Raw genomic sequence first — 257,792 nt, 5'->3', positions numbered from 1 at the left:
TTCTTTTTAAATAACTTTAACACAAACCTACCCAATAAAACTTATACGATACATATTCATTAGTATAATAAGCCTATTTATTTGAAACGTATAATCCCCAGGTTTATGTATTTAGCATTAATAAAGTAGAATTTTTTTTTTACATTCATCCCAAAAACATAAAAATGTAAAAAATGAAAAAATAAATGGACATATATGTTTTTTCACATTGCAGTATATTTATCATGTACTGTAGTATAGGTAACCTGATTATTACACAATTCAAACAATATACAGTATATATTTTAAATAAATACTCTCATTATTATTCATTTTGACACATAAACCTGAGGATTATCCTTTTTTTTTAGACTAATGAATATGTATCATGTACGTTTTATTTGGTAGCTTTGTTTATTTTTAAAAAGTAAATGGGAGTTTGTTACGTAAAAAAAAAAAAAAAAAAATCTTAAATTAAGCTTGAAATATTGCTGTGAGTGTACTGTATGGCGGCTGTCAAATGTACATTAAGTATTTTTAAACAATCTTTATTTTTTACGCTGCTGTATTGCAATGATGCTCATCATGTTACTTGGGGGGGGGATTTTTGTCAGCACTATTTGTTTTGAAAAACTATGATTTTGAGTCTTCAGTGGCCCAAACATGCATGGAAGATGTGAGAAGGTCCGAGTACATTAAGATGTGGGAAAAACGCACACAAAAACAGGGAGAATATGACAACTTCTAACTTGTCACTCATGTTACATATTTTTTACTCGAATGGTTTTCGCTACAATAACGGCACCATATTGCGCGTCATGTTAATGCTAAGCAGTTATCTTGGATGTATTATAATAAGATCAGAAATTCCGTTTTGGATCATCATCATATTACTCGAAATTAGGTGTCTGCGTCAAAGGCTCAATTGGCTCTCTGCTGCCATCTTGTGGCTGTTATGCAGACAACTTGTTCGTTCACATAAATGTAAAAAAACAAAACAAAACAAAAAAAAACAACTTAATTTAACAGTCACAAAAGGTGCCTTTAGAAGAAAATCACTTACACTAAATGGACATACGGTATTATGGAAAGGTTTTTTTATGTAAAGTAAAAAGGGGGAAAAAAAAGACTTGAACATTGCAACTGCATTTCAGGGTGAAGCGAAGATGATGAAGGACGGTAAATTGTTTCGGGTGATTCAAGAAAACTGCTGGGATGCGAACGCGCGGATACGAGACATGGATCAACAAGGTAACGGCCGCGACGTGTCGATCTACAAGCACAAACGTCACGAATCAGCTCAAAGAGGATTTTTGATGATAACAATATTCAGGTGTCACGGTTCAAGCCCTTTCCACTGTTCCTGTGATGTTCAGCTACTGGGTAAGACCCGCCTGCACAGTTACTTTTTTTTGTGTGTGTGCGTGTGTATCTTACTGTTTTATTGACATTTACTTTTCACATGAATTCAAAAGGATTTTCTTAAATGTATGAATGACCTGACTTATTGCACTTAAAGACAATTCATAATCTTTTAAATTTATATGTACAATTATTTGAATTCGATGATGAAAATATTTTCATCTCATCCTTGCTGATGTCAGTGTTTGTGTAACAAGTGATAACATGTGTTACTTCATTAATAAACTTGACCAGTTACTGGAATTTAACCATTTGTGTAGTTTTTAATCATGTCCTTGACATTGAAGAAGAATCGATGTGTCATAATTGATGTCAGATTACATTGAAGTGAATCAAATCGAATTGGAAAAAAAATTGAAATCGAATCGAACTGAACTCTTGTGAATCGAATCGATTGAGGAAATCACAATCGATACCCAGCCCTAGTAGCTACAATTGTGTGAGCGCCAGAATTAAGTCACTTGTTGTCAAGGACCAACTATGGGGTGTGCCAAACAAATCGATTATCTCATAAGAATCACGATTCTCATTTAGTACAATTCAGAATCCATTTTAAATGTCCTAAAATCGATTTGATTTAAATTATTTTATACACTGGCCCTTGTTTGTGTACTGGGAACAATGTTCATGCTGTACCCGATTTGGCCACTTAGGGGCAGTGTTGTTCCATGCGTTCAGATACACAGTTAAGTTGTTGCCACATTAGAGTAGAAGGAAAAAGTCACGATCAAGTTATGACAATACAAGTTGATTTTTTTGCAGCGTATATGCTGGTGAGTAATGTTAAGATGCTTCTCTGTATACATTCCTGAAGCGTTTTTGTATGAATAGCCGTTCTTTTGAGGGATAAAAGTGCCGTGAGTAGCGCGCTAATTAGCATTAGCGAGTCAGGCTGGACTATACAGTGACAATGATTTGCTCATCGATCAATTGAAGCAAGAAGTCATTGCCAAGCCAATCATTTTGAATCGAAAATGGATTCTGAATCGAATCGCAGACCCACAAATTGGAATCGGATCGTGAGACAGTCAAAGATACAGACCCCTACCATCATCAACTCAAACAATGTTAACATTCTTTCATTTTTCAGGCCAAAGCACACGACACCCTGGATCTCTGCATCCTTTTGAACGACGACTTGGCCCAGACGGTGCGCCGCCACCCTAAAAGGTTCGTGGGCCTGGGAACGCTGCCCATGCAGGCCCCCGACCTGGCCGTGCTGGAAATGCGGCGTTGCGTCAGGGAACTGGGATTCCCGGGCGTGCAGATCGGCTCGCACATAAACAACTGGGACCTCAACGCGGCTGACCTTGACATCTTCTACGCTGTAAGAATTTCGCTTACTGTCGACAGAAAAACGCTTGCGGTAGTGTTTGTAAACGATCCAATATTTACAGCTGACCCTCCTTTCATGTCATTCTTGGAGGTCATGTTTTTTTCTGCTCATTACGAACCACTGATGCTGCGGTGTGTTTCCCATGCAGGAAGCCGAAGAGCTGAATTGCTCCATTTTTGTACACCCCTGGGACATGCAGACGGATGGGAGGATGGCTAAGTATTGGCTGCCCTGGCTGGTGGGTGAGCGAGATGGAGTACAAACGGGATTTATTGGATATTGCTTCCACTGAATTCAGTGCGCGAGTGTGTGCGCATCTAAAATCACACGAGTACGGAAGCATAGAACTGCCAATGTGGAGAAAACATTTTCGACTGGCAAGGTTATTTTAGTTAACTATTAAAACTAAAATTCAAAACAAACTGAAATTACATTTTATGTTTACAAAACTAACTATAACTGTAGCAAAAATGTCCTTCGTTTTAGTATTTGGCAATTAAGTTAGTGCATGAGCCTTTGGGGATGATTTTAAATGTGATTTTGAGTAGATTTATTTTGAGATGAACCGGAAAAAGGACGTTTGAAAGTGTGTCACACAGAAGTGATGTCATCGAGCCAATAGAAAAGCACCTTTGGCGTCGCTCCCATGTTGTTTTTTTTAAATATTGCGCACAAGTAATACACATTTTAAAAAAAAAACTGAAACTAACTAAAACTAAACTAAAACAAAGCATTGATTAAATAACTAAAACTAATACAAAAAAAACTAACAGAACCACCATGAAAACTAAATATAAAAAAAACAAAAAAAATTCAAAACTATAACCCTGGTTCAAATTTGCAAACATTAGTGATGTAACGATATCCAAACGAGTAAGATAATTATCGATAGGGTATGATAATTATCACGATATTGTCGGGAGGTTGGCAATATAAATGAAGGTCACAATATTGTAAAAAAAAAAAAAAAACAAAAAAAAAGAGCTCATATTAAAAAAAATACACCATATTGTGCTTTTGTACAGCAATGCATATAAACAACCTACAATCTCTATTAACATTTAATATTGAGGCACTTACTTGCTAATAATAATTGAGTTCCTCCACATATTGACTTGGTTTACAAGCATATTACGTTCATCTGACATTAGCATGGATTGTAAACATCGAAGGGCCAAAACATGCCTTGTGAAAATTTAACTGGACTAAAAAAAAAAATGCCACCAGAGGGTGCTAGAACTGCACAAATCAACAAGACTTTTTTTTTTTTTTAAACAGATGTGCTGCTTTTAATATCGTGACACGACGATGGCGACGGTATTGTGGCAGTTTTAATATCACAGAGTATTACGGTATCAATCAATCAATGTTTATTTATATAGCACCTTTCATACATTCAAATCAATACCCCGTGGCATTATGGGGAAAAAAATTGCGAAACGTAAAGGCTGTACTGAGGACATAAGTCATAAAAGTTATGAATAAACAGTGTTTTGTTTTTTGTTGTTGTTTTTTTTACTTAATTTTCTAATATATTAATATCACGCGGACTAAATGCTTTCCATCCATTTTCTTGACCGCTTATTCCTCACAAGGGTACTAAATGCTTTAAAAAATAAATTTTTGTTTTAGAGCTGTCAAATAAATTTTTTTGAATGAGATTAATCACATTTTAGAATTTTGATTGACAATTAATCACTGAAATTAAAAGGCTTTTTATCAGTATTTTTTGCCCACCAAATTTGCAGCGTTTTTATGTTTATTCTTTTGACGTTTAACGTAACCATCCGCTGTCAAGATAAATGATCATCTGTGTTCAAAATTAATAGTGTGATTAATCTGCGTTAACACATAATGAATGCGATAGTTTTTTTGTGATTAATCAATGAGTTAACGCTTTAACTTTGATAGCACTCTTTTTTTTTTTTTTCCACTCGCGTATGGGGCAAGTAACACCCCATGGAATTATGGGAAAATATGCTATGTTTGTAGCATTTAGCCTACGAGTATGTTTGAACATACATGCGAGTATTTTCGAATGTATTCGCAAATACGTTGAAATGTACTCACCTGTCAAAAATGTTCACTTCACATTGGCAGTTCCACGTTTCCATATTTATGAAATCCTACTACATCCAACTTACATATTTCTTGTATCCCTCAAAAAGGCATGCCTGCAGAGACAACAACGGCTATTTGCTCAATGATTTTTGGAGGTGTCTTTGAGAGGTTTCCAAAGTTGAAGGTCTGCTTCGCTCACGGAGGTAACGACTATATGTTTAATAGACCACCATTTATCTTTGGCAATAAAACTGTATTCCTCATTTTTTTTTTTAACAGGAGGCTCCTTCCCATTCACCATCGGGAGAATTGAACACGGCCACAAAGTTCGGCCGGACTTGTGCGCTGTGGACAACGAGTCCAATCCCCGGAAATACCTGGGTTCTTTTTACACCGATTCCCTCGTCCACGATCCCGTATCCCTGAAGTTGCTGACTGACGTCGTTGGAAAAGTGAGCTTGCTTGGGGAACGTGAACAGATTTCATTTGTTTGATTTTATATGATCGGTTTTCTTTTCAGGATAAAGTGATGCTAGGAACGGATTACCCATTCCCACTGGGCGAGCTCCAACCCGGATCTCTGATTGAGTCGATGGAAGAATTTGATGAAACACTAAAGGTAGTCATCACGTGTCACCAATACAAGTTGACTTGAATGTTGTCACAAAAATACATTCTAAGAAGATTATTATTATTACCGGTATTATTTATGTATTTATTTATTTTAAGATTGTTAAGTACTGTCACTTTGTTTTACAGGACAAGCTACTAGCTGGGAATGCACTGGAATTTTTGGGTCTCAAAAAAGAACAATTTGTGAAACAAGAAGATTGACTTCAAACTGACGAAGTTCGAATCTCAGATTCATGTTTGATTGAGTCTGTGTTGTTGTTGTTTATGTTTCTTTTAGCACTAGCAGTCATCTTAATTATTTATTCACAGAAATGTCTGTTATTAAACCAGTAAGAGAAGAAACTATCGCCCAAGAATGTGTTTGGCCAAAATGGATTATTGTGCGCTTTCTTAAACAGACTTTATAACGCAGCTAATATGGTTTAAATGAAAATGTATGGTGAGCAGGGTTGTACTTTTATTGCATAAACGCCTAGATTAATCATCACCATTTCTGTCAACTGTATATGGGCCAAAGTTATAAATTCAGAAATATGAATGATCAATAAACGAATTTTACACTTTTTTCTTGTTTTACTTAACAACCTTTAAATCAACTGATTAGATTAAGTTTAATTTACTCAAAGACACCCCAACCAAACATTTTATACATACCTATGAAAAAAAAATGTCTTCCACAAACTTGATGATGGAGGTCTGTTGTACACCATGCATTATTGCTTTTGTTTTTAGACCTCATTTTAGCACATCTACAGAGACTGACGTATACATCGCAGATAAAAACTGATTAGTTTTTATATTTAAAACAAAAAAAAACACGACATGATACAAAATGGCGGACACATGCTGATCACATGATGGAAAACAATCTATATATCCCACCCCCCACCCTTTCGTTTTTGTTTTTTTTTATCCCGACTTTCTTTGTCTGGGCCCTCATTGTGTAAACGTGAGTTTATTTAATTTCAATGTGATTTTAAAATGATTTTTCGCTGTTTCCGGTAGTCCGCAGACGTCATATCCGCGTTCTACATGACTGTCGAAGAGCAATGGCGGCGAGCCGGGGATCTTCGAGATGGGTTTTCACCCGGGAGCAGATCCAAAGCACGCCGTCTCGCAGATGCGGAGTAGAACCGGACCGGGAACTGTCTTACCGGCAACAGGCGGCGAATCTGATCCAAGACATGGGACAGAGGCTCAATGTGTATCCTTCGTGAACAATATGCTTCCCGATGCCAGACGCGGAAGCTAACGAACGAAACGAAACTACAACACTGTGCGCATCTGATTCTCTCGGATGTACAATTGAAGAGTTATTACTTACTTTAAAGGATGTCACGTAAATTGTTTGCTATTATTTCGCAGCTAAGACGACGGCAACGCGTTGTGCTTATTCACGGGTAGCATGTAGCATGCTAGCTTTAGTTTCGCGGCGATAAGGAGGCCGTGGATCACGTTTGCGGCTGCGTCAACTTCCGTCAGCCACCTGTTCACTAAAACCTGAAACGGGTTTACGCTTAATCACAACAGAGAATGACAGCCGACATATTGGATTGTCGTGTGCGTGAAGTGTCGCTTTTTCTTTTCTTTTCTTTTTTTTTTTTTTGGTGCAACATTGTGAGGAATTTAGGCAGTGCCTAGGGGGCTGCACTGTTTCGACATACGACGTTACGCATGGCTTGCAATGTAAATAGATTACGTGATAGAACGGACGCTCAGTGTTTTTCACGCAATTATCTGCTTGTGTAGGTTAATGATAGTGAGTTCAGAAAAAAATAATTCCGTTTTAAACTGATTTTCATCAGGGCTGAAAACGGGTGATAAAGTGAGCCAACAATGCAAATATTTCCCTTGACCCACATTCCAGCTCTCAACTAACTATAAATACAGCAATTGTTTACATGCATAGATTTTACATGCACCACTCGTTCACCAAGTTTCACAGAAATGTAAGTATATTGTTCTTCAGATGTTTTATTTTTTTATTTATTTATTTATTTTTTTTTACCTATTGTTACATGTTAAAAATGTATATTTTACTATGTTTCATTGTTTCCATGACAGACAATATCTCCGACGACGCTATTTTTGGCTGCCAAAGTGGAAGAGCAGCCACGCAAACTGGAATATGTGATTAAAGTAGCGCACGCCTGCTTAAACCCGCAAGAATCGCCTCTTGACACTAAGAGTAATGTAAGTTGGGGGATCTCTTTGTCAAATATGGCGACTGTTGAGTTTTTGTTTTTTGTTTTTTTGCCCTTTCATATTCCTTTCCATGTGTCACCTTTCCAGTCCACTCATTGGCCACGGTTTCCCAATGTTTAACCTGCGCCACTCCCCGATGTCGGGGTGTTTTTCGCTGTTGGCATGGTCCAAACAGCTACACGGGCTTCCGTTAAATAGCGTAATGGCCTCTCTGGTTTCAGTTTTGGTCATTTTAAATTCAGCTGTTAGGTGAGATCATAGACTCATTACAATTGTTATGTAATGACTGTCTATCAAACTTCAGGCATACCTCCAGCAAGCTCAAGAGCTGGTGATACTTGAATCCATAGTGCTGCAGACGCTTGGTAAGTAGTGGTGACCCGAGTGGATGAGATGAGAGCGAGAGAGAGCACTATGTGTATCATAAACAATATTGGTAAACCATACTTGAGGGTTCCTTGTTATTGATGATAGAGTTGATGATAAAGTTTTAGTCAACTCGACGTCATCTACTGTACTCTTGAATTTATGGATTGGTCTAAGGTGACATGTCATTCTTTTTTCTGTTAGCTCTAAAAAAAAATGGCTTGAGTGGGATTTGTAACTTTCTCAAAAGTTCAATTAAAGGAGACATATTATGCTTTTTATTTATTTATTTATTTTTTATAATAATTTAAAACATTTCTCAATTGTCTTCACAAACGGTCTCTTTCCCATGCAAATGGGCGACAGATTACCCAACAAGCAAGTTTGGCAGAAGAGTGAACAATTAAAAAAAAAAAAAAGAGGCTTCAAACTGTTTTATGCCGCCCCCAGTTGAAGTCTACTGTTAAAAGAATGCAAATAAATGAAACCATGAGAATTATGCATCAGTTTAGCATAATGCTAACAAACAACTCAGTGTAGCCGGCCAAACAAATAGTGTCTATGTTGGGACCCTTAAAGCAATAGATATTTTACACTAAATGATAACATGTCGACAGATAAAACGAAACTCACAGGCACATATAAACTTTATCATATGCAAAGAGTGACCACAGTAACATATCTGCGGCTTACCGAAAGCTGTGCCCAGCTCGATGTATGCAACAGTTCAATGCCTATTGAATAGGAGCTGTATTTCTTTATCAAAACAAACACTAATGACATCATTAAAAAGAATGCAAAGTACAATATTATGAAGTGCTATTTATTCATGTTAAAACAATTTTTTGGGCACAGATCCTCAGCAAAAAAATTCTCTTACAATTTTAATTAATACGCTCCACAATTACAAAATCATAATTGTAAAAATAATAATTTTGAGTTGTTTAAATTGATACATTTGCTCCTTTTTTATTTTATTTTTTAATTTTAGAATATTAAATTTTGTTTCATCCAAAAGGAACTTGCATAATTTAGAGTGCTTCAAAGAATTTTATTTGTCTTAATATTTTTTACGTTTAAACATTTTCTTGTTTTGTACCAAAAAAAAAATAAATGATCATCCTAATAACTGATTTCAATTATTACCAAAATAATCATGATTAATATTTTCTTCATAATCAAGCAGCCCTAGCTTCAGTAAAATTTTGAGCATGTGGCAGTGATCAAACGGCTAACAATGCAGCTCTGCTTACCTTTTTTGCTTTGACACAATTGGGTCTGTGTAGACTGGACTCCGTCATTCCACAAAAATGGTAGCTTGTTGCCCAGCCTAACTGTAAAATCATGTGGAGCAAATGTGTTCAGGAGGACTTAAGTAAATGAATGAGTATGCAACTGCTCAAAAATCAGAAAAGATCGCTCGTCTTCATATTTTCGGAAGGCAGTTCACAAAAGATTGGAGGCCCAACTACTGTGCAGTATTGTGTAAAAGCAATTAAAAAGTCAAATTTCCATAATATGTCCCCTTTAAATGTGGACACAGGACATTGGTTTGCCTAAATGTGTGATGCTAGTTCACCAAATGAATAAAAAAATCCTCTCTCCCACTTCAACATTTTTTTGCGTAGACTGGGTAACAAACAGAGTCCATGGAAAACGGCGCGAGAAAAATGACACGTCACCTCCCGCCTGCCTGTGTTGAACTCACCTGTCATGTATTTCGTTCCAGGCTTTGAAATTACTATTGATCACCCACACACTGATGTGGTGAAATGTTCCCAGCTAGTGCGAGGTAGAGGCTTCTTTCTTTGTTTTTGTTTTTCTGCCCCCCTCTGTTCTTGTTCAGCCCCACCTCATAAAATAGGTGTGGAGGCCTGTGAAAACCCCATGACACGATTGTACGACCACATTCTTAGTTGTCACTTTTAATTCATTTTTGACTTTGTTGGGTGACTTTTATTTTGTATTTCCACACTTCAGACTTGTTGAGAAACTCACCAGGCCAAATCCAAGACTGAATTGGAAGGATGTGCGCAGTTCACTTGTACTTGAGATGTCAACATTGTTTACTTAGTAAAATTATCTTTGATCACTCATATCCCAAAAATTACCATACATTTTCTTAATTTGTTTCCATTGTGTTCAATATCTTATAGGGTTTCCGCGGGTCATTAAAAAGCATTAAAAGTCATTCAATTAATTTTACTGAAATGAAGGCCTTAAATGGCAATAAAAGATGTCCAGAGGCATTAAAAAATGTAAATGCAATTGAAGTAAAAACATTGTTGTTCGTGCTTTAATATGTGATTTAATATATGTATTTGTGGGGACTGGTGACTGGTGATTTACAATGAACAAAATGGCCTGTTGTCCACAAGTTGCTTCACGTTACAAATACCATTTCCGCTGAATTTGAAAAGAAAAATTTACTGATTCTGTCACCAATGTCCAACATGAAACACAAGTGCCATCTAGTGGCAGGACATTACTCCAACCGCAAACCAAGTTTTAAAATAAATAAAATTACTTTATCATTGAACTAAAAGATACAACCACATTTGTATTAAGTAACCATATTTGTCCACGTTTCTATTAGCAAGAGTATAAAAAACTTTCAAATATCTTTATCATACATTTAGAACATTCAAATGTATGTGATATAAATCACGTTAACTGCCTTTGACTGCACTTGGTGCCTGTTTGTCTTCCCGAGCACGTTGTACAGTTTTACATGATCTCGAGACAGGATCTATTCATGACAAGCCACATAGCATTATTACTGCTGCTACTACCACTACTGATGGAAAAACTCCTAGAGCAGGCGTTCACACAAACTCAGGGTACGTCTACCGCACTTGGAACGCAGTATCGATGTAATCCTTTGTGTAGTGTCTTATGAAACCAGAGGCTGCTGGCCGGTGGGAGTTTTTTTATTTATTTATTTATTTATTTATTTTTGAATAAGTAGTGTGGCAGCATGGAACTTTGATAAGAAATGTACAAAATCATTTGTGGTCCACTTCAGTCTTGGTCGTGGCTGAATGGGTTTTTAGTGGAATTTAAAGCGCAAAGTCAAACTTATAATCTGATTTACTTGGAAATCATAAGAATACAAATGGCACAAAAAGTAAATGCCTTCCTGTTTGTATGTGTTAAATTGTAATTGCTTTCCCGTGTCATATCGTTTGTGTTTTGTGTCTCACACAGCAAGCAAGGATCTGGCACAGACTTCCTATTTCATGGCTACCAACAGGTTGTTATCCTGCCCCTCCTTTGTTGCACTTTGCACACCGTTGCTTCCTGTAATGCAGGGTACCCTTTCAGTGTCCAACGGGCCCTCCTTGCACTGGTGGTTGTCGGGACGCTCGCCTCGCGCCCGCCGCTCGCCTCCCTCCCTCCACCAAAAGGGGGCGGGGCGGCGGATCGTGGCCCGCGCGGCGTTCCCGGGCCCCAGTCGCAGTGCGGTGTATTGTACAAGGGACCATGAGTTGGCACCGATGGGTTGAATGCAAGATGCGAAGTGTAGTGGTGCGCTTGAAACGCCACACGTTTGTTCGGTTGCGAAAAAGTGCAGAATTTGAAAAAGACACTTTGGTAGCCTGAATAGCCGCTAAAGATTTCACAGACGTAAACATTTCTCATAGAGGTCCTTCTGGTAAGTACAGCCAAATCATTTTTTTCACATTCTCTTTTCATATTTGTTATGCTCTCGCTGATTATATGATTCTCTGTAAATGCAACGTTGTTTTTTCCAGCTGTCTCTTGAATCTAAATGTAATCTTACCCATTAACGACCTGCATGCTAAGAATGGAAGTTTGCGACACATGACCAAATTTTGATTATGGGTGAAATGTTTTTGGTTACCACATGAATTGTATTTAAAGCATGACTGTAGATGCATTTGAAAGTGGGTCCTTAAAGGGTTTGTTCAAAGATGTAGATCTTAATGTGAATCCGTTTTTGTTTTTGTTTTTCCACAGAGTGAACAAACTTTTTTTTTAATGCAGTTGATCTGAGCAGCAGATCATAAACTAGCCCTCATTTTATATATATATATATATATATATATATATATATATATATATATATATTAATGTATTTATTTACTTTTTTAATACAAAGCCAAATACTTGACACTCTTGCATGCCTTTCCTTTCAGCTGTGATAAATTTAGCCATGGTCAAATTGTCAAACATCTTAACGTTCTGAGGGCCCACCGGTGGGCCCAAATTCGACGGTCCAGATTAAACAGTTACATTTTAGCCATTGTAACCAACACCATTTGTTGACATTTAATTTTAGATGTATTTTTTTTTTCTATGGCAATCGATTAGGGATGTAAACAGATCCAAATGTCACAATACCATAATTATCAAGATATGTACTTAACAATATGATTTAAAAAAAAAAAAAAAAAAAAAGGCTCCTATTGAGAGGGGGGCGGAAGCACAAAATTATGTTTTTGAGAAAGAAATAGGCTTGGCCAGTCATTGTCATGTGTCAAGTATCATGGTCTATGAAACGTAATGCTTTTTGAAATATAAAATATTTGATGGTATGACTGATTTATGTCAGTGATAACCGCATGTTATGTTCTCCATCTGCCAATTGGTGGGGCTCTTAAACGTAGTTGGCCAAAACATGTCTAATTAAAATTAAACTGCACTATTAAACTAACCACCAGAGGGTGCTGGAACTGCACAAATCGGATCCAACCAGACATGACGACGATATTGTGGCACTTTCAAATATTGCGATATTGCTGGTATCGTTACATCCCTACAACAGATCACATTCTGCCACAAGAGGGTGTCCATTTTATATACTTTACATTTTATTTCCAGCAGCGAAGCTACTTGTACCAAATCCCCTCTGCTCTTTATATTGCTCATCGTTTAACTTGACATGAAAACCTTTTTTTTTTTAATTATTATTATTATTAACTAAAAATAGATTAAAACATTTTGCAGCTTTTTTTGTGTGTGTGTCCAAACAATGAATTAAAACCATTTGCCCCTTCTGTCCTCCTTTTTTGTTCACATGCGGGGACCAATCCTGACCACGGCTGCAACACCTCCATCCATTCATTCCATTCATTCATTTCATGCATACACACACTGGGCGTACCTTCACACACACAAACACGCACCCAACAGCCTCCACCTCACAACATTCTGCCTACAGTACAAGCCCACAGTAATCGCCTGCGTGTGCATTCACCTGGCGTGCAAGTGGTCCAACTGGGAGATACCAGTGTCTACCGATGGGAAGCACTGGTGGGTGTACGTGGACAGCTCCGTTACTCTTGAGCTGCTTGACGGTAAGACAAATGCGCTTGCGTGGTTTGTGCGATAATGTCTTGGAGTTGCGCTAAAATGGTTGTGTTCAAGAGGGCCTACCGTGTTGTATATTAATGCAACTTTGTTTTGTGTTTTGCAGAGTTGACGCACGAGTTCCTGCAGATTTTGGAAAAGACTCCCAGCCGCCTAAAGAGAATACGGAACTGGAGAGTAAGACAAATCATTTGTTTGTATGAAATGGCACACAAGCGTATATATAACACCAGTAACAATTGACAAACGTTCAGATTATTTTGATCCAGTGTAAAGAAACTATTTGGAGAGGAAGTTTTTATACAAATAATTACTACAATTCTGACTTAACTACATGAGCGTAGGTTAATTCCAGTGAATGTGATGCTGTAGGCCAGAAACAAAGTACCGCCATGTTTTAAATAAAGTAACGGTTTATGCTTAATTACACGTTTGAATGGACTACAGTGGTCCCTTGACATACAAGCTTACTTCGGTTTGTCAAAAATAAAGGTGGGAACCTCTGGGTACCTCACGATATGATACCATCTGCGACACAAGGCTCACGATAACGATGATCTCACAGTATGACGATACCACGATTAGCGATATATTGGTCAGGTAATAGGACTCGGGTTCAAGCCCAGGCTCTGGCCTTCCTGGGTGGAGTTTGCATGTTCTCCCCGTGCCTGCGTGGGTCTTCTCCGGGTACTCCGGTCTCCTCCCACATTCCAAAGACATGCATGGCAGGTTAATTCGGCGCTCCAAATTGTCCCAAGGTGTGAGTGTGTGTGTGGATGGTTGTTCGTCTCTGTGTTCGTCTCTGTATTCAAATGAACAAGAAAATAAAAATAAAAAATAAAGGAAAGTTGTTCTTCAGAGGATAAATAATATATGCATGTGATTTTGAAAGATCATTTGGTACAGTGACACAGTCCACCAAGATGATGTAAACAAAAATGTTTTCATCTAAATCTCAGGCAACCCAAGCTGCTAAGAAGCCCAAATCTGAGAACAGCCAACTGACAGATGCCTCCGTCGCGGGACCGTCGATGCTCCAAGACCATTCCCTGCTTGAGGACTCCCTCGTCGGAGTACCCCGCTCGAGTTTTTCCAAAGTAGGCGCCGCTTTCGTGTCTATTCCTGCTCCATCTGGAGGCGGACCGCTGTCTCTGGGCCCCTTGGCTGGTGGCCCTTACAACCCGCCTAGCCATAGCGAGTGGCCCCAAAGCAGCCTGAGTCACGCGGGGTTTTCATCCGGCTGTATGAAACAGGAACCCCTCAGCCCGCTGTCTGCTTCCTGTTTGCCATTAGCAATCAAAACTGAGAAAACTGTGGATCTCACCATCAAACAGGAAGTGAAAAGCTCATGCGTTGGCAAGCATCCGCCGCCGCAACACTCGTCAGCCCCCAAAATGTCGCTGGACAAATACAGGGAAAAACACGCTGCAGACGTTGCTGCTTGCGGGCAGAAGAGCCGACAGGAGCAGCACGTCGACATGCGAGGGGATCCCTCGGCTGCCTCAAGCTATGCACCGCCTGCTTCGAGCCAGCTCGAGCATAGAAAGTATTCACAGACGCAAAGCGGGAGCAGCGCCACCGCCTCGCCGATGAAGAATCGAGTCCCTTGCGCGGCGGCGGGGCAAGACAAGCGCCAGCACGCCGACAAATGGGATAAAAGTGCGCTTAACCTCCACCTGGCGATTCCCGCCTCCGGAGGAAGCTCTCAGTTGGACAGAAGCAAGGAGGAGCTCAAGATGAAAATCAAAGTGTCGTCCTCGGCCGAGCGCCACAGCTCGTCGGACGAAGGCGCTAACAGCAAGAGTAAACATTCCAGCCCGCTGGTGAGCAGAGACAAAACGCAGCGAGGCGCCGACCACGGCGTTCACCGCCTTCACAAATCCAACCCTCACGCGCACACCGACGGCCTGTTTCGAGGCCCCCCGGGACTGATCACCCCCGACGGAAGCGCGCTTCCTCACGGTGGAGCCGCGTCTTTGACGTCTTCGCCGTCGCGAAAGAGGACGCACCCCGAGGCCAATCACAATCAGCACCCTTCCGCCTCGTCCTCCGCTGCTTCTTGCTCCAAACCGAGCAAACTCCCCAAAGGTGGCGCCGGTGCTGCAGGTCCATTTGCATCTCTTACTTCTCTTTCTTGCTCCTCTCCTGCACTGCAGCATTTCTCGTCTAACTTGCAGCGTTATGGCTACTGACATGTATATAAGACTAGATAGCTGATAGCCCATACACGCCAGTGCAAAGCCGTTGGAGTCACAGGGCAGCCATCTTGTTACTCCCACATCGCAAGCAGACTACTGCATAAACCAGGGGTCTCCAAGTTGGGTCCTCGAGATCCCCTATCCAGCCTGTTTTCTATGTCTCCGTCCTTCAGCACAGCTGAATCTAATGATCAACTAATCTGCAAGCTTTGCAGAAGCCTGATAACGATCCCAATCATGAATCACGTGTGTTAGTGGAGAGAAACATGGAAAACAGGCTGGACAGGGGCTCTCGAGGACCGAACTTGGAGACCCCTGGTATAAACTATATGGCATACGAACAGATGTGACATATACAGCTCGTAGACAGTTAGTATAAGGCCGGACCTTCTATTTAATCATATTTCATCGGATTCCGTCATGTTTTATTGTAATTCCATACACCAGCAGCCCATTGAAAAGAGACACAATGCTGCCATCTGCTGGCCATAGTTAGTGGGTGTTTTTTGATTCCACAACCCATTGACCAGGCAGCGCTGCACTTAGATGTTGCTCTACCCATTGATTAAAAAACAAACACGTAATTGACCTTGACGTCATTTAATGTTTATGGCGACATACATTGTGATTTTATGAATCCTTATTCAACGTTTTTGTTGCATTTTTCTTTTTTCGCCCAATTCCTTGGACCCCAATATTAGATTTGGCAGAGGCGTCTTTTGTTGAATTAGTTATAATTCTTTAACTAATTTTCTCCCCAAAACATGTAAATATGTTTTAAGTGTCCCAAAGACTTATTTATACGTTTTTTGTTTTTGTTGAGACTAGAGCATCCAGAAGGCTTTGATGCAGCCTCTCAACTGCAAAGAACGGTTGCAGAAATGGTAGTTATTACACAAAGGGCCAGCAGGTAGCAGCAGAGCAAAGGAGATCAACCAAGGCCATGTTGAAAGAAAAAAAAAGCTCAATTACAATTCTGAATAGATTTGTGAAAAACGATTAAACTTCTCTATGTTTTGCTAATTGCTACAAAATTGAAACACATATACTTTTTTTTTCCTGATGAAAGAAGAGACTTAAATTTTTCTTTTGATAGGTTGCATATTTTTATAGCAATAGAACAATATTCTGTGGGCTTTAAAAAATAAGTCAAAATCCAGTTAAACAGCCGGGAGCGAACTAGATTGCTTCTGTGAAAATGGCTGGGAGCGAGTTTCCTCCTGTACTAAACATCATTAAGCATATAATAATTTATATAAGGCTGTTTGAAAGCGCTATATAAATAAAGATAACGACACGTATTTAAGGCAAGTTGTAAAATGTCTGAATGTCTTCTATTTTTTTTTTTTATGTTTAATACATTTAAAACATCATAAATCATGCTGTTTTCTGCTAAGTACTGTCTCAAATGTTCTCCAATTTCAATACTGTAAAATGGATAGGATCATATGCCGAGAACCGTTTCTTGGGAGGAGCAAAATGGCGGTCTTGCAGCCTCAATAGACTTGGCCTATCAGCTATCCAGTTTTGATCAGTGCTTGTGGCTAACCTCCACCTCCTCCTCGTTTCTCTCCCTCTGTTTACACCCAGGTGGGCTGCGGACATCTCAGCAGTTCCTCCCTCCTAGCGGGTCGCCTCATGAAGTGGGAGACCAGAGACACTGAGCAAGCGAACCCTTCTGCAGTCGTGATTCCTCACATGGAAAGTGCTCGAATCTGCTCGCAGTTCACTCTAGTATGCGCATCTCCTTGTTAAGTGCCCTCGGAGGGAATTTAGGTGATGATATACCCTTTATCGAAAGGCAGAACGTCTGTGCTTGTGTCCAAATTCACACGGCTGGGTCCGCCGAAGGCCGAATTTGTCAGCCGCGTGACTCGACCGTACGCACAGACTTACGGAGTCGAGTCGCGCCGGGAGTGACGTGATGCAGCCGACAAATACGACCTTCAAGGACCCAGCCGTGTGAATTTGGACACAGGGTGTGATTGAGAGACAAAAAAGGAACATAACGCTTCCGTACTTTGACCTCTGGGCTGCAGTCGTCAGTCCCACTTTTCTCCTGGTGTCAAATTGCTGCTGATCTCTCCTTCCTGAAATGTGCAGATAAGCACGCAAATGTTGCGTGTGTGGACGGCAGGTGCAATTGTGTATTTAAGTTGAAGGGAGGCGTCCCCCTGTATTTCACATCTCTGTATGGGAAAACAAAAGTATTACAAGTTATTTCAAAGGCACGGAATGTGTGCTCTCCTCTGGACTTTTTCTATTTAAATAAGAATTATGCAATTTTATGCAGCATGCCAATGGCCAGCTTGAGAGGAGTTCAACTTCTGTTTGTCATTCCTTATTGCAATTTTGGTGGATGCATTTTTTTTAAGTGTCATTTCATTTCCTCAGTAACTTTGATTTGTTTTCCACACTAAGTACTGTTTGATTTGCAAGTTTTCAACAAAGGGATGTGAAGGAACGCGCTCGCCATTCACAGGAAGTGGAGACAAATGTGCATACCTTTTTGTATGTTAAAACATCAATAATCATCGTGACTACTCAGGTTTGGAGCGACTTGTAATTACAACAATATAATTGTAAAACCCATTAAAAAAAAAAAATGCTATCGCTAACCGATTGGACACCATTGGGGAAGATGTGTCCAAGAGGCATGCATTTTATCATAATACCCAAGCGCTGAGACTTACGCCTAAAATAGAAAGTAACAAAAAGACAATAGCGGTGTGCCATGGAAGTCTATTACTGTATAACCTCTTTTTGAAGTGCATCACACAAACACGAGGCACTGAAGCCTCTTGTCAGCAGCGTTTCCTCGGCAGTACTATAAAGAAGAAAATCAGTTGTGAAATGCCCGGCTGTGTTTTTCTTTTTTTTTCTTTTTTTTTTCTTCATTCACTCTGGACATATTTGTTAGAGGTGTCGCCCTTAATCCGTTTGGTATGTTTACGACCGTTGTGTTCACATTAGTTTTTGACATTAAACTGTTCCTGATTGTTGCCATGAAACAAGTCTTGTCAATTGATTCACAGCCAACATCATGAAAATGAAGTTTGAAAAATTAGACTTGTATTCAAGTTACTAAAGTGTTTTTTTTTTTTTTTCTGGGCCTGGAATGAATGAGTAATGCTAATATGCAATTTAGTATTTAATTCAAACTGAAGAAATCCATTATGTATACAACTAAAGATTTAAAAATTTAACCGCCTTAAAGTATTGTATAAAGCCCACCACGAAATTCTACCAGTTAATATACAAACTAGATTTATAAAAAGGGAAAGTGAGTATAAATTAAGAGGAATATACATTTTCTCTAAACCTAAATACAGAACAAAACAAAAAGAACGATGCATTTCAACTCAAGGTGTCAGTCTATGGAACAATTTGGATTGTAAAACAAAATCTTCTCAATATATTTGTATTTTTAAAAAATGTATAAAAGCATATTTACTGAAAAAATATATATCATAAAAGGACATGCAGTTCAATTATTTTTGAATTGTTTGGTAGTATTGTAATAAAAACGTCTTAACCGCTTGCTGTCATTGATTTTGTGTTGATTCTTTTTTTTTTTGTGTTGATTAGGGGCAGACAAAACAAGTTCTCTTCTGTCCCCTTTCATTTCTTTTATTTTAAAGTGAAATAAAAATTGATTTGATTTGAAACGATGAAATCGATTTTTATAAACAATTGGATATGTAACGGAGTATAGCTGTCACCCATAAATGTTCTCTGAATACTGACATGGGAATCTTCGTAATTTCTTGTGGTTTATCCAAAAGCACATGACGAATCTTAACCCATTAAAGTGCTATTTACTCTGTCCTGAAAGTTATATTCAAGCTCTGCCTTCCTCCATTAACTACACACAAAAAAAAATCTTACTGTAATAAAACTACAAAAACGAAAAACCCATCATTTGCTGCATTCGAGGATGGTCGAAAGTCTGATATATCCAAGTTGTTTTCCCCGTTCCGACCTGAAAGCTTGTTCGAGGCGAAAGTAAACAACCAAAATGGCGGATAGTGGTAAATTGTTTTTTATTTTGGTTCTTAAAACTGGTAAATTGTTTTTTATTCTGGTTCTTAAAACTCATTTTTGACCTCAAGCAAACTTACCTTCTCGTAATTTTGCTTCATTTATTGTTTTGATCTTATTTCATAAGCATTCCATACAGTTCAGTAGTTGACCGTATAATTTCATGCCGGGAGATACTGTCACGTACGTTGCGTTACGTGAAGTTGTATAGGTCGCTTGCACATCGTAATGCATCATGGGAGTTTTTCCTTCGGGCGCCATATTGGGTGTCCGCCGGTTCACAAGGTACACTCGCGAGTTACACGGTAGAGCTTATCAACCTGATGTAATTTTCGCAGTATTTTCACGATTTACCGAAAGATCAAAAACAACGATACAGGCAGAAGGTGTCTCTGTGTGGCGGGATTGATCCTAATTACGTCCTGACCAAGGGTGATTTTTTTTTTGACGGAGAAAGCTTGCTGGCCAAATGTGACATCTCTGGACATCTTTCCCTACCTCGTGTTGACAACATGCTTCATAACACGCCAACAAATCCCTGGAGGCTTACAATTATTTTGTAAGCGGGTGGATACAGAGTGTAAACTTTAACATCGCATCAGAAGAAACGGTTGCTGTTGCACGTAAGTAAACCACATGGTGTTGGTAATTCTGCACACAAAAATGTTGATTTGTTCTCAGGCTTCCTGTTATCATTGTGTTTACATGCACAGCTGGCTTTACCTGATGTGGTTTTTCTAATAATTTTATAACAGGCAAATATGGCAGAGCGTATAAGAATAAAAAGTAACTATGCACAGCCTCCCCGTGGCTTAATTAAATTTAATGCTACCCTTTCACTAGTTACATGTTACTTAATCAACTTATTCTAAATGGTTAAGGTTAACCACTCTCAGAGGACGTATTTTTAGTTTCAGTTTCCAGTACAATAAAACGTGTTCATGGTAACTACTGAGCATACTGACAGCTTTTCTTATGATCTCACGGTTAAGGAGGCTGTCACAACACCCAATTTCTGTCTGGTGCCAGATGGCAACAATTCCCATCACTTGTCACGACAACACCAATATTATTACCAGGTATGTATGGCTTTACTTTTTGTAGTTTCTTATTTAATTCTATGTTTCATATTTTCATTACAATGTTTGTAATATTTTCAGATTCAGGCACAGATGAGTTTAACTGGACGGACTTCTGCGACTTTGTGGTGTGGACAAAGTGTGATTGAGCGAGTCCACCCAGATCGCTCATTTTGGCCAGTTGGAAAAGCCAGTTTTTTCCCCCCAAAATCCCCTCCTTACCTGAACTGCTCGGGAGAGCATTTACTAGATCAGCAGTGGACTTCCAGTGTTCCTGCTCAGCCGCTGTCACCTACCACTTGCTCATGTACTTCAAAGATGCGGAATAAAGTAGTTTTTTTGTGCTGCAGCAGATTGTAAAATCAAATGATATCACTTGAAGTGTGCCAATCTAGACTGCCAAAAGGACAGTGGTTTTGTGACAAGTGTGAAACAAGGATTATTGGGAAAACTGAAACACAGTACTGGTACTTGTCTTACATTAAACAAATTTAAAAGAGAGCAACTTTTTCCTCTGTACATAGCATAATGAAAGTCATTGCGTACCCCATCAACATTACATCATACCGTCATCAGGATGGTAGGCACCTGTGCTAAAATAAACTACATTAATTAACAGTTCAATTTTTAACCCTGAAATTACTACATCTAATCATTATTCACTTCATTTTTTGTGCTTTTAGAAATAATAGAGATTTATGCCATTACTTTAAGAGGGACCATATTGCACATTGAGTCAAATCCTGTCATTTGTATTATGTATAGCTTTGTAAACAAACCCAACAATAGAATTTGTATAAACGCTGCCTTTATTAGCGCCAAACAAACAGTCGCATGTTGTCCTCCTCCAATGCTTTGATGCTCGCCTTCGTTTCCATCATGTCATTGGCAATCAAGTCGGTGTGGCATGAGATCCCTAAAGAAAAAAATAAAGAAAAAATCACAAAAAAATACGGTACCAGTAATAGGTTTAATATAGTAAAGTAGTATAGTTTTTTTGTCAGTGTAAAAGAAATGTACACATTTTGTTGCATTTTTTAATGTATGAACATTGCTACAGGCAAATACTTATTTCTATAAACACTTCCAAATGTCTCTAAAATATAAGGTGCGTGTACACACACAAACAAACACATACATTCACTCATGCATACAATATATCATGTAATGAATTCTGAGTGGCATACCAGAGTCAATGATGTCAGCAGTACTTGAGGGTACAGGTTACTGGAGCCATCTGGCTGCATAACTGCAACAATCTCTGCCACTTCGAGTCGTCTTTTCTTTGCTTGTCTCTCCTGTGCACGTTCATATCTTGGCACCGACTGGGCTGAGACATAGATGTTGTAACTTGGGACCCAACTTTAATGTTGGAGCACAGTCGGGATGATTGGACAGAAAAACGGGCGCAGGGCGACCTGTTAAAATAAACAAATATATAAACAAATAAAATATGGAAAGACTGGTTATTTTACCGCAGTAGGGTGGCCGTGAATAAGTTCTTTAGCATGATATGTAGGCTACCGGGGGTCTGTTTTCTTGCATCAGCCCCTTCTGTCTCTTTTTTTTTCCAAGTTTACATTTTGCCACCAAAAAAACATGTTATCGGCATTAAAAGCCCAAGACTAATCAATCCAATTTCAGCAGTAAACACTTTGCACTGGCACTACTTGGGTGAAAATGTTCGATGTTAGCTTTCGGCTAACGTCCGCTAGCCAGCTTGTACTACCGAACTTGCTTGCTCATGAATCCAAAACATAAGCAACTTGCCCATATATGGGCGGTCGAAACGTTATTAATCCTCATGCATTAAATAAAGGTAAACAAGCTTACCGCTCACAAAGTGATCGCTGCACACACGAGCCCAAAGTAACGACTTCCCTCCGGAGTCCGCACTCCTCTGTCTCCAGGCCCTGGTTCCTAATTATTTTCGGAATTCGGAAAAAAGACCGACCATTTTCCCCCTTGGCTTTGTTCGAACAGCCAACGATGCAGCAACAATGTACCATTTTAAACGCAGAAAACAAACGTGATAGATACGTGTTAGACCGAATCGCTACGTAAATGGAGGCCACCCAGCATGGCGACTACGAGAAATCCGAGGCGGAAGTGACGACATGTGCAAGCGACCTATTCTATCCATCCATTTCATGTTGAATATTTATGAATGAAAGAAAGCTACCTAGTTTTATACTCAAGTAAATTGTTTTACCATTCACGGTCTGTGGTCGCCATTGTAGAGTAACGTCACTTGTAGTCCGTCGTTGAAGTCGGGGTCCTTTTTTTTTTCCGACTTCGCAAGTGCAATTTCCGAGTTCAAGGGGGCGTTCCCGTACACACTTCCTGGTTTGAACTCTGAAAAGTCCGACTTCCAACCATCCTCGAATGCAGCAATATGCTGAAGCTTGTTAACCACATAATCCATCTGGATGACCACAGAAGTGATTTCTCTGTGCTTTACACGAGGCAAACCCATTCCTGTTCCTTGGAATAAATGAATGTTGGAGCAGTTGGTCTGCAGATGGCCGCAATCTCTGGTCACTAGAGAATATACATTTAATTAATCTCGTAATTTTCATCAAACGTTATTCTACATGTGGAATAATGAAACTTCTCACCTCGTCAAGCAAATGTTGACAAAGTCTTTGGCACCGTCTGAGAATCCCTCAGGGAGAGATGGCATCAATCCTCTTTTGGCCCCAATATAGAACAAGGCAGCTATCTTGTCCATGTGCGCTAGAGGGGGTTTCCCTGTCGCCATTTCAAAGACGGTGCAACCCACACTCCATATATCAGATTTTCTGCCATACCCTGTCTCTGTGATAACCTGTGGAGTGTGACATGACTTGGTGTTATTTTAATCCAATAGTACTTAAATGGATCATGGTCTACTTCAGACCCGTCACCAGAACCCAGGCTTAAGGGGGGCACATGAAATGCATGGGCGGGCCCAATTATTCTGAATACCATACTGACAGCATCAACTTGCCCAATATATTTGGATACATTTATGTAGCACTGTCGTGCATCTATCCATTGAATGGCGCCCGCTGACAGTATTATCATAGACCGCATTTACAGTACACACACATAAAGTAGACTGCGGTGGCGTCGTGGGTACGTTGACGCCATAGCCATATTAGATGAGGCAAAGTGAAGCTATTTGTAAAGATGCCTCCTTCTGTTTCTCCTTGGAGATGTATCATCAAGCCACAACTCATTGGATTAAAAAGGAATTATTATTACCTTTGATTATATTGTCCCATTCAAAGTCAATCTTACTATTTTTGCCGATGTAATGGCAAATACAATTGCCGCATCCAATAGGGCGGATGTGCTGACATATTGCTTCGAACGGGCCACCTGTTTGAACGGTGTCTGCAGCAGAATTAAAAAGAAAAAAGGAAAGCAAAATCCTACCTCATTGTAGATGCGCAAATGATATGTGGGTCCCGTAGTTTTTTTTAAGTTTTTTTTTAAAGTGACTCTTTAGTTGCCGACACGAAAGTAGTTTGTAGTATGTCCCTCCTCACTTGTCTTGTGCGCCAGCGTCCTCAGAAACTTGCAGCTTCACTTGTACAAAATGTACATGACTTTTGCATTGCACGCCAACATTGACATATTTGTCGCGTATGTGTATAAGTCAGCATAAGGCATACCTAGCATTATTTTCAGTAAGACTGTGATGGCTGTTGCAGATAAGACTGGCTATCAATCAAACAAAACCATACCACTATTTCTTCATATTGTGACATCTTGCAAGAATGCCGCCAGAAAACGTTACTTGTACAAATGGCCACTGTTGGCCGTAGCCGACGCCAAAAACAAGGACAATTCGGCGAGTGGCGAGCATTAGAAGCAATGAACTGAAGCAGCCAACACAAACGTAATATACCTCCGACACCACGAGACCTGTGTTGTGTTTATTGACACTCGGATATAAGAGTGCTAAACCGAATGAATGGAAAAATATAATAATAAAAAAAGGATAACCATTTTAGAGATCCATGCCTCAACTCAAGTTGGGCAGGCACGGACCCCTATGGCCCGCCCATGGTGACGGGTGTGGTCTACTTTAACTACCTCTGGAGCCATCCAGTAAGGTGTACCATGAACAGACTTGAGCACATCCCCACTGCTGGTGTGGCTTACACGACTGATGCGGCGTGCGCAACCAAAGTCTATGAGCTTGATGACTCCGGTGGGCATCAACATGACATTGTTTCCCTTCAAGTCACGGTGAATGACGCTGTTTTGGTGAAGGTAGGCCACCCCTTCCACGATCTGGTAGGTGTACAATGCCAGGACACGCTCTGGCAGTGGACCAAATCTGAGCCCAGGAGAAGAAGTTCAAGGTGTGAGAGAGACCGAGACCTTGTTTGTTCTTGTGCTACAGTATTTGACTGACCTGTGCAGAATGCTCGCAATGGATCCCCCTGGGATGTACTCCATGAAGATGGAAACCATGTGCTGATAAAGGGAGGTCCCGAGGAAACCCACAATATTGGCGTGGCTCAGGATTTTGAGCAGCTCGACTTCCTCCTGAAGACGACTATACTCTCTCCTTGCGGTCTCTGGGTCGGAGGAATCCAGAGTCACCTGCTTCACAGCTATTAACTGGCCTTGGTTGGTCAAGCCGCAGTATACCTGGTAAGAAAAGCAATGTTTGTCATGCATCATGGACAAACGTTCTTGGACATATGGTAATACCAGCTTCCACTCTGAGAAAGGGTTTCCATCTACCGTCATGCTCTTTATCATTAAGATAATCCAAAACTGTACCAACTTCTTTACGATTCAAAGGGAAGTATTGCACGGTCTGCCCCAAGACCAGGTTCGTTAATTTTTCACTTGGGAAGTTGGGACAAGGTCTAAACAAGGGGTAGGCGACCCTGCTCCTCGAGAGAGGCAGTCCTGCGTGTTTTAGATGTCACCTGGAAGTTCTGAAGAAGTCTGATAATGATCCTCACCTGTGTTGGAGGAGGGAAACATCTAAAACCGGCAGGACTGCGGCTCTCCGGGACCAGGGTTGCCTACCCTGGTCTAAACGTAGGCAGAGGTGGAAATAGGACAAGTAATCTTGATAGACTTACTGTCCCGTAGGCTCCACGGCCAAGGACTTCACCCTTAGTCCACGAAATAGCGTCACCTAGCCCGGAACCATGCAAGGCAGTCAAGTCCGTTAACATAACCTGAATTAAAAGAGAGATTTAAAAATTCCGAATCTGAGTTCATTTGCCAGTCATGTATTTATGTTCAGATTTACCCCAGATTTGCTTTCTAATGTGTGATTGTCTTCTTTTTGGTTCTCCAGGTTTGGGGGACATCGGCCAGTAGTAATATCTTTCTCATCCAATGAGATCAACTCTTCAGCCAGACATTGCAGCAAGTCATCTGTAAGTGGCCCATCCCCCACACCATTCAGAAACTTCTGATAAACTGGTGACGTAACAGTTTGGTCACTACTGTGATAAGGTTTCTGAGTTTCAATTATTGGTATTTGGCTGTTTTGTGATGACTCAGTAGTTGTTTGATTTCTGCTCCCTAGCAGATTTGTGATAGCTGCTGAATTTAAAGTTCTTTCTTCCATAGTTCTACATGTAAACCGCACAGATTTTTCATCTGTTTTTATTGTTTCTGAGTTCAGTCCAGAAATATCTTCCTCTATGCTAGATAACGTTGGATCTTCAATTTCTAAAGTGTTATTACATATCACACCGTCATTCACGAAAACTGTCGTCTCAGGTTTACTGCTGTTCCTTTTGTGTGCCGGTTTTGTTGCATGTGTGAGGCAAGCTTTTGTCCGTGAGGATATAAGTTTTGCTTTGCCTTTAGTTGCAACCACAGTAGTCTCTGTTGGGCTTCTTCTCATCTTTGTCTGCACTTGTTTCAAGGATCTGTATTTGACTGTACGTTTTTCTTGCGACTTCCCGGAAAGAGCAGACTGCAAGTGTTTGTCCTCACAGCTGACTGGATTTCGAAGATTATCGTAGATGGGACCAGCAAACATCTCATAAATAGCCGGTCCTCCACTCTCACTTTGAATGGTTGTAAACATGTCTTGGTATGTGATGCAGTCCACGGCAGATTTCGATCTTTGTATCCCAGCGACATCTGGACTGTTGAGCTGCCGCACGCTCTTCAGTTCTCTGGCTGTTGGGCACTGTTGTGCTTGGTTAGTGCACAACTTGTCAGGATTTGCCTTTCTGCTGTGTACACTAACAGTACCTCTCTTCCTTGGTAAGGAGGTGTTAGAGATTCTACCAATCTTAACCGATTTGAGCTTGGAGTTAACCAAATAGTCCTTAACCTGTTCAGTCACAATTTGTTCAGGGTTTCTTCCAGTATTATCTCTGGTTTGATTGGGCAGAAAGTGTTTTTTAGGGGGCTTATTCAGGCTAAAGACATTTCTGTCTTTGTGTCCAATTCCGCTAATGGGCAGGTTTGTCCTCAGTTCAGAGTTTGGACTGGACTCTTTTGCCGCATTTTGGGCAGGCTTTATTGCTTTCTTCACTTTTGCTCGCTTGAGATCCGTGCATTGGTTGTTAATTGGACATTTTAATGGGCTTTGTAGGAAAGCAGGGCTGTTATTTAACTTGGCACCCTCTGTTTTACAAGAAATCACCTCATCTGTCTCGAAATCTTTTGCAGTTACTGGATCATTAGCTAAGTAACCCTTAATTGTTGTATCTGCTTGCTTATCAGTCTTTGTGCAGCCATTATTGTTACACTTTGTCGAGTTTAGTGTTTTGTGTTTCACTGTCTCTCTTCTTGGGCTTGTGCTGTAATCCTGCCTTGCGTGGCTGCAATTTGTCAAACTCTGACAGCTCACAGGCTCTGTTCTCTGTATGCTTGTTGACTTGTGGATCTCTGTAATGGAACAGCTTTGTGACTGAGGTTTTAAACTCGGTCCCGTCTTCCCATTGAAGAACTCTGTGTCTTCAGGATGTTTGGCCTCAGTGAACATCAAGTGAATGTTTTCCCTTTGGTAATCCTCATCGTCCAGATCAGTAGAACTCTGGCTGCTGGTGCTGGACCCGCTGTCTTCACTGCCACCCCTTGTGGTGAGCGAGCTGGTATGTGGGGTGCCCCATGAAAATTGCCGCCTAATATGGGTCCTGAAAATTGGGCTCTTGCTGATGGGTTTCAAAGGAACACTGTGCTTTAGCGCTATTGCAGTAGAGTTGTCTCTTCGCCTGAGGTCCAGTGGTGCCAGTTGCTTGGGTGTCCGGAGAGGTGAAGCTGGTTGCAGAGCCAGTATGGGACCCTGTTGTAACGACAGAGAATGTATAAACAAAAATTCGGGACAGTGGCTACAAATATGGAATATGGTAAATAGCCAGTTGCTGTTTGAACCCCACCTTTTGTTGACTTAACATTTCGTGAGAGCCCAGTCCTGCATACACACGATATTTTACAAATTACAATTCATGATATACATTTTTTGAAACCTAATTGGAAAACTCAACTTGTAACAAACAAACTATCTATATGTTGTCCATACGTGTTTGAATGTGTGCCCGGGCCTGAAGCACATAGTTGGCACGCAGTAGTGGTTCCATGATGTTTGGAGCGGATTGGCTGAGCTTGTTCGGTTCTGCTACGGATATCAGCCCTAAGGAGGATGGAGATGAATTCACCACACTTCTTCTTCTCTGCCTGTCAGAAACACAAGAAGGTGAGTTTCAATTGACGTTTTGTCTCGTGTCGCGCTAGCTAGGCAGTCCTGAGCGCATGTTTTGTATGAATGATGGTTATTGCAAGGACAAATAGGATCTCACTGGCTTGAAATAAAGAATTAGAGGCTGTGGATTTGATAACTGTTCAAACTAACAATAGTCTACAAAAGTTGGTTACATCGTAATAAAGTTGTAAAAGTAGACCTTGATTAGCTCTCTAGACATGTAATTGCTTGCATTAGTATTTGCCTTTAGTTAAGTCCCTCTCGAGTCCAGAAAATGAGTCAAAACCAAGTTTCAAAAGCTAGTCTATCCCTGTACCCTCGTTCCGCTGTGTTGTGTACCTGTGTGTTGGAGGTACAGGCAATCGGTTGCTTGTCTGAGCCAGCTGCCCTGAAGAAGGAACAGGATCCAAATGGCTCTGGTACCTGTAATTATTGCCCAAGCTTGGCAACGTTGCCCTGAAAAAAAGATTATGTGGACACAGATGGGAGTTTAAATAGTTATCCATGTTTAGAGCCGGATTGCTACTGTACATTACTTCTAATGACAAACAGATGGTGATGTTGAGGTGGATATAAAAGCAAAAGACTCATCCCTTCCATCTATCTATCTATCTATCTCTACGTCTAGAAATATAGAAACCGGTTCAAAGAACTTTTTGTCTCCTTGGATAACCTGGACTTGATCCAAAAGCGAGGCTTCATGTAAAAGACAATGGGGCTGATTCATTCCCCCCTGTCTTTCTGTTTCTAACCTGTTTGGGGAGAACAGGTTGTCCTCTGGACACATTGACGGGTGGCTGCGTACAATTCTGCCAGTGTAACCCGAGAAGTCACCATTCTCATGCTGATGTCAAAGTAGGAGGCACTTGTTGACAATTCCAGTCATGGTGGTGCTGCTGTGTGTTAACTGTACACGCATTTGCGTTTGTGTACGCAAGTGTTTGTAATTCCGTATAAACAGATGCTTGGGGGAAAAAAGTGCACAAACACGCTACCCACCTGCTCGTTGTCACAGCGTCCTGGCAGGCTTGCATCATATCCATCAGCGTTTCCACGTTTTGGACGACGGGATGACTCTCCTCATCTTCTTTGTCTGCTTTAAAGACACACGTTATATCCATGTAGCAACAGGATTCAGCGATGGCGAGCATGTTCAACCACATGCAGTACATTTACTTGTTGATAAAGCAATGGGAATTACCTCTTTGTGCCTGCTGTTCCGTGATGCTTGTTTTCTATCTCCAGTCCTTCCCTCTGCCCTTTTTCTAAGCTTTTGTTTTCTGTGTGTGTGAATGAAGCTGCTGGCTCTGAGGCAAGCTAGTGAAGGTTCTAACGCCAAGGACCCCACCCACCCACACACATTAGTCCATCCCACCTTGTCCCACCTTAGTCATTCCCTCCCACCCACTTCCATTCACTCACTTTTGAAGAAGTTTATCCAAACGGCACAAATACAGATAAAAAAAACAAACAATCATTTGGACATTTGACGATGCCCTCAAGCAGGTGTTTGGACGCGAACAAATAATGCGGCATCAAAGCAACTGAAATAAACGGGGTTTAGGGTCCAGATAAACGACTAAAACGAACCTCTTGTCAACTGATGACCCTCTGTAACAGCTAAATCTCAGACAGAATATGAACTGAAGATTTTAAAAGTGCTACTGCACAATTGCAAAGAGTTTCAATTTCAAAATCAATTGGAATAGATGTGGATAACAGTTGAAGACATAATCAAACAGGTTTTCTTTAAAGTAGCCATTATTCCACTGGAAGACTAGGGCACATTTTTTTTACCTGGCCAAACATTTATACTCTCAAGTTTTATATTTGTAACTCACTAAGTAGCCTACAGTTGTAATAGCAATTGAGAAAAACTCCGTACCCAGTCTGGGGCTTTCACAATGGTACGGTTCACACCCTGAAGATCCCACTAGTTCCTGTAATAATCACATTCACAACATGATAATGACTTATTTTATCATAAAAATCATCTTTTTGAGCTTTTTTCAGGTTGACTTGACATAAACATTTAGTTATTATTCTTTCCAGTTTCTAGTTAAATCATTTCTGTTTGTAGTTCAATTTTCTAAAATTGCATAAAACAAACGTGACTTACCTCCCTGTGGCAATAGATTAGAAATTGGCCGTGTTGACTTGTTGATAACTGAATGGGGGACCTTGGAGCTGACTGCTCAGTGAAGCTTTCCAGGTCAAACTGGAGGTCCAAATGTCCTGGGTCCGAGTTGAAATCCTGGCCACAATCGTGTTCGTCCAGACGCGGTGTCACGTCGGCATCGACCGTAGAAATAATAGATGACAAGAACAAGTTTTTCAGTCAACTTCTTGGGCCTTGTTGTGCTCACTGAATCTGAGTGAGAGTCGGTGGTCAGCAGGTCAAGCATTTTCAAACGTTGAAGTCCACATGATCACCCACACCCTCCTTCAACTTGGTGTTGTTGACACAAGCTCCAAAGAGAAGTCATAATACAACAACGAAAAACGGCGTCTTCTTGGACCTTACTCGCTCTCGTATCTAACTTCATTCATTTGGCCGTTCGTTTCATTCATCCTGTTGACGTACACTCTTAAATAAATGCACGTCACGGTGTTATTGCCTTACGCACACAAACAAATCTTTCTTATTCATAAGTCACACATGAGAGGAGGATTTTAGGGTAACTGCAGGGTTTTTTTTCGTGCTGAAAAAGAGGATTATAAATGAACTTGGAATGTTATGTTAGAGTGAGAAGAAGGAACAGAGCTGAATATTCAGAGCTGTGCGCACATGCGTGGACCCACTGAAAAATTCATTTTACCTGCACTAGCCAATGAAATCCTTTACAAGAGCTTTGTTAAAAATTCCACTTTTACAAATATAATGAAGCTCATTTCGACTGACACAGTTGTTGAGGTACTCATTATTATTTCACGTATGCAGTGCCGCTCTTTCCACGACTATGGTTTTTGGATGAGTGTATATCTATCCCATTTTTTCCAGCACCCGATTTAAAAAGTGAATGAATTAGTAACCTGGAGGAAGTGAAAACCTGAGGAAGTGGACAAATATTGCACAATGTCACAAAGTGCCACATTGTAACTTCATTTTGTGCATGTGCACAGGGTGGAACTCGCCGTTCGGCAAACACGGGCGTCCTCAAACGTTTAGAAAAAAAACACAAAAAAAACAAACACATTGTTTTCTTCTTTACTCAGTCACTCCCAGCCATTTTCACAGAGCAATCCCGTTCGCTCCCAGCTGTCTTACTGGATTCCGTCTGATTTTGCAAGGCCCACAGAATATTATGTTCTAGTCCTATAAAAACATGGAACCTACCAAAAGAAAGATTAAAGTCTCTTCTTTCATCAGGGAAAAAAATATGTTTCTATCTGTTTCCGTTTTGCAGCAATTAGCATTGGAATATAGCTAAGTTTCGTCATGATTCAAAAATCTATTTAGAATTTGAGTAATTGAGCTTGATTCAACACGGTCCTGGTTGATCTCTTATACTCTGCTGCCACCTGCTGGCCGTTTGTGTAATAACTATCATTTCTTCAACCGTTCTTTGTAGTTTTGAGGCTGCATCAAAGCCTTCTGTATGCTCTAGCATAAAAAACAAACAAACAAACAAACAAACAAACGTATAAATACGTCTTTGGGACACAAAACATTTAAAATAGAATGTATTTATAAGTTTTTGGGGGCAAATGAGTTAATTTGGTGTTTAAAAAACACATTAAAATGTGTAATCTACCATGACCCCAAAATACTTATTTTATTCATTTATGACACCATTAAATTTTATCAAACATGGTCAGTTCAATGGCACATTCCCAATTGACCAATCAGAGAAAAGGGGTGGTCCTAAATTTCTGTACATAAATTCACAAGTTTAGTCACAAATCATGAGACACTTTTAATACTCAAAAAATGATGCCATCATCTTAGTCTGGCATAGCTTTGAGTTGCAGTGTTTCGGCTAAGTTGCCATTTGAAACAAACTTTTAACTTACTGTGATGTTTCATTGCCAACAAATTCCCAAGTCTTGCGATTAAAAAAAAAAAAAGTCCTTCGTTTCTCAACTCTCTTATGTTTCAAGTCTTCTTATTTGCACAGTTCCTGCTACACGTTTACACTCGGTTGCCTGGGAGACGCCCAGACAGACTGCCACGTTTTAAAATACCAGCAACTTGCTATTGTTGCCTGATACAAGATTTAAAAAAATAAAAAAAAAGGAATATTGACTTTCTGTCGAAATGGAGGGACAGATGTATTTATTTATTCAAAATCTCGATTGAACAATATGCCAAACAGAGAATTATTTCAAATATGCATGTAGAAAAACAGCCAAACATAAACAAGAATATGTAATCAAAAACATACACGTGATCAAGAGTAAAACAATTGGATAGCATTGAAAAGGGAACACAATAGGTTTTCTTTTTCTTTTTTTTAAATGCAGATATTTATGGAGCCCCTAAAGTGACTTGGTGGGGGGGGGGAAAATGAAATATGTTTCTTAATAGGACGAGAAAACATTCTTGTTCTAATGAGAAACTTTGTCGTTAGGATGAGAAAGTACTCCGTTGCTAGCATATGGCCGGGAGACCCATTCATCTGGTACTTTATTTATAATTACATAATTAAATACATTACTGCTATACTCGCAAAGTCGTCCCCATTATGTTGTGTCTGAGAGACTTTTAAAATGCCTGAAGTCTTGTAGTCTGCTAAATAAGCTTCCACTCATGTTCAAGCAAGAAAACAAGAACGTTTCTTTTATATTGAAGATTTTACCACAGCAAATTCCAATTTGTGAATATAATTATTTTTTCTAGAAATATAATCAGATTAATTAGATGATATTCTAATGCCTTAGTAAACATGTTGATTGGCACTCCAACTTTGTAGGGCTCCGAATGGCCACTAGATGGCAGTGACCGACAATTGCAATTGTAATCAACCATGCATGCACCTGTCTTCAACAAGCCAACGTTATTAAATTACCCTCTGAGTAATTGGCACCACTTCACTTTTCTTGTATTTCGTCTCTTTGTAACACTGAGCATAGAGGCCCCCCTTCCTCTTCAATGCATATTTCATGAAGAATACTTTATGTCGAATATTGCATGGCTACTGTCCACACATGAGTTGAAGCTGACAAGTTGTTTGCGACCAGCCAATGGAAAACTACCATCAAGAATGCGCCCCCCACCAGCTCGACCACCCCTCATTGCGCCTCAACCCGCCTCCCGATGCCGTAATTGCTATGTTTGGATCTCCCCTCCGCCAGTGTCACCTCCGCCCATCCAGTGTGTGCACGGAAGGACACTTTCACACTCACACACACGGACAAGCTCAGGCTGCAATTCGTCTCATGGCGCCCCGAACGCTTTCCAACAGCGCGCACCGCGTGGAGCGTCCCCGGGGTGGAAGGTAGCAAATGACCCACCCCACACCTCCCCCGACTGCATGTGACTGTGCTGGGGCACCTCACGAAGACTCTCTATTTATGACCGTGTTGGATCGGCGCGCCATGCGTCTTCATCGGCGTCCAGCGGGACTCTCTTTCGGGCTCCTCTGAGTGACTCCCGAGATTCCAACTAACTTTTTTTTTGTGTCTTGGGAAATTTGTCAAGGGGAGGGGGCGCCAGGATGGGAGCTTGGATCGGGGCAGCCCGTCAGAAACTGACGCTGCTGTGGATTATTGTGGGTAAGTCAACAACACGCGGTAATGTCGGTAACGGTGTGTCGCACTCGCGACTGAACGAAATAAGGGGGTTGTAACAAGTGAAACAACTTGAAAAAGCTTGCACAACTTCTTGCTTGTGTGTTTGTTCACGACATAGTTTGTGATGTGCAATTTCAATGCACTTTGAATTTCAAATTGTGTCGTATGAATTGTGTATAAAGTATTTGTTGGCTCAGGTGTTCAGTCTTTACGCCATTGAAATATTTCGTTTACGCCAATGACATTCACTCAATCTTACAATGAGGATCTCCGTCAATTAATACACATTAAAAGCCATGAAATGGAATTTTCTAAAATTAAAACTTGACTCATTGAGCAATTTTCAGCAGTTAAAAGTTAATATTGTGTCTATAATTAATGTGGTAACTTCATTATTTTTCATGCACAATTAATACCTTTAAAAAATAATTTTTCTACTTGCTGTCGACTGATGATGACATCACCGTGTTGAGGAAATAGGTAAAGACCAATCATGGCTCACCTGTTTTCTGGGGTTGGTCAGCAAACTGAGCCATGATTGGTCGTTACCTACTCCCTCAGCACAGGTGATGTTATCATCAGTCGACAGCAAGTAGAAAAAGTACTTTTTAAAGGTATTAATTGTACATGAAAAATAATGAAGTTACAACATTAATTATAGACAAAATATTAACTTTTTTACGGCTGAAAAATGGCTCAATGAGTCAAGTATCCCTTTAAATAGCACTGACAAGCATGAAATACAATGTCGAGAGGCATTACAAATTTAAATGCAAATGTCGTTCATACTTTACAGACAGTTGTGCATATGTATATGAGTCACAATTTAGCAGTAATAAATGTGATAATTATGGAGACTGTTGACTATAGTTCTAATTTTCAATTAACATAGTAGCCTGTAGTCAATTTGCTTCATGTTCTAAATGCAAATTGCTCTGAATTTGAAAAGGAAAAATGGGCTGTTCCGGTCACTAACGTCCAACATGAAACACTAATGCCACCTAGTGGCAAGAAAAATGACCTCAACATATGTCTCAGTGTTTCACACTCCTTTTAACTGCAACGACATACAGTCATTTGTTGGTGAACTGTCAAAATACATAGTCTTTTCACCTGTGGTATATTTTGTTGACACTTCTGCTCCGAACTCTGCCATGAACAACTTCCTGGTGGGTTGGGTTCCATGCTCATAACTCAAGTCTCTTTCAGTGGGAGCTGCCTACAACATAGTAGGCTACTTCATTTATTTATTTTTTAAGACCCTTCCGCCACTGAGTGCTTCTCCCTCTTTTGTTTTCCACTTTTATAAATAAAAGTGGCAGCACATGCAAGCCAATTCAGCCTATTAATTGAGTGGTGTACGATACTTGTAAAATGTATCATAGTCTCTAAGTCTTTAAGGTCAACAATATTGTTTACACAATATGCTTAGAGAGAGTTACCAAAAAAAAAGTGTTTACTTGTCTGGAGACACGAGTGCTCGTCTGTGTTTATTCATCACGTTCTCTAAGAAGTTGCATGCTTACATATTTATACAGCCTTTGACAAATGAACCCCGCGGCACCTTAATTAAACCTCCCACCTTCCAGTAGCTTGTGGAAAGGCTTGCGCTTGGTTATGTAAAGCTTCTTTTTTTTTCCGAGCTAGATAAATATAGAAATAAACTCACTTCTCCTCATTTGATTGGATAGTTGGGACATCCCTACAAATATTTCACGTCGTTCTGGCATTGGTTGAGGAATGGAGCTGCACCATCTCCTGTGTTTGGGTTGACATTTCCTCCAGTAACACGTCTCCACTGGTCACAGTAAATAGACCTTGCCGGAGCTCATTATCTTGAGCGGCACACACGCAACGGCAGCTGTTCAGTAACAAGAATGCCAATTACACAAGGTGGTGTCGCACCTGTCTGCCCTTTTCTCGCAACACGTTCCATTTGTCTTCTTTCTTCCTTCAATAGAGGGCAATTTTCCATTTTAGTTCACCAAATCCTGTAAATACTTTTCCCCATTTCTATTTCTCGTCTTTTCATTTTCCAGAGAATGATTTTATTCTCTCGGTCTTGCAGGAATGTTTGGCGGGCATATCAATAGCTGAAACCCTTATCATCATTATTATTATTGGGACTTAAATTAGTAACAAGTACTAAAAATCATGGCCGTGCATGAAAGCCAAACCGTCCTTTAAAATCCAAAGTTACACATTGTGACAGCTGAATTTTTCCATTCAGTTTTGTGACAACTGTTAAATATGGTGATGCTGCATGGAACCCTAACCCCCCTTTGAAACCCTTACTCTTAAACCCTGACTCCTTTAAAACCCAAGATCACACATTCTGATAGCTGAATATTTCAGCTGAATTTAATAACTGTTCAAAATCATGAACAGGTATGCATGGTAACCACACTTCCCCTTTTTAAACCTTACTCTTAAACAAAACTCTTCTTTTCAATCAATGTCACTTACACTCATTCGAAATCACACTGACGTGGGATTCAGTAAAAAACTTTTTTTTTTTTTTTGGTAACAATTTAAAGCTGTTTATCAAGTGTTGTCATGTCGACACCAGTATTGCTTTTGTTGCCATGATGATGGGGGCGGAGCTATAGTGTTCACTATGCAGAATTCAAACTCATATAGTGCGTGCAAATAAAGTGAACGTCCATATTGGTAAAAGAAGAAAATTTCATTCCTGCAACATGACACCTTAAGTTTCCTTTCAAAGTATGTAAAATTTTCTACAGAATCGAAAAGTGTGAACATGACTGCCCTTCAAGTTGTTTCATTGCAGTGATTTGTCACTCAGAGTGACAAATCATTGCAATAAACTTGCGACTCCCAGAGTGACTCACTGTGGGAGTCTCAAGTTTTATGGACGGGTTCACTCTGTTTGCGTTCATTCCGTCTACGAGTTCACCAGGTTACACTTTTTCTTTGAAGGAGTTCTTTTGAAGCATTTCTGCTCCACTGAAAGAACATGACACATCAAAAGTGTGCTAAATTCAATGCCGCAACATCAAAAAAAAACTTGTTGCGTGGAGCCACCTACAAGCATTTATCTAACCAGACTAGTAATATGTCGGTATTTATAGAGAGACGGAGGAGAGGAAGCAAGCAAGCAAACATCATCGCTTATTTTAGGTGCTACATTTTATTTCGCAAGTTTGACATCAATTCACATTTAAAGGAGAAGTGGAAATTCTACTTTGAATTGAAATATTGTGGTGAAATAGAATTTGTTTTGTAACTCAAAACACTCTTCAACAATCATATTTCACCATTAAATTGAATGATGACATTCATTTATTCCAGCCTCCCAAAATTCATTTAAAGTCAACCTTAAACATTTCTTGACAATATGTTATATGTGACCTCAATAGTCTAAACATGGCATTCTGATTAATATTCCATTTGTGGAATAAGAGTTATGATGCAAAATCCAGCCATTTTTTTTGTTTAAATCCATCTCAGGGGGCGGCCATTTTGCCACTTGCTGTCGACTGAAGATGACATCGATGTAGCGTCGGGTTACAACCAATCACAATTGACCTGTTCTCTGAAGCTGAGCTGTGATTGGTTGTTACCCGAGACCTGAGCAACGGTGATGTCATCTTCAGGCGACAGCACGTGGCAAAATGGCCGCCTCCATGAGATGGATAAACACAGCTGGATTTTGTTGCTTAATTTGTATTACACTAACACAATATTAACCAGAATACCATATTTAGATTAGTGGGGCTACATAGAACATAATTATTATAAAAAAAATTTGGGAGTTTGACTTCACCTTAAGGACAAAGAATGAATTTCAGTATGAATACTTGTTGGCTGGCAACAGATCCAGGTGGTACCCCGCTGCTGGCCTCAAGTCAGCTGGGAGAGACTCACCTTCATGAGCACAAGAAAATTTATGGAAATTATTATTATTATTGTTATTATTATTATTATTATTATTATTATTATTATTTTACATTCCTCAAGGTTGAAGAAAAATTACATGCCACTTCAAGGGATACTTGACTCATTGAGCTCATTTTATAAATAATTAATGTGGTAACATCATTGTTTTTCATGTACAATTAATACATTTAAAAAGTAATTTTTCTACTTGCTGTCGACTGATGATGACATCACCTGTGCTGAGGAAGCAGGTAACGACCAATCATGGCTCAGTTTACTGACCAAACCTAGAAAACAGGTGAGCCATGATTTGCCGTTCACTACTTCCTCGGCACAGGTGATGTCATCATCAGTCGACAGCAAGTAGAAAAATTACTTTTTAAATGTATTAATTGTACATGAAAAATAATGAAGTTAGCAAATTCATTCTGGATAAAATATTAACTTTTCACTGCTGAAAATTGTTCAATGAGTCAAGTATCCCTTTAAATATGCTGATTGTAATCAAGTATTTGTCTTTCACCACGTGGCAGGAAGACAAATAGAATCTATTTTTCCATTTAACAAATCTCAATGGAAATCATCACCAGGTTTGTCTGTGTGCGATAAATTATAATAATAATAATCTCTCCAACCGCCAGCAAATCTGAACACTTTACCGCCCGTACCAGCGATCGGCTGCAGTCCTGAAACTTCATTTTCCTCTCCAGTTAATGGAGCAGCTGCCTCGCCAGACTGCAAATCTGTCCAATTTTCACCTCCCATCAAAACGTACAGATTATTAATGGTTCTCATCAGCTTCTTTCACACTCCTTGATCATACGACCTGTAGATAAATGATCACTTCAAGTCATCTGTGGGGCAAAAAAATTAGTCATCTATGAAAATTGCCTTCATTCTGCCCCATCATCAACATGGAGCTGCTTTTACCTTGCCCTCCCCTTCTCTCGCCATTAATCAGCATGAGCGCTGTTTTTCATGATCGGGCCCGAGCGGCTAATGAGCGGCGTGTTGAGGCGCTGCTGTTCAGCGGAGCGTGTGAGCGTGCATGTGTGGGATTCTCTTTTGTGCGGAGATGAGAGTCGGCTTTTGTATTGTGTTGTATGTAGGTGTCCAAAGTGTAATCGGCGTACTTTGGCAGGGCACATCCATGTGACAAAACACATTTGCTGCTCACTAAAGGTCACAAAAACAAACACTCAATTTCTCCGCCCATGGCTAACAGCTAGCATTAGCATTAGCTAATATTTTACTTAGCTTGAATGTTGGAGTTAAGACTGCTGGAGACGATTTTTTTGTATTCATTTCTCCCTAAACCTAACCCGCCATCTGTTTTGAAGAGGACTGAAGAACTTTCTAGACGGTTTATTACCATCTGGTCACATCAGATGGTCGATGCTTGACCCCGACATTGCAGAGTGAAAGGCCAACGTTAACATGCTGACTTTGAATATGTGGAATCAGTTGGGGAGTGTGAAGGAAAAATGTTTCCTCATTGTTTTTTATGTTTCTAAAATAGCGGGGAAAGTTTTCCAATTCCTCCTGTGAACCCATCCATGCCCTCCAAATATCAGTCAAGTAGTTCCATGTGGTTATGTAAGAACTAATTGCGACGCTACAGCTATGGAGAATGGCGGCACAGCGAGATCAACATGAGGCTGAGCCTTTAAGCAAACACGTGGCCACTGAAAGTCCCCTCAAATAAAACACTGCAATGACTAAATATGCTGTGCATGGATGCATGCTGGCAAATATTGGCATGGGCACGCCATTGCAAAAAAAATCAGACTAATTATCCAATGCCAGTATGAGATTTTTTAAATCGGAACGGGAAAAAAAGATGACATTTTCATCTTAACAAAAAACCTTTCTTGCTTTTATAATTGTAAATCTGGCACAATGCCTTATGTTATAGTATTAGGATATATGTGACTCTTCCACAAACACTATTGTAGGAACACAAAATACTTTAATCTGTCTCTTGAATGTACCTTCTGCTATCTAAAGACGCGTTTGCACTTGAGAAAACTAATCTCGGTTAACTCTCAGATGGTGCTAAAATAGACACTCTACATTTATCTTCGCCTTGATGGAAATAAGCATTCACCCATCCACCCATCCACCCATCCATCCATCCATCCATCCATCCATTTTCTATCCCAGCTGGCTTCAGGCAGTAGGCGAAATACTGGTTGCCAGCCAGTTGCAGTGGAAATCAGCAATAAAAAGGAAATATAAACTACATTTATGATGAAGTACTTATAAACGAAAAGTATAATTTATAATTATTGATTATATAATATATAATTTATTTTATATTCTATACTATTTATTATAAGTATTATTTTTTATATTCATTTATATATTTATATTATTGTTTTCTATACTTATATTATTTTACATATTTATTTAGAATATTATTTTATATAATTTTATAAGTTACTATTATAATAATAATAATTATATTATTTTTTATATTTATTTATATATTTTATATTATTTTTATATACTTCTATATTTATTTAGAATATCTTTATTTAAAATAATTTTTAAAATAATTTTATAAGTTACTATTATAATAATAATAATAATTGTTATTATTATATTTTTTTATATTCATTTATAGATTATTTTTATACTGCGATTGGCTGGCAACCAGTCCAAGGTGTACCCTGCCTACTGCCCAATGCCAGCTGAGATAGGCTCCAGCACCCCCCGTGACCCTAGTGAGGAATAAGCGGTCAAGAAAATGGATGGATGGATTATTTTTATATACTTATTTAATTCATTTATTTAGAATATTTGTATTTTATATAATTTTAAGTTCCTTAATAGTAGTAGTACTGTAAAAGTCAAACCCTTTTAGAAAAAACATTGAAAAGCATGTCATGGGAACTGCTATGTAAGCAGATTAGAATTGTAATCGGCACACCTGAGGGAAATCTGGCAGTTGATGGCTGAAGGTGGGAGCAGCGGTGCGAAGCGCAAGAACACAACTCTGATGATTGATTGCCATGAGAAAAGCTTAGCGTGAGAAAAAAATAAATAAATATACAAGCAACAGGAGGTATGCAAGCTTGGCTTCATGCTATGCATTATGCGGACGAATCCGAACGTCATCTCGTATTCAGCAGCCGTAACATCATGCTAATTTTCAGACAGGATTAATTTGGCTCGCGCCGTGTCCCCTTCCTTTACTTCTGCTGTTTCCTTTGCAGGATTTTCAATTCAATTACACTTCCCAGTATTGAAAGTATGCCAATGTTATTAGTGGGCCTAATCTTAAAATCATAATGCCATTTTGAAACGACGCTGACTGTCTCGCTCGCTTGCTCCTTTTTTAGATGTGTTCTTGTTCCCACGCACTGTAAAACTTGTTTGCCTTTTTTCCTCACAGTCAAGAAACTCATGGTTCGAATCTTCTTGTGAGGCATTTGCATGTTTTCCCTCGCTCATGAGGCCGTTCACCAGGCACTCCAGCTTCATACCTTTGGTTGGAGATGCTAGTATTATGATGAAATCATGACGACATGGCCTCTGAGCCTTTTTAGTTTAGAAGTAGAAAAAATAAATTAAAAAATCTTGACAATGGTATGTTCTATGCAGCCCCACTGGTCCAAACATGGTATTATGGTTAATATTGCGTTAGTGGAATGTCAGCTTCAGAAAATCAGGTGAGCTGTGATTGGTTGTTACCTGAGCAACATTGATGTCATCTTCAGTCGACAGCAAGTGGCAAAATGGCCGTCCTCTGAGATGGATAAAAACGGCTTTATTTCGTTTCATAACTCATGTTCCACAAACACAATATTAATTAGAATGTCATGTTTAGACTATACAAAGTGAACATTTCTGCAGAAATTCCATGGGAACGCTGAAAGCTGAATGCTAATAAAATATTTCCCAAGTGAGATTTGAACCAACTCACTTGTATGTCTCCGTAACGCCAGGCGAGTATTTAGCATGTGAGCTAACTTGGCTTGATGAAAATCATGGCTAATGGCCTATTTACATGTACAAGTGTTATCTGAAAGTAGTAGTAGTACATTTATATGGAAAAACGGAACTAATGATACCCAATGAAAAACGCAAAAAAATAAATAAATAAAATTCAAACTATAGCACCACATAGGCATGCAGTACCCACCATCCATTTAGATGGAAAAGTGGAACTAAGAGAGTTGGTATACATCACTTAGCATAATGGATACAATCACAGACAAGTTGTCATATAAACAAAATGCCAAAATGACATTTCCTCCCCATTTTTAGAAAATCTGAAAACAAAATACTGTAAACCAGGCCAAAATTAGACTTTTTCAACTACACGTGTCGCTGCCGCAACAGCCCAACTGTCTTCGTAGCATTCGCTAATAGGATTACGGCGGTGTACACACACATTGTGGCCTCACTTTGTGAAAACATTTTGCGGATTAAACCTCAAAAGTCTCTGCTGACGTGAAACAAATGGGGAAATACAACTGTTGATTTAAGAAGTTTGAAAAGAAATGTGATAACACACTTTCTTTTCCTCTGTGGCAGCCGATATGAGAAGAAATCACAAATTGGCCCGTGTCTGTCCATCGTGGGGACTTTTCAAAAGTCTATTAGGCGGATTTTCTGAGGAGACATGCATTAGGCGTTATAACAAGAAGGTCTGTGACATTATTTTGGCAAAATATACAAGTCATAAAGAATTACGACACACTTAACATCCAATTGTAATGGAGGAAGTAATAATTAATGTGGAGTCCTATTGTCCAAAGCACAAAGCGATGCAGGGAGACTTCCACTACTTTAAACGTGTCAGGATGTGCAATTAACATTAACAAAAAAAAAGAAGCTTAACTTAGCCATACATGCTTCACTTGTATCACGTTTCCTCCTCCTCAGGGTTTTCCGTTGTAACACTGACAAATACAAACTATCAGGCGGCAGTCAACTTTACATCCAATCGGGAAAAGGCAGCAGGCTACTTCCTGTTTGGTCGCTCAGCAACCAGCGCTAATTAGGAGTAAGCTCGCGCTAAGCTGCCGTCGTCCCTGCGTTGTGGGCAGGCACTCGAGTCGTGAGACCGACTCTTTGAATGCGCGCAATTAAAAAGGTCCATTTTCCATAACGTCTCCTTTCAAAGTGTGAAACTAATGATGTGAAAATACGATTTGTAGTTTCCTCAGGAACAAAAAACAACAACCACAGCGTTATTAGCTCTTTAACGCACTTGATGGGCCACTTCGTAAATCCTCCGCCACGGGGGCTGAGATAACGAGTTATACGGCGTTTGGGAGCTGTGAGGCAGCGCTGCGACATTTTGGGGCGCAGCTTAACTCACTTCTATCCAGAAAAAAATCGAATCTCTCTAATCCCACTACTTCTTCATTCTGTGGCCAAAACAACCGCTGTGAATGGGATTAAATTAATTCCTCCGCATAAATCATATAATACACTTCTTTATATTAACATGGTTGATTGCTTAACATGAATACATTTCTGAGTAATGCTCAATTGATACCTCCTCAATCTGTAATGCATCAATCGACCAGCGTTTGTGTAATTCTGTTCTTTTTGGTGAAGCAACTACAGGGAGTCCTTGAGTTAAGGCGCATGGTCCACCATTTTGGCCCCGTCTGCCATTTTGTCTCCTCGTCTGCCCATATAGCCCGCAGTGTTTTTTGCTCATCCGCTATTTAGCCTTTAGCTAGTGCTAGCGCTTGTGCACTTGTGGGAGTATCTTTGGCTTTTTCGCCCTCTTTTCCCCCCCCCCCCAAATTATGGCTCCAAAGAAGAAGAAAAGATACATCTTCTCACAATGTTGGTCCATCAAAAGAAAAGCAATTATCATGGAAACGAAGCTAAACATCATAAAAAGATCGCAGATAGGAGAGACACCGACAAATATCGGCAAAGACTTGGGCTTCAGTCGGACAGCCATACAGTATCTTATTTGTTTATTTTTATGTATTTTAGATTTTTTTTATGCAGATTATTTTTGATGTAAATATTGACTTTAATGGGGAACTTCGACTTAAGTCGAAATTCGGTTTACATCGCTAGCGTGGGAATGGAACTCGACGTAACGCGAAGACTCCCTGTATCAGTTAGCTTAGCTAGCTTCTCTGATAATATGCAAGCGGACGGTTCACAATTCCCTGTAGTCTAGTTCACGGAAGGAGTTTTTACCTTCGGAATGTACATATGTGTCTTGTGTAATGTGGGCGACTTGTATGACGCAAAGGTAAGAAAGTACAGATTATTTATCAGATACCCGAGCAAGGTTATTTTAGTTAACGAAAACAAAAAAAACTATGTCGTTAATTAAATAAAAACGACAATCTTAAAAAATAAAACAACGAAAACTAACAAACTACATGTCTACAAAACTAATTGTAATTTTAGTGAAAATGTCCTTCGTTTTAGTCTTTGATCACAAATTTAATGCAGAAGTGAAGTAATTTAGCAGTAGCCATTTAACTTAGCAGAAATGAGACGCTAGGTAAGAAATTATCATGGTGTTTATTAAATATTGCGCACAATAAATAAAAAAAAAACGAAAACTAATACTGAAACTAACTAAAACTAAACTCAAATTTAACATATTTTAAATAACTAAAAATAAATAAAGACTAACAGAACCACCCTGAAAAACAATTAAAACCAACTAAATTTAAAAAAAAATAAAAAATAACTCAAAACGAAATAAAAACTAAAATGAAAACTATCCGGAATGTGGATATTTGTATCAGAAGCACTCCTTCCTGTCATAATATTTTGTTTTGTTTTTGTTTTTGTTTTTTTACGTGGTTTAGTTTTATATTTTGTCCTCTTTTTTTTCTTTTTGTCCCTTGTTCCATGTCATGTCTTTCTCATTTCCACCTGGTTCTCGTTAGCTTGTGTCAGCTCATTCCAGCCACTCGCGTCTTTCCAAATGTGCCTCAGAGAGAATATTACAAGGCCGCTTCTGTCAAAATTTGATGGATGACATTCTTAATTAGATTAGGGGGGTCATGTATGGGTCATGACCCCTCCCTAATGAAGATTAATGACCCTTTAATGACTTCCAGATGTCATATAATGAGGGTTAATGACCCTTAATGACTTCCTGATGTCATTTAATGAGGGTTAATGACCCTTAATGACTTCCTGATGTCATTTAATGAAGATTAATGACCCCTAATGACTTCCTGATGTCATTTAATGAAGATTAATGACCCTTAATGACTTCCTGATGTCATTTAATGAAGATTAATGACCCTTTAATGACTTCCAGATGTCATATAATGAGGGTTAATGACCTTTAATGACTTCCAGATGTCATTTAATGAGGGGTAATGACCTTTAATGACTTCCGGATGTCGTTTAATGAGGATGAATGACCTTTAATGACTTCCGGATGTCGTATAATGAAGATGAATGACCTTTAATGACTTCCGGATGTCGTTTAATGAAGATGAATGACCTTTAATGACTTCCAGGTGTTATATAATGAAGATGAATGACCCTTAATGACTTCCTGATGTCATTTAATGAAGATTAATGACCCCTTAATGAAGATGGATGATGTGTAGGTGGTGTTCCTACCTGTTTTTGCAGATATCATGGCTGACCCGGGTTCAAATGCTAATTGTTTGGTTAACTTCCGGATCCGGTGCACGCCCCCCTAGATTGAGTGAATAATGAATAATATTGAGATTGAATGACGTGATCGGAGGGAGTGGTTTAGTATGGGTAAAACCGCCGAGGGAAAAGTACTAGCCATTTCTATTATGGTGAAGGGGGAAAAGTAATATGAGGCCTTCGCAATGCCACACTCACTTCTCTGAAAAATTCTCAAGAGGTATCGGCTCTGAGCTTCCAAGATGAATCCAGGTAATTAACTCTTGATATTATCTATATATGTATATATACTCATACAAATGTGGCACTTATATTCACTTCTATTAATGTTTTTGCTATGAAATAAAAAACCCCTACATCTTAATGAAGCTTCTGGAAAAGCAAGCATCTTAGTGAGTGATTTATTTATTTAATGGAATGATGCATGCCTTTATTTTTATACTTATAGCGTTTATTTTATTTTTAAGTTATGAGAGATTTTGGAATAAGTCTGTATCAATATGTATTTTTGTTTTACTTTTATTTTAATTTTATAGAGTTAGGAGAGTTTATTTTATTTTATTTTATTTTATTTTTTTTTGAATGAGTGAATGAGTTCGTATTTTCTTATTTTAAATTTGAATTTTTACAGAATTAGAAGCGTTGTTGGATGAAATTCAACTGTATTATTATTCAGCGTCACAAGATGGCGATGTTGTGCCAGGAATCCGGCGTAAGTATTTCTTATTTTGAAACATTTAGAGCTTTTTCTTGCTTTAAAATTAACTGTTAGTAATGGATATTTACAGAATTGAATGAGGATGTGAACGAGAGGATTAGACAGCCGGAGATTTTCGTAATTACGAGTGATGAGGAAGAATTGGATGACGAATTACCTGCAGGAGTGAACGGTAAATTTCCTTTTTTTAAATAAAATAAAACCTATGTATTACTATTTTTTAAATGAACCGGTAATGTTGTATGATTATAGGTGGTGATATACTGAGCGAGACGGTCCCAGAGACTGCTCAACCTGAGGTCATAATAATATCTGACGAAGAAGAAGAAGAAGGAGAAGAAGAAGAAGAGATATTAAGGCGTGAAAACGTGAGGGCCGAAGAGGAAGGTGAATTCGTCGGGTTTCCACCGATTGAAAGCGAATCTGAAATGGAAAACTCTGAGGGGGGTGACATGGATTTAGATAATGTAGGTCAAGGTTTGGCTGAAATTGTAAATGCCTTAAACGATGAGATCTCTATGCAAATCGAGCCTTTTCAAATGCCTGATGAAATCGGCGGCGATGATGGCGATCCGTTTGTGGCTATAAGACACATTGAGGATTTTATTGATTTCTTTAATCCTTTAGAGAGGGCTCTTGCACGTCTTAACCAGTCATCTTCAAACGACGAAGCCGTTGAGGACATACTTGAACCAGACATACATAGAAATGACCAACAGCAATCCTCTGTATCATTTTCACAACATTCCCAGCCACACCCACGCAATCAAATGCAATATGCAGAAGGTAGCAGCAGTACACATTGCCAGCAGACACTTGTGTCAAATACACAAAACTTTCAATACCAACCATACACGCACAATCAAACGCAACAGACAGAAGCTGGTGGTAGTAGTACACCAGCTAGACAAGACCTCCAACAACAGTCTCGGGTACATCGACACATTCAAGCAGAACATCCCCCAGCACCAACCCCCAGTACACAATCCACCTTGCAACAATCTTCAGACACAAACAGACAGGTGGGGGGACAAGTTAGGCGTCCGAATTTTAACAACTTGGAGATAAGACGACGTCTAAATACAACGAGACCCGAAGACCCCCTTGATTTTGCAGCCTTCTACACAAACATTGGCAATAATTTGAATGAAGCTGTGCAGGAGGTAATCAGATCGACTAGTCGCGGTGATATAGTCCAAGCAGAAATAGTGGGTGAAAATGTGAGGGAGCACTGTTACCTAGATGCTGTTAATGACCCGAATGACGTAACTGACGCAGTCCATAATTTGCTAGATCGCATCGCACAATCTAATACAGAGGTACTGGCCGACAATAGTCTAGAACTTGTTGTACAGATTGTATTTGATGTTAATGGCGGAGGAGGTGCCAAACGCAAACTAATTTTGACTACAAATGATGAAATGGTTCAAAAGAAGAAGAGATGTTTGTACATAACGTATGACAAAAATGATAAATTATGCTTTGCTAGATCGTTAGCATACCTGCTTGACGGATCGTTGACTGTTGATCAGGCTACACAGAGGGCTCGTTATTTACAGCAAAGCGTGGGGTTGACTTGTGAGACTGCCGTTAGTCTGAGGGACGTACACAAATTTGAAACGCTTGTGAAACGCAAAATCGTTATAGCTTATAGAGCGGATTGCGAACGCCCCCTGTCTTTTTTTGAGACGCAATACCCCAAATCAGAGGACTCAGTGTTCTTACTGCTATTAGACGGACACTATTATGGAATAAAATCGGTTAAGGAGTTCATAGGGAAATCCTACTTTTGCAGTCATTGTTACAAAGGGCATAAAAACCAAGAACAACATAGTTGTGAGGGGCATTGTCACATCTGTCTCGACCCTACCTGCAAACAACAACCGTTCAAAGCCATTCATTGTAACGATTGTAACAAAATATGTCAGAACGAGAGTTGCTTCGTTAAACACAAAGAACGCAGACAGACCTCAAAATCCGAGACTAGCAACTGTGAGAAATACAAAAAATGTAGCGAATGCAGTGTGGAATATTACGTCAAATCACAGGGGGAGAATGTTAAACATAAATGCCCTCAAGCCAAATGCACAGTATGTGGAGAGGTTCTACCTAAGGGCGGTGATGAGGCGAGAGGAAACCCTCATCTGTGTTACATGCAGCCTCTAAAACCGGAAGCGCCTTGTAAACAAATAATTTACTACGATTTTGAAACATTCGTAGGTGCTGACGGTAAACACAAACCCTACCTAGTGTGTACCAAATCGACAAAGGGGGTGGAAAAACATTGGTTGGGTCTTGATTGCGTCGAACAATTTCTTGATTATGTCAGGAACCCTCGTTTTGAACAGTCTAAACTAATCGCTCACAACGCCAAAGGTTTTGACGCTTACATCATTCTAAACAAAATGGTAGACATGGGGGTTAATGTCAGCGTCATTATGCAAGGGAGCAAAGTCATTTGTTTCTCAGATACGGACTACAAACTGGGGTACATCGACTCCTTGTCCTTCCTCACGATGCCCCTCAGCTCCTTGCCTAAAGCTCTAGGTTTCATCGATCAAACTAAAGGGTATTTCCCCCATGGCTTTAGCTCTCTAGACCATTTAAATTACATCGGTCCCTACCCTGATCCAAAATATTATGGGATAGAGCGTATGTCGACGGTCCATCGTACAAAGTTTTTTGAATGGTACGAGGTAGCGTGTAAGGGAACCTTCAATTTTGCTCAGGAAGCTCTAATGTACTGCAGAAATGATGTGAATATTTTGGCGACAGCTTGTGAGAAATTTAGAGAGGAGTTTCTTAATGCGACTGGTACAGACCCGTTCAATTCTGTAACTATCGCCTCCTCCTGCATGAAGGTGTTCCGGAACAATTTCCTAACACCTAAAACATTGGCTATTACGCCGACCGATAATTACATACAACAATCCAAATCATTCTCACGCGACTCGATCCAATACCTAATGTGGGTGGCGCACAGCCAAAAAATACCTATTATTCACGCCTTAAACAAGGGGGAGGTCAAGATCGGGCAGTACTATGTAGACGGGTACGCTTTGATAGACGGCGTAAAATATGTATGGGAATATCTCGGATGTTTCTATCACGGATGCCGTGAATGTTACGATCCTACTCAAAAGTGTCCTATGAGTAAACGACCGTTTCAAGAAAAGTTTGACAGGGTTAAAAAGAAAATACAGGATCTAAAAGTCAAGCACGGTATACAGCTTGTGTTGATGTGGGAGCATGAGTGGCTGCGGTTAAAAAAGTCAAATCCGGATGTAAGAGAGTTCTTGCGCAATTCAAAATTCCCTGAGCCTCTTATACCACGTAAAGCTCTTTTTGGAGGGAGAACGAATGCCTTCGTGTTACGTTATACGGCTGCCCCCGGTGAACGTGTAATGTACGTCGATGTTACATCGCTTTATCCTTTTGTCAACAGCACATGTGCCTATCCGTTAGGACATCCTACCATCATTCACGACAATTTCGATGACCCCCAAAAGTATTTCGGGTTCATCAGAGCTAAAGTCAACCCTCCACGAGGCCTCTATTTCCCCCTGCTGCCGTACAAAACGGCAAGAGGTAAACTGGTGTTTACACTTTGTCGCACGTGCGCAGAACTTAACAATCAAGAAAGTTCGTGTTCGCATAACGATGACGAGAGAGCCTTAACCGGTGTTTGGGTTACGCCTGAATTCAACAAGGCTCTCGAGCTGGGCTACACCGTATCACAAATTACGGAGGTGTGGCATTTTGACTCGTCGAGTAGCGACGTCTTCAAAGCATACATCGATACATTCCTTAAAGGGAAGCAAGAGGCCTCGGGGTATCCTTCCTACGTCGTTGATCAGGCAGGTAGGGAAAAGTACATCGAAAACTATGAGACTCACCAAGGTATTAGACTAGACCCCTCAAAAATAAATGTGAATGCGGGTAAGAGGCAGGTGTCTAAATTATGCCTCAACAACTTTTGGGGTAAATTGGGACAGCGTGATAATTTGGATAAAACAGAGATTGTAAGCAGCACAGAACGCTTCTTTGAATTGTTATTTTCGGGGGTGTACGAGATCAAAGCCTTTCACTTCCTCAACGATCAAAGGTCGATCGTGCAGTACAGCTACCACCGACGTTGCAACGTCCCCCCCTCCAAAACCGCTAACATCTTTGCAGCATGCATGACCACGGCTTATGCACGTCTAAAAATGTACGCATATTTGGAGCGACTGCAGACGAGTGTTTTGTACACCGACACGGACAGCCTCGTCTATGTAGTCAAAGACGGCGAAAGTCCTTTGGAATTAGGTGACTATTTGGGGGATTTGACTGACGAGTTGGGAGGAGATAGCATTCAGGAGTTTGTTTCAGCGGGTCCTAAAAGTTACGCCTACCAAACTAGGAACAGCATGAAAACGGTAATGAAGGTAAAAGGTATCACACAGACCCATGACACTTGCAAACGCGTCAATTTTGACAGCATCAAGAATTTAGTCGAAGGGTACATTGACTCATCAGGCACACAAAGCAGAACGATTGAAACGCCTCAACACACTATCGTGCGTAACAAAAAGGGTTTTCACCTAAAAAACAGGTCATTCATGAAAAAGTTCAGGGTAGTATATGACAAGAGACGTCTTATCCCCCACGGACACACCCTGCCTTTCGGTTATTAGTGTGTTTTGTGAAATGGAGTTAAATCAAGTTGATTTTGATCCGAGGCTTCAACCCCCCTTTTCTTGTTTAATATCTGGACCAAGCGGGTGTGGAAAAACATATTTTGTAAAAAGTATCTTGGAAAATTGTAACCATGTTATGAAAAGTCTTCCTGACAATGTTGTATGGATCTACACTTCTTTTCAACCTCTGTACGAGGAACTTCAAAAGCTGAATAAAAATATTAACTTTGTGAAAGGTCTCCCTGATTCTTTTGAGGATGAAAGTTTGTTTCCAGCGCGTCAAAGTCATTTGGTTATTCTGGACGACGTCATCTTTCAGGCGTCGGACCACCCTGAGGTCGTAAGAATTTTTACCCAATATAGACATCATAGGAATATGAGCGTCATCATGTTAACGCAGAACATTTTTCATCAAGGTAAATACAGCCGGACAATCAGCCTCAACAGTAATTATATGGTGTTGTTTTTTTTGAAACCCGCGTGATAAATTACAAACGAGTGTTTTGGCTAATCAGATATTTCCCTCAAAGAAAAAGTATTTTTTGGAAAGCTTTGAAGATGCTACCAAAGACGCTCACGGGTATTTATTAGTGGATTTAACCCCGACATGTCCAGATCAATATAGACTGAGGACGGGCTTACTAGCTCATCAGTGGCCTACCGTCTACATACCCAAGACTTAATAAGATGTCGAAGCTTTTAAAAAGAAATGCTCCGCTGCTCAAAACTTTGTTTCACGCCAAGCCCAAGAAACGTAAAGACATACTTTTGCGCGGTCCCGGTAGCTTGGTGAAAGCTCTCTGCGAGATTGCTCTAAATCTCTTAAAAGGTCACATACCGCTGAGTCCTTCGCAGTATAAGAGGCTAAAAAAGCAAAAGAAGGTGATCAGAGAATTGGCCGATAAGAAAAAAAGTCTGAAGAAAAAACGGGCGGTCTTGATTCAAAAGGGTGGTTTTATCTTACCCTTGTTGGGGGCATTCGCCCCTGTCCTCGGAAGTCTTTTAGGCGGTCTAATAAATAAATAAACTTTAACCAACATGAGTTTGAGAACAGCTCAGAAAATGATTCTTGTCTCACCTCACCAACTGGAACGTTTAAGCAGGCCGGAACCAACCATTCGAGAGACGGCGGAGCGTAATTTGGATTTTAAAATGAAGGAGGTCCTAGAAGATAGTTCTCTAGACCAGTATGAGAAAATTAAAAAGTACCAATCCTTGATGCAACGATATTTAGGGTTGCTCAAACAAGGGGAAAACGAACGACGACCAATCAACCTGACTCTACCTGCTGAGACATCAAACACATCCCCATCAGATGAAGCGACGGGTTTGGAGAATGAAGCCTGGCTCGACATCGTCCAAACAATCCCTCCTCGTTACCGTAAAAACGCCGATTATGTTTTAAGAAAACTGTCTACCGACGAAAGAGGTTGGACTCCTCGCAGCGAATTCATCTTCAGAGGTAAGCCCGTCAGAGGATCCCACATGACTGATTTACTCAAACATCTCATCGGCAAGAATGTTTCATCGCAAGGTCCTAGAGGTTGGAGCGAGTTTCTACACACCCTCTCAGAACTCAATATACCCGAAACAACGGTTTCTAACCCACATGCACGCGAGGAGTTGAGACGTCTAAAAAACGGCTCATATACACCTAATCCCATTGTTAAGGAATCTTCGAACGGGAAAAAGAAAAGAAAACGGACTGCTTCGACTATAAAGTGGGAGGGGTTTTAAATATGACACTTATTTTATGTAAGGAAAAACACATCACTCTGTATTGCCTTTTAAATTGCTTTTATTGAATAAATGATTTGAAAAACATAATCCGTTACAGACAATGACATTTTTTAAATTTGTTGAAAGAACATGATTTTTGTCCTCCGCATGGTTTGCAGGTAAAAAACCGGTGTCGCCGAACAAAAGCAGATACCATAGCATCATTCTTGATTACATCGTCGGTGTAGCAGTCCATCACATCCTGGTAAGACTCTCCACACCCTCTGTGGCTCAGGTAGTACACACAATGAGGGCCGCAGGCCGCTGACAGTTCGTGTTGTAACTGGCGATTATGGTAAATTATACGGTTAGAATACTTTTCCAGAAAAGACTTTATACTTTGTGGGTAATATTTAAAATCAGGGGGAAAGCCGAAGGGGTCGAAAAAAGATGCAGAGTCGTCCTTTTCCAAGGTGAGAGCCAACCAATGTTCTCCGGGTTTAGAGCGGGGGTGTGTATTAACTATATAGTATATGGGGGGCGAGGGTTTCAAGGAGGATAACTCGTCCGAAGCGTAAACGCCTCCAAATAAATGTCCTTGTAAACGTGTCATCAAACTCTCCAATTCCCTTCCGTTCATCTCCTCAGTAATAGTCCATTAACACTTCCCTCTTCGAGTTAATTTCTAAAATAGAGTCGTAACAAGCGTACACAATAAGTGTGGCGGTATGGGGAAGCGGGGTCCTGAATCTCATCTCCAATCTGAGTGTACCGCTGGACACAGGGGATAAAGCCTCTGTGTCCTGGCTAGGATTTAGATTAAAGGCAAACAGAGCATAGCCTTGTTGAAAGTCTTCGTGGTCTATACTTAGAGGTAAATCTTTTAAAAACCTCCCCGTCGAGGTAAACAAGTTATGAAACTCGCGCACTGCGTTTCCTGCGTTAAATTGGGGTTGAAACGCCTTAGATGGGATCTGCCGCCCTTCTTGAGTTAGGGCTAGGTATTCAATATTGTGGTGGGCAAAGTTAAAAGGATTTAAATTCTTCCGCCCCACAAAAGCGCTGTGATTGACGAGTGCTAAAACCACATACTTTGGCGTATGTCCCAAAAAGAGATTGTCTTGATGGCAGATCCTCGATAACTGGGGTATAGAGTAAGTCTTTACGTTGATCCTCGATAGGGGGTACAGCGCGTTGTCTTTGTGGAGAGCCGCTGCGTGACCCAAAGAAACGGCCGGTGCGACCGCTACTTTTTTTACAAAAAGGGTGGCTCCTATTATCTTCAGAGAGCAATCAGCGTCGGGGGGACTCATTAAACAAAAATCATCGCTGGCTCTTGTTAGCTTTAGCCTTAGATCCACGTTATTTAAGAGGTATCTCTCACAAAAGAAAATATCCGAGTGAATGGGGCCTAGGAGTTGAAATTCCCTGGACCCCTCAATCAATTGGGCTCTGTGAACCAGCCCTTCATTAACATCGTTGCCCGTGAGCGATGTTGAATCCATCCGCCCTCGTGTATCTTTGAAGAACATGGCTGTGCTAAATTGGCTTTTGAGAGAATCCTCTGAAAAGTTTAACAATGTTTCAATCATAGCTCTGTAAGGGTGAGTAGCGCTTGATTGTGAGATGAGTCTATCCCCTAATGTAACATCTACTTGGGTAAAGATTGTGTTTAACGGATAGTTAATGATGCCTACGTGGTCGGTGGGGCCCAGATGAGAGCCGTCTCTGTGTGTTACTCGCAAACGCAGGTAAAGCATTGTGTCCGAGAGATCCATATATTTAGAACCGTCCCCCGGTATGAAGAATTCAATGGGTCCTTGCTCCGTCAAAGCTGATAAGGGTGAAATTTCGACGTATTGGCTTTGTTCTATCGAAAGTTGGGTCATTGGGGGTGAGAACAAATCTAATTCCGACAGAGTGCATTCTTGCGACTTGTGATGTAAAAGAGCCATTTTCGTCAGATTGTTTAAGAGAAAATGTCGGCGTTGCTTCTTCGGCGCTTCCTTCTTGAGACTGATTTCCTTTTGACTGCACGCCTACGCTTTTTATGAGTAACCAGTCTCTGACCTATCGGTCTCCTTGAAGGTCTTCGAGCCAAAACCATTAACCCGGATCCATCTTGATTATTTTCTCTTCTCTGTATTCTTTCCATCGCACGTCCTGCTACATCCATGGCAATATTTTTAGCCGCCGACTGCAGGTGAGGTTTCGCTACTGTAAAACCTTTTTTGACTAAAGGTACGACAAAACGGAAAAGTTTAGAAAAAATGGAGCCCAAACCTCGCCCATATTGCACAGGGGCCCCGTGAAAACCCGGAAGCGACCCTCCTGCTTGGGTTTCGTAATAATTAACAAAGCGATACAGGTCAGGGTGTGTCTCCATCACGACCATTGTTTTTTACCTCGGTTTAAAATGCAGGGTAATAATTATCTTTCCGTATTTAAAATTAACCGGCTGATTCTGATCCGTCTTAATCTGTATTCCTACTTCTTCAATATGTCTCCTACTAATAGGCAGGTAGTAAGCAGGGTTGAAAGTTTTAAAAATAAACTCCCCGTATCTCCCTTCGATCGGAACAGTCCTCAATAACGGAGCATAGGCATCCCCTACCGTCTGGTGTTGCACCACGTCTGTATAAACGTATAAATGGTATTGACCCGCCTTTATATCGGCTGGGTACGGGGCAGGTAACCAATTAGGTTTTATAGTAAACCATTGTCCTTCCTTCATACCAAGTATGTAAGCCAACGGTGCATTAAAGCGGATCTTATAACATCCGGTTGACGACATCCAAAGAAATTTCCGCATATTAATATCGTAATGGAGTAAAATTTGGTTGCCTATTTTATTTTTTATAATATACAGAACCGCCTCTCGTAGCTTGTCAAGATCTTCATATTCCCCGGATGTAATATCTAAGGTGTGGGTTACAAATTCGTTTTTATCAGACCCCCTAGCTGTCTCGGAGTTCTTTGCATCCTTAGCTTTGGAAAGCGTCATATCTTTTATATAGAAAGTAGTCTGGTTTTCGGGTACGTTTATCCAACTACGAGGGTATGAAATCTCAGTCAGGGCCACCTCCCAACTTCCTTCGAGATCAATGTGTTGGGCCAAATTCACTCTGAACTGTGAGATTGTGTTGTCCGTATACACATCCATACTAGCGTTAGAAGGTAGAGTAACGTAGAATCCTCCATCGTGTAAGGGATCCATGCCGGCTTCTGATACAAGTTGTATTTGAAACTCTTTTTTAAACGTCTACAATCTGAGAAGCGGGGACCCAGCTATCGAATTTCGAGGGCCATCCCTTCCAACGAACGAGGAATTGTCTCTGCCCCCTCACCGTGCGCCTTTTAAGGATTTTCTCAATATGGAATGTGTGGTCTTTTGATACGCTCACCTTCTGTAATTCACCTTCGTAAAACGATCCTTCTATGACATCCCCGTCATAATCTTTCAGTTTGTAGACGGGTGGAAAACGAGGAAGACATTCAGATATGGTAAACAATTCGTCCGTAAAGCTCTGCTCGTATTTTTTATCAAACACTCCTCTTAATTTAGATATCCTCACCACATCTCCTGTTTTAAAACGCATTTTTAATTTCCCACTTTGCTCTATCGGCATATTACCGTATAGATTCTGGAAAACCTGTTGAGTATTTCCCTCAGTAACTTGATTGGGCTTCATTTTTATACTTTTATGGTAGCTTTCGTTATAACTACTTACTAAATCTTGTACGACGTCGATATACCTGCGTGTGTTTCTGGCCGTAAAATATCTCCACATTCTAGTTTTTAAAGTTCTATTAAACCTTTCAACAACCTGGGCTTTCAGATCACTGGCAGTAGCAAAATGAACAATGTTGTGTTTTTTCATCAGGTTCTGAAAATGTCTGTTAAAAAATTCTTTACCTGCGTCGGTCTGTATTTTTCGAGGCGTCCCACTCTCAGACAAAACAGATTCAAAAGCTTTAACTACCTGCGGAGCCGTCTTATCCTTCAAAATGCGTACGTAGGCTTTTTTTGAAAAAACATCGATGACGGTCAGTAAATATTTAAATCCATCGTTGACGCCAGCCAGGGCCTGCATATCGCAGAGGTCTGCCTGAAATTGATTCAGCGCCCTTGGGACAAAAACCCTGTTTCGTGGGAAATTGATTCTAGCGGGTTTGTGTAAGGTGTAGGCATCTTGCTCGATTAAGAAACCCCTGACTCGATCACGATTTACTTTTTTACCCGTAACATCCTGTACACCTAAGTGTAAACGCTCTACACCACCAAAACTGGCCGGGTGTGAGGCATCGTAGTAAAGCTTCTCCATACACTTCCTCTCAGCCATCATCATCAGAAAATGAATTTAAATGATATATGCAACGATTATTTATTGATAAATTCACACAGACATGACTTCTTTTGTTTTTTTTTGGTTTATTACATGATTTCCATAGTATAATCATACACAATAGTAAAAATGATTACATGCATAATGCTAAAAGGCAATACTAAGAATTAATATACTCAAGGACTCGGGATAAGACATAGGGACTAACTTTTAATTCAACGACGGTTTGAAATTCTTTTAATTCAACAGGTAAGTCTAAAGGGTAGTTATTTTCTAGACAGTATTTTGCAGAATCAACAAACAGAGTCAAAATTGTTACCAGGTGACCTACACCCACGTCATCACACCATGCATCCAGAACGGCTTTAATTGTATTGGCCAAACCCAAATGACTCTCGTTCACAACACGTCTGACAAAACAATCCCAAGATACATGAAATAGCGAATGAGACAATGATCTGACTTTTTGCATAATCAACAACATTTTGTCAATTCGTCCGTCTCGGTCAGAAGTATGTAGAATGGTTCTCTCCAGAATGTCCGCCCAATTACACAAACCGTAATATCGAAACAACAATTTTCTGAAGATATTCCCCATCGTGTGTCTCTATTTAGAATTGTAGTACTTGTCCAGCAGAGTCTTGAGGTCGTTCGACAGCGATCCGGGGCCTTCAAGGGCGTCCAGTTGCTCGAGCTTGTCGAGTATCTTCTTCTCTTGCTCGAGATCTAGCAGGACAATCTCGGCCGCTGTCTTGACCTTCTTAATGTCGGTAGTCAGATGAAGCAAGTTCAACATGTAATGAATGCTGGGGAGGAATTTAGGCGTGCACAACAATGCTATCACACGATGATAATGTTTCCTAAAATACTCATCATCGTCTATTTCTAGACACTGGTGCTGCCTCTGGCTGGGATGGTTGATTAAACAGCCATTACATTCATCTCTACTGTATTTAACTATAACTTGATTGAGGAGATGTCCTATAGTCTGTTTTATACAGTTGTACTTATCCCGACACAGCCAACTGTCCGGGGGCCCGTTCCAGACAAGGTCCCAGTCCTTGTCAAGGTTTGTAGGTGAAGGCAAAGCTGTTGGCGGGCACCCCTCCACAACGTCCCCGTCAGAGGTTAGTTGCTGCTGAGGCTGCTGCTGAGACTCCTGAGGCTGCTGAGGAGGTAGGTGTTCATGTCGGGTATTGAGTTCCTCAGGAGTCATCAGCAGTTGTGAATACTCCAGCGAGGCAATGTACTCATCGGTCAGCTGCACTTCTTGAGAGTTCTCCGGCGGAGGGGTGTTCTCGTCGGCAGTCGCGGGGTACTGAGAACAGTCCAACTGCTCTCGCTCAAGGTGGGTCGCGGCTGCCTCAACGTCCTTTCCCTCCTCAAAGTCAGAGCTCTCTGTCTGCGTACCTTTTGAGACTTTAAGCCGCGATCCTTCCACCAGAGGCACCACACTCCGGGCACCCAGAGGCGTCCACGATGTTGCCAGGCGTCTGGAACTCTGTCTGGTAGGAGGCATCGTTGTCGTCGTTGGCTTTTTCAGGCAAAGTGTAGTCCGGCTGGAGACTCCTGCTCTTATATTACATAGGGGCGGTTATATGGGAGGGATTTGTTGTAAAGAGGCGTATTTTCCCATTGTCTAAGTGGTAGGGGGGCTGTCCTTGAGGGGGGTTGGCTTATGACGTCAGAGTAGGCGGTTCATAGGGGCGTTGACTACTCAAACGTCAACGCCTTCCTTACACCCACAATGTTTCGCCAATGCCGGCTGTCCAAAAAGAGGGTGGAGATTTTTTCAGAGTGCGCATCCATCCTCTCATTCCATTCAGCCAACGGTAGGGTCAAAACCCTCAAAAAAACACCACATTCAGTGTTAAATGCTTCCAAAGTAAAAAACAGTTCATTCTGATTTGTGCGATCACCAGTCTCTATCAGGTTGTTAGAATCAATTTTCACCTTAAAAAACCAACGACCTGTAGGCGTTGTCCTCGAGACCCATGTAAATGTTAAAACATTCCATGGTTCAGACGACTTCATACATTCTTTCAACACTCGAGGTACCAGTTGATTTAATATACCCCAGTCATTAGAGTTTAGAGTCCCATAGCCACTAGGTGATGTATTTTCAACACCGTCCATGCTAAAATACAGACACAGCTCACCCATCTCGTAAAGGAAGCGGTATCCCCATGAGGCAGATGGATCCAAAGACCATATTTCCTCCAAAGACTCTGCGGGGGGTTTCTGAATACGTCGCAAAAACATCTGCTTCTTACGCGGCGCATCCAAAATCGAGTCGGTCCCAGTGCGTCCCATCTGCACTGAAACATTTGTCTCGCTGATTACATTGATTTTCCCCGCCATCCTCGCTGTAGCTCTATCGGACTGTTGAAGCGCTTGTTATATCCTTTTTACCCATACTAAACCACTCCCTCCGATCACGTCATTCAATCTCATTATTATTCATTATTCACTCAATCTAGGGGGGCGTGCACCGGATCCGGAAGTTAACCAAACAATTAGCATTTGAACCCGGGTCAGCCATGATATCTGCAAAAACAGGTAGGAACACCACCTACACATCATCCATCTTCATTAAGGGGTCATTAATCTTCATTAAATGACATCAGGAAGTCATTAAGGGTCATTAATCTTCATTATATAACACCTGGAAGTCATTAAAGGTCATTCATCTTCATTAAACGACATCCGGAAGTCATTAAAGGTCATTCATCTTCATTATACGACATCCGGAAGTCATTAAAGGTCATTCATCCTCATTAAACGACATCCGGAAGTCATTAAAGGACATTACCCCTCATTAAATGACATCTGGAAGTCATTAAAGGTCATTAACCCTCATTATATGACATCTGGAAGTCATTAAAGGGTCATTCATCTTCATTAAATGACATCAGGAAGTCATTAAGGGTCATTAATCTTCATTAAATGACATCAGGAAGTCATTAGGGGTCATTAATCTTCATTAAATGACATCAGGAAGTCATTAAGGGTCATTAACCCTCATTAAATGACATCAGGAAGTCATTAAGGGTCATTAACCCTCATTATATGACATCTGGAAGTCATTAAAGGGTCATTAATCTTCATTAGGGAGGGGTCATGACCCACACATGACCCCCCTAATCTAATTAAGAATGTCATCCATCAAATTTTGACAGAAGCGGCCTTGTAATATTCTCTCTTGCCTCATTGCATCTTTAGCTTGCATGTATATATGCTTTTGTTTATCAGTTTAGTGAAAGCATTTTGTCGTGTAATTCCAGAGCCGCTTTAGTCCTCACTGAAAAGCTGCGATTGTGAGATTCCTCTTGAGACTGAAACCATCGATTGACACTCTCACTTCCCGCCCTTGTAAGGCATTTATAAAACATGTCCCGTGTGCCCGAGTGCATCCCTTTGTCATTGTCAAAAAATAAACGATCCCTTTTAAAAGAGCACACTTTGACTTATAGACACTTTAAATGTGTTTCTCTTTGTTCTCTGTGGTGAAGACGTCACGAGTGTTTGGGTTTTTTCTTGACACTTGACAGCAACGTAAAATGCTCGTAGCAGACAAAAGCTAAACCGGGCCTAATAGCACGAATATGGATTGCCACAAAGGTGTACTGTCCCTGTGTGTCAACGGTTTGAAATATTCATGAGAGTCGGAATCCAACCGAGCACATTTGCCCATTTGATGGACGTCGTGGGCTCATCATGAAAGCGTTTGACGTGTTGCGCCGCTTCAAAACTTCGCTCTCAAACGAAGCCTGCTGTTGTTCATCATTACATTCCAACACAATGATGAATTTTGAAAGCAATTGGAAATATACAGAGGCATGTGTTTGCTTTTATCCTTGTAAAATAAACAACAACAAAAAGTCCTATTGATGGGATACACACATGGAACTGCCAATATGGACTCAACATATTTGACTCCAACGTTTGAAAGTACTTGCAAATGCATTCCAGCGTACTTTGCATTGCGTTTACACAAATTTGCAAATACATTCATTCAAATGTGCTTGTTGTGTAAATGCTAAAAATGTATATTTTTTTTCGTCGTAATGCCACAGGGGTTTTAATAATAAATAAACAAAATATTATACATTTACATGATAATATAATTATAATATATTATAATATTTTACATATAATAAATAATAAAACAGTGCTGCTCATTGACATACACCAATATTCAAAGTTGTTTATTTGTGATTTTTATCATTTACTATCATGTCTGCAATTTTCATTGAGGATCTTTTCCCTGAATGCCACAGGGTATGCACATGCGCAACTCAAGACATTATGGGAAAAATGCTCTATTTTTAGCATTAACCTCAAATACAGTACAGTACATTGGAATGTATTTGGCAGTCATAAATGTTGACACCTCATTGGCAGTTGCATCTCTGTACCGAATGAAGTAAACAAAAATCTGATTATTTATTATTATTTATTATTTTGTGCACGTGTTTTTTTTCCCCCCTCCCCTATCTGCTTGGAAAGCCATCGCAAATGAATGCAAACGATGCATGTGAGGTGCAGGTATTATTTTTGTTTGCTTGTTGCTGTCCTGACGTTCTACACTGTAGTATCTGTGACTTTGAATGCGTGTGGCTGTAAAAATAAGGGGCCTGACCTGGTGAGTGACGTGTCTGTCACCCTCACGAAGTCTCCCTTCTTCTATGTATTTCCCGGCAGTCTGGATGCTATATGGCACCATGTTGCCTCTCACAGGTCGTTCTTGGTACTGCGGCAGATGATTGGTTTGGAGTAGACTCGTGATTGTCAATGGATATATGGTTATGTGAGTATGTTCCCATGTACCAAAAAAAAAAAGGTATAAATGTATATAAAAAATACCTAAATAATATTAATAATAATAATAAATTTGCTTGTGTACATTGCTTTGTGTGGCCTCCAGCATTTGTGGATGCTTCTCGTTGGACCTATTTTTATGTGCCTTTTCATCCCTGCTAATTGCTTGCTATTACCTTGGAGCGCTGACAGCCCTGCTCACTTTTATGACCACCTGGTTATGGATGGGATCAACTTGACACATACACACACACACACACAAAATACACACCTGCTAACTGTCAACGTGTAGGCTATTGTAAATGTGCGTTAGCGGGTTTGCGCTTTGCCGAAGTGCGTCACTCAAGTGCGCCGTGAAATGTGAAATATTGGAGGAAATAAAGACGCGCGCAAAAAAGTTTAGTACAGAATCCCTGAATTGAATTTGATGACCACTCTGGCTTCCTGCCATATTTGAAAACACATGCGTCAGTTTTGTTGAAGACTCAAAATTGTCCATACGTGTGAATGTGAAGGCTTGTTTGTTTATGTGTATCTGGCGTCTTGCCCAAAGTCAACCGGGATAGGCGCCAGATCACCTAATAATGATAAGCGCAATAGAAAAAGGATGGATGGATGGATGGATGGATGGATGGATGGATGGATGGATGGATGGATGGATGGATGGATGACATTTGGATAAGCATGAAGCATTTTGGTGGCTGTGTGCTTTTTTTCCACTCCATATTTTTTGGTTGGTGTTTTTGATTTTCATTGTGTTTGTCTCTTTTCTTTTTCAAATATTGTGATACTTGCGTAGGCGTATCGATAATCTATCGGGAGACAAAGTATCACAATTTATCGAGATATCGATATATCGTCACACTCCTATTATGGTTGTTGCAGAGCAAACTGTAGTTGCGAGGGTTGTAAATGGCAGCAAATCAGCTGCGTAAAAAAAATAATTAAATCATCCACCTGATTAAGATGTCACCTGCGTTCACAAATCATGTTGACAGGCGAGCGTTGATGTGATATTTGATGACTTGATCTTAAAGTCAGACATTATCGGTTACATCGATCACCGCACACCTGAAACCTCTTGACAGTATGTTGCCTTTTTCTACTCGTGAAGCACCACTCCACTCAACTCCACTGTTATTTATAGCCGTTGCTGTAATACTTGAATTATGTAATCCCACAAAAAAAAAAGATCAAATTAATCTACAAATTCTTTGAGGCAAGTGGCATCCGTTCCGTGTCACAGGCTGTTTGTTTGTGTCCAATCATCTTAACCCACATAACGTTGACTTATTCATGCGTGCATCATCACAGTTGCAGTGTGTTTTGCTGTCCGCCGTTCCACACGTTTTTTTTTTTTTTTTTTAAATCGTCCCAACTAGGTCATAAATGGCTTTCGCGGCCTCAGTCGGTCACGGCATATAATTGCCAGTGTAAAAAAAGAGACGCGTGAATATGCCAGGGTTCATTCACAAATTTCAAGTGTTACAACACAGCTTGCAAATATGAAAAGTGGCGACAAGGCAAGCTTGCAAAACAGGCTGTGGGTTTAAATGATAGCAAGAGATGACGAGTTTTGTCTTGTTTGATTATTTTTGTGGAACTTGCTTGATAACAAGTCGTTACTGCATAGCAATTAATGTTGACACAAAAAAAAAAATAGAGAAAAAAATATATATGGATCGAGGCACATTCAAGCTTAATAAGAGAAAGACCCACAATTTAAGGCTGTGTGACTGTTAGAGGTCCTCAAATTTGATTATCATATTTATAAACACTGTACATGATAAATGTTAAGTTTACCATGACAGTATTGACAGTTAAATAGGTCAGGCCAAAAACGGCTGCCTTAAAAAATAGTGAAGTTATTATTACTATTTAATATTTAAAAATAATAATAATAATAAAATAAAACAAATACGGTAAATTGTACATAATATACATAAATAACAATAATCCATCCATCCATCTTCTTTTGCTTATCCGGGGTCGGGTCGTGGGGGCAGCAGCTTCAGGAGGGAAACCCAGACTTCCTTCTCCCCAGCCACTTCAACCAGCCCCTCCGGCGGGATCCCAAGGCGTTCCCAGGCCAGCCGAGAGACATAGTCTCTCCAGCGTGTCCTGGGTCGTCCCCGGGGCCTCCCGCCAGAGGGACATGCCCGGAACACCTCCCCAGGGAGGCGTCCAGGAGGCATCCGAACCAGATGCCCGAGCCACCTCAGCTGGCTCCTCTCAACGCGGAGGAGCAGCGGCTCGACTCTGAGTCCCTCCCAGATGACCGAGCTTCTCACCCTATCTCGAAGGGAGAGCCCGGACACCCTGCGGAGGAAACTCATTTCGGCCGCTTGTATCCGGGATCTCGTTCTTTCGGTCACGACCCACAGCTCGTGACAATAGGTGAGGGTTGGAACGTAGATCGACCGGTAAATCGAGAGCTTTGCCTTTTGGCTCAGCTCTTTCTTCACCACGACGGACCGATACAGAGTCCGCATCACTGCAGACACTGCACCGATCCGCCTGTCGATCTCCCGCTCCATCCTACCCTCACTCGTGAACAAGACCCCAAGATACTTGAACTCCTCCACTTGGGGCAGGATCTCATCCCCGACCTGAAGACGACACTCCACCCTTTTCCGACTGAGGACCATGGTCTCGGATTTGGAGGTGCTGATCCTCATCCCAGCCGCTTCACACTCGGCTGCGAACCGCTCCAGTGAGAGCTGGAGGCCCCGGCTTGATGAAGCCAACAGCACCACATCATCTGCAAAGAGCAGAGATGCAATGCTGAGGCCACCAAACCGGAACCCCCCCACGCCTCGGCTGCGCCTAGAAATTCTGTCTATAAAAGTTCTGAACAGAATCGGTGACAAAGGGCAACCTTGGCGGAGTCCAACCCTCACCGGAAACGAATCCGACTTACTGCCGTCAATGCGGACCAAACTCTGGCAACGGTCGTACAGGGACCGGACAGCCCGTATCAAGGGACCCGGCACCCCGTACTCCCGAAGCACCCCCCACAGAACTCCCCGAGGGACACGGTCGAACGCCTTCTCCAAATCCACAAAACACATGTGAACTGGATGAGCGAACTCCCACGCACCCTCGAGGATCCTGCGGAGGGTGTAGAGCTGGTCCACTGTTCCACGGCCAGGACGAAAACCACACTGCTCCTCCTGAATCCGAGATTCGACCTCCCGACGGACCCTCCTCTCCAGCACCCCTGAATAGACCTTACCAGGGAGGCTGAGGAGTGTGGTCCCTCTGTAGTTGGAACACACCCTCCGGTCCCCCTTCTTAAAAAGGGGGACCACCACCCCGGTCTGCCAAAATAACAATAATAATAATAATAATAATAATAAACGACTAGTTAAAAACAGCAGGCCATTTATTATAACTAATCAATAAAGACTTTTTTTTAAATTAAATAATTGTTATTTTTTTAAATAAAGGCCATTCCTTTATTTTATTAAAAAAAAACAAAAAAACAAAAAAAACACTTTATTCTTAAACATCACTGTTGAAAATGCACTTCCAATTAAATATCGAAATATTGGAATTTGTTAAATATAAATAAAGGAATTTGTAGTTGTAACTTAATTTTAGTTATAAATTCAAGCAATAAAGTAAAGAAGCTACGTAAGTTACTTTTAAAGTCAAATTGAGCCATTTTCAGCAGTACAAAGTTTACATTTGTGTATAATTAATGTGGTAACTTCATTATTTTTCATGTACAATTATCCATCCATTTTCTTAACTGCTTGCTCCTCACAAGGGTCGTGGGGGTGCTGTAGCCTATCCCAGCTGGCTTCGGGCAGTAGGCGGGGTATGTACAATTAGTACATTTTTAATAAGTAATTTTTCTATACTTCAGTTTACTGACCAAACCCAGAAAACTTCCTCAGCACAGATGATGTTATCATTAGTCGACAGCAAGTAAAAAAATTGCTTTTTAAAGGTATTAATTGTACATGAAAAATAATGAAGTTATCAAATTCATTCCGGAAAATATTAACGTGACACTGCTGAAAATTGTTCATTGAGTCAAGTATAGGTCGCTTGCACATCGTAATGCATCATGGGAGTTTTTCCTTCGGGCGCCATATTGGGTGTCCGCCGGTTCACAAGGTACACTCGCGAGTTACACGGTAGAGCTCATCAACCTGATGTAATTTTCGCAGTATTTTCACGATTTACCGGAAGATCAAAAACAACGATACAGGCAGAAGGTGTCTCTGTGTGGCGGGATTGATCCTAATTACGTCCTGAACAAGGGTGATTTTTTTTTTGACGGAGAAAGCTTACTGGCCAAATGTGACATCTCTGGACATCTTTCCCTACCTCGTGTTGACAACATGCTCCATAACACGCCAACAAATCCCTGGAGGCTTACAATTATTTTGTAAGCGGGTGGATACAGAGTGTAAACTTTAACATCGCATCAGAAGAAACGGTTGCTGTTGCACGTAAGTAAACCACATGGTGTTGGTAATTCTGCACACAAAAATGTTGATTTGTTCTCAGGCTTCCTGTTATCATTGTGTTTACATGCACAGCTGGCTTTACCTGATGTGGTTTTTCTAATCATTTTATAACAGGCAAATATGGCAGAGCGTATAAGAATAAAAAGTAACTGCACAGCCTCCCCGTGGCTTAATTAAATTTAATGCTACCCTTTCACTAGTTACATGTTACTTAATCAACTTATTCTAAATGGTTAAGGTTAACCACTCTCAGAGGACGTATTTTTAGTTTCAGTTTCCAGTACAATAAAACGTGTTCATGGTAACTACTGAGCATACTGACAGCTTTTCTTATGATCTCACGGTTAAGGAGGCTGTCACAACACCCAATTTCTGTCTGGTGCCAGATGGCAACAATTCCCATCACTTGTCACGACAACACCAATATTATTACCAGGTATGTATGGCTTTACTTTTTGTAGTTTCTTATTTAATTCTATGTTTCATATTTTCATTACAATGTTTGTAATATTTTCAGATTCAGGCACAGATGAGTTTAACTGGACGGGACTTCTGCGACTTTGTGGTGTGGACAAAGTGCGATTGAGCGAGTCCACCCAGATCGCTCGTTTTGGCCAGCTGGAAAAGCTAGAGTTTTTTTTCCCCAAAATCCCCTCCTTACCTGAACTGCTCGGGAGAGCATTTACTAGATCAGCAGTGGACTTCCAGTGTTCCTGCTCAGCCGCTGTCACCTACCACTTGCTCATGTACTTCAAAGATGCGGAATAAAGTAGTTTTTTGTGCTGCAGCCGATTGTAAAATCAAATGATATCACTTGAAGTGTACCAATCTAGACTGCCAAACGGACAGTGGTTTTGTGACAAGTGTGAAACAAGGATTATTGGGAAAACTGTAACACAGTACTGGTACTTGTCTTACATTAAACAAATTTAAAAGAGAGCAACTTTTTCCTCTGTACATAGTATAATGAAAGTCATTGCGTACCCCATCAACATTACATCATACCGTCATCAGGATGGTAGGCACCTGTGCTAAAATAAACTACATTAATTAACAGTTCAATTTTTAACCCTGAAATTACTACATCTAATAATTATTCACTTCATTTTTTGTGCTTTTAGAAATAATAGAGATTTATGCCATTACTTTAAGAGGGACCATATTGCACATTGAGTCAAATCCTGTCATTTGTATTATGTATAGCTTTGTAAACAAACCCAACAATAGAATTTGTATAAACGCTGCCTTTATTAGCGCCAAACAAACAGTCGCATGTTGTCCTCCTCCAATGCTTTGATGCTCGCCTTCGTTTCCATCATGTCATTGGCAATCAAGTCGGTGTGGCATGAGATCCCTAAAGAAATAATAAAAATTAAAAAAAAGATCACAAAAAAATACGGTACCAGTAATAGGTTTAATATAGTAAAGTAGTATAGTTTTTTTGTCAGTGTAAAAGAAATGTACACATTTTGTTGCATTTTTTAATGTATGAACATTGCTACAGGCAAATACTTATTTCTATAAACACTTCCAAATGTCTCTAAAATATAAGGTGCGTGTACACACACAAACAAACACATACATTCACTCATGCATACAATATATCATGTAATGAATTCTGAGTGGCATACCAGAGTCAATGATGTCAGCAGTACTTGAGGGTACAGGTTACTGGAGCCATCTGGCTGCATAACTGCAACAATCTCTGCCACTTCGAGTCGTCTTTTCTTTGCTTGTCTCTCCTGTGCACGTTCATATCTTGGCACCGACTGGGCTGAGACAGATGTTGTAACTTGGGACCCAACTTTAATGTTGGAGCCCAGTCGGGATGATTGGACAGAAAAAGGGCGCAGGGCGACCTGTTAAAATAAACAAATATATAAACAAATAAAATATGGAAAGACTGGTTATTTTACTGCAGTAGGGTGGCCGTGAATAAGTTCTTTAGCATGATGTGTAGGCTACCGAATAAGTTCTTTAGCATGATGTGTAGGCTACCGGGGTCTGTTTTCTTGCATCAGCCCCTTCTGTCTCTTTTTTTTCCAAGTTTACATTTTGCCACCCAAAAACATGTTATCGGCATTAAGAGCCCAAGACTAATCAATCCAATTTCAGCAGTAAACACTTTGCACTGGCACTATTTGGGTGAAAATGTTCGATGTTAGCTTTCGGCTAACGTCCGCTAGCCAGCTTGTACTACCGAACTTGCTTGCTCATGAATCCAAAACATAAGCAACTTGCCCATATATGGGCGGTCGAAACGTTATTAATCCTCATGCATTAAATAAAGGTAAACAAGCTTACCGCTCACAAAGTGATCGCTGCACACACGAGCCCAAAGTAACGACTTCCCTCCGGAGTCCGCACTCCTCTGTCTCCAGGCCCTGGTTCCTAATTATTTTTGGAATTCGGAAGAAAGGCCGACCATTTTCCCCCTTGGCTTTGTTCGAACAGCCAACGATGCAGCAACAATGTACCATTTTAAACGCAGAAAACAAACGTGATAGATACGTGTTAGACCGAATCGCTACGTAAATGGAGGCCACCCAGCATGGCGACTACGAGAAATCCGAGGCGGAAGTGACGACATGTGCAAGCGACCTATCCCTTTAAAGTTACTTTTTCAAGATAACTGTGGCAACTCCGGTTATCATAAAAACGTGTAATTATATGTCAGAAAAAAAGAAAAAGTCCATTGTTTATCAACACCAAATGTCTCGAGTCATTTGAGATGAAAGCAGACATGCAGCAGGCAAACGTTTCCGTCTTTGTGTCTGTGATGTGGTTGGTGGCAGCCACGCATTCATTAAGAATGAAATCACAGCAAAGCACGTCATGATAACGCCTGCTTCTATGGTCGGAAAAATGGACAAACAGACACACGCACGAGATGCACGATCCAAACGCAACACCACAAATCTTTTTTTGTACTCGCGTCTCCTTCTTATCTCAACACGGTGAGCACAACGCACGCCGCCTGCATGGCAATCAATCTGCGAGGCCCGATACTGCGGCTCATTAGCCGCTTAACTGCTGCCCATTAAAAGAGCCCATTATAGGACGGCGACAAATGACACTTTGGACTCGCGCGATAACGCCCGACGCAAGCCACACAGATGCTTTATTCTTTACAATATTTCAATTCATGACATTTGTCATAAATAAAGAGGTGTTGAATTGAGACATTAAATATTATGGCACAGTATCACCTGTGCCATCTGGTGGGCCACTGCCACGAATCTAATGTTTAAAATCCTACATTTTGTGCCTTTACTAGGGCTTAAAAAAAAATAAAAAATCGAATAATCGATAGATAGATAGATAGATAGATAGATTTTCCTTTTTGAGACTGATATCGATCCATAAAACCATGAATTGATTGTTTTAATATCTCTTTTTTTCATCTCATCATTATTGATGCCAATGTTTTCACTTTGACATACTTTCTTGACACCAATTACTGTATTAATTCCAGATTTAGATTTATTTATTGTGGATTTGGAGAAGGCGTTCGACCGTGTCCCTCGGGGAGTCCTGTGGGGGTGCTTCGGGATTACGGGGTACCGAGCCCCCTGATACGGGCTGTTTGGTCCCTGTACGACCGTTGCCAGAGTTTGGTCTGCATTGCCGGCACTAAGTCGGATTCGTTTCCAGTGAGGCCCTTTGTCACCGATTCTGTTCATAACTTTTATGGACAGAATTTCTAGGCGCAGCCGAGGCGTTGAGGGGGTCCGGTTTGGTGGCCTCAGCATTGCATCTCTGCTTTTTGCAGATGATGTGGTGCTGTTGGCTTCATCAAGCCGTGATCTCCAACTCTCACTGGAGCGGTTCGCAGCCGAGTGTGAAGCGGTTGGGATGAGGATCAGCACCTCCAAATCCGAGACCATGGTCTGTCTGTCGGAAAAGGGTGGCGTGTCCTCTCCGGGTCGGGGATGAGATCCTGCCCCGAGTGGAGGAGTTCAAGTATCTTGGGGTCTTGTTCACGAGTGAGGGCAGGATGGAGCGAGAGATCGGCAGGCGGATCGGTGCAGCGTCTGAAGTGATGCGGACTCTGTATCGGTCCGTCGTGGTGAAGAAAGAGTTGAGCCAAAAGGCAAAGCTCTCGATTTACCGGTCGATCTACGTTCCAACCCTCACCTAAGGTCACTAGCTGTGGGTCGTAACCGAAAGAACACCCGGGAGGGACTCAGAGTCGAGCCGCTGCTCCTCCGCGTTGAGAGGAGCCAGCTGAGGTGGCTCGGGCATCTGGTTCGGATGCCTCCTGGATGCCTCTCTGGAGAGGTGATCCGGGCATGTCCTACCGGCGGGAGGCCCCGGGGACGACCCAGGACACGCTGGAGAGACTATGTCTCTCGGCTGGCTTGGGAATGCCTTGGGATCCCGGCGGAGGAGCTGGTTGAAGTGGCTGGGGAGAGGGTCTGGGGAGAAGTCTAGGTTTCCCTCCTAAAGCTGCTGCCCCCACAACCTGACCTCGAATAAGCGGTAGAAGATGGATGGACTTATTTATTTTTTATCTTTGATATAGCTTTCATGTCTTGAAGACCACCATCATTTGAAGAGTTTTTCGGCAAAGCTGGGGATTTGTTTCATAGAAAAACAAAACACGAATCTGTGAATCTGTTGACTGCAGGACATTTTCAAGGCCCAGCAGCATCAATCGGCTATTTCTACATTTCTTTGAAGAAAATCTGCCCTCGATCCCGCTCTCCACGTAACGATGCCAACAGGTCAGAGATGTGATTATGACGTCCACCACCTGGCTCTCCACTGTCTCATTCGATGTCAGCGCAGGTGTGCGCGCACGCGTCAACACGTGATTGACAGCTGCAGAGTTCCAAGTGAAATAGAAAGACTCCTCTAATCCGTCAGTCGTATGCACAGCTCGTCTCGCGGAAACGAGAAACCGTGTCTGCCTCATTTGGGCTCATTTGACTGCAATCAACCTTCTGACCTGACTAATTTGATTTTGGACCGTCACATCATCGTTAGCCTCTGCTTAGGGTACTTTCTTTTCCCCCCACCAGACACGTTTCAGACAGACCATCTGAAACTTCGAGAAAACGAAGCATTAACCCAACCCAGCAGACAACATAATAGTCACAAGTATGTGGACTTGCAGTAGTGGTGAAACTCATCTTCGTTTGTGTCTGCACGACTGTATTATACTGCCCCCGGTGGCCAATTGCAGTGCAGAGAATTGTTGAAAGCAGGTTGCCCATTCACTGAATGATTGTCTTTTAATCTTTTTTTTGGAATGGTTTAAGGACAATTTGTACGGATACTTTGTGGTATGTTTGCATTTTGTTGAAAAGCAACAATGAGTCAATAATTGAGGAGTCGAGCGAGCAGCTGGTCGCGGATGTGTGGGTTCATTACACTCGGAGTTTTGTGACCTGGCTGCGAAGTTTATTTCTTCATATTCAACATCATAATATCGCCCCCGAACACAATCAAATGTAGCTGATTGCATTTAAATGGCCTGCGGAACGGAAGAGGCAAATTAGTTTTGTTCTTTCCTTTTCTGAGAACGCACTCGATGTGCATTTCAATTCCAGTACTTTTTATGTGCTGCAAACACTCGATTGACCAGTTAACAGAAAGAAAGAAAAAACTCAAACCCCATTTAGGGTTTTTTTGTTTTCATTTTTGTCAGCCAATTAAAGCCAGGGGGCGGAGCTAGGACGTTGAGACGAAGCAATGGCAGACACTCAAAGCCAAGCCGTACCAAGCACCCATAAAAATTGAATTGGATTGTAAATAGGCAGCTAACAAAAGACTTCAGAGACAACTATTTGTATACAAGCGGTTAAAAAGTGCTCAGAGTGACAATTCATGTTCAATGGGCAACCAAATCAGGACTTTTTCATTCTGCAAAATGGATAATTCAGAATAGGAACCAAATATTTTTCTTCATGAAACAGTCATCGTCAGGGCTGACCAAGTTTATCCAGGAAAAAACGACTGCATGCGTAGGTTTTAAAACTATGCATAAACCTGCGCAAGTGTACAAAGTCAGCATTTGCATTTTCATCTACGAGCTGCCACTAAAAAACTGTTTCTAAAGTCAAAGTAGTGGGCGTTGTGCTGCTTTATTGAATAATAACGGCAGAGGCGGCCAAACACAAGTTAGATGAAAAGGCAGAAATTGAGATTTCCGCCTAGATGAATCATCACTTGTGAAAAATGACGTCAGAGAGACAGAAAATAGCAGCAGGTTATTTGTGTACATATGTCTGTCGGCTTATTTATTCTTCGTGTGAAAAAAAAAATAGATCGGCTTTTTTTGTTGTTGTTGCCTTATTCACCCTCACAATGAGTATAATTGAATCAGAATTTGTTTTTTACTCTACAGTCAAACTTAGGTGGCCTTACAAATTCCTGAGAAACTTGAACTTTGAAGTTCTAGTTTTGTGGGAAATTACTCTAAGATTAAACCTGCTCAGACCATGTCTCAGTGCCGGTGCAGGGTAAGGCGTTGTTCTCAACGCTATTTTGGTGAAGTTGACGTGGACAGAAAGCGAGCTCTGCCTTTAACGTCGTCAAAACCAGTGTGTGAATTTCGAGGACGGCCTGAAAACAGCACAGACATTTGCCGACGAGACATGGAAGTGTAATTTAACACGTTGAGGCGACCTCCCTTTTTCATCCGAGTTGAGTTCAATCAATAAATGCTTGCTGGGGAAAATAGGAACATCCAGGTCCAGATTGAAGATGTACTGCTTCAACGGTTCGAGTGAAAAATGTTACATAAAAGCCATTTGATAAGAATAGAAACTTTTTCTATGAGATATGGATGGATGTGGTTTTCTCCTTAATCCTCTTTCGTTCATTTTTCTCCCAACAGTGACTCAGTGTGTGTGGGCACTGGGCTGCGGACCCCATTACGAGTACGCCATTGAGGAGTTCTGTTTGGCCAAATTCAGACTGGACATGCAAGACCTGGATCAGAGACACTGGTGCAGCTGGGAAGACACTGTCGAGTGAGTTCCGCAAACGCCACATTTACATGTTAACAAACAAAAACCCTTCACGTGTAATATTTGCGTGGACTTCCTCTTTTCTTCACTGGCTAAGCGTACCGTCGCCACCGTGGCTCCGCTATGAAGCTCTGACTGTCAGGATTGCAGTGTGGTGGTAGACCCAAATGCAGGGAAGCAGGACAAGGAGGCAGAGGTGAAGCCAAAGAGGGATTTAATAGAACAAAAACAAGGCGGTAAACGGGGTACGGGTCAGAAACGACAAATAAACTCTGGGAAGGCAAACTTGGGAGGAACTATGGGGGCAAAACTGCGGCAGCATGTCGAGAGGAAATAATCCAGAATCGTCGCCGACATTTTTTTACGACCAATATCACATGTCAATTCGAGTTACCACCTATTCTAGTGTAAATTGGCAATAGCCAGATAGATACCTCTCCACAGGAATTTCGCCGGGAAAAGGCGGGACATTTGGTACAATAATTCGAGCTGATTGGACGATGCGACATCCCACACGTTTGTTTTAAACAATCACGGCCACGGGTGAAAATTTGTCTTCGTTCTTGTCGAAGAGGAGAAAAGCATGAACATCTTACCAGCTAGATATGCACGAAGCGCCTCTCGCTGTTCATCATTCAACAAGGAAACGGTGAGTAATTCTGCAAGAACAGAATTAATTGGAGTGACTATTCGTCCATGTTAGGTTAGTTTGTTTGTTAGCTCCGGCATTGGCACTGGCTTCCTGGTTTCATCACAGTTGCATATCCCGCCCCCAAACACAATGTCGCTCTGTGATTGGTCCGAACCACCAGCGGTTCGGGAACGGCGGTTACCAGCCGGAGCGGTACAAGATGTATTCTCCAGAGTTTGTGAACTCACAAATACCGCGAGAATTCATCTTGCAAGAGCAAAGTTAATTCTCGTGTGTACCCCGCATTACACGATATCATGTTTTTCATGCTTCTACTTCTTATTTATTATTATATCTCCATGCGTGTTGTGCCCTTTTTCTCAACTTGTCAGTCACTTTGAAACTTGATCATCACATACGTCATTGAGGTCGTTTGTCGGGTAGCCGTTGTGTGTATTGTAAAAAGATACCAGGGGCCAGGGGCAAATCATCACCTTCTCATTTTCAGAGCACAACCTATTCGCAAAAACAGAACGGTGAGTAAAAAAAGAACCCTCCAAAAATAATCACGGATAATGAAGCCATCAAATGTCAAAGATGGAGCGTCGGCAGAAAAGGTTAAGTAGGCTTATCAGGATGGCTGATTCTGATTCGTGTGTGTAATTGTGTGTTAAAAGCGAAGGCAGGCAAGTCCTTTATCTGTGTTCTCTACTTTCTGTCCTCAGTTGCCACTGATAATGTCGAGAAATCCAGGGATTAAGGTCTACTTTTCACTTCAAATATGACAGCCTGTTAAATGAGTTTGATCCAAGCGGCTGGTAGGAATTTATTACCGCCAGCACCTCAAGTGTCAGTGAGACAGAAAGCTTTTAGTAACCATTGAAACTTTAAATTTCACAAATATTGATTCGCAACACTGGTAGACAGGTTTGGTGTTTAATTATTTATTTTTAGTATACATGTGGGGAACAAATTGATGAACGCTGCATTATGCATACAATCTAATGACTTCTACAGATACTGTATATGATACTTTGAGGATTCCGCATGTAAATGTTGGCGCGAGGACCTATTCATCATTACTTTGAGCTTGAATCTTTGCAATTATTTTTCCCAAGTTAATACGGACAACTATGGAAATGTACTGTGTGCACCCGTACACAAAATTCTAATAATTCCCCAAACATTGTTAAAATTCCTCAGTCAACATCGGTCAATGTCTCGAACATCTATTTCTATTTCCACATTTCTCTCCCAAAAAAGTCCAAACCAAATCACCGTATCGCCATTTACTGTTCTGCCTCATCTCTTTATCTCTCTAACAATCAAACATTGGGATGTAAAACCAATGTAGTTATAATCGCTATTTTTTTATAACACCCTATATTTTTTATATGCCTTCCTCTACATCTAGTCTGGGGCACTGTGGATGGTCGTATACATTATTCACACGCTGCGCACATCTTATCCTCATCACATCCCAGAGTGCATCGACATTCTCTCCCCCCACACGAGTTGTCACACATTGCGCACGGCTCTTCTTTTGTTTAACGTTAAAAGAGAATTGAAGAAGAGTTGACATCTTGACTGAGAAAGTCAGAATGCTTTGTCCTTCCCGTTTTTCCTCTTGAGATTCACCGTGGTTCTCCCCTCACGTCCTCCTGGCTGATATCTTTGCTTCGAGTATAATGAACCCGAAACACTCACTCAGTAGCATCCCCAGAATGTTGAAAAGTATTACACATTATCCTCTCAGAACGGTCTATTATTATTATTATTATTATTATTATTATTATTATTATTCCGATGAATGAATCGCCTCTTTGTCGAGGCTCGCTCTCAACATGCCTGAAAGTTCACCAGTTGTGGCAAGCATGACGTGACCTCATAAAATTTACTCAGTCGAGGGCCCTGAAATGTTACAAGAAGGAAAAAAACAGCCTCAAACACCAGTTTTATCGTCACAAAATTAGGGAGACGATGACAACAGGACGCACAAAAAAAAAGTCTCATGGACTCGAATTGAATTTAACAGGAAGCCAGACATTTTGGTTTAAAGCAGCCATTTTGAGCAAATTCCAGTGATCACATTTTGTTAGAAAGTATGAAAAATAGACAAACAAATCTTTCCAGATAACAGTTTCACCGATTGTCACAAAATAAGGCAGACATGGAAATGTAACAGGCCGTTTTAGTTTAAAGCAGCCATTGTGTCTGAATTTTAGTGTAAATAATTCAATAATTTCCTAACACTTGTGTTAGCTACCTGTGTCGTATTTATTACCGTTGAAAGTTAACCTTGAACAACTTGGCTCACACGTAATCAACTCGCTAGATCGCGCAGCTAGCTAAAGTCAACGTTAGCCACCCTAACAACCACCAACTTAAGAAAAGCTCCAGACCTAGCGCAGCCATTGTATCTGAATTTTAGTGTCAATAATTCAATACTTTCCTCACACCTGTGTTAGCAAGACCTGTGTCGTATTTATTACCATTGAAAGTTAACCTACAACTTGGTTCATAATCAACTTGCTAGCGTGCAGCTAGCTAACGTCAACGTTAGCCAGCCTAACAACCACCAACTTAAGAAAAGCCCCAGACCTAGCGCCACTAAATCACAAATTTGTGAAAAAAAAAAAAAGTTCATGTCTGACCAAATTGAGAAATATCAGCTGTACACAAATGGCGAATGAAAACGTATCAAGCCACAACCCTGTTTTCCTCCACCATCTAATGGAGAGCTACACTACACCACAGTAAACAAATGATATTCTTACATCATATTTTGCCTCTCTTGTGTATTTAACACAAACAGCAAGCAGTCTGACAGAGCATTCTAATCAATCAACATAGTTTTTGATCTCATTAGATTGCGCCGGTATGCCCAATGCGTATATTTTTAGATTCACACCTGCACCCCTCATGACTCCCCGGCTACTCAAAGCAGTGGCAGGGGAGCATGCAATTAGAGAAGACCGGGGAGCCAGCATACGGCCTCTCCGTTATTATCTAAGTCAATACAGGGCTGTGTTGTCTTCAGCAAGCAATAGAGATAAGAGAACCCGATACGGGAAGGCTTCAGACTGTGGGCGGTCGCCTAATGACGTGACTGGGAAATTGTTTACGTGCGTTTGAATCAGTGAGTCATTTTCACGACGGGGCACAGAGCACACGGTATACCATGAATGTAAAGCCAGAGGAAGACTGCGATGCACTCGGCACAAAAAAAACTCTCATCATCAGGAGGTGGATGCAAATTCCCTAGAAAGAGTTTGTTAGAATAGAAGGCATGGAATTCACCTAATAGTGTACCAGAAACAGCACAAACTATACCATGAAGATTGTTGTGTTCCAGTCTGCACACCGTTATCCACAATCAACAGTTTTGTTGAAAGACTCGCATTCTCGTGTACGTTCTTAGGAAGATCGTACTTGGCGTGTTCACAAGACCCTACTCTTCATAGGCATTCTTTATATTGATTCAAGATTCTGTCCCACCATCGATCTGGAAACAAATCGTCCGAGGCATAAATCTCACGAGATCTTACAGGATGTCTCCAAAGAATAGCAGAAACTCCCGTCAAGGAAAGCCTTGCTTTTGAAAATACTCGTCATTATTTACAGTCCAAGCTCTTCTTTGATTGGCAACATTCCGTTTACATCACAATCCTCGCATTCAAATGACTTCGGGAGATGTCGTTCCCCATGTACATGAAGATTTTTGGTCGGAAATATTGAACACGTTTAGCATGTATGATTTTGTTACATATCTTCAAAAATATTTGTCATAGGTACACTTCCTCCTAAACATAGCGATACAAGTACACAATAAGAGAGTACATATTTTTATCTTAGTAAACCTTACCCCCAGTCGGACAATTTAATAATTTAATTTATCCAAGTCTGCGTTCTGAAAATGCCGGCATAAAGCGAGTAACGCTTTGTGGTCCAAAACAGGATGTAGTGTCCCCTTCGAACAGTCACAAATGGTTCTCAAGTATGAATGTATATGTACTGTGCCAACCGGCAATGGAGGAATACCGACACTATTTTGGCTGCATTTGGAGCGGAAGTGGTTTGATGCGAATTTGCAACAATCGGTTGTTGGCCGTGAAGCAATTTGGCCCCTATAATCGAGACAAATCCACTTTTAACACATTTCAAAGTAAAGGATCATGTTAAAAGACAGTCTTATAAGACATATGATAGTCGTACTTTTAACGTCCTTGGTCAGAAAGGAGCCAAATTGGCTCAGTTGTCTTCGTGTATGCCCGGGCTAAGTAAATTCAAACGATCTCATTAATAACAGCCCATTCATTTACCATTGGCAATTCAAAACACTTGAATGAATTGCTTCACCCTGATGGGCACAACTCGTTCGACTCTCATCTTCTCTGCATTCAGCCTAACACAAAAGTTCTTTCACTGCCTGAGTCCATCTGTATTTAATGACCATAGCAATTATCCAGTTGGAACTGAAATCATAACAAACTAAGCGAGTAGTGCAAATTAAGAAAAGTGCGGAAACTTGTTCGTAGCGAAGTGTGTGACCCGCAGATAAAATATTGTCCTGAACCAAGGATGAAGTTTTCGTTTCCTGACGGTTAATGATGCGATGAAGTGTTTCCAAACGGCCTTTTACTTCTGAAGCTGCTTTTGTTTGTCACACTTTGTTTTAATCAGATTTTGTTGTTTGTTGTTTTTCCAGCGTCCCTTTTTTCAGGTCGCGTCTACTCGTTAGCTTTTCGTTTCCACCGGTTCTCGTCAGCCGTGTTTCTTGTGTCGGCCAATCAGCTTCCTCAAGCCACTCGTTTCTCATCCAGGTGTGCCACGTTGTCTCGTTAGCTTGTTTGTTTATAGTTCCCAGCTTTCTTTCAGGCTTTGTCAGTTCGTTGTTGATGTCATGTTGATGTTGAGTTGTCTTTGGCTGCAAGTTTATTTCTTGTGTTGTACTTTGCTGTGTTATTAATTTGGTTCCACCATGTACCTTGCTTGGATTTTTTTGTTTTTTGTTTTTAAAAATAACTACATTTTTAGTAGTCACCTCCACAGTGCAAATCAGTACTTGAGACTGAGCTAATGACTTTGAAATGGCTGTTATTCAAACAGCAGTGGGGTCATAGCTCCTAACTTTGCAGTCGCGAATGTAATGGGTTTTTGACAATGGAGCCTTGAAATGAATGCAAATGTCAGTCATCTGTTCGAATGTAAAGAAATAAACAGTTTTTTTTGCGTTTTGATTTAATGCTGCAACCATTTCATTGTGTTGCTCCTTCTGGTGTGCCCGTGTTGGCCACAGGGAGGCAGTAGAATACTACACAGTAGTCATGTAGACAAAAACGAAGAAGAGTTGATTTCTTCTTCTAGTGCTACTTTAAGTTACTCAGTAAGCTATTTTTGTTATCTTATCGGTCTCATGAAGTTCTTTAAAAATTAATATAGGCCATTGGAAATCCAAACTATGAGTTTTATGTGGAGTTTTGTTTGGTTTGCTGCATAATTCATTGTTTGCTTCATTGTCATTAAGTTTGACGTGTGCTCGTATGCTGAACTGTGGTCTACGATGGCCTTTGATGTTTTTGCAAACACTCAACATAATCTGCTTTTTATTTCATGTGTTCTATTAACTATGCTCAAATTGATTTGTTTGCCAAGCTTAGCTACTGAAAGTTGTTTATTAGCCTCTCGTCCTTGCTTGTGAGCCCAAATGACTCCTAATAATTATTAATGAAAACCAGAATTTCAGATAAACATCTTAATATTATCTGACTCTGGAACATTTTAGATTGTATGCTTATTTGAAGTGATTCAGAAAGTTACATGCGAGCACGAGAAGAGATTCCATGAAATCATCTGGAGGCCAATATTTCCACTTTATGATTAATCCTAATTACAGCTGTATTTCTTCCCCTTGGACTCGTCTCTGTTTTTTTTTTTTTTTAAATACTCTAGGCTCATGGGGTAAAAATAGCTCAATGTCTTGCCCCTACAAGGTTTTCTTTACTTTTTTTCTCTCTATCTTTTGAGGCCGTTTGGTTCACTCATCCGTTCATGCCTTTCAGCGATCTGTAATAATTTAAAAAAAGTCTTTTGTGTCTAAGCTCACATTGGATTGTGTATAAAAGCGAAGCCGGGTAAAATTGTGCACTCAGTAGCGTGGAACGAGAAAAAAGAAGAAAAAAAGTGCCGTTTCAATTTTGTGACGCGCTCCAATTAAGCGTCTCATTAGACATCACATTGGAAATAGATTACGGACGCATTTTACACCCCCGATGGCTTGATCACATCAAATGGTGTGGAGGTTTTCACGCGTTTATGAAAATGTAGTCGCTGGATGATTTCAATATATGGATGGAAGCTTTTATGTGACACGATTGATTACATGCTGAACAAAAACACTTTTGTCTTCCGTCTTTCATGAGATCGAACTCAAAGATCTTTTTTCTAGAGTTCCATGCAGAAGATGATGCAAGAGGCCTCTCTCCTCATTTGTCTTCGTTTGATGTCAGGAGTGCCTTTTGTTTTCCTTTGTGGGCCGTGAAAGCCATTTTAATTTCCACTTCCATAATAATCCTTCCGCTCACGATTACATTTCAATTGTTTAGCCCAACGCTTGGCTGCTCCTCTTGCTCCGAGGAAGACGTGATATGAGAACGCATCGGCTGACGTCTGGGGCACTTCGCATCCTCGTTATAAAAGCTCCAACTAGTCATTATTGATGACTTAAGTTCAAATAACTTTTGAAGATATCTTACCGTGTATTTCAACATGTCTCCACATTTACAGTAGACAGTATCATTAAATCTGTATAATGGGTGTAATTCATTCAGCTATTATTTGTACGCTGTTGACGGGTTGATCGTTAGCATGACAAATGTTATGGCTGTAAAGCGCCACATGCGCATTTGCATATAATTATGATTAGCTGCATATCTGAAGGATGCATTTGTTGAATTCATTGTGTGTTCTTTTGTTTATGATTATAATGCTCACAATGACAAATAGAAGAAATGTTTATGTATTTAACGGCATTACAGGGGATTTTTATGTGGGACGGGCGGCCTTATTTCAAGGTATTGATATACTCATAACAGCGGCAGATACCAGCATGAGTCATTTTCTTGTGGTTGTTAAGGAATTAGAAATTTGAAATATAATATTGACATTAATTTCATGCAATTTTAAGAGAAAATGCTATATTGATATACATATATATAAACATATATATATATCGGTCTATGTTTAAAATTTTCAGGATTTTTTTTAAACATTGTGATATAAAAGTACAAACGGTATCGGTACTTAGTATCTATCGGTGACTACTCAAGATTATTATTATTATTATTATTATTATTAGTAGTAGTAGTAGTAGAGGTCTAAATAAAAAATGGTATCAACGCGAATATCCCTATTTTTTTATGTATAACTGACTGATTTTGACATTCAATACGCAATTTTTTCCTTCATAAAATAAAAATGTAAAATTAAAAAAACAAAACAATGAAATACAAAGTCAAAATTTGTAATTGAATAAAAATGAAATTGAAATTAAAGTAAAAACTTCCAAATGTAAACAAATTAAATATTTATCAAATTTAACCAAATTTACACAATATCAATTAAAAAAATAATAATAAAATGCAATTAAAAGTGCACAATACAGATTTTTCATCAAATATTGCAACAGCGAAAGCAGGAAAATTAATTTAAAAAATTTAATTACGTACATTTTCATAAATGCAGCTGAAAATTGAATGAATGAAATCCAAATACTGTAGAACAAATTGTTTTATGTAACAAAACCTTGTGGTTAAAAATAAGAAATATTAATTCAATAAAAATTCAGTTCAAAATATATAAAAATAAAACAAAATAGATTGTTCATTTGACAAAATTACAAATAAAGCAATGGTCCTTGAAAATAGGTGGAGTGTTTATTTAGAGTATTCTTGTTATTCCCCATTTCCTAAATATTCATCACCAGCATTCTATGCGAGCAAAGGAAAGGGCTTAATATGGCGGTCAGGAAGTTGTACATTGCAACAATAGCAACATCCTGGGCAGCGCCCACTGCCTCGCCCGTCTCCCGTCTAACGTGTGAGTGCTGGAATGTCATCATCTCCCAACCACAACAACACACGGACACGGTGGCACGGCCACTTTCTTTTTTTTTCATTCCTCCTCCACTGACACCATTTGATTATGCCCGTCAGGTCGTCCAGAAACTGAACGAGTTGTTCCACATTCCCCCTGCTGTTCTGCTGTATTGTCGCCAATTAGCGTGTCCACAATAGCAATTTGCGTCTGAAAATATCCGCCTGTCCCCGGCGACCTTCACCAAAAGACGAGAACATGCAGCAATCAATACAGAGTTCAGCGTTAGGGTCATTCTTTCACATTGATTGCTTTCCCCCCCATAAAAAAAAAAAAACTCTACACTGCTTTACCTTCTATTTAATAATGTCTTTAATGTATTAGTATTAACTACAATATTATGGAGTGCTATTTTTCTAATTAAAAAACAAAAAGACTTTTATTTGGAAGGGATTTCCCCTTTGGCGTGTGTACCTGCTTAATAGCATCAAATGGAATTTCCGCAACTTCAAATCTGTTTTTATTTATCATTGTTTGCTCTAAACGTACCAAAGTGCCACCATGGGAATGTTCTAAAAAAAAATACATTTATGTGATTAAAACAGGAAATACCAAATGGTAATTTTGGAGCATCAACAGATCAAAAACTATTCAAATCAAAATCAGTCCAAATAACAAATGAACTTTTGTTTAAGTAGATGAGTTACACAACCATAACTTGGATACAAGCCGACAGTTTGGTCTTCTCTCTTTTTTTTGTGGCTCTTTTATCAGTGTTTGGTGAAGGGAATTAATTAAAAATTCAAGAGTGACCTGAATATGACAATCACGGCTTGTTGTCTGGGGAGCAAAACATCACAAGGATGCCGACTGCACAAACGAGTCGAAAACTGGACGGGGGGCTCGGACTGTTCCACTGGGGGAAGCGTCGACACCTGATGCGTAAATCGCATTTGGGGCACTTCTGCGCTAACTCCTAAACACACCAAAATATCCTAAACGAAAGGGTAACAATTTTTGACATGAACCAATCATGTTGGCGTGACCAAGAGAAATAGAAGAAGCTAGGCTAACTGCTAGCTTATCATTCCATTTCATGTCATCATCAGGCCAAATCCGGTGTTGACTTAAGTATTTGTTATCGTAACTATTACACCAGAAAACATTTACGATCATCTCCCCTGGCAGTTGACCAGATCCGAGATCGGGGGGTTGGGGGGGGGTCTCTCTTAACACACCCCAAACATCACAAAATGGCCACTCAGGACAATCTTTCAGCTACATCACGATAATCGGAACTTTGATCAAAAAGGAGGCAAATGCTCAATTTCTGTCAAATTATCGGTATGTGTGTACTCTGCTTAGCCAAGCATATCAGGAATAAACCCAGAACCTGATGACGATAGAATCTCTCACCGCACTTTTTTAACATTTACGATGGTCAGATCGACCATTTTGTGAGCAGATCAGAGAGCGGAGGAAACAAAAACTCATTTGCACACCCCAAACACCACAAGATAATCGCTCAGGAAAATCTTTTGAGATACTTCCGATAATCAGGCTTTGCTGAAAGGAGTGAGGGGGCTTAAAAATCACAGAATTATCAGTATGTGTGCAGTACACTTTTCCTAGCAAATGTCCAATTAAAACTGATTCCAATAATTAATAATAAATTCATATTTCTTATCATTCCATTTCATATCATCAGGCCAAATCCGGTGTTGACAAGTATTAGTCATTGTAACTATTAAACCAGTTTAATATTTATGATCATCGCCCCTGACCGTTGAGGAGATCTGAGATCGGGGAAAAAAAAAAAATCTCTCAACACACCCCACACATCACAAAATAGCCACTCGCGATAATCTTTCAGATGCATCATGATAATTGGATTGAAAAGGAGGCAAATGCTCAATTTCTACCAAATTATCGGTATGCGTGTACTCCACTTAACCAAGCATCTCAGGAATAAACCCAGATGACGATAGAATCTCTCACTGCACTTTTTTAACATTTTTGAACATTTACGATGATCAGATCGACCATACTAAATATAATCAGACTGCAATCATACTGTAAATATGAAACTATAGGAATAAATGGAACTAGGGGCGTGGAAAACAAATAAAAAGAGAGGTGAGGAGGGATTTTTTTTTTTTCAGAGAGTGCAGTAGTGAATTGTATCAATCAGTTCCTCTCCTTGTGACCTTTGAACTGAGTGTCTTCTCTCCTTTTTGTTGTGTTTAATAAATGTCAAACATTTTCATTTTATTGCCCTCACAGCGATAACGTGACGGATGTTTGTCGGCATTTCAGACTGTACGGCGAGCTGACGAACTGCACCTATCTGGTGGCACTGAAGATGGACTGCTTCTGGCCCAACCTGCTGGTGGACGACTTCTTCATCCGAGTACACAAAACCTACTTCCACAATTGCTCGCTGTCGGGACGGCTGCTCAGGGACCCCCCCAACCGCATCCTGGGCCCCTTCATCGCCATGCCCGTTCTGGTCACCTTGCTCATGACTGCGCTGGTTGTGTGGCGGAGCAAGCGCAGCGAGGGGATCGTGTAGTGTGAGGAATATTCTCGGGGACCTCGAGTAGAGGAGCTCGAGTCATCGCTTGGACCAGACATTAAAAACTGGATGGAAGAATCTCGCAGCTAATTTATATGAACTTCAACCGCTTGTACAGCAGACAGTAATGCAAGTTTGAAACTTCCCAACCTTTAGTAAGCCGAGGAACATCTTTTACATTGGAAACATTTACCAGCACAAAACTGTCTAAAAAAGTATAGTAGTAATTATAATGTAAATCCAATTAATTGACACCACAAAATATTTGGAAAAGTACATATATATATATATATATATATATATATATATATATATATATATATATATATATATATATATATATATATATATATATATATATATATATATATAGAGAACATTGTAAAAAATAAATAAATAAATAAATAAATAAATAAATAAACTGGGCGGCACGGTAGTCGAGTGGTTAGCATGTCCGCTTCCCAGTTCTGAGGTCTCCGGTTCGAGTCCAGGCTCGGACCTTCCTGGGTGGAGTTTGCATGTTCTCCCCGTGCCCGCGTGGGTCTTCTCCGGGTACTCCGGTCTCCTCCCACATTCCAAAGACATGCATGGCAGGTTAATTGGGCGCTCCGAATTGTCCCCAGGTGTGCTTGTGAGTGTGGATGGTTGTTTGATCTGTGTGCCCTGCGATTGGCTGGCGACCAGTCCAGGGTGTCCCCCGCCTACTGCCCAGAGCCAGCTGAGATAGGCGCCAGCACCCCCCGCGACCCTTGTGAGGAATAAGCGGTCAAGAAAATGGATGGATGGATGGATGAATAAATAAACTAAAAAAATCGAATCATGAACATCAAACCTCATTTTTAAAATCACTGTTTTCATATTTTATTTTGAATTCTATTATGTTCCTTGTCGTGTTTATCAAAGGGCCTTCAAACTTTCTTTGGCCCAATGGTGGCTTATTGAACAGTCACACTCAATAATACGTAAGTGTGAAATTCATTCAAAAACATAAAAACAACATCATACGAAAACGAGATGCGAAGATACAATGGGCATTTTTTTTCTTCTATTCAATTAATTCGGTTCTGGGTTTGAGCCTTCAGTTTGGAATTATGTGGGATATATACCAATACTGATAATCTGTCTGAATTAATTGTTAAGAATTATTTTTCCTCCTCAATCTGCTTTAATATTTTCCAATTGCTAATCCACAAATTGGCTACAATAAAAATGTTTGTCACTGCAAAATAGTTCCCAGATAAGCTAACAGTTAGCTTAGCTGCTTCCATTTCTTCTTCTACTATAAGGGTCTGGAAGTCCTGTGGCACCACGCTGCCTCACACAGGTCAGTCCTGGTACTACAACATATATCTAGTAAGGTAACATGAGTAGATTCATTGTTGATGGTGGAGATATGGTCGCGTTAGGTGTGTTATAACTTGGTATGTGTGTAGCCCACTCGACTTGAGTTTTTCCCAGATATTTTTGTCAAACAAAACACCAGGAGTCACACGATCAATGTGCCGACTTGTCACGACAAATCAGACAAGCCAAAGTGTGAAACAAACCCATGTTTAAAAATGTTCCCCGGTTATCTTTATTTGTACTACTTGGAGCATCATACTGCCCCTAATTATAAATATGTCCGACTGAATTATAGTTTTGGAAATGTTTGATGAATTCAAAGACGAAAGCAAAATTCAAGCAACAGATGGAGTTAGCCAACGCACAACCCTGCTAACCGCTGCCAATGCCTAAAGCGAAGCTTTTGTATCACAGACCTGAGCTTCGTATTGATTTATGATCTGACGGCGCTTTTGTCTTCATTGATATTTTTGAACGCTTTCTTTCCTCTTAAGGTTCATGAAGCTGTAACCTGCCTGTCAGAAAACACCCGCAGAACACGCTCACACCTCCCCAAACATGCCCTCTCTCACTTTGTACTCTGTGCCAAAACCGCTCGGAGAATAGAAGGCGGCATTTTGTTTCTCTTCAAATGATTAAAATGTACCATATGATCAGGAAGAAAACCTTTTAATAAAGTGTCTTATTGATGTGTCAGGAATGGATGTTTATTTTTTCCTCTCAGGTACACAAAGGTTTGTTGAAGTGTTAGCCGCTACTACACTGAACCCACCTAAAAAAAAAATCACGAGTTAAATCATTAAAATCGCTTCAATTAATCCAGTTGATTCCACTTGAAAGTCTGTATTGATACCCATTAAAAAGTGGATTAAGTTTTGCAATTCAGCATTGCCTATTCGCCTTTTTTTTTTTTTTCTGATTGGGGATCATTCAGGTGAATTCCCTGGTGAGGCTTTGCGCGCTGGCTTTCGCCCCCAAAATGTCCGCTTCAATAAAAATGGCTGACTTTCTGTTCAATTTCATTTTCAGACATCAGTCCTTGAGACTTTTTTGGTGTGTCCTGTTACGATAAGACATGGCCGTCCAGTTTTGTGTTGACTGCTGAAACTAGTGTCTGAAGCTGCTTTAAAAATAACAGGAAGAAATAAAATCATTCTACAACAAAGTCTGAGCCCTGGAATCTGCCCAAAAGATCCACTTCAAACCAAAATGGATGACTTCCTGTATAATTTTGGTCATCCGATCTTGAGACTTTTTGGTGTGTCCTGTTACGATTGACAAGTCCGTCCAATTTCGTGTTGTTCGGTGAAACTCGTGTCTGGAGCTGATTAAAAATAAAACAATCTTCGCAACAAAGCATGAGCCCTGGAATTTGCGCAAAATGTCCACTTCAAATCAAAATGGCCGACTTCCTGTACAATTTCAGGCATCTATATGCTTTAAATGTTTTTAGTAATTGATGTCCAGGGCTGATTTTGTCTGTTTGTTTGTTTTTTTAACACCAAAATATGTTTTCACCAGGTTATATGAAGAATTGGAGAGTTTTCAGGTCAAATAAAATCTGCAGTTCCGTGGAGCCTCTTGACTTTGTCCCTCTGTGAATTATTTACACAAAAGGCACAGAAAATAATTAGTAGCGTTTCAAAGTGGATGTTTTTGAAAGCTTGTGCCGTTGCGTCAGCGTGTGATCATTGACCTTGTAAGAGAAGTGTTTTCTATTTAAAAAAAAAAATAAAAATGCTCCGGATGGCACTTGATGCGAGCGTGGGTACGCGCGTTTCTCTTTCGCTGTTTTGTTTGGCAGGGAAGAGAAGTCAAATGTCACAAAATCCCAGGCTTGTACAATGCCGTGTTTGTGTTTTGTTTTGTAACAGATCGCTCGTCCTGTTTTTATTCGTATACGTTACGTCGCTGACAGTCACTTTCGGCGTTGGCGTCAAGTCAGAGATCAAGCCGACAATCTTAACTGTGGTCATCCGGTGTTACGTATAGCTGCTTTCTCTTAAACCATAGATAGTGGATCACTATGGCAACCTCTGTAGGGTTCAAATGCTCCGGAGCAGTTGAACGCCCCCCACCCTTGCCAAAAGCCTGCCTGCGCTGACATCATAGAACGTTACGCGGGGGACGGAAAAGCATAAAAGCAAGAGGCGAACAACAGGTGCGTCATCATTGAAGATATTTTTTCCTTTTTTTTTTTTTTAATAAGTTATGTTTTGTGGTTTAAAAACATGGTACTGTAAACTAAATAAATTGTCAAAAAGAAGTTTGACTTTTGATACTTTTTACCATTTTAGTTACACAAACATGATCTATAAACCATGCAAAACTTTATTCTTGATGAAAATACACGTGAGTCCAATGTACCGTGTCCCCTTGTTTTCCGCTGGGGTTAAGGTTCCAAAAAATACCCGCAATAAATGTCATGACTGGGTCATGACAGGGCATTACAGGGTTATCTTTTGTCCTGGTTCCCACATGTCTAGCCACAGCCAATCAGATCGATTCACTGTCTATGTAAGCTGTCTGAGAAGTGTGTGTTTTTATCGGATTATTATCTCTATTCCTCTGTGCAACTCTTGTTGTTTCTCGTCTAGTCAAGTTTGTTCCACGCCTCTGTTAATAAATAGTTAAAATCTTATTTGTGTTTACGTTTTTTGGGATCCAACCTCAGCACATAACAATAAATGAAATCCGCGAAGCAGTTAGCTTTATGTTTTACATTTATTATAAATGTTTTAAGGCTCTAAAACCCCTCACCACACAGTTTATACACTTTTCTCATCAAGGCATTTACATTTTCTCACATGTCCCTCTTGTTTAAACATTCTCAATGTTCAAACCTTCCGAAATTTTATAAAATAGGTACATTACTGTAAAAAAACAAAAAAAAACATGCAAAATTGCACTAAAAAAAATGAGGCCGTGAAAAGTGAACCACGTTATAGCGAGGGAACACTGATTAATTTTTTTACAATATGTCTTTCTTTTTGACCTTATGGAAGTGGCCGCGCTAAGCTAGATACAGGTTGCTAGCTAGAAAGCTAGCTAACTAGCTAGCTAGCTAGAAAGCTTTCTTATTAGCTAGCTTGCTAGAAAGCTAGCTAACAAGCTAGCTAGCTAAAAATCTAGCTAGCTAGCTTGAGAACGGAGGCAGAGGTCCAAGAAATGTTGATTTGTTTGAAATCCCTTGTGAAACCCCTTCCGTATATAATGGAAAATCCATTAAAAATGGAAAATAAAATAAATAAATAAATAAATAAATAAATGAATAACAGGATCCAAATAGTCTTAAAGCAAACTAATCTACCTGCCAATATAAAACAAGTGGTGGAAGAAGCAAGACGTGACGGCAGGCATGGTTTTCTCGCTCGTATCCCCACTGGACGTCATAATGTGATTCACAGATGGTAGCAGTTAATGTGCAGGATACATGTTATTTTCCGTGTGTGTGTGTGTGTGTGTGTGTGGGGGGGGGGGGGGGGGGGGGGTTATATAATATCATGGGAGCCATTTTCAGGATTTTTGCTATCATTGTGGGGACATTTTGGTGGTTCCCATTAGTGCACACCTCTTTATGATGGTCAAGACTTGGTTTTAGAGTTTAGGTCTGGATTGGTTTCGGGTTAGGATTAGTCAATCAGTTGTGATGGTTAAGGTTAGGAAATGCATTATGTCAATGAGATGTCCCCACTAGAAATGTAGACCCAACGTGTGCGTGCGTGCGTGTGTTCTCTTCCCATTCCCATGCATCCCTGGTGGATTTCTGTCTTGTTTGCAATTTCCCCCAGTGGAGCTTGTACCAGATGAGGTCCAAACGAGAATCTTGCCAGATAACGACAAAAAAAAAAAAAAAAGAAGTCGATTAACTGATTTCATGATGACTTTGCTGTCAAAATTGGTGAATTCGTGTCCAGATGTCTCGTCTCAAGTACTTTCATCGCACTGCTCTCACGCTTCTGCACTTACAGGGCAAAAACTGACTTGTCTCATGAGATTGTGGACATGGACAGAACTGCCATGCCAAATATCATTCAGCATCATTTCGAGAGTTGGAAAAATAAATGAGCCCGAGACCCCAGTCGGAAAAGGACGCACAAAAAAAAACAAAAAAAAAACAACTTAAGGACTAATTTTTTTTCATGTAATGCAACATGCAACATTTAGCTTCTCTTTTTTTTTTGGGTTCATGTTACAGAAATGCTTGTTTGAATTTGGATTCGAGCAAAAAAATAAATAAAATGTAAAAAATTGAAAACGAATTTTCCAAATCCACATTGACACGTTGACCGAGCCATCGTGATGACTCCTAGCAAGCTGCCACATTACTACTTTGGATTGAGCAAATTCAAAGAGACGTCAACTTACCCACCAGTCATCCCTTGCAACAACAAAAACGCAAATGCCGCTCCAGGTCGGATTGCGCATCCAATCCAAGTGTGTCATTAGAGGAAGGGGGCATTGTCTCCCCACAAAGTCCCAAGTAATGCCATGAGGTCTTTTCCTGAGCAAATTTCCAAGCCAGGCGTTGAGAGAAACGTGCTTGATTCTGTCAAAAGAACAGAGATAAGATGAAAGAAAGCAATAAAATTAGTAAAAGAACAAAGAAAAAACTTTCAAGGACTGAGTAAAATGGCTGCAAATCAGGTCAACAATTTGTCCTTTGTCAAATGTCAGCATTAATTCTGTTATGTACTGAAGTTGGATCCCAAAGCGCAGACACGAATGAGATTTTAACTATTTATTCACATTGAGAGGTGTGGAACAAACTTGACTAGACGAGAAACAATGAGAGTTGCACAGAGGAACAGAGGTCATAATCCGACAAAGACACATACTTCTCAGACAGGCTTACAGCGAATCGATCTGATTGGTTGTGGCTAGACATGTGGGTAACAGGACTGACATGGTATGATTGGCTGTTGACCAGATAAAGAGATTAAAGATTCTTGACATCACATAGTTACATGCCGATAAAGATTCCTGACATCACATAGCGTCTTACCAGTTGAAACTAGATGCTGGTTACATCAGTTCAAAACAGACACTTGACCTCACGGTCATGACCCAAACATAAACCTTGCATGACCCTAGTCATGACAGTATAAGCATAACCCTTGCATGACCCTAGTCACGACAGTATAAGTATAACCCTTGCATGACCCCAGTCAAGACAGTACTAAACATAACCCTTGCATGACCCTAGTCATGACAGTACTAAACATAACCCTTGCATGACCCGAGTCATGACAGTACTAAACATTACCCTTGCATGACCCTAGTCATAACAGTAAGCATAACCCTTGCATGACAAATTCTGAAGCAAAATTCATGACGGGCTGGCTGGATTTTAGAGCTACAATGATGATTAATCAATCTATCAACAACTAATTGATTATCAAATGATTTATTTTTAAACAAAACTTTAAATTGTCCAAATTTCATCCTTTCAACAGGAAATATTCTTTTTTTTCTTCTTTTTTTTAACAAGACATTTGCTTTGACTTTGTGCAACAATAATCAACATGTTGGCCAATTTTCTGATGGATGTTACAGACGAAACCCATAACATATCATAATTAGACTACAATTGTGCTTTTTTTCTGCACTACCAGTTTGAAAATTGAAATTGAAACATGCTTTTTAGTCCGATTCATTCTTTAGTCAACAAAATAATCGACAAATTACTTAATTAATAAAACCGTTCATGGATTCATATAGACAAGAAAAACTCGTAACACGTTCTGTTACCATGGCAACTAGGTGGCCTGCAGTTTGGGCAATTGATCTATTTAAAAAAAAACAAAAAAACTGCGAAACACACGGGTCCCACAAAGACAGCATGGAAATGTATTTTCCCTCGTGGAAGCAACACTTCATCACCAAGATTCCACACATCAATTTGTGTTCAGGTGTGTGCAACGGGCACATCAACGTGCTTATTTACAAAATTACTGGATTTTTTTTTTATTTATTTTTTACCCCCTTAACAGTTGATGTGCTCATTGTTATGCTTCGTGCTAAATGCATTAGTGTGAAAACATCATTTTGATCCTTGACGGCGCGTGACGGTCAACAATCACTTAAGTTGTCGCAAAAGCGGCTCGCACTGAGCGATGTCGTCGTGTTTGTGTTGACGTTGGCCCGACTTGATGTCTTTTGTGTTTGCAAGGCTGCCAAGCTAATGCGGCCGCACAATGAGAAGCCGCCGCCCACAGCCGCAGCGCCGGCGTGGGCGGCCTTTTCAAGCACAACAAAGCAAATGGAGAGCCGCTTTAGTGTTCGACTTACAAATGCGGACATTCTGGACATCAACCTGCCCCAAGTTTAATTACCGCCGCACACTGATCAACACCAACACCTTTTTTTTTCTCCTCCATCTTGTGTAGCATTGCTAATTGAATTAAAGGTATCAGATTGGACTCAAAATCAAAATCAAGGATTCCGGTGCAAAAACAAAAATCTGATTGGGACTATTCTTTTACATGCATAATGACTTGATGATGTCTTCTCATCAGTATTTATATTGATGTAAAACGCGAGTAAATGCCATCGATAATGGTCGCTGTGAACGGCAGAGTTCCACAATATATTATACTGTGATAGACAAGTACAAAGCTTCCCATTGTTCGGCTAATATGTAATGGGAAAGTAGCGTTAAATCCAAATCTGTAATCCTTTTATTTCTAAATGTAATGTACAATGAGTTAGTAGTGTTATTAAAACAAGTGGACACAATTACACGTGTGTTGTTTGGCTATTTTTGCTCAGTTCACTGTTCTAGTCACGTTGCTGTTAAAGGGAGCCACCACGCCACGTGTAATCTAGCAATCTATACGTTTTTAACCGAGAAAGGATGAAACTATGCTGAGGTAATTGTTAGCCAGCAACCCCAGTAAATCATCCGCCTTGCGGCGTACGGGCTTTATTTCAGCGAGGGGCGAAATTGGAAAAGAAGAAGAAGAAGAAGAAGGTGTCAGGATGTTGGATGAAAGCACATTAGCGCAGAGAAAAGTGAGGCCAGGCAACGAGACGGAGCGAGGCGCCAGGCGAGGGAAACGAGCGGCGAGCGCCCGACGCCCACCAGGTCACCACAACAAACGCAAATAAAAACGCACACACAACACGCGCACTCATCAAGGAGGGAAAAGATGAAGACTCTGACATGTGATTCATATCTGACTGTCTGGCCTGGGGGCTGCCCGACATGACTAATAAGGTCGGCCGTGCCGCTCCAGCAATTCCACAAACGGAACTATATTTTCCGTATCGTTTTGTCGTCATCCGAGGTGAGCTTCAGCTGATTTTTAGCGAGAGAAACTGGATCAACTTTGGGCTGTTTGCCAGCCAATCACACGATTGACAGTATGAAGGCGAACAGCTATTCAAATGTAGGCTAAAGATAAATGAAGGTCTTTAAGTAACCAAAACTGACTTTTGTTAATTTCATCTACATCTATTTGATGTAGGCCCTATTAGTTGTTTCCATGCTGACAACACACGTGGCCATACCGTAATTGCAACAATGGAGGAAGGAGAGATTTGCGTTTTCGAGATTAAAATACAATCACATTTCAGTCATATTTCTTGAATTTGTGTCAACTAAAGACAAAAATATTAAAACATTCTGTGCTGTTGACAAAGGTTATCTAGCCAAAACATGGATCGAGGATGCAAGTCCACCCAAATTTAAATAGTCATATTTAGTTTTACTATCACATTAATAGTCAAATTTGTCAAGCTAAAAAAAAAAGACTGCTTTTCTTTCCTATTTTATATATATATTTTTTTATTTTAACCCATTTGCTCCCAAATACGTTTTTTTTTTAATATTGATAGTTTCCCAAAGACGTATTTATACGTGTTTTTGTTTCTTTATGCTAGAGCATAGAGAATGCTTTGATGCAGCCTCTAACAGAAGATAATAGTTGAAGCAATGGTAGTTATTACAAAAACGGCCAGCAGGTGGCAGCAGAGTATAAGAGATCAACCAGGGCCATGTTGCAACAAGCTATTTTCCCAATAGTTTTAAACAAATTTGTGAATAATGATGAACGTTAGCTATCTTCTAATGCTAATTGCTGCAAAACAGAAAGAGATACAAATATACTTTTTTTTCCTGATGAAAGAAAGGACTCTAATCTTTCTTTTTAGTAGGTTCCATGTTTATAGCAATAGAACACAATATTCTGTGGGCCTTGCAAAATTCAGTTAAAATCCAGTAGAACAGATGGGAGTGAAGGTGATTGCTTTTGTGAAAATGGCTGCCAGTGAATGAGTTAAAGGTGTATTCAAGGATCTTTGGTCGCTGCTTCTTCCGGGTGGATTATCTTAACGATTGGTTCTCGATCCTGCCAATCGTATCTGCTGAGTGTAACTATTAAACTTGCGATATAACATAGTAACTTTTAAAATCAAGTAATCAGGGTAACTTTTATGCTCATAGCCAAATATAGCTCCACCCCTGATTAACACTTGTAAAAGTCACTACATTCTGCAATTATTTGTGCCTTTCAGCATATGTACAGTCCATCATCTCTCGTTACTGTATTTTATAAGGAGATGTTAATTGAGGTGTCCTCCTTCTGAATGTATGTGTTGTGCTGTCCTCATCCTGTGGGTTTGAAGCAGTATTGGCCATTTGTGTGACAAATGAGGCATCGTCGAAGCTCATTAATCTCGTCCTTGATGGCTTTGGCAGGTTTGTTGTCCACACAAATCCTTTGGAGGTTTCCACTCGGCCCCTCATTAATTCCTCACCGGCAAACAGAAGCCAGAGCAAAACTTGCTCCCCGAACGGAGAATGGATTTTGGCATAAAGGGCAGATGTTTTTTTTTTTTCTTTTTGAAAGCAAGGCAGAGAGGGGAAGTGCAAAAAAAATGTGTTCGCACTCTCTCCGTCTCATTATGTGCTACGCTGCCAGCCTTCACTGTCACATGCAGGCCAAGCGTTGGCTTTGATTGTATCTGTGACGTGTGCAACTTCCCTGACAGCCTGCCCGACTCTCGCATATGTGACGGATAATAACAACAGAAGGCCCCAAATCCACTCCGGGCTAATATGGAAGGCTCTATTGTTTATTCTACGACATGATATAATGCCAAATGCTACAATTGTCTATTTTCAAGGTACAAGTGGATTGCTGAGATGTACAAATCTACACAAACCCTGGTCAAATGTCATGTTTTTGTGATATTCAAAATAGTGATACAAAATAAAAACACACACACACACCTTAGAAAAAAAAATGATCATCTGAACGAATCTTTGAAAAGATGTTTTTTTTAAAATCCTTTTTGTTCAACTACAACTTGAAAAAAATGAAGCCTACAAGAAAATCTGAAGTCAATCAGGTGCTTTACAGTACAGTATTTGTTACACGTTACAGGTCAGTTTTAAATCTGTTTGAAAAATATAATAAACGGCTAAGAAAAGTTTGTACACCCTCTTTATTCAGTTAGTGGGCTTATCTTGGTCTCATTTCTGTTTTATTAATAAAAAAAAAAAGTTGTTTGCGCTGACAGTCCTTTATTTATTATTATTATTATTATTATTATTATTATTATTATTATTATTGCGCTGACAGTACTTGTGCGACGTCAAGAGACGAGCAGTATTTGGCTAACTACTGCCACCTAGAGGCTTGGCATGCATGTAAATGAGCTTGAAAAGGCACTTCGTTTGTCCGCGTTTTTGTGGAGGTGTTTTTTTTTGTTTTTTGTTTTTTTTTTAAACAAACGAGGCAGTGTGGACAGATTATTTTTTGCTACATGGGGAGTGAGGAAATACTTTAAAATACCCAGCCACATGTAGACAAGGCGATAAAACCTGCCATTTTAATAGGGTTGTGTAGACTTTTTTTTTTTTTTTTTTAATCCATTGTACTCAATTCAAGAGACTATACAGAGACTCTCAGCGTTTACATTAAACTGAAACAAATGAAGTTAACATTTCCGTCACAAGATTCAAAATTCAGATAATTGGGAAAAGATGATCATTAAAAAGCGCCATCCAGTCTACAGTACCAATCATAGCAAAAATTAAAAACCCAATTAAGCAAACATCGTATCAGTTTGTGTTTTCTTTAATATTTCCTTTAAAAAAAAATGGATACACAAGTGAGAGAGAAGTTTTGAACATTTGGAAGGACCGGCTGTCAATTTCAATTCTCTCGAGCGCCATGCAAAACACATTTTCTCAAACAGCAGCATCGGAAAGATAACATAAGAAACAGAAAAGGACACGCGTCACGACATCAGAACATAAATAAGGCCGAAAGCGAAAGTGGGCTGGCTGTCATGGCCGTCCTTCACGTTTGGCTTCATTGGGAGTGACACACTTGCAAAACATCCACCATTTATTTTGTCACTTTCTATGTCCTTATTAATTTCCCAACTTTAAAGGGACATATTAAAATATATATATATATTTTTTAATAGCTTCTATTGTGACAGATGGCTCTCTGGAGTTCCTCCCCACCAATTAAGTGTGAAATTAGAAGCGGTTCAGAAAATGGATGGATGAAGTAACAAACAAGTGCATCTTTTATGACTTTCTTCTATACAATTAACTCATTCACTGGCAGCCATTTTCACAGAAACATCCCCCCTTTTGTTTTACTGGATTTTGACTGATTTTGCAAGGCCCACAGAATTTTGTGTTCTCTTGCTATTAAAAAACAAAACAAAACAAAAAAAACATACCAAAAGAAAGATTAGGGTCTTTTCTTTCAACATGAAAAATAAGTATGCTTGTATCTGTTTCCATTTTGCAGCAATTAGCATTAGAATACACCTAAGTTTTGTCAATATTTAAATTCCAGGAGAAAACATTGACAAAACGAGCTTGTTGTAAGATGGACCTGGCTGATCTCTTATACTCTGCTGCCACCTTCTGGCCGTTTTTTTTTTTTTTTAAATAACTACTATTGCTTTAAGCCACCTCTTCATGTCAGAAGCTACATCAAAGACTTCGGTATACTTTTGCGTTTAAAAAAAAAAAAGTGTAAACATGTTTTTGGGAGGACAAAATATTTAAAAACGTTTTCACACGTTTTTTGGGTTTGACTGAGTTAAACAGTGACGACATTGTACAGGCGCCGTTCATTTGCAGTCTGGACACGTGAAGCGTCACCACATTTAATGAGTCGCTTGAGGGCTCAGCAAAGACACTCAATATTAAGTAACAGTACAAATGTTGGCAGCATGGGTAACACTCGCTTTGTCGCAATGCCCTAAACCCCCCCGGTCGCCATGGTAGCAAAAGCTACTCGGCTTGCGTGCCACAAAACTATTTCCACTTGAATGTGACAATTGACAAGGTTACGGTCTGTTTTTTGAAGACACCTAACACTTGTTAGCATGCTAACAAGTCACATTTCTTTCAACAGTGGAACTGACATACGCTATCATACGCATAGATACATTCATTAATAACCTTCTCATCTTTCAACTAGTACGCTAGTGCTTATAAATTTGACACAAACAAACATGATTTCACCGGCCATACTCTGAAAGCTTTTGTCAGTTTGGAGAAGGAAAAGCACCATTTGCGCCAATGAACAAGTTGTCCATTAGCATTGTAGTCAACAGACAAGTGTGTACATTATGCTTTATTTCCCAAAGTGTGAACTCACCCGTTAAAATGTCACCCTGGACCTTGTTGTTTTCAAGGCGAATCCTCAAAATAATCAAACTTTGACGAGGGCATCGGCAAAAGAAGCTTGGGAATGTTGTCGTTTTCTGGAACGTGGGCTCCCTCACGTGGTACGTGAAAGAATCACTGCTTAAGTACAGTTATTTACGTTTTGATAGGTTTGCGATGAATCTTTTAGAAATATTTTAAAAATATTTATCTCGGTACAATTTTGATGTAACTTGACTCAAATGGCATCATTTAAGTACTTTTTTAATGCTACTACATAACTGTGTCTTATGCTAATATGAAATGCACGTCGTGGAATTAAAAAAAGGAAAGGTTACGTTTGAAAATCGCATTAAAAAAGGCAACTTGTAGGCTGTACAATTCAAAATGGAAAACTAAATGATTTTAAAAGTTTTGCAATATTTTATAGAGGGTCGTTTAAAATGGGAATTTTTATTTTCTACCCACAGACTTAACTTCACATTAATGATGAACTATTTTCAAGTGATGGTAGACAAAAAAAAAAAAAAAAAAAGGCTATGAGTCACAAACTAATATTGTCACTATACAAAGGGACAAACTCGACACGGAACAGTTGACATTTTGTATTTTTCCCAATCATTGAAATAATGTAGCAAGAAAAACATGGAGCAAATCAGATGAAAAATACAAACATAGCAACTTTTGTACTGTAACTGTAAATCCAACACCTTTAAATAAATCCAATGTAAGTTGAATACTTTTTTTTTAAGTGGCCAAAAAAATAACAACGTCAGTGTCATGAAATTAAGAAGCAAAGAATTGGAAGTATTGGGATCCTCACTTTTGAGTTTCATTTTTAGGGTGAAATCCAAATTTCCACATAAGTTGTAATGCGTCATTTTCATTAACATACGATAATTTTGTAATTAGAGTAAACTTTTGGAATGAAAACACTTCCAGGCTTTATACTTTTCTGATTATAGCATAATTGCCCAAGTCATTTTTTAACTTGCTCAACAATATCAATAAAATTTCTCAATGTTACCAAATTGTGTTTTGTTTTGTTTTTCCTTTACGACTGTCAATTCTCAGCATATGAATAAAATTTACCACAGTTGTTACCAAATTTTGTTTTTCATCCAGGTCATGAAACTTGGCAACTGGAATCAAACTTTGATTTTTTTTTATATTTTTTTCTCTCTCTCATTTTCTGGAAATATCGTTTAGGCAACTGTTATTAGGCTAATGAAATATTAAACAAATGAAAAAAAAATCTTGCGTGCCATTCGCAACCTCGACAACTCAAAAAGCAAGGATCCCATTTTATATATATATATTTTTAAGTGTTTGTCTTTCCGCTTTCGGTCAAATTTATTTGGCTGTTGTCGACCAATCATTGTCGTGTTTTATCCTCTCTCAGTGATACATTTTGTTTCTGAGACACATGGGGTGAAAATAAATAAATAAGTGCATGAAAACAGGAACAGAAACTGACAAGTGAACGTCTCCCATTTTGCACATTAGAGTGGGAAAAAAACGTGTGGTGTGAACGTCAACAGATGAGGACGATACGGTGCTGATCATTCAAAACGCTGTCTGGTGGGGGGGCGGGCAGGTAGCGTGTAGCACGTAAGGTGTCCACAAACGTGTGTAAAATGTCTTCACATGACATCATGTCAACTGGCATGCATTTTTTTTTTTCCTTTTTCTCTCTGCCGACACAAAACACTGCAGGCACTGGAACTGAGGAACACACATATATCATCAACCTTCGTCAGATAACAAAAAAGAAACATGTCGCTGCCTTTTAGCGTCAAGCTAGCAGCGAGTCACCGTGACCTCCCAAAAAAAGAATGATAAGCGTAGTGCTTTGGCGTCCTCGCTCAAACGCGTTTCCCCCGCGTTGGTTTGTTTGTTGTTGATGTTTATTGCGAGAAGGTGAGCAGAGAGCGCGACGGCTGCCGGTTCAGTGTGGACTCGAGAGAGCGAGAGAAGCCGAGGCAAACGTGGAGCAAAAGTTGCTGCGGGCCACCATGCGTCTATCATCTGGCGTAGTGCTTGATGTAATCTTGAACTTTGTTCCGGAAATCCTCCTGAAAAGCACACAAAGCCACAAAACGGTTCACGATTAGGATTATCTCACAACATCACGATACTGCAATTAGCGATATATTGCTCAGGTAATAAATCCACGATAATCTACGATTAAAATAATAATAATAATATAAATAAATTATAAATAAAAATAATAATAAAAAATACATAAATAATAAAAAAATAATAAAATAAATCATAATAAAAATAATATAATGAATATAAATACATAATATATAAATAATAATAATGATGATGATGATTATGATGATGATGATAATAATAATAATAATAACAACAACAACAAAAAAACTAAGCTCACAAGTCTTCTTCGCCTGAAGACTTGCGTCCATTTCCCCACCACTCTTATGAGGCGCTCCCCCTAGTGGCCCGCCAAGTAATTTCTCAATAAGTCATGAACAATGGAGCAGTTATAGTGGCTGTATATGAACTACAAATATCACGATACTTGCGCAGGTGTATCGATAATCTAAGGTTTCAAACTGTTCATAATTCAATCCACATCTTTTCAGGCCCGAGTAAGAGGAAGTCAACACCCCCCCCAAAAAAAATTATACATTTAAAAAAATTGGGGCAATAATATGTTCTATGCAGCCCCACTAGTCTAAATGTGATATTTTGTTGAATATTGTGTTAGTGGAATATGACTTCAGCAGCAAAATCCAATTGTTTTTATCCATCTCAGAGGGCGGCCATTTTGTCACTTGCTGTCGACTGACAATGACATCACAGTTGCTCAGGCAACGGCCAATCACAGCTTACCTGTTTTCTGAAGCTGACCTGTGATTGGTTGTTACCTGACTCCCTGAATAACTGTGATGTCCCCTTCAGTTGACAGAAAGTGACAAAATGGCTGCCCCCTGAGATGGATAAAAACGGCTGGATTTTGCCTCATAACTCATATTCCACAAATGTAATATGAATCAGAATGTGATGTTTAGACTAGTGAGGTCACATATCACATATTATTGTCAATGGTGCTGCCCCACCGGGCTTCACTGTAGGTATGTTGTTCTTTTGTGATTAGCATTATCTTTGCTTGCACCAAAAAGTTCAACCTTGATTTCGTCGAACTTTAATATCATGTATATATGGGAGATTTTATTATGGTCCAATTATATGCGGCTAATTTGAGGGGCTAATCAGAGGCACTTTAAATGTGTTAAATGTAAACATTTGAACATAAATCTGCATGTGATTGGTCAGTTTTGAAGACAGTCACGTGCCCCACTATCCTGTTCGTTTTGGTATCAAAATCTTCATACTAACGAGTCCCAATGTTCATCTCTCTTCCTGACTGCTAAAATGGCCAATTAAGAGAAGACATTCGTTGGGAGAGAATAAAGTTCCTGATGGACGATGAAAAAGGCATTGAAGCAGCTTAAATGCCAAACCCCAGGTCAAATCCCCACCTACCTTCTCTGTCATTAGGCGACTTACATTTAGCCTTTTTTATCGTTCCATCTTATTAAGCTGCTTTTTGGATGCCTTCTTAAATTTCATCTCACCCCAAGAAACTCAATCTGAAAGCTCCACTTTTTCCTCTTTCATCAACAATCTGTACTTCACAACACTTCAATGGTGAAAGTCAACAGGACATGCTGCCAAGATGATAATGCTCACTTTTGATTGACACACGTCATCTGTGCAGATTTTCCAAAGTGAATTGCATTTCATGAGCTTTGAGCAAGGACGTTTGTGTGTATGCAAGTGCTTGACCTGCACATGAGCACAAAATGCTGGAAAGCTGCCAGTATGAAAGACTTAATGAGTCGCGATTGTCCCCAGACAGATGACGGAAAAGTCCCTCTCAGGACATGTCTTCCAAATCAAATTGGCGTGGCCCTTTCAGACAATTAGAGGCGTACTATTGAGTGGCCTCCGACTCGGCTCATTTTCTAAATGCCCGTTGGACAAAAGGAGAAGATAACGGGGATTGTTTTTTCAGAGGCGCCACGGTCTGTTCAGATTTCCCTTTCACCTTCCATCCAAGTTAAGTCTATTTAAAAAAAAAAGAAAAAAAAAGAAAGAAAGAACCCCCACAGATCGTTATTTAAAGAAATCCTAATAAGACAGCACTTGGGCTTCTAGAAAAAAAAAAAATTGCAGCTCCTCTTGGCCATTCATTAGCTTGAAGAAACTCTGCACAGTCTGCAGTCTATTAAAAACTTTGAGGCAATTCTGCAGTCACGCAAGGCATTTAGCTCTCTTCTCGTCCCTAATTATCTGCGCGGGTATTCAGAGATTTCACCATCATTGGAAGAAAGGAAAACAAACAAAAGCCTTTGGGGGGTGAACTGTTTCTTTAACATCGACTGCATGTTGGCAACTTCAGTAAAGCGCAGCCCAGTGACGACAACAACAAAAGGTGAAGGCGAGAATGACGCAGTGCAAAAGTATGATTATAACGTTTGACACTGGCAAGTCTGCAGGCTTGGGCCGAATACACAATCATGTGAGGAAATTATAATATAGATATAAATAATGGTATATATAATAATAATAGTAATAATAATAATAATAATAATAATAATAATAATAATAATAATAATAATAATAAATAAAATAATCTGAATAAAATAAATATATAAATTATAAAATAGAAAAATATTAAAAATGTAAAAAAAAATACATTAACTAATTTGCTACCAAAAACGTATAAATATGTTCTATTTTAAATGTATTAAGTGTCCCAAAGACGTATTTATTTATTTATTTATTTAGTTTTTTTAAATGCTAGAGGGCTTTGATGCAGCCTCTCAACTAATGGGTGAAGAACGGGTGAAAAAAATGGTAGCAATTACAAAAACGTCCTGCAAGTGGCAGCAGAGTACAAGAGATCAACCAGGGCCATGGTGAAAACAAGCTGATTCCCCACAATTCTAAGCAGATTTGTGAATAATGATTAAACTTAGCTATATTCTAATGCTAACTGCTGCAAAACGTAAACAGAATTATACTTTTTTTTTTCTTTTTTTTTTTCCTTGGACAAAGAAGAGACACTAATCTTTCTTTTGGTAGGTTCCATGTTTTTATAGCCATAGACTACAATATTCTGTGGGCCTTGCAAAATCAGTCAAAATCCAGTAAAACAGCCAGGAGCGAAGGGGGTTGCTTCATTGAAAATGGAGTGACATGATTTTACTGCCTGGCGCTTCCTAATTACTTTGGTCATAAGAACCTGAAGACACATATTGTTCTCTGCTTCGGGGCATGAAGTAAGTCAATAATGGTGGATGTCCGCACGCGTGACATGATAGACGATTGATTGATTGATTGATTGATTGATTAAGCTGAGCCACTGGAGATGACAGAGAGGAGTTAAGTGTGGAACTAAAGAGCAGGAATTTGCTATGCAGATGGAATGCGTAAACTCGAGCCACGCTGCTGTCGACTGAAGGTGACATCACAGTTGCTCAGGTCTCAGGTGACAACCAATCACAGCGCAAAACAGGTGATCCGTGATTAGTTGTTACCTTAGCCCTGCGCAACATTTATGTCATCTTCAGTAACAGCAAGTGGCAAAATGGCCGCCCCCTGAGATGGATAAAAACAGCTGGATTTTGCTTCATAGCTCATATTCCAAAAATGTAATATTAATTAGAATGTCATGTTTAGACTAGTGAGGTCACATATAACATGCTATTGTCAAGAAATGTTCAAGGTTGACTTCCACTTTAAGACAAAAATTACCATACGATTTACTGCAATATAATATATACTGCAGCAGAATATCAGCCTATATTATCGCCAAGAAACCAAAAACTATTTGGTCCACCTCAAAGACTTCTAAGAGGTTTCATTGTGTGTCCTCTGGTAGATTGTGTCCATTCGCCAACAGTAAAATTTGTGAGGTCAGATAAAATGATTTAGGTTTGTATTGCTCCCCAAAGGGGAAATGCAAAAGAGGGGAAATGAACCATTCTTGAACTGTCAAGTACTGAAAAGAGCTTTTTCTAGCATGGGGGGGGGGGGGGGGGGGGGGGGGGGGGGTGTTGACAATTAAGTTCAAAAAGCTTGAACATTCAGCGTGTACACAAAAAACTAAAATCCTCCTATAGCTGACAAACACACACATCTCCACTCATGGGTTGCTGAAGATAATTAAAAGAGGATGTAAATCGGTGCGAGGCGGTCCCAGTTGGACGACTTGATGTGTTATAACAACACAGTGAAGCAACTGCAAAACCTCCGGAAATGTAAAACAGGGTTTTACGTGGGACCGGTGAGTCAGCAAAACAATTATAACAAACCACAATCAACTTTTTTTTTCTTTTATAACAGTCTCTTTCCTCACTCCTTCCCACACAAACTTTATTTTCTGATTCATTGCCACAAATTTCTGGATATAGTAAATATATTGACCCTTCCCTAAAAATGTTTACAATTGCCTCAAAGAATAATTTATAGTGTCCGATAACAAGCCAGCTTCTGCACCATTTTGTGGCATTTTAAACATACTGTACATATATGAGTTTTTCAGCAAAATGCCAAAAGGTGAGTTCATGAATAGCAAACCACAAAAGGGTGGGACTTCTTTTTTTTTTTAAACAAATATACATCTATGAATGTGTATATGCCATAATGTGCTCAGGATCCATAGATTACTGTACTATTAAATGTTGTAAACCCTTGCCAATGTCTTGTAAAAACAAAAAGGGGGAAAAGTGAAGGAAGAAGAAAAGAACATCGAATTGTAAATATTTCCCGAGGTCCCATTTAGTGCCGATTTGACTTGCAAATTGTTGCGCCTGCTTTCCACTTGGCAGGCACCAAGTTCGATGATAGTGCAGGGACAAGAGCCTTTTAAAAGCACCATCTGTGCCTGCTCCCTGCCTACGTCTCTCTAGAACAACATCCGACATCTCGCTGGAACATGCTGCTTGGCTCAGAAATGAAAAACAATTGATTGGGGAATAATCATATTCAATTGATTGATCTTTGATTGCTAGAATTTGGAAGTTCGTATCATACATTTTAGGTGTAAAGTTGCCATCAAGTTCTTCAAACAAAGGAGGTAGCTGTTATAACTAGACTAAGTGCAATTGCTGGAGAAATTGCGTGGGAATGCTGAAAGCTGAATGCCAATAGCTGAATGCTAAGCTGAATGCTTATGAAGTAAATTGAAAGAAATTATGTGAAAATTACAAAGTTTTAATTGAAGTTGAAAGATAAATGGATAAAAAGAACTGAGCAGTATCACAGAGCTGGTCATGATGATCAGTTGTATGTATGGAAGTGAGCGTGGAAAGTGTGATTTAGAAAAAGGTCAATGTCAGTCCCATTGAAAATGAATGGGGAAAAGTTGTTATTTAACGTCAAATTGTGCGATTACTGCAAGTAACGTGGAATCAGACGATATATATAACCTGGAATGTGTGAATTTTTGAAGCAAGTTGAAATTTGAACGGTGTAAATCGGAAGTATTATATGGGAGTTGTTTCTCGGCAAAAAAGTGAGGAGAATAAAAATCTGAATAACATATGTGGGATGCTTTCAGCATTTCCACAATGACTTGAATTTTACTACTTAATGATTCTGAATGTCAATCAAGGACTTTTTTTTGAAACATAAACCCACCTTGTCTCTTAAGTGATGTTCTGCTGCATCAATGTTCAACGGGTCATCAAAATTCAACAAGTCCTACAGGAGATAACAAATGCGTTGTGAGTAATCCTACTGATAACGGTCCAACAGGATGTATAATATGAGAGAGCATCAAGCAGTCACAGGAAGTGTCCTCATCTGCGGCCAATTTCAAGTCAAAAACTCTTGAGCAGCTTTCCAGGACTCGCTGCCAAAAGCGCAAAATCTCATTTTGTTTTCTTGTTTGTATTTCACAAAGCCGCCCCCCCCCCCATAAATGGGAAAGATTATTTCCCCCATGTCGGTGTGATAGCCCCATTGCAGCTGTCAACGGAGATAAGCAATGACTGTGTTGTAACTCAATTACAGCTTGACTCATATCACTTGTGTGACCTACATACACACGAAACACTTCAACTGTCTACCTGTGGAGCAAAATGCTCATGCTACTAATCAACTAACATCAAAGTTACTTTTTGGGGGGAGAAATATTAGCACAACTTTTGATCCCAAGACCATTTTTAATGCTCCTAATTTGTGTTCACCATTTTGCATATGGATGAGATGATTGACACAAAATTGTACCAACTTAAATATTGCATGCTTTAAGTCTGATGTCGAAACTGTCATTCCACTGTGCAAACCTTATCGTGTGTATTATACAATCCCCTTCAAAAGTTGATTATCATTAACTTTATATTATATAATTTGGGATAGTAAAAAGGACAACTTACAGTGAACAACGAGTTCAATCCCCAGACCACGTCCTGCATATAAAAAATAAATAAATTAAATAATAAATAATACTATAAGATGAATTGGTAATGTATCAGAGTAACATCTTCCAGTTTACCTTTAACGTTCTGGTGGGGGCCCACCCTGTGCCGTCAATAGAATGTTCACGCAGTAGACTGAAGAGAGAGAGAGAGAAACAAGACAGTACCTATTATTTATGACACATTTTACACACATACACCAACACAACTAATTAGTAAAAAAAAATAAAAATAATAATTTATTTGGCCAATTTTACCTTCTTGAATGAAAGAAAGCTACAAGACTGGATTAATATAACATTTATCAAGCATTTATAATACGTCTTTATCACCTTCTTACCATACCATGTTTAATTAATAATGTCATGACTGCGGTGCTGAATTTCATACCTCAGGCAGATCTCCCCATTCTCTGTGATATTAGGATGCCATATTCTGGTCAGACATCTCACTTTTGGAGGCTAGAAATCAACAGAGAAACACATACGGTACGGACTTCATTCATTCCTTGGGTCTCCCATAAAATTCTGCTTTTGAATTTTCATTTCACTTGGTTTGTTGCTCCTGTTTTATTTTGGTGCAATTGTGAATATTGCTGCCATGAAAATCTAATTTCCCTTATGGGAAGAAATGTATTTATCAATTTAAAGGCAGAGTCTTCCGTTTTCACTCAGGAAAATGCACTACATAAATACAGGATTTATAGCCATGAACTCCTTCTCAATCAACACCTCTGGCCTTCTGTTAATGTGCGGTGGTGATTTTTTTTCCTAAACCCCCACCCCCCCAGCCTGTATTTTGCCATTTTGTGTTTGTTTTGTCAACTGCGGGACGTTTCTGCGGACAGAGTTGTTTACTCCTTCTCCAGGGATTTAGGAAAAAATCACCACCACACATTAACATAAGCCCAGAGGTGTAGGTTGAGAAGGAGTTCATGGCTATACATCCTGTATTTATATAGTGCATTTTCCTGAGTGAAAACGGAAGACCCTGCCGTAAACTTCATAGTTATTGATATTATTTCCAAACCAATCAACTGATTGGGGGGTAGGGGGGCAAACTAGAAATGTGATTGCATCCAAACACAGACAAGACAGAGGACATATTAGACCACTCACCACCATGTTATAGGCTTCAGGCACATTTATTTCAAACTGAAACCTGCCACTTTGGTAGTAACCTTCATCTGGAAGGAGAAGGACAAACAAAGCAATCGTTAATAGACAGCACTGAGACAAATACTTTAGCGCTCCGCACTGTGGCTCTGAAGTCGTTTCGTTTGACATTTTTTCCAGTACCTGCCCATGATTAATTCGCAATGACTAATAACTCACTACAAAAGGACAGAATTTTATTTGCAAGGGATGCAAACTATTACGGTTAACACGATTTCTTGGCATAGCAACTGGAATCAGCAGATGGTGACTGGCGGAAGAAAACACATTACACAGTGAACACAGCGGTTACTCAGATTTGGGGGTGCATTGCATGATTGCAGGTTGAAGACTTGAAATGAAGAAAAAAAACAAATAGGTGAGAATGTGAGTGTGAATTGTTGGTCAGCTGGGATAAGCTCCAGCTCATCTGTTAAGGAGGATGAGCGCAGTCGAAGATGGATGGCTGGATTTTCGGGCCAAATTCAAATTGGGAGTATTTTAAAGAATTCTAAGGATTGCAAGGAATTGTTTTGCTATTTATAACCATTGAAAAATTGAAGTTAAAAACTAGTCAAGTTTTTTTTAATATGAAACCAAGCTACAAAACACAAACATTTCTAAAGCTTTAAGCGGCAATTTCAAGCGAGCCAGCACAAATGATGAGACTTGGCTGGAGGGGCTTTGAATCTTTTATGTACGTATGGAACAACAATGATGCTTTTCTGAGACGCAAAATCCCAATCGAGGCGGATGGTGCTTAGTCTGTGGCTGACTTCTTGGCAGACGTACTAAACACTAGACTAGACCACTGTACCACAATGTGAAATCTTATTCGACTTATAAGGAACAGCATAAAAGCATAATTTATTTCTATTTGTATTTATTTTCTAGGGTTTGAAATAAGTCGGACATTGAGGATGAAACCAAAACTGGGCACCACTAAAAGCAAAGCGTAGAAAGAAAAAAAAAAAAAAAAAAAGCAAGAAAGCAAGAAAGCAAGAAAGAAAGAAAAAGAAAGATAGAAAGAAAAAGAAAACTTCACAAGAGAGCTGGACTGGCTTAACAGCTACATTTAGAGTTCATAAATAAATCATTTGTGTCTGCAGCACACTGGAGAAATCAGCGAGGACTTGCACTTCAACACACACACAAATATTCAAAAACGTTAGAACCAAACTCAAGCGTGATTTTTTTTTTTTTTTTTTTCTAAGCCAGGCAAGAATTGTAATCAGTTTACGGTTTAATTTACTGACTGCAACACCATATGCAGCTTAGTATTCATGAGAGGAAACCAATTAGTGGAAAAGGACCGTTACTGCGCCCGAGCAAGTGTCCTCCGTGTACTCAGCAGGGAAATGTCTTTGCCATCACAACAAAAACTTAGGCCAGTCATACATTAATAAAACGCGGTAATAAATGTTAGCGTATGTGTAATCTGCTTCAAGGAGGATCAAGTTAATTCAAAGCAATTGGCAAAATTAAATAATCGGCCAAAATATATGGAGTCACAGGAGTGCCAAAATTAATAGGAAATTTATTTTATTTTTTTATTTATTGAATGCCGTTTTATGTCTGCATTAGTAAATATTCTCTTTTATTTAATCTTTATATAACTGCGTTTGTAAATGTTCTCTTTTATTGAATGATGTTCTCTTTTATGGATTGTGTTTGTATTTTCTTTTAATTTTGGCACTCCTGTGAATCCATAAAAATAATCTGCCAATTGACTGATTGATTTTCAACAACAAACAATGCAACTAGTACGTGATTCTGTTTTTCAGAAACGTCTATTAAAATGTTTAATGACACCCAGCTGGATCTTACTGTAAAATTAAACACACAACAAGAAGAATTAAACACATTGCATATTTAAATACTAAACGTGCTTCATCTTCACAACATTGCTAGCGCTAATGCTAAAGTCAAAGGTGGATCCCATGGACATGCTAACGGTAAATTAGAATCGATAGCATTTGTGACATTCCTTCAAATAACACAAACACACAAGTAAGATAACATTACCGGTACTCAAATGGCACAAATCCTTCCCAATTTATGAAAATCGAGTTATTTTAATAGTTAAATTGCATCTTTCTTCTGTTCTCATTGTGTGTACACAATGGATGTGCGGCACCACACTGCCCCTAAGAGGCCAACACGCGCAAGAACAGCTAGTATTTTTTCTTATTGATTTTTTTTTAGTTATTAGTTTAGTATATTCTTAAAAACTATTCACACAAGGAACGCAGCCTCAAGTTCTGACGACATGACACTTTTTTTTCTTTTTTCTTTTTTTTTTTAAGCCACCAACCACGCTGACTCATGTGTTCTATAGTCACCGCTGCCAAGCTCCATTGAGTCTGACGGTCAATGAACAATTCATTTAGAGATTCACAATAGCTGTTTATCAAGGTGTCCTCATTCATCATGTTTCGACCGCGTCTTGTGAATTTTGTGGCCACGCTGTCAACAATTACTTAGAAAGACAAGTCATCATCACGTGTACCTCATTTAAAGTGAATGAGCGAAAATAGGAAAAGATTGAATTCATAAATATAAAGAAATAATACTGTATGTGTGAGATGCTATACTTTTTGAATAAATGAGCAAGTCTTCCTCGGAGAACTCCTTATCGGATTCACTTAAGAAAAAAAAAAAATGACAGCAGCCCTTTGCGATAATAGCTGACCTTTGCTTTTCGGCATAGATTTTGCTTACAAAAGGCCTTTGTGATACCAAGCTGGAGGTACACCAACGATTGGGGCGACAGGGAGACGGATGACTCATACGGGAGATATACCACACGCACGCACATGCTCACACACGCAAACCCGCGCACACACACACTTGTAAGTACGCACTAGTTTGTGAAAATCTTACTGTGTTGCTTGCTCATGACACAATTTGCAGTGAGAAAATATATACATCCTTGAAGACATAGTATAGATTAAGGGTGTTAAAAAAAATCGATTCGGCAATATATCGCGATACTACATCGCGCAATTCTCGAATCGATTCAATAGGCGACTGAATCGATTTTTAAACTTCCATTTTTAATGGAAAAATATTCAACAAAACGTCTTACTTCGGGTTAGGGTTCACACCTTAAGCATAGAAGAATTTTATATTAATGGAACATTAAGCCTTAATATTTTATTTCAGTGCTGTTAAAACATGAAACAGATTACAACCTGTATAAGACTGAAGTTTCAGATAAATAATACATTTTCATACAAATCTTAGACTGTACTAGTTTACTGATTAGTATTTTCTAAATTTGAATAAAAAAAAATCGCAACAATCGACTTATAAATTCGTATCGGGATTAATCGGTATCGAATCGAATCTTGACCTGTGAATCGTGATACGAATCGAATCGTCAGATACTAGGCAATTCACACCCCTAGTATAGATATTTGGGTTTTTTTTTTTTAACAATTTTGAACAGCTGATAGCTGCATGTCTTTAACACAATTGCTCCCAAAAACATATAAATACGTTCTATTTTAAATGTTATAAGTGTCCTAAAGATGTATTAAATGTTTTTTTTATGTTTTTTTTTTATGCTAGCTAGAGCATACAGAAGGCCTTGATGCAGCCTCTGAAATGCAGGGAACGGGTGAAGCAATGGTAGTAATAACAAAAACGGCAAGCAGGTGGCAGCAGAGTATAAGAGATCAACCAGGGCCATGTTGAAAACAAGCGGATTTCCCCAGAGTTCTAAATAGATTTGTGAATAATGATTAAACTTAGCTATATTCTAATGCTAATTGCTGCAAAACCGAAACAGAATATATACTTTTTTTTCCTGATGAAAGAAGAGACTCTAATCTTTCTTTTGGCAGGTGAGGTCCCATGTTTTTATAGCAATAGAACACAATATTCAGTTGTCCTTGCAAAATCCAGTAAAACAGCCGGGAGCGAAGGGGCTTGCTTCATTGAAAATGGCTGAGAGTGAATGAGTTAACATGATTTCATCACTAGACTCGAACAGTCGGTTGAAAGTGGCTCTGAATCTTCAGCCAGTTGAGTTGATCAGATCATGGGAGAAGAAAGTTATTAGTTATTACATAAATTAGCTCCATTATGCACCTTTCTAGCAAACTATTAAGGTGTTATTGGAGACTTTTTTTTTTTAATGTGCATTTCCGATTTTTTTTTTTTTTTGCACGTGTCAGATGAGATGACAGATCATTTGTCTAAAAATAGCAACTTGTTGCAAGATTGATGGGAGTTGAATACATGGCTATCGTGCCAAGAGCACGCAAAGAAGAGCATAAACTGGGTCCATTTGACGGCTAACCCGATGAAGCTGGGAAAAATTGCTGACAGAGCACGACAAAGACTAAACAAACACGGTCGGAGCACTTGAAAACATACACGGATGGCTTTCAAAAACAATCACACGCACACACAATGGCCCACTGAGCCGAGCTGTCGGAGGAAAAGCGGGTCGTTTAAAGCACAGCGACCAGCACGATGAGGTTAGCGGGCGTTCCTTTGCCGGCTTGCCAACCGCTGACATGAATGGAGCGGCACAGAACAAACAAACGTCTGCCAAGTGTAATGTAATCATTGTCTTTTTTTTTTTTTTTGGCCACTACCCAACATGCTAGTCGCTAACGAGACACAGGCAAACGTCAGTTCATCGGCGAATGGGACGAATGAGGACGTTGAATGTTCTTCTCTTACCAGGAGACACTGCCAGCTGAAAATAGTGCAGCTTGTCCTCATCTGGGAAATTGGCTTTACATGTACCTGCAATTAGAGGGAAACATATGGTAGGTTGCAAGTGAATGGTCACATGTACATTTGCGTCCTTTTTTTTTTTTTTAATGCATCAACATCATGTTCCTTTTTCCAAACATACATTAAAGACTGTACTGGTTAAAGTGGATTTGTCCCGTTTTTAAAACAAGGCTGAGTTTCAAATCAGCTACACACTGCCACCTGCTGTTCAAGGACATACAATACAAAAGCAGGCTGTGACACTACATCTGAATAATTTTGATGCTTTCAGTTATCACATTAATTCCCATGTACTAAAAATAGACAAACACAAAGAGATTGAGATCTAAGGGCACATTTAACATCCCTTCAGCTTCCAATATTGGAGTTGCTAATCCAAAACAGGATGCAAAAACTTCCACTATAGTTCAGCAGTTTTAAGGTGTACAATGTTAATCATTGTCTAGATAACTTGGATATGCTATCTGCCGTAAACGATTTCAACCTAATTTGCCACTACAACCGATCTGAAAAGTACACCAAGCAACATCCCACAAGAACCGTTGACAGTTCGTATGAATTTGCAAAATAGTGTTATGCGAAAGATGGATTGAACAAGTGGCTGCACGGATGGTGCACCTACAACAGAGTTATCTTTGCTGCATGGTATCGTATGATGAGTCAGACCACTTATTTGTAGATTTGCAATGACATGCAGGATGAACTTAAGTACAATATTAAAATAACTGAGTGACTTATTTTCGTTGAAAACACGCACAAAATTAGTTTTCTGTAGCTGTGGTGTGCATCTTTTGCATTTGAGCATTAAAAATTAGGGATGTAACAATAAACGCGATATCGTGATATTAAAACTGCCACAATATCGTCAGCGTGTTCACGATATTTAAATGCAACACATCTGTTAAAAGAAAAAAAGTCCTAGATACATCCAAATATTTTTTTTCACATGGTAGTGGAAAGGGGGTCTGAAAATGGAGCTCGAATCAAGACTGACTTCTCAAGTGAACTATAACAAAGACCTAAAAGACGAGGTAAAATCACATCGGAACTTACTAGGAAGATTGGCTTCAAGTTCAGCAACTTCTGCAGAGATAGACGACAGTAGCAATTAGTCACAAGTACAACACAATTTGGATTGACCACCGCAGCCTTTCACTATGAATATGTTTTGGATTGCAAAATGCAAACCTTTGGTAAGGAGACGGTCCCTGATGGAGACCCTGTGAGTGGCGTCGGAGACTCCGCCGGCCCGGGCGGTCTGTGCGCCTTCGTTCCGCTTCAGCTTGCTGGCCAGCGTAAGCATGGCTACTGCAGCGCTGCTGTGCTCAGCTCCCGCCCCCGCGCGCTGCCTGCCCCCGCGACTCACAAACGCCTGTCACAGTGTGAATGACACAATAAAACATCATCGGTTTGAAACCTTTGAATCAGGGTGTCTAGCTCGAGGTCACGTTGTGGCCCTCAGAGCAGTGGTGTACCTTATAATTATATTATTAGATTCTTGTCACTGTTTATGATTACTATATTGGTGATGTTAAGTTAACATGTCCAAATGATATACCCTATGAGATGTGATTTTGAAGTTCCGATGGTTATAATTAAGGATGGGCGAGTACCGATACCAGGTATCGGTATCGGGCCGATACCAGCCTTTTTTCAAGTACTCAAGTACTCGTGACGCAGATGAGTACAAGCGACCGATGGCAGAGGGGGAAGACATTAAGTGAGTCATCCTTGCCTGTAACTGCCGTTAGCTTGCAGCAGTTTTTCACCAAAACTTCACCGGTTTGGAAATATTTCAAAATTGTGAATCTTAAACCAAAAGAGCATTTTTGTGTTTCATTTTGAGTGTTAAGACTATTGAAGAGTGACTGTGCTATTTTTTGTCAAAATTAAATGAAATATATTTGTTTAAAAATATCTTTGTGATTTTTTTTTTTTTTGTCAAAATGTACGACTGGTATCGGCAGTTGGTATCGGTGAGTACTGAGGGTCTGAGTATTGGTATCGGTCTGAAAAAAAAGTGGTAGCGAACATCCCTAGTTAATACAGGGTTGTTTCATTTTCACTTTGTGTTTTTCAAAATAGAAATTAGTAAGGGAACATTTGTCGTTATTTTTCATTTGATTCTTCAAGACCTAGAAATATTCATACAAACTTTGACTACAACTATGACCTCACTACTGGGTCAGCCTAGGAAAGTAATGTGTCTCCGTTTACGTCTTCGTCGGATGACCGAATCCCTGTCGTAAAACGAGGACGCCCCTGTAGGATTTCCAGATCCATTAGATCAGTTCTGCAGCTTCTCCTGTTCAATATTCTAGGTCTAAAGTCTTTCCATTGACGCCTGTATTTTAACTGGGCTTGTAATTTAATAATCAATATGTCTTACTGTTTTGTCACTACATAAAATACAACTAATAACTATGTCGTTACCACAACTAGCGAAGATAATTTCCCCAGCTTATTGTGTCTCACTTGAAACTGTCCCATATATAAAAGCAGCACAAATACACGTACTTTAATTTGTTCAAGTGCAAGTTTTGAAGTTGTTTTCAAAACTATCAAGCTCATCCAGTTAGCTTGTGTGTTACCGGGACGTTGTTTACCTGTAATCTGTGAGCTAGCAGTCCGTTCTACACCATAATCGGACGCCAAGATCGCCGAAACTCCGCTCGGTGATTAATTGAGGTACTCGCGACTGAATATGGTGATAAAAAGTTGGTTTTGGGGGGGGTCGGGGATGGAATGAACTGAGTGAAGCCTCAGCTGTCAGAACTTCTCTCCGGTATCATGGGGAGCGGAAGTGCGGGGACGTCCACTCAACATAAATGTCCGTGTAGAAAAGGGACGAGAAGAAAATTCCTAGTTGTGAAAGGTATTAATATTTTCCCGGTGACTATGGTAGACTGTAGAATTGGTTAATCAAATTTGCCATCACCATGGTGTCAATTTATTTTATTTCAATTCAGATCCATATTTTCCCCTGACATCTTGTTTAATGATCCATGCAAAGAGCACTTACATCTGTAAACAATTTCAATCTTCAAATTTAAAACCAGTTAGTCACTTGGCCTCTGTGCACACATTTTTGACTTAACTAGCAAAAATATAGCGCATGCATGACTCGTTGTTTGAGTGTGTATAGAGTTTTGGGGAAAATGTTTGGCACATTTTCACTTTTGTCAAAACACTACTTGTTCGTTTTAACAGTCTCCATTTAGCTTTAAATACTCATCTGTCTACATTAGCTGTCGCAAAATACACTATGCAATTGTGCATTAGTCTACATTCGCTTTAAACTGGGGGAATTTGTGTGATCTTTGGGAACTACTCAAATCACCAAGTCAGTGCATTACTGAATAACTTTTGTGCATTGATTACTTTATGCGTTAACATCGCTGACACAATACAATGTAACGTTTTCAGCATTATTTTTATTTCAAGTCTAACCCAACCTTACACACATTATAGAGCAGTACATAATAGCAGAAACTGCATTTAGGATAGTATTCGTAAGAAGAAATGGTGGACAGAAAGGATTTATAGGGGGGGGGGGGTCTATTTCTGGTTGGGCATCAGCTCATCAATGGACTCATCCTTCTCTAAATTCTTCTCCATGTCCACCAGGAGCTTGACACCATCCACCACCATCTGCACAAGCTCCACCTCGGAGAATCCCAGTCGGTCCGCGTTGGAGATGTCGAAGACGCCATCCACAGCATCCGTGTCCACGCCACCTGATTGCACAAACCACGTTAAGTACTCATCAAAGCGCAGGAATTGGAACCAAAATTAGGTTTGGCGGTACCGGTCCCGCGTTTTTGCAGACGCAGCCTCTTGAGAACCTCCTCGAATTCAGCGTGCTTGCCCAGCTTTGGCAGCTTCACGTGTACGCCAGCACGCAGACCGGTGCCCAGGTTGGAGGGGCAGGTCAGGATGTAGCCCAGGTGCTCGTTCCACATGAACACGCGGCCTTTCTCCTTGAACCTGGCTTCGATCTGTTGCAGGTGGGGAGAACATTACAACAATAGTTTCACCGAGCTTTAATCTAAACTTTAAAAGTGGCGAGATTTTTATCTGTTGCGTTCTCAAACTTTTTGTTTTCACAGTTTGAGAAGGAAAAAATGTTTCTTCCACACCTCAGCCAGTCCAGTGCAGAAGCGGGTGAACACTTCCTTTATGTTGCCACCTTTCTGCATGGAGATGACGCGCAGATGGTCCTCCTCATTCACCCACACCAGGAAGGTCTTGCTCTCGTTGTGCCTTTAGAATACATGTGGAAACAAACGGTTTGAGTGTGAGAAGACCGTTCCTCACTAGTGTTAATTTTATCCACCATTTTTAAATTTATGGTCAGTTTTAGTCCAGTTTCAATCATGTTTCTTACTTTTTATCATACTTAGTCAACCTCATCCCGTGTTTATATAGTCCATTTTTAATCGACTATAAATCTAGCATTTTGGTCCATATTTTAAACAATTTTATTCATCAAATTTTAGTCAACAAAAATTGTCAACATTTCAGTCTACTTTTAGTCAGGACATTCATTTAATTCCTGTATTTTTTATTTTGTTTAGCCAGCAGATTATGTTGAACATTTTGGATCTAAAATTTTCACTAATTTTTTTTCTCATCTTTTTGATGAAAAACAACTTCATAATTACAGTAAATCAACAAGTGGCTACTAAGGCTCCACTATGAGCTAGTAAGTTAGCCAGCATTAGTTAGCAGTCGGATAAACATTTTTGGAACGTTATAGTGACAAATTAGCAAAGATAAGATTTTACTAAATCGTATTAATCTCGTTTTTGCTCATGAACTAAAAATGTCCATAAATTTTAGTCCGGTTTTTATGAAGTAGATTTTCGTCTTGTCTTCATTTTAGTCGACGAAAATGCAGAAAGATTTAGCCCCAGTTATTATTGTTTATTAACTCATTCACTCCCAGCCATTTTCACTGTCGTATTTTCCTGGTTTTTGACTGATTTTGCAAGGCCTGTAGAATATTATGTTCTATTGCTATAAAAATATGGAACCTACCAAAAGAGAGATTAGAGTCTCTTATTTTATCAGGAATAAAAAGTATATTCCTATCTGTTTCCGCTGTGCAGCAATTAGCAATAGAACATAGCTAAGTTTCATCATTATTCACAAATCTGCTAGGAAATGTGGGGAAATCAGCTCGTTTTGCCTGGTTGATCTCTTATACTCTGCTGCCACTCAACCATTTTCTGCAGTAGAGAGACTGCATCAAAGCCTTCTCTATGCTCTGGCATAAAAAAAACACAACAAAAACAAAAAACGTATAAATACGTCTTTGGGACATTAAAAACATTTAAAATCTGCCGTATTTATATGTTTTTGGGAGCTAATGAGTTAATGAGTGTGAGAGTCCAGTCTAGTTTTATACAATGAAAAATGTGTTGCCAAAATTATTTTTGTTTAGTTTTTGTTGATGCCCTGCGATTGGCTGGCAACCAGTTCAGGGTGTACCCCGCCTACTGCCCATAGCCAGCTGAGATAGGCTCCAGCACCCCCCGCGACTCTTGTGAGGAATAAGCGGTCAAGAAATGAAGATGGATGGTTTTTGTTGACTATTCCTCACCAGATGCCTCTGCCGTCGGGCCAGTCGCGGGCCATTCTGGAGGCCAGCAGCAGAGGGGACACAGGCTTGTCAAACAGGAAGTGGTCATCAATCAGCTGCTGCTGCTCCGCCTCCGACATGTTCTTCAAGGCATAGTACTTGCCACTCAGATCTCCAGTCAGTGAGCCCAATGCTAAAAAGACGGAGAAACAAAGTTTGTGGACAACTCAAAATTGTGACTTAACAACTTGAAGCTGATACTGCCGTTTAGATCTGCTTTGGAAAAAGGTCATGGTTTATGTTACATGTTCGATCGTAAAATCAAGCGATCAAGACCAAACCATTTGCTTACCTTCAATGGAGAGCTTCTCCAAAGCACGCCTCTCCCCTCTGGTGCAGTGCGGCGGCAGACAGAAGCCGCGGATGCTGCGGCCTGTTCGGACACGGGAGCTCAGGACGTAGTTGGCGTCCAGGTCTTCGCCGCCCTAAATATTGCGTACGTTAGAGTTTCGGCAGTCCGCAGTAATCACTGTATTATTGGTTCTTTTCATTTTTAACTGGCAGTCGGAAAGTCCATCCATCGGTTTTCTACACTGCTTGACCTCTTTGGGGGACAAACTACAGACAGACAACTATTCACTCTTCCGTTCATACCATCACTGAGTGGGAACTAAACCCACACTGCCACAACCGGAAAGCCAGAAAGTCGGTTTTGCCTGCCAGTTGAAAATCGAGAAGAATACTGTACCACCAAAAAAACTAATATCCAGATAAACGACGACCTACCACGAGGTTCCCTGGGTTGAGGTCGGTCTTGTGCGTGTCGGTGGCCTTGTATCCGCCATGCCTATCCTCAATCACAAGGTCAAAAAGCTCTTTGTACACATCGTAGGACTCCTCGTCGCCAGCCACGCAGCCCACGGTCATGATGTAAGGGTGACCTGCCCACGGAACAACATGGCACCAAATTAGTCGTCAAAGAAATTGGGTCAAGAATGGACCAACCCAACTCTTGTGTTTATTTAACCCCAAAAGTTGGGTCAAATTACATGAATAGCCCACAAAACAAGCCCAAAATTTTGTGTTATTTATTTGAGCAAACTTTCAATTCAACTTTATTCCCATATAAAGTTGAATTGGGTCAAAAATAAACCGACATTTTGAGGTATTTAGCTAGGGCTGCTCGATTATGGGGAAAAAAATAATCGGGATTATTTTGGCATAATTGAAATCACGATTATTCAAACAATTATGGATTTTATTTTTTTTTTTGGTAGAAAACAAGAAAATGTTTAAGCCTTTAAAATACTAAGACCAAATAAAAAAAAATAGAAAAAATATAGAAACACTATTAAAAACACTATTTGAGTTCCTTTTGGAGCAAACAGAATATTTATTTATTTATTTATTTATTTATTTATTTATTTATGTTGGCAAATAAATAGGAGCGCAGCTTGTGCACTGTGCAGTAGGATGAATTTGTTTTTTGTTTTGTTTTTTTTGGTACAAAAGAAGAAAATGTTTACACAAAAATATTAAGACCAATTAAAAAAAAATAGAAACACTACAATTATGTAAGTTCCTTTTAGACCAAACAATTTCTAATAATATATATTTAACGTTGGCAAAAACAGGAAAATAAGAAACAAGAAAATGTTTAATTAAACGTAAAAAACAAAAATTAAAACAAATTTAAAAAAAAAATGAAAAACAGTATAATTATGCAAGTTCATTTTGGATGAAACAATTTATTATTTTAATTTTTTTTAAAAATGCAATTGTATACATTTAAAACTCAAAAATGATCTCTTTTTTTTTTTAACGATTATGCTGAGTTTGTAATTTTGGGGTGTAATAATTGAAATTGTAATTGAATTTTGTTTAATTGCACAGCCCTACATTTGGCCCATAAAGTTGGGTCAAATAAATAACCCACAAATCAACCCTTCTGTTGGGTTATTCATTTGACCCAACTTTTTGGGTTAGTTGAGTAACACAATAGTATTGGGTAAAAACAAAATACACAGAATTAATGAACCAGAAATCAACCCCAATGTTGGGGTTGTTTTGCGGGTTATTCATTTAACCTTGGAATGTTTTGTGGATTATTCATTTGACCCAACTTTTTGGGTAAATTAAATAACCCAAAACAGGTTGGGTCAGACCCTTTTTGACCCAACTGTCTTTCCGAGTGTCGAACCGCTGTTGTGACCATACCGGGATTGTCCACTCCGGTCTGGATGACACCGTCGATGGTGAAGCCACTGCGGGTGGAGCGCTCCTTCAAGGTGGCGTACATGTCCTGAGTCAGGAACTTGGCCATGTGGTTCTTGTGCTGACTGAGGTCCGGGAACTCGTCCGTGGCAGTCAGCCCCCTCTGCTTGCGGTTGGCCATTTCTTCAGATCTGAAAACAGATTGCCAGCGGAAACGTGAGCATCAAAGATCAGATATTTCTGTCGATTTGGAGTTTGGCTAACCTTCCCGCGCAACAGCGCTTCTTTCCATCAACTCTCGAGTCACATGAAAATGTCAATGACGTGTTTATCTTTCCCTTTGCTAAACAGGGCAAAACTCTCTTTACAGCACGAGGGAAAACCAACATCAACATGATAATTGCAGTTTAGCCGGCAATTAAACTTAAGTTCATTATAGAACCACAAATGCATCCACTGAAGGAACCATTTTAGCAACAAATCCGAACACAAGTGGCAGGTTTTGGACTACATTCTCTAGATCAAGTAATGCCACCCTGAACAAAAACTTAACAGTCACTACAAGGCCGATCAAAAGTTACTAATAGGATGTACCTCATACTAAGAATTTTTGATTGGCTTTGGATTATTAAGTTTGGATTCAAGGCCAACTGACATTGATATTCAAGTAGTCACACCTATAAAATGAATCAAGGCCTTTTGGTACCAATGTGATGAAGTCACAAAGCATTGATGTTTCTATGATGTCATCACTTTTCACCCACAAAATACAAAATGTCCATACTGGCCAAATTATTAAGTAAAAAAAAATACATTTGAGCTACTGATTTGTGTTCCAATCAGCAACATAGTTTTTGAAATTTAAAAAGAATTACACTTTGAACATATATTCAAAAACAACAACTTGGCTTTGATTTTTTTTTTTCATTTACATGTTCTGAATGAGCACAACCAAATATGAAAGGCCTATAAACTTAATAATTCTATTTTACAAAAACAAGGAAAACTTGTAGCCAAAACCATATAGTAAACATTATTCACACATCATTTGTTGACTTTTTTTTTTTTTTTTTTTTCTCATGAGCTGTAAGCTTTCAAAGCCCACTATAGTGACATTTAACTTTCCGTTTTTGAACTACTGGAAGATTAATCACGTATTATGCCTATCAAACTTGCTACAGACTGTGGTACTTAAACGCCTCGTTGTATGTGCTTACCTGATTCAACAACACTTCAGAAGATCGAACAAACTGTGAAGATGCTCGGGCAGAAAGACGCTTTTCGCTGGAGAACAACTCGACGTTTATATTATTCATTCGACCCAACTTGACCGCCGTCAGATCTTCTTTGCGTCACAGGAACGCGCGTTGTGCGACTGACATGACAAAGACTTGTAAAGGTGACGCGCACGACGCGTTGAGTTTGTGCGGCGCTTTTCTGCAAACTCGCATGCGTGACGTTCAGTTTTATTATTTGTTTTTATTGAGTACCTTCCTCTACTGCGTGGCGTAACGCAAGCGAGCGCACATACTTTTATTAATGTTTACATAATGGTTTAAAAAAAAAAAAAAGTATGCTTGCCAATTTAACCTATGCTTTAAAATGTAATGTATTTGGATATGTAAAAAGAAAGGATAAAAATGTGGATTACTTTTCTCTTTTTGACAAATTAGATAACACGTAGGTTCAAGAGTCAGTTATTATTTTATATGGGCGAAGTAAGAAAACAAGACAGTGGTTAAAATGTCTCCTGACCCTTCTGCCTGATATGCTATTTATTAGAATTCATTATGCCTTACTAACCTGTCATACTTGAAAATGAAAAGGGCCTTTCTCACCCACAAATGTTGGGGAAATCTAATGTCGCCCTCTAGCGGAAATTTGAGAACATTCAGCCACAGTCTTGTGCAGGAACTTGATTTTATTCCAGAGCTCGTTTCTAAATCAGATTGATTGTAATATACAGGTGCATCTCGATGAATTGGAATATAAAATATATTCAGGTAGATTGATATCAGTGGTTCACTTCAAAAAGCGAAACTCATGTCATAAAAGATTCATTAAACATAAATATATCCAAGAAGGCCAATCGCCTTTTTTAAATTAAAAATCAATTGTGATGGTTTCAATATTATAATTTCTCATTCATTAATGTTGAGATGAAAAATCAATCATGAAATAAATCACTGTGCAGTGAGTGATTAATCAGTTTTAATTTTTGCATTGAATTGCTCAAATTTTGCACGACGTTATAATGTATTGCGATAGGCTACATATCAGCTGTTAATAACATGTTCACTCTACTATAGAACAAATGGGGCTGTATGAATTTATTTGCCAAAAAATAACAAATCCTAAATATTAAAACATTTTGTGTAGTTACAGCAGTGCAAATCACACATCACCTGGGCCATTTTTGCTAGCCAGCAGGTAGAAATATTTGACAGCCACCACCACTTCTGTCTCCGCAGAGGTCACCTTCATGATGGTCATCAACCTGCAGTGGCAGGAAAAAACAAAATCACCCAGTCTGTTTGTCGTCATGTCTCGACAACATACAATCTTACATCATGTACAGTGTCTGCCACGTCAATAGCTGTCAGCTGCCTATTTCTGAAAAAGTGTCTGTGATGTCACAATTAGGCTACGAGCTGGTCCAAGGTCCACCAATTTCAACACTCAAGTCAAAAAGGTATCCGGGGTGGGGGTTAGCCATCAAAACGGAGTCAGAATACCTTTGACAAATGTCCCGAGAGAGCCTGGCGGCCTTCTCCGGATCTTCCCTCAGCAGAACCTGATAGCTGGAGAAAGATTCCACCAAGCCCATGTAGCAGCGCAGGGGCATGGGCATCTTCACCCACACACACTCATGCCTGCGACAGCAAAACATAGACCGTGTTTCTACGCCCCTCATCCTGCTCTTGATCGCGGGGAACCGAAGCTTATGCCAGGTTGCGGTGCGCTTACCACTCTTTGTTAGCATAAGGGATGGAATTGTAGGACTCCCGGTACAACTCAATAGAATTTGCACCAAGGTGAGGACTGCGGTATGGATGCAAAGCTGCGTAGAACTGAAGATGACAAAAAAATGAAATAAAAGAGCAATTAGGATTCACAGAGTCCAAGGGGACTTTTTTTTTTTTAATCAGAAAAAGGATGGATAGTTTTTTTGTTTTTTTTTTACTGCAATGTAAATATCATTAACTCATTCCCTGGCAGCCATTTTCACTGAAGCAACCCCCTTCGCTCCCGCCCGTTTTTACTGGATTTTGACTGATTTTGCAAGGCCCACAGAATATCGTGTTCTATTGTTATAAAAACATGGAACCTACCAAAAGAAAGGTTAGCGCCTCTTCTTTCATCAGGAAAAAAAGTATATTTGTACCTGTTTCCGTTTTGCAGCAATTAGCATTAGAATATAGCTAAGTTTCCTCATTATTCACCAACCTGTTGAAAACACTGGGGAAAAGAGCTTGTTGCAACATGGTCCTGGTTGATATCTTATACTCTGCTGCCACCTGCTTTTCATTTTGTAATAACTACAATTGCTTTAAGCAACTTCTTCAGGTGAGAGGCTGCATCAAAGCCTTAATTCTGTATGCTATAGCATAAAAAAAAACAACAACTGATAAATAAATTTTTGGGACCATGGCAACAATTAAAATAGAACATGTGTATACGTTTTTGAGAGCAAATGAGTTAATGGAGCTTTTTTTTATCCAACTACAGGTAGGGTCTTCGGCCATCTATGCACTCATCAATTGCTTTGTTCTTGTTTACTGCAAAACTGATGTTTATGTTTATGTACAGCACTTTGTATACAGCAATGCCTGTTCTTAAAGCACTTTATAAATAAAGTTGAGTTGAGTTGAGTAACTATGGATGTAACTATATCCAAAAATCAAGATACGATATTATCACGATATGAAGGTCACGATACGATAATTATCACAATATTGTGATGAGGTTGGCGATACAGAAAATGATCGCAATATTGTAAAAAAAAAAACAGCTCATAGTAAAAATAAAAAAATAAAATAAAATAAAAGACAATATTGTGCTTTTGTACAATGGATATAAAATACCTAAAATCGCTAATAACACTTAATATTGAGGCACTTACTTGCTAAAAATAATTGAGTTCCTCCACATATTGGCTCGGTTCACAAGCATATCGCGTTCCCTTTCATCGGATCATCACCGTGGATTTTAAACATAGAAGGGCCAAAACATGCCTTGTGAAAATTAAACGGCATTAAAGAACTAGCCACGAGAGGGTGCTAGAACTGCACAAATGGAAATCAACCTGACTTTTTAAAAAGATGTTCTGCTTTCAATATCTTGATATGACGACGATGATATATTGTGGCAGTTTTAATGTCACGACATCACGATATTGCCGTCATCGTTACATCCCTACAAATTATTTGTTACTTTACTCTTTCACACCTCGGAATTGTGAAAAATGTCTGAATATTTCTCCTTTCTGAATCGGAGCGTACCTCGTTGCACACTTGGTTGAGTGACTGCAGGCAGCAGCCTGGGTAGTCCAGCTCCATATCGATGGTGTAGTTGAGCAGAGCCAAGCAACCGCGAGGCTTCAGGACCCTGTGGACTTCCTCCAGAAAGCGCCGCCTGTCAAACCAGTGGAAGGCGGACATGGCTGTTATCAGGTCCACCGAGCTGTCAGCAAACGGCAGCTCCTCAGCCACGCTCTGTCTACGGTGGAACCATACACAAAAATAATTTTAACATTCAGGATGGCGTATAGTGGTGGACATCCATCCATGCATTGCCTGTAGCGCCTCATCAGGGTTGCGGGTACGAATGCGAATGGGAGGCGTAAGACAGTTCTTTTTTTCCCTTGAGAGCTCAGAATTGTTAATTCATCAGTCTTGCCGATTCAACATATCCTCATCATCTCGCTCTCTCTCTCTCTCTCTTTTTTTAATATGCACATCTGTGTGTGTGCGTGTGTGTGAATTTGTGCTCATTAATTCACCTGAAAGCTAATAAAAATCCCCTTCACCTTAACAAGATACAGCAGAGTCTAGCCAGAGTCGTGAAGTTCAGAAGGTCGGGAGACCAGAGGAAAGATCAAAGGAAAGCAAGATGAATCAAAGTGAAATCCAGCACCAACGTAGAAACCATCTGCCACCCACATGGTAACAAAACCAGAATCTTTCATCAACCCCAGAAACCTCTAAATTCCAATAGATTAGGGAGATCTCAAGAGACCAGAGGAAAAACTAAAGAGAGGAAGGAAGGAAGGAAGGAAGGAAGGAAGGAAGGAAGGAAGGAAGGAAGGAAGGAAGGAAGGAAGGAAGGAAGGAAGGAAGGATAGATGAAGCAAAGTAAGATCCACAGACATGGCGTAAAACAGTTCTATTTAAGAACCGGTTCCTATTAAGTTAGGAGAAAAAGAAAAAAAAACTTGGCTCCTGGTGAGGCTGCTTAAAAGTGTCTCGTTTCAGTGTTGAATGTAAAACTAGTAGTGTAAGAAAGAGCCATATGTTGAGAAACCTATCCAATGAAAACTATCTATACCTGGTGGATTAAAACAGATCTGATATTCTGATTAGGGCTCAACCCATTAAGACTTTTTGCACATCTGAAAAGTTGTACAATAAACATGCTTAAAGTGTCTCTGTTAAAGGAGTTAATTTGTGGAATAACTTGGGAACTGACCTGAAAAGATGTAATTCACTTGTTGAATTTAAAAAAAATGTTTAAAAGTAAAGTTCAATATTATTATTTAAATCAGACATGAGTTAAGAAAATTGTAGAAATTATTTATTTATTTACTTATTTTTCATTAATGTATCAATATGAGTGTAATGAAATTTGGATATATGTGTGTTACTATTGTGTATTTTTTTTTATACGTTATATGAGTAGGATTATATAATTTCTTTTATTAAAATGTAATTTATTGTAAATAAGTGATAGGATATGAAGAATAAGGGGTAGGACTGGAGTAGGACTTCTTCCTACTCGCTTGAACATATAAATCGATATTTATTGGATGTTTCTTTTATTTTTACTTTTAACTTTATTTGTTTATGTGTTTATATAATTATATATGTATATATGCATATGTTCAATAAACTTCAAACTTCAAACTTCAAAGACATTTTAACAATAACAATTGTTATTAGTTGGATTTTTTATTTTTTTTCGTCGCCAATATTTTCCCTTTTAGTGAAAGTGAATATCATCCAAATATCGGTTATATCGGTCTCCTTGACTACAATTCGTTGAAAAGTTGCTGCATGTACATAGCCTACCTATAGGTGGCGTTTGGCGCTCGAGCGTGCTGCAAAGCCACCTCCAGCTGGGCAGGGCTCACATCCGTGCCCACTACGGATTCAAAGTGTTTGGCCAGCAGCATCGTGCCTTGACCCGAGCCACAGCCCACATCCACGGCCAGCAATAAGGGTCCACCTTTCTGACAAAATATTTTCAATTTGTCACTGAGTCCTATACACGTCATTGCATATCAAATGTGTGCTCCAAACACCTCTCATGAGAAGAAGCAGTGCAGTACATAATTGACAGATTATTAGCTCTTTGACAGCACGTTTTTAGGCTGACCTGACCTGGCTCCTACCTGTTTTTCCACAAACGTAAGTACATGCTGAATCAGGTCATCCGATGGAGAAATCCGGAACTTCCAATATGATGCGGATTGCTCTTTGCCTTCAAACAGACGGTGAGCCATAACAAGTAGAGAAAGTAAATTCTCTCAACCGAGTGTATTCGAAAATGCTTAACAATTCTGAGTACTGGTGTAGATCAAATGACCACGACGTGCAAACAACACGCAGGTCACATGCACGCACGCATAGTGAACGCCCACATTCCTTTCGGGTTCAAGTTTCTTTCAGGTTCTTGCAACTTTTTTTTTTTTTTTTTTTGCCTTGTTTTTTTTTTTTTTGTCCTCAGACAAATTCACTCAAACACTCACACAAACTTAATTATGGCAGGTGAAAATATCCGAATGGATTGAAACGTGCAAATCACCACCCAGATAGCAAAATGTGGTTGAATCAACGTTGAAATATAGTTCGGCTTAAGTGTTGAATCTACGTTGAGATCTAAAGTTTAAATTATACAGAAAGCGCAAGGTTGATAAAATGTTGAGTCAACGTTTGCTTTCCAACCATATATCACTCAATATCAATGTCGTTTCAACCATAATCTAAATGAGAATCTACATGCATCTTTGGTTGATTTTACATTGAATTCTAACGTTTAAATTAAACAGAAAGCGCAGGGTTGATAAAATGTTGAGTCAACGTTTGCTTTTCAACCATAAATCACACAATATCAATGTCGTTTCAACCATCATCTAAATCAGAATCTACATGTATCTTTGGTTGATTTTACATTGAATTCTAACATTTAAATTATACAGAAAGTGCAAGGTTGATAAAATGTTGAGTCAACGTTTGCTTTGTAACCATATATCACACAATATCAATGTCGTTTCAACTATCATCTAAATCAGAACCTACATGCATTTTTATAGTGAATTAATGTGAGGAATAAATGTTTTAAGTTAATCATCATTTACATTGGAATTTACATCTAAATGTACATTATTATTATTACTATTATCATGCACATTAATATAGAACAATTTTTTTAAACTAACACAAAATATTGGGTTAGTCCACTAGAAAAAAAAAAGTTACCGTATGTTTTTCACCTAGTGTTTCTGCAGATGTCTTACAACTTACTTGGATGTATTATTAGCTTGTTGATTTCCTTAACCATACTTCCCCATATGTATGAAAATCTTAGGACAGAAAATATGTTTAATATTCAAACATTTATTAGAAATCAAAACACAGTACTTTGTAACTGAATTCTGGGGAGAATGGAGGCAAAGAAAATAACACCCGTTTGGCTTCTGCCTCAAATAATGTTTGTTTTTATTGTATTATTCTTTTTCTTGACAAAGGAATGAAATAAACATGAAATGAACTGTAGGAACATCAGTGTATAAAGCGGTAACCATTTCACTTTGACTGTACGTCAGTCCATAAAAAGACACACTAAATTTTGACTTGCGTTCGCAGTTGCGTCCAAGGCACTAGCATTGCTTGGGATGCCACCGTTACGCTCATGAGCAAAACGCAGCCAATGCTTGACAGTAACACCAAAGTCCTGCTGAGTCAGTGTACGGTCAAGCTGTCGAGCAGCAACTGAAAGACAAGATTACAAAAGAGAAGAGAGTTAGTATCCAATACAATTTATTGTTTTAGAAAAAAAGCTGTTCTGTTGTTACAGTAACTATCAGTAAGTATTAAGTAACACTTTTTTGTTGAATTTGACAATGTTGGTAAATACATGCGATGTCAATATAAAAACCACTGTAGATTTATTTTAGTTAACTCATTCACTCCCAAAGACGTATTTATACGTTTTTTAGGTTTTTGTTTGCTAGAGTTTTTGTATGAAGGCTTTGATGCAGTTTCTGACCTGAAGTGGAAGCTTAAAGCGATGGTAGTTATTACAAAAAAAAGTTTTATTCATGAAACAGATGAAGCACACTTTTTTTTTTTTTTGTAATAACTACTATCGCTTTAAGCTTCCACTTCAGGTCAGAAACTGCATCAAAGCCTTCATACAAAAACTCTAGCAAACAAAAACCTAAAAAACGTATACGTTTTTGGGAGTGAATGAGTTAATTAGGACAATTACAGAATGTTGAATGTGCAATGTAACTAGCTACTAGCATGAAAGTGTGTCGTGTATAGTTAGGTACATTGTTTATTTTATTTTCTAGTTTTACTACGACTTAAAGAGGGTAATGGTCAGAGGCCATTGTTCAAATTAATAGCACAAAAGGAAAATGAAGTCTGGTTATTTGGAACGTCGTTAACTCGCTGTCTAGCTGGTGAAATTTAGAAGCTTCGGAGCGAGGACAGCATAAAGATGAAAAGGTAAGGGGAGTAGCGGTGAAGAAAAAAAAAATACTGATTTTTACTGAGCTAAAGAAAATAATGTTGACATAATTTATTAGAAATGATTGACTTGTTTTGATAGCCACTGCTGTTGCAGGCAAACCTCGTGTTCCAATAAAATATTTTGCAAATATATCGAGTTGCGTATGCCTAAGCCAGGTCATGCTGCACCTCCACAAATAATGGTGCGACTAAATCCTGTGCTGTGCGAGCAACAAAAATGTTACTCGCACCAGTGCTAGTAGTGGAAAAGTTAGTGTAGAGCCCTGGCCTGATGGAGTCCATCTTGACTGCAATATATTAATGAAAAGACAAAGATACATATACTAATTGCCGTTTTTGTGAAGTATCAATGATGTTTTTTTTTTTTTTTTTCATTGATTTCGGAATTGACCATTCTCTAATTAATAGATAAATAATGTCTATGTGGAGCCGCACTTTTAAAATGTGTCTTTTCTTAGTGTTTTTTTTTTTAAAGCTTTTTCTGGGAATTTTCAGTCATTCAAAAATATTTTTGGACAATTCAAAACAATTTTTCAGTTATACAAAAATGTTTTCGGAGAGTCAAACCCTTATTACGAGGTTTCGGGTATTGGAAGGATTCTGACTCCATACCCCAGGTGGAGTGATTTTACACAACAAAAGAAAGCAGCTCAGAACATTCTGCTCAACTCTGTCTTGTAATAAGTAGTTTACATAGGCGATAACTCACCAAACATACAGTCTTGCATCACTGTCTCCTTGAATGCCTTCTTGCCAATGCAACACTTGTCTTGCTTCCCTGCCCAGTTGTATTCATTTAACAGCCCAGGGCATTTGTCATCACAGTTGCCATCATCCGTCTGATTAGGTTGTCCGAATTGGTGCCTTCAACGACAGCCAGGTGATTAATCTGTGAGAGACGACATTATTATTATTATTCATTTAATTTTTGCACTCAACTTTTGTTGATAGAATTCTCCCAATGCCTGAAGATTTTACTTTTAAGTAAATTACATAACCTTTACTAAATTTTGCAATATTCATATTAGGGGTGTTAAAAAAAATCGATTCGGCGATACATCGCGATACTACATCGCGCGATTCTCGAATCGATTCAATAATCGGCAGAATCGATTTTTTTTTTTTTTTTTTTTTTTAGGATTCACACCTTGAGCATGGAAGAATGTTATATGAACGGAACATTAAGCCTTAATATTTTATTTTAATGCTGTTCAAACATGAAACAGATTACAACCTCTAAGACTGAAATTTCAGATAAATAAATAATACATTTTCATATAAATCTTACACTCTACAAGCTTACTGATTAGTATTTTCTAAATTTGAATGAAAAAAAATCGCAACAATCGACTTATAAATTCGTATCGGGATTAATCGGTATCGAATCGAATCGTGACCTGTGAATCGTGATACGAATCGAATCGTCAGGTACTAGGCAATTCACACCCCTAATTCATATACATCACCCCCTCTCCACCCCCCAGATGACTAACTAAATAACTAAAACTGAAAATAAAAATAATACATTTGTATTTCATTTTTGAATTGTATATTTTTCATCCGTTTTTACTTTCACTTTTAGTAATTTATTTATTTATTTATTTAGTCATTTATTAGGGCCCGAGCAGCGACCGCTGCGAGGTCCCTCTTGTTTTTGTAAGAATTATTATTATTCTTCTCCGTAAACAATCTCATTTTTGAGGGCCTAAACATTTACGAAAACTCACCAAACTTTGCAGTCTCTTCGTGCCCGGTGAAAAATTTGATATTATGTAGTTGTCATAACAACGCAACTCTATAGCGCCACCTAGCGTAGAAAAATAAAAACCAATCCCGGCCCGTTTGAGCTAGACTGCTAGAGCTACGAAAATTGGCTGGCACGTGTAGCACCCCGAGACGCACAAAAAAGTCAGTGGAAGCCATTTCCTAAAATGTACAGGAAGTGAGCTATGAATTTTTGAATGTCCAATTTTGGCCCATTTTGGCACATTCACTGTGGTCATACTTTTTCCCCCTTTGCAAATATTTTTCAGCCAGTTGACTTCAAACTTGCCATGTATCATCTCAACACCTGAGACAACAACTGGGCAAAATATCTTGACTTTTTGAAATACTATATGACGGGGGCGGGGCATCAAATATTGCCTTTAAAATTTCATTTGTCCAGAAAGACAAAATGCTGAATAACTCCCATGTACAAGCTCCAAAAAATCTCAAGCTTCTCATGCAACTTAATAGTCACGGCCTGAAGACATCTATATGAAAAAATTCTGTTATATATATAGCACCACCTAGTGGTGACAATAAATGTCATACTTTACATTTTTAGCTACTGTGCCAAGCTCTTTGAAGGGATCCAGTTGAAAATTGGTCAGACAAGCCTTAAGATGTTGATCATGCCCTACACCGAATATTGTAACTTTTCGCCAAAGGGCGTGGCCGCTACGGTGCCGCAAAGTCTGGTAATTTTTCGTGGCAATAAAAGCTGCTTTAACTTGACCCAGATGATCCTATCTTCTCAAAATTTCACACATTTGATGAGAGTCCAGCCCTTAAGACATCTACGTACTTATATTTCATCTTACTGATAGCGCCACCTACTGGCAATTTTTTTTCTTACGATTTTTCTTCAATGTTTTTCTCCAACCCCATTAACTGCACCTACCTCATATTTGCTCAGATGAGGGTTTCGGTCTTCATGATGTCACAATACGAAGTTTGTGAGTTTTCACGAATCGCTGTGGGCGTGGCTAAGCGCTGTTCGTCAAGAAAACAACATCAATTTTGAGGGCCTAAACTGGCACAAAAACTCCTGAAACTTGGCACACACATCTGGCCTGGTAAAATGAGCAATATTTTATTGTTGATTGTGCTATTTTTACAAAAATGACTCAATAGCGCCCCCTAGGAATTTTTAATGAAGCAGCCCCGGTTGTACGTTTAAGCAAGAACGACGAATATTTTTAGGTGTATGAGGGAGCCCAAGACCTACAAAAAAGTCTCTTGTACCCATATGCTAAAATGAACAGGAAGTGAGCTACGAATTTTTGAATGTCCCATTTTTGACGATTTTTGCACATTCACAGGGGGCAGACTTTTGCCCACTTCTCCTACACGTTTCATCCGACTGAGTTAAGACTTGGCCTGGACCATGTCAAGACCTGAGCCAACGACAGGGGGAAAAATTTTGACTTTTCGAAATACTATATGATGAGGGCGGGGCATCAAAATTTGTGTTTCGCAATGTAAAAGGATATGCTTGATAACTCCCCGGGACATGCTCCAAAAAATCCCAAACTTGACATGTATGTTTATCGTCAAGGCCTGAAGTTATCTCTATGACAACATTCAGTTATATATGCAGCGCCACCTAGCCCTTGAGGCATGAAAAAAAAATACCCCACATACGGTATTTTGTACAAAAAATGTAAACTCATTCTAAGTGTGATAACTAAGTCATTTATGAATATTCTTTTAGTTTCCACCACTCAAAATGTTCACTGGCATCAGACTTATCCAAACATATATATATATTTTTATTTATTTTTGATAGCCTCTATGGACATTAAAAGCAATATCGTGAATGAAGGATATGCTTAATAACTCCACGGTACATGCTCCAAAAAAAATCCCACACTTGACATGTATGCTTATAATCAAGGCCTGAAGGTATCTCTATGACAACATTCAGTTATAAATACAGCGCCACCTAGCCCTTGAGGCTTATATAAAAATAAAAATAAATACCCCACATACGGTATTTTGTACAAAAAATGTACACTCATTCTAAGTGTGATAACTAAGTCATTTATGAATATTCTTTTAGTTTCCACCACTCAAATTGTTCACTGGCTTCACACCGATCCAAACGTATGTACGTTTCCATTTTGTTTTATTCATTTTTGATTGCCCCTTTGGACAATAAAAGTAACATTGTGCAATGAGTACAACGAGCGATGATGTGTATATACACTTTTACAAAAAAATACCAATCAGGGCAACTCATTGCCTAAAAATAAAAAAGGACGCTGATTTTTGCAGGTCTTAACAATCACCAAAACCCGTTGAGCTTGACACACACACTGGCAAAAAAATATTCTACATGTAAACGTTTATTATGCCATTTTCAAAGAAATTTTGCTTCCAATATGCCAGTACCCCAATGTGCCAGTACCCCAACGTGCAAGTACCCCAACGTGCAAGGACCCCAACGTGGCCCGGGCTGCGAGGGCCCTTTATAGCTGCTCGCAGCTCTAGTTTATTTTGAATTTTGGCAGTTTTGGTCCTCCATAATTATGCCTTACAAATTGGTAAAAAAAATTAAAATAAAATAAAAAAAAGTGTGCTAAGATTTATGATGATTTGGTTCTACAACAGTGACCTTTGAAAAACTTACCAACTACGAATACAGTATTTCCCTTTCTTCCGGTTGGTCCCCAAGCACCGCAAAAAGGGTTGCCTGAAACAAACAGAAGACCCTGTTCAACATTTTTTTTCACAATGTGATTGTGTTCTTTCATAATCATAGTAGTTATTATTACTCACAACTTAATTTAACAATGGGTCTAGGTACCTGTTGTAGAGCTGTAATTGTGTTTGTAGTCTTGAAAAAGTGAGTTGTGCACCTAAACAATATCAACAACACAGCATGTAAGTTTCAAACTTACTGTACAAGTCAGCAATGTGTTACCGCAATAATATCATCACAATCATGTAGTACACTGCGCAGAATCATTTACCTGTCTTGCGCTACTCCTCAGAATGGATTTTGTGGACAGAACATTTTGAAGAAACACTCAGAGCCTGAAACCTGAGCACAACCGATATTCTATTAATTATTATGTTATCTTATATTATGAATTCTGAAAACATACCAACATTACCTTAAAAAAATTTGCACTTTGCCCTCTTCCTCCTTATAGGTAAGACAGACCTCTGCATGTTCTCCTTCCCCATTAAACCTGTGCCAAGTTATATTCTCTGTCACTAATTTCAACATTTGGATGTGGTGAAAGGTAGTTCACCTAAGCTTTCTTCAGATTCTTAGAAATGAATATTTTGAGTGTTTGTTCACTTGTTTACTTACCAAAGAGGTTCACCAAGCTCTGGCCAAGGTACAACATGCCTTCTTAGTTTGAATAAGTAGTAAATTACTAATTAGCCATCTGGTTTCGAAGACGCTGGCACCACCTGTACGCCATGTGACTCGTCAAAACAGCACAAGTAACCTGTACATCAACAGACAACAAATGATATTAAAAGCAACAAAGTACAACATTTACACCTTTGTTTTATTACAGTGTGAAAAAAATGTGTTCATTATAGGCTCAATAATTAGTCATTACTAAAAAAATACTTTTACTTCCCTCAACAAATAAATATCCTGAAGCATGATTCGACTAGATTTCGTGATGAATTAAGTTATATACAGAAGTTAAACAAATTACAGATAAACCTTACATTACTATACAAGTGGACTTAATTTACTTTAAAAACTAAACCTAAAAGAAAACGCTATTCAATGTTCTATCTTCAACTGTTAAACCAGCCTGTTAAAAACGACTGAAAAAAGATACATTCTTCATGTAAACGCTCCTGTAGCGCTTCAGTGTAGTTCGTTAGCTTACTAGCATATCAGCAACATAGCACACAGATAGGCTTGTAGTAACTCTCATTGTTAAGAGGCCGTCGGAATTAGCAACTTAGCTTCAACGTTTAGGATCATTCGAAACAATTTCTTCACTAAAACCACCTCTAAAGACCAATATGCTTAGCGACCCAACTGACAATGGACATGGTGATACATATTTGTTTTATTTAATGTAACTTTTACCGACCTGAAACACAGAACGTCGACGTTTGGATTCCCGCTCTTAGCACGGCTGTCGGCAATTTGAAATTCTTCTTCTTCTACGCTGTGTATGACTGTGTGTGTCAGTCTGGTTAGTAGCATGTCCCGCCATCTAGTGGCGTACTGTGGAACAGCGATCCAATAACGTTAGAAAGTACAGTAGATATTTAAATCAACTCGATGAAATTAAAATTGTATGAGATATATAATAGATTTTTAAAACATAACCTGGGAAATGTGTGTAACGCATAAGTCATTCCTCTTTTGTATTTTTTTAATATAATATTATGCACACAATGTACATATCACACAGCACTATAAAAAATACATAATTCAAGCTCTGCATATTTTACAATACAAGCTGAATATTATCCCAGAACAATGTAATATTTGGTGCTAGTGATAATTTGGTACCTTTTTATATGATTATACTCGCAGAGTTGCGTCTCAATAAAATAGCTTCATTACAATATTGCCCCCTAAAAGCTTTACCTCTGAATCAGATTTCCACTAAATGTAAATAATTATCTCTTTCATATGAATATTCATAGTTGTTTTTATTTTAGAATTGTTAGACTTAAAGTTTATGCGTTGCAGGTTGAAACAAAACTGGTCAGATAAAATGAGATTTTCTCTGATCAGCCAGTGAGTGCACCTAACTAAATATTATGGCATTGAAACTATTAACGGGAAAATGTAGATAACCACACACGCACGCACGCACACACCAATGTCTGTGAAGTCAATTCAGTAGTTGTGTCAATATGAAGCCATAAAATATCAAATGTAAAACATAGGAAAATTAAATACTTACCCTTGAATCGCTACAAAGAAATGGTGAACGCACGTTCGAAGAACTTCTCTCTGGAAGCTTCATGAAAGTTCGTTCACAGAATTCACACACAAACTTTGATTGTTTGACCAGAAACATATTGAAATGTCTGTGTGATGATGTATTAAAATTCTTCTTAACATCTGTTATGCAAATAAGTATGTGTAAAAAAATGTGTGTAGAAAAAATAAATAAATCTGAAACTGCATTTAAAGTGGGACAAGACTGGCAATACATATGTGGCCCAGAGTTGTAAATTGATAGCTGGGCCAGATGCGTCACACAGCAACTGGCCCACATCCTGTTTGCCAGAGTCAAGCCAGTGCCACCTTTGCTGCTCCTGGGCCATGTTCGGCCCACATGCCTTATGCCAGTGTCGACTGAATGCCACCTGTGCCGGACTTATGCCGGATGTGGGCACATATTTTTGATGACTGGGCTGAAATGCACAAACTAGAAACTCTAACGTGTACAGTTTATTTGGTGGAAATGCCAGGTGTTTCGAGTACATTCAAATAATTTACAAGTTTTGCAAATACAGTGTTCCCTCGTTTTCCGCTGGGGTTAGGTACCAAAAAATACCCGCAATAAATGAAATCCGCAAAGTAGTTAGCTTTATGTTTTATATTTATTATAAATGTTTAAAGACTCTAACACCCCCCACCCACCAACCTGTCCCCAAAATACTTCCCCTCCCCCTCTCCTAGTCAATTTCTCAGCTGAAGGGAAAAAAAAAACAAGAAGGGCAAACATAGATTCAACGTTAATTAAACATTGACCTTTCAAACGTTTTAATTCAACCAAAATACAACGTTGATTCAATGTTATCTTTTAAACACAAACTTCAATGTTAACATAATGCTGTTGAATCAATGTTGATTGACCAATCAATCTTCAACCGTAACCAAAAATCATCCATTTTAACCCTAATTCAACGTTGAATAAACATCTTTTGCTATCTGGGCAGTCATCTGTTTTTTTGTTTGTTTTTTTTTTGTTTTTTTTACCGTTCTCCCTCTCCCCATTTTGTGCACAAAATCGGAAAACGAACCGTTTTCACTTTGGTTTTTGGAACCACGTGCACAAAAGTCATAGTTTAGCTATTTTTCTCTGTTTTGTTTTTAAAACAAATGAACTATGATGATACACGTGATTGGGGATCGACCATACACAACATTCAGGTCACATGCACTCACACACAGTCACTCACAAAGGGGGTAACAGTGGGCCGATTGTAAGATGGGAGGCCCCATGGTGTCCGTTGGTACATGGAATGTTTGATAATAAGTACTTTTAAAGCCAAAGTGTGCTTTTTTTGGGTGTCATCTTAGAATTACAGAAAACACGTTATGGAAAACTCTCTCGCTCTCTCTCTGTATATCAAATGTTCAATGGAGTATGGAAAGAGGAACAGTTGAGAACCGTTGTTAGGAAGAAAAGTAGTATAGAAATGAAAATGAAAAAAAAAAATAGAAATTAAGATTCACAGTCATCAGCATCACTAACTTCCGGTAAATGTCAGTCATCTATACAATCCTCCCAAGGAACTGGCTAAATAGTGTTTATCATCGTAAGGGTTTGTTGATGAGTCGTCTCCATAATTTGTCATACTGGAAAACATGTTTGTTATTGTAGAGTCCCCCCCCCCCCCCCCCCCCTGAGAGCTCTGTACTCCTAATTGTTCTCAAGGGACAGTGCATATAATGACCTGTTGACCATCCAATTTGCAAAACATCTATCAATATAGTACATGCAATGTTTTTTTTTCCTATGGTGACAGTTGTCCAAAGGGAGACCTTAGTAGTGTCAAAATATAGGGTAGAACCACAACCATATTCGGCTTTTATTGACATTCCATACATTAATTGTACAAGATGCTTCTGGCTTGGTGTACACGCCTCGATCAATGCAATGTATATATCCAGCAGAACTCAAATTCAAATGAATACCAAATTAGTATTTTTAAATAAAAAAAAAAAGACTAGTGTTAGTATTTTTAAATTGGGAAAAAAGACTAGTGTTAGGATTTTTAAATAAAAAAAGACTAGTGTTTGTATTTTTAAATTGGAAAAAAAGACTAGTGTTAGTATTTAACTCATTTGCTCCCAATAACGTATAAATATGTTTTTTTTAATGTTCTAATTGTCCCAAAGACGTATTTATACGTTTTTTTGTTTGTTTGTTTTTATGCTAGAGCATACAGAAGGCTTTGATGCAGCCTCTCAACTGCAAAGAACGGTTGCAGAAATGGTAGTTATTACACAAAAGGCCAGCAGGTGGCAGCAGAGCAAAGGAGTTCAACCAGGGCCATGTAGAAGAAAAGCTCAATTACGTACAATTTTAAATAGATTTGTGAAAACTGATGAAACTTAGCTCTCTTCTAATGCTAATTGCTGCAAAACGGAAACAGATAGAAACATACTTTTTTTTTCCTGATGAAAGAAGAGACTTTAATCTTTCTTTTGATGGGTTCCATGCTTTTATAGCAATAGAACACAATATTCTGTGGCCCTTGCAAAATCAGTCAAAATCCAGTAAAACAGCCGGGAGCGAACGGGATTGCTTCTGTGAAAATGGCTGGGAGTGAATGAGTTAAAAAAAAAAAAAAAGAAAAGACCAGTGTTCGTATCTTTAAATTGAAAAAAAAAGTCTCGTGTTAGTATTTTCAAATAAATAAATAAAAAAAGTACTAGTGTTAGTATTTTAAAAAAAAATAATAATAATAATAATAATTTGCAATTTGGATTCACCAGAAGATGCAAACTACTCATTCGCAAAAAGAAAAGGCCAGGCTGTAATATAAACAAACTGGCCTAAAAAAAAAAAATTCTGGAAGGAAAGTTTTATGGACAGATGAGCCAAAAATGATGGCTGAGCCTCATGGAAAGGTGAAAGCTTTGAGGAAAAAAAAAAGGATCTGCTCATGATTCCAAACAGATAATGACCACCTGTTGACCATCCAACCTCATCTGTCAAGAACCTTCATATCTGCGGAAACATTTTGTCTTCCTATTTTAAAGAAATATGTCAGATCCTCCATTTTGCAGCAAGATAATGTCCCATCAGGGCAAGAATTGCTGATAAGGAAGGAAAAGTGTTTATATTTGGTCTGATTATCAATACTGGGGAAGGCTTCTTCATAAAATCTGCCAACCTGTTCAATAATGTCAATCTGGCAGACCAATGACTTTCATGACATTCCCACACAATTGAAAATATATGTATTAAAAAACTGCTAAGTAGACGACTGATCTTAATAACTAAATCACAACGTCACACAGCTATCTGTAAAACAACTGTTCCGATTCGCCAGACGGGAAGAGATCACGTCACATGTTATTGACCAGTTGACCAGAAATTTTAAATCGGAATGATTTCAATCAGAATGACGAAAAAGTCTGTATGTAAACCTGGTTGAAATACACCTTGGTAATCAATTGGGCCTTCGGGGAGGGAACGTGCTGAAATCCGGCTCAGTTAAATTTTGATCATGCGAAGCACTTTAAGTTACATTATACATTTCCATGTATGAAAAGCATGCTCAAGTTTGATTGATTGATTGATTGATTGATTGATTGATTGATTGATTGATTGATTGATTGATTGATTGATTGATTGATTGATTGATTGATTGATTGATTGATTGATCGACTGACATTTCATCCGAAAACCAGATATCTCTAACTTTTTGTGAGTATTGGAAATAATCATTGAAGTCAAACTCCATTCTATACTCAACAAAAATATAAACACAATACTTTTGTTTTTGTTCCCATTTTTATGAAATGAACTCAAAGATCTAAAACTTCTTCCGCTTACACAATATCAAAATTTCTCTCAAGTATTTTTTATTTTTATTTTTTTTAATTATTAGACTTAGATTTAGACTTAGACTTGACTTTATTGATCCCTTTGGGATGGCTCCCTCTGGGAAATTTACATGTCCAGCAGCAATGAGAACAGATAATAAAATAAAAAATAATTCAATCAATCAATAAATAAGGTTATTACACCAGAGATTGAATTAATAATAATAATAATAATAATAATAATAATAATAATAATAATAATAATAATAATAATAATAATAACAACAACAACAATAAAATGAAAAATAAAAATTCAATCAATCAATCAATAAGGTTATTACACCAGAGATTGAATTAATAATAATAATAAAAATAAGAAGAAAAATAAAATAAAAAATAAAATTATGTATTTCTTTTTTTTCATCTGGGGAGCCAGAAAACTGACTGTTACTGACTGGTTTTCTGAGTCTCCTGAGTGGGATGGATTATCGCGGCAAAGGAGAAGTGCTCACTATTATAGGTTTAAACTCATTTGTGAACAATATTTGAGAAAAACTATGATATTGTGTAAGTGGATGGCATTTTAGATCTTTGAGTAACTTCATTTCATTAAAAAAAAAAAAAAAAAAGGGAGCAAAATTAAAAGTGTTGCGTTGATATTTTTGTTGAGTATATGTATACTAAGGGTGTCACGATTTCGATTTTTTATCGAAATCGATCGAAATTACGTCACGATTTCGAGCATCGAAATAGAAGAGAGGACACACGATTCGATGCCCCCCCCCCGCGCCCGCCGCCACCGCCGCCACCGCCACCTCCCAGGAAAGCAAATGAGACGCAGCCATTCAGCTACTAGCTAACGGCACTTGTTAGCTGACTTCTCCTGCAGTCATGATGGCAAGCGCGGACAGACACAGCAATGGTGCTTCAAGCCGCTCCCGCTTCTCTCGTCACCAGTTTGGAAACATTTTGCGTTCCCGGTGAGTTATGTCGACAACGTTCACGTTGTCGATAAAAAGACCACAGTTGCAAGATATGCTATGTGCGCGTACTGTACTCGGCCACGGTGTTACGCCCGGCTCGTCAAGGGGAAGGGAAGTAACACAATAACAGAAAATATAGAGTAGATAAACACGGGTCGACTTTAACATCGGAGTAGTTTTAATTGAAATTTCAGGCAGGGGTTTGACAAGGGAGTGAAAGTGGAAGGTGAACAAATAATAACCGCATTTGACAGAACTGACAGAACGGAGGAGAAACAACTAACCAATAGGGGTATAATACACGGATACACAATAGCGTCGCGCTGGCACAGTCGTCCAATCGGAGTGTCGCGCTGGCACAGTCGTCCAATCGGAGTGTCGCGCTGGCACAGTCGTCCAATCGGAGTGTCGCGCTGGCACAGTCCTCCAATCAGAGTGTCGCGCTGGCGCATTCAAACTGAAGTACTATTATACGGGCACCAGCCGACACAAACACACACATACATACTAGGGGAGCGGAGCCGGCGGCGGGCCCGAGCCGCCAGCCTATAACAACGGGAAACACGACAAACATGACGGGACATTTACGCAGGCATCACAAAGATTTAGATTTATCAAATTCAACTAGAAGTGGGAAAACAACGGTCCAACCAACTATTTCATCCTCATTTACAGTGAAACTTCCACACACTTCAGCTCGCGCGAAACGCCAGATCCATAGGTCTATTTATAGCAGCAGACCTGCAGCCTTGGAAAACGCTGGATTCAAACATTTAATTAGTGTACTTGAACCACGCTACAGTATGCCCAGCAACTGTAAATGTTGGGATATAGTTTGTTCAGGCTGTATTTGTTCCATGACTTTGGATACAATATATTTTTTGTTGTTGTTGCACATTGCACATTATTTTAAGAGGAACGCACAGCACACTGTTGTAACCAAAAACAGTCAATAGATGGCAGGCACCCACTGTGACTTTTTGTTTTTGTTTTTTTATTTTTTATTTTACACTTCAGTAAGAACAAGACGGTTAACTTTATATTGTAAATAAATTCTTTGAATTTGATCATTCCTGCCTAATGTCAATTATCATATATTACATAAATTTACACAAAAATAATATGGAAATTGCATCACCTATATGTAGCCGATCTTTTGAAATAAGATTTACTGTACAATGAATAGAACCAATGATCATAGACTAGCCTTAGCCTACAGAAGCATATGCCTCTGTGTTATAAAGTGGGGGAGCGGAAAAAAAAAAAAAAAAAAAAAATCGAAAAAAAAATCGAATCGTGACCCCAAAATCGAAATTTAAATCGAATCGTGGAGTTGGCGAATCGTGACACCCCTAATGTATACCAAATGGTGATCTAAAACAAAAAGCATGCAGATTTTTTTATTTGATTGGCACTGTCGTGTCTCTCTTGGACTGTGAGCGGCGTCGCTGAAGTCAGACAGCTCGTCCAAGGCTTGACGAAAGGCCAACATCTGTCGAGTCTTTGGGGCGTCAACATGCAGCCATTGGTCCACCTCAGTCCCAAAGGTCACGCTGTTTTCTTTCCAAAGCCTTTAACTAGCCGTCACTGCCGCATGGTCGTTCGGAGGGGCGGATACGCGTCTCCCTGCAATGGTTGCATCGTGTGGGAATTTGATGTGCTTGTGTTGAAGTTCTCAATGATGATGAACGCTTCTGTCGTCACAATGTTCACTCTCTCTGGCTTGAATTTTCCATTTGTGCAAAGAATAACCATTTTTGTGCTTGTGCTGCTTTGTTACCTGATCATCCTGCTGAGCAACTTTACTGTCATTTTTGTCGTCGTTATTGACAGAAAGTTGCATAAGCCGATGTATATTTTCCTGTGTAATTTATGCGTTAATGCCGTGTACGGGTCGCTCGGCTTTTTCCCCAAATTCCTGGTGGATCTCGTGTCGTCTCACGTGATTTCGTACGCCGGCTGCATGCTGCAGGGTTATGTCATACACTCGTCAAATTGCTGCGATTTTTCCATCCTGGCGCTGATGGCTTACGACAGGTATGTGGCCCTGTGTCGACCTCTGGTTTATCAATCTTTCATGACAAAGCAGAGAGTGTCCCTCTTTGTGTTTGTGTCCTGGTTCATACCTCTGTTTTGCATGCTTATGAACACGGCGTCGATCTTGGGGAAAAAGCTATGCGGCTCTCACATCAACAGGATCTACTGCGTCAACCTGATGGTGGTCAGGCTCGCTTGCTCCCCGCCCAAAGCCAACAGCGTCATCGCAACTTTCAACATCGGGCTTTATTTCTTGCATTTTTTGTTTATCTGTTGGTCTTACGTGTATCTGGTCAAAATGTGCATTTCATCTCCGCACATGTGGAAGAAGTTCAGGCAGACGTGCACGCCGCACATCATCTGCCTGCTCACTTACGCGACGACCCTGCTGCTGGATTTGCTGTACATGAGATTCGGTTCAGACAGGCTGCCGCAACACTTGCACAACTTCATGACCGTCGAGTTTCTGCTCATTCCTCCAATTTTGAATCCGCTCGTCTACGGGTTGCAGCTGACACACATCCGCAACAGGATATTAGGTTTCTTTCACACTAAAAAGAAGATACGCAGCTTTTAGTCCGAGACGAGTCTGTGAATGTGGAATATGTCGGATGTGATATTTCTGAATAATAAGGCTTTTGTCAAAGAACAAGAACGGAGATTGTTTCATTTGGTACATGTTGGTCAATGCAGAATATTATGTTACTATGCTTATTGTGATTAATTTTTGCATAATGAAATATACACACTCATCTAAATAAATTTGATTCATTTTAGTAGTTAAATTATGCATTATGCGAAATGCTACCAAAGTTCTATATTCAAAACTATTTTTGATTTTTATGCTATTATTGCAATATGCTCATTTCTTGATATGGTATTTTCTTTTTTCTTTTTTTCTTTTTTTTTTTACCATGAGCTATTTCACTGTGAATTCAATATCATTCAAGTTTTTTTTCCCAATTCAACTACTGAAATGAATTACATTTTCACTGATGTCATAAATTATGCAGGAGGACCTGTATCTGTTTGAGTTTGATTGCGCTGTGTTCACCTTTCAAATGATTTCATATCGCAATTAGCGCATGTGTTGTTAATAATTCAATAGAGAACATCTGTGATGAAATGTCTCATATCTCATTTTTATTGTGCGCCTTTTTGAATACGAGCTTCCTTTCCGATAAGCTACACATCACAAATGACACGTTGACATTTGTTCACAGAACAATGCTAACCGCATATGCCACACTTTAATTAAACTTCCTTTTGACCCTTTGACAATACATGTATTCCTATATTGATCAGCATGACTTGTTAATATTCTATGTACATCTTTATATATTGAATTTAATGGAATCATGGTTTAATTATTCAGAATTGTATCCATTTGATGACTGTCGCCTTGAATGTTATTCTAAATAAAGTCTTTTTTATTATTTGTATTTTTTTAAATTACAGTATATCTACAATTACGTGGTTGAAATTGATGGAGACCAATTGCATATCAAATGTTGACTAGACGAAGACAAAAACATACAATCTTCAATATTAACCAGACTAAGTGCAATTTTTTTTTTTTTAATCTCCTGACATTAAGCCCTAGTTCATACAGTAAACACTTGCATGCACATGTGTGGCAAGAAGCTGAAAAATGTGATAGGAAGTGTCCTTCAGAGTTTTTTTTTTTTAAGATATTAGTCAACTCATTAGCAAACTATGTAAAATTAATTACGAGTAAAATTATGCTCAGTTTTATATAAATTTTCAGTGCATCTTGGCCACAACTTGCAAGACATGCTTTTTTTTTTCAGAAGCTGATGCTGATGTCAAACTCCACATTTTATATTCCAAAATGACGACTGATCTAAAATAAAAAGCATGCAATTTTTTTATTTGATTGGCACGGTCGTGTCCCTCTTGGACTCACTGTGAGTGCGGAGTAGCTGAAGTCAGACAGCTCGTCCAAGGCTTGACGAAAGGCCAACATCTGTCGAGTCTTTGACTTTGGGGCGTCAACACGCAGCCATTGGTCCACTTCAGTCCCAAAGGTCACGTTGCTTTCTTTCCAAAGCCTTTAACTAGCCGTCACTGCCGCATGGTCGTTTGGAGGGGCGGATGCGCGTCTCCCTGCAACATTTGTGTCATGGGGTAATTTCACGTGCTTGTGTTGAAGTTCTCTATGATGGAAAATGTTTCTGTAGTCACAATGTTCACTCTCTCTGGTTTGAATTTTCCATTTGTGCAAAGAATAACCATTTTTGTGCTTGTGCTGCTTTGTTACCTGATCATCCTGCTGAGCAACTTTACTGTCATTTTTGTCGTCGTTACTGACAAAAAGCTGCATAAGCCGATGTATATTTTCCTGTGTAATTTATGCATCAACGCCGTGTACGGGTCTGCCGGATTTTTCCCCAAATTCCTGGTGGATCTCGTGTCGTCTCACGTGATTTCGTATGCCGGCTGCATGCTGCAGGGTTATGTCATACACTCGTCAAATGGTTTTGATTTTTCCATCCTGGTGCTGATGGCTTACGACAGGTATGTGGCCCTGTGTCGACCTCTGGTTTATCAATCTTTCATGACAAAGCAGAGAGTGTCCCTCTTTGTGTTTGTGTCCTGGTTCATACCTCAGTTTTGCATGCTTATGAACACGGCGTCGATCTTGGGGAAAAAGCTATGCGGCTCTCACATCAACAGGATCTACTGCGTCAACCTGATGGTGGTCAGGCTTGCTTGCTCCCCACCCATAGCCAACAGCATCATCTCCTGGATAAACATTGTGCTTTATTTCTTGCTTTTTTTGTTTATCTGTTGGTCTTACGTGAATCTGATCAAAATGTGCATTTCATCTCCGCACATGTGGAAGAAGTTCAGGCAGACGTGCACGCCGCACATCATCTGCCTGCTCACTTACACCGGCACGCTGCTCCTGGATTTGATGTACATGAGATTCGGTTCAGACAGGCTGCCGCAACACTTGCACAACTTCATGACCGTCGAGTTTCTGCTCATTCCTCCCATTTTGAATCCGCTCGTCTACGGGCTGCAGCTGACACACATCCGCAACAGGATATTGAGTTTCTTTCACACTAAAAAGAAGATACACAGCTTTTAGACCGAGACGAGTCTGTGAATGTGGAATATGTCAGCTGTGATATTCCTGAATAATAAGGCTTTTGTCAAAGTACAACAAGAATGGAGATTATTTCACTTGCTACATGTTGGTCAATGCAGAATAACATTTTACTATGCATTTAATTCATTTCCACGTAATGAAATATATAGTTGTATGCTTTCTAAATTAATTAGAATACATTAGATAAATTATTACACTATAAAGATTTTTGAAACACATGAAAATGCCTTTAACAATGTCAACTACTACCTAATTTCTATATTGCAAAAAATGTTTGATTTTTATTCTACAGTAGATGCTAATTTCTTGACATGGTGAAGTTGGGGTTTTGTTACCTTTAATAAAACAACAATGATTAAAAAAATTAAATAATGAAATATTTCACTCTGTCTAATTCATTTCCATTTTATGAAATATACAGTTGTATGATATCTGAATGAATTAGAATATGCTGCTAGAAAAATTGTTAAACTATAAAGATTTTTGAAACACATGAAAATGCCTTTAACAATGTCAACTATACTACCTAATTTCTATATTGCAAAAAAATGTTTGATTTTTATTCTACAGTAGATGCTAATTTCTTGACATGGTGAAGTTGGGGGTTTGTTACCTTTAATAATAACAACAATGAGGAAAAAAAAAATCATGATATATTTCACTCTGTCTAATTCATTCTCATATTATGAAATATACAGTTGTATGATATCTAAATGAATTAGAATACGCTGTAAAATTAGTTAAACTATGAAGATCATGAAAATGCAGAACAATGTCAACTACTACCTAATTTATATATTATTTCTTAACATGAAGTTGGGGAGGCGGGGTGTTACCTTTAATAGTGATAACAACGATGAAAAAATTAAACCATGAAATATTTCACTCTGTGTGGTACTTAATTATTTGAATTGAACGACTGAAATCAATGGAGTGTTCAGTGATGTCTTAATTCATTGAGATGGCGTGTATCTTTTTACCTTTCAAAAGTTCATATTGCAATTTGAATGTTATATAGCCTGGATAATTTTATTTAACTAATAAATATTTCAATATTTTGAAATATTAATATGCAACATTTTCTTACATTATATCTTTTCATGTTATTACAATAAGACAATTATCCATTTTAGGTGTATTCCAACCGTAGTGAACAAGATTTTGTACAAAAGAAAACAACAATAACAAAATAAGAGGCTAAAATAAAAATTCACAGGAACACAAAATCCACGACGAATAAAATGTATTTATTTACACGTCATACAAAAGGCAGCGAAACACACTCCGCGTCACTTGGTGGCGCTACTGCACCGTGGCGTCCTGCGAGCCCGCCGACACACGGACCCACGGCGTCGGAGAAGAAGGCCGCCCGCCTGCCGCTCATCCAGCCAAGCAGGCAGTCAGTCAGTCGTGCGACCGCTGCTGCAGCACATACATTCAAACAGAAAAGCCCCAGCACACATGCCATAACCGGCCCACGACAACCGCTTCGCTTCCTTCTTGCTGCTTCCGTGCTCCACGCCACCTTCCTTCGGACGACACGCAGACGGCCAGACATTTTTTTTTTTTGAAGGGGAGCTACGGTGAAGATTTGAAGACGTGAGTACGGCTGTTATTTTTTGGGGGAGCCATAGAAACCCGTTTGCTAACAGCGTCTCATTTGTAAAAATGTCCTCCCTTGTGTGTCTTTTGTGTAATACCATTCGGTCGTTTTAAAACAACACATCTTCCCGTTCGAAATGTGACGCTGGCCGTGGACAGGTCCTGAGTGTCCAAAAAAACGTGACACGGTTGTATTTTGAAGGCGGTCGTGTCACCTCGACTCTACGTGTACCTCGCGAGGGTCCGCCTGGGATAAACCCGCATCGTGCTCGGTCAACCGGAGGGAGCCGCTCGCGCAGTAGTTGTTGTTGCAACACGTCGGGGGTGTTTAATGCAGGTGCTCGCCGCAGTGTGCCGTCTGATGATGTCTCGGTGCAGTGGCAAGATTGGATTGAATCGGATTGAAGAGAGACAGGCCGGGGGGGAAGTGCCAAAATTGTGGAGTCGGGGTGCGGCTGGGATTTTGGGGGTCCCATGGAGAATTAAATTCCCCATGACGTTGCAGTAGCTGTCTCCCCACACTGAAATATTGTAAACCCGTCTTTTTTTGTTTGTTTATGTAGAGAAACGCGTGGTTGCATGCAAACTGTCACATGATTTAGAGACGTGAATGTGACTTATTTATATATTTTTATCCCATTTGGGAATCCTTTCTGACCTAGCAGGTGACAGGCGACACACCGAACCAATGGATAACACGTTTGCCTCGCAGTTCTGAGGTTGAGGGTTTAAATCAGTGCTCCACAGTGGAGTTTGCGTGTCCTTATCTGGCTTTCTTCCACGTTCCAAGAACACAAGTTCATTGAATACTCTAAATTCAGGATGTCCCCTTCCGATAACGTAATAAGCTGATTGGTATTGGGTGAAAACAGGTCAAATATTTCCGAGGGATCAGATCGGGGCTCAGTTATCAGCAGATGCTCAAATCAAAGTGACTTGAACTCGGTTGCAAAAATAAAAATGTGATTGGGATGTCCCTACTCAAAATTTATTTTATGAAAACTAAGACCAAGAAGCTTGAGCAGTAGCGCTTAGACTGGCCCCATAAAATCCCCATTCCCTAATCGTGGGTAAAATTTGAGATACGAGCACTACATTGGTGGCAGTTAACCTGTTTCACAACGAGCAGTAGTTCTGCAGGTACTAAACAAATCTTCAAAAAAATAAAATACTTTTATCACCTTTTCCTGTTGAAGTTTGTTTTTGCCAAACTAAAGATAGAGACATGTACATGTTGATGTATTTAAAATAAATGTATGTTTTTGCCTAAAGTCCAGTTAGCTTTATGCTACCAAACAATGCAAAACGCCATGGACGGGATAACAATTAGCATCATCTGTATTGCATCATTTTATAGCCCTTTAAGTAAGAGATATTTCAACATAAATGCCGTAGAAACACAGGTAACATCGCTCACAGATTTATGTACTTTATCCTCTGCAAAGAACAACTAATTACTGCAGCTTACTGAGGAGTTTTTGAGCAGCTCCTTTTTTATTCATATGTCTATATAACACCGCCCCTAGGTGGCCAAGGCGGGCACACCAGAAGGAGCAGCATACTACTGTCCATTAAATTGAAGCAAAAAAAAAAAACAATTGTAGCAAAAAAAAGTCAAATTATTTGCATTGTATTTCACATTGTCTTTACTGTGTATTTTTATTCAGTAGGAGTGTTGTCATGGAACGAATTAAACGCTTATATTTCAACATTTCTCCAATTTGTTACATTGATGTTAATGTCCTTTTTTGGTTTGTGGTCTGTTATTAAATTAATTTTTTTAATGTAATTTATTAAGTAACCAAAAGCCATATTCCTAATAAAAGATGCTGCTGCATTGCTGACCTTGTTGATGTGCGCTTTCAGTGGTGGTGGTGGGGGGGTGCTGACTGCTGAGTGCGTGTATGCGTGTGTGTTTTCCCCGAGGTGTTGTAGCAAGCCATAAATGCACGTCTCATGTCATCTTACTGTTGTACAGAACTGGAGGCAACACGTGGACCGCACAGCGTCACTCATCAATTCATTCGGCCTTGAAGACATGCTCGTTTTAGCCCTGATGGATTCTGCATTGCAAAGTAAACCGCAATAGAAACCAAATCTTTCCCCACATTTGCACGCCGATGAGTGCGGATGTGGATGTCGTATGTGTATGAAGAAAACTTAAGGGAATTGGTGTCAGTGTCGTATTGGGATAAGCATCCAGCCGAAGAATCCTGAATAAGGTGCTTGACGGTGCAGAGTTCAGGGAATGTTGATAGAAGGATTTGGAAGCATTTCCCTGGCCTGGCACGAGGGAGGAAGGATTTCCTCAGTTTGTCACTGACAGCAGCTTGTAACCAAAGCTGCTTCTCTGCCTGGAGATGGTGCTGCGCTGTAGATGTCTGTGATGGACAGAAGCTCGCTCGGCCAAGTCGCGTATCACTGGCTAGCTGGCACAACAATCCTTCTTACTGTTTAAAATTTGTTGTGACTGATGTGAAGAGAGATCCATGTCATGTGATATCTTTTGCGTCTGAAAAAATCATTTTGGTTGCTGCCGTTTACAATTTCTAACGTGTATAAAATACAAGTTTTTTTTTTCTCGGATTTTTCGGATTTTTCCTCCCATAATTTCTTTTCATTTTGTATTTTGTGTCTTGCTCACAGTTCACACCGGATCGCGGATCACACTCCAATCCACCTTTTTCACTACCGATACTGATACCTTGGGTTCAGTATCTGCTGATACCGATACCGATCCATCCCACTCCAACTATGCAAACAGGGGAAAAAAGAGAGGGATATATGTGTATATATAAATCTTAGAAATTGTGCCATTTTCACTGAAGCAACCGCCTCGCTCCCAGCTGTTTTACTGAATTTTGATTGATATTACAAAGCCCACCAAATATTGTGTTCCATTTCCAAAAACATGGAACCTACCAAAAGGAAGATTAGAATCTCTTCTTTCATCAGGGAAAAAAATATGCTTCTATCTATTTCTGTTTTGCAGCAATTAGCATTAGAATATAGCTAAGTTTCATCATTATTCACAAATGTGTTTAAAAACAGTGGGGAAAAGAGCTTGTTGCAACACGGTCCTGGCTGATCTCTTATACTCTACTGCCACATGCTGGCCGTTTGTTGTAATAACTACTATTGCTCAAAGCCACCTCTTCATGATAAAAGGTTTTGAGGTTTGAATGCGTTAAATAACTGAGCAGCAGTGGAAAAGTTGTAAATGGGATCGTCTGTGAATCGAGACCATTTGCACCGATACCTGTTTCAATTTATTTTACCAACATCGGGGCCGATGTACGTTAAAAGTATCGGATCGTAGCGTTCCTAGTCCGATGATCATGATATGAATTTTTTAGTTTCACTGTCTGAACAAAGTTGTCTAAGTCAAGGGCTGCTATAGTTGGTGCGCCATCAAAAAAAAAAAAAAAAAAAAGTACCGGTAAGTAAAATACACACACACACAAAACGACACAAATGCATTTGCCCACTCTATCTTACAGTTTTATGCACTCTCAGCATTTGCGTTGCACATGGGAATAAGACCTCTTTTTCATGCCATTTGCCGCTGAAACTGCTGAGAGCGCTTCATCAGGCTAACAAACTAGGCCAAGCAAGTGAGCGAACAAGAACCTTGAGCTAAAGCACTCTTATTTTTCTCAAGTTGAGGAAGTCTTTTTGCTCCTCACTTGTCCCTCCTTGTGTGATGAGAGTCGTTTGGACATTGGACTATAAATTTGGACAAAAGCAAGAGTTCGAGGGGTGAGTGCAAATAACGCTGCGTGACCCCAGCTTGCGTGACTTCTTCACTTCCCTTGGGCGCCCACATCAACGCTGCTCCATCAGCCGTGCCACCAAATTATGGTGAGGAGCGAGCCGCAGGTTGTGGCCATTATTCATGCGCCATACTTATTTGTGACACACTTGCTTATGCATAATGCATCATCACTCTTTCTTTGAGGGGAAACCTATAAATACAAATAGCCAAGTACAGTAACTAGTAATCCGAGTGTCCACGTCCGGCTTGCCCGTTTCTAACGACGGGGCCAATCCGTACCTATTTTAAGTCATCTGGAGTTCTTGGTGAAAGCACAACAAAGGGCGACTGCACATGTCGGATGATGTTAGCATCATAGAGCAGATGTGACATTAGAGTCAGTGTTGTACACACACTCAACTTGCTGTAAAAGGCAAACTCTGCACACTACAGTATCAATTATATTGCAGTGCTGCTACGATTATTTGAATAACTGAAATGATTTTATGACAAAGGTCAAAGCAAAAGTTCTACCTCTGAGCTAAACAGGATTAATTTTTTCGACAAAAAAATAAAGTGGTGGAGGGAGAGTGCGTAAAAGACAGAATGTCCCAATTCCAATCTCTAATTTAATAACACCCGCAAATATAATAATGAAAAAAAAAAAAAATCAGATTAATTGATGCGTTAATCAGTAAAAAAAAACACTGGTTCCTAACAATACTTGATAGCTGCAGTGCTAATATATTTCATGTCTATACTAGACAAAAACAAAAGTTTTTAGCTCACCGATTGGTCTGTTTTTTATTCTTCTCTGGCAACTGAATTGGCTTTTTAGGGGCCTCAACATGCCAACTCCAAAACGTCCTAATCATTGCGTCCAGGATGCGTATCCTGTTTAAAAAAACAAAAAAATTGACATACCGTGGCTAAATTAAATACAAAATTAGCTTGGACAATGGACATGTCTAACAGAACACGTGAAAAAGTATAAGGACCAAATGGAAGTCAATGACCAAATGAGCCCCAATCGGAAGCAGTTTTCTTTTCCCCAGATAAATAGCCCATACTGAATTGCAAATGTTTTTTTTTTCCTCCATAATTTAATGTGGGTCGAGTGTTTGCTGATCATTTCAAGGATTTGCCTTAAAAAAGGCAGTGTGAGGGCCCGTTCATAATTTCTGTTGTTATTCCAATTTCTATGTAGGATTACACAATGTTCTTTGAACCACGTTTTTAAAGAGCAAAAATGCATCAGTGGTGTGGGTGTGAATATTATTTTTAGTTGTTCAGCATAATGTTAGATTGAGAGAGAAATGGTTGTATCGTGCACACGTTTTAGTATCAAGACAGTAACGTAATTATCCTGTCAGCCTCATGCTCCTGATCCAGATAAATTTTTTCTCTGAAAATCTCGTACAATAGCAGTCTTTGGCATGTAAAGTGCAGACCAGCTCGACCGCAGCCTTGCTTGTGGCTACATGGTGTATACTACTGCCACTCAAAGTGCTTCTTTTATGAAATGTGTGCCGTAGTAGTGACCCGGCACGTGGATGATATATTCAGTCTGTCGTAAGCCAACCCCGTCACCTGCCGCAGCAGCCTATGTCCTGTAGTCTGCTTGTGACTGTGTTGGCTCTACTGTAAAGTGAGTCAAAGTCTGCTCACAGCCCACCTGACCCAGTTGCAGTCGTCATTGCCAAGGTGGAGTTCAAGTCTGTGATGATATCAGGGTCCCTCTGGTTTTATAACAAGAGGTAATGGAATGTGATGCTAATTATACTGTCAGTGGAAACAACAATGGTCAGTAAAGTTTTTGATTTGAGTCAACACTACTCACAACAGTTTGACGTGTCCTCAATGCGTGTGTGTTTTTAGTCATAAATCTCAAATGGCGTTCAGATTCTGGACCTTTGGGGTTATGGTGAAAACATTTGTAGTCCCCGTAATCATCAGTTGCCCGTTCCTGAGTTATAAAGCCTCTTTTGCGCCCCTAAATGTTTGTTTCTATAGTTTGGTAGTACCGTAGCAACGAGGGACCTTGCAGTTGTGTTGTGTGGATTTATGTTAGATTTCTACAATTCTGACTGTCTGCGAGATTGTGAAAGTGTCCGGATGTGATTGGATGGGCAAGTCGGGTGTTGGTCAACTACAACTAGTTGTATTAGGAGGTGGAAGCAAACGATGGTGCGCACAGCAAGTTAACGACTGAAAAATACATGGCAATAGAACCTTGAAAAAATATTCGCCTAATAAATTGAAATAATGAGGGGGGGAAAAAAACACAATTCAATTATTTTTCAAAACCATTCAGTCCTTTTTCAAACCTGTTAGGGAAATGTCTAATTCCAAGAGTACTAGTAGTCCACATCATGAGACGCAACTAGATTGACCTCCGTAATGGCTCTTAGATCTATTTGTATAAACATTGTCCTTAGCCAATTGCCTCACTGAAGCTTTCTGAGCAAATAAGCACAGAGGCTGGGCTTGCCGTTGTAGCAGCTCGTGTGTATATAAATCACCCTGATAACATGGAATTTGTCATGATGTGGCTGCACATGTATTCACTGTGGATTAGGCTAAGGCCATCAATAATGCAGGCCACATGGAGTAGCTGTGAAAACACTTCTCTCATTTAATAAGCTCAACTCGCTTTCCTGAGCTTGTGCCGGCACTGAAGGTGTAGTCAGACAGAGAATGGATAATAAATTGAACTTTTGAAGTAGCCTGTTCTGGAGCTGAATGAATAAAGTACCTACGCTTCTTGCACGTCCTCTTTATATTTATTAAGCCTATTCTTTTCAGTTTTTCCCAACACACTGCATATTTAACAAAGGCAAATTACGCATTTATTGTTCAAAATTTAAATCCCTTCCCAGGTGTCAGACATTCTTTCACAAGAAAAAAAATGAAATGAGCTTTTTTGAGAGTGCAAGTGCCTATAATTGACTGGCAACCAGTTCAGGGTGTATCCCGCCTCCTGCCCGAAGCCAGCTGGGATAGGCTCCAACACCCCCGCGACCCTTGTGAGGAATAAGCGGTTAACCCTTTAAGCAATGAATATTTATAACAAACAGTGTAGCATGATATGTAGCTGTTGTAATATTTATCATCTTTGTTAAGAACAACTATTATTGCTGTAGAGTTTTGACCTGCCTATCCCTGTTTGCCAAACGTGCATTGAAGGAGAAAAATGTGATAAAAAATGTTTGTCATTTTAATTCAATTTAATTCTGTCATTATGATATGTTTTTAGAAAGTACAGAGTGCTATTTTTCTCATTAAAAATATGTTACAATTTTTTGAGCAGTATTACAAAATTATATGGGACGGTGTGTCCAATCGCTCACTTGCACCATCCATCCGTCCATCCATCCATCCATCCATCCATCCATCCATCTTCTTAAAACATCACCACATAGATGCTAATATTTAAGCCAAGCCTATGGATGGTCCTTTGTTTTAGCTTTAGACATTAATGTAGTGGACTAAATTATAAGCTATGTAGTGTTTTTAAGTTCACATGCAAGTCTTTATTTGATGTCTGTTTTACAGTAAATCTCAAGTGAGAGTGACAATCTAGAAGAATATTTACAATTCTGACAAATTGCTGCTTGTTGTGAAATGAGTTGAGTCGCTGCTTCCAAACATCGCGCATACGTCTAGTTTGCGCACAATTTGAAGCAAAAAAACAAATAGACTTATTACCTCGGTCAACTTGCAAGTTGGGTCACTCGTACTTTTGTCGACAAACAACAAAAGGCTAATTTACCAAAATATGTCCCCCGGTATCTCTACACAGGGTCCTTTTGGTAATACAGCGATGGATTATATGTCAAACGGAAAAATGGATGGTGATTAAGAAAAATAGTGTCCCTTTCATTCTGTTTTGGAATGGCATCTACTTCCAGTTACTCGTATTTGAAAGCTTTTAATGGAACTCCCATCTAGCCAATGGCATGTTTTGTCTGCGCTGGAGTGACTAAGGTCAAAGAGGTCAAACCTCAGCATTCTCAAATAGCTTCATAGAAATCAATTAACCACAATGCCTACTGGCTAAATGTCCTCCCTTGATGGAAAAGCATTTGCAGTTAGTTACACAGCCCCGAATGTTATTTTCGGTTTCAATTGCTTCACAACCGATATTTGATACTAGAAATGTGTTTTTCTGTCTCTGTTATGGCTTTGTCGTTTATTCCAGAATGTACATATACAGTCTTTCTCCTTTTCCATATTCTTTAACCGACCCCTCGATACTTCAGCAAGGACAAGTTCCTTCAAATGTGGCACAAACCCTTTGTACGTTGTTAGTGAAGAATTAGATTAGAAATGTTATGATCAAACACCAAGGTCAAACTGCCCTCACATCTATCCCTTTCTCACAAAAGCAATTACTTGGAGTTCTTGAAGAGGGCTCGAACAAATCTGGCTAAAGATGGTTTCCGCAGTGCACTGTGGTGGTCAGGGTCAGGGTGAAGAAGCATCAGTAGCATGAATATTATACATATTCTTAGTCTACAAAAAATAATAATCATAAATGCTCGTATATCCAATAGACCAGCGGTTCTTAAACTTTTGACACCAATTACCACCTCTGACAATACACACAGTATGTATATACTTATAACAACTTAAAAATTGAGTAGCCAAGTGGAACAAGAAATGGAAGAAGAAAAAAAATGAAGAAATAGTACTAGTAGTATAGTAGTCATGGCAACTAATGTGTGACATATGTCGTTATTTTGCTGCCGCTTCTCACGGAAATAAACGAAGGAACCGTCTCCCCAGCTGGCTTACTAGTTTAGCATCCGGCATCCACCACAACAAGGATTTGCTATTTCCAGCACCAAAAGGCACAATAAATCGACCAGGATTCTACCTTTGGACAGTATGCTACATGGCCTTCTAGTTAAGATCAGATCTTGTTAAAACATCTTTTCTATAGATCGAAGCGAAAGCTGCACATACAACTGGAAGTTCTGTTGCTGCTGTCACTATGATTATGCAAACGAGGATTTTGTACGAGTTTGAGTACTGCTTATAATACTGTATTTACAAGTTGCACCTGACTTTAAGTAGCAGGACCAGCAAAACTTCGGGAAAAATAGTTGAGATTTCATTATATCTATATTAATGTGAGGAAGGCCTGTCACAGAAGTTGCTCTCTGCTATCATATCGCAGCTTCTGGTTATTGCTCCTCGCACAATAAATACATGCTTAACCCTCATACCCACATCAGGTGATGCAAAACCCAGAACAGATAAATTAGTATATACTCGTCAAATGCATAATGTTGCTTTGCTTTTTTTTTGTTTGTTTGTTTGTTTGTTTTTTCAAATATGTCATCATTTGTATTTCCTCTTGGTCAGGTATTTGCAGAACTTGCTAGGAAGGCTGCAGAGAACCTAAGCATCGTTTGGGGTCTTTGGGAGCGAAGTTCGGGGCAGATGCTGCAGGTCTACGGGGCTACATTTGTGTACTATGCTCACTCACTGGGAACATTTTAATTTAATCCCTCTGTTTCCATAAAACAGGTCCAGATTTGTTCTACCTCCAGGCAATTTGCGTTAGTGCGCGTACAGAAGCCGCCGCGGTGGTTCAGGAGACCACAAAGTGCACAAAATGTTTTAGCCACAAATGTCAGAATGTGCTTTGAGTCTAACATTTTATTTATTTATTTATTTATTTTTAATTGGATAGGTTACCTGAGAGCTTTTTGGATACATAAACTATGAATGAACTAATACAAAGTCATAGGATTTATTTTTCCAAGGCACATGAAAATGTAGGAATGATCATATGAAATATAATTTAGCCTGCTGTTTTTAATATAAACATTCACAATTACTTACTAATGTAGAACATATGATGATGTGTATCTTGTTTGGTTTGTGTGTGGCTGTTAATCCATCCAGGCATTCCCAGCTTTATTATGGAGGAAACGTTCTTCACAAGCACAGAGACTTTAAATTTTGGATCGTGCGAAGAATTTTCACAAGATAAAATAAGACTTTGTATAATTACTGCGTAAAACTCCCAGTGTGGCCTTGATATTGGGTCGTTTTGGGTGAGTGCCTGCTGTGTTCAGCTCTGGCTCTTACGCTTCGACTGCTCTTTGAACATTTGTGTCAGTGGTAGAATCAAGTTTTGTAATTGGAGTTAGATGCAACTCTTTCTCCTCAGTAGAATTCTTTATTCTTATTGTATACTCCTTTTGAAAGACACAACCAACCTTGAGGGTAAATTCTATCTAACTTTTTTGACCTCATGCCTGTGAGCCCATACTGTAATGCAACCTCCATCGGCAACATGTTTCAGTTTTGTAAATGTAAAGCAAAATTTCACTAGCTTTATGCTAACTTGACCGTACATACTGTATTTCTATACTGCCTCCTGGTGACCAAGGCACGGTCAAGGAATGCATAATCACCCACTGATTTTGTTGTGTTCTGTTGCAAGCCAAAATAATTATTTAGCCATTGAGGATCCCTTTGCAGATTAGTTGCTAGTCAACTGAAAAGTCGGCAATGACGCAGCTGTGCAATTATTTTCCTCAATAAAAAAAAAAAGTACTAGTAAACATAAACACATTCTCCAATGATTCCATTGTAAGTCAAGTATTGGCGGATGAGCATTGAAATCTGTTGGCTGAGTTAACTCAGGACTCACCAGAGACCCTAATGATGGTACAGAAACTGGATGAATGGAAGGTTGATGTGTCATATTTTGCCCTAGTATCTTTCCAATAAATCTAATGATGGATGGTTTAAAAAATATTGTTACAGCTGTAACAATGACTGACTGTCATTTAAAGATGTGCACACTAGTCTTGTATAGGTCTCAGACTTGTCAGTTTTGTTTTTTGTTTGCCATTTTCATGGCACTTTCAATTTAAGTGCTCCCTGGTGTCTTTTATTTACACCCCATTATGTAACTTTAGGACAATCTGCACCTGTAAAAAAAAAAAAAAGAAAAAAAGACCCGTCATCACCAATGATCAGCGACTTGGTGGAGCACCCTGTGCCAGCAGTTGAGATAAAATTATTCATCAAAGGCATGACAAATGAAGTCTGGCTCCACTCTGCAGTCACTACGAAGGAGTGATCATACCTCTCCGAGGATTCCCGCATCCTGGCGCTTTACGAGCGGCAGTGTTGCAGACTCCAGTGAAATGCGGCAGCAGTGCTAGCCTAGCATTGTCGTTGTTGGGGTTTTTGTGGGGGGAGGGGGGTCGTGGTGGACGATAAAGCCGCCCTATTACTCCCCTCTTTTTGAGGGGATAGTGGCGTGTCATGCCTCCTGGGGGTTCTGCTCACTCATTGTATGACCTTGGAGCATGGAGGTGTGTGCACACTTGCTGGAGAGCCTTTTGCTCTGAACTTCTGCACTGCATGGAGATTTCTTCCCGCAGCTATTCGTGTTGTAGGAGGTGAGTTTGTGTGTTTGTCAACTTTGAAAATTGCAGCTGTGTTTAAAATAAATAGTTGCTTGCCAGGGGGTCATTTATGCCTATCTGGCGCGGTACTCCTATTAATACTGTTGTGATGCCGCGCTGCAGCTCTCTTGTAACAACAAACACGCAATTTACAGCCAAAACGGGTTTCGACCCCGCCACAATTATTTCAGCAACATCTGGGCACAAGGAGAAAGAGAGGTGGAAGAGAGGACGAGCGTCCTGCAGGGCGGTCGGCTGTAATCGAACCGTAAATAAGACATGGCTCATGCGGGATGCTTGTGCAAGCAAGCGTGGGTTTGTGTGTGCGTGCGTGTGTGTGTGGGAGAGAGAGAGAGGCCATTTCAATGGTGTGTGCAGCAGGGCAAAGGGGGGAGGGGGACGAGGTGGAATCTGCCATATGGATGAGAAAGACAAAAGGAGAAATGGAAGAGATGAGAGGGCGAACTGGAGAAGGAGGGAAGGGGGAACTCGGCGACCCACGTCAACTTACTTAACGCTCCCTGCTGGCCCCGGGGATGCTGACGGCACACTTTGGTTGATTCATACCCCCTCTTCAACTAGTTGTCCCCTCTCCTCACCCCCACGTCTTTTGCAGTCTGCTTCTATTCTGTTTGACCTTGTGCTGTTTGGATTTCTTTCATTTTATGCTTCTTAAACAGCCATCATGTCCTCTAGTTGACCTTGCAGACTCGGATGTTTTTCCTTTTATGTTGGCAGGCCTGCTGCTGCATATATGTGTGCATCATTCAAAACCTGTGCATTTCTTACAGGTGATTTTACAGGGGGTGCCACATCAGAACCCCCCACGAAATAAACGTGAGATGTCTGTGTGTATGGCTTTAAAAGGCAGGGCTTGGCTTGGTGAGTGACATGGGAGTCAGCGAATGAGAGTGTAGTTGGCTGTTGAGTGCCTGGCTGTCAGTTGTGGCAGTAGCAGCTAGTGTATGAAATTATGTGCTTATTTATTTTGGTACAGTTTGTTCAATGAAATGTTTCTATTTTTGACCACCTGTGTTCAAATGGGCATTAGGATACATTTCAACTAGCAACGGCTATTTTAATTTAATTTAATTTAATGCCAAACCTTGGACATCCTCCTCTTTCGTGGGATACAGGCTTTGAATATCCTGTGTTCTCCCTGTGATTGTGCGTTTTTTGTTTGTTTGTTTTTTTCAGCATACTCTGGCTTCCTCACACATTACAAAACCATGCAAGGTTTAGTTAATTGAAGACAATTGTCCAGCGGTGTGAATGTGAGGTATAATTGGCTGTTTGTCTATAAGCTGGGTTGGATTCCAACACTCCTACAAGCTAATGAGGGGAACGTATAGAAAAGGATGATTAATTGACACTTGCATTTCACCTGGCTAATGATCAAAGCGTATTCTTACTTTAGGGACCGGGAGGTTGTCGATTGAATTTCAAATGTGTTTCTGCTGCAACGTCTCCCGGGACACTAAGATTTGCAAATGATGATGCTGGCATGGCAAGCGATAAATCAGTGCTGGCTGCTGATTTGAGAGACTACATGAGGCAAAAAGCATGTGAGATTATAAACACTGACTGGTTTGGATAAAGTGATAAAGATGAACACAAAAATAAATCACTGATGATGATTTGGTGTAAAGGGTGAATGCTCTCTCGCTACCATTTTGTTCTCTGACTGTAATAGAGGACACAGACCTATTGTCAGTTATGGTTTGACACATTTGAGACGGTGTATTAAGAACATATGTTGCAGCATGCAAATTAATGGTAGGCTCATGTGGTTTGTTCAGTGAGAGGTCGTCTTTGCAGAGGATGTACGACTTCTCTAAAGAGTCTGAAGTTCCCTGCTTGGGTGATTCTTTGACTTTGCTTCCCTGAGGCTAAGGAATCCTACCAGAAATTCAAAACCATCCGCTCTTCACAAATCTGTTCAAAAAAAGATCTTTCAGGAAACTATTCAAGCTGCACTTACACTATGTGTATATTTTGGAATATAGCTTTCTGTTCATCATCGCATGAGTGCGTATAACCAACTTTTCTTGACTTTGCCGACTAAAATAAAAGCTGATTTCCATGTCAACCCTGTTAACAGGATGTGACACCGCATAGAAAATAAGATCATGTTACGATGAGATTAATTCTGCTTCATCAAAATCTCCGGGATGGCTATCATGCGGAAGTGAAATGAATATGTGCTCTCTCACATGCAGGATGCCGAGTTCTCATGAACACCTCTAATGACATGATGCCCCTAATCTGATCATATTTCCTTGAAAAGCAATTAGAAGAAATCTGATAAGTTCTTAAGCAGCCTCTGATTTTCTTTTGTTTTACTGTAGAGTCGGTTTCATAAATATTGGGACATGGACACAGTTGTCTTTTTGGCTCTCAACACCACCACAATGGATTTGAATATTAGCTTTGAGAGTATTTACATCCAAATCAGGCGAATGTGTGTAGCAGTTCCAACAGTTTGTATACATTATGTACTAATGACTCCCACTTTTTATGGAACCAAAAGTAATGGAGGCAAATTAACAATCAAATCACACTTTCACTTTCAAACACTCGGTTGCAGTCATTATAGCCTGAAGTCTTGAATTCATGGAGATCAGCAGACGCAGGATTTCATCCCCGGTGATGCTCTTCCAGGCTTTTTGCTCATGCAGCTGTCTTCACTTCCTGCTTGTTCTTGGGCATTTTTGCTTCACTTTTGTCTTCAGCAAGTGAAATGCATGCTCAGTCGTATTCAGGTCAGGTCAGGTGATTGACTTGGCCATTGTTCCACTTTGCCTTAAAAAGCTCTCTGGTTGTTTTTGCTGAGTGCTTCTGGTCATTGTCCATCTGCACTGTGAAGCGCTGAAGCCAATGTGTTCTGAAGCATTTGGCTGAATATGAGCAGATAGTACTGCCCAAAACACTTTGGAATCAGAATTCATCCTGCACCTTCTGTCACAAGTCAATTAATCAAATAAATACAATAGAATGAGTGCTATTAGCAGTCAATACAAGCAGAGCTGGCTGTTGTCCGTCGAGTTCACTGGTATAACCGTTAGCCAGTCTGCATATAAATGTGCTAATTACGTGTTTATTTTGTTACCATTTGTCCCATAAAGTGATTGAAAGTACACTGCTGGCTATTAGGGCTGCACAATATATCGATATTGCGATATTACCCTATGCAATATGCACATCGCAAAGACATGCAATAAGTTTGATATGGAATTTTTTGCTTTTATCTGAATTTGACCAGTCACACTGTCAGGTTTACCCGTTTGACATTTATTAAACATGACAAAAAAGGAGAGAAGACACTGAGGTCAAAGCTCGTGAGGAGAGAGGAACTGACTGATACAATTCACTACTGCACTCTGGAAAAAAAAAAAAAAAATCCCCTCCTCACCCTCTCTTTTTATTTGGTTTCCACACCACTAGTTACATGGGTGTTCCAACCCTAATAATGCAAATGCAAAACATATTTGGAACACAGTCTACTTAACGAAAATGTGCACTGCCAGCCAATACTTGAACATTTATCGAGAGGTAATTACAATTAATTGCGAATACATTGAGTTTGATTATTTTTCCGCATGAAAAATGTAATTCTTTCAATAGATAATAAAAATGTAATTTCTTTAGGTACATGTTAAATATCGCAATATCTATCGCTATATTCAGCAACTATATTGCATATCACGTTTTTCCAATATCGTGCAGTCCTACTGGCTATGTCTATTCTTGACCACTTGTTGTGCCATTACGATAAATTCTAACTAGCGTTAGCGTTAAGATTTGGCTTCAACCTTTTTTTTTCTAATTGAATTATTTGAGTTTTCGATGGCCAACATTTTCCAACTGTGGTGTTTCAGTTGTGTGTCATAACAGTGATTGTTTAAAAACACCAACACAGCCCTAGTAATATACTCTAGAACAGTTTTATTACACACAAATTAATACATCACTTTCATAATAAAAGGCACAAGCACAGTGTCAGTCTCATGTGTCCACATTCATTTAGCATAAATCCATTTTCGAGCTTGACTACAACCCCAAAGATACCTAAAAAAAAAAACATGGCGAGCCTTAATGACAAGCAAGTTGTGTAAGTCCTCCGATTCATCGTGTAATAAGAGCTCAGGCACAGATAAAGTCGGCCTTCCTGCAACCTGTCATGTTTAGTCAGCTTTGGAATTTCTTCTCTATTAGGAAACCTCCTCTGACTTAAAGGTCCTCCAACGCAGTGTTATTTAGCAAAGAGCATTGCTGTGACATTCACGTCTCCCAGTGGAAATACTGCCTGCGCCCCCCCCCGACACACACACCTCTCTCCTCTTCAGTTTATTTGTTTATTGCTGCCTAGCAAGTCCATACAAAAACTTTTCACACCTTGTAAATGTGACTTTACAAGATTTCTTGGCATGCTTAAGCTTTTCGGTGTTGACTCACTTTAAAGTGGCATCTTTGCTGTCTGGACTAATGTGGCACGCTTTAATTCAAATACTGGTGCCCAATCGTCATTTTCAGTTGTCATCATTTTGCTCTACAGTTGACTGTTTTGTCATTACTTGACTGCAACCATCTCAGGAGTTGGGCCATTTGACACTATTTATGTAGTGTCGATGACAAGGACATACTTTGGGATCCATCCATACATCCATACATACATACATACATAATGAAGATTGGCTTGCTTTGAGTACAATTCTGTGCTTCCGGAGGAAATTCCACAGCAAATAAATAATTTAATTGTTTAATCACATTGCCCGAGGCTTTGTGTCTGTTGCTCTTACAATCTTAATTTTCTCTCCTCTCGTTTGCAGCCCGCTTGCAGCGCAACGGACAGTCCTTCGTGATTTATGAGGCCAGTGTTTGATTGCTCAATGTCAGGGATGAATGTTGTTATTGTTATTTAGCTGATGAGCTGTCCTGTGTAGCACGCGTGTGCATGTCATCCTCTTCTAAATGCGTGGCCCAGATCTGATCCTTGCTTCTACACAACATTTTAATGAAAGCTGTCTCCTCTTGAAGGATTCTGAACCTGTTTCCACCTTGCAATCAGGGAATGATTAAAATGCAGTTTTCACTTTAATGTACTGAGCATTATGCAGCAGGACATGCTGAGATTTTATCATACGGTGAAGGCAATAACTTCAAATCAAGTGAAAAATGGCTGATAAAATGGATGTTTTATGGTGGTATGTTTTTATGCTGACATTTCATTAGCATTTATTTGCATCTAGTTGGTTATTTTTTGGGTGTGTGGAATTGAATCATTCTAAAACGGAACTGCTCTTCAGAATCTCCTCTTAGGTGGTTCTAAAACAGGCTGCGTCACTTGTCAAATCTTATGGCAGAACACCGCTTGCTGCGAGTGTGCAGTGGAGGCTTGCACAGTTCACTTGATCCCGCCACAATTGATTGGCGTCTGTTGTCATGGAAAAGCAACGGAGGCCGGGCCAGGCCAAGCGAGGCATTGGCGGTGCTGAGCCAGACAGTTCTGGAACCTGTAATGGAAAATCAACTCTTATGTGTATAAGAAAACCAACTGCGGTCCACATGAGCAGGCACTAAGGATGATAGCTTGAACAGAACCCAACTCTGTGGGGGTGACCGTCTGTCTCCGGCAGATAGGTTGAGGTGGAGAGCAAACGCAGGATGGAGGGGTTGAGCGACCAATAGGCACAACAACAGATGTATAAACTAGACTAAATGCAATTTCTGGAGAAATTGCGTGGGAATGCTGAATAGCTAAATGCTAATAGCTAAGCATTCCCACAACATTTTTTGTTCCATGGTGACGGCAGCAATAACAATACTTGTCCACTCCACAATACAACACTAATAAGTGGAAAGTGAATGTTCTACTGTTAGCACACAGGTAGCAAACAGGTAAATCTTTGTTGTCTCTGTCGTTTGTGTTGTAAGGTGGTTGTCACTTGGCTGCTTTCACATGTTTATAAACTCATGTACTATTCATTTCATTCCAGTTGCTTTGTATACTTGAATGTGAGAAGGCATATCATAGCCCTTGCTTTCTGCCCCTCCATTTAATTGTTGGAAGAGAGCCCAAAGGCTGAATTTAAACACCATATCTACTTTGTGCCTGTCAAGAAGTTCTTGCTGGCTTGTGGCCTAACAGCAGCAAATGAGGCCTACGCTTGTGTCTGGAGAAAGTTTTGACAAATAACAGAACCTGACACAAATGAATTGCACTGCTGTATTTGTTGCAATGTTATGGTTGCTTTCATACTTTCTCTAGCAGACTAGTTATTACCTTTCACGTGCAAAGTAATCATAACACAGTTTTCTTGAGCTACATCACAATTAAGAAAATACCGCTATGCACTACACAAACAGGAACCTTTCCGACACTAATTTTGCATGCCACAGCCATGCTCATTGTGAAATTAGTTTTATGGAAACTGGTTTAATTTGACTTGTAAATTGTTTGTACCTAGCACAAGACAAGGTAGATAATGAAATACCTTCCCAGATTAAGTGACTAAAGTGAACTGAAAGATTACTACAGACATTAGGTTTAGATAAGAGTTATCTGAATCAATTAGGTTGACTGCTTTTTCCATTTTGCCATTACTTCGACCAGCTGTGCACCAGATGTCGGGAAAAAAACAATCGGAAGGAAGCTAACAGTTTGAGATTCAGCGAGGGAAACAATGCCATTACAACGCCGAACATCATGCTGCAGCTTTGTGACTTCCCAAACTTGACAGTCGCGATGGAAAATCTAGAAATCTTGCTGCTCCTTTCTCTCCATTCTCTTTCTGGTTAGGCGGTATAATAAAGTTCACACCTGCTTCGTCTCAAAAAGGGGAATTAGAGGACACAAAGGACACTATTGATGGCAGTAGGACAGCTGTGAATACGCTCGTGATGCATTAATAAACTGAGAGTTTATTACTCAAACTGCCTTTAGAATCTTGGCTATACATGGATGATGGAAGCCATTTTTTTTTACCCTTGTCAGCGGAGAATAAATGATATGTCGGCCTCACTGGAAAACCACTCAATCAAAGGATGTCCACTGAGTTATTTAGCCATTTTATGGTTCTATTTGAAGACCTGCTGCCCAGTTGAACTTGGTGTTTTGTGAAGTCATTTTCTAATATACCAAATAGGGAAGAAATTGTTTAGTTTTTCATCTTTTTGCTCATCTCCATGAGCACCATCCAAAATTGTAAACTGAGGCAAGTTAAGACTTTCAGCTTTCATTGGGCCAATTATTTTTTTCTTTGTGGAACTGTGACCATCTCCATGCACAGTATAGCCATGTGTCTGTATTATACTGTAAAACATGTGTAATATACATAGTTAATTACATTATTACTTTATATATGAAGTACACTATTACAGAGGGCTTTTTTTAAAAAATTATTTATTAAAACACATATTCCACAGTTTTTCCCTTTGGTAGTACATTAATAGAAGGAAATGCCCATTAATTTCAATGGGGAAAGACAATTTGAGAAACAAGTGTTTAGAGTTACAAACATGGCCACAAATTAATTACACTTGTATTTGAAGGCACCAGGGTGCTTGCTAATAGTTATTTGTTTATATATTTAAACGTGTCATATTTTGCATATGCTTTAAAGCTTTTATGGTTAATTCCATATTATAGTCACATTTAAAACTCATTCACTGCCTTTGACAAGTATACTTGTCAATTGTATTTTTTAGAGCGGTGCTAAATGGGGGCGAATCTGAGCATGCTCCACTGTAAATATCAAACTTGGAAACAACTTTACTGATGCCCAACCACCGGTAGATGACATCATTGCCCCATTTTATAGGAAATAAACACAGTTTCAGAGTCCATGGGAGAAATGGCTATATTTTGGCAAACCTACATTTTTCTACTGTCAATTATAAAAGAACGGGACGGGACAAAAAGTAGGGAGTCTAATCTGTTATTTGGTAGATTCGGTTTATATATAATTATTGAATGTAATATCACGTGAGTATTGGAAATGTAAAAATTTTCTATAATGACTGGCAGTGAATGAGTTAGACCTTGGCTATTATTTATAGATGTACAAGTTGCTGCTTCTGTAGTGGCGTGTTCTCTCGGGGCTTCCAACTTTCTATATTCCTGACTTGTCCAAACAGACTTGCCCTCATCTGTCTTAGGTCTTCCATTATTGTCATTACTTTAAAAGGAAACAAAAAATTTCCTTTTTAATCCGATGAATCCTGTTTCAATTAAATTTACACTGGATATGGTGTCACTCTGTCCTGCCATTTTTGCAGTTACTCCAATTGCCTCAAGGACATACTTCATTGTTTGTCCATGTGTCACAAGTGATATCTCAGACACGCCTCAGTGGACTCTGAAAGCACTTGAACGAATGATGCATTTAGCATCGCATGGTGGAATTTTCAGCCGTAATAATGCAACGGCTTTCAACATTTATACATTGTATACATTGCGTGTGCTCTTTGTCACTCATTTGCTATAGATGTGGAAAAGTAAATTCATCTTTACATTAGCCTTTATGGACTGACATGAATAGCCACAGGATATTTGTTATGTGCAATGTTTTGACAACAGGACAGTGGATAATAAGCACAGGAATGACTTTTTATTAACCTAATAGCATAATTGCCCAAGTCAGTTTTGAAGGTTATGGAAAAACAACAAAAAACACAATTAAGAAAATTCCAAGTGCAACATATTTAGAAAGCAGATATTTATTTATTTATTTATTTATTTATTTATTTTTAACTGATGTGACACTACGTTAAAGGCGGTACATGAAAAAAAAACAGTTGAGTTTTGAGGTGTTTGTCATCATCAACCTAACTCAATTCAACTCTCATCATCAGGCATCAGATCTTTATCTGTACTTTTCAACTAAATGAAAACCCTTATGGCAGACTAACGCATGGCCTTGGGAGCAAAAGCAACGATGGCAATAAACTAAACCAAATCCTTAGTTGTCAGGCATCAAGGATTTCCAACACCGTGAGTAGACGGCAGTTTTTGATCAGAAGCAGGTGTCTTGGATAGAACTATCCCATGTTGTCTTTGCTTTGCTGATCCCTGAAGAAAAAAAAAGCTAGAAACAACTTTCTGGTGAAAGTAGAGTTCTAGTCCTTATTGTGACAGAACACAATATATTGTGGTTCTTCAAAGATCAGTCAGTCAAAATGGTCTTCGATGGGGAACTCCACTTCAAAAGCGGCTTGCAATGAATGCGGTAAAAGGCCTCAGGCCAAATGTCGGATGGACATGGCTCTCTCTATACAGAGGGGTTCGCGTAGACATATTCTATATGAACTATGGGTAATGTATTCCCTTTAAACCACAGAATAATCCGCACTATTTCTGAATATTCATTCAGAATATTCATTTATCCCATTCATGGTGAAGAGATGATTCTGAGTGGAGCGCAACATTTTACAGTAATCTTCTCTCAGCAGCTGGCAACTCTAATATCACGCTGCAAATGAAACACAAACACGAATACACGCACACTTATGTTGAGTGAACAAGGGATGCTTTGTGAATGAATATCTCCGGCTGAATGGTTAAGTGCGTCCTCTGTCTCTGTGAGGTCGACAGCCCAGGGAGGATTAGGCGGAAGAACATCAAGGTAAGAAAGAGGAAGAAAAAGACGGTTGGCTCAGGAAAAGCCGGTGTGCAGTGGTTGCTGCAAGGCAATGACTTGTAAAGATAATTCAGCCAATGGCCGTGCAACATATCTTCAGGCGTAAATCACTCATTAAATCTAAATAATTCTGATTTGCACATCTCTTGTGAATGTATCATTTTTTTAATTTTTTTTTTAATTTTTTTTGCTGCTAGATCATTTTTCCACTGCTCCCCTCTTGATCCCCTCTGACAGTGCACATCTATTTTAGTAGATGTGTTTCTCCATTATTCATTACAAGGCAGTGCCGTTGGCGCACCCCGTGGGTGACCAACATGCACAGGTTATAATCTTACCTCCTCGCGTTTTCCCCTTATCTGTCAGTTTGCTGAAAGCAAATGGATCTGTTGTTGGCCGTTGCAGCCCCTGTGAAACACAAACAGAAGAACAATTGCACTCTACAGTATTGTACTATATAAAAAGATACAGTAATAATTACCCCCCGATTGATTAATAGGCTGGGGGCCTATTCGAGCTCTTTTAAAATCAGGAAAAATAGGCCATTAAAAGACACACACACATGAACACATTACAACATAAGACAAAGAAGATGACAGTCAAACATTCCCCCTAAAAGAATCAGCAAACAAATCTAGATTTATTTATTTTTTTTTACACTTTTTCTCTGTTGCAAATAGTTTTGTCACTAGCGACTATTTTTTTTTAGAATCGATTAATCTATCGATGATTCCATTTAATTATTACTGCATTAAAGTGTATTACAAAAGCCTTTTTTTCCCCGATTACTGTTAGCCAGTGATTAACCAGTGATTGGTGTATAGTGATTAAGAAGAAGGGGGATTGATGTTGTACTGTTATCGATTCGGTCATTTGTTTTCTAAAGTAAAAACAGATGTTTTCAAATGTCTTATTTTGATTAAACACGATAATCAGCGATTACTTTGTTAATCGATTACTTGTTGTTTAATTGATTAATTTTGACAACTCTAATTTAAAGTTAAACATATACTAAAAGACAAAATATTATAAAACAGTCGTATGTCCTGCCTGTAATTCATATCTTTATTGCTCCCTTTTTGTATTCATTATACTGTATACTATAAACTAACTGGCTGATTAATTGGTTATCAGAATTTTATTTTTCCAAATACAGGAATCGTTTCAGTGTAAAAAGAAAAATCCATAATGGTCATTTCCTAAGTACCGCAGCCGTTGGTCAACTCGGCTCCATGCCCATTTACTCCATTACTCGATTCTATATGGTGCTGTGGAATGATGCGCAGTTTTTCTGAGAGAGTGTTTTGTTTTGTTCATTTTTTCCCTTTTGGACATATTACAGGTTACATCGATCACATCATTTGGAACATTGACATCCGAAAGAAGGGCTTACGGGTAGAAGCCGATGGCTTATTCGGGACCCGTCCCCATCGATCCATTACTAAAACGCATCAGTCATATACATTGTTTAGAATAGTCATTGATTCATATCACAACAGATGCGTCCTTGGCTGAGTGCATAAGGAGGATGAGTGGTTTACCCTCATTGCATCATCTATCAGGGCATAAGCATCTTAATTGGAATAACTACCCACTGCATCACTCAGTTGTACACTCAGAAAAGACACTAGGGATTAATAATGCACAGTTTACTTTAACAAGAAGTAAAATATGTGAACCTGACAACTAATTGAATTAAGTCACCTTCATACTAATATGTGGGACTGTAAACCTTGAAAACCGACGATACCCCTGAACTCTCTAACTTCAAGAGAAATTTTTACCATTTGAGAGTAATATGAATATTGCGAACTTCACATGGACATGACCAAACCGAGAAAACAGATGACCTGTGACAATCGTTACCTGAGGACTTAGGCATTTGTACAAGGCACAATGGTCGTACTTTGAGATGCATAAAAACGGGTGGATTTTTCTGCTTAATTCATATTCCACAAATGCAATGTTAATCAGAATACCGTGTTTAGTCTAGTGGTGGCACATAGAACATATTGTGAAGAACATTTTTGACTTGACGTCCCCTGTGAACAGTGAAGCAGCAACTCCTTCTGGCATAATCAGGATAAGCTACAGTATGTTGTTTTCTCCAAATTTAGCTGAAAGTAGGCCGTATTTGACATTACCAAATGAGGCAGGCTCGCCATGCCGCTGTGATGCAATCAGCTCTCAAATGTAGCTTTCCAAGGATGAACCGCCCTCAACACGCCGTTTGTTCACTGACCTTTCTTCTCATAGTTCAAATGAATGAGTGAATTCATTCATTCAATAATGATGCATAAAAGACTGATGACATTCTTATGCCGCAATTTAGTTCATTGTGCGCCGTTTGTAACATTGAAACTTTGATGTGGGGGCCGTCATAAATCGAGGACCCCCTGTAGTCATATTAGTTCTACAGCATTTTAAAGCATTACGCAAGCGTTATTAGCTACACACTACTGCACAGCGCTCACTAACTGTCCCCTCATGGCTTACACTCTTCTGTTGTTTTCCTCTGACCTGTCTGTAATACTAAAAAGAAATAATAATAATAACTTTCATTGTTAGTTTGTTTTAACCTGTGATTTTCAAAAGAGAAATTGTGGTCTTTCCATTCATGTTTTATGTCTTGTAAAATTTTCAGTTCCAAAGCTGCTTACTGTATCAAAATTTGCCCTCTGGCCATAAACACAACTCCTGCGGTGGTCTGAGAACAGCGAGATCCGCTAAATGTTTGACTTATTATTGTGCCAGTGATGTTGTGGCTGAAATAGCATGGGTTGGGTATGAACACGTTTTTTATTGTGATTTATTTCCGTCGGTCCTTGTACAAATCATCAGACCATCTGCCTGTGGCAGCAGAGGCCAAGACCAACCACTTAGTGCTTGGCAGGTTAAACAGGGTGCCATGATTCAGACGCGTGTGAACAGGAAATCGTCTTTGTTCCTGGTTAACAGGAAGGTTATAACGCTCGGAATGCAAATTTAAATGCGGTCGATCTGTTTTGTATTTAATTCTATTGTTTATATCTTGGTACCGGTGCAGGAAGAGCGAGTGCTAAGTAAACCCTTCAGGTTACAAAGGATGTTGGCTAATTGGACCCAACTGCTGTGTTTTATAAAATGTTAAACTTGAACACATTTTGGTTTACAACCCATAAAACTTTAGTTTAGTTGAAGCTCTATTTACATTAACACATTCATCGCCGTGCCCGTTTATATCCGTCAACTGGAGTCCAACCGGTTACCGGCACGGCTTATTCATCAAGTACGTTGTTCTGCGGATAGGCACGGGACACGGCACCTTGCCCAGATCATTTGTAAACCGCTCTCTTGACAAACAAAACCCTGTCATTTGCACAGTTGTACTGAGAATGAGAATTGTATTTACAGTTCTTGGGTTGAACCTCCCAAGATTGTTAAATGGTACCATATGTTGTTTTTCTTTGTTTATTATTATTATTTGTGTATGCTCGGTTATAAATCCATACAGTGTAGCCCAAGGTGACCGAGCTGACTCGCAATGTATGTGATGGGAGCAATCAAATGCCAATGACCTCTTAATGTAGCCGCTCTGTTTCCATCCCTAATGAGTGTTTGTGACTCATAATCTATACTGTGCACTAAAGCCGGAGGGTTAATCAAGGCTCAACATCAATGTTGATTTTCCGCATGTCCCGCTGTGCAAATGGGTCAGAAATTAACTCAACAAGTATGCCTCAGAAAGTCAGATTGCTGGTTTTGTAGTACACACGAAGATTTTGAACAATTTTGTGAGACACCCCACTCATGACAATAAATGTCAGCATAATATGTAATTTTACAAAATTAGCACACCACACACTGAACTCATTCACTACTAGCCGCTTTCGAGCCATTTTTGACTGATCTTTCAAGCTCACAGATTAAATTCTGGCATTACAAGCAACTAGCCTACCCAAAGAACGAGTAGACTCTTCTTTCACCGGAGAGTAAGTCTATTTCTAGCTTTTTCTGTTATTTAGTAGCCAGCAGTAAAACCATGGGCTCTGACCAAAAAGCGGGAACAAAAACATCAAACTATAAAACAACAAAAAAGCCTTAGACAGGGATATTGATGGCAAAATAATGATTTACAGATATACGACTATGAAGCATACTGTGAGAGGCTCTGACTCATGGCTAATACTTAATGCACCCCAGAGGTTATCTTTAGACCTATGAGATGGTTGGGCCTTTGCGAATTTTGATCAGCTTAGAATAGGGGCCCAATATTGGAATGTCTTGAGTGACCCGATTTTCTAGCCTGACATAACATTTGACTTGCAGGCAAGCCTATCGTTGAACCCCACTGGATGGCATGTCTCTATGTAGGTATGTATGTGCATTCTTTACAGCTACACTCATGTCACATTCACATATTATTTAGCCATGAACCTGTGATAGAGGGAAGTATTTATGTCACTGCTTTCCCCTTGGGAAATAACAATTAACCATTGGTTTCTCTTTCATATTACCATGCACCTCCAAGTGTTATTCTGTGCTTTTCAAGAAACAATGATGTGTTATTATTACTGTTGTGACAGTTGTTTAATTGGTCTTGTGTTGGTGACATACCGTAGGTTAGTGATAGAATGCAGTCGTAAATCGAGGACAAAGTACTTCTTCTATGCCGATTTATTGCAGTAAATTAATTGTAAAAGATCCCGTCTTTATGTTGTAGTTATTTCATTTAAACTTCATTGCTTCTGCATTTTATTTCGTGCTTACAGCCAAACTGAAACTGAATCCTGTGCGCTTCTCAGTGGAGAATTGGCTGACATGCTTCTTTTTGCTACGAGGTGCTGCGCAAAGCTGTCAACAGAGGCATATCCTATTTACTTCGTCTGGAATTTTTATTTTTATTTTTTGAAGCCGGATTTCAATTTAACTCTGCCTTTACAGGGCAAGTTTTGATTGTGTTGCCTCCTTGTCACAATTTGACTTGAGGGTGGTTTTGATCAACTGTCTTGTTAATTCAAAAGATGGAAGGCTGTTATATTTCAAAGTCAAATTTACAAGCTTCAACGATCGGTAGGTGCCGAGCTGCATTCATTTTGGCAAGGGTGCTAATTCCTTAAAGATACCTTGGGAGTGAGAGTGAGTCATTTCCTCCCCTTCTGCTGCTTCCCCACTATGTGACTCCCATTCTAATCCCTGACTTCTTTTTTCTTTCTTTTTTTTTTTTTTTTTTTTTCTTCCAGAAGCAAATGCTTTTTGGAAGCAAACAAACTCCCTTAGCCATCGGCTGTTGTGCCATCTGCCTAATTTCTCTGTCTTATGCTGGAACCTATCAAAAGAGCATCATTTGACCTATTGGCTGCACCTGTTCCTTCTTCATAGTTATTCAACATTCTTGTCTTGAGACATTTTCGGCGATTGCTGATGAAGAACACAATTAACTGTACAGGTTAAAATGCTGCAGTATGTTTGACAAATCGAAGAACATTCAGTAATTGGGGAAAATGAAACGAACCTTGTTTGTCTGCTAACATTGTCATTAATCGGCTGCCTTTTGATCTCCCTGGACAACACACCTGATATCTCAATATCATTTATTGTTTCAAGAAGGTCACAGGAGACAGGGACGGGTGTTCGATATCTGCTGTAGCCAGTGTGCAATGAGATACCATAAACACCGCAGACAATATCGATCTATTTGACATACCTTGGAAAAACCTGGGTGCTTATCCGACGCATCTGCATGTGATTCGTCTTACTAAATGTTGCTTATCTTGGACACTCATCTTGCAGTAATACGTCAGTGAAACATCCTGACTGTGGAGGTCTTGGAATACTTTTGTGCACAAGTCTGTGTTGGTTTAACTTATTTAAATCCTGTTGTAACCAAGGGTCTCTGTGTTACGATTGCTGCTATTGTCACGATCATTGTTGATCGGAATTTCAATTCAAGGATATCAATGCGCACAACCATTTACATGAAATCCTTTCATTGAGATATGTAAATCAGGCAGAAGGGAGACATACTAGTATTTAATTAAGCAGTGTCGTTTGCCAACACGTTTCTGGATTTGCTGTATGACAAGTATTTTTGTCGTGGTGTTGCACGCTGGCAAGAAGATCTTAAACCATTGTTTGGACTTTGATGGACAGTTCAAGCCTGAACCAGAGTGAACCCTGGTCATCTTATAAACATTATCAACTCACTGCGGTGACAAATAACGAGGTAAAGAGCAACCAGCCCTGGTGTTACTTAAGTGCTTTTACTGTAGTACTTCATTTGATTTTGTTTAGAAAAATTTGATTGTTTATTTCCTTTTATTTTTACTGATGTGCTTATTGAACACTCTCAGTGGCTGAAAGTTGTATTATAAATATCGTTAAATCTTCATATTTTTGCTCACGGTTTTCATAACATCAGAATGTGAATCCTCTTTAGCATAGTCATAGTCATTCCCTCCTCTCTTTCCAGGTATGAGTAATCAATTTACGCTCAATCCAACACACTAGTAAAGATTACACTAAAATAACAGTTAGATTAGGCATGGGTTGATTAATCATGCCTGTAGACTGAGGCACAAGGATTACGTCATAGAAAGGCGACGGTTCTCGGACGCTACATTAGTGTAGCAATAGCTCTAGAACACAATACCCCACACCTCAAAATACAGTAACAATTGGTAGAAGGCTATATTGCACACTAGATGTTTTTACATTGTATCACATTACGATTTACATCATGATATAATTCAGCTTTACACTGAAACAAGCCCTGATTAATAATTGGCTCTTCTCCTGCTAGTACAGGTATGATGCGGTGCGCCACTACTTTTCTTCGTATCCTGATGTAGCCATCAATCTGGAACTGGGCGAATCTAGACTTGTCAGAACACATGGCCTTTTCCCATTGCTCAATACTCCAATCTCTGCTCCCTAACAATTGGCGGTCTCTCAGTCCCAGTTAGCCTCAAATAACAAGTGTTTTTCTCAGGGCTGCACAGCTGCCACCGATTGTGCTGTGCCTCTTGCTTTCAGTATTAAACACAGCATTGGGTTTACTGTTAATCTGCTGTTGTTTAATTCAATGTCCTATAGACTTTTTTTTATAGGAAGATAATAGTTCACTGCCATCCTACCGGGCTTTTGTTTAAAGAAAAGTTCCAACCTCAAGTATCCCCTCTGGTGAATGTCAGATGTCCAAGGGAACTTTTCTGACTCTCTGAGAACATTAATTGCGGAACATTGAAGACATAAATTAGCTCTGGGTGTTTTCCATTAACATAAGGTGGCCCTTATAAGCTGCTCTTTCTTCACTGTTTCGGTCTACAGTTTCAGAAGCTGTCTAAGCTCATTAGGGAATCGGCAACCTTTACCACCTCACTGATCACCATTCAATGTTTGTTATGATTGACATCTTTTTTAGTTTGGTTTTCGAGTGCACAACTGCAGTGTTGTTTGCTAAGACTATGGCCTTTGTCCAAAAACAACGGAATCGGTGATGACGTTCGGTAATAATAATTGCAGTTGCTGGAACATTTGCAACAGACTTAGCATTTCAGTAATAATGACTGTCAAGATAAATCAGATAATGATAATTCCTTGCTACCGCTCAGAGGCGTTTCAGGGCTAGGTCAGGTCATCACACTCCATTTCTGCAAATTTGTGCTCTCTAATGCAATATTATAATGTGATTCCACTTCTGTGGCAAGGCAGGAGCAGACGTCGCACAATCCCCAAAGCAAATCGCGGAGGTTGTTGAAAGTTGTTAGACTCAAATTGACTAATCCGCCACTGCTAAAAAAGCTGCAGTATTCATTCACCAGAGTATCCTTCTCGGTTATATTGCATCCTCCTCACTAAACACTGGCTCAATTGCCTTGCAGACGACTCTCTCATCTAAGCTTGTGCAGACGCTTCAGTTTCAGTGTTGTGGTGATCTACTTTTAGCTCATAGCCAGCTACAAACTGAAATTAAAAGAATATTAACAAGGCAGATGCGTAGTGTGTCAAGGACATCCCTCATTAATGTTTTGGACTCACTTCACTGCTTCAAGGCTTTAAACTGCAGCAGCTTCACTTCAGCAATGCACCAAGTAGGTCTTTTCATGCTTGTGAGTGAACTCAGACTGTATAGCCAATTACAGATTATTGGAAAAATGTTTCGGGTTTATAATTTAGTGAAGTAGAAATTGTAATTGCCTGATTAATTTGGTTTGACTGCAGTGAAATGCCCTCAAAGTAATCAATGTAAGAAATGAATTCAGTACTAAAGCAGTGGCTGATGTGTCAAGTGTTGGGGAAAGTTCTTGTAGAATGTAATAAGTCAAGTATGAACTCATTCGTTGCCGTATACGTTTATATTCGTCAGATGACGTGCAGCCGTTTACTGCCACAGGTGTATCTTTTCGTCAAGTGTAACATTGAACAGGTAGAAATGGAAGAATGTCTCGCTCAGCGTGTCTGCGAAATTAAGTTTGTAAACTATTGTAATGGCTAATAGATCCCTGTAGATGGCAGTTACCTCACAACGGATTTGAGATTCGCACTACTTCAAGATGTTATGAGTGCAAGTTCACGATAGTCATACATATTCCTTTTGTCTTGTTCATCTGTCTTGTCACTGATGTTAAACTAATGAGAGCGAATTGCAGTATTTATCTGATAGTTGAGTGATTTTTTATTTTTTTTTAAATTCCCCTTGCAATATCCTCTATTTTAACCCGTACTTTCTGAAAATAACACGAAGGGATTATTTGGAGTTCTTTGTTTTGAATTTGAAACTGGGTATTCTGTGTGCGCGTTATCATGTTGCATGGTTAATATGTAAATGGTGGTGAACTTTAAGAGAGACTCCATATGCTAGCCTAGAGTTGTGTACAGCACCTCTGTGGATATCATGAATACAGATAAAGACACTGGCGACAGGTAGCTAGGAATATACGGAATACGGAGCGTCTTTTTTTTCCACCCACGTGCACATATGGCTGGGTGGATGGTGCTTGACTCTGCCATCTACTTTTTAGACATGTTACCCAACCGCAAGACATCTGTCAAAAATGTAAACTGTGTCATTAAATAATGTTTTATGATGTTGTAAATACAAGTGACTCTCAAACTGGGGTCCCTGGAGTCCTGGTGTTTTGCAAGCCTTAACTTGGGAAAATAATTCACAATTAATTATACCTCCACATTAGGGATGGGTACCTTTCACATTTGAACCGATACTGTTCCGATACTCGGTACCTGGGAATCAATACCGGTACTCAACGGTACCAATTTTCAGTACATTTGTGCTCTTGTTTTCGTTTTATTTTTATTTATTATTTTTTTCCTCTTTTATTTATTTATTTGGATGTAATAAGTGTTCATTGTTATGTAACAGTATTTTTTTTCTAATCAATTTAACAATTACTTTTAAATATATAAACTTTGACAAATAACAAAAATGTAAAACAAATGAGCCAGAGAGGAATAGTAAAAAATGTATAACAACGTCTCCAGACCGGCTAGGCTCCCGCGAGTGGGGGAGGTCAGCATGCCGGGTGCGTAATTTGCATATTTGCGTTCAAGTGCACCATGGAAAATAGTGAACTCACATACCTCCCGCACAATCACAACTTAAAACGACGTGCTTCAGTACCGAAACATGACACCGTTTTATATTACGTGAATCGATGCTTGGAAGTACCGATCCCAATCGATACTTACCACAAAAGTACCGTCTTCCGTACCCATCCCTACTCCACATATAGGGACCAGCATGCCAATAAAACACATAATGAACCAATTTCTGCTCCCTATCTTAGCTTTGGGCCAATTAAAGCTTTAACACGATTGTGGCGTATCATCACATAAATATGACATCCCTTTTTTTTTTTTTTTTTTTTTTTTAAATAACGAGAATTTTTTTCGAGACTAATCTGTCTTATTGTTTTTACAGAAGTTATCTTATATGTAAAAAAGACTAATATTCTAATATAAGAATAAAGTTAATCAAATTAACTTGCTAAAATGTGTCTTGCGTCACAAGGGCCATTTGCTTTCAGAGCCAAACAATATCAGTCTCTCAGATGTGATTGTTCGATGGATTTGTCATTTACAGCACATCTGTGTATACTATTTTTTTTTTTGCGGTGCTGCTGCAGTTGATGCTAGCATACTGTAGAAAGGAGCTACCCGTGGCAGGGGCAGCAGGTGGGTCAGCACTTATGCGACGGATATCCAAGGAGACTTAATGACAGCTCGTGCTGGTTCTAGGCTTTGTTCTACTTTGGTCATTTTTGCAAACTCTCTAAAAATGTCAACTCCTCTTATGCCACTGCATGGTAAGTCCATGTTTCAGCATTGCAGACAGTGCGGTGTACTGAACGGGCTATGAATAAACAGCCAGACTCAAGCTATTTTAAGTAATACATCACAATGGAGTTAATTTATTGAATGAATCCTTATTTTAGGCACTGTTTATCTTTGTCCAATGATCTTTCTTTATTTTCTTTTGTTTTTTACAGGTTGATTTCAAGGGATTGGAAAATCAAACTGCCGTCTCATTGGAAAGGTAAGTTAAGATTTCTTTCTTATTCAGCGCTTACACAATATGATTAACAAATGAAGCATTGGGATAATAAGCAGTTGAAATAATTTGCGCGCCGACTTGAGGTATCTTTGGGACTGTTGCCATGTATGAGAGGACAGACTTGACTAATGAGTAGCAAAACAAAATCAGTAAAACTGGGGCACGCAGCAAGGTTTGTTTGTAGTTTTGTTGCAGATATATTATACATCTTTGTCTCCCCGTGGATGTCGTTAATCACCAGAATCGAGCCAAAAAGCAGTCAGTATTGCTTTTAGCAGAGAATTCTTCTCCTTAGTTAAGTGGTCTTACACCCAACAAGGGTTAGTGATATATAATCCAGGAACATGAAAATGGGATACGAACATACATAACACAAATAATTGGGGAGAATTTGAGCATTTTTCCTATCTTATCTAAATCACAGAATTTACAAGACCTGTTTTCCTTATGTCTGTCACATTTTAAAAATCAGTGACGCTGTTGAAAATCATTATACACTGATGCACGGTTTTCTGATCACGCATCAATGACATTTTTATGTGATATGGAGGCTCCATTGTGCCCTTTATTTTGTCCACTTCAAGGTGTATGCTTCATGTCTCTTGCTTTATCATGGTTATTTTTAGGAAGGCTCAGATATCAGGGGACCCCGGGCTCCCTCATTCCTCCATGCTTTCTTGTCACTCTTTGCTTTGTTACTCCCCAAACTCCCAAACACGTCACTCATGGATAATTATGCACCGTGGGAATCAATTTATCCACTTAAGAAGAGCATGTCGCCATGTCAGCAGTCTTTTCTCACTCTCGTGACTCATTTACGTAATTATTTGAGAAAGCCATTTGAGGACTATTTAAGTGCCCACCCACCACATATGGTTTTACACACAAGGACCGTAAAAACACTTTTACAATGTTCTGCTCAGCAACGGCTTTCACAAGTATGGATCAAATAATGCTGATGTCGTAATAATGTCATCAGGAGGCTTTGAACGTGGGGTTAAGATGCCAAGTGCACATAATGAAGTCATAACCAGAATGTCTCTGTGTGGCTAACTCGAGCATACCACCCCCCCAAGGCGACCGATGTTGAAGTCCATCTGACTGGTTTGATTACTGTTCCCCTCCAATCCTAGCTGTGGCAGTAATGCGCATCACAAAGTTGGTGGCCAGCTGCCACTGCAGTGCCATCTGTGTCATACATTTTGTATGAGAGGTGCAACCCAAACCAGATTATAGTTCACGCCTGAGCAGGTGGCAGTGTGAGGGCCCTCGAGGAAGCAATCGCTGTGTTTATTGTTTTGAATTGCCTTTGGAGGGCTTGAACATGCCAGAAAACACTTTTTTTTTTTTGCAATACTGGTGTAATTGTATGCATGCGAAGGATTGTAAACGTGAATCCCATAAACTCACTCAGGGGAAATTTTAGGCCCAGACACCAGTTCGAGTAGTCAAAATTCAAAACAAAATTGGATGGATATATCTATAATAACAGGATCCACAAAAAAAAAAACGCCTCAAACACCATACCTGAAAGTGGGTTCGTATACTCATATTCCACTCCGGCATTTGCCGAAATTTGTGATGATCCAAATTCCGAATTATATAAATACTAAGTACCGGTAACACTGTTCTCCCACCCCACACCCTTATTTCTAATGCTGCATTGGATAATAGCAACTTTCATGTAAGTTACCTATGGATTTGAAAATCCCAGGCCCTTCTGTCCTCCTGTCACCATTACTGTAATGAATGTTTGGTGTGATATTGGCAAGCCAGTCACCCGTCGGCATACTGGGCTGGCGCAGAGAAGTAGATGGAGGCTGGCATGTCACTTTTTCAGTTTACCTGAAAGTTCATAGCTGAGGAAATGTGGGTTCAAAGAAAACACATTTCAAACATGTCCACTTAACCAATATTCACTTTTTTTTTCTTACCACATTTTTTTATTCACAAAAGATAAAACTGCATTTACACATAGAGATTCCATTGATCGATCTAAGAAGAAAAAAAAAGACAATTTTTTAAATACATTTTAAGTGAGATAAAAACATTTATTTAAATTACATTTATTTATATTTTATGCAAATTGGTTTGTGCTCAAGGATGTTTACAATATGTTTCAAAAGTGTAAGTAATGTGTGGGATGGGTATTTTGAGGCTTAAACTATAAAAGAAAAGTTGAAGTGGGCTTTCTATCACAGATTTTCACCGTTCGTGGGCCAATCTGAAACTCCCGCGATGAATTGGGATCATGCTATTTTCTAACTTGGATCCCCTTTGTTTCTTTTGAATTTTTCTGGTTCTGGCTTGTTGTGCTGTTTGTTGATAATGGCTCTCTGAAATCTCTTGCTTTTTTTGTTTTTGCTTCTAAGCTCAGATTTTGAACAGCTTATGTTTTCCATTCACATTATCCACATGCAGTGTTTATATTTACACAATTTGTATGTTGTTTCTCACTTTGCACCCACACGCCGGTTCCCTCGGCGGCCTTCTTATCTGCGCTATCTGCACGGCAAGTTCCTCGGTTCCATCCACTCATCCAGCACCATCCGTCCCTGCGACCAGACAGGACGCAGATGGATCCAGTATCAAAGCCCACGTTTGTTTTGGAAACCTGGCCGTGGGAGTGGTGGCCAGATGCAAAAACAATGTCGTCATTCAGGCAAAGCCACGTTCGAACCTGCTGTCACTGACGCTGAAGATTCATTCCCAGCAGAGTTATTCTGCTGACTGTTTCCATGACATCTGTGTTAGAGCGCAAACTGCAGATAGAACCTGGAGGGGCGATTAGAGGACGTATCGCTACAATAGCAAAGCTGCATTATGCACTGGATCACTTTTAATCACAGTTTGTAATGCTTCTTGAATAAACAACCTAGGGTTGTGTTCACCATCGTAATAAAAATAATTGCATGGCAGACTGATTTTGGAATGTGCCAGTCACAGTCTAGACTTCTATGGTGGTAAGATTTTATTCAGATTACCACCCAGAGAGCACACAGATTTGGATGATCGTGGAAAATTGTGCTTTTAAAATTCAGATGCTATCATAACAGTAATGACAAAAATCTGCACAAGTAAAGCAGGTTTCACTTAATACAATAATTAGGCCAAATTAGAGCATTTTTCCTCCCTTTCGACCAGTCAGCAAAATGACCCGGGTCAGCGATCATAAATGTTAAGCTTCTTGCATTTCTTCTTCCAACTACTACACTTTCTTCTTGTTTGTATTCACCGTCAGTCTGGATGCTCTGTGACACCATGCTGCCCCTCACAGGTCTGTTTTGGTAATACTTGCTTGGTGAGTTGCACTGGCCTGAATATATGACTGGATAGCCGATAGCCCACACACCCGTGCAAACGGTTGAAATCACAGGGCGGCCATCTTGCTCCTCCCATCTCGCAAGTAGACTACTGGGTAAACTATACGGTATACGTACAGATTAGACATACATCTCGTGGGTGAGTTGCGTGTGTGTTTGTGTGTGTGTGTCAGCAAATGTAATTGATTTTTCTCACAACATCCACTAGGTTTGTTTTTGAGGGACAACTAAAAAGCATTCATAAGATGTGTAGTGGCTTGCGGACATTTTTTTTTTCTTGCCCATGCATGCACTTTGTCCCTTTGTCCTATTAATGAAGTAACAGACTGAATTAAATCAGATTGTTTTGGTCTAAATGAATTTTCACCACCGTCTCCAACATTACTGAACCCCCATCCCTTCCAACCCAGATCCACAGAAAGGTTGTGATTTGATCTCTTTCACTTTGATCAGATTACACATTGGAATTAGTATAATTACAACCGTTGGTGATTAATGGGCAGGCTATAATTAGGCCTCTGGATATTGAGTGTGTGTATGCATGACAGAGAGGGTTTAAAAAAAATGCTCTTTTGAAGATTCAGTCTACAGTACAGAATCAAGATGTGGTTACTTTAATGGATGTAGTCATGATTTTTCACAGAAAAGGATGAAATATTATTGAGTCAACCCAACACACATTTAACACTTGCCGTTGTTCTAAGCTTCACAATGCAAAACATACATGTGAGGTCCACATTCTACACTGTAGTATCTTTGACTTTGAATGTTTGTAGCTTTAAAAAGGCGGGCCCTAGTCTGGTAAGTGACGTGTGCGCCAGTGATTGAGACCGTATTTGATTAGCCAGTTGAGGCAGAGATTTTTCTTTGATTATAGTAATCCAGTTGTTGATTTGTTTCCAATTTTCCACCACATAGTTTGACTCTTGGTATCTGGTTGATTGGTTTTATGTTTGTCAATTGTGACTCAACATCCTGACTTTCATATCTGCACGGTAACTTCCCCGTGGAGATCATACAAACGTGTATAAATTTCCCTCGGCAATTACGACAAACCAGATTTTTGCCAATTGCATTTTCATGAGACTCGATCTTATTTTGCATAATTGTTGCGTCTCTGACCTGGTGTGAAATGTAAACACGCTCTCATTTTATGCGACGCTCCATAGCCTAATCAAAATTGTTGAGTGAAACCAGGCTAATAATGTGCCACTTTTGCACTCCTGGAAAGCATTTCGACATCCCACATGATGTTGCATTCAAATGTTGCGGTGGTAATGAGTACGCCCAAGAGTTGGAGGACCAAGACACTGAACTGTAGGCGTTTCAAATATTAATAGCAATTCACTGTATGTTAGTCATTGTGCATGCACAAACTCTTTTTGTGTCTTTGACAAACATTGCACCCCTGCCTACCCTCTTGCAAACGTTTCAGTCAGTGAGCATGCGTAGCCGAGCAGAATGGAAGAGCTCTTTGAATTGACACAATGGAGATTATGCATCCTCTCTGACCACGAGCGCAACTGTAATGTTTAAGCTTGGATAATCCCTATGTGAGGTATAATATTGGTGCTGTCTTAAGATGTGGGCGGTTGTGTTTCTCGTTCTGCTTTTTTTCCCCTCCTATTGCACACCTACATAAAGCAGCGATATGAAGTATTTTTTTTTCCCCATCTGAAGAATTTTTATTACATTTAATGCTAATTACGCTTTAGTTTAAGGCTGGATTTGCAATGCCTTTTTTTTTGACTATGTATTTAATGATGCACAGTTTGGGCACAATATAGAATATTTACATATTTAATTCTCTTTGCTGAAATGTTGCTCTTGTGTCACATTTTGATGCCACACCCAATTGATTTCAGTCTACAGCAAAAAAGAATGAATGAGGAATTTGGATGAGGAAGTTGACGCCACACTGTGCCCTCAAGTTGGTCTCTCAGGCAGACTGTGAAGCATGAGCTACGGCTGATCGGATTTTTAATCGGGAATAAAAGGCTTTGATCAAATATTCCGATCACGTACTTTTTCATGAATATCGGCCGATTATAAACGGCGGCCGATCGATCGAAGCATCCTTAAAAAGTAGTCTTACTAATTCATCATGCATTCATTCACTCACTGAGAGTGAACAGCGGTTGCCTCTGCCATCCATGCTTATCAAAGTTTGCATTCACGTCAAGCTCCCCAACAAGAGAAAAAGCTTTCATGGTCAACCAAAGCTAATGGCTGTGGTTAGATCACCTTCTCAAACGTCTTAGAGGTAATAAATAATAAAATATTTCACTTTTGGAATCTGTACGCTCTTACCTTTTGTGTCTGACCGCCTACTTCTTCAACCGTCAACACAGCACTACAGCGCTCCGTTTTGAATGGCAAAACAGCCTTACTAAAATGTATGTAACCTATTTTCACTCTTTTTCTTCCTCAAAAAGCCCTTGCAATCTTGAGGTGACATAATGCCATGAGAGTCCAAAAGAAGTGGTTATAAAAATTAGGCTTCTCAGACACAAAGTATCTGAGGGTTAATTGAATGTCTCTCAAGGTATTTTTAACTCTTAATTAATGTGAGAAAATAAAAGACAATCTGGGGACAGAAAAATAGCATATTTGTGGAAAAAAAGTGAAAATGACTATTTTTGGACATACAAGGGTTCCGCTGAACAGCAATCTGCTTCAGAGTCCCAACTCAGTATAAATAAAGCATGCTACTCAAATGGTTGTGCTGACAGCTTTCAACACGTCTGACATATGGATTATTGTGCGAGCGAGTGGAATCCATCATGTTCATCACCATTATCGTATCACGCATAATCAGCTTGTCACCACTACGGGCCTTACACGCTTAAGAATCTACTGTTGTTTTAGCAGTCTGTGTTGGAACTGCTGCAAGTATAGGCGTGTGCGTTTTTTTGTTTTTTTTTGTTCCCCCCCCCCCCCCCCTTACTTTATTCACTGGGTGAGTAGCATTCGTGATCCGGAGTGATGTTTTCTCCCTGCGGCAGTTGGAACTTTCAACATGACTGCATCATGGCATAAGTTTGGTGTCACATTTTTCTGATGATGCCCATTACACAAGAACTGAATTCATGGGAATAAAACGAGTACTGCAGCACACACACACCTACCAAATTCTTCATATTTGTATAGTATAGATATATTAATTTGAATATCCATCATCTGAGCTTGATGTATCTCATGGCAAAAACGTCACTTTTGCCAGTTTATTTCATGATGTAATGTATTATAGGTACAGTAACTAGTAAGAATTCATCATATGAAGCTGATAGTTTTCTAGACAAAAATACACCCTTCTTAAAGGATTTTGACATTTTCCTGCACACACAACATGGCAGTTCTTTGTGAGCGTCAACGTATTTGGCGCCAATCTTCACGCTACTTCGCCATACTGCCTTTGCAAGGTTTCCTCAAGCTCGCACGGTTAAAATTAGCACGACAAATTAGCACTGATGACTCATTCATTAGCAGCTTTGTGTGTGTTGGCAGGCAGAGGGCTGTTGAGGACTGCTTTGCCGTTTCAGTTTTATTAAAGTCCTTGTGAAGTGAAAATAAATATGTCTTGTAAATTTGACACACCACAAAGAAGAGTGTCGTTAGCAACCCTGCTACATGAGAATGAGTAAAATAATTGCCATGCATGGAAAATGAGGCAACGAAATCGTGAAATATCAAGCTGCGCTTTTTGTTCTGGAACGCTGTGGGCGTGTCCACTGAGTGCAATGAAACCTGCTCAATTGTCAGTCGTTAATCAAATCATATTTCCATGACAACGAGGCGCTTTATCCGAAGCAAAAATGCATTTTCGGGGTTCAACTTGCAATTGTGGCATTTAACTGCTGATATGAACGAAGTTTTGCTCAAGTTATTCTGTAGCGCAGGATGTGTCACTCCTGCTTGATGCCGAAGTGTGTAATCGGTACCCAAATAAAATCCCGAAAGATGAAATGCTTGTTTAATGCTACCACATAGTTCTCAGCCTTTGCACATTCTCAGCAATTATCTTCAAACATGTATCATGTATTGTGAATCTCTGAATTCATTTCACAGTCTTGAAAAAACAACAACAGATACGACAAAAGTCTATGAAGACCAGAAGTTTTGAGGTCATCATTTATTTTTATTTTTTTTAACATCCAATATTTACTCAACCATGTGCATGCATTATTCTTGATGCATTATTAGCATACTTAAGGTCCTGTCACTTTATGACCTTTGGTTAAAGAAACATTTTAGAGACTAAAACGTCCTTTGTCCATGGCCACTATGACGTTTTAAAATGAAACCTTAGACCATTTCCGGGTAACTTACACAAGTTTGGCAGTGAAAATGGGAGTTGCGCATACATCAATATTTTTTTAAAATGACCCCAACTCACACAGCATTGCAAAAAGGAACTGCTCCCATTCTTGACATATGGTGTATTCGTAACACTACCTGGCACATATTGGGTTGAGTACTTGAGTTATGGGAGTAATATGCTGCTCACAGTATTGATAAACTTTATTGGAAAAGTGTTATCAACCTCGTTATCTTGAGCAGCACACACAACAACCGTTTGGATGGGAAGAATAATGCTGCCGTTGACGCAAACCGCGACTCATTTTTACACGTTTGCGTCTTTCGGAATCGGAAATGCCATTGATTGTGTGAATGAGTGGCCAAAATGGCTATTTTTTTAATCCAATTTTAATATTTTTTAAAATGTACTACTTCAATTGGTATTTTTATTTTGTTAGTATAATTATCTGACTCAGTCTAAAAAATAAACCTGAAAAACACAATTAGGGATTTGGCTACACGCCATGTAGTGCTTCATTATGATTGTAAATGCCGTTGGAGGGTGAGCTCCACTGAACCTCTCGGAAGTGGGCCGATGAGAGAATGAGTACACAGACCACGAGACCTCCGGCTTTGCTCTGCCTTCTCTTATCAATGTTTTTTCAAGCTGTGTCTCAGCTATTTTGAATAAAAGAGCCCATTAAATGCGATTGTCTAGCACCGACAGCAGACAAAGCGACAGACACCACTTGCATTTCGCCTCATTTTTGCTCCCAATTAGACAGACATTTCCCACACAAGTTTAGAAACAACAAAGAGTAAGAAGTGATACTTAGACTGGGTTTACACTGCAGGTCCTTGTGTCAAATTTCTTGGGCAGATATTATTTTGTGTGAGTATGTCAGTGATCTGTGTTTTAATGACGACTAAACATGATGATGTGGAGGTTGTCAGTTTAGGTTGTTGGTGCATGACTTCATGAGGTAGTAATATAAGATGTAATTGTGACATTAATGATGCAGTATTGGGTAATTCAAGCAAGATGATGTTTTTTTTTTGTCTTTTTAAATTTCCTAGAAAATTGTAGTTTAGGAGATGTGAGGACTCCACCCAACAGTGATGATATGTGGCTCAACCGATATAAAGTGGGCATGTCAGTATTGCACTCTATTATGAGACTTGATGCATCTGCTACAGTTCACAGCAAAGTACAACCAGATGCCGTCATGTATGATTGCCGAGTTACGTTTTTAGAGGAAACATCTAAAATATTGAAGAGTATTTTCCCCAGAGCTCTCTCTCTCTCTCGAGCCGTTATAGGTTTTGCTTCTTAAAACGTATGTACCGTACCATGTGCCGTGATGAAGCAGAGTCCATTTATAACAGCGAAGTCAATACCTGAAAAATTGATGAGCTACGACGACAAATGGCCTCTCCTTGAATGCCGCATGCAGAAAACCACGTCAGTTTGATGGCATCTTTCAGTGCACTTTTGTGCAGTCAGGTGGCATTATGTCCCGTTGGTTGACCGTTGACATGATTATACAAACCATATAGAATCGGTGAAGCATTTTTCTTGTTTACCACACAAGTAAAAGTCTTTTTTTTTTTTTTCCCAGATGGAGCTATTTTTCAGCATCTCAAAACACCTTGTTTTTGTATGTGCTATGCTCGGCTTGACGTGTTTATCGCAGTGCGTCAAATGAAGTGGCTGTCGACGCAAGGAAGGAAGGAAGGAAAAGAGGTCGTTAGTTGACCAGAGAACCAACAAACATCCCGGAGGAAGCTTTTTAAAGCAATACGGCCGAAGCTGCAATGTATTATTTTCTTGTTAGTGCCATGTGTTCGCAGTAACGAGAACCTTAAGAGCAAAATCGGCCCTGGCAGCTCGTGACCTCACTGTCTGCTCACGTCAAACATTTGCCGTTGTTTCTTTCTGCTGCTCATCTTTTTACATGCTCGTTTGTCGCATTATTACTCTATGTGCAACTCTAGCTATATCCATCCCATTCACTCTTTCCAAACACACTTTTGCGTATGTTTGCCTTGTGATTGTAATTGTGAATCGGCACTGTTGTTGTTTACACTTTAATTTAGTTTTGTAATGCCTCTCTGCCTCTGTCTCTTTTGCTATTATGTCATCATTAGCGTGAGTGTGACCCAGTCTCATGTTAGGAAACCGGTTATATAAACATGCCTTGAGCAATTTGTAACACACGTGTCGTAGAGCAACACTGTGTGTATGCACAATACAGCCTCTGTCCTGCCTTTTGTTTTCCATTCAGAATTCAGAATGTACAGTTTATTATACAAAACATGCATCGTCTGTCAAAAGGTTATGACTTCTAATCTAAATGAATATACAGTCATACTTGAATCAGGTTGTAAGCAGACGTTTTGTGGAATAATTGTATACCTAGGTGCAATGTACGTAATAACACTGACCTTCCAAATTTTTTTGTTTGGATTCTCAGTTTCTAGTTTTCCTACCTTAACCCAAATTGTTTTTTTAATTATCCTTTTTTTATGGGTTTTCGGCTATTGTGTGGGTTTTTAGTAATGTGACTCTAATGAGCGCAGTAGAAATACACTTTAGCCGTCCACCACCATTTTGTTTTGGATAACAGCCACGTCATTCTTTGTATTCACAGATGACCAACAATATTGGTTAACTTTCAAAAACATTCCCTGAACGCACGGCTACTGCAGAAGTTGACATTTTTTAGAATTGCTTCATGGTGTCATGTTCTGTCATTGTGTTAGTAGACAAGCGCTTTATTTCAAACTTGTAGCACTAAAATTAGCCAAATAATAATAGTTGTAGACAGGCAAACATTAATTGCACCGTCTATATGAATATATTTTAGGAAATAAACAAACGGCAAATGTTTATTTATTTATTTATTTATTTTGCCCAACATTAGTCTTTGGTTTTCGCTTACAGTGTCGATCTATTAATTAGCAATAATCTTTTCTTTTGTCATGATTTAAAAAAAAAAAAAAAAAAGTTTTGGATCAATGTTGCAAATTCACTGTAAGCTATTTTTTTTTTCTTCTATTTAACACTGCAGTTGTTTCCGGAGCCAGGCTACATTGTTGATGATGTCCAGTGCGCCATCTGTCACCTACGTTCAGACATTTGCCATATGTCCGCTCAAGTGTAATCACCACACATCTACCCATCAGTGCCTCGCAGGACCCCAAATTATCGTTTCTGTACTGTAGCATTTTCCGCTGTTCTCCGCCGCTCTCGCGTACACCGTGACACAACACACGCACTGACAGTTGGTCACACTCGAGTACCACAGTCTAAGAAGGGCCTGTTTGAATTGATTAGGCTGTCATAAAGGAAGTGATGATGCACTTCAAAAGCATCCGTCACTCTGGCAAGCGTGCTTTTGAATCCACAATCAGTGCAACTGTTGGTCAGTGACAATATTGAAAATATAGTGCATCCCTTTGTCACCTTTGTTTGTAAAGTTGACACATCACAGAGAAGAGCGATGCTAACAACCTTGCCTCTATGATGTGCGTACACTTATAGCCAAACTTGAAAGCGACCACACCAAAGCAGACTCCTGAATGGGAAGATGCAATGGGTTAAGACGTTGCTCGCTAGCTCTCAGTCTTTGCATGTTTTCGTCAATTATCTTCAAATGTATTTAACAAATGTCTGAATTTACTTTACGCTGGTCTTTAAGCAAAGGTGGCTGGGGGGGGGGGTCAAATCAGACCATAAAATATAGATTAGCCATACGTGGAAACAACATGCCAAATTAATCCTAAAATAATGAGAAAAACCTCAAGGTCAGTCATTGTGTAAAAGTAGCAGCACAGACTCAAATCTGTTTGGCTTCACCCCATCAGATGCATGTTCTCTGGCTAACTAAAATAGGAACCCTTATGTAACCACAACCGGGTGAAGGAAGATGTCAAATACAGCGGTGTAGCATAATGGCTGTAAATCTTCCAACAGCTAAATATACAGAATGCATAATGTGCGCAGAATGACTTCTTTTGCCTGCAGCCATTTTTATTCTCATTTTAGGATCTATATTCTTTTTTTTGTTTGGTTTTCCGACTATGAGCCAGACACAGTATGACATGTCAGATTCATAATTTAATCCCAGTTGTAATAATGTGAATAATTAAATGAAAGGATGGGACAGCACTGACATTGCATTGTGTATTATTCCCTGTTAAATTTGAACATACTTTGGTCATCATGTATTTTGTTAGGAAGGTTGACAGTCTACTTATTTCTAATGCTAATGGGGAAGTTCTTATAAATCAATAATTAAAACTCAAATGATGAATTAAAATAAACAGTGTAAAATCCCACAAAGTGTTGATGATGGATGTAGAATGTGTATGTATAGAATTCCGGTTATGTAATGAAATTACGGTTTCTGAATCATCCGCATACATGGTCATTGTGCTCAATTGGAATACCCCATTCGAAAGCGTGACGCACGGACGTCGTGATGCAAATGGAAGTAATTTCCACTTTTAACTCTCTACAGTCAAAGACAGATTTTTGTCACTCACCACGCTAAGTTTTCTCCGCACTCGAGAAAGTTTTTTTTTTTTTTTTGCCAGACTGAACTTCCACCACAAGTATTTGCTTCAGTGTGTTAACAGAGATTTGTAGTTTAAAAAAATAACAAAAAAAACCCCAAAAACTTCTAAGTTATTTCCAATAGTCCTTGAGGGAAAGGGATGACTGTGTGCTAGTGTGCTCCTCTCCCTTCTGTGCCTGATTTCTATCGCACTGTGGTTTCGATAAGGGAGTAACCGCATGATTGAAGTGCTTCTCTGATGTGTTTGTGATCCCTCTTCTTCCCCGTCCGTCCTTGTGTGCACATTGTGATCCTAACGATGTCGGCTTCTGATAACTCCCAGCTTGTGTAACAAAGAGAATATTGATCTGTGTGCTGTGTTTTTTCGCTATTCTTCATTGTTGATGCGCCTATCATCTTTAGCGGGCACCGCAAAGTCCAAGAAGGTCAAACCAATTCCTCTGACGTCCTCCCTGGTGTAGCTGTATCTCTGTCCACTATTTCAGTGTGTCTTATGATAGCCTCCGATTTATGTTGTGATGTGCACCTAAGTTAAATCCGCATAGCTCAATCAATGGCTGGCAACCGTCCCCAGCCATGGGGTCGCGGCTCTGGTTTCTACTTGCTTCTGTGAAGAGATGCTGGTGTGGCAGGAAGACAATGTAATGACAGTTTCTGCACGCAAGCTGAACTCCAGTTACACCAAAAAAAGCAATTCAGTTAAGTTATGGTTGGACATTTCTTTCTCAACTCATTGGCTTTTGCTAATGTTGGTTTTCAACAGGGCTATTTTTCATCATTTTATATCCCTGTGTCTTATTTGATCCTCATAAATCAAAAGCAGACTGAACTTGGAACGCTTAAGGTATAATTACACACACACGCACACACGCACGCAAACTTAAGAGCTATTGCTCGCAACCTCAAACTTCTGCTGTCGGCCACCAAGGGCAAAATATTTCGCCATTAATGGTTACACACCAAAGCCCAAAAGGAAACGGCCATGTTTCCAGACCTGGAAAAAGAAAGCAGAGAAAATGAGAAAGTTGGGGGATGCGGAGCTCGGAGTGCAGATGGAGGCCAGGATGCCACAGGCACATCTGCATCATGCATGCCTCACTTCCCCGTCTGTAGTTTCTGGCCTGGCACGCTGAAACCAACACCAGCTAACAGCGAAGATGTCACTTCTTGTTTACACTTTGCGTTTCCAGAGTCCTCCTGGGTTAAAGGTTCTCGGATGATTCCTTCTTTACAGTTAAATTGTTGTGAACTTACTAATGCGGGATAATGTACTTGCATACCAGTTATTACAAAGAAAGTGGTGGTCGATCAATCAATGGCCTCTTTTTTTTCTTTTTTTTGTAAAAATGAATTGTTATTGTCACCAAAGAAAACATCCAACTTGGGTTTTTCTTAACCGTTAAGAGTTCATCCCACAGACTGTCAGATCTTTTAAAACTCTCGCAGCAGACCCTGCAGTTGTGTTTCGTGAATTGGTGTCAAGAGTTTTACCATTTCTGACAGTCAGCAAAGCACGGAAGGTGTCCAAATATGATTGGATGAATGACTTTGCAGCAGAAGGGCGAGGTGGAGCATGTAGTGTTTGGACTTGGAAAAAAAAAATCATTGAAGTCGACTTGAACGTCATCACCTTAGCAATGTTTCTAGAAAATCTGACCTAGCACCAATACCGTTGGTGTCACGCAGTATCCAGATTGATGAAAAATTACGGATAGTAGATTTAGAAGAACAGCAGCAAGAAGCTAGCCTAACTATAATTTAAACTTGTCTAGAAATAGGACTTCAGTTGCGTACTCATCTTGTTCTTGTACTTTTTATTGCGGTGAGTAACTTAGGAGCCCTGATATGTTGTGTACTTGACAGTTTCAGATCGCTTCTCAATAGTCTATCGTTTCGTTTCACATAACAATGGAATCAGGGATTGTGTGACCTTGGGATTGAGCAGGTTGAATGGTGGTTGGCCTTGACTGTTTTCTGAGTGGGGAAGAAAAATCCCACCACATGAATCACACAGGATAGTTTTTCAAGATATCTGAGAATCTGTCCTTTGATGACTTTCATCACAAGGGAGGAAAAAGCGCTCCAATTGGCCTCAAATGTCAGTATGTGTGCACCCCGCTTAAGACCATACAAAATATAGTAGTTGGTTGTTAAAACTGTAAGATTACTTGTAAATGCCATTGTTTGAAATACCTTCCCAATGGTGTCAAATTCCAACACAAGTTATGTCTTAAATAGAGCAAGGCCATTGTTGCAATAAAGGAATTTGCAATCCTTGCAGAGGTCCCTCCGTGACCTTAATCTGTTTTGTATAGGGCACACTGGTAGAAATTCCACTACAAATTGCAAAACAGTGCCCCATGTGAATCTGCATTTCATCTCGGTGATTGAAATGGCCAACGATTTACACTCTGTTCGGCTGCCCATCCTCTTCCCCCTCCCCACGATGACCCACTTCAGCAGAATCTCCTCAGTGAAATTTGGTTGGATTTGAATACAGCCAGACTTAATGTGCCTTTTTTCAGCTTGTAGTATCGTGTTTGTCCCACTTTCAAATTGGGAATAGTAATGGCAGAACCGATATCAATAAACCACAGCGGCAGCGCCGGTCCGTTACGTCTGCACGGTACACTGAGAAACAATGATGAGTCACAGCGGCGTGACTCTGCCGTGTTTGTCCTGCAGTTTTCGCTTGGATGTCTGCGGTTTTCACCCAATGACAGCGAGTCAAGAAAACTTCCTTTTGAAGATGGCGTATGTTCATACAGAGATGCACACGTCCTTGCTAAAAGAAGTCTGGAAGTGTCAGTCAAGCTTCTGCCAAACATTTCTCAGGTGTGAGCTTCGTGGCCTACTTTTCAAGATACTTTTTATTTGGGTTCCGCTTGTACACAGAGTATGACTGACACACACACAAACAGGGAAATGTGAACACAGAATATCGTGGCCTACTTCTGAGTACCTCTGTTGTAATCCTATCTTTGGTCTCTGTGTATAGAAGTGGTGTGGGAAAGCCTGAATTACTATTATGACAGCGATAGGACAATTGAAGAAAGTTTCTGTGGTCTGTCTGGGTTTTGTCTACCCAATGATTGATTAACATAACAGTTCTATCATAAGAGAACCAACAAGTAGAAGTACCTTTTTAAACATCGTCATATAATACAGACAAGTGCTGCTTTTATTATGCCGGCATAGACGAAGCCTTTCGCCTCCAGAGAGCGTAATGAGGGCTCAGGTGGCAATCCCAGATGCCCGTTCTGTGGGCGGTGGCAGTGTTACCTGTTGTCGCAGTGTTCCTTTGTGAACGGTCATCTGCTCATTCTACCGGCGCTTTTGCAACTCGGCAGATGGTTTGCACGCATATCCATATGCATACGCATTCATTTTCACACATTCCTGGGCACACGTGATGGCAAATGTGATCTTGAAATTTCTGCACTTGTTGTGTGACGGAAAATAAGGAATGTGTTCGTCCAAACTTTACTGATACTGGTCGTACCAATACAGTGATAAGTTTGACCTGATTTAGAAGTTTTTTGAGATACGAGCTGTTGTTCAGCCCATTTCTGCTTTGATTTGAGCAAGCAAAACTTTGACTTCATGGAGGCAGTCAATTCAATTCACTTCACAACAAATAGGCATTTGGCAGATTGTGAACAATTCTTCAAAAAAAGAGGCTGCAAGGTGTTTGAAGTTAACTGTCCAACATAAAACAAACAGAGTTACACTTTGTGTATTTAAAACAACCACATAACATTGCCCTAAGATCCGCTAGCTTAATGCTAACACGTAATGCAGAATCTAATAAGACCCAATATGGGAGTCTTATTTAAAAAAAAAAAAAAAAAAAAAAAAAAAAAAGTATTTCACAAGACAATAGTATGAAACAAAACTGATCAGTATGCGAAGTTGTTCATAGTCATTGTAGACTTTTTTATTTTTTTATTTTTTTATATGCACTACTCGGGTCACAGGATTATTTGGATCACATTCAAATTTAGAAATTTGCATTGATTTTAGTCTCCTATGTGTACAACTCTGTACACAACCTTAAATATCATCATGCGTTTGCTACTGTGTTGATGCCCTAATGCTATGCTGTTATAACTGGCATTTCTCACACTGTCAGGTTGTTATATCCAAATAACCTTTCAATGTGAATGAAGGTTAATTAAAGGGATTGTATCACTCATCCCATCCTTTTCATAGCAAAATAGCTCTAATTATTTTCAAGTCTCTTTCCCCCCACATATCTGTACCAATTTTGGCCTGCTAAATAGGATCATAATACAAAAGTTGCACCAACAAGCAGCTACAAAAAAAAGGATTTAAAAGCAGCTGAAGTGGTGAGAGATGAACAAACTGACTCATTAGCTGCCGCTAGTTCACACAGTGTTCATTTTGCCGTTGGTCAGTTGATGGCCTCAGCAACCTAGTGTGAGCAGAACACACTTGAGACCAAAAATCAGAGGTGGTAATCGTCACACGGTATCAGCCACATTGGATGTACCATTGTGTCAATGAAGTGAAACCTATGCCTTGTTCAAGAAGTTGGATATTTGTTGTAAATAAGACGTTTTTATCACCATTGCAAGACGTTATGGCATTACATTGTATCTGGATTCAGTTTTGGCAATCCTACTCTTTACTCTGACTATCAGTGTCGACAAATACGATACTAACTACTGTAACTCTGAAATTCTTTGATGAATTGGGAATTTGAATTTACTAAAAATTCATATAGGCCATGAGTGAGTGAATACATATTGGAAGTATAATTGGAAAAATATTTGGCTTTATGACGTTAAAATATAAAAAGAGCTCTTTCAGCTTTTAATTGCAATTATTTACATCTACACATTAAATACCGAGTATGACGAGGCCTATTTGCCCTCTAACGGAGCAGTTTTATTTGGAGACATACATCAGCATCTGCCACCCAGACCATGTGAATGTCTGACGTTTTTATATTTTATATCATTTATGGACATCACCATCTGCTGTTAGTTTAGACTTTTACAATGACCTGTTTCACAAATAAACAACTTCTCAAGGTTGTTGAGATTGACTTTCCTATTTTCACTGCGATTGAAGCAACGTGGCTATTGCGTCATATTTCCTAGCAACAAATTTTTTTCTTTAGTACCTTTCTTATTAGCTTTAGGAAAATACTCGAATGCTTAAAATGTAATTGTCATTCTTCTACTGTATGTGTTGTGTGTTGATAGAATTGCCAACCACACGGCTTTGTCAGTGGCAATGAAGATTGATGCAAACCCACAAGTTGACACAAGTTGATGCCCTAAAGAAGCATCAAAATGCCTCATGCAAGGGAAAAGCAAAAAATAATTATAGGGTCTTAGCAACAATGACCTCTGCTTTTGTGTGGAAGAAACGGACTACCGGGTTGTTTTTGGCAAATCTCTCAACCAGAATAGAATGTTCACGGACGTCACTATGATAACGGAAAACAAACAGACGCAGTCAGACAGTGAACATGCTGACAAGCTAAGCTACAATTTGAGTTGGAATGTTTAAACATGAGAACACTTGGAAGTATTACCGAAAGGAGACGTATTGTGCATTTTGTTTTGCCCAATTTAAGAGATCCCAGGTGTCTTTAAGCAAGCTCGCCCGTCATTCTTCAATCAAAATACACAAAGGAAAAAGTTGCAGAGTACTTATCGTTCACTTGTGGTTCAATTCACTTGATTTTTTTTGGGGGGCGGGTCTTTCTCAGATGCTGAATATGGCTTCTGTTACCACGACAACTGAGGCGGAGCTAAGGCAAGGTGTGAGGCTACTCAGCGTTGCCAACTTTGATACATTTAGTGAACTTTCCAACTCGGACTGGCAGCAAACTTTTTTTTTTTTTTTTTTTTTTTGAATGACATGAAATGAATGACACTTGCAAAGAAGATGTCATTGACAAATTATAAAGCTAGCATCCATCAATATTCTATTGCATTTTCACTCTTGGTGGCAGCATTTCATCACCAAGCCACTAAATCAATTCCTTTTTTTTTTCTTTTTTCTTTCAAACTACCGCTGTTTTCTTAAGATGGAACCCAATGAAAACAGCAGAGGCCCCAGAATGGAACCCTGTGGAACGCTATGCGTTTTGTTATACAGGCGAATTCACATATTCGTACCACCACTGTCTTTGCTAGACGTCGTTAGCATGTAGTCACAAGTCAACTACTGAGCTGCTGCACAGATAGGCCAAGCAACGTAGCGTGATCCCCTGCAGCCAATGACGGCCAAGCAGGGCATATCGTCATAAATCATTTGAGTCGGGTATGTGTCTTGACCTCCACCAACCCAGGTTAAGAACAACGCATCTGTAACATTAAATAAAGCACAACAAAATAAAAATAAATACAAATAAAGCACAAAATTTCCATCTTGCCATACTTCCCAGTAGCCCAGAAATAATAAAGACTCATGTACTTAATGGCCAGTATTTGCCATAAATTCCTGCAGCTCCTTTAATTAATGCTACTGTCGGACTCTTGGCAGCCTCCCTGACCATTTTGCCTCTCATCTTAAGTTTTAGAAGGACGTCTGGTTCTTAATAATGTCACATGTTGGGTCAAATTTTTTGTATGGGAAGATGATGTCTTCCCTGGAATGTTTTTTTTTTTCTTCTTCTCCTTGAACAACAAGATTGCTCTAATGCTGTGGAAGCTCTCTGCCAAGCATGACTTGTGCTGTAAGATTTGACAACTAAATTGTCAGGAAGGGCAGACTTGAACAAGATGAGCAGCTTTATTTGGGATTAGTCAGAGGTACTTGAAATGGCAGGTGTGTGCCGAGTCCCATTTAACATGAGCTTGAATGTGATTGGTTAGTTTAGTTTGGAGAAGATGATTCATCTTGGTCTCATTTGTTTCATAGCAAAACCTGGCATTTTAACAGGGGTGTGTAGAATTTTGATACCCACGTAAGGGTTGTTTAATTTCACACTTGATTTGTGGACAGGCACTTGAGAGATGCAGGAATACAAGCAATTACAGTCACTCTTGCAATATATATATATGTCACCTTTTAGTAAAACTTGATGACACAGGCATACAGAATGAGCACGGCAACAGCAGGACAGAAGGTCAAATTCTGGCTTAAACGTCATGCTGCATTGCAGTGCAGTAAAAAAAAAAAAAAAAACCTGCAGTGGCTATGACACATAACCTACAATTTCCTAACTGCTTTGCACGGGCCGTTATTTCATTATCCAAGAACGGCAGTGGAATTTCAAGTTTTTTGCAACATCAGTTTGTCTACTTTATCCAAATTCATTATGCCACCAAATGCATCTTGGAAGTTAAGGTTGGTATAATGGCAGGTTGTGTCATCAGCAAGGTCACGCAGCAGCAGCAGGGTAGCGAGATGAAGTGTCGGGAGGGAAAGAACACGCAGGGAGGTCTAATCACGTTAATTAAAGCAGATGAAATGTATGCCTTCACGGTTCAGTGCTGTGGAAATGTTGATGCTTGTCAGCGTGTTCATAATTTGATGGCAAATTCTGTATGGGCGTACACCAGTATATTATAATGCAAATGTTACTAAAGCCTCCTTGTGCATCATTTGACTGATAAACCGTTGTAAATTGCCAAATTGGCTCACGTTTACCGGTACATTTTTTTTTGTGTGCCTGTTTTCATGCAACTTTAGGGGTTGCTTAGTTGTAAGCGCAACTCCTGACTGCTCGAGTTGCAAGGTCACCCATCTAGCCTGTGTTGCTATGGCAACAAGAGGATCACCTTCAAGTGAATGTTGAACACAATTGTTAATGGGAGCCCCCCTGAAGTTTCCTCTCTTCCAAATCTTAAATAAAGCAGACATAAACGTTGCTGATAGTCTCAACCTTTTTGTGGTCGCTAGGGCCGTGTTTTTGTTTTTTTTCCTTTTTGTTGACATCCGCCTCACCACAGGAATGACGTACGCATTGACCCATAAAATGCGTCCAATTCAAGACTGGCACGCCGGTGACGCCTTGCATGCGAGCATGTGACTGTTCTTATCCCGGCCCCTTCTTCAAGAGCCTTGGCGTTAGTCTTCAGGTATGCATCCTGCCAGAGGGACTTAACACAGAGTGGCCCATTGTTTCCCGAGCATGCCGCCCGTACACAAAATCAAGATACAGCTGCTTAATTACCAACCAAACCCAAAAATGATGGCGAGGCAAAGGGACCACACCCAGCAATTGGACCCCACGGAAACTCCCATAGGAAGAATTAAGTCATTCCTATTTTGACACTCGTTCCCTTTAGAACAGAAGCAGGCTTCTGTTTTGGGACAGTGCTGTTGTGTTTTTGAGCAACAGTGTACAAACTAATTTATTCGAGGGCTGTATGCAGGAAACTCGACAGATACCAGGGCCACTTTGGCATTCTTCAACGTTAATAAACACACTTAAACTAATCCATTCTGCATTTATTATATCTCATGTATATTTGACTTATTTGGAAAAACTGTTATGTCACAAATATATGTATATATATATATATATATATTTTTTTTATATATATATATATATATATATATATAATAATGTTTCTATGTATTTATTATTTATTTTCATTACATTTTTTCCATCCCTCCTTGGTGAGTGGTGGGGTGGCTCCCTACTAGCAGTGTGACGATATATCGATATCGCGATTAATCGTGACACTTTGTCTCCCGATAGATTATCGATACGCCTATGCAAGTATCGCAATATTTGTAGTTAATATACAGCCACTATGACGGCTCCATTGTTCATGACTTATTGAGCAATTACTTGGCGGGCCACTAGGGGAGCACCTCATAAGAGTGGCGGGGAAATGTACGGAAGTATAAGATATTTATCTTATCTAAAAAAATTCATTTTATAAAATGAAACAATTGACTATGTTGCATGACAATACAGTAGTGATTAAGAAAGACACAAATATATTGACAGAAAGTTGTTCCTGTTAAGACATTTGTATTTGTTTAAAAAAAAAAAAAAAAAAATACACTAAAGTACTTACTGTGAAGAAGACACCAGTTTTAATATTGTGTTTCGGTGATGGTACAAAAATAAACTATTTTCTCATTGAAAAAACATCAGTTTATGTCTTGAGTAGTTTTATCGTAGATGATCGTGGATTTATTACCTGACCAATATATCAATAATTGTGGTATCAGGAGATCATTGTTATCGTGAGCCTTGTATCGTATCGCGTCGCGTCGTATCGTATCGTATCGTGAGATGCCCAGAAGTTCCTACCCCTACTCCCTACTAGTGCCCTCTAATATAATCCAATGTCCACATTTCGAAGCAGAATGAGCAATCTGTAGTTTGCTGGCAATTTTAACAGCACTTACTTGTGGACCATGAATGTGATGTGATGTGACGCTCACAAATGGGACCAGCAGAAAGTGGAAGAATTTCTTTGCCTATCTGGAAAAGCTCTTTAGGAAATTTCCTATGATAAGTAGTAAAGACTAAAATATGGACAGCGGGTTGCAATTGGCCCCTAGGCTTTTAGAGCCCCCTGATGGGGGGGAGAAATGTCGACTCAGCAAGGTCAGATGGAAGACTGTTCTGTCTGTATTTTTGCTCATATACAGTATCATTCTTTACACCCACATTGAGGCGCTTAAACAGAACCACTTCTTATTTGGCCTCCCCGTAACTGATAATGGATGTTGTTTACATCATATTATTTACTGTATGATCCAACTAATGTCCTCTCGTCCAATCGCGTTTGATAAGTGGCTCTCCACTGCTGCGCTATGGCAGTAAACAACATGATAAACACGGACGAGTGCCACTGTCTCGCAGTCTTTGGCTCAGATACTCCCCACTGTCACAGGCCCACGATGCATGTCTGTAATAAAGGAAAGTGCTCATGGACGGCAATAGCAAGGGCAAAACGATTAACTGATGTCAACAATCTGTTAACATGAGAGTGACATGGCAATGCAACTTTTCTTTCAAAGGAGACAGATTTTTTTTTTCCCACATGTTAAAACAGTTGGCTTAAAAGGTGTCTGACATTCCATGTCAAAATACGCATTAAGTATAAAATTGCACTCAACATCTAGGTTTGGCAGCGGGAGTATTTGTTACCGTGACGATTGATGCTGGAGCTAGAGGTAGAGTGTTCTTACAAAAGTGGGGCTACTCGATGATGTTTTCGACACTGCTAGCAAACTTTTTTTTTTTTTTTTAATAAGCAGCAAATCTAGCAAACCTCTGTGACATTACTTTGTAATATTTTAACACGCTAGTGTGGCTTGAAAATGGCTGGTCTTAAGTTAGCCTTGCTGCTTAGTCATAGAGAAACTCTTTTGGTGGTGAGTTTTTATCAATTAGCCTAATTATTAGGGGTGTGAATTGCCTAGTATCTGACGATTCGATTCGTATCACGATTCACAGGTCACGATTCGATACCGATTAATCCCGATACGAATTTATAAGTCGATTGGTCCGATTTTTTTTTAATTCAAATTTAGAAAATACTAATCAGTAAACTTGTACAGTCTAAGATTTGTATGAAAATGTATTATTTATTTATCTGAAACTTCAGTCTTATACAGGTTGTAATCTGTTTCACGTTCAACAGCATTGAAATAAAATATTAAGGCTTAATGTTCCATTAAAATAACATCTTCTATGCTTAAGGTGTGAACCCTAACCTGAAGTAAGACGTTTTGTTGAATATTTTTCCATTAAAAATGGAAGTTTAAAAATCGATTCGGCCGCCTATTGAATCGATTCGAGAATTGCGCGATGTAGTATCGCGATATATTGCCGAATCGATTTTTTTTAACACCCCTACTAATTATGATTCTTCACATTTCAGAGCATATTTAAGGCACACTTGTTTGTAAACAAGCCATCAAAGTCATAACTGTCTCCTTTAAGTGAAATCTTTGGTGACTTGACTGAGAAACTATCTGTGACTCATTGTCTGTCTGTGTGTGTCCAGGATGTGACAGAGACCTTTTTTTGCATTGTCAGCAGTGCACTTTCAGATTGTGAATTTGTGCTTGCTTAGTTCCCTTGTGGCTTTTGTGTTTTGTGTGTTGTTGTTGTTTGCATATCCCTATGCGGACCTGCCCAGTACAAAGCTGTCAATTTCAAAGTAAAAATAAAAACTTACAGAAAAAAAAAAAAATGTTGGTTGGAAATACAAAAAAAAAAAAAAAAAAAAAAAAAAAAGTTTGTAGGAAATAATCCAGAGCACACTATATCAAAACTTCTATGAACTAGATTAGTGCTGTCACTATCGAATATTTTTAGAATGAACTAATGACTAATCATCCAGTTTAATTTTGCTTTAAAGTGTATTACAAAAAACATTTTTCCCCTGATTACTGTTTATTAACCAATAACCAGTGATTGGTGTTTATTTTTTTACGTCTTATTCATACCATTATTTAAAATAAATAAATAAATAAATACATAAATAAATAAAAGGTGAATTGATATTGTACTATGTTACCGGTTCGGCAAATGTCTTATTTTGATTAAACACAGAAGATAATCAGTCTTCTTTCATCAAAAATCAGTGAACAATTACTGTTGATATGCTGAAATCAGATGAGTATGGCTCCCAACGATTACTCCATTATCAAAATAGTTGTCGATTATTTTTGACAGTCCTAAACCACCTTGCCCACTGTTTAGTTTGCCCGTAAATGTATTATTATCCTGTTTTGAGGGGGTGGGTCAGTCATAATTTGACGTTTCTTTTTACAAAATCCTAGTTTTCTTTGCTTTTTGATCAGAAATCAAGCCAGATGAGTCTCCTGTTTCTTTTGGTCGGTTGGGTGCTTGTGTTGCGACGGAACAGAATGTTCTCTGGGTCTGGAAAGATCAGCCAAAATGCTTTAAAACTGCTGGCAACGTGGGGAAGTCTGTTTTGAAACCAACTAGTAATAAATAAAGATTTCAAGTGTGCTCGACCCGTTCTGCTTGTGTAAACCACATCAGGTGAAAAGTTTAGTGGGGGAATATTGAACCCATCAATCTAAATTCAATTCACTTTGGACAAAACGTGGCTGCTAAATGATGTGCTGCCTGGTGCACTAGCAAAAAATAGTGGCCTCAATTGAACGCAATGGAATCTTGCAGCAGCGCTTCCCTCTGCTGGACAGATGCGAGTACAGCAAAAACACTGCTGGGCCCCTTTTCATCTGGATTGTTATTGAATTGGGCCGAGCACGCAATCAATAACTAAAGCATGACAAGCGCATTTAATAGAGCATGTTGCTAATTAAAATAGCGTCCCAGGGTGCGTCTTTGCTGGGAAATGTAGGTCAGCGTCAGAGGCATTGTTTAATGGCTTATTGGGACCCTTGTTAGCAGCGGGTTTGTGTGCAGCCAGTGGTTACCGAGCCGTTGGCCTAATTTGTTGCTGAAGCCCGCCAGTGGAGTTTTGTAGTCATGCATCTCTATCACGCACACGCGCACACTCTCTCTCTCTGTCTCCCTATCACTTCATTTCCCCTCTTCAGGTTCAGTGTCTCCAATAGTGTGTTTAGTCCCTTTCCTGTTTCCTGATCACCGCTGTCAAATTAAATGCAGCTCCCGCTCCACCTGCCGCGCTCGAGCCGGCCTCGGTCTCCGAAGAGCCCGGAGAAGGTCAGCGCAGACTCGAACACCATTAAGGGCAACATAAATCAACACGTTATCACGCTCCCCGTCTTCTTTCGCTAGTTGCATGCTGTTAAGTCTTAAAAATTGGGATATCACGATCACATTTTTTTGTACCCGAGTCACCTGATTTTGAGGATCTGCCGATACCGAGTCCCAATCTGATTCCTCGGCAAAGTATTAAGGAGGGGAAAAAACAAGTGCTTCCAATTAGGGCTGCACAATATATCCAAAAAATATCGATATCACGATATTGGCCCATGCAATATGCATATCGCAACGACATGCAATAAGTTTTGTATGGAATTTTATGCTTATATCTGAATTTGACCAGTCAAACGTTAACGAAAATGTGCACCACCATCCAATAATTGAACATTATCGAGAGGTAATTACAATTAACTAAGAATACATTGAATTTTCTTATTTTGTTGAATGAAAAAAAAAATTAATCCCTTCATAAGATAATAAAAATGTCATTTCTTTAGGTACAGGTTAAAAATCTCAATAATATCGATATCGCCATATTCAGCAACTGTATCCCACATCGTATGTTTTTTCAATATTGTGCAGGCCTAATTCCAATTATTTTATTTTTTTCTTAATTTGAACAAAACCATGCCAATAATTTTGGGCGGTGCCATCAGAAGTGCACAAAATAATAAACGTTTTGCTTGGCAATATGGTTTACCTCTGGATGATCTTGTTGATTTTTAGCCCCTAAAATAATAATAATAATAATAATAATAATAATAATAACCAAATTGCCCAAAAATGAAAACCCGATGATTTTATCCCGATACCGATCAGCTGAAAATGATGTGATTGGGATCTGGACATCTCTACTTAAAAATTATCAAAATGTGGGTTATTTTATTATTTTTTATCCAATATTGTTCAGTTATGGTGTAAGTTTCACTCAAATATACGTCTTTTATTATAATTTTTGTCTGTTAACTGCGGCTGGAAGATACCTAAATTTCCCTGTCAGGAAGAATAAAGTATCTGTTAGCTATACATTACAGCACTAACAGAGTAAGAAAATAATCAAAACAAATTGAATCATAATTAAAGCATCATCAGCATAATTGTATCAGGACAATAAACGTCCAATAGCGGTAGTCGCACCATGGCTTTGAAACGCTCAAATCTTCTTCGTTAAGCTGCCAAATTGTGGGCAAAGAAAATTCATCTGCGTCGGTTTAATATGTAAATTCTGGAAATTCAGACCCATTCGCTCACAGATTAATTTTTGGAAGTAGGAAAAACCAAAATATTTACTGTACTTGCGTGCTCCAACTTGATTTCAAAAGTCACCCAATGAGGACAAATGTCAATTAAAACATCCCGTCATTAAGTTGCTTGCCCTCAACTACAGCACTAACATGTCAGTCCAATTATTTTGTTGTTGTTGGACATCTAACCCCCCCTGCAGCAAGCAAAGCTCCACCCCGATCCTTTTTTGTTTCATTATTCTACTGTTGTATTACTACAGTGCATTTCTCAGTAAGTAAGACTGTTAGTTTTACCCTTGTTATAGGTTGGTAAGATAATTAGTTAAAAAAAAAAAAAAAAAAAAAAATTGCCCAAGTATGTGCCCTACTCAAGTATGAAGTGACCTGTCTTCATCCACCTCATTTTTTCCCGACATAAGAACAACATGCAAAAAAAAAAAAAAAATGGGGGTGTTATCCCATGTTTTTATTTGTTATAGTGAATATCATGGCTGTAACATGTATCCATTTTTAACATGAACATCATGCAAATCAACTTGAGATTGTGATTGGTTCGCTAGGAATCCAGTCATGAACCAGAAGTCAAGCTGACATCATCCAAATGATGCGTTTTTATTGGTTTAGACACCCAAATACTGTATGTCATGTCCACTGCAATCATCTTTGGGTCCGAAGGTAGTGGTGAGAAAATTAAGCTTCATGAAACCATTGCAATATTTTTTGAACTCCTCTATATGGTGCTCTTGGTTTAAAGATAAAGACGACTGCAATGAAAATTATTACATTTCCATTGCGTCTTTGACCCATGAGCGCCATCTAGAGGAGTCACAAAAATATCGCAAGTGCTTGAAGCTTCATTTTCACATCACTACCGAAGGGGTTAATTCTTATTCCACAAGTGCAATTATAGATCAATGTGTGGAGCACATTGAATGAACATAATATTGCAAAGACATTTTTTTGCTCCGAGTTCCCCTTTTATGAGAACATTTGCTATCAAAAATGGTTTGATGAAACAGACAAGGAAATTGCCTATCATCTTAAGCAATGGACAAACAAACAAACACAGTGTTCAATTATGATCAAATCACTTTTGATTAAAACTTCCACCTTGGAGGAGGTCAGTACGCCCGCGTGCCATTGTATATTTTGTATATCCGTCAGTGACTTCTCAACCTCTCCAAGTGGAAGCGAAATGACGCCAAGCACCAAGTCTATTTATAGTCTTTTGTGCTTTAGTGACGCAGTCGAGAGAGTACCAACAGATGGGCTCACCACCACATCCTTTGCCCGCCAGTCTCTTTTAGGAGCTTGCCTTTGTCAATGGGTCTGTTTTGTATTTGTTTTTAATTTTAATTTTTTTTCAGCCAAGCCTCAGAATAGGACGCCTGGAGTTGAACTGTCTTTGAAAACCTCAGCACGCTGTCTTTCATTCAGCAGCTCGAGCGCAAGCCGCTGTTGATGAGGCGACATCTCTGCTGCGTGTGCCGAAAAGTCCGAGACGTTTTGTCAAACGCAAACAGTCAGACACCTGGGCAGGCGTTGACCCCGACCGCGCTCCTTTTCGGGGAGAAACGTCAGTCTTCAGCTGAAGCAGCAGTGGTTGAGTTATGTTTGGTTTTTACACAGCAGAATGAATGGATTTATGTCTCTAGATTTAGACTTAGACTTGACTTTATTGATCCCTTTGGGATGGCTCCCTCTGGGAAATCTCTAATGAAGAAATGTGTATATTTCGTAGGGGTGTGCCAAAAAAAAAATCGATTCTAATCATGATTCTCAGTTAGTACAATTCAGAATCAATTTTAAATGTCCTAAAATCGATTTTATCGAAATAATTTTACACCAGCTTGTCATTGTTTGTGTACTGGGAACGCTGTTCATGTTGTACCCAATTTGACCACAGGGGCAGTGTGGTTCCGTGTGTTCTGATATACAGTTAAGTTGTAGTCACATTAGAGAGTAGAAGGAAAAAGTCACCATCAAGTTATCGCATCGAATCGTGAGACCTGACATGTTTCGTATTTTAAATACTCGCAAATCTCAGAAATAGTCATTGGAAACATTAAAAAAAGAGACATTGTATTGAAATTTTCCTCAATCTTGATGAAAGCTTTCTGACATTCCTGTCAAAATACACAAACAGTTTGATGAACAGTTTAAGCCTGTAGCTGTACAATTGAAGTTTGTCTGAACATCTCCTTGTCCTCAAATAGCCCAGATTGTGAAGATCAATTTTCTCGCAAGTGGTTGCGTTGCGAAGACTCTGAAACTCCCAAACCAGAAGATGGTCACTTCTCTCAAAAAAATATGCAATAACTTCGAGAATCTAAGTGTGCTTCTTTTTTTGGGAACATCTTTCTGACACCTTGCGGTAGTCTTTATTTTATTTTTCAGCCATCTTTCTGTCGGCCTCTTCCATGAGTTGTATTACTTTTGATTAGTGTAGGTTTAGGTCTGTGTCTCTCATGTTTTCGTCTGCAAGAGCTCTTCTTTGGGCCACACTCGCTCACACTTGTCTTGCTTTAGCTCTTTGACGACATGTCTTGATTTTCAAAATCTGCACCGCCAACTATTCTTGCCCGTTTTGTTGTTGTTTTTGTTTTGAGGTAAACAAAACAGCAGCAAATTAGCCTGTATAGGCTTGGCAGAAAGCTTTTGGCAGTTTTTCACTGCTGCTCCTCCCACAAATGCATGTTCCATACAAATGTGGCGCCACTTATAAAAGGGTCATAAATGGGCTTTCCCACAGTATGAGATTTATTGCCAAGAAGCAGTTGCAACAAACAAATAACCTTTCTTACTTTTTGCACTAAGTATTGTGATTTCAAAATCACTGTTCTCAGATAATGATTTAGTTAAAATATGTTTCACATAATGTAAAAATAATAATAATAAAAGCAATATAACAATATAATCAAATAATTTGAAGGATCAATTCCCTTCTTGATAACACCAAACATTACAACTAGACTCAAAATAACTTCTCGTTGAACAAAATTAATATACAACATTAAAATGCATATAATTTGTGTCAATAAGGTCAAGGAACAGTACAAAAATTCTGATTTGTATTTCATGTGTTCTCTGTCCACCAAGGTTTCCTGCTTACTGTTATACCTGCACAAGAACCTGAACCTGAACTAAAGGTGAGTTGTTTAATTATCAACGGAACTGATTTGTCTTAATTAAATTAAATTAAATTAATAATGGCTTCCTGATTTAGCTGATTTGTCCAGTTTAGAAAAATGTAATACTTATAATATATAATACCATCAAGTAAAATATTACTTAAAAGGTACTAAAAATACAAAATGTGACTGTCATAACTCTTCTTCTTTCATTATTTTTTTTTTTAAATCAACTGTAACCTTGTCACACAGCCACGAGAGGGCGCCAGAGTATCACTGTGGTCAAAATGAATTGCATGAGGGAAGAAACCAAAATGCACTCAATGGTGATGGTGAATGGGGAAATATTTTAACACTGTCTGTAAATATGAAACATTACATTTAACCAGAACCAGTTGTTTTACTTTTAAGGAGACTTCCTTTTTTTTTTCTCCTTAAACCAATGTTTTTACTTATGAAGGCAGCAGCTCATACACTACACCAGTTGTACGCATTGGCAAATTACCAAACAAAAATGTCCCCCATCACATCCACAGTGTTAACTTCACCAAGCAATCTAGTATGTGACCCTTTATCAGAAGTTAGCTGCCAACAAAACTCTGCAGCTTTGCTTACCTTTTGGCTTTTGTTGATGATAGTGTTTCAGAAGGTGTAGTGATTTGACAGCTGCTGTGGATCTTAACCCAGCCTAACTGATCAAGTCATGGGTAGAAACACTGTATTGGGACGATTGTTATTCAAAATAGCCTCATTGTGACTTCACAGTGCAGAATTGTGCGCTTACAGACACGTTTTTCAAAAAAAAAAAAAGCAAACAACAAACTTGCTTAACGACTTGCTTGTTTAATTTCACACTTGATTGGTGGGCACGCACTCCAGACATCTATTTGTATACAAGTCTTTAGAAGTCAATTTTTCTTTCTACAGAATGCCCCCCTTTAAGTAATGCTTCGATTGGTGTTGTATTAGTAACTGTCTGAAAATGTGAGTCCTCACACTCTTACCGCCTCCCAATTCTCATTTCTGATCGGGCAACCCGAACTTGGAGAGAGAGAGAGAGGGAGCGAGCGAGCGAGAGTGAGTGAGGGAGGGGGATCGGAGTGGATCCGAAGCCACGCTTCAGGTGTGAGCAGTTGTCTGAATGTCATGTGGAGTGCGAGCATTCAGCTGAAAGACGGCGGGGAGCACACGTGCCGCAGCCCACGCCCGATGATTTAAGTGCAGTGTTGGAGTGTTTGGGCAGCACGCTGTTGCGTAGCGAACAAGCCATGACTCTCGGAAGCGACGGCGCGCAGAATCCGGGCTCCTACTATTGCCTGATCCGGCGCAGGTTCAAGAGGAGGCGCAAGAAACGCTCGGAACGCAAAGGTAACACTCCGCCCAAGCACAGGGACGGAAGGACGAACGGACGGACTCGACTGGATAGAAAAAGGGACAACTTGTGTTGTTGTACTTCCATGGCAGGATGCGCACGTGTTGTCACCATACCCAAATTCCGAAGTCTTTCAACAATACGATGGCAAAAAGCCTTAAAAATCGATATGAGCAGTGAAATCATAGATGACAAAACATAGATATTCAAATTCTTGGCCTTTTTTTTTTATGAATTGAAAACAATAATCGACAGTAAAGGATATTAAATGAAAGTATTTTTTTTTTATTCTTATTAAATTGTTCAATTGAATTGATCTAGTGCTGTCGCTATAAAATATTTTGAGAAACGATTAATCTATCAATTATTCAAATGACTAATCGGATTAATTTTACTTTTGCATTAACTCATTTGCTCCCAAAAACGTATAAATACGTTCTATTTTAAATGTTTTCAGTGTCCCAAATACGTATTTATACGTATTTTTTTATGCTAGAGCAATACAGAAGGTTTTGATGCAGCAGCTCAACTGGGAAGAACGGTTGAAGAAATGGTAGTTATTACACAAACAGCTAGCAGATCGCAGCAGAGAATAAGAGATCAACCAGGACCATGTTTGGGGAAAAAACTCAATTACTCAAAATTTTAAATAGATTTGTGAATAATGATTAAACTCAGCTATATTCTAATGCTAATTGCTGTAAAACGGAAACAGATAGAAATATACTTTTTTTTTTCTTTTTTCTTTTCCCTGATGAAAGAGGAGACTTTAATCTTTCTTTTGGTAGGTTCCATGTTTTTATAGCAATAGAACACAATATTCTGTGGGCCTTGCAAAATTTGAAAAATCCAGTAAAACAGCCGGGAGTGAAGGAGATTGCTTCTGTGAAAATGGCTGTGAGTGAATGAGTTAAAGTGTATTACAAAAGCATTTTTCCCCCTGATTACTGTTTATTAACCGGTGTTTATTTTGTACTTCATATTCATATGGTGATTAGAAACAGGGGGGATTGAATTTGTATTGGTACCTGTTCAGTCATTGTTTTCCAAAGTAAAAACAGATGCTTGCAAATGTATTATTTTGAATGGACACAGAAGATAATCGGTCTTTTTTTCAAGAAGGGATACAGAAATCAGTGTACAATTACTGTCGATATGTAGAAATGAGAGGATTTGGATAATTAAAAAAAAAAAAAAAATGGCTCCAGACAATTGTTAGATAATTACAATTATTTTGTTTTTTTAAATGATTTGAATGTTACGTAATAAGGCTTCATGACATGTCAGGATGAAAGGACTTACTAGTTCTTAAAAATCCACTCACAGATGTAAGTAATCAGTTCTCAAAAGATGTGGATGACTGAAATGATTGGAGCTGAAGTGAGGAAGCTTCGAAACACTGCTGGTAAGAGACAAGTATTCCTTTCATACGTCGACTCGGACTGTGTCGTTTGGTGTCAATACTCGTCATATGCTAGACAATGAGCAATTTTTAGTTTCACTACTAATTTTGTCATCTATTGTTTTTGATTTGAAGTTATAATACCAGCACGAGGCTTTTGTAAATAGTTGGAAGTGTGAAATAAAGAAGTGGGTAAAAAACTTGAGCCGTTGAGCTTTATGACTGAATAGAAGTTGATTGCGCTTTAAAGTGCCGGACTTTGGCGTTTCCCACAATATATGTTATATGTGGACTGTATCACTCGTTTCCTAAAATGGAAATGTCATGATGGGAACGTGGTCAGTGTCTCCTTGATTTGCTCCTTCAGGGGGATTAAGTCAAACAGCAAAGGTAATAATTAATTAGCAAAGATCACCTCCGTTATTGGCCAGCCGCTCGCTTTGATAGCTCCCCCCTTCACCCTCAGCACCTCTTCTTCTTTTGTCAAGCCTGCTCCATTGAACCAAATAAGTCCGCCGCTGCTGATGCTGCTTTTTTTTTTTTTTCAAACCCCCTCCAGTCCCCGATCCTCCCATGGGCTCCGTTTGCTGTGTGACTGACTACATCCATCAGCATTACACGGCTCTGTTGCCACACCTCCTCGGCCTCCCTTATCACGGAGCGCCGAAAGCGGCGCTTTCTCAGCGCTAAAAGAGAAGCCGCAACTAAGCAGGGACAAAGTCTTGTAGAGTCCATCCCAGTGGTCAACTTTGGCTGATACTTTGGACCCAAGTATGTTAAAGTTAGTGCTGTCACTATCAAATATTTGTAGAATCAATTAATCTATTGATTGTTCAATCGATTAATCGACTAATTGGATTCATTTTAATTTGACAATGTGTATGAAAAAAGCTTTATTCCCTAATTATTATGATTTTGATTATTTTGTTTACTAACCTTTGTTTGCTGATTGTTTCATACTTTATATTCTTACCCCGGGTTTTCACTGGATGCGGTTGCGGTGCGGTTGCGGTGCGGTGCGTCTTGACTGCGTGCTCCGGACGGGTCAATTTTTTTGTCAATCCACACCGGCTCCGCACAGCTGCGGTCCGGCAGCTCCGTCGCCGCCCACTTCCCAACGTGTCTCGCGGGACCGCGCGCGCGCGCGCGCGCGATCATGTGGCATTTCACAACGAGAGGTGGACTTCTTTTGATTTAACATTTTCTTCTTCTTCTGCTATGAGATTCCATGCAGCATCCTTTTTTTGGTTGTTCTTGTAAAGTATATTAATAACGAGAGTCGGGTCAGTGCGGGTCCACTCTTTATTTCTGTCTTCCCCGTCCGGCTGCCGCTCAGTACGGCAAGCGAGACGGGCACAACAAGCAATCGGGAACATCAAACTCACAATACATTACAGTCCTTATAAAAAAGGATGTGCCGTGTCATATATTATTTTGTGGTTTTCCACCTCCAATATAAACCTCTCCTCGTCCATGTTCGCTGGTGTCTAAACCGTGAATGAGCACATGGCCCGGCGACGCCCACGTCACGTTTTGCTGAAAAACTGTGAAATAGGAGCTGGCGAGTATTTTATTCTGAAAGGTAACCGGAAATTTATTTTGAAACTGCCTCGGTTTTCCTGTCCCGCTCGATGTGTTTTGTGCTAGCTTGCCATTTGCCGGAGGCCTACCGCTGCGGCGTCCGGCAAAAATAGAAAATAGGCTATCCTTGCGGAAGGCTTGCGGCACGCCGCAGGCCTTCCGCAGTCGACACGCAACGCACCCGCAAGCGGTGTAAACTGCACCATTCGAATGAATGGAATCTAATTGCTTGCGTCGCCGGACCGCACCGCAACCGCATCCAGTGAAAACCCGGGGTTATAGTGATTACAAAAATGAGATACTACAGAAGTCAGTGAACAATTAGTGTTGATATGCTGAATTCAGAGTATTTGGACAATTTTCAATTAATAAGATGGCACCAAACCATTGCTCGATTATTAAAATAGTTGTTCTTTACTACCACACGTTAAAAAAACAACAACAACAAAAAACAACCCCGACAGTGCCAGCCGATTTTGAGCATTTTAACTCATAATATCGTTCTTTTACTACATATACAATGTGGGTACCAAATGAAAGATCACATTCCATTCTTTCATTAGAAAAAAAAATGTTTCTACCTTATTCCGTTCTTTAGTAATCACCATTTGAAAATAGGTCATTTGAGTGACATTGAGTGAAAATTGAAAAGATAAGCTTTTTGTGAAAAGATACATTTTGTCCACAACAGTGACGTTAACACTATTTTTCAAGTGGCGCTCTGTGAATTAGGTTTAATGTGGCAAAGGCTTTGATCATTCATGTCATCCTTCAAAACCTATTTCATCAGATTCCGTAATGTTTCATTGTAATTCCTTTCACGGGCCGCCCATTGAAAAGACATACAATGCTGCCATCTGCTGCTGGCCATAGTTAGTGGGTGGTTTTGTTTTCACAACTCATTGACCCGGCAGCGCTGCACTTAGATGTTACACTGGACATTGATTTAAAAAAACAAAAACGTAGGTGACATCATTTAACGTTTATGATGGCATACATCATGATTTTATTAATCGATATTAAACATTTTTGGCGGTCAAAGTGTTAAAAATGAATTACTTGTCAATTAATCGGCTATTAAAACGGTCAAAAGTAAAAGATTCAGCTTGGACCCTATCTTACAGAAATGGCCGCATTAATTTTTAATGTAATTTTAAGTGTACATTTCAAGTGACAGATATTATGTTGTGTTTATGTTCATGCAGGCAAACAGTACATAAATTTTTATAAATCAGTCCGGGCTGATTCTCCACTGCATTTGATCCACATTATTCCACTAGCCAATACAGCTTATTCATTTTTTTTCTAATGCAGCATATTTAGATGTATTTAAAAAACAACAACAACACGAGTCTGTCACTTACACAGTGCCGTGTAAATTCAGCTATTGAAGAAGTGGGTGAGGGTTCGAGGCCGATGCTAATTGGGTGAACCGGGTTGCAAACGAGAGACTGCCGTCACGAGTATAGGGCGACGAAAATCTCTTCCCTTCAAATCGCCAGGACGGCGAGGTCAGAGTCAGTAGCTTGACACGGCGATGTATACTCCATCAAGTGGAGATGAATGTCATCAACGTATCAGTGTAGGCAGGACCAGGGTCAGCACTGTCTTTACCTTCAAGCCAGTCCACTCTGCTCCCCTGAATCAAATATGTACATTTGTGTAATACGATGTGTTAAGCTTTATTATTATTTTTTGTATTATTTTTTTCCCCCCATAAATAAAATCATAGCATGATTTAAGTGACATTTTTTTTCCCACTATGTAATTCTATGCATGTGCCAGACTGTTGTTAGATCTTCACCCAGCCTAGCTTCCAAGTCATGATCAATATTTTTTAAGGCAATATTATGCAAATTTTACAGATTGTGGCATGACATTATGACAAGAATTTTGAACGAGTTGCTCGCTTGCTTGCAGACTAATTTTCAGGAGTAGGCAGCTCACAAAAGATGTACGTGGTTGTTTGATTTCACAGCACTCCAGAGACCCAACTATTTGGAGAAAAGCAATTACAAAGTAAATTTTCCATAATGTATCCGCTATAAATTGGAACACTGGTTAATCCCTGTGGATGAATAGCAGAAGTGTCATTTTAATTTTACACATACATAAGGTTTTTGGTCATTTTCATAAAAAATAAATGCTGCTGGTGTATTTGAACTGTGCTCACATAGGCTGCTTTTACTTTTTCTGAAAAGGTTTGGAGTGGACTTCCATTTTCTTTTGGGTTGCTTTATTTAGTTGGAATTTAATCTTAATTTATTTTCTGGCAATATCCATTTTGCTATCTGACCCACAGAGTATTGTGCTGTCACAATATAAGCACCAAAACCTACCTAGAAAGTTTGTTTTATTTTCTCTCACCAGAAAATTTTTTTTTTCTAGCTTTTCCCATTCTTTACTAATCAGGAGTGGAACATGAGTTTCACGAAAAAGCACTGTTGTCTGACCAAAAAGAGAAAACAAGCTTTTTGTGTAAAGATATGTGTCAAACAGAACCATTTTTTTCTTTTGTGAATCCTCAAACTATGAAACAACAAAAGACAAAATCATCATTTATTTACAGCTATACAACTGAGATGCACTGTGAGCTACACTGACACTAACCACTATATTTTTTTTATTTTTTTTACATGCCGTTCTCCATTCAATCTGTCACCTTTTCTCTTGATCATGACACTCTTTTAATCACCTACTGCAAGACATACTCTGATAAAAGGTGGCAAATATAAATGACGCTAAATTATTTTAAAGAGCATTTTACTAAAACAGGCAAATTTAGCATATATATCGAAGGAAAATGTTATTAATCTTGAAAATAAACCGGTTTGTGGTGATGGCATGACCAGCGACTATGATTTATTATTTTGCCTCCAAATGAAACAACTGAGACACTTTGAGAATGCTGAAACTTCAGCATATCTTCCAAATAACTTCCTCCATGCGTCGCTCATAAACGTGCCCAGCCATGACGCTTTGTAGGCGTCGCTTTCCAATGGGCCGTATATGAAATATGGAGAATGGGGGAGAACAGAGGGATTTTCTGCAATGCCAGCAGAATCTCCAAAATGAGCTTTGCAACTTGAAAAGGGGAGGGGGCGGTAAGGCGGGTTTCTGCTTGCACTACCTGATACCAGCTTGTTTCAGTGTCATTAGTCACTCGTGTACTACATGAAATGGATTTACAGTTATTGATCTGTTTGTGCTCTTTTGAGAATAATCCCACCACTGACGTTCAATTTAAATAGACGCACAACCTCAATATTGTGAAAAGGCACAACAGGTTAATTGGCATTCTATTAATTGACCCCTAACACACAGCAGCACCGGGTCCGTTTCAACTGCTGAGGGGGAGAGGGGTAAGGCAAGGTATTTACTGAAGTGCACAAATCACTTCATTGGGTTTTAGCCTAATGGAATGACACTTCATAGCCCGAGAGATGCACACAGTCAGTTTATTGCCACATACATAAATTCTGGTCGTGTGACTCAATGTGTCACAGTGCAGATTCAAAAGAGCCTGACATTTAGTCGGAAGTCATTCATTCATCAGGGCCGGAGAAAGAAAAGAGAAAATGTATTTTTATGATGTGTAATTAACTCGTATGCTCCCAAAAACATATAAATATGTTCTATTTTAAATGTGTTAAGCGTTCCAAAGACGTATTTATGTTTGTTTGTTTGTTTGTTTTTTATACTATAGCATACAGAAGGCTTTGATGCAGCCTCTCAACTACAAAGAACGGGTGAAAAAAATGGTAGTACCGGTAATTACAAAAACGGCCATCAGGTGACAACAGAGTATAAGAGATCAACCAGGGCCATGATGAAAACAAGCTGTTTTCCCTCAATTCTAAGATTTGTGAATAAGGATGAAACTTATATATATTCTAATTCTAATTGCTGCAAAACGAGAAAAAGCTAGAAATATACTTTTTTTTTACTGACGAACGAAAAGACTAATCTTTCTTTTGTTAGGTTCCACATTTTTATAGCAATAGAACACCATATTCTGTGGGCCTTGCAAAATCAGTCAAAATCAAGGGGATTGTTTCAGTCATAATGGCTGCGAGTGAATGAGTTAAGACACAAGTCTTTCCCATTCAAATACTGGAATAAATTTGTTTGTTGTGGCCTTAAGTGGCCTGGCCCTTGCCTTTTTCTCCGCTGCATGGTGCTAAGCAGCGAGGTCTGAGGACGGCTTACCTAACCAGCAAGAGCACATCGGACACGGCATGTTCCAATTTCTTTAGCAGCTGGACTGCGTGCAAATTTACACGTACTAATACTTGGCACGTGGAGCGAATGAGGTTTACGGCGTGCTAATGAAAGCATCCACATGGATGTCACGATATTCGGGCCTTATTCAAACATTTTTCCTCTCGTCTAGTCACAGTCAGCAAAGACCCGATGATCAAATGTTGAAATATGTTCAAGGCGGGCAATCGTTAGTATTACACCTGTTCGATATTTACGATGATAAATGTATGTTGCCCGCACAGTAACGTAAAATTGACCAGTAGCCAATTAGGCAGCTCGTTGAAGTGAAAAACAAGCCTTTATGTAACGTGTCTCCCAAGTCACAAGACGATTTTCCAAATTACAATCGAAGATTAGGTAAGAGTTGCGTATTCCATTTTTGTGTCGACTGCTACTACTATTACTTCTTCTTTGTATTTGGCCACAGTCAGTCTTGGTACTAAGACAAACTTGTGGTTTGTAACAGTCTAGGCTTGCGATTGTCAATTTACAACGCTTGGCAGTTTATTTATTTATTTATTTATTTTTGTTCGTCGTGAGCCGAGTCTCTTCCGTTTTCAAAATCAGTTATGATGTTATAAATCGTTAAGTGTGCGCTCCACTTTAGTTCTTCCTCTTACCTTTTTCTCCCTTGTGGTTGACCTTGATCTCCATTTGGACACAAGACACATTTAAGGGACTGTTTTCTCCACCAACAAACTTAACAGAACACGTTTTGCTGTTTTAGAGTTCTGTTGTTGTATTTTAAGACTTTGGATATTTGCGCACAGGTGTCAGTTTTCCGAAGTTCCCCGGGTGCTCCATTGGGTGCCTGAGCACTGAGCACAGCGGCACGCGTTCGTACCGACGCACAGCTTTGAACACACTCGGCTATACACTCGGATCCCCAGAGGCGCTTTGTGTTTTGCTGTGTCATAAATCAGACCTGTCACGTCGATTTTACGGCGCAAAGAGAAGTGGCAGGCGCCCAGCAACCTTGAAAAGAAAAAGACACGAGTGAAAAGAGCAAAATATTTTTTATTTTATTTTATTATAAGAGAGCAGTGACCACGATCTCCTTTTTTTACAATTGGAAGTATACTGTTTCACATAGTAGGACTATGTTGTCTTTGTATTGGTTGCATGTATTTCATTGGCAAAGCCACTGTGGCATTAAGATTTGAGTGATGGCTCAACAACTTAGATCACGACTGTTTTCACAATTTAACAATTGTGCAGTTGTTTGTAATTGTGTGTAAGTCCAAATTGTTGAAATGTGAAGCAGGACAGAGCACAAAAAAATTATCTTAGTTCACACTGCAGGCAATTGCGACCCAGTTCGGATTTTTTTGCCCAAATGCGACCTGTATCTGACTGTTTTGTGTCGGTCTGAATGTCTCAATTCGGAGTTTTTTCTATCCGACCTGGGTCGCTTTCATATGTGGTCCTAGACCAGATATGTATCCGAATTTTTGCAATGCGACTGCAGTCTGAACGGCAAGGTCTCATATATCCGACCTCTACGTCATCAAAGGTCTAATGTGCACTCTGCATGGGTGGAGGCATTACTCGGGAGCTGTACGTGAATCGGCAAAGTTTTGAGCAACAGCTGTGACTTTATATTTTACTTTAATCCCACTTGAAACATGAAGCACAAAGTTGACATTTATGGTGATATTAGCAATTTAGTTACGCAGACGGCTCCTATATTACGGACGGCAATGACGTGACATCGTTAAGGGGAGGGAAAAAAAGGAGAGTACACCGTGAGGTGCTCAAACAGGCTCGCCTCGTTTTCACAAAATATTATTTCTACCTCCTCCCGCAACACTCCTGTAGATATGAGATGGTAAAAATATGAGGCACTTTGGGGACTCATACGTTCACACAGCAGACAGACTGAGGTCACAATTAATATGTAATGAAAACGCTTACTAAAAAAAAAATCGTATTTCACCAAAAATTTGGATTTGAGCATTAAGACCTGCAGTGTGCAAATATAGCCTGAACAAACCAAGTGGGAGTGGATCATGTGCTAGTGCGCTTATTAGTCTTCTGGCAATTCTTGATTTTGCCAAGAAATGCAGAAAATAATCAATGACACCATTTGAAAATCTGGAGGTTCAGGAGAATCTTTTCGAGACTTCTGAGAATGAAGTCTTTACTGTTTACAATTGTCAAAATGACCTTGTGTGCTATTCATTTCTGCCTAGATTCTTTTACTTGATTTCAGTCAACACTGTTTAGTTTCAAAGTGTTTAGAGTGTCTCGGAACCTTTCCCTAATGAAGACTTAGATTTATTGCAAACCCATCCGGCAAGCTGACGGTATTCCACTTTAAAAGGCTTCTTCTTAAACGGATACCGTTTTAGGTGAAAGTATTCTACACGGCATGGTAAGGCTCCCAAGGCAAATCTTTTCTGGCAGCCTAATTCGCTTGTGATTAGAAGGGCCAAATTGAATAATAGACTATGAGGCAAGTGCGCACGTGCATGTGAAAGAGTGGCCGCTGGTGGGTGGCGGAACTCCGTGGCCCGCTCTACCTTGGGCCATCAGTTTCAATCAGATGGCGAGACAGGCACTCCCCTTCGGCCACAACCCTTTTCTGTTAGGGCACAGGGGCCCACACATGTACTCCATTATGGTGTATTACCTGCTCGCCACCTGGAGACGCCACCTGAGGAAGCATTAGACCAGAAGTTTTTTTTTTTTTTTTTTTTCTGACCATACCTCTCAGAATGCTCCAATTTCTATTAAAATGACGTTTTCTTTCACGAAGTAATCACTGGGCTGTCAAAGCTTTATTGAAGAAAGTAATGGGATTCGAGGATGGTGACAGTAGTGCTCAGTGATCAAATATCATAATATAGATGCTTCACAAGGATCTGCAAAATTTACTGTTATTATTCTTCTTCTTCCTGATTCCCACCGTTCAAGTTTTCCATCCTGGTTTCACACTGTCAGACTTGATCTGTCTCTTTACTCATTGTAAAGACACGACAGAGATGTTCTAAAGTATTTTTTGGTTTGCCATAGTCCCTCACTGTACTTTGTAGGGGTGTTAAAAAAAATCGATTCGGCGATATATCGCGATACTACATCGCGCGATTCTCGAATCGATTCAATAATCGGCAGAATCGATTTTTTTTTTTTTTTTTTTTTTTTTTTTTAGGATTCACACCTTGAGCATGGAAGAATGTTATATGAACGGAACATTAAGCCTTAATATTTTTATTTTAATGCTGTTCAAACATGAAACAGATTACAACCTCTATAAGACTGAAATTTCAGATAAATAAATAATACATTTTCATATAAATCTTACACTCTACAAGCTTACTGATTAGTATTTTCTAAATATGAATGAAAAAAAATCGCAACAATCGACTTATAAATTCGTATCGGGATTAATCGGTATCGAATCGTGACCATACGTATCGGGATTAATCGGTATCGAATCGAATCGTGACCTGTGAATCGTGATACGAATCGAATCGTCAGGTACTAGGCAATTCACACCCCTAGTACTTTGCCTTGCCCTCTTCATGTTATCTCATGATTTTGCTGGTTTCATGTTTAGGCGGTGAAAGCAATGTAGAAGTGGTCACTTCCCACATTTCAATGAGAAATTAAGTGATGTAATTTATCGATTTTCTTTTTTTGGTTTGATTTGTTTTTTTGCTTTCAAGTACAGCAATCTCGTCTCTTACTAACTTTTTAAATGACGAAATTGGAATTTGGGGTGAAGGAGAGATCGTTGGAGGTTGGGTGGGTGGTGGTATGCATGGTGGGCAGCAGCGAGTAAAGATAAATGTAATGTAATGATAAATTGCTCACTAAGTGCTATGTATTAGGAGTGAGACGATATTTCTATCGCGATAAATTGTGATACTTTGTCTCCCGATCGGTTATCAATATGCCTACGCCAAGTATTGATATTTGTAGTTAGTATACAGCCACTAGAACGGCTCCATTGTTCATTGCTTATTGAGCAATTACTTGGCAGGCCACCAGGGGGAGCACCTCATAGGAGTGGCAGGGAAATTTACGGAAGTCTTCAGGTGAAGAATGGTAGAAAAAAAGTAACTATTTCTCTCGTTAAAAAAAAAAAAAATCACTGTCTTTATTAGTGTTACCGTAGATTATCGTTGGACTTATTACCTGACCAATATATTGATAATCGCGGTATCGTCATATTTTGAGATCATTGTTATTGTGAGCCTTGCTTTGTATATCGTATCGTGACGTACCCGGAGGTTTCCACACCAACTGTGTATCCTATCACTACATACATGGGGGAAACAAAACGCCTAAAACGCATCAATCGGATTTGGGCGCTTGGCCCTGCACTGTCAATTCAGCCTACTGGAACAGTAATACCCAACTTGTGTCAAGTCACTGAATTGGAAAGACCAGCTAGCTACAACAATGAATGTTTCCTTCCTGTTAAGATGTGAAGAAAACTGCTGACTTGATTCCCTATTGGGGTATTTTTCCGACACCGCAAAAAACCTCTGTGGGTTTTTATATATATATATATATATATATATATATATATATATACACACACACACACACACGGTTGACAGAAGTCGTTACCCAACGTAGCTCAAGAGCAACATCCAACCTTGGCGACAGGTTGGAATATGAAAGCGACCTTGTCCCTCTTAACGTTACCTTTATACTGAACGTTTTTGAATATATGAGGGATTGCCCTGGTGGGCCGATCAGTCTGCGTTAAGACTGCTGAGGGGACTGTCTCATAGGCAGCCACTCCTGCACAGACCATTTCCCTTGCTCATTTGTCTCTGTCCACTTTTTCTCCTTCCTTTTCTCCCCTCCACCCTCATATTTGTGCCCTCGTTTTGGACACTGTTCAACTTTGATCCATTCTCCGTCTCGCTTTTTTCCTCCTTTCCTCATGTACTTTTAACATTTTAAGAGAATGATGGGTAATTTCTACTTGTCATTCAGCTCTGTTGAGTCTCAAGGTTTTGCTTTGCAACTTGAGGTAGACTACCAAAATATAGTCCAAACTTTACAGTAGTTCACCAGTTTACTTTACTGAATTGCTCAGGGAAGACATTAATATGCAGCATCCGAAGAAGGTAAGATATTGAGGATCATGTCTCTGGCATGAATAAAGCAATAAAAAATACATCACAGTGTCAGAGTAAGAGGAAGAGAGCACAACGGTGGGTCAAATTTGTTTTTGAATTATAGTTTTTCTTTAGTCGCTCTTTCATGTGGGTTCGCTTATTCCAGACACTGCTACCTAATCGGTCTGGCATCCGTTATTATTTGTCAAGCTCCACATAATTTGTAACGTGCACGATATAAACCAGACCTTATAAAGCCACTTGGAGCAGATGTTTACTGTTGGTCTCCTTGGAGGGAGAATCTGTTGATGCAGACTTATCCCCAACATGCTGCTTGAGTTGGAATTAACAAAGTAAATAAATATGCAGACATCTGGATATATGATTTTGGAAGAGAAGCAGCAAATGTGGTCTGGTCACTGGTCATGTATTTGAAGAATCCTGTTGTTATGTACTTGGTGCTTGTAGTTGTGTTTGGATTTCGGGGTGTATCTGTATGTGCAGTGAGGGCACCCGTCGTCTACGGTGACCTCGCGAGCCACCACTCACCAGCCCCCCTCTTGGTCCTCTGCCACTGAGCGGAATCACGGCCATTCACTGATGATTTATGATCACTCCTTGAAACCAGTCCAGGTGGTCGCTCTCTGTGTGAGAAATGTGAATGAAAACAAAACAAACAAAAAAACGGGAAAAAGTAGAAAAAGTAAGAATTTCTAGTGGAACATCTGAAGTCAAAACAATCCCTTCTGGTATGATGGTTGACTACTTCAGATTTCAGAATTTGATACGATTTTGAATCAGTGGAGTTGCTTAGGAGGTGGATTGCTTCACATTAAGATTAAACAGCTCATTTTCTGATATGCATGTACCGGTACTTGTTCTTGGGATTTTGGTGTCATTTCAGAGTTTATACCGCCAATGAGTGACAGGTTATCAAATGCAACACAATTAATTAAACGATATGCCTTCAAAAGTCAAATGGGCGTGGATTATTTTCTGTTTCGCAAATTTGTTCTTGACTAGTTTTATTTGATGAGGCAATTAATCAATCGTGTGTATAAATTAGCAGAATAGGGCACAGTGGCACACAACTTCCAACTACACAGATGCATTTTCTCACCTATTTAGCCACGATACATGGATTAAAATAACGGTGTACACGTAATTCTAATTCAGTGTCTAAACAGCACATGTATAACTCGACCTGAAAATACAATTTTAGTATTGCGACAACACGAGTCTCTGACATCATCGGACTTCAAACGTGTGAATTTAGTGTACAACTTCACAGGACTTCTGACTGACCTCATTTTAAATTGACCGTCTTGAGTCCCGTTGCTGCGCTGGCAACATAATCCAAATTTGCACTTAAGTCAATCACTGACCTATGCTACCAATAAAAGTAAATATTTGTACATGACAACACTTGTACTCTCAGTAACTAGTTGCAGCCACGATAAGACTCCTGTAATGTCATTTTATGTATTTTTTTGTGTTTGTATGAAGTTATAGGCGGCTTAGTATAGAAACTGATAAATGATTAACCATTGTGACTATTGATTTAATGGTTAGCACAAGCAGTTGTGCATAGTGCGAAGGTATGCCTGGAGCAAAAGTGTTCTTTTTCACGTTGATGCGCAGGCAGCCACACCATTATGGCTCACCTGCCCTTTGTCTTGGTCTATCACTATCTCCTTGTCATGCTTCAGTGAACCTTGACTTCGCCAGCCCCCCTGAAATGCAATCTCCCGCAAAAAGCCATCAAATAAAAATTCATATTGATACTCCGGCTCGGCTTTTCTCCACCTTTTCCCTTCTCTCACAATCAGCGGTCCACGATGATAAATGACCAACTGTCAGATATTAAAAGTCTGGAACACAGAACAACACGTTCCCTCTTTCTTTCCGCACGGCGTCACCCCCGCGGTTCGAGCCCATTTTCGGATTTTACAGACTTCTGTGGCCGCTGCTTTGCCATCACAAACACTCTGCAGACTTCTTTTGTATTGTGCAAAGAAGCAAATAAACCAGTTCTCAAGGTAAAGCGATACACCACTTATTAATCATTTTCTAGTATTGGGTTCGGCATTATGTACAAAGAATAAAAGTGCAAATAACTCTGGCATCTTGTTCCCTGAGTTTCATTTTAAACCGATAAAGTATCCGAATTCGAACGCACCGTGAGGGACACCATGTTCCTGGACACGTGATCGTGCTGACGTAACCGGAAAGCCATCTTCGCTTATTTCAATGGGAATTTGTGGACATATTGTGCAAGAAAAAAGACGTCTTTGATCCCAAATACTGTGCCAATTCTTTTCAGAGTAAAGCCCTCAACACGTCCGGTTTCATGCCATTCCGTATGGGGGTGGCCGCTCTCAATGTGCTTAGCACACCACATGTAGCTTAGCCTAACATAGTGAAAGTCACCCGGATGTTTATCATCCATTTCGACTCGCCGGCGGGTGAATCTGCCAGTTTTATCTGGCTTTCAGTGTCCTCCGTGGCTGTACTACTTTTGAAGAAGTGTTTATTTGTTGTAAGGCGAAATTCCACCTTTGATGTCCTCCGTGAGACGCGATTATTGAGTTCTACTTGAATGTTGCCATGGCAGCCATGTCATTCAATGTGTATTTTACGCACGCGATACGTCACGATGATCACGTGACTGTCCAAAATGCCCAATACAGTACTTATATTCATGAAAAGTGCTATAAAATCATAATCGCTCATCGTAAATTGACAATTTTTTCAGGGAAGAGTTGAAATTAACCATTTCACAGAATAGCTGGTTTGTTTTTCACAAGTCTTGTCTCCTTTAAAATTCATCATTCCACATTTTTAACCTCTTCTAATAGTTGTTTTAAAATCCACTGAAATGTGAAAAAGTTGCAAAATGGTGTTTTTTGTTTTTTTTTCCTCGCGCTGATGCATCTTCTCCAGTAACCACATGACAAGAAAGTGGAAACCTGTTATCTGAGAAATGACTATTTGCAGTCGGGCTGCTGAAAGACTATCATCATTTCTTGTGTGTAATTAGAAGTCATCATCCCATCAGCGGCTCGTTCACCATCCATAAAAATTACTGTTGCCATTTTTGTCGATTATAGCTCCAGTAGGAATGGTATGATGAAATGCAAACTGTAAATCTGTGATCGGTAAGAGCACACATTAAAAGAAAGAGATCAGAAGCTACAATAGGGCCCAAAAGAATGGTTTTGTAATGCACTTTAATGCAAAATAAAATTTGATCAGATTATTTGATTATGTGGAATAATTGATTCTAAAATTGACAATCGTTCATGTTTACATTTTTGTGTCGTTTTGGTAAAGAGCTCTTCTCAAAATATGTATTTACTCCTACTTTGTATGTTTTTTTTTTCCCCCAAGGTGTAGATTGACTTTGACAGCAGTTGCGATATTCATCTGTGGCGTTATTTTTGAGCCGGTTTGAACCTCGCGAGACGTCAAGGGCAGACCTTTTCATCGTCTTGTGTTTTGCCAGAGATAATGATATTCTTTTACTCGGAATAGGATTTTCACTCTTTCTCATTTTCTATCCTTTGTTCACCTTCACCTCTGCGTCCCGCTCGGCACCTCCCCCCCGCCGGTCGGCCCGGGCGTTGGCGCCGCGGTTCCATCGTGCCTCCTCGCCCCACCACAAGCGGGGGATGAGAGGCGAATCAAAAAAAAACCTCGCATTTCCCCACAGTCCCTCTGACTGTGCCAGATTAAATTAGAGCTTTTTCATCTTCTTTCTCATCTTCCCTCTTTTTCCCTGCCTCCTGTGGCTCAACTCAGAATTACCTGCGAGCAAGCCGCCTAGCAAGCTGATGACGCGCGGTATCACCGTTTCATTTGGAGGGAGCGCTCAGCATGGATTCTCTTGCTTTGCTTGAAATCTTCTTGTTTATGAAAGGATAAAATAAATAAATAAATGAAAACCTTTCTTATGTCCGCCACCTTGAGCAGTCTTATTTTTCATACAAATATCTTTGGTTTTGGTTAGATCTCATAACTGTGTTATGGAAAAAGAAACCTTGAGATACAATTGACTTTCAAGACTAATTTTTTTTTTTTTTTTTTGCTTTGACATTTGGGGTTGTGGGGTGTTGCTAGGTGGGTCAATTCTAGTTTTAAAGCCCCGTGTCACCACGTTGACTCACAAACTCACGTTCTGAATCTTTTGTGAGAATCTCGCCACTGATTGCACCTGATTCTACACATTTCCAACACAGCGGTCTCGTCTGAAAATCAAACCTGACAGGCACATTTGCATTGCATGCTGATGACACCGCATATATGCAGCAGCATTTGGATGAGCCGTGGAGACCAAAGACGAATACGGAAACACATCTCAGGCTTGAGCTGAAAATAGCCTGTTTGACCAAATTTGTGAGTTATACGTTCCAGAACCACCCACTATATGGGGGGGGGGGGGAGTGATGATTACATATTAGGTATCAAAAATACTGCACATATTTTAGTGTGTTGTTTTTGCTATTTGCATTGAACTCATTCTCTGGCAATATTTGCATTTGTCAACTAGGTTGCAAACATTTACTTTAGTAGATGTCACTTCCGAATATTTTTAGAATCAGTTAAGCTATCAATTATTCAATCGATTAATCATCTAATCGGATTCATGTTAATTTTGCATTCAAGTGTTTTACAAAAGCATTTTCCTCCACTGTTTATTAACCAGTGGTTGGTGTTCATTTTGTACTTCGTATATGTATAGTGATTAAAAACAAAGAGTGGGGGGGGGGGCAGTATTGATGTTGCACTACGATGTTACCAGTTCGGTCATTGTTTTCCAAAGTGAAAAAAGATGTTTGCAAATGTCTTATTTTGATTAAACACAGATGATAATCAGTCTTCTTTCATGAAGGATGACAGAAATCAGTGAGCAATTGCTGTTGATATGCTGAAATAAGATGATTTTACAACTTTAAATTAAAAAAATGGCTCCAAACGACTACTTCATTATTAAAGTAGTTTTCAATTAATTTGATAATTGAATTAATTTTGACAGCTCTAATTCACTTCCACCAATGTTTGTTTGTTAATTACATTTTTTTCACCGGGTAGGTGTCAGAGGGTGAAATTCAGTTTTGTAAACCACTGTCATAATTAACAGATGGTGGTGTCACAGTCGAAGATTAATATGTAATACAATAGGCTGAGGTATCACAAAGGCAACCAAAAAAATGTTAGCAGAAAGTTTTTATTAGCATCATTCTTTTGACAAAATGTTTTTTTGTCATTTGTGAATGGAAAAAGGTAGCAAATTTTTGTTTGTTTGTTTTTGTTTTTTCTAGTGGGAGAACAAGAAAGTCTACTCTTTTTGAATGCTTCTAACTTGACCTGATACAAAATTCTATCCGCAAGTGTATGAAGTGAAGCGCAGTGAATACTTTTGGTGTCAAGTTTCTGACTTTTCCAGGTCACTTCCATGTCAAAACAACAGCTTGCCTGTACTGTGCATGGTTGTGCTAACGAGCGAGGGTGCGACGTGTCGCTGTGGGCTGGGGGGAGAGTCACAGGACGCTGAAATGAATCTTACGTTCCGCTCGGCTGGACCCTTCTCCCTCCCGTCCATCCCCCTCACCCCACCTTTTCATTTTCAATTAGGCCGCGGAATATGAATCTTTAATAGGGTGATAATTGTGCTAGCATATTTACTGTCACCCACCATTAGGCCAGATTAATTAGCCCATTTAGTTTAGCTTAGGCAAGTGTCTGACTGAGGAATGGGGGCAGTGATGGAAGGCGAGCGAGCGAGCGCCAGTGGAATCAGCACAATCTGCTTGGGTATCATAATGCCATCTTTCTCGCTCTTTTTGTGCCGTTCGCCGCCTTCTCTGTCTTTTCATTTTTCTGCCGCCTTAACTTTCCGTTGCTCCATCAATCCGCACTCAGCACTATTTTTTTTTTTTGTGTGTGTCGTGACCTTTCAAGTTGTTCAGATGGAAGTCGAAAGCATTCTCATACAGCGTCTTGAAAGTTTCTGTAATTCGCATCGTAGCGCGCGCTATGTCGTCAGATGACTTTGACATGATGATGATTGATTCAGCAGCAAAGTATGCTTTCTGCGCTATTTCAGTCTTGTGCTTTGACTTTCTATGGACTTTTGGGGTGTGTCTTGACTTTTTGTGGCTCCTGGATATCAAATTGTTGCTGCTGGGTGGAAGCTTCGGTCCAAATTTGGTTAATTTATTTTTTTCTTCCCCAAATCAAAACTATTTGTTCGTCGCTACTCTAGTTGGTCTGAAAGTTTTGCAAATTATCCTCCAATCTATAGTGTTAAAAATAGCTGGGCAGCAAAACTTGCCTTGACTACTACTAGTGCGGGAGCATTGTGACATTGTCTCCTCAAGATTGAAACTCATAATGAGTAAGAAATTCAGTTTTGCAGTGACAATATTTAGGTCAGATACATTTTCTGTTGTTTTGTTCAACATTGATAGCTGTAGTGCTGCAATACAGAAAAAAAGAAAGCGTCAGCAGTGAATATAGCTTTTGTATAAATTAGCAGTAGTATATGGAAGTGTTGTGCTGATGTTGCAGCACAGTGTTTTGTGGTTTTTTTTTTGGTTTTTTTTTTTTGTTTTTGTTTTTTTGTTTTGGAGATGAGAGGAATCTGACCGACAGACAAAATAACATTTATTATGCCATTAGCGTAGAAAAGTAACCTTTTTGTCATACTTTTGAATGAAGACACAAACAATTTGCAGAATTTTTATAATTGCCTTCATTCTTAGCAATTACCCGTATAATTTTTGTTTTTGTGTTCACTTGGTCAAATTTCATGAGTCTGATGGTACAATTGTCTGTCGTTTTTTAAAAAACATTTTCAGGAAATGAAAGGTAAAAAAAACAACAACAAATTGAACATACTAGAAGAGAGAGTCAAGTTGCCTTGATTTAACCTTTGTGGTTTACTGTGACCTGGATGACTGAGAATCCACACGGACACAAAGAAAAAAATAGTTTTTTTGGCAAGTTCATTGGCATTGTGACAATAAATGAAAAAAGTCTTGGGCAATTATGTGATGGGCCATATGTATTGTAATATTTTTGTCATTGAAAATATTGTTTATGACATAAACTCAAGGTCAATTGTTTGCGGTGTATAATTCCCGGTTAGAGGAAATGTTTTCTCATTTTTGTCTTGCTTGAAAAATATTGTTCATCGACACGAATTTGACATGGAATAACCTTTTTTTTTTTTTCTTCTTTTTTTTTTTTTCCGTTGTTATGAACTGTAGCAAGGTCCCCGTGACTCAATTTACGTCTTCCAGCCAGCAGTGTGAAATGACGTCTAGTGAACGTGTCAAGCCGCCGTTTTGCGTCCTCTTTGCCTGTGTATATATTTCCGCGTGTCGTCACACGGCAAATCAACATGGCTGCAGCTACTCAATGCAAATGACTACTTTGAATCAATGCAAGTGCGTGCACAGCACTCAAGCCGTCCTCTTGTCCTGTCCTCTGATTTGCAGGTGCTGCGGCGCTAAGACTGCTCTCAGGTCAGGACAAACCCGTCACCATGGATAAGGATGAGGAGGAGAATATGAGTGAGTCGGCCGGACCAGCTTTTTTTGTCATTTGGCTTTTCTGATCTGTTGGCCGTTTTTCTTACTTTAAAATATACTCGCTTGCATGTCCTCCGTGGTTTATCCTCATGTTCTTCAGATGTGTAATCAGCACAGTCTAAAGTAGTAAACAACACGTTTCTACTGCTTCGTGATAATCTAAACAAAAGATGATAGTCATACACATTCACAAACGTCTGCTAATTGGTTAATATGATTGCCACTGAAACTCTCTCGGCGAGTCCTGACATGAACCGAGAAGATACAGCAGTGCACACGCCCAGATGTTACTGACAACATAAAAGGGAAAAGTTAATCAGTACATCTGAAGAGGCTTCAGGTCGTATCACAGTTTTCAGACTTCCTCCTCAGAAAATCTTCTTTTCCAGAGCTCATTGAACTTTAATTAGACATTTGAGCCCAAATTCATAGTCGGCGTCTCTGAGAAAGCCACAGAAAGGTATATGTGATCAAATGTGTTTGCCCCCCATATTTTTCATGATGAGTCAGTCATGTAATCATGTCACACATTTGGAGCATAGCAAATAAGGCCCAACTCGACATCTGTGTTATTGCTGAGGGTTGTTTCAACTATCCAGTAAATCTGATATCAGATATGGATCACTTGAAAATCCATGCAAAATGCGATATGTCAAATGTGCACTTAGACTTGTAGTGTAAATCCATTCTAAAGTGCTTAATTGATGATGTCATTGAAAATTGGTGATTGACGACTAATTGATTAATCGCCGTGGTAAAGTCAATCTGCCACACAAATGACATCCGTCGACGATCGCAATTTTCTCCCCCAAACCAGATGTCTGTAGTAGTACCAATATTGGCCTGTCAGAGGCAGTATGGTGCCACAGGACACCCAGCCTGTTGATGAAGGCAAAGAAGAAAACGAGAACAGAAATCAAAGAAGCTAGGCTAAAAGTTATCTTATCATTTTGTTTCACATGAGTCAGACTTGCTTGAACCCCACAGTCTGAAGTATTTGCAGTTATAAATATTGAACAGGTTGAACTGTGTTTACAATTGGCGGCCTTACCCAATTCTGTGAGCAGATCGTTGAGGAAAAATCACTCTTAACACCCCACCTCACAGTTCAATCTCTTGGGATAATCGATCAGACAGCGAGAATCTGACTTGAAGCGGCAGAATGAGGGCCGCATGTGTTGTACTACACAATGACAGGTAGTGACTGCTGATTACACAAACGCTGGCATGAATGTTTTGAAGTGCATGTTTCTGCCGCCATAATTTAGTGCATAGGATCATGGTTGATGCTCTCCAACTTTTATCTTTTGCTGTCTCATCAGACTTTTAGTCCAACCGAAAGCTGTTTATACATTTTGAGTGTGTAGAGAAGGTTTTACATGCTTTAATCAACCATGTTTTTCAATTTGCATGCAAGTTATTCATTATTATTGATTGCAAGTGATCAGATATATCTGTTGTAGTATTGATCACTGGATTAATCTGTGTTAAACATGTTCCACGCTAAATTTAATTTTTGGGTCAGTCATATTTTTTGTCTTAATTTTTTCTTCAATATGCAACTATTATTGCTATTTTTTTTAATTTTTTTTTATTAATCAATCTTATATATATATATATATATATATATATATATATATATATATATATATATATATATATATATATATATATATATTTCCGTGATTAGGGGTTAAAGTTTAGTTTTTGGGTTTTGTCCTTTTGTAACATTTCTCCTTGTCTTCCTTTATATCCATTTTAACTGCAAAACAAATGCAACCATGAGGAATGCATGACGTGTGCCACGCCAGTGCATGTTTTCAGAGCTCAGAAATTGATGAATGTGCAGTTTGAATGACGACTGATCTTTTGGAGTACCTTTTTTGTTTGGCTTGTCTGAAGACATGACCGTGATTTGATTCCGATGGTAACGGCATGTCAATGCAACACAACACTGATGAGCTTCATGCGGGGGTGGCGGGTGAGGGGGGGATTTCAGAGACACAGGGTCGCACGAATGGCCCCCTAATTTGAAACGTTCTTTCCTCCTTTATGGACTACGACATGTCATTATTGTCAAATTTTCCCGCGAAGGGGTGGGTTGATGTCACATTTTGAACTGGCACTCTTGTCACCAGCCGAGCTTTTTAGGATCCAGCAGTAGGCAGAGTCTTCTCATTCTGCCTCTTTTTGATGTGTTCTCCCGTTTTGCCTGGTCCTCAGCTCCTCCTTACCCTTTGCACTCCTCCCCTGCACTCCCTCAACCCAACCTACAGTCCCACTCATGCACACTGCGGCCTCTCTTTCTCCTGAGTACCGCAAGGAGTAACCTATCAAGCCTTTGCTGAAGGATGTTATAAATGAAAATTTTTGCCAATATTCCATCCACTTTGCTTACTGGGCTCAGTGATATGTGTTCCCCAGCACATCTAAGAACAGTAGTGTAAATTTGTTTCTTTATTGATGTCCTTGAGGGTCTCAAAAGATCCTTCCAAATACAATGTAGAATCATTATTAAAATCATCACTTTAATACTTGCTAGTTGCACTGTAGGTAACAGGATTGTATAAATGAAAACTGCGTGTGTAGATATATTTGTGTGTTGAATATTCATAAATATATCAACACCAGGACTTGAGACGTTGTTTCACTCTGAACACCTAATGTTCATGAGATTCATAAGATAGGAGAGACTGAACTGTAAATATGAATCACAGTAAAAATTTCTAAATAAATCTAAAATGAAATGTGACCATTTTGTTCAGCAAGCACAACAGTTAGTGAATATAACTGACTGACTTGATGTGAGGCGCTTAAAATGTCGAATCAGCATTGAGATCATCATGAAAAGATATCTGCCTTTATACAGGAACACAAATCATTGATTCAGTTCCAAAGAGTGATAAAGGAATCTATAAATTTTGCATTTACAAGATCCTGCAACGAAGGCGTTGTAAGTTACTCTTTCTGGGCACCGCAGGTTCGAGCAGCACTGACGTTAAGGAAAACCGAAACCTGGACAACGTGTCCTGCAAAGAAGGGGTGGGTGTGGCCGAGCAGCTCCCCAATGGAAGCGGCCCGGGCAGTCGAAAGCGGCCCCTGGAGGAAGGAAACAATGGTCACGCTCACTCCAAGTTCCGAGCCAAGAAGCGCAAGAAAACGCCCGGACCCATCCTGCCCAAGAATGCCCTGATGCAGCTCAATGAAATCAAACCGGGTCTTCAGTACAAACTGCTGTCCCAAACGGGGCCGGTCCACGCGCCGGTTTTTGTCATGACCGTAGAGGTCAACGGACAGACGTTTGAGGGCATGGGCCCGACTAAGAAGAAGGCTAAATTGAACGCGGCGGAGAAAGCGCTGCGATCCTTTGTCCAGTTCCCCAACGCCTCCGAGGCGCACCTGGCCATGGGCCGAACGCTGACCGTCAACACGGACTTTACTTCCGACCAAGCCGATTTCCCGGACATGCTCTTCAACGGCTTTGAGACACCGGCCACACCCGAAGAGTCCTTCTATGTCGGTTCCAACGGTAGCGGCACGTTAAATTCACTCGGGGAGTATCCGCTGCCCACGCCACCCGGCAGCAACCTTGTCCAGGCGCCGCTGCCGCCTCCGTCGGCATTCAGCTCCCCCTCTAGTGGCAAAAACCCCGTCATGATTCTCAATGAACTCAGGCCAGGCCTCAAATATGACTTTGTGTCAGAGAGCGGGGAGAGTCACGCCAAGAATTTTGTCATGTCGGTGACGGTGGACGCGCAGACGTTTGAAGGCTCGGGCCGCAACAAGAAGCTAGCGAAGGCCCGGGCAGCGCAGGCCGCTCTCTCGGCTCTCTTCAACATGCAACTCGACCAGACGCCGTCCAGGCAGCCCATACCCAGAGAGGGACTGCAGCTTCACCTCCCGCAGGTAAGACCACCTTTAGTCTTCCTTTTGTCATACTCAACAACTTGGCGTTGTGATGACTATCGTCAGCAACGGTAAATGGTACTTGATTTATATAGCGCTTGTCCACCTTAAGAGGCCTTCCAAACGCTTTAGACTCGAATATTAATTCACATACTGATGACGCAGCATCAGGAGCAACTGGGGGTTCAGTATCTTGCACAAGGATACGTCGACATGGTCACAATTGACCAGATGTGGCACCGACATTCTTCGGGCAAGATTAGGAAAACAGCATGGCGCTGTAATGACACAGTTGTGATTTCTGGGTCAGGTATTTTCAGGATGTTGATTTCTCTTCGAAGCAAGCAAAGGGGGTTTTAAAGTTTTTAGTGAAGGGTATCTTCACTCCCTCACCATGCAATTTTGCCCAAAAACAAAAGGAAATACGCATCGTTGTCTGTTGCTGCAGATATAAGGAAAATACCTTTTTGCCTTACTCACTTCGACCGATTGTCGGCAAAACCGAAATTTTTGGACATTATTCCTGTCAAGCAAAGTAAGAATGAATTTATATTACCTCATAGTTTCAATGTTTTGTTGACATTTATCATAAATGGTAAGTCAACAAACGTGTGGACGGTTAGTTGTCCGCAGCAAAACGCACGCGTCGTCACAGAGATGACGTCTCGTTTCTTGATTGGTTTACTAGGTCATGCGGGCGTGGTTTACGGTAAGGTTAATTGCATGGGATCGGGCCCAGAACCTCTGGGTTGCGGGACGTTCACTCTACCACTGAGTCACACCGCCCCAATGAAAACAGTCGGTCCTCGGTTTACAAGGCGTTCAACTTACTATGGTGGTGAGGTTACCCAAATTTATAGTTGGAGATTGGCGTATAGTCTATCACTGCCATAGTACCGGTAATTTTTATTATTTAAAGTATTTGAGAAACACCAGGCATCGATATTAAACGATAACACACCTTGAAACATCGCATGTCGATGCCGCCTCAGCCCAAGCATCCCCCGTATAATTCCGCTGAGGACGTGGCCGCAGATATGAATCCTTGTGATTGAGGATTCAAATCTGCTAGTAATCAACTGCCGCTGTGACTGCTGTAAAATGAAATTACAAACAAAGCGTTGAGGTGTGTTGCCCGACCAATAGGAGTAAAAAAGATTTTAGCGCTTTAGTGCTTTTTCAATATAAATGTCTGTTGTTTTGCAACCTTTATTGAGTCAAAGCACTTATTTTTCATTACTAAAATCTCTGCCAAACAAAAAATGTCACGATCTGTTCTCAGGTTATTCACAAATGTATTTACTCAGTGGTTGTACATGTTCAATGCTCAGCAAGCACACTAAGGGTCACTTCACAAAAAAAAAAAAAAAAAAAAGTAGAAGTGGAAGCACTAAATGGGTATTGGGCATCAAAGACCTGCCGTGTAAATCCAACACAGGAAATTTGAAGTGAGCCAGCAGTCGACAGAAGCCAAGTTTGATTGCCTGGGCATGAGGAAAGCTAGCCCATAAAATATAATACAGTATTAGGGAGTGTTTATTTCTATGTTGACTTGACTGGGAAAGCATCCATCCAAGTAAAATGACATGAGACACTTAGCTCTATTTTTTTGTTTTACAACCAGAGCAATGTCTGTAGATGGTTTGTTTTTGTTACTACTTGTTTATAGCTCACCATTTAACTCAATCCTTTAGTAATAGTTTCTAACCTGTTCCTTTGAATCCATCAAAAATGCATTGTCCTTCTCTGTGCAAGAACAAAAGATCTGTCACATCGATAACCTTGTCACTTCAAAGTTAAAGGACCTCGGCTACGATTGGGTGAGTCCAAAGAAGCGGCAAAGTAATATTATAATAATCTCATTAGTTTATGTCCATCTAGCTGTAGTCTTCACTCGTCTCGGTTATCGTCATTTTCTATCACATTAGCCACCAAGTAAAGAGCTTAGCCAGGGAAAATGTGGCTGTCAAAGAACACAAGATGTATGTTCATTTGAGCTTGCTCTTTGTTACATGACTTCCAAGACACCTTGAAAGATATTCAAGCATCCATTTTAGAGGTACAGCGAATACTCGTTCATCGCGGGGTATCATTCCACATCCACTGCCATTTGCCGAATATCTGCAGTACGGAGAATATACGTTGAGAGGGATCCAGAAATTGAAGTGTAGTCAATACTACGTCCTACCTGAATTATTTTCTGACGTCTCATTCCTGATTGTTCAGTATTTCCCTCTGGTGCTAAGAAAGGTTATTTCAGTTGACTAAAACTAACGAAAAAATAAAATTAAATAAAACAATTTTCTTAACAAAATAAAAATAAAAACAAAAATGCTTTTAAAAAAAACAAACTGACTGAAAACTACATTTCATGTTTACAAAATGAACTAAAACTAACTAGAATTATAGCAAAAAAGTAGTTTTAGTCTTTGATAATTCAATATTCAATATTTATTCATTTTGTCATTGTGCAAATAACATGGTTATAAACAACAACGAGATATCATTAGGAATTAATTTAATGCATGAGCCGTTGGGGATGATTTTTATAATGTGATTTTAAGTAGATTTATTTTGATATTAACCGGAATAAGAATGTTTGAAAGTGTGTCACACAGAAGTGACCTCATCTTGCAGCAGCCAATAGAAAAGCACCTTCAGATGACGTCACTCCCATGGTGTTTTTTTTTAATATTGCGCACAATACACATTTTTTTTTAAAACTAATACTAAAACTTACCAAAACTAAACAAAAACTAAGCATTTATTAAAGAACCAAAACTCATAAAAACTATCAGAACCACCCTAAATTAAAAAAAAAAAAAAAACGCAACAATATAAAAACTAAAATGAAAAATTTCTAAACTATAATAATCCTGGTGCTAAGGCAGAAAAGTTCCAGGACTTGTGTCACAAAATCCAAACTACAAGTTTTCCCCTTGAAAGGAATCTAACACATTTTCCCAGTCATTTCTACCAAATAAATCTTTATGCACTCCTTCCGGGATCCTCTGTAGCTCCGTTGTCACGTCCATCTTGTCGTCCATTGTCATGGTGAAGCAGCCATAATAGGCTATTTTTATGTTTTCAGTATATACTGTAAAAAACTGCGTATATTACAGGAAAAAAAAAATCTTTCAATTCCGCAATTGAACAATTTTAAAATCCTTCCACAAAAACATAGTTTAGTGTGGTCGATGAATCATTTTATTGCCAACGTTCTGGCTCTTGTTTGGTGCTGAAGACGAACACCGTGACAGGTAGCTCTGCTCGTGGGTGGGAGGGGGCAACATCAGACGTGTTTCATAGGCTGTCGGATTTGACAGTGTGTGGTGTGTGTGTCGGCGTGCGTGCGCTCGCGTACATGCATGATTACAGGTTCTCGCTGACGCCGTCTCTCGACTGGTGGTGGATAAGTTCAGCGAACTGACAGACAACTTCACCTCCCCCCATGCACGGCGGAAAGTCTTGGCTGGCGTCGTCATGACAACAGGTAGATGGATGTGTAGGGGACTTTTCACTGCAACTAACAGTTTGTAATTGAGCCTGTGCCAATTCTAATAAGTCTATGTGCCCCTTTATTTATTTTGTACCATCTCTGACGGTGTCAATCCAAAGTGAGATTTATTTTCCCTAAAAAGGGAAACATTTTAGAATTACTGTTTTGGCAGGTGAGTGTCCATATGTCATCTCATGGACTTATCGTATCTTATTGTTTTATATGCTAATTTGTCCGTCCAACATCTGTCCATTATCTGTAGTGCTTGTGAGAGTCACAGTTAGTGGGTGTTTTTGATTCCACAAACCATTGACCAGGCAGCGCTGCACTTAATGTTGCACTTCCCATTGGTTTAAAAAAAAACAAAAAAAACAAAAAAACACTTAGTTGTCATTTAACGTTTATGGCAGCTTACATCGTGATTTTACTAATCGTTATTAAACGTTTTTGGTGGTCAAAAAGTTAAGGGCTCTAGAAATGGCTGGATTTCAGAAGAGAAATGGTGGAAAGCATGTTTGTCCTTTCTCTCCCGAACAGGAACGGATGTAAAAGAGGCGCAGGTCATTTGCGTTTCGACGGGAACCAAATGCATCAACGGCGAGTACATGAGCGACCGCGGGCTGGCCCTCAACGACTGCCACGCCGAGATCATCGCCCGACGCTCGCTCATGAGATACCTCTACATCCAGCTGGAGTTCTTCCTCAGGTCAGTGTTAACATTTTCCGCCTTGCATCACCTCGCCCGAGCTTTTCAATCGCCTTCAGTGACGCGACGGCTTCTGCTTGATTGAGAATGCGTGTTTGTCTGTTGCCATAGCAACGGCAAAGAAGAGCATCAGAAGTCGATATTCATGCCGTGTGACAAAGGAGGCTACAAGTTGAAGGACAACATCCAGTTCCATCTCTACATCAGCACCTCGCCCTGTGGAGACGCCAGGATTTTCTCCCCGCACGAGGCCGGCGTGGAAGGTAGGGCGCCGATGCTGCTGTCATTACTTTGAAAATGACACAAGAAAAGAAAAAAAAGTTCAAATGTGTGACAAATACAATAAGAATTTATTTGTAATGACTTGAATCTTGATGAATCCAATGATTTAATATATATATTTTTTTTTAAATGGTGCCAGCGGGTACTTAGCCCCAAGTATCACATGAGTACCCCACAGGCCTGTTCTAAAAATAGCTCATCAGTGATGACACTGTGACTTACTGAGAATTAAAACCAGAAAACAAAAATGAGTCACTGTCTTCTTAAAATAATTGCCTGTAATTTTTATTTTATTTTTTTATTTTATTTTTTTTTTTATTTTATTTTTTTTTATTTTATTTTATTTTCAGGACACACCAAAAAATTAACCGTTTGCATCATCAGATGATTTTGGCAAAATAAAAAACATTGAAAATAAATGACTTAGGCAATTATTAGAAGAGGTTGACGATGTATTTATTTATTAAAATTTAACATGGTACACGTTTATTCTGTACCAAATATGTTTTATTTAAAAATGAAAACATAATTGTGTTTAAATGAGGGAAAAAAATGCTGGTTTTATTTTTTTTTTTGGGGGGGGGGATTAGAGCTGTTATTTCAATACCGTGACGCCGCAACATTTTGTAATCATACTGCCGGAATCTACCGACAATATTGGTCAATATCTATTTGTAATTAACTTTATTGTAATTGATTAACCAAATTTAGAGGTGCAACAATTGACAATTAATCAATTAACCGTCGTGCCGTACTTTGCCCATCCCTGCGCCTAACTGACATGTTTATGATGCGTCCTTGTCTGAACAACAGCTTGCTAAATTAAATCCTTGAGATTCCATATTCTGCTTGGTTCAATTTAATTAGAAATTTGCCACAATGTCCTAATAGGCATCCGACACGTTGAAAACAAGGCTTCGTTAATTACAGCTTTTGTTAGTCGCTGTCTGCGCCTATCAGTCCTTTTTCCCCCGGCCGGCCCAACCCTCACTACTGTCTGACTGATTAACCTCCCTCGTGTTTGGTCCAAGTGTTTTCCCGTCGCACGAGTAAACTCCACATTCAATTAGGCGATGAATAGACGCCATCGGAAACATTGATAACGAAATATTGCTGTGACGTTTTTGTGTTGTTTTTTTTCTGGCCGCATATTTTTGCTTTCTCTTCACATCATCATTTGTTGTTAAATGTCCTTCAATGCCAAACTCAACAAGGTGGTGGACGTGGTGGTGGGGGTTGGGGCTGTCAATCATGACTGCATGATAGCTGCGGGCGAAGGGAGCCGCCGTCCAAACACGAGTCAGTGGAAGTTGCCATTTTTAGGTGCAAGCAGATGCCTTCTAATTGGTTGTCAGTTTTGCACCTTTAACGCAGCTCGATGCAACCTAACGCACGCTCACTGCTGCTATCACAAGCCCAATTGGTGCCGTCTCATGTCAGCTCATTTAATTGGACACTTCAAAACTGTCAAGGAGAAGCTTGTCATCTTTCTTTGCAAAAAAAAAAAAAACACTTTCTGGAAGCTATATTTTGGAAAGAAATTAGACTTGATTGAAAATGTGACATCACAATTATAGAATGATCATCATATGCAACCTTTTCCCTCCTTGTGTGACTTGATGGCCTCAGACCAAGGAGACCGACACCCCAATCGGAAAGCGAGAGGTCAGCTTCGGACCAAGATCGAGTCTGGCGAGGGCACCATACCCGTGAGGACCAGTAACACCATCCAAACCTGGGACGGGGTCCTGCAGGGGGAAAGGCTGCTCACCATGTCCTGCAGTGACAAGATTGCCAGGTCACTTTCATTCAAATGACATAAAAAAAAGTTTTTTTTTAAGTTTTTTTTTTCTCCCGTTTACGTTAGCTTAGCTTAGTGATAGAATAAAATAGACATATTACAAATTGGGGTTATGTTATAAACTGAAGATTCTTTGAAAGGCTACCAGTTGTATTAACAATCAGACACCTGAGTACCTGTAAATGGTGTTGAGGACAGAACACAGAATGTCTGTAGATTTGTTTTGTGTGTGTGTGTGTGTGTGTGTGGGGGGGGGGGGGGGGGGGGTCGTTTATAGTTAAATCGAGTGACATTATTCAAAGTAATTTTTTGCTCCTCAAGTTTGTTTCCCATTCTACAAATTGATTTATTTCTGTTATTGTTTACTGTGCCTTGGTAAAGCAGCTACATTCAATTTGTAGGAGTTCAAAGTTCACTGCAGGAAAAAATGATTACAAATATAATAACAGTGGTCAAAACATATTTCGGTACCAAGAAAGTTTCAACAGTTTTAGGGTGTTTTGTGTTTTTTTCTGAATTGGGTCCTTTTTTTTCCTTTTTTTTTTTTTTTTTTTTTTTTTTTTTTTTTTTTTTTTTGCAAACTGCAAATAGTACATAAGTTATAACATTGGTATTTTCTTTATTCTACAACGTTGTGGCTTTATCTGTCTCTTCAAGCATGTCAGTGCAATATTCTTTAGTTTTTGATGCAATATCGGCAATCATTATTGCAGACAGCCTTCTATATGCAAATCATGTTTCATGAGAAAATTAAGCAAACATTCTGAAAACTTTTTTTTTTTTTTAATGCAAAAACTGGTGACATCAAAGCACAAACACTACTTTTAGTAACGATCAAAGTGTATTTTGTTAACGTCAAAGCACATTCATTATCAATCCATAAATTGCTACAAAGAAATATTAGTATCTCAAAAAATAGCCACTTTAAAGAAAAGGATGCCATTTTCTGACTCAGCAGCCTAAAATGACCCAGAAACCATCAAAATATATTTGGCACTTGGGGGGGAATGTTAGCCAGTAAGTCAAATTTGTCCAATTGATGAATCATCCAGCTTATGTTTATGCACCCAAGTGTTTTTCATGCAAATGCAAACTGTAAATATAACTACCATAAATACGTCCAAATTCACAATTGTCATGTTCTCTATTTCCTCTTCCCAACAACTTGAGCATTCCAGGCAGGCCTGTAAATTGTCCCAAGTCTGTCATTTTGTTCATGCGGTGTCAGGGACGAGTGCCCTGATGGACCGACCTGTCCTTGCAATATATCCGCACACCCATCATGGCATCTTTAGTCTCTGTCGCCGTTCAAGGCGACAGACAGACAGCGTGCCAACCTGCTGATGAAGGGCGGCCGCCCGTTGCCAAGCAAACAATAAAAGTTGTCCATAACTCTTCTCCAGCAGCCGCCCTCCTCCTCCGCCTCCCTCGTCCGGGATGGTGATCCCTTGCCTCAGTGCACCGAGTGATTGGACGCCAAGCGTTGCGCATGATGAAGGACGCGTCTGCTGCGTTAGCGGCCGCCTCGTTCTTGTTCTTTTTTGCAGTGTGACTGCACACTTCTGTTACTTGTCGTACTTGTGCTATCGATTTCACTTTTTTTTTTTTTTTTTTCACCCCCTTCATATCGCCCGTGTCAAAAGTGGTGCGATCTAAGTCAGTAGAGGGCAAAATAGCTTTGCAATGTTGGGATAATAGCAAGGAAACAGCACGCAGGTTAATGAGTAGCGATTGATTGCTTTCTCACATGACGTGATGCCATTTGCAGTTGGGAGAAGGTGGGAGTGTATTTTTCCAACTATAAGTTCTTCCAGTCAAAAAAAAAAAAAAAAAAAATGCATCGTCTGGTCTATCAGAAAGTAATTTTGCCCACTGTCAGTTTTACATGCGCCCTTTTAAACCTGTGCACGCTCCACATTGGGAATGTTGCCTTTTCAGGGTTTTTCCTGCCTCAAATTGAGGCAGTTAGTATCACCCTGACTATGATAGGTGACTACCGATACCAGGTATCAATATCGGTGCCAATACCACTCTTATTTTAAAGGGATACTTGACTCATCGAGCCATTTTCAGCAGCAAAAATTTCCTATTTTGTCTATAATTAATGTGTTAACGTCATTATTTTTCATGTACAATTAATACCTTTAAAAAGTAATTTTTCTACTTGCGCCGACGCTTGTAGCACCCCATAATGTCATCATTTCCTGGAAATGTCATAAAATTTGCTATTAACTTGATCACAAATGTAATCAAACCCAATGTCATAATGTCACAAATAATGTACCATATTACATATATTAATATCATAGCATCTATCATAGCCGATAGATGACTTTGGGGCAGAGCAGTTCTAATCAAATGGACGGAGCTCATTTTGATCAACTCTGCCGAGAAATAAATTTAAACTTTTCAAAATACAATTTGGGGTTTTTAACTCATTCACTGCCTTTGACGGAAAAAGACGTCAAATGATGCAATGCATTTTTGCTGGGCTGGCAGTGAATGTGTTAAAATGTAATAAATGCCCAATAATGTAATAACGTATACACATAGCAAAAATGTTAGTCATATATATATACTGTATATATATTTGCTCCATTATTTTTTTTCTTACATTATTGGGATTGATTACATTTTTGATTGTTACGGAAATAGTTAATAACTTCCACTAAATAGAGGACAGAGCCTTGTTCTTAAAACCATGCAAGTATCTCTCTTTCTTTTTTCTTTTTTTTGTCTGCTTTTCGCTCCACTTTTTAGTGCACATACACGCGCGCGAGTGAGGTGGGAGTGTGACGCTTGGCCGAGCATGTCAATGGGAAAATGACGAGGGAGCGATGGCTAATGATACAGCGCAGACATAAAGGAGAGGGGGAAAAAAATAGCAAATTGGATCCCTCGGTAGGATTGTGTGTGGTACATTGTGTTGGCCTGTGGCATTTATATACTCATTTATCTTACACGTGTTGCCATTCAACAACCATTGGTGTCTTTTCGACACTTTATAACCTCAAACGTGATGACAGGAATGGAATTAGATTTAAAAAAAAAAAAAAAAGTATTCTCATAGCGTGTATGGTAGGTTCAAGTTGGGCTCTGTAATCAGCGGAAAACTCTGATGTAGAGCTGATATTGGGTAGTGACAAATGTCGGTATCAGCCTTTTTTTTTTTTTTTTTTTTTAAATCTGACGGCCAAGTTAAATCTAAAATCATTTTAATCTCAGGGAGTTATTTATTTGAATTTTTAGTTAAAGAGATGCAGGGAACCTTCTGAACCTATTGTTTATGTTCAACATTAAAACAAAGAAATGTGAAAGTTTCAGATTTTAAGTATTTTTAAACTTGACTCATTTAGCTATCTTCAGCAGTAAAAAATGAATATTTTGTCTATATTTAATGTGGTAACCTCCATTATTTTTCATGTACAATTAGTACCTTTGAAAAAGTAATTTTTCTACTTGCTGTCGACTGATGATGACATCACCTGTGCTGAGGAAGTAGGTGAAGACCAATCATGGCTCAGTTTACTGGCAAAACCCAGAAAGCAGGTGACTGCAAGTAGAACATTTACTTTTTAAAGGTATTCATTGTACATGAAAAATAATGAAGTTATCAAATTCATTCTGGACAAAATATTAACTTTTCACTGCTGAAAATTGTTCGAGCCAAGTGTCCCGTTAAATTTTGTGGAAAACCATATTTACTGTAGAAAACTATAGAGAGTTATGCTATTCCCTTGCTTAAGTGTCCATGTAACTTTTTAAGACGTACTGTGATAACCTTGGGAGCTCCCTGAACGTTTTGTTGGAAATTTAAAAGGATGTCAATTATCTCAGATTTTAAAAAAAAATTAAATTAAATTTTAAAAAAATCTACATTTTGAAAAGTCTGAAAAATTGTTCAATAAACATGCTTTAAGTCATAACAGAGTCAAGATTGGCATTTGTAAAAAAAAGAAAAAAAAGTTTTACTGAAACTGAATATCAGCTTCAAATATCGGCCTACTTGACTACTAATATCGGCCCATATCCCAAGCAGTGATAATTTTGTCGACGAAAATTTTTTTTTCAGATTAAGAAAAAATTAAAATGGAATCCATTCATTGAGACTATAAGGATAACTAAAATTGACTTGACAAAATTTCATCACTGACTCAAATGAAAAAAAATGAAAACAACACGGTGACAAAAATTCGCACAATCCAATCCGAAGGAACGAAACGCGAGTTGGAGAAAAGAAACACTCAGAAAATGTTTATTTAATATTCATGTTTCCATTCATTGTGCAGCTCTAAAATTAATCTCAATTACGCACTTTTTTTTATTTAGGTGAAAACTAAGTTATATTATTGTCAGTTCAACATGTTTCACTGAAACAATAAAGACACCGATTTGTACGTATTAAATATTTCTTGTGTGTTAAACTTACAGTTCCAAATAGGTGCGTTATAATTTTCTGAATAAAAGTTGGAATGTATGCTGAAGGAAAATATCGACTGTCAATTTAGTCGACTAAAATTGCTCTTCTTTTTCGTTGACTGAAATTGGATTATTATTATTATTATTATTGTTATTATTATTATGTAAAATATGGAATATTATTAAAACTAAAATACAATCAGATGATTAAATTATGACTAACACTTTCATTTGAGTCAAAAGACTATATTGAAATTTCTCGTGAAAATGAAGACTGATCCCAAGCGGTGCGACGTGTCTGTTTCAGGTGGAACGTGGTGGGCATCCAGGGCTCGCTGATGAGCTACTTCACGGAGCCCATCTACTTCTCCAGCATCATCCTGGGGAGCCTCTACCACGCCGACCACCTCTCCCGAGCCATGTACCAGCGCATCGCCGATATCGAGGAGCTCCCGCAGCAGTTCACGCTCAACAGGCCTCTGCTCAGCGGTGAGAAAACGACCCCACAGCGTCCTTGATATTTAGACAGCCGTCAGCTGACATTTACCGTGTGGAATTTGAACAGCCGGCGCGCTATTGCGCAACACCTTGACGTATTACCATTTTTTTTTTTTTTTTTTTTTTTTTTTTTATGTTGATGCCGCGCAGGAATAAGCAACGCGGAGGCCAGGCAGCCGGGCAAAGCGCCCAACTTCAGCGTCAACTGGACGGTGGGCGATCAAGGCCTGGAGGTGATCAACGCCACCACCGGAAAGGACGACATGGGCCGGGCCTCGCGCCTCTGCAAGCACGCCCTCTACAGCCGATGGGTGCGACTGCACGCCAAGGTACCCCCCCGAGAAAGAAAGAAATTGCCCCGAAAGTGACGCAATCAAACCGACACGCCTCCATCAAATGCTGTACAAGTTGAAATCGTTTGGCGAAGCGCCGATTCGATCAGCTTTCAATTGCTGTCGACTGAGAATGACATCACAGTTGCGCAGGACTCGGCCAACGACCAATCACGGCTCACCAGCTTTCTGAGATGGGTCATGTGACATTTGCAAGCTGAGCTGTGATTGGTCGTAGGGCTGGGCAATTAATCAAAATTCAATTACAATTTCAAGTACTACGCTCCACAATTACAAAATTGGCATAATCGTAAATAAAAATAAAATATTATTAATACTACTCAGTCTTGAGTTGTTTAAATGTATACATTTGTACATTTTTTTCATTTTAAAATAATTATTTTAATAAATATTGTTTGGTCCAAAATAAACTTGCATAATTAGTGTTTCCACAACATTTATTTGTCTTAATATTTTTTACATTTTAAACATTTTCTTGTTTTGCGCCAAAAAAAAACAAATGATTGCCCTAATCATGATTTCAGTTTTTACCAAATTAATCATGATTAATATTTTCTTCATAATCAAGCAGTTTGGTTGTCACCTGAGCCACAATGATGTCATTTTCAATTAACATTAAGTGGCAAAATGGCTGCTGGATTTTCCTGCTTCATGTCATATTCCACAAACGTGTATTCATCCGAATGTCGTGCTTAGACTAGTAGGGCAGCATAGGACATATTATTGGAACGAACATTTTTGGGTTGGATTCATCCCAAAAAAATTTTAATGAATAAATAAAGTAAAGCAGATTTGAAGTGTAAAGTATAAAAGTTGGTATTGAAAAGTTGCCATTTTGGAGATGACAGTTGGACTGCTGTATTATGAAGAAAATATTAATCACGATTATTTTGGTAATAACTGAAATCACGATAATATTTATTCTTTGGTACACGACAAGAAAATGTTTAAAAACAACAAATATTAAGACAAATAAAAGTCTTTGAAACACTAATTATGCAAGTGTTAAACAAATTTATAAATTTAAACCACTTAAACATCACAAAATTAATATTAATCTTTTTTTCTTTTTTGGGGGGGATGATCGTGCTGATTTTGTAATTGTTGTGTAATAATAGTTGAAATTGTAGTTGAATGCCGATTAATTGCGCAACCCTACAATTCTTTGAAATACTATAATTATGCAAGTATTAAATTATTTCAAAATTTAAATAAGGTGCAAATTTATAAATCTAAACAACTCAACGCAAAATTAGTATTAATCATTGTTTTTTTGTTTTTTTTGATGATCGTGTTGATTTTGTAATTGTTGTGTAATAATAGTTGAAATTGTAGTTGAATGCCGATTAATTGCACAACCCTACCTGACAATATTACAAAGTGTCATGTGTAAATAAAGTACAACTGTTGCTGACGGCCTTTTGTGGTCTTGGTCTTCCCCTCCCATGCCAGCTGTCGTCCGTGTTGCGGATCAAGGCGCCGAGGCCGTCCTCGTACCACGACGCCAAGCAGGCGGCCGCCGAGTACCACTCGGCCAAGCAGGCGCTCATCAAGGCCTTCCACAAGGCCGGCCTGGGGGCTTGGGTCAAGAAGCCCATCGAGCAAGACCAGTTCACGCTGGGATCCTGAGGGAGGAGCCGCTGGACCCAAGAAGGGATTCTCAACTCCTCCCACCAGGAGATCCAAACCCGTGTTAGCAGCCCACCCTCATAGACTCCACCCCCCCCCACGTCCCTCCCGTATATTTGCACGCAACTTGCAGCTGTTAACTCGTGGAAATAAATGTGCATAGTTCCCAAAAATGTAACACACACACAAAAAAAAAACAACAAAAAAAACAAAAAACCTTTTTTCATCAGGGTCACTCCTCACCGGACTCACCTCATGAAATCGTGTGTGTTTTATTTTTGCTTTTTTAACAAATGGTGGGCTTCCCCATGGACTAAAACTGGAAGACATTTTATGTTTTATTCTTTTTTTTTTTTTTTATGTGGTAGTCTGTTTTGTTTTAGTTGTCTTATTTTCAGTTGAGGTGATGCGTTCGGGTCGCCTTGAGATGCACAGATAAACGTTACAGAAATTATGAAATTCAGTAGGAATTAGTTTTAAAAAAAAAATGTCTTTTTGATCATAGATATTGGGAACAGATGTCTCTTTTTTTTTTTTTTTTTTTTTTTTTAAAGTTTTAGTTTTTCCGTCTTTTTATTTCGGTTTTGCCATTGACGTGTCCGTACTTGTACATTCCTTCTCGTTGTGCTTGTCAAACGGACGTGCGGACGTTGATTCCTTTGATCTTGAGCGAGTGTTTTGCATGGCGGACCCGCAACGCATGCCGACGAGAAAGAACGGAAAAGTTTTTGCGTGCGTGCGTGCGTGAATGCCAGCATATTCCTCCACAGGCAGCTTTTCGATCTCTGTCGATTTTTCTACATTTCTGCTGTTGGTTGTTTACGGGGGGGAGAACTCGCTTATGTTTTCTTAACGTGGGCGCTTTTTTTTTTTTTTGTAGATTCTCGATTATACTAACAAAAAAAACAAAAAAGAAGAAGACGAGCCCAAGTGATACTGGATTTATTTATTTTTTTTGGGAGGGGTGGGCGGAGTACTGATGCAGATATTTGTTCAAAGAAAAAAAACAACAAACAGCACTATTGAGCTTACCGGCTGATATTTTTCTGTACAAGTATGAAGGTACACACGTACTGTCCAGTGAAATGTATTTCCAAACGTACTCACTATGCAAAATGGCCGATATAGTGTTGTGGTATTTAATCTTATGCTCGTTGTTGACGTGAGCGTCGTTTTTCAATGTTGTCACTTTTGGAGTTGAGAAGTTGAGTCGCATTTGAATGAATGAAAAGGTGAAGACGCGTTAGCTGGTGAAACACGGATACGCCCTAAAAGACTCCTCAAAGTTTTCTGTACAGTGGAGAGAGAGCTGACTTTGAGGGAGTCCAACGTTCAAAAACTGTCACGGCTGACTGGTTTAGACGGGCGGACGACGGTCTTGTTGTTCCTCGTTGGTCCTGTAGGTGTCACTAATCAGCGTGTCAGACATTTTTTGTTGTTGTTTTTTTTCCATTTGGACAGACTGCCATCAAGATTTGCACACTGTGTGCCCAGCTTTAATTCATGTCAGCTTAATGTCGCATGTGTTCCAACTCGGGGAAAAAAATACGACAGTGACAATTATGACGGTTACACACGTGACGATATTTGGGACGAATTTTGAGTCTCCTCTTTGTGATCGGAGCGTTAGCAAAGAAAGGCTTGACTGTCAGATGTGTCTCAAAGATTATTTGGACTGATTATTCTGTGGTATGGGATGTGTTATGACGAGTGATTTATAAGATATATAGATACATACGGAGTCCTCGAGTTAGGGCGCACTCAAACGGCTACACTTGGTCCACCATTTTGGCCACAGTGTTTTCCCCTCATCAGCTATTTAGCCCTTAGCTAGCGTTAGCGCTTGTGCACTTGTGGGAGTATCTTTGGCCCCCTTCTTTTCTATCCACCTCTAAGCAGTAATGTTAAGTACAGCATTTTATTTTTATTATTTTAATGTATTTTAGATTATTTTATGCAAATTTTGATGTAAATATTAACTTTGATGGGGAAATTCGCCTTCGGGTTACATTGCTAGCGTAAGAACGGAACTCTGACGTAACTTGAGGATTCCCTGTATATTATATAAGACAATATATATTATAACGTTAAACATGTTTGATGTTTACAATTGTAAATCTTTGAGTTAGGCAAAAGCATGAACACTGCCACCACTTGATAATCACGCCGGATAATCGTTGACACAAATCTGAAAATCTGGCCTTTGCTCATTTTGAGGGGAAATTAGGCTCAAAATCATCCCAATGATGATTATTTGCGTACCCAACTCAACCGGATGAAGTCACCACATTGATGTCGACAAATCCTCGTGACTCGCCGCCATGTTCTTGCAGCGTCTTTGAAGCATACTCTGGAATCTTCACCAAAGTTGATGTCATCGAGAAGCTCTTTATTATTCTCACTCTGCTTGTTTTTCATTATTTGGTGGGGAGCATTTTGAATTTAATTTGCTGGGGGACGGGTCCACAAATAGTGGAAATCCACATGTGGTTTGCGTCCATTGAAATGCATTGGGGACAAGTGGGGTGGGGGGTAGCCTTTTCAAACCCCCAACCCAAAATTATTTGAAGAAATGATAAACATCTATGAAAAATAATGTGAAATCGAAAAAATAATATAGAAAATACTTGAAAATGTCGAAATGCTGACTTGCACCCGACTGCCAAAACAAAAAATCCTTCCACATTCTCTCCGTGACCTGCATGCACTCACAGCCAACAATGAGGCACTCTAAAGCAGCCGTCCACGCCGGCCCACAACCCGACTCGTACCTTGGCAGTCAAATCAACTTCATATCCGAACGTCATCTTCGCTCTTTCACCTTTTTCTCTGGATGATGCGCGTGCACTTGCGACTGACAACCAGGCACTCTAACGAGGCCGTGCCTCCTAACTGCATGTCGTAATTAGCTCCTCCCCTTGCCATACAAAGTCGATTCAACATACCTCATTGACACCAATGATTAATATGAGCCAGGGGTTTGGCGCCATCTTGTGGCACATCGCTGTTACGTCATTAAGTTTCAGAGATGGCAGAATTGCGTTTGTTTCTGTAAATACAAACCATTTTATCAGATCTTCCTACCCTTTTTTTTTTATTTTATTTTTTTTATTAAATGTTCCTGCTCCAAGTGGCCCCGGTGCGCACTGCAGTGACAATTTCAGGCCTCACACCCCCCCCCCCCCCCAACTTGTCGTCGTAGCCGACGTGACGCCTCAGCATCGGGCGGCTGACACGTGTGATGTCATAAGTAGCGTATAGGTCTGTTTCCTTCCAGCGACTTGTCTTGCGGACAGTCGAGAATCGCGTGTTGACGTTTGATCAAGAATTGAGAATCTTCCAGACGTGAATGTAAAGAGGACGGAAATGGGATGTTTTTCATGGATGGCAGAAAAGTTGTCAAGGATTCCTGCACCAAAGTGACATGCAATACCCCCCTTTGTGTCTGCTGTGAGTCACTTTAATGCCCCCCCACCCTCTCCAAATACACGCGCACACTTTGTTCTTCGGAGCTCTTTTGTATATAAGGACTGCCTGCTTGTAAGATTTTTTCTTCTTCTTCTTTCGACTGCACTGAAGATGTCAACCGATGATGTCATAAGAAACCGTCCCCCGTTTGGGGTCTGGCTGGGAGACGACGGCAGCGAGAACTGAACTGTATTCTCCTTGCACCTCCACTTGTAAATTCTCAATGTTGCTCTGTGCCCCCCCTCCCACACGTGTGAAATACCCCCCCCCCCCCCCCAAAAAAAAAAATCTACAGTACAACCTTGCATGTATTTACCAACGCTGCACCTCGCATGATGATTAACTTTTAAAAGGACTCGTGTAGGGAAAAAGAAAATATATGAAGATAGACATAAAATGAATAAAATAATTCTTAGTTTACTTTTGCATGTGTTGGAAGAGTGTTTCTTTAAATGTGCTGGGATTGAAATTCCAAAAACATCAAATCAGGTACACACACACAAATGTGTATCCCTGAAGGAGTCACGTTTTATTCAACGATCATAAATTTATCAAATGAGATCAAGAACGCTTTTAAGATTGGCAGAATTTACACAGTTAACAGTACTTCATGTATGTCTCTTATTTTGAAAGATAAAATGTTGCTACTTCCGGTAGCGTACGCTAATTTTAACAGGACTTGAGCCTTTATATATATATATATATATATATATATATATATATATATATATATATATATATATATATATATATAGTATTTTTTTTTCCAAGGTCAATTTATACATTTTAAACATTTTCTCTTATTTATTAATTTTTTTGGTCATGTTAAGTGTCCATCTGGTGTAGATGAATTCAATAATCCAAAAATTCTACAGCTTGTGATACTTCGATTGATTGATTGATATATGTTAAATTGTACTTGCTAGGAGACGAACTCTTAGAAAACTTTGCTTTTGTCATGGGGGTTGTATTTTAACGCAGCTTTTAATCTTCAACTTATTCTAATGTGCTTTTTATTTTCAGTATTATTAATGTTGAAACAAGCCATAAATGTCAACTTGTTTTGAGAGGCTCACAGTAAGCCATTGGCACCAATTGAGTGGAATACAAGTCATTAAAAAGTCAAGTTTGCATTTAATATCAAGAAACTCTTCTTCCAAATGATCTCAATTCATCGTCGAGTAATACAAACAAGCTGTTGATAATTTATCCAGCTGCTCATCGGCACGGTGACCCCCCCAACAGGGCAAGCTCAACATTTTAATGAAATCAAATTTTACAGATGTGGAAGCCCCTCCACAGGAAATGAAGGCATCGTAGAGTGTCAATATCGCAGAGCAGATGCCGTGAAATAAATAATACATCACAAAATGTGCCTTGCCTGAAGCTCTTCATGAAGTCGAGATGAAAGCTTGAAACCACCAAGGCGCAAGAACAAAAAGAATGTAAACATGATCGAAAATCTGTAGAAAACTTCGACTGAGGCATTTTGATGTTTATAAAAAGTTGCTATTTTAGAAGAATACTATATTTACATTATTTATATACCATATTTGGTCTCACCCATCAAGTAAGAAATGAAAAAAAAACTTATTTTTATCTGCTTATTTCTGAGAATGAAATGAAATTCACGTCACAGGAAACTGGTGCAAAAAAAACTGTGACATCAATTTCAGTTACCAACAGATGTCAGAGAGATGTAGTGGTGCTTTATTTTATTTATTTTTTTACTTTTATAAATGTTCAGTTTGCAGATGTTTAGTGAAATAAATATTTCTCCCTCGTGAATTTTTTGTGCCCCAGTACAGTATTAAGCCTAGTGATGCCCCTGGGCTACTCCAAAGCGTCATATAAAAAAAAAAAAAGGGACGAAATGTCAATTTTTGCGCTGTCCCTGTTACACTCTATGCCACGGAAGAGGCGGGACTTCCGACTTCCATGTTTTTGCACATGAGCTTTGATTCTGGTTCCGGTTCGTGATGTGTGGGCCCTGTCCCAATACTTGTGTTTCCGACTTTGTGCCCCTCGGTTGCGCGTTACCTTCGACGGGTGCGAGTGTGTAGTGTGTCTGTCAAGTTGTCTGAAGCACTTCAGAGAGCTGAGACACAAAAACACGGAAGTCGGAAGTCCCGCTACTTCCGTGGCAGAGACCACCATTGCTGTTTGCCTACATTTTGGAGTCCAAAACTCAAAATACAAGGTTTGACTGACAACTTGACATATTGTAGTCACTTTTAATATTTTCCTGTCCGAAATAAATATCGTCTCTTGAGTTTTACTGTAGCTAAAACATGAATTAGGAGCGTGCGTGGTGGTTCGCGGGTGTTTGAAGGAGGAGCTTAATTCAGCCAGCCGTGCCCCTGAAAGGAATGACAAATCATTAGCGTTGCTCCGTCCTCTCTTCCAAGGCCCGCCCGCATTTCCATTTCAATTTTCTGCTCAACGGACTTGATGTATGTGGAGAATCGCTGCACGGCGACATCGGTCTCCACCTCGGCCGCCCGTTACTCACTGCGAGTGTGACCTCCAGTGTGTGCGTGTTTCAGTGTCATGTCGGCGCTGCGTTCAAGGCTAATGGATAGTAAGGGAAGCGGATCTCAAGGTAAAACGCTGGTATAAGGAGATTGAAGAGCACCCGTGAGGGGATAAGACATTGGTCTTCACATCTTCACGTTGACCCTCTTTGTAAAGAAAAAAAAAAAAGAGAGACAAAAATGGTTTGCATGTTAGTGTCAGCCATCTTTCAAGGGTACCGGTGTTGGTGTCAAATGTGATTGGGCTGCCAGATAGATTGTATTGGGGGTCCCCTGCAGATGACATCACGCTACGGGATTGTCCGGAAATGACCCGTTTACAAATGGGGGCTCCAGGTGGAAGAGTGGAACCGTCACTTGCCTTCGGTGCCGGTTGGCGCCGGTTGGCGCCGGTTCGCTCCTCCGCCTGGGAGACCCATGTGGCCTACATGAAGTAAGCTTGTGCGTGAGTGAGAGGTAAAAAAATAAATAAATACATTTAAAAAAAAAACAGTTTACAATTGTTCAAAATAACATTTATGAACTAAAATTGTAAAAACATAAACCTAAAATATAAAAGCATGATACTTTCAAAGTGAAAAAAAAAAATAGATTGAAGCGCCTTTGCGGTTGCATGTGACGTCTGCACAGCAGTGCTAACAGTTAGCTTCGGTTTGGTTTCTTTTTTAGCTGTTCACAAATCAATCACAATAACAAAAAAACAGTCTTAATAATAGGAATACATTAATAATCTAAACTGACAATATTTGTCACATCTGTGACAATTATTTTATTTATCATTTAGTCAATCTATTTTATTTATTCAAAATAGTTTGTGTTTATATTCTTAAGTTTATTTACGTTTTTATAATTTCAGTTCGTACATTTTGTTATTTAAATTACATCTTACATTTTCTTAACCAATGTTTGACATCAACTGGATCATTTCCAGCCAATCCTGTAGCGGGACGTGTTCGTTAGGCGACCCCGATACGATCTGGCAGCCCGATCACATCTGACACCGACACCGGTCCCAACAGCACAAAACCAGCGTGCACCAGCCATGAATTTGGTCCTCCGTCCGTAAAAATGAAGTGCATCCGTTTGAAATAATATTGCGAGGAATTTTGAATACATTATGGCGGTAGGTTTGACTTCCTTTTGAAGGATGAGACAAGCGTAATGAGCTGCAGTGGGACCACAAGATGAAGATAGAAGATTGAAGCAGGGTTATGTCAACTGCTACATGAAATATAGATGACAACAATTCTCAGACAAAAAAAAATATCTGGGGAAACTTCAGCTTAATGATCAACTCCATACACGGTTTTTACTTAGTTGTTTTTAGTTCCTGACACAGCGGGAAAAAGTGTTACGTAACCACCCATAGGAATGAGACAAGTGCAAAGCTCAGAAACGTCCCCTAAAAAGTTTGAGAAAATGAGTCACTGTCATAATGGAACGCATCAAAAAGTTCCCAAAAATGAAACCAATTTTGGCAAATTTCGGGGGGGGGGGGGGGGGCGCAACCTGTACAAAATCAGTGACGAATGAAAGCACTTGTTGACGCCCGTCCGGATGGCTAGTTGTCTGACAAATAAATACATTTGTTGCCCGTTTCCGGCAGCTTTCCTTTTTTCTTTTTTGCGATGGTGGCTGGCTGGTTTCACGAGCACACAGGCCGAGCTGACGGCGTAATTAGAATGGAAGGAGGCAACGCTGACATTTTGCATTGTGACCTTTCTGATGTACGTGCAGGCCAAATTGCTCGTCCTCCAGACGCGCCTCATCATATCTTCGCGCCCGCTGACGAGTTAGGGCGTCTCATACTTGGATATGCATTCCGACAGTATGAAGGGGGGAGGGGCGAATAAAAGAATAGATTCATGGCGTATTACCCCGAGCTCTTGCTTGCTTAATGAGCTGTTTTGCAGCAAGCCGCCTCTGTTTGAATTGCTAAATTGTCAAAACAGCGCCGCTAATAGCTCAATGCCCTTGTCAGTGACAGGCCTCGGACAAAAGTCCATTTCAACATCCTTTCACTATCTCTCTGCGTGTTTGGGCAACAGAGATGAAGCTTTGCATGTCGATTTTTTGTTTGTTTGTTTGTTTGTTGTGGTTTACAGAACAAGAGTTTCTCCACCCACGTCGTGATTAACTCGCCACGCCCCTATGGCAAAGCTAAAGCGGCAGTCGAGGATGGTCGGAAATCGGACTTTTCCGTGTTCAAACCAGGAAGGAAGGAAGGCCCCCTTGAACTTGGAAATTCCACTTGCGAAGTCGAAAAAAAAAAGAACCCCCGAGTTCACCGACGGACTACAATGTGACGTCACTCTGAATGGCAAAACACAATTTACTCGAGTATAAAACTAGATAGCTTTCTTCCTTCATAAATATTCGGCATAATTCCACGTAAAACAACGGAAATGACAGTAAGCCGCTATCTGCCTACATGAAATTATACAGTGAACTACTGAACTGTATGACAAGCTTAAGAAATCATATAAAAACAACTAGAAAAATTTCCGCGGAAATTTTGGATGTGACTGCTGACTCTTGCAAGGTGAAAAGCCTAATGCACTGAACAGTTTGCCAAATGTTGGCGTACTTTACCTCTCAATCAGTCAGCAAGCTAGCATTAGCTTGCTAAGCTAACTTAGCATTAGCAATAGCATGATAACTTAACATTAGCATTAGCATGCTAACTTAGCATTAGCATGTTAAGCTAGCATTGGCATATTACGTTAGCATTAATATGCTAACTTAGCATTAGTGTGTTAATTTAGCATTAGTATTAGCATGTTAAGCTAGCATTGGTATATTAAGTTAGCATTAGCATGCTAAATTAGCATTAGCATTAATATGCTAACTTAGAATTAGTGTGCTAATTTAGCATTAGCATGCTAAGCTAGCATTAGCATGCTGACTTAACATTAGCAGTAGCATGCTGACTTGGCATTAGCATGCTAACTTAACATTAGCATGCTAAGCTAGCATTAGTTTGTTAACTTAACATTAGCATTAGCATGCTAAGCTAGCAGTAGCATGCTCATTTAGCATTAGCATGCTAACTTTAACTTAACTTCGGTAAATGTATGTACACACAGCGTGGCTTGGAAAAAGGTGCTTAATTTGTGGCTCCCCCCCCCCCCCCCCCCCCCCCTTCTCCATTCATTCCTATGAGACTTTTTGGCGTTTTTTGGGGGGGGGAATTGTGTTGCCATGGTAACTCGGAATTCCGAAAAAAAAAAAAATGGTTCCCCGTCGAGTCAGATCGAGCCGCATATTTTGAACCTCATTTGTGCCGGTACGTTCAACGGTGCGGGCCGCATTTTTTCTGAAAAATGATGCTATAATAAACGCCGGGGCCGTATTCTAGTACCTCTGCTACTGCTTTGCTCCGCAGCAGTCACATAATAAATTAACTAGCAAAATTGCAAGCAGGTAAGTTTGCTAGAGGCCAAAATGAGTTTTGAGGACCAAAATAAAAAAAAACAATTTACCACTATCCACCATTTTGGTCGTTTACTTTCGCGTCAAATGCTTTCAGGTGGGAACTGAGAAAAACCAACTCGGTTATAGTTGTAATTGATCAATTTCAAGTGATCAGTGTCATGTTAACGTTGCTTTTAATGCAAGCAGGCGGTAATCAGTTAATTAGCGTGCTTCCCAAATGCCAGTGAGCTCGGCGGGCGGGTTTTGTCCTGTGTCAAGCTCGTCTTCGCCCCTCCCCAATGTTTCGACGTCTGGTGAAATGAGCGTGCAGATATGATCAGCGAAGGAAATAAGCCGACTCATTGTGGCTCATTTGCGTCGTGTGTACTTTGTGTTTTGAAAACACATTATTAGATGGCATTTTTATCCTGAGAAATTGCTTGGCCGGACGATTTGCATTTTAAGGACGGCACTAAAGTGTCACGACGTCCTTCACAATGTGCGTGTGTTGAAAGTGAAAGTTGCTTCGTTTTATTTATTTGTTTATTTTAATTTTTTTTAGGCATGCCCAGCCGGGATAGCAAATCCAGATTTTGTCAGCAGCACCAGATTCGAAATCAGCTTCATTTCTTTTCAAATGGATCATCACTAAAATGATCAGCATTATTGGTGTACAAGCAAAATGTTGATTGATTTTTTTTTTTTCTTCCCATCAGGCTACTTCAAACATAAAAAACATCGGGAGCATTTTTATCAAAGTGCAATAAATAGGAATATGATTTTGTCACTTTTTACAAGACTTGACCGCATAAATTCAAGACTAACGAGCGAACTTTGTGTTTTGTTTTGTTTTTTCTCCTTGCTGACCTTCAGGCAGCATCGCTAACCAACCCCCCACCCCCCCACCGTGCCGCAGAGAAAGTCATGCATGTGAAATTTGATGACGGCGTCCCACTGCAGTCCCAAGGAGACAACAAACGCTCCTCCAAGGTTAGCAATCAAAATACCAAATATGACTTTTATGGCGGTGCTGAAATGTGGAACACAATTGTGATTTTAGGGGAATCCAAAATACGTGTGTTAGATTTCACCTTTTTTTTTTTTTTTGGTGCACATAAGATATTTTATTAAGAAGGCTCACTTGTCATCAATATTGTCAGATAAAAATATTTATTCAACAACGTTGGTTTTTTTTTTCTTTATGATGTAGAACTTAGTGCTTCTTCTGCATGAATATAAAAAGTCTACACACCCCTTGTTTAAATGTCTTTTTTTGTGTTACAAGACAATGAGACCAAAGTCAATTGGGGCAAAAAAATCCTTCTGTGAGGGGAAGTAAAAGCATTAATGATTAAATATTGTGGTTGCATAAGTGTACACACCCATTGTGGATCTGTTCACAATTGACCAATCTCATTCAAACGCACATTAAATGAGAGTTAGCACACCTACTATGTTTCAAGTGCCTTGGATTAACCCCAAATACATTTTTATTTTAGAGTTTTGTTTTTTTTTCCTGTCCATTGTCACTACCTCGTAAATGAGCATGGAATTTGTGCAAGTTTGAGGTGAGCATACTCGTAAAGTTAAAAAAATAAATAAAAGATTAATACTAATTTTCGAGTTGTTTACATTTATACATTTGCACCTTTTTTTTATTTCAAATAACTCATTTAATAAATCGTTTCATCCAAAAGGAGCATGCATAATAAAAGTGCTTCAAAGAATATTATTTTAATTTTTTTATTTTATTTTATTTTTTTATGTTTAAACAATTTCTTGTTTTGTACCAAAAACAATTGTGCACATACTGCACTCCAACTTCAGGCTTTTTTCAACATAACTAAAATAAATAAATAAATATGTATTATTATAAATATATGCTACTATATACAAAAGGAACTTACATTTTTTTTTTTTATTGGTCTTAAGCATTTTTAAATGCTTAAACACTTTCTTGTTTTGTACCAAAAAAATGAATAATCATGATTTAAATTATTGCCAAAATAATCATGATGATGATCTTTTCCATAACTGAACAGCCTTGCAAAAATCCATGAAATTCATATCTGAATGTGACAGGCAACGTCAAACAATTAAAAAACTGATTTTTTAATGTAGGATCTGAGTCACAAAGTCGAACAGAAAACTTTGAATATTTGTTGTGAGATGTGTGAGTCTGCGGCATAAAGCAGGGTGAAGTTTGTTTTTTTTTTACAAAAAAATCCAGATGGAATATTTGAAAAGTTGCGAAAAGCAGGCTCACGCTTTGCTTCAAATGAAAAACACGCAGCAAAGTGTGAATAATTAAGAGCGAGATGAATCAAACTTTCTGACCTACATAAAATGTTTTCTCCCCGCGTTCTGCTCTTGCAAGTGCAACATAACAAGAACCTTCAACTACAACTCAT

General features: G+C 39.5%; 11 protein-coding genes and 3 long non-coding RNA genes across 21 annotated transcripts in view; 7 read left to right on the top strand and 7 right to left on the bottom strand.

The window, feature by feature from the left end:
* acmsd (aminocarboxymuconate semialdehyde decarboxylase) overlaps positions 1 to 5,995 on the top strand; it is a 7,162-nt gene extending 1,167 nt beyond the window's left edge. The window contains exons 3-10 of the mRNA XM_077537646.1: positions 1,134 to 1,230; positions 1,313 to 1,362; positions 2,492 to 2,728; positions 2,886 to 2,979; positions 4,906 to 5,001; positions 5,078 to 5,250; positions 5,319 to 5,417; positions 5,558 to 5,995. Coding sequence (XP_077393772.1) covers positions 1,134 to 1,230; positions 1,313 to 1,362; positions 2,492 to 2,728; positions 2,886 to 2,979; positions 4,906 to 5,001; positions 5,078 to 5,250; positions 5,319 to 5,417; positions 5,558 to 5,632 — 921 coding nt within the window. The 3' untranslated portion in view covers positions 5,633 to 5,995. The remainder of the gene's footprint in view (positions 1 to 1,133; positions 1,231 to 1,312; positions 1,363 to 2,491; positions 2,729 to 2,885; positions 2,980 to 4,905; positions 5,002 to 5,077; positions 5,251 to 5,318; positions 5,418 to 5,557) is intronic.
* Positions 5,996 to 6,429: 434 nt separating this feature from the next.
* Positions 6,430 to 18,548, top strand: LOC144030490 (cyclin-T2-like). 5 transcript variants are annotated; one of them, XM_077536848.1, is made up of 10 exons: positions 6,434 to 6,635; positions 7,299 to 7,380; positions 7,496 to 7,624; positions 7,941 to 8,001; positions 9,732 to 9,794; positions 11,210 to 11,255; positions 13,160 to 13,323; positions 13,443 to 13,513; positions 14,296 to 15,442; positions 17,125 to 18,548. In XM_077536848.1, the coding sequence occupies exons 1-10, from the start codon at positions 6,481 to 6,483 to the stop codon at positions 17,196 to 17,198; spliced, it is 1,992 nt and encodes a 663-aa protein (XP_077392974.1). In that variant the 5' UTR covers positions 6,434 to 6,480; the 3' UTR covers positions 17,199 to 18,548. The 5 variants fall into 5 exon arrangements, 4 of the variants coding, with proteins under 4 accessions (XP_077392979.1, XP_077392974.1, XP_077392977.1 ...); XM_077536851.1 differs by lacking the exon at positions 6,434 to 6,635 and having other exon boundaries at positions 7,352 to 7,380; positions 7,496 to 8,001; XR_013287269.1 differs by lacking the exons at positions 13,443 to 13,513; positions 14,296 to 15,442; positions 17,125 to 18,548 and having other exon boundaries at positions 6,430 to 6,635; positions 11,210 to 11,657; positions 13,160 to 13,306.
* Positions 18,549 to 21,445: 2,897 nt separating this feature from the next.
* map3k19 (mitogen-activated protein kinase kinase kinase 19) lies at positions 21,446 to 30,491 on the bottom strand. The gene is made up of 13 exons (XM_077536844.1): positions 30,458 to 30,491; positions 29,338 to 29,434; positions 28,678 to 28,794; positions 28,159 to 28,313; positions 28,016 to 28,050; positions 25,921 to 27,921; positions 25,748 to 25,846; positions 25,063 to 25,301; positions 24,738 to 24,984; positions 23,273 to 23,481; positions 22,488 to 23,195; positions 21,842 to 22,072; positions 21,446 to 21,570 (listed from the first exon to the last, which is right to left on the bottom strand). Exons 2-11 carry the CDS (start codon positions 29,379 to 29,381, stop codon positions 23,063 to 23,065), a joined length of 3,279 nt encoding a protein of 1,092 aa, XP_077392970.1. The 5' UTR covers positions 29,382 to 29,434; positions 30,458 to 30,491; the 3' UTR covers positions 21,446 to 21,570; positions 21,842 to 22,072; positions 22,488 to 23,062.
* Positions 30,492 to 33,617: 3,126 nt separating this feature from the next.
* LOC144030491 (receptor activity-modifying protein 1-like) lies at positions 33,618 to 84,902 on the top strand. Its single transcript, XM_077536854.1, has 3 exons — positions 33,618 to 34,053; positions 73,194 to 73,329; positions 84,368 to 84,902. The coding sequence occupies exons 1-3, from the start codon at positions 33,996 to 33,998 to the stop codon at positions 84,621 to 84,623; spliced, it is 450 nt and encodes a 149-aa protein (XP_077392980.1). The 5' UTR covers positions 33,618 to 33,995; the 3' UTR covers positions 84,624 to 84,902.
* On the top strand, positions 46,070 to 51,217 carry LOC144030773 (uncharacterized). Its single transcript, XM_077537333.1, has 3 exons — positions 46,070 to 46,297; positions 46,374 to 46,475; positions 46,556 to 51,217. Exon 3 carries the CDS (start codon positions 46,732 to 46,734, stop codon positions 50,977 to 50,979), a length of 4,248 nt encoding a protein of 1,415 aa, XP_077393459.1. The 5' UTR covers positions 46,070 to 46,297; positions 46,374 to 46,475; positions 46,556 to 46,731; the 3' UTR covers positions 50,980 to 51,217.
* adarb1b (adenosine deaminase RNA specific B1b) lies at positions 52,016 to 249,858 on the top strand. Of its 3 annotated transcripts, XM_077536846.1 has the most exons (12): positions 146,739 to 146,999; positions 178,318 to 178,364; positions 207,550 to 207,599; positions 228,780 to 228,854; positions 231,853 to 232,778; positions 236,157 to 236,271; positions 236,815 to 236,983; positions 237,095 to 237,246; positions 238,895 to 239,063; positions 243,793 to 243,974; positions 244,134 to 244,312; positions 245,789 to 249,858. In XM_077536846.1, the coding sequence occupies exons 4-12, from the start codon at positions 228,827 to 228,829 to the stop codon at positions 245,963 to 245,965; spliced, it is 2,097 nt and encodes a 698-aa protein (XP_077392972.1). In that variant the 5' UTR covers positions 146,739 to 146,999; positions 178,318 to 178,364; positions 207,550 to 207,599; positions 228,780 to 228,826; the 3' UTR covers positions 245,966 to 249,858. The 3 variants fall into 3 exon arrangements, with proteins under 3 accessions (XP_077392973.1, XP_077392972.1, XP_077392971.1); XM_077536847.1 differs by lacking the exons at positions 146,739 to 146,999; positions 178,318 to 178,364; positions 207,550 to 207,599 and adding an exon at positions 52,016 to 52,966; XM_077536845.1 differs by lacking the exons at positions 146,739 to 146,999; positions 178,318 to 178,364; positions 207,550 to 207,599 and adding an exon at positions 208,008 to 208,949.
* On the bottom strand, positions 67,462 to 68,956 carry LOC144030613 (uncharacterized). Its single transcript, XR_013287302.1, has 3 exons — positions 68,654 to 68,956; positions 67,981 to 68,208; positions 67,462 to 67,703 (listed from the first exon to the last, which is right to left on the bottom strand). It is a non-coding gene; the product is annotated as an uncharacterized LOC144030613 (long non-coding RNA).
* ube2f (ubiquitin-conjugating enzyme E2F (putative)) lies at positions 98,161 to 114,822 on the bottom strand. Its single transcript, XM_077537606.1, has 10 exons — positions 114,586 to 114,822; positions 113,168 to 113,351; positions 113,033 to 113,062; positions 111,923 to 111,988; positions 107,192 to 107,259; positions 106,464 to 106,534; positions 106,151 to 106,208; positions 106,032 to 106,064; positions 105,292 to 105,354; positions 98,161 to 99,689 (listed from the first exon to the last, which is right to left on the bottom strand). The coding sequence occupies exons 2-10, from the start codon at positions 113,280 to 113,282 to the stop codon at positions 99,639 to 99,641; spliced, it is 555 nt and encodes a 184-aa protein (XP_077393732.1). The 5' UTR covers positions 113,283 to 113,351; positions 114,586 to 114,822; the 3' UTR covers positions 98,161 to 99,638.
* On the bottom strand, positions 115,394 to 121,162 carry LOC144030500 (creatine kinase, testis isozyme-like). Its single transcript, XM_077536864.1, has 8 exons — positions 120,995 to 121,162; positions 119,781 to 119,968; positions 118,350 to 118,504; positions 117,916 to 118,048; positions 117,585 to 117,756; positions 116,119 to 116,242; positions 115,788 to 115,977; positions 115,394 to 115,716 (listed from the first exon to the last, which is right to left on the bottom strand). The coding sequence occupies exons 2-8, from the start codon at positions 119,956 to 119,958 to the stop codon at positions 115,538 to 115,540; spliced, it is 1,131 nt and encodes a 376-aa protein (XP_077392990.1). The 5' UTR covers positions 119,959 to 119,968; positions 120,995 to 121,162; the 3' UTR covers positions 115,394 to 115,537.
* LOC144030713 (putative methyltransferase YcgJ) lies at positions 121,877 to 126,586 on the bottom strand. Of its 2 annotated transcripts, none has more exons than XM_077537248.1 (6): positions 126,388 to 126,586; positions 126,065 to 126,225; positions 124,280 to 124,496; positions 122,745 to 122,848; positions 122,513 to 122,650; positions 121,877 to 122,274 (listed from the first exon to the last, which is right to left on the bottom strand). In XM_077537248.1, exons 1-6 carry the CDS (start codon positions 126,496 to 126,498, stop codon positions 122,172 to 122,174), a joined length of 834 nt encoding a protein of 277 aa, XP_077393374.1. In that variant the 5' UTR covers positions 126,499 to 126,586; the 3' UTR covers positions 121,877 to 122,171. The 2 variants fall into 2 exon arrangements, with proteins under 2 accessions (XP_077393374.1, XP_077393375.1); XM_077537249.1 differs by having other exon boundaries at positions 124,280 to 124,412.
* On the bottom strand, positions 127,685 to 131,439 carry LOC144030909 (uncharacterized). The gene is made up of 3 exons (XR_013287389.1): positions 131,418 to 131,439; positions 129,462 to 129,641; positions 127,685 to 127,987 (listed from the first exon to the last, which is right to left on the bottom strand). It is a non-coding gene; the product is annotated as an uncharacterized LOC144030909 (long non-coding RNA).
* On the bottom strand, positions 133,114 to 135,291 carry LOC144030908 (uncharacterized). The gene is made up of 6 exons (XR_013287388.1): positions 134,590 to 135,291; positions 133,839 to 133,980; positions 133,636 to 133,713; positions 133,492 to 133,562; positions 133,326 to 133,377; positions 133,114 to 133,211 (listed from the first exon to the last, which is right to left on the bottom strand). It is a non-coding gene; the product is annotated as an uncharacterized LOC144030908 (long non-coding RNA).
* On the top strand, positions 141,906 to 142,841 carry LOC144030580 (olfactory receptor 6E1-like). The gene has a single exon (XM_077537014.1). The coding sequence runs from the start codon at positions 141,906 to 141,908 to the stop codon at positions 142,839 to 142,841; it is 936 nt and encodes a 311-aa protein (XP_077393140.1).
* On the top strand, positions 144,380 to 145,379 carry LOC144030575 (olfactory receptor 6E1-like). The gene is given in 2 exon segments (XM_077537004.1): positions 144,380 to 144,436; positions 144,438 to 145,379. Coding segments are annotated over 2 exon segments (999 nt in total).
* Positions 249,859 to 257,792: the final 7,934 nt, after the last annotated feature.

Source organism: Festucalex cinctus, chromosome 11 (genome assembly GCF_051991245.1).
Source record: "Festucalex cinctus isolate MCC-2025b chromosome 11, RoL_Fcin_1.0, whole genome shotgun sequence".
Lineage (NCBI taxonomy): Eukaryota > Metazoa > Chordata > Actinopteri > Syngnathiformes > Syngnathidae > Festucalex > Festucalex cinctus.
The sequence above is the reverse complement of the archived record's forward strand: the minus strand, read 5'-3'. Positions and strand labels throughout refer to the sequence as shown.

Coding starts and splice junctions, on each gene's coding strand:
- adarb1b (XM_077536845.1), top strand. CDS start 208,850: ATGACTCTCGGAAGCGACGGCGCGCAGAATCCGGGCTCCTACTATTGC. Junction 236,984..237,094: donor CAGCTGGAGTTCTTCCTCAG/GTCAGTGTTAAC, acceptor CTGTTGCCATAG/CAACGGCAAAGAAGAGCATC. Junction 239,064..243,792: donor TGCAGTGACAAGATTGCCAG/GTCACTTTCATT, acceptor TGTCTGTTTCAG/GTGGAACGTGGTGGGCATCC.
- LOC144030713 (XM_077537248.1), bottom strand. CDS start 126,498: ATGGCTCACCGTCTGTTTGAAGGCAAAGAGCAATCCGCATCATATTGG. Junction 122,849..124,279: donor TCAACCAAGTGTGCAACGAG/GTACGCTCCGAT, acceptor TGTCATCTTCAG/TTCTACGCAGCTTTGCATCC. Junction 122,275..122,512: donor TCTCGGGACATTTGTCAAAG/GTATTCTGACTC, acceptor CTGCCACTGCAG/GTTGATGACCATCATGAAGG.
- LOC144030580 (XM_077537014.1), top strand. CDS start 141,906: ATGATGATGAACGCTTCTGTCGTCACAATGTTCACTCTCTCTGGCTTG.
- LOC144030773 (XM_077537333.1), top strand. CDS start 46,732: ATGGAAAACTCTGAGGGGGGTGACATGGATTTAGATAATGTAGGTCAA.
- LOC144030500 (XM_077536864.1), bottom strand. CDS start 119,958: ATGGCCAACCGCAAGCAGAGGGGGCTGACTGCCACGGACGAGTTCCCG. Junction 118,505..119,780: donor GACCGGAGTGGACAATCCCG/GTATGGTCACAA, acceptor TTCCGTGGGCAG/GTCACCCTTACATCATGACC. Junction 116,243..117,584: donor CCCGACGGCAGAGGCATCTG/GTGAGGAATAGT, acceptor TGTATTCTAAAG/GCACAACGAGAGCAAGACCT.
- LOC144030490 (XM_077536848.1), top strand. CDS start 6,481: ATGGCGGCGAGCCGGGGATCTTCGAGATGGGTTTTCACCCGGGAGCAG. Junction 7,625..7,940: donor CTCTTGACACTAAGAGTAAT/GTAAGTTGGGGG, acceptor ATCAAACTTCAG/GCATACCTCCAGCAAGCTCA. Junction 11,256..13,159: donor TATTTCATGGCTACCAACAG/GTTGTTATCCTG, acceptor CGCACCCAACAG/CCTCCACCTCACAACATTCT.
- ube2f (XM_077537606.1), bottom strand. CDS start 113,282: ATGCTTACGCTGGCCAGCAAGCTGAAGCGGAACGAAGGCGCACAGACC. Junction 107,260..111,922: donor TCAGCTGGCAGTGTCTCCTG/GTAAGAGAAGAA, acceptor TTCTCCTTCCAG/ATGAAGGTTACTACCAAAGT. Junction 106,535..107,191: donor CTGAAGCCTATAACATGGTG/GTGAGTGGTCTA, acceptor GTTGATTTCTAG/CCTCCAAAAGTGAGATGTCT.
- LOC144030491 (XM_077536854.1), top strand. CDS start 33,996: ATGGGAGCTTGGATCGGGGCAGCCCGTCAGAAACTGACGCTGCTGTGG. Junction 34,054..73,193: donor GCTGCTGTGGATTATTGTGG/GTAAGTCAACAA, acceptor TTCTCCCAACAG/TGACTCAGTGTGTGTGGGCA. Junction 73,330..84,367: donor AGCTGGGAAGACACTGTCGA/GTGAGTTCCGCA, acceptor TCGGCATTTCAG/ACTGTACGGCGAGCTGACGA.
- map3k19 (XM_077536844.1), bottom strand. CDS start 29,381: ATGGATATGATGCAAGCCTGCCAGGACGCTGTGACAACGAGCAG. Junction 25,302..25,747: donor GCCGTGGAGCCTACGGGACA/GTAAGTCTATCA, acceptor TTTTCTTACCAG/GTATACTGCGGCTTGACCAA. Junction 23,482..24,737: donor CTTACTGGATGGCTCCAGAG/GTAGTTAAAGTA, acceptor CACACTCCACAG/GTTATCACAGAGACAGGGTA.